The sequence below is a fragment of the Hemitrygon akajei genome, chromosome 18, assembly GCF_048418815.1.
Source record: "Hemitrygon akajei chromosome 18, sHemAka1.3, whole genome shotgun sequence".
Taxonomy (NCBI): Eukaryota; Metazoa; Chordata; class Chondrichthyes; order Myliobatiformes; family Dasyatidae; genus Hemitrygon; species Hemitrygon akajei.
In genome coordinates, this window is record NC_133141.1 from 35,226,928 (window position 1) to 35,515,285 (window position 288,358).

General features: G+C 43.0%; 4 protein-coding genes across 11 annotated transcripts; 3 read left to right on the forward strand and 1 right to left on the reverse strand.

Moving 5' to 3' along the window:
- Positions 1–4,747: 4,747 nt before the first annotated feature.
- Positions 4,748–177,631, forward strand: LOC140741309 (arf-GAP with GTPase, ANK repeat and PH domain-containing protein 1-like). 5 transcript variants are annotated; one of them, XM_073071378.1, is made up of 19 exons: positions 4,748–5,257; positions 89,098–89,156; positions 93,177–93,264; positions 108,343–108,428; positions 112,055–112,196; positions 118,428–118,562; positions 124,255–124,379; positions 131,290–131,442; positions 136,471–136,557; positions 140,673–140,777; positions 141,623–141,770; positions 144,910–145,047; positions 152,199–152,339; positions 164,086–164,145; positions 165,320–165,474; positions 167,725–167,815; positions 169,592–169,814; positions 170,700–170,955; positions 177,333–177,631. In XM_073071378.1, exons 1-19 carry the CDS (start codon positions 5,020–5,022, stop codon positions 177,528–177,530), a joined length of 2,628 nt encoding a protein of 875 aa, XP_072927479.1. In that variant the 5' UTR covers positions 4,748–5,019; the 3' UTR covers positions 177,531–177,631. The 5 variants fall into 5 exon arrangements, with proteins under 5 accessions (XP_072927479.1, XP_072927480.1, XP_072927476.1 ...); XM_073071375.1 differs by lacking the exon at positions 4,748–5,257 and adding an exon at positions 59,149–60,608; XM_073071376.1 differs by lacking the exon at positions 4,748–5,257 and adding an exon at positions 59,149–60,608 and having other exon boundaries at positions 152,202–152,339.
- A 12,118-nt stretch (positions 177,632–189,749) lies between these two features.
- Positions 189,750–220,426, forward strand: zbtb39 (zinc finger and BTB domain containing 39). 4 transcript variants are annotated; one of them, XM_073071383.1, is made up of 6 exons: positions 189,750–191,291; positions 193,607–193,694; positions 202,927–202,978; positions 204,618–204,692; positions 210,925–211,051; positions 214,369–220,426. In XM_073071383.1, the coding sequence occupies exon 6, from the start codon at positions 214,454–214,456 to the stop codon at positions 216,587–216,589; it is 2,136 nt and encodes a 711-aa protein (XP_072927484.1). In that variant the 5' UTR covers positions 189,750–191,291; positions 193,607–193,694; positions 202,927–202,978; positions 204,618–204,692; positions 210,925–211,051; positions 214,369–214,453; the 3' UTR covers positions 216,590–220,426. The 4 variants fall into 4 exon arrangements, with proteins under 4 accessions (XP_072927484.1, XP_072927483.1, XP_072927482.1 ...); XM_073071382.1 differs by lacking the exon at positions 202,927–202,978; XM_073071381.1 differs by lacking the exons at positions 189,750–191,291; positions 193,607–193,694; positions 202,927–202,978 and adding an exon at positions 203,007–203,494.
- LOC140741650 (protein FAM200C-like) lies at positions 203,282–211,165 on the reverse strand. The gene is made up of 2 exons (XM_073071934.1): positions 210,400–211,165; positions 203,282–203,454 (listed from the first exon to the last, which is right to left on the reverse strand). Exons 1-2 carry the CDS (start codon positions 211,163–211,165, stop codon positions 203,282–203,284), a joined length of 939 nt encoding a protein of 312 aa, XP_072928035.1.
- A 28,199-nt stretch (positions 220,427–248,625) lies between the features above and the next one.
- Positions 248,626–261,715, forward strand: LOC140741311 (G-protein coupled receptor 182-like). Its single transcript, XM_073071385.1, has 4 exons — positions 248,626–248,681; positions 249,367–249,420; positions 251,546–251,665; positions 259,105–261,715. The coding sequence occupies exon 4, from the start codon at positions 259,112–259,114 to the stop codon at positions 260,132–260,134; it is 1,023 nt and encodes a 340-aa protein (XP_072927486.1). The 5' UTR covers positions 248,626–248,681; positions 249,367–249,420; positions 251,546–251,665; positions 259,105–259,111; the 3' UTR covers positions 260,135–261,715.
- The last annotated feature ends 26,643 nt before the right edge of the window (positions 261,716–288,358 follow it).

Here is a 288,358-nt window from a genome sequence, read left to right on the forward strand (position 1 = left end):
CAGCTCTCCCCAGCCCTGTGATTTCTCTGGACATTGGGCACAGAGAAATCTTTGGGCTAGAAACAGCTGTGCAGACAAACAAGGAGAAAAGGAGGCAATGAGGGGGACCGTGCAGTCTATCAACATGAGGAGCAGCTGCAGTCATTCCTCAGCAGTGGCAACACTCACTGTGCTGTTCAGCTCTACAAATTAGCACTGAGTGTCTGCACATCTTGCTCCAGCCCACCCAACTTCAGCCCTCACAGGCAGTCTCTCCATTGGGCAATTCATTGCTACATGAGCACAAGCGAGTGCAGAATTTACACTAGATCCTCTGCTAGGTAACACAGATATATTTATATTAATTGGATAATGACCTCTTTTAGTGCTGATTCCATCAGCATGCCCGTTCAGTGAGCACATCATGAGCATGAAGGGAGGGAGATACCAGTGTATTGATGAAAGCTGCGATTGGGATTATCATCCATCTCCTGGACCGTGTGAAGGTCTGGACAGGGTTGCAGTAGTCTTTGTCAAGGCGAATCAGGACTTGTGCTCTGTGGGCTGTTTGCTGTACCCACAGTGAGACAAGCTTCAACTGCTGCTGAAAGGTCATCGATTCGTTGACGGGTGTGCCTGAAACTCACTGGTCTTCCAGCGCAAGGATCTGTCCGCAGCTGACTGGCACTGTCCAAGGATCAGGACTACCTGCTGGAGTAATCTGTTGAGACTTTGTTCAGCCACTGCAAAGTCTCCATGGGACAGACCACAGCATTAGGTCCTTTCACCATTTCACACTGAGGGACTGGATCCCATGTCATAAAAATACCTCTGACGTAGCTAATGGAATGTGTACTTGGGAAAAATTGACTTAACATTGCTGGAATGTAAATTTTGTATATAAATAGAATTCTCTTGTATACTGTGAATGGTAACATATGAGATGTAACTGTTATATATTGGGACGCCACGGTCACGTTCTGAGCACGACACTAGCTCAAGCATCAGAATTCAATTCTGGCATCTTCTGGGGGAAGTTTATATGTTCTCCCCTGGGTTTCCGACAGGTGCTCCAATTTCTTCCCATAGTCCAAAGACGTACCAGTTAGTAGGTTAATTAGTCATTGTAAATTGTCTTCTGATTAGGCTAAGGTTAAATAGGTGGGTTGCTGGGTGGCACTCGTTGGGCCTAAAGGGCCAGCTCCACGTTGTATCTCTAAATAAATAGATACTGATAACTTTTTGAATAAAGTGCATTCATCAACTGTAGTCTTGGTGAATGACACAGCAGAGTTTGATGAGCCAAGTGACCCACTCCTACTATCCCTTTTATTCTTATGTTCTTATTTGGAAAAAAAGAAAATTGCTTTCATTTGTGTTGTTTTTCAATCTTTTCAGCACTCTGGGCCCAATCTTAACTTTCAACTTTAACAAAAAGAAAACTGCATGCTTTATTTTTTTTATTACTTGTAATCCTCCTGTGGTGTTACTTGTGGGAAGGAGCACAACTGCTGATCAGTGAAGCTCCTGCTCAGGGTGTGTCCTGGGGGGAAGCAATTGGTAATGGTAGCTGCCTATGTATTTTTGGCCTGAAGTCAGAAAAACTGTCTCTCTCCCTTGGGAGTGCTGTACACGTGTTAGAAGTGGGAGGAATAGAAATTTGATCTCCTTGTTTCCTTCAATGTCTAGAGCTACATAAGTACACTTCATCTTCACAAGAATAGGGAGAAAGGTTGGGGTGGGGAGGGGAGGAGAAGTCATAACTTGGAATTTCAAAAGGATCACTGGAATGTCATATGGAAACCTTGAGGGGTTTAAAGATTTCTTTCATCATGAATACGAAGTAATATATTTCTTTTCCCTGATTGTCCTTCGCTGTCAGTTTTTATATATTAACCTTTCAGTGGGTGAGCAGTTAAGGAAGAGTGACCACAACTCCTTAACTTCAAGATAGCTATAGATAGGATAGGTATGGTCCTTAAATTGGAGTAGGGAAAATTATGAGGAATTTTAGGCAGGAACTAAGAAGAGTTAACTGGGAATTCCTTTTTTCTGGCAAGTCCACATCAGACATGTGGACAGTATTGAATGATCATTTGCACAGAGTACAGGAAAGATAAGTTCCTGTTAGAAGGAAGGATGGGGATGGAAAGAATAGAGAACTTTGGATGTCCAGAGAACTGATGAATTTAGTCAAGGTGAAAAAGGAGAAGAATGTAAAACTTTGGAAGTTAGGATCAAACAAATCTCATGAGGAGTATAAAGGAGCCAGAAAAGAACTAAAGAAGGGAATTAGGAAAGCCAGGAAGGGCCATGAAAAGTCGTATGTAAGTACGATTATCGTGAATCCCAAGGCATTCTATATATTCATTAAGAGCAAAAGGACAACCAGGGAGAGGGTGGGACCACTCAAGGATAAATGGGGGAACATTTGCTTGCGTGAGGAGAATGTGAGTGAGGTACTTAGTGAGTACTCTGCTTCAGTATTTACAAAGGAAAAGGAGATGGAGGACCAGGAGATCAGTGCTAAGTGTATAAATATGTTAGGGTGTTTGGAGGTCAAGAAGGAGGAAATGTTGGGCCTCCTAATGAGTATTAAGGTGTATAAGTCCCCAGGGTCTGACAGGATTTACCCCAGGTTATTGAAGGAGGCAAGAGATGAGAATGCTAGGGCCTTGACCAGGATCTTTGTGTCCTCTCTAGCTCAGGCGAGTTCCCAGAGGACTGGCAAGTGGCTAATGTTGTACCTCTATTTAAAAAGGAAACAAGGGAAAATCATGGGAACTGTAGACAGATGAGTCTCATGTTATTTGTAAGGAAATTGTGAAGAAAATTCTTAATGATAGGATATATGAGCATTTGGAAACCCATAACCTAAATAGGGAGTGCCCTATTGTGTGGGGCAGGTCGTTCCTTACCAACTTGATCAAGATCTTTGACAAGGTGACGAGAGATTCATGAGGGTAGAGCAGTGGGTGTTGTCTACATGGATTTTAGTAAGGCGTTTGACAAAGTCTCTCATGGGAGGCTAATCCAGAAGATTAGGATGCATGGGGTTTGCAGCGAATTGGCTATTTGGATTCAGAACTGGGTTGTGTATAGAACACAGGGGTAGTGGTGGAAGGGACTTATTTGAGCTGGAGGTTTGTAATTAGTGATGATCTGTGCTGGGACCTCAGCTGTTTGTGATGTATATAATTGACCTGGATGAAAATGTAGGTGGGTGGGTTAGTAAGTTTGCAGATGATATCAAGATTGGTGGAGTTGTGGATAGTGTAGAAGACTGGCAAAGAATACAAAGCAATATAGATCAGCTCCATATATGGGCAGAGAAATGGCAGATGGAGTTTAACCTAGATAAATGTTAGATGTTGCACCTTGGTAAATGCAAGGAGGCAGTACAAGACCCTTAACAGTGTTGGTGAGCAGAGAGATCTTGGAGTCCCAAGTTCATAGCTCCATGAAAGTGGCGATACAGGTTAATAGGGTGGTTAAGGCTTATGGAATGCTTGCTTTTATTAGTCGAGGCATTGAGTTCAAAAATCAAGAGGTTATGTTGCAACTTTTATCGGGCTCTGGTTAGGCCACATCTGAAGTATTACATACAGTTCTGGTTGTCCCACTATAGGAAGGATGTTTGAGGCTTTGGAGAGGGTGCAGAAGGGGTTTACCAGGATGCTGCCCGGTTTAGAGGGCATGTGCTATCATGAGAGGCTGGACAAACTTGGGTTGTCTTCTTTGGAGCAGTGGAGGCTGAGGGGAGATCTGATAGAGGTTTATAAGATTATGAGAGGCATAGATAGTGTAGACAGGGAGTATCGTTTTCCTAGAGTAGAAATGTCTAATACCAGAGGGCATGCATTGAAGTTGAGAGGGGGTAGGTTCAAAGGGGGTGTGAGGGTTACGATTTTTACTCAGAGAGTGGTGGATGCCTAGAATGCACTGCCTGGTGTTGTAGAGGCAAATACATTAGAGGTTTTTAAGAGCTGTTTAGACAGGCACATGAATATAAGAAAGATGGAGGTATATGGACATTGTGTAGGTAGGAGGGATTAGTTTTTGTTTTTTTTAAAATTTATTTTTTAACCAATGCAGCACAGCATTGTGGGTTCCTGTGCTGTACTGTTCTTTCTTCTATGTTCTATATAGTGTGCTCATATCTTACTATCCCAGTGACTTTAAAATTGTTCCCTTTGTTCTTAGATACCTCAGTCTGTCACCTCCTCAGCCCCCATATCTTGCCAATGTTAGGCTTCTTCATCCTTTCTAATCTGTATCATTGGTGGCTTCAATTTCCTGGGCTTGGAGCTCTGAATTCTCTCTTAATATTTCCGCCTTTCTAATTAGAGGTCTATTAAACTTTGATTTGTATTTTAAACTGAAATTTTGGTTATTTACCCAAATATCTGCACCTGAGGCTCGGTGTTATTACTTTTGGTAACACTTCTGCGAAGCGCGAGTAAAATTTCTGCTTGCTTTGGATTTCCAGCAGACTTTTCCCGTGTATATAAATACAGTTGTTGCTTCGGACTTTTACTTCAATTCAAACGCATTAATTACATGTAAACATCAGGCAGCAACAGTAAGTAACATGACACTCCGCGCAATTCAACATTGTAGATAATGGAAAGAGTTTTTCTGTGCACAGTTGGTAAATAAAACGCAAACCCTCTCGCACGGCTGTTTCGACACTGTGCAAGCTGTTTATGCGTTCTGGGGCTGTATCTTTTTGACGGAATTGTTTGGATAATGTACAACCGACCCTGTTCAGAGATTCTAACTATTGGAGCGCAATTGAAGTTTGCTGATTTGTTGCACTCTTCAAAACTTTGTACCTAACCGACAGCCTGACGTCAGTGCATTGAATGTCAGGATCAGGTAGTGAAACTGACACAGGTTGTGAGTCGCGGAAGTGCTCTCCGCACGAGTTGCGAGCGAAGCAGAATATTCTTGTTATTTTTGATTTTTTTTTTAAAAGTCACTCTCATTCAAACGTTTTATTTATTTTTATTGGTGGGGGCTTGGGGCTGGAGCGTTTTGATGAAGCAGTACGTGGGAGATCTGTGCCCCCGCAGGGACATAAACAACGCACAGAGTAACACTGCACAGGAGAAGATGAGTTATCAAAAACAGTTGACCCACTCCATGGCCATCCGTAGCGAGATCCAGAGGTTTGAGAGCGTGCAGCCCAATGTATACAACGTCTATAAGTTGCTGCACCGCGTGGCCGATCCCTCACTACGGAACACCATCCAAGAACTTGTTACGCGTCTTGAAGGTGAGCAGGTGCATCTGCCCTTGAGATTATTTCCGAAAACATGCCGGCAGCTTCGAGTCTTGTGAGGGATATTGTCCTTTTCAGACTTTTAACGGTCCCTATTTAGCGGAACGTGCCCTGCCTTTCGGGAAATGTTTCGGGTTATACCGTGAATGCGTGGTTAACTTGGAAAGTTTATTTGAAATTCCTTTATTCGCCCTCATATTACGAGCTGTCTCCGTAGGCTTCACCGATCAAAAGAGATTCTATCAACTGAGTGTAAATTTAATCTTGGGTACATGTTTAATTCTATTAACCGGTAGGTTATATTGGCCATTAAACGTTGCCCTGTATATTCTGTAGAAGGTGCTGTAATTTAGCGAAGAGCCCCTCTGTCTGTGTAAGAAACGGTTTGTCGGGAAGGTCTCCAAAAGGCGCCAGTTTTCTTTGGATTATTTGTCAGTATAATTGCGATTGTGACATTTCCCGATGCTATTTTCAAAAAGTAAAACAAGATAAAAGAACTCGCTACTTGTGTTCTGGCGAAAGTCTGCTTGGTTGTTGAGTGCTGAGATATGATCATATACAGGATATGCAGCATATGCTCACATACATGAATGTGTTATGTTTTGTATGTTTACTACTGACCCCATCGTTCTAGTTAAATCTGACCACACAGCGAAACGCTACTGGCGTGATTTTAATTAAAAAGGACATTCTGTGTTTTGACATATATTTAAAATAGAATATTATGTGTTGCTAGTTTTGCTTTTTGTTTGAAGTTGGAAGAAAATGGGCCTTGAATTTGGTGTCTGTAATTTGGAGGTTACTAACTTGCACGAGGTTTCGTATGAAGGGTTCACTTGAAGTCTTGAAAAGTTTAATTTCATGTTAAAATTTAAAACGCACAAAGCAGGCAAAATAAATCCGAACGCAGTAATAGATAAAGAAAATACGTTATGAAGAAAGGAAATTAATCGAAGAATATGCAGCACGTTGATTTAAGTAACAACTCTGCAAATGTTGGGTGGAATAATGATTGGGTGCACTGAAAAGTTGGGATTGACATGGGGTGGGAGAGATAAATTCTCAATGTTTTGCCCCTTTATGAGCATAACATCAACAGAAACCCCAGGAAACGGTGTGCCTGTCAAACTTATTTTAACATTGACAGAGTGCTTTGTTCAGGAATGTCCCTTATTTATTGTGAGGTATAGTTACTTTAATAGCACTAATTTTCTCATTGTAAGGTTCTGATGAACAATAAGGTGAAGAATAATCATCAAACTATTTTTAATCATTACTTGTCTCTCAGTGCCTCCCCCTTAACTCTGCATTCTCCCCTCTTGAGTATCCTTCCAATGTGGAATTACCTCCTCTAAATATGTCTTCCACTCTCTCTTTAGAAGTCTACCCCCCACCCAACCACCTTAAAATCTACTTCTCTCATCAAGCTTATGATATTGAAATGGGGAACTGGCACAGAAGAGTTGTTGAGGTCAATATAGATCAGCCATGATTGTGTTAACTGGTTGTACAGCTGTCTATCAAATATTGTTTGATTACACTCTAGTGAAGCACCTTGGGATGTTAGAGTTGCTATATAAATGAAAGTTAGTGCTCTTTGATATTTCTTTATTCTTATGTAATGAACATAATTTTTCTATCGACAAGACTCTGAAACCCCTTTAGTTTTAGATAGAATGAGTTGGGGAGGGAGGCAGTGAGGCATTTTCACTCTCATTGGATGCCAGTACTCAACTGAATGGCAGCACAGTACAGAAGGTCACAGGGACAGTGTGGATACTGGATCGATAAACGCTTGTGCTCCATTCTACAGCTCTAACATCCTTCAGTTTGATCAGCACAATCCAACTTTCTGTGCAGAACAGGAAGCAGAGTGATATCAGATTAAAGCTTTCTCCTGAGCTGTGAACATTCTTCAGCATATACAGTACATGAAAGCATTAGATTGATGAGTTGGAATTTTCTTTATAAACCTCACAGAGCAAATAATGACAGTACACCTGTGTGGAATATTATAACGGGGAGATACCATCTCTCATAAGACCATAAGACATCAGAAGGGAATTGGGCCATTCAGCCCATTGAGTCTGCTCCACCATTCAATTATGGCTGATTTATTTTCTCTTTTAATCCAATTCTCCTACTGTCCCCCTGTAACCTTTGAAGACTTTACTAATCATGAACCTATCAACCTCCACTTTAAATTTACCCAATCATTTGGCTTCCACAGCCATCTGTAGCAGATTTGCCACCCTCTCAGGTGAAAGAAAAATCCTCTTCATCTCTGTTCTAAAGCGATCTCCTCCTATTCTGAGGTTGCGCTCTCTAGTCCTAGACTTCCTCACTATTGGAAACATTCTCTTCGTGCCCACTCTATATAGGCCTTTCAATATTTGGTGGGTTCCTATGAGATCTCCCCTCATTCATCTGAACTCCAGTGAAAACAGGCCTAGAGTCATCAAATGCTCCTCATATATTAACCCTTTTATGAACCTCCCCTTGACCCTCTCCAGTGCTAGCACATCCTTACTTAGATAAGGGGCACAAAACTGCCCACAACCCTCCAAGTGTGGTCTGACAAATGCCTTATAAAGCCTCAGCATTACTTCAGATTGATTAGCAACATGAGACTTGTCTGTGAATTTTCTATTGGGTTCTAGAAATCCACTAGCATTCTTCGTCCTGAGCACTGATTCCTTTTGAAAGGTGTATGCATGTTTGCATGCTTAACAAGCACAGGGATGGGCTTGGGCTTCATGCTACTGACAGTCCCTGGAGTTACAGAAAATTGCAGCATTGATGAGGCTTTTCAGCCCATCATCTTCATCCTACTTGACTTAAAAAACATAGTCTCACTTCTTAGCTCTTGGCCACTAGCTCTTCAAGTACACATTTAAGCCCTTTTTAAATGTGGGGAGGGGTTTCTGCCTCCACCACTCTTTCAGACAGTGGGGTCCAGACCCTCATCACCCTCTGGGGAGAAATGTTTTCCCTAACTCCCTCCAAACCTATTAACTTAAGCCTATGCCCTCTAGTTAGTGACATCTCACCAATGGAAATAGTTTCTACCCATTTGCCTTGTCCAGGGCTCTTGTAACATAATGTATCAGTTAAACTTCTCCTTCGCCTCATTTGTATCAAAGCAAGCCACATCAAGTCAACCTATCTTTCCTTGTAGTTAAGATTCTTCAGCCCTGGTAACAGCATCATAGATTTTCTCTATATCTTCTCAATGCCATCTCAGCCTTGCTGTAATGTAGTGGCTGTGCATTGCTTTGGCTACAAACTGGTATTTTATACAGAAGACCAGGTATAAGGTTCTTGCTCAGGTACAGTGGCATTGAACGATGACTAGGACCCTTGCCACTGTATCTAAGTAAGAAGTCAATAATTTCATCACCAAGCAAGTTAGAATTGTGAAATATATAATTACTGAGTAGCCATCCTTACAGTGGTTTATGCAATGGTTTTGGCAGTGACAAATGAATGCCTTGACTTGTTTGGCCCAAGACCGGAGTCAACAATGAGGCTCTCACTAAGTTTTTGTACAAATATGGGTCTCTGTGCTCTGTGCCCTGTAAAATTCACCATAACAAAAACATTGCAAACAGCCATTCAAAATATTTAAAAGGAATGGCAGTGCCTGTGTTTTAATGGTTCGAGGGTGGGGAATGAGGATCAGAGTGTAGAAGAAGTATTGTTTCTTACTGTCAAAAGCCTTAAGCAGAAGCTGTACACAGGATTTTTAGAGGGGTACTTGAAACAAATACACATTACAGACAGATGTCCAAATACTTGAGCAATACACACTAAATGCTTGAGAAACTTCCTGATGAAGGGTCTCAGCCCAAAATGTCGAGGTCCTGATGAAGGGTCTCAGCCTGAAATGTCAACTGTTGATTCCCTTCCATAAATGCTGCTGAGTTTCTCCAGCATTTTGTGTGTATTGCACAATATTTACAGCATCTGTAGAATTTCTTGTGTTTGTGCAAATCCTTAATGTACTTTCAGTTCATTTGGAGGGAGAGGCTGTCTTCCCTCCCCCCTCACCTTCCTATATCCATGGTCTCAAGAATTCTTAATCTGGATCTATGACTAGTCAGTGTAAGTATCATGGGTGTGGTTTTCACCCACTGCAGTGAAGTGTACTATAAAAACTAGCATACAACTCAATAAAATTATTGCTTTTATAAGTGCACAGAACAAGAGAGAGACAGTTAAGATGTGAATTGTTACAAATATGATAGACTGCGGATGTGGCTGGTGGGCGGGGACAGGAAACAGAATAAAAGGTTGAATTTCAAACTGGGTGGTTTTGTGGTTCACTGGCATTTTTCTTTGAAAGATGGTTTTAAACAGAAGGGAGATTGGTAAAATATTTTTTCCACAAATGGAACATTATAATTTCTTCTCTGTTTAATACTAAGGAAGTGGAAGCATTTGCCAGTTTTTGTTACAAGATTTGAATTAAATGATCCTTGGGAAAGCCGCCTCGTGTAAATATTTAATCAGTATCTTGTATTCTTGTCTAAGGCTGGCATTGGTTAAAACTAGGGTGGTTGTATATCCATGCAGTGGTGAATAGTACCTAGTCACTGTGTTTTGCTGAACAGCTTGTAGCTTGTACTGAGTTGGTGGTAATATTACTTACATACTTAAGGTTTTCTTTTTCTGTGTTCATTAATGCTGCGTAATTACTATTTTTTAGAGAAGGAAAGGACAATTCCAGGATATTTGTGGAGGGGAATGGGATGAAGACTTGCTCTTTATTATCACTTTCTAATTCTTTGCTCTTCTCTATTCTTCCTTTTGCTAACATCACACCCTACAGACTACATTCTAATGTACGCCTGGGTATTGAACATTGGAACCCTATTATTAACACTGGTGTTTGCAATTTAGCACGAATATGTAGAGAATAAAACTCTTTTCCATAATGCCATCCTGCCTCAGTAGACAGCACAGTTACCTTGGATTTGAAAGTTTGTGAGTTCAATTCCCACTCCCAAAGACTTGAGCAGAGAATTTTAGATGAATTTTTATGTGCCACTTGTGGGAGTGCTACACTGTCAGAGTTGCTTTCTTTGAATGAAATGTTGAACTGAAGCTCCATTTGCTTTCTCAAGTGGACATGAAAGGTCCCAATGATACCAAGTTGGAAATAGGAGTTATCCCCAATGTTTATGTCAATGGCCATCATTTATTACTCAACCAACATTAGTTGTTATCAGATTGCTGTTGTAGGAGCTTGCTGTACACAAATTGGCTGCTGCATTTCCTGCATTGCAACATTGACCACCCTTCATGTGAAAGCATGGTGGAAAGTTACTGCACAAATGCAAGCCTTTCTTTTTAAAGTTCCTTCATGCAGACATCTAAACATGAGGCAATGGTTAGCAGAAATAAAAATCTTTACCTTCAACTCTCTTCCCCCAACCCTCACTCCCTGTTTGCTCATAAAAACAAACGTTAATGTTTCACTTGAACTGCCATCTGTTACGATTAACTAACCAAGCAAAGACCATGAATCAAGCTTAGGAATGCTTTAGTCACTGTAGGATGTTAACAACATTGGATATGTATTCATTTACTAAACCAGAAAGAATAGGATTACTTAAAAATCTTATCAAAAACTTAAAGTTACTCTGACATAATGTAAACACAGGAGGAATTGGGTATAATGTTGAAATGTGACTGGACTTTCATTGATCAGTGCAATCCATTACCAGTTGTCTCTTACAAGGATGGCCAAGAAGAGTAGAAGGTAGAGGTTTCCATTTCTGCTGTCTATTGGATGGCTACAAGAATGAGTATTAAAATAGGCTTCCATTTGCCTTTGCTTATGGAAATATCTATCTCATTTTGCTGCTCTCTCCCTGTCTGCATTATCCTTATGTTTATGTGTTGCCCCTCCCCCACCAGACTCTCAAGATGACTTTTATCTCTGCCCTGGTTTGTTCTGGTCAGAAACTGAACACAAAGTAGTGTTTATAAATTCATAAGCATTGGCATTTTGTGCAAGGAGCTCAAATCAACAATTCTGTGTTTTTAAAGAGGAATATTGGGCTTGTGTACAATCAGAAATGTGCAAACCCACTTCCTGGCCTTCACTCAGCAACCTTACAACAGGTAAGACATCTGCTGAATATATCGGCGGATGTTGAAGTGCATAAGAGAGAGATCACATTCTGAAAGTACCTCATTGCAGCACTCATTTCACATCCTGTTTATTTAGCAGAAGTAATGGTAATGCTTGGACTTAATAAGCTAATGAAATGCTGGGGAAAGTCAGGTGTTGACTGTGTTAGGAAAATGCTGACCCCCCCCCCCCCCCCCACCCCTTCATTGCTAGCAGCTTATCATTTGACGTTTGCACATTTATGTTTTTCTAGTGTATTACCAGTTAAGTCTCTTGAGTATTTATTGTTTTAATTCAAAATCCGGCTTACTGTATATGGAAGCAGAATCTGCATCCATTGCCTAAAGGTTTCCATTGCTGAACCTCTAATACTGTCTCCTCTCGTCTCTTGTGACGTAAACAGACAAGTATTCCTGTCATGTTTATTCATCAGATACACCATTGAATGATGAACAGCATCATATAGGCAATATGATCTTGGGCAGAGCTATACAGACAACAGTGCAGGTGTGTATTAGATTGCATAAATTGAACAATACAGACCTTCATTGACAGCACATTGATGTCAGCATTTATGCTCAATACAAGGCTTCTATTTCCCTTCTTCATCTCACCCTATCAGCACATCCTTTTAACACACACAAAATACCGGAGGAACTCAGCGTATCCTTTTGTTCTTTTCCTGCTTTATTAGTTTCCCAATTAATGCATGCTTACTTTATTTTATGCCTACATTGAGATGCGATTAATAACAATGAAGAGCTTCCCCCCCCCCCCCCCCACCCCTTTTGCATGTCTGGTTGTATCCAAGAGAATCCATAATGGCTGCTGGTAGAAAATGGCCATACTGAGTGTTCTGGTCATGATGCTAAGGACTGTGATAGAAACTTGTGCCCGAAAGTACAGTACTATGCCAAAGTCTTAGGCACCTTAGATTTTCCATATGGCTTTAGATGGTGTGGCTTCCACAGAGCCTTGATCACAACATCATCAAGATTGTCTGGGATTACCTGGAGAGACAGAAGCAAGCAAGGCAACCAAAATCTGTAGGAACAACCTACCAGCCGATCTTATAAATTGCACACCAGTATACTTAAGAGAATTGATGCAGTTTTAAAGGAAAAGGCAGTCACACCGAATATTGATTTAATTTAGTTTTTTACTGTTTACTGCTCTTTATTATGATCTTTTTGATATTTAAAAACTTTTCCATTCATTATTCTTGAAAACTTCTTTGCTTTATGGATTTTTTTACATGTGCCTAGGACTTTTGCGCAGTACTGTACCGCCAATAACTGTTTCAGACATTAGGGGAAATCTGATTTATCTCGTCCATCTATCCTGGGTTTTTTTGAATAACCCTGGCGATAGTTTGTTGAGGGCAATAGGTGGAGGAGGGTGTATGATGTTGAAAGACCCGAAACACCCAATGATTCCAGGAACATCACTGATGATGTGTCCAGAGGCATCAGTAGATGTATGTACTCAACAGTTTAGTTACTTCAACTAAGTTGTGGAATGTGTATCATTGAACTTTCAACTGCATTCATGTCTATTCCTAAAAGGATTCCCTATCAGTCCCATTCATTCTTATGTGAACAAAATGAAGTAATTTAGCCACCCCAAGCTTATTTAGTGACCATGGCTGATCTGTGCTCTAAGTCTATATACCTTCTTTCCCTCAGCATTGTTGATGAGCTTTTGATAACTAACCTCAGATTTAAAAGTAACAATTGACTTAGCACCTATTGCCATTTGTGGGAGGGAGTTACAATTTTCTATACGCTCAAGTGTTTCACTAACTTCACTCCCAGAATGTTGGCTCTCAGTGTTAGACTCTTCCTGCAGACTTTCTGACCTAGTGGGTAAATAGTTCCTCTCATCCACCCCATCTGTTTGCTTTAATCAATTGAAAACTTAATTCAAATTGTCATGTCATCTAATTTAAATTCCATAGAATAAAAGCCACTCCTTTGTAATTTCTCCTTGTACTTTAACATTTAGTATACATGTATCATTATGGTAAATCCTCACTCCACTCCATCCATAGCCAATGTATCCTTGTTTTTCCCTTTCTCCACCAGCATGGTCCGCATGGACTTGTTGGGCTGAAGGGCCTATATCTACGACCAATATTTGCAACTGGGGTTTGGCCAAAGTCTCCCTTCCTCAGCCAGTGCCTCCATGCAAGCTGCTTTACATGGCAGTGGGCAGCTTCACACTACTTTGCATGAATGTGATCACCCTACTTTGGCATTTGGCTTGAGCAGTAAAAGCAATTATACCATGACCGATCTTCTTTAACAAACACAGATAACTTTTAGTGCAACTTTTTAATTTAAAAAAACTCTCACTACTTTATGGACTATGACTATTTGAAAAATGAGAGATGTTGTCATAATATCACTGCATATAACTATTGCAAGAAATATCTGCAGATCTGAAGAAGGCTGCCTGTAACTTTTTGATACATCAGCTGGCGATAGTCTTCAGTTGTAGTCCTGAATGTCAATGCCAGGGTTTGATTTTCTCACCAGTTATGTCTCTTTGCCTATCTTTTCTTCATCGATAGTGCCAGTTCCAACATGCAGCAACTCCAGAGTACTGGTAATCTGCACCCTGCTGTTGTCATTGCTAGCTGTGTTTCAGTGGATGGCACACTCTGTTCAAGTCTGTACGATGTGCATTCTATCCTGACTTTGGAGAGCTCACATCACCTCCCTCACACCGCCTCACCCCCAGTCCGTTAGACTGCCCCTCACCCTTCCCTCACACCCACCTTTCCATCACTCCCCTCATTCTGTCACCCTCACACCCTACTAACCCCTCTTCTTCCTCTCACACCACCTCTCCCCCCACCATCCCTCTCCCCCCACACCCCCCTCTCCACACACCCTTCTCTCCCCCCACACCCCTCCCTTCCCTACAATCTTCTCTCACCCCACACCCCTCCTTCCCCCATCTCCCCAACACCCCCACTTTCCCCAACACCCCCACTTTCCCCAACACCCCCCTCTCTCTCCATGCCCTTCCCTGCCCTGCAACCTTCTCTCCCCCAACAACTTGCCCCTCTCTCCCCCATGCCCCTCTCTCCCCCCACACCTGCCCCTCCCCCTCACACCCGCCCCTCCCCCTTCCACACCCCTCCTTCCCCCTTCCACATCCCTCCTTCCTCCCTCCCCACTCCTCTGTCTCCCCCTCCCCCCAAACCCACTCAGGTTCATCACCCTCTCTCTGCCTCAACACCCCTCTCCCTCCCCTGTTTTCCCCTTTCTTGACATTTAAGCACTAATTACACATGGCTGAGGGCCGTGAAGTTGATATTTTGTTTAGCTCAAATGACTTTTCTTTAGCCAACACAAACACAACAGATGAATGCCCTCATCTACCATTACTTTCTCTGATTTATTATTTTTTTTCTCTCAATCTGACCTTTGTCACCAATAGCTGCAAGTGAACTGGTGCATATTTTGTACATCTTTTATTTCCTTATTAAAGACAATGGCAGGTAAAATAGTATCAGAGCTGAGCCTGCTCCAGCAGCACTGGGGTTTTATGTTTGTGCCCTTTCCACGAATCTCTCCTCCTTGCTTTCTGGGGTTTTTATCAGTGACCCTTGTGAGGACCCTGCTTCACTGGGCCTAGTGGTGTCAGCCCTTTCAGCAGATTGTATTTGTTAACAGAGAGAAGCAGGAAAATGTTGGTATTTGCCTTTTTCTAATCTCCCTTCCCAGGTGCTTTGTGGATTCCCTCTGGCACAGTAACACCAGTTTAGATACTGGAATTCACGCCCTGAGCACTGTTCCAGGAAAGTAATATTTTAACTATGTTTCTTTTAAAATTCATTTACAGCATGTGTTCATTGCTGGCAAGGACAGCATTTATTGCCAATTTTGGTTTGCCTTTGAATTGCTTGACTGTTAATTATCAACCACGTGGCTGTGGAGATGCATGTAGGCCAGACCGTGAAGGATATTACTGAACCAGTGCCACTTAATGATGATCTAATAGTTTAATGGTTGCCATAACGGATACAAGCTTCTTTTCTAGATTTAGTTTATGAACTCAGTTTAAGATCTTCAGCTACAGTGCTGGGATCTGAACACATGTAATTAGTCTGGGCAGTCAGTGAACCACAAAGTTGTTTTTGCTTCTAGTACACTTGTAATACTGTGTTATGAAAGGTGCTGATTTTTTTCTCCTTCTCAAGTTGATCATCTATCACATGTTGTCTAAACTGAAGGAGGAAGTCAGCATGAAAGCATAAATGTCCATCATTTGAGCCAACATAAACAGACATTAAACCCTCAAAAAACCTCCTGTTACTTGGTTAGCTTATTCTTTATTTACTAAACGGAAAGCAGGAGACAGCTGGTGAGAGATGAATTGATGCTTTCTCAACAAAAATAGCAATGAGAATTGATGCCACCTGTAATGGTGCGTGTTCACCACATTGCAGGAAAAAAATCATGGCTTTTTTGCATTTTAGCTGATCTTCAGATCTCCCAGACCCTAGGCTCCACCTGTAACTCAAATTCTTTTGCACCTTTTCATAACTTAGCATCAAATATGAATAGTGCTTACTTCCATTTGAAGCTGTAGTTTCAGCCACCCCTGTGAAACTGTTGACCTCTACATTCCCTCACGATAAATCTTGCCATATGTTCAAATCCGTACAGCCAAGCCATAACTTGATGTGAGGAGCCAGTAGAACTGCTGTCTAACAGCACCAGGGATACAGGTTCAATCCTGACCTTCAGACTTGTATGTTCTCCCTGTGACAGCATGGGTGCTTCAGCTTCCTTCCACCTTCCAGCAACATGCATGCTGGTAGTTTAATTACAAGTAGGTAAATGTTGGAATATAGCATAGAGATGGATGGTAGGTTCTGGCCAACGGGAGTTGATGGGAATATATTGGTTTATTATTGTCACATGTACCAAGATACAGTGAAGAGTTTGTCTTGCCTACTGTTCTACTGTATGCCTACTACAGATCAAAGCATTACACAGTACACAGAGCTAGAATAAGGAAAAACAATAAGAATGCAGAATAAAATATAAAAGGTACTGAAAAACTACAGTGCAGGTAAACAATAAAGTGCAAGGTCATAATGAGGTAGATTTTGAAGTCGAGTCCATCTTACAAAGGTACATCTGTTTGTCCCACTCCCATCAGGGAGGAGGCTATGTAGCATCCGTGCCAGGACTACCAGACTCAAAACCAGTGGCAAGGCTGATCAATATCGCCATACCCTCCACCTCCTACTTTATCAGTCACCTTTGGTTCAGATTCTCCTGTGCCTAGCATCACTTTATGGACATACAATCAATCTATGTTTATAAGCTATCTTATGCATTTATATTTATTGAATTTTTTTAAATTATTGTGTTCTTTGTCTTACTGTTTCTTTTGTGCTTATATTGGATCCAGAGTAACAATCATTTCATTCTCCTTTATGTTTGCATAATGGAAATGACATTAAAGAATTTTGAATTATGAAGAGGTCTGTTCAAGAGTGTGTTAACAGTAGGATAGAGCTGTCCTTGAGCCTGGTGGTATGGGGAGGGGGAGAAGACAGAATACTTTCTGTGGTGCATCAATAAAAATTGATAAGAGTCGACAGGGACATGACAAGTTTCTTTAGCCTCCTGAGGAAGTAGAGGTGTTGGTGAGTTTTCTGGGCCATGACTTAAATGTAGTTGGAGCAAAACAGACTATTAGTGATGTTCACACCCAGAAAGTGAAGCTCTCAACCCTGTCAGCCTCAAAACCGTTGATGTAAACTGGAGCTTGCACACTGCCCACCTTTCTGAAGTTAATGATCTCAGCTCTTTTGTTTTAGTTGACATGGAGGGAAAGGTTGTTGTCTTGACATCATGTCATTAAGCTCTTCGTCTTCTTCCTGTGATGAGAATAGGTTACAGGGAAAAATTAAATGTAGAAATGGGATTACTCTATTTATTTAGAGATACAATGTGGAATAAGAAACAGGCCCTTCTGGTCCTTTGAGCCGCACTACCAGCAACCCACCGATTCAACTCTAGACTAATCATGGGACAACTTACAATAACCAATTAACCTACCAACCAGTACGTCTTTGGACTGGAAGGAAACCAGAGCACTAAGAGGGAACCCATGCATTCCATGGGGAGGACATACAAACTTCTTACAGTACCAAGTACCAAGGCTTAGGGATCACTCCAAGAAAGTTCTCAGACAAAGCTTTCTGACATTACAAGTCTCACAATAAGGCTTCTCAGGATGCAGGAAGTAGAAAGCGGCTGTCATACAGAGCAGTGAGGGCCTGGGTCCCATTTCTGTTGTGAACTGAGTTAGCCAGTCTATATTAGCTGCTATTGTGGTTTAGCCATGGTTCCACTTCCAGCCATGGTTAAGTAGGCTCTGACAGGAAACCTGCCCACTTGGAAGGCTTCCAGCAGTGTGCTTGGTACTAGTTGAATCATTCATGTGGTGATGTGAAAAGATCACTAAGATAAATGTTGAAGAAAGATCTTGATAGTTTATAGATTATAGGTAGTGAACTTAGTAAGATGTTTATTATCAGCCATTTTCACTGAGATGTAGCCTGCAGCTGTTTATTACAGCAAGCATTTTCCTGTATGCAGCCAGGCCCTAGAACGTAGTAGTGTTAACCAACAGGAATGGTTTATTTCAACCAAGGTCTTCTGGATGACCACGCTTTCAGTAATATTTGGTAATAGTGCCCTTGGTTCTGCTCTCCACTTACTTGAGGTCCTCACTCTTACTAAATTCTGTTCACTCATCACTTCTGTGCTTGATGGCTTGCACTGATTCCCAGTTAATTTAAAAATTCTAACCCATGTGTTCAATTCCCCCAAGGGTCCTGCCCTTCCCTGTCTGTAATTTCCTCTTCGTTCTAGCCTTGTGGTGATCCCTGAGTTTAGTTAATTCTCGTAAAAGACTTGTTTTTCCTGTGCATGCCTAGACAAGGAAGCCAACACTTTTCCAATTGGTATTATTTAGTATTTAAATGCAAGCTGTCATTCATCTATGAGAAACATTAGTTCAAACAAAATCTGGCAATTTGACTCTGAGAGGCATTGGAATGAGCCTGATACTATTTTGCCACTAGCTTCCTTGTAGCAGATTTCATTGGACTGGTTGGCTGCAAACCTTTCCATATATTTGTCTTTATCCAAGCTCAAGGATGCTTAGTGCTCTGGTTATTTGCAGGGTTTGTGTGAGAGAGCTCGGACTGAGCTGGGCACTTTCCTGGGCTAAATGAATTAGGGTCAGCTTCCAATTGATGATTTTAGCACCACCCACCAGTTTCATGCTGATCTTGATTTTAACAAACCTTGTAGCCGGCAGCAAAAGTACGATCTGAAACTGACAGCATCCTTCTTCAAATCTGCAACCAGTGCTTATACTAGGCATTTGAATGTTGCCAAGAACCATCTTCACAGAACAGAGGGATATAAGGTCTTTTGTTTTTGGTAAGCCAGGTTGCTGAACCATCTGTAATCAAGTCTTTAATACAATTTTAACTCTGACCTGAATAGAGAAGTCATTCTGAGTTACCTATCAGAGCTGGATGACAGCATTTTCAAGAATGTTTGTTTTCCTTGTAGTGCCAGGGGGAGCAGGAATTTGTCTGCAGATTCTGCACAGAGAAATCTCCGAGAAGCCCCCGTTTTTGCCATTGGCACCTCCAATGATGGAAGTTCAGTTGACCGTTTGTTACTGCCTGCTCACCTTGAGTGCGAGACTGACTAGCAGAGTTTGGGCAGTGTGGGCACTTGAAACCACTTGGGCTCAAGCTGCTTATCTTAGGGATTATCTGCTCTCCCAGTCTTCCTTGCCTCCACCTGCCAATCACTCCCAGTTCAAGATTAAAGACCTTAAAGATTAGCTTTAGTTGTCACACGTACATCAAAACATAAAGTGAAATGTGTCGTTTGTGTCAAATCAAATCAGTGAGGGTTGCGCTGGGTCGTCTGCATGTGTCGCCATGCTTTTGGTGCCAGTATAGCTTGGCCACAACTTACAAACCCTAACCCGTACAGCTTTGGAATGTGGGAGGAAACCTGAGCATCTGGAGGAAACCCACGTTGTCGTACAAACTCCTTTCAGGCAGCGTCAGGAATTGAACTCCAAATGGTGATCACTGGCATTGTAAAGGGATGTGCTAAATGCTACACTATGAAAGCAATTTTTGATATTCCTCACCAATAATCATCACTTCAGAGCATTCTTTAAAATTCCAAGAATTTCCCATCTGATCTCAGTGGTGGATTTCATCAATAAACAACGTCTGCTAGAACCCTAGACAAGGACAGACGGTCCAGCACAGTGCTTAATTGGATCAGTGCAGGAGGCAGTCAGCTCTACTACTGATACCCAGCATTTGAAAATCGGAGATAATCATTTCCACTGAATAGAGAGACATAAGGTCTTTTGCTTTCAGTCAACCAGGTAACTGAACCATCTGGAATACTCCCATTCCCAGTCTCTCAATAAAAAGGAGCCTGTTAAACACAAGATGTAAGTTCCAGTGTTGTTTCAGATACCTGGCTGAGCAGACAAAAATAGTCTGTGATCTCATGTGCCTTAGTCTGTGCCACAAGGTGTCAGGATTTGGCACACACTGAGAAATGTCCCTCTGAATAGTTGCCAGTTTCTGTACTTGCCTTAACACAACAGTGATGCATTGAGAGTGGAGCTCAGGAAGCCCAAACATCTTCCCATTTGTATCTGTACATTGGAGCCCTGCAGCTACATCGAGCCTGGTGTCAGCGTGGTACAGTGAGTGGAACCTTTACCCTGAAACAAGCGATTGTGGGTCCACATCCCTCTCGAGATACTTGCTACTCCCACTACCTTGTTCAGGGAATGCAACACTGAAAGAGTTGTCTTTCCAGGTGGGTCTCTGAAGTAGTCACTATTTCAACAAGTTACAGGGCAGTACCTCAGGGATTCTGCTAGTATTAGATCATTATCACGTAGCCAGTTATGAGAGCTTGGTCTTTGCCATTTTTCTTGCAGGAGGGGTAGTGGTGACGGCATGCTATGCTTTTGGGAGGGGCACAGTATTGGGAGAATCAGTGCTGCAGGAGTGTTGTAGTATTGGTGTCGAGGGGCAATCTTGGGAGGACCTGGAAGGGATGTGACAGGTGCTTTCAAGCTGCAAATCCTTCTTTTAAAAACTTGCTCAAACTTAGTTTCAAGGACAATGGCTCCTTTGCCATTTCTGCTGACTCAACACCTGTAATAAATTTGATGCTAAAAAAACATCCTGCTCGCCACAAGATGCAACTAACTGTTGAGCAACACACAAAATGCTGGAGGAGCTCAGCAAGTCAGGCAGCATCTATGGAGGGGAATGAACATTGATTTTTCTAACTTTCAGTAATTAAGCCTCCTCAACCCTTCTCTCTTTGACCATTCCCCATTCTGACTCCCCTCTCACTCCTTCTCTGCTTCCACCTGCTTATCACCTCCCTTTGGTTCCCATCCTCCTTCTCTTTCTTCCATGGTCCACTGTCCTCTCCTATTAGATTCCTTCTTTTTTGGCACTTTAACTCTTCCACCTATCACCTCCCAGCTTCTTACTCCATCCCGCCTCACTGGTCACATCTATCTAAGTGATGAAATTGAGAGAGAGAGCAGTTTGAGGCTCCAGGTGACTGAAGGATCAGGGGACCAGTCATCCTTCTGTTCTGACAAGCTCCAGCGGTTCTCAATTAGTCCGTTCAGCCTTGATGCGTTGATGGATAGTTTGGAGGTTTGGGTTCTGAAAGTAATCATGGTTCAGCATTTCATACCGCAGCATGTTTTCTGCTTTAAAGTAATATAGTCTTGAGTTTGTATGCAAGAATTATTAGATACTCCCAATGGAGATCAAAGTTAGCATTTGAACTTTGAATATGATGTATTGTTTAGTCTGGTCATGGAGTTGAAGTAATTTTAGTGACTCGCTTTCAAAATATATTTCAAACTGCTAGGAAGAAATAACAAAGGTTATAGGTGTTGGCACAAGTACCTTTAATGGGAAGTCTGTAACAGCTAGGAAATTTGTTCTTGCGATTTAAGAATTCTAGAAGAGCAGTTTGCACAATAGAGGATCAGAATGACTGTTGGTTTAGATAAGGGTGAAATGGTTACCATAGCAGTGACAAACCAACAGAACTAATTTCTTTAAAGTGGCGCAAGACCCTTCACTAGGTCAGTGAAGGGCATGGCTGCTTTAATCCATGTTTTAACCCTTCTTTAAAATGTAGATTTCAAAGCTCTGCAAACTGAAACACTAGAATGTGCTGTCTGTTTTGCCAGGCCAACTTTCTCCAAATTCCTGCCCCTTCTTTGGTAGGTGGTCATTCTTGATAGTGTATGGGTTCCACAAAATCTCATCCTGCTCATTGTGTGTGAGGTTTTCAAATTAGATAGGCCATGCCATGAAATAAACTTTCAAAAAAGCATATAACTTATTTGACTCAATTTTCATGTTTCTCTGTGATCTTGCTCTACCCACCAACCCAAAATTTCTGCAACCTCTTCCAAATCTATAGGTCGCTTCAATCTGTGGACATTTTCAGATCTGGTCTCTTGCACAATCTCCGGTTTTCTGTGCCACTGACAGCCTTGCCTTCAGTGATTTGGGCACTGGGCACTGAGCTCTGGAATTCTCTTCCTCAATCTTTCTATTTCACTCTCTCTTCCTTTAAGAAGATGCTTAAATCTACCGGTGTATTTGAGCTTTTCTATTGTGATTCATTATCAAATGTTAGATTAAAACTCTTGTAATGCACCTTGGGGTGATCCTTTTTGTGAGGGGTTTTGTGTAAGTGCTTAAGTGTTACTGTATTCTTGAAGATGCTTTTTATTTTGTCCAGTTTTGCCAGTGAACATGGGGACAAACCTTAAGCATGTTGCAGCTGCTTTCCTTCCACAAGCTTTGATATAATTTGAGAAAAAATAGTATTATCAGCAGGGAATCACTAAACAGTAAGAAGGAACATTATTCATTAACTTTATACCCAAAGGCCACAACTCCTTGCATTTCCATACCTCCATTTTAACCCTAATTATCCAAAAATGCTTCAGAAGCATTGACAGATAGATTCAAATTCAAGATAATTTAATGTCATTTCCAGTACACAAGTGAAAGGAGAATGAAATAATTGTTTTTCTGGGTCCGATGCAGCACAGAAAAGACAGTAAGATAAAGAACACCACAATAAAAATATCACAATAAGTATAAATGCATAAGATAACTTGTATACATAGATTGTATGTTCATAAAGTGACACTAGGCACAGGAGTGTCTGTACACAAGGTACTGACAGGAAATGATAAGGTAGTGGGGCTGGTGTGATAGAGTGGGTTACTGGGTGGAGATATTGGTCAGTCTTACTGCTTGGGGAAAGTAACTGTTTTTGAGCCTGGTGGTCCTGGTGTAGATGCTACGTAGTCTCCTCCCTGATGGGAGTGGAACAAACAGTCCACAAGCAGGGTGGGTGGGATCCTTCATGATGTTACTGCCCTTTTCCGGCACCTTTCTGTATATAGGTCCTTGATGGGGGTAGGCTGGTGCCGGAGATGTGTTGGGCAGTTTTGACTACTACCCGTTGTAGAGCCTTCGTGTCCACCACAGAGCAGTTTCCGTACCAAACACTGATGCAGCTCATCAGAAGAATGATGCGAATATAGGTGCGCATAATCCAGCTCTCTTCAGCCTCCTCAAAACATTAGATAACAAGCAATGTATTGTATTGAGATTTTAGGCTAGTTGGGCAAAAGTATGAACAAAGCAGTTGGATTTAAGGACCACCTGAAGGGAGAGAGGGAGGCAGTGATATTTGGGGAGATTTCGGAGCTTTAGGCCCTTGGAGGCTGAACCTTTGCCACCAATGAGGGGAGCAATGAAATTTGGGAATGAACAAGAGGCCAGAATTGGAGAAGAATTGGTAGAACCAGAGGTATTGGATCAGATGAGATTTGCTGAGGATAACTAGACACCCTGGCTGATTATGAAAAAAACCATGCACCAGACAGAGGTTGAACCTGGAATCTTCCTGGATGTTGTGGTGCAGTGCCATATATGATACCATATATCATAACTAACAGGAAATTCCAAAATGTTCAAGACTCTGAACCTTTGTTGACATCCACCCTGAAGCTCCCTGGTTCCAACCCTGCTTGTTATTCGCTCTGTAAGCCCAGAGATTCTGGAAGAAGTAGAGAAAGCGAAATGCTGCTCAGCTGGTAAAGGGAGGGGTACCACCTGTTTATTTATTACTGGAACTCACTTCACAGTAACAAATTCTGATTTAACTTTACTTAAAGCACTCAGTAGATTTGTTGTTCCTTTTCACTTTTAGTACTCACCTGAGTACATTGTGTTTTATGAAGCCTCTTTTATAATAATCTGCGGCTGGCACACTAGGTTCTACACAATAAAAAGTGGAGACAGTCTTGGGTTGTATTGGAGTACCTCAGAGTCAATTATGTCTTTTCAAGACATTGTCATTGTTGGAGAAAACATGGCAGTCAATTTAAGGCACAGCAAGCTCCCACAAACCATGTGAAAACGACCAGCTAATCTATTTTTCCTGTGATATTTGATTGAATTATTGGCCCATAACAATGTATGTAGCTCCCTCGCTGTTCAAAGTAATGCTCTCTGTTCTTCTGGGTCCACCTGAGGACCAAACAGTTTAACCTGAGAGTTACTGACCCTCTTCAGCTTTTTTCATAGCATGCTGGTGTCATTGTCAAGGCCAGTATTTATTGGCCATAACAACAAAATGCTGGAAGCACTCAGTGGGTCAGGGGGCAGGTGTTTCCAACACTTTCTCTGTTTTACTTCTGATTTCCAGCATCTGCAGTTTTTTGGATTTTCATTTATCACCCTTGAAAAAGGCTTTGCAAATAGTGCAGTGTGTTTTGGAGATAGTACGCACTACAGCATTCATGGGTGATGGGGATGGGGAAGTGAATGTTTGGAACAGTGCATGAGGTGCCAATCACACAGGCTTCTTGAGTGTTGTTGATGCAACTTTGCAAGTGGAGAGAAAAAATGCTTTCAATTGGCTTTACTTCTCACATGTGCATTGAAACATCGCCACATACATATTTATGTGGCTGTTCTGGTTGAGTTTCTAGTCAGCGGTGGCCCCCAGGATGTTGGTGGGAGACTTGGCGATGGTAGGTGGTTAGGTGAATTTTGCAGACGGTTTTTGCTCAGCACTTGTGTGGCATGGATGAAGTAATGTCAGGTGTCTCTCTTGTACATGTTGTCCAGATCAGGCTGCATGCACACATAGGTGACTTCATTTTCTGAAGTGTTGCAGAACATGAAACATTTTCTATCTGTTGGAAACACCTGTGCATCTTGGCCTTGTGAGGAATATGCCCGAGGGCCGAGGTCATTTAGCAAAGCTCATGATGATACGCTGTTTGTCAAAATTGTGACTGGTTTGCTGTGAGGCAGAAAGTGGGCTGGGCTTGTCAAGGGGGTATGGAACAGCAGATCAGTCTGAGCAGTTTGTTTTCCTTGTTGGTTCCTGTGCTGCACAATTGAGGTTGAGCTGTGCAGTCCCTTGCATGATTGAGGTGACAATATCGTCATCAAACCACTGCCTTCTGCTTCCCTCTTCATGCTGCTGAGTGACTTCCTTTAACTACCAGGTCTGTTTTATCAGCCTATAAAGCCAGATGGAACTGAAGATAATGAGTGCAAATTTTCCTTCAAGCTCAACCCCCTCTCTTGCCTATCAGTCTGCAGTGGGACAGAGTTTGGGAGTGTGGGATGGGTGGTGAGGAGTCTTGGCCACTTGGGAGTTTGGTGGTGTTTATAATTTTTAAACACTATCACCAATTAGACTTGAATCTGAACCAAAAGGCATTCAAATGTTTGTAGGAACTGCCGTTCTGCAGGAGTGTTGCTGCTAGTGATCTGAGCCCCAGTGGTCTGCACTTGTGTCAAGTGCCAGAACGACTTGGGAACCCAGTGTAGACGTGTGATATGGGTCAGCGGTTGCCGGTAAGGAGGACAAGAGAATGGAGATCTGGCTATGTGATCAAAAACACACACACACGTCTGGCGTGACAAGTATTTCCTGTGCTAGATGGAAGTTGGTAATTTTGAGGGTTTTGATCAGCTCTTTTCATCTTGCTTGATGAGCAAGAGAGGTCGAAGGGCATGTATCCCAAGAGGTTGGTTGTAACAGTAAATTTTTTATCTGTGGACTCTCCACTTAACAAGGAAAATGGGAGCCTCGAGACCAATAACCATAAAAATTGCAGGCACTCATAAAACCTCAGTCATGTTACCAGGGAGCAGTGTTCCTCATTGCTTCAGCAGAGAGAATTCAATTGAAAATGTAGTCATCTGCTTTCAATTAAACAGAAATATCAGATTGAAAGGTTCAGTCATTTTCTCACTGCAGATGTTTATTGTGAAATAACCTTTCTAATTTTTTTTCCTGAATGTAGCCAAAGCTCTGCAGCTACATTTATATTGTCTAATTCATTCTCAAAACCACTTCCCCTTTCTTCCTACTCTTCTCACCCTTAAGGTCTTCCCTAAAAATATGTCTGAGTACACGCTTTTGGGTATCTGCAGGAGGTGCAGGAGCTGGAGGAAGTTAGAGAGACAAGAGAAGGTCTAGGGTCTGAAGGGGGTTACAATGATAACCTAGGGTTGAGGTGGGACTACAGAGATAGGGATGGCTAAAGGGGCTGCGGAGGGTTGGGAGAATTGTTGGAATAGGTAACGGTGTGGGGGCTGGAGGAATAAGCAGAGATAGGAAAGGCTGAGATCATTCAAGGATTTATAAATAAGAATGAGTGTACTAAAATGGAGACAGTGCATAATTTGATATTATCAGTAGCTCAGCAAGCAGAGGCTTAATGGACGAATGGATATCATTGAATTAGTGCTCAGACAGCACAGTCTTGGCTGAGCTCCGGTTTACAAGAAAGGCAGGCCAGGTATACATGGGAATAATGATGCCTGTATGTTCTGGATAATGGCTAAGGATTTCAGCAGCAGTGGAAGAGGCAGAGATTACTGGGTAATACTGTAGAGATGAAATTGGTGAGTCTGAGTAATGGCACAGCTGAGTGTTCCTGAGCTCATCACAAGTCCAAAGATGCAAAGGATCTAGTTCAGGGTCTGTCCAAGAGAGGCATTGAGACAATGATAATGGAATGGACTGTACAGGCAATGTGTTAGGTCTTGCTGTTTTAAATTAGAAGCAATATCTGGTTGCTCAGTAAAATTTTAGAGAGCATGGAGGGAGGTTATTCTGAGGGAGAGCTTGGCATTGTTAGCTTATATGTGAGAAATAGTGTTTTGTTTTCAGGTGATATTAGAAAGGTATTCTGGGGCAACTATAGGTAGGTGAGTCTTTCCTTTAAGTATTGTTATACTATAGGTCCCTCAGCACCATGCCAGTGTTTGCAATGGGGTCTCTGGGGAATGGTGGTGTCCACACTGGCTTCGCTGAGTGAGCACCAGTGTCTCCAGGACAATACCTGCATCTGCATTTGGGGCCTCTCAGCGTGTACCTGCATTGGGCTTTCCAGGTATGTGCTGGTGTCTGCACTGGAGTGTCTGTGAGTGTGCCTGTACCTGCGATTGGGCTTCTCAGGAGCGTGCTTTTATCTGCGTTAGAATTTCCAAGACTGTGCTGGTGTCTGCAACACCGTTCCACCATCAGGCACGCTCCTCCTTTCGATCTGCCAAGGACGTTTGAGAGATCCCTTCTCATTTTTCTATTATACAAGCCTAACTGGTCTACACTTTCCTCATATGTATATCAGCTCTGCCTTCCTTCCTCAGACAAGGACACCAAATCTGCACACAGTGCTCCATATGAGGTCTCACCAAGACTCTGTTGGTGCTCCAAAGCAGCACAACATCCTTGCTCCTGTACTCAAAGCCTCTTACAGTGAAACCTAGACACCATTAACTATCCTAGCTACTTGCTGCACCTGAACACTTGTATTCAGCCACTGGTGTACGTCCAATTCCAGCAATGTGGCACCCCCTGCCTCTGCCCCACTCAGCAGTGCACCATTCTTCCAGATCAAAGATTTCAGTTCCCATGTTTGGTGTTGCCATTCAAACTTCATTGCAATTCTTAATCAGAGTCCTGATGAAGGGCCTTGGCCCAAAATGTTGACTCTTTATTCCTCTCCATACATGCAGCCTGACCTGCTGAGTTCCTTTGGCAAGGTTAATATTTGGGCATCTTTGAAAGTGGAAATTTCAGGGAGAAAACAGGCAGTTGGCACAATGGAATGATTGAGCCCCAACAAGACTTAAAATGAAATAGAGTTCATATACAAGTCTTTCATGTCCAAAGGCACTTCATAGCCGATGTACTTTTGAAGTGTAATAAAACCAGGCATCACAGCTGTGGAGAGAGAAATTGTTAATGTTTCACGTCAGGACCATTTCTCAGAGCAGGTGGATGAGCAGATTAATTCTGATGTGAAAGTTGAGACATTAATTCTTTCTCTCTCCACAGATGCTATCCCGACTGCTAATTACTTCCGGCATTCTCTGTATGTAGTTTGGGTTTCCAGCATCTGCAAGAAAGTACTTTCGAAGTGTAGTCACTGATGTGATGTAGAAAGTATGTCAAAAGTGACTTCCAATACCCTGTTTATTAATACATGGTACCACAAACATTTCTACCTGGTGAAATTACAGGGACTAACTGGAAAGTTGACCAGCTAAGCCAATGAAGAGTTATGGTTAAACTAACTTTAATCTGTCTGCCTAGAGGCAGAGATTTGTATTGTGGATCACAAGATTTTTCAGTTTCTATGTTGGTGGTGTGTGCCAAATGGGATACACCAATGACAGTCTGCCTTGACCATAATATCCTGAGCTATCTGTTGCCCTTTGTGCTTTTATCTTTCAGTGAAAGGAAAGCTTCCAGGAGAATTATTACATAGCGTAGCCACCTCAGAGTGGTTTTAAAAGCATCCAGCAGCAGGAATGAAAGATCCCTTTGGAAACAAAGATGGGCAAGAAATAGCATAGTGATTGTACCTTAAAGTCTTTCCTGGCTACAGTGCACTTTGCGAATTGAACTATCACTCCATAATGTGGCCTCCTGGTGTTACCTTAAAGTAGAGATTTTTGAAATTGTAGACATTTTGAGACCAAGAAATTTTTGTCCCTCTCTACCACACCCCTCCCACTACCCCATCCTGCCATAAGTAATTTTATGTCTCCTCTTTCAATAATTTAGTTAACTTTTAGAAAGTGCTAATTTTGCTGTTCTTAAATCCATGCAATATTGCATTTAAAACATCTTCTTGAGTTACAGTAAATGATTTAGAAACCCTCTCAAAATTGCAAATGCCTCAGGTGCATAGTGAAGCTGGGACTTGAGGTGAACCATTTCTCTGTTCTCACTCCCTTTCACCCTTGCAATGCAATTACCTCTGAAACCAGCCATGCATCTTGAATGCCCAGGTATGAATTTTCAGCAGAGGCTGTAACAGCAGGATTTATCCACCTGGCCATCAATTTTAACTTCTATAATCTGATGCTGCTTTTAACTGTTGAATGGGTAGTGAGTTTAAATCATCAACTTTTCTGTCTTGAGTTTTTTTTTAGTGCAAATAAATTATTATGAAGCCTTGAAGTGCTTGATATGTACTAAACAGGCAGCATGATGAAAATGTTATGAGTTTATCTTCTTTAACAGTTGCCGCCAACGAGCTTTCTGTACCAACCAGCCAGGAGTTATTGAGCTGGATGGTCCAGATTCATCCAGCTCCAATCCATTATCAAGGGACAGATTGTTGTATGAATCATATCTTACTGATGTAGTAGCGCTAATTTCAATGCAGCCCCTTACGTCCAATTATGTCGTTTTCTGATACAGTGGATTCCAGTTAACTGGGACACATTGAGACCAGTACATTTTGTCCCTATTAAGCAGCTGCCCCAATTAGCGGAAGTTTCATAGAAATAGTTAAAAAGGTATAAAAATTGTGTAATAAATTATGTATTTAAATGAAATACAGAACAAAATAGAACACTATCAACACTACTGCAGTACCATAAAACTGTGAATTAGTTCCTAATAGTTATTGACGGAGGAATTAAATTTGCTGATGATACAACTATTGTTGGCAGAATTTCAGATAGTGGCAATAGTGAGATATACCAGCTAGCTGAGTGGTGCTGCAGCAACAACCTTGCACTCAATGCCAGCAAGACCAAAGAGTTGGTTGTGGACTTCAGAAAGGGTAAGATGAGGGAACGCAAACTAATCCTCATAGAGAGATCAGAAGTGTAGAGAGTGAGCATGTTTAAATTCCTGGGTGGCAATATCTCTGCAGATGTAACCTGGATGTAACATATTGATGCATCTATAAAGAAGACAAGACAATGGCTATATTTCATTAGGAGTTTGAGGAGATTTGGTTTGTCAACTAAAACACTCAATAACTTCTACAAGTATACTGTGGAAAGCATTCTGACGTGCTGCACCACCGTCTGGTATGGGGAGGGGGGGGGGGTGTGGTTCTACTGCACAGGACCGAAATAAGTTACAGAAACTTGTAAATTTAGTCAGCTGTATCATGGGTACCAGCTTCCATAGTATTTAGGACATCTTCAAGTTGCAATGTGTTAGGAAGGCAGTGTCCATCATTAAGGATCCCCACCACCCAGGACATGCCCTCTTCACACCGTTACCATTGGGAAGGAGGTACAGAAGCCTGAAGGCTCACACTCAGTGATTCAGGAACAGCTTCTTCCCCTCTGCCATCCGATTCCTAAATGGACATTGAACCCTTGAACACCACCTCATCACTTTTTATTTCTGTTATTTTGCACTACTCATTTTAACTTAACTATTTAATAGACATATATATACATACACTTAATGTAACTCAGCTTTTTTTCTCTATTTTTATTTATCATGTATTTCATTGTAGTGCTGCCACGAAGTTAACAAATTTCATGACATATGCTGGTGATATTAGAATCTGATTCTGATTCTTTTGATTGACTGTAAATGAACAACATCAGTGCAGACACCTGGTGTAGATAATAGGCTGCCTTCATACAATGCTTTTGACGATTGCATCCTCCTAATCTTCATTTTCATTGTAACATTCAAGGTCATTGTTGATACCTTTAAATTCTTCATAGGTTCTAACTTGTTGAAATAGTGGAACGTAGTAGTTTCATTTTCACTCCTGGGTGTTTTTAGCAGCAGTGAGCAAAACAGTTATGAATTGTCTTACTGCTTATTTCTCAGCAACTATCAGTGACAAAAATCACATGCACACAACTGGCGCTATTTTAAAACTGTTTGCTACTGTACAGTGTAACGGCAACACATGCACATGACTGATGCTAGTTAAAAACTGTTCAGCAACCATCTACTGCCCCAATTAAGTGGTATAGTGTCCCAATAAATGAAGGGAATCCCAACTATTTTCTCGATTAGGTTTTGTTCTGTAAGAGTTGGATCAAATAAATGGCTGCCCTGATTAACTGATGGGCCAATTAACCTGTATCCACTGTACTTTATTTTAATCAAGCTGAGGTTATAGAAACCCAAAAGCTTCCAGAGTAGGGAGAGCCAGATGGAGCACTGCACTATCAGAGCACCTGTAATACTGTGTTTGAAGGGTAGTCCTCAGAGACCACCTAACTGTCAGGGTTGTCATGTTGCTCTCTACCTTCTCAAGCCCTGTAAGAATTTCATACATTTCAATGAGATCATCTCTTCCTTCTAAAACTAAGAGAACACAGGCCCAGTCTGCTTAACCTCTCCTGATACAATGAACCCACTATCCCAGGGATCAATCTGTTGAACCTTTGCTGCATTCCTCTATTCCATTTATTTCTCTAATGCTCTTATTTTCACCACTACTAATTTCTTTGAACTGCGTGTTCACTAGAGCCCTGTAGACCTCCACACTGTTGAAGAGGTTATCTGTTTTATGCTCCACTGTGCCGTTATAGACAATAGACAATAGACAGTAGGTGCAGGAGTAGGCCATTCGGCCCTTCTAGCCAGCACCGCCATTCACTGTGATCATGGCTAATCATACCCAATCAGTACCCCGTTCCTGCCCTCTCCCCATATCCCTTGACCCCGCTATCTATAAGAGCTCTATCTAACTCTCTCTTGAATGCATCCAGAGACTTGGCCTTCACTGCCTTCTGGGGCAGAGCATTCCACATATCCACCACTCTCTGGGTGAAAACGTTTTTCCGCATCTCTGTTCTAAATGGCCTACCCCTTATTCTTAAACTGTGGCCTCTAGTTCTGGACTCACCCATCAGCGGGAACATGCTTCCTGCCTCCAGTGTGTCCAATCCCTTAATAATCTTATATGTTTCAATCAGATCCCCTCTCATCCTTCTAAATTCCAATGTATACAAGCCCAGTGGCTCCAATCTTTCAACATATGACAGTCTCGCCATTCCGGGAATTAACCTTGTGAACCTACGCTGCACTCCCTCAATAGCAAGCATGTCCTTCCTCAAATTTGGAGACCAAAACTGCACACAATACTAAAGGTGTGGTCTCACCAGGGCCCTGTACAGCTGCAGAAGGACCTCTTTACTCCTATACTCAATTCCTCTTGTTATAAAAGCCAGCATGCCATTAGCTTTCTTCACTGCCTGCTGTACCTGCGTGCTTGCTTTCATTGACTGATGTACAAGAACACTTAGATCTCGTTGTACTTCCCCTTTTCCTAACTTGACTCCATTTAGATAGTAATCTGCCTTCCTGTTCTTGCCACCAAAGTGGATAACCTCACATTTATCCACATTAAACTGCATCTGCCATACATTTGCCCACTCACCCAACCTGTCCAAGTCACCCTGCGTTCTCATAACATCCTCCTGACATTTCACACTGCCACCCAGCTTTGTGTCATCAGCAAATTTGCTGATGTTTCTTTTAATCCCTTCATCTAAATCATTAATGTATATTGTAAACAGCTGCGGTCCCAGCACCGAACCTTGCGGTACCCCACTGGTCACAGCCTGCCATTCCGAAAGGGACTCATTAATCACAACTCTTTGTTTCCTGTCAGCCAGCCAATTTTCAATCCATGTCAGTACTCTGCCCCCAATACCATGTGCCCTAATTTTGCCCACTAATCTCCTCTGTGGGACTTTATCAAAAGCTTTCTGGAAGTCCAGGTACACTACATCCACTGGCTCTCCCTTGTCCATTTTCATAGTTACATCCTCAAAAAACTCCAGAAGATTAGTCAAGCATGATTTTCCCTTCATAAATCCATGCTGACTCAGACTGATCCTTCTACTGCTATCCAAATGTGTCGTAATTTCCTCTTTTATAATTGACTCTAGCATCTTTCCCACCACTGACGTCAGGCTAACCGGTCTATAATTCCCTGTTTTCTCTCTCCCTCCTTTCTTGAAAAGTGGGACAACATTAGCCACCCTCCAATCAGCAGGAACTGTTCCTGAATCTATAGAACATTGGAAAATGATTACCAATATTGCCTCATTCTCCAATATAATTTGTCTAATCTTAATCTGTAAAGGATATAGATTAACTTCAGTTGATCTTTTCCTTTATACATACAGTATCTATTGAAATTCTTAGGACTTTTTATATTGCTCACTATCCTACCAGTGAATTCTCAATACCTTGGCTCTCCTTTGCTGAATTATGAAATCTTACCAATATTCACACTTACTGTTTATTTTACAACAATATACAGTACTGTAGTAATTTTATGTATTGCACTGTATTGCAGCCGTAAAACTAAAAAAAAATTCATGACATGTGAGGTGATAAACCTGATTCTGATATGGTTCTCCATTGTGGACTGAGAGTAGGAAGGGGGCAGGGAGAGGGAAATCATGGTTTGGAAAACAGGAAGGGAGAAGGGAGGAAGCACCAGAGAGACATTAATCATTGATCTATAATGATTGATAAACCAATTGGTTGGAGTCATAGAAACATAGAAAATCTACAGCACAATACGGCCCTTTGGCCCACAAAGTTGTGCCGAACATGTCCCTACCGTAGAAATTACTAGGCTTACCCATAGCCCTCTATTTTTCTAAGCTCCATGTACCTATTCAAAAGTCTCTTAAAAGACCCTATTGTATCTGCCTCCACCACCGTTGCCGGCAGCCCATTCCACGTACTCACCACTCTCCGAGTAAAAAAACTTACCCCTGACATCCCCTCTGTACCTACTCCCCAGCACCTTAAACCTGTGTCCTCTTGTGGCAACCATTTCTGCCCTGGGAAAAAACCTCTGTCAAATTACCTTGCCCAGTGTCTCAGGCTGGATGTGTTTGCTATATACATATATATAGATAGGGTGCCTTTTGCACGATACTGTATTTGTCAACGTGGAGCAGAGAGCGAGTTTGTAAATCTGGTGGGAGCAAAGGATGTTGGGAATGGTGAGGGTGGAGCACCGCAGGAGGGGTGTGGAACAGGTGGCAGAGAAGGAGTATTATGCAAAGGTCTTAGGCATCCAGGCTGTATATATATGTGTGCCTAAGGCTTTTGCACAGTATTGTAAGCCACTTCTTTTGACCTAGTACTGTCTTTACCATCTCTTAATAGTCTCGGTCGGTCCACTTTTCTTGTAACTTGTGAACTATGTATTCTGTATATGTTAGACATAAGTTGTTTACCATCACACAGCTTTAGTGTAGCTTCCCAATCTACGATGGCCAACTTGCACCTCATGCCTTCATGCTTTGCATTTAAGACCTTGGTTTTAAGCTGCTGCTGCTGCTATTATGTTTCTGAATTTTCAATAGTAACACCACTTCAAATGATATTTTGGTATCTGTGAAGTGCTTTGGGACATCTTGAGGTTGTGAAAGGTGTTCTTTTCCTGAAAAACAGCATGTGAAACCACAGCAGATTTAACTTCTTGTTGTGGAGACATTTTTCCCAGGATTTCCTAAGGCGGAGAAAACCCTCTATTAATGCTATTGGCAGATTCCTTTGTGCGGGGTTCATATGGGTTAGGCTGTGCCTCTGTCAACTGGAATTGGAACCTGTCCTCGATTAGCAAGAAGGGCAAGGTTTAGTTTGTAGGCCATGAGCTTCTTGATGAAGTCAAGAGTTCTACAACCTTGTTGGAGTTGAGGGGAAAAAAGAGGTGACCTCGTTGAAACCTGGAGGATTCTGAAAGGAATGTCAGAGTAGTTGTTGAAATACTCTTTCCTCAGGCTGGAGAATCTAGAACCAAGGATTATAGTCTCAGATTAAAGGGTTGGCAATTTAGAGCTGAGTTGAAGAATTCCTTGTCCAGGGGGTGGTAAATGTTTGAAATTCTCTTCTCTGGGCTGTCCCAGTGCATCATTGTTGAGTGTGTTGGTTGTTAACACAAATGATGCATTTCACTGTAAGTTTTGATGTACATTTGATAAATAAATCTGAATCTGACCAGCAGATTGTGGAGAGTCTTCCCCAGCATCCTCTAAGCCTGAGAAAGCCTTCTGCGAACAATTTGCTGGAGGAACTCAACAGATCAAGCAGTATCTATGTGAGGAAAGGAATAATCGACATTTTAGGTTGAGACTCTCAGTTCTGATCCTGATCACAAAACATCAACAGCTGCACGCACGCACACACTCACATACACCTCGACCTGTTGAGTCCTCCAGCAAATTGTTTGTTGCTCCAGGTTGCAGTAGCTGTGGTCTCTTGTGGTTCTCTTCTTCTAAAGCTGCTACATTAAATATATCACAGTTCTCTGTGTGGGGTTAAGTTAAGCCTCTAACATCCTAGCCAGAAAGAACTTGTAATCTTCCATTGAGTATACTTAGGGCTGAACAGTATGATTTTATTGGACAGTAAGGCAATCGAGGGAAATAGGAAATGGATGGGAAAGTGAATTTGAGACACAGGATCAATCACGATGTTGTTGAAAGACTAGACTGGCTTTGCTTTTTTATATACTATATATATTCCAATGATAGCTAAACTCTTATGGGTTACACGAGGAAATCTGCAGATGCTGGAAATTCAAACAACACACACAAAATGCTGGTGGAACGCAGCAGGCCAGGCAGCATCTATAGGGAGAAGCACTGTCGATGTTTCGGGCCGAGACCTTGGCTTATAAGCATAGAAATGAGCCCTTTCATAGTAGGTGGCAGGCTGATCAGCCATGCATGATCTGAAGCTTTTCATCTTTCCTCTACCCTGCAAGACCCCAACCCCTAACTTCACTGCAGCTATTCCAGCAAAGGAAATCCAGTTGCTGAAATCATCTGTAAAGAGTCTGAAGGAACAAAAAGCAAGTTACAAGTGTCACGCTTTGCCAACAGTCTGATTTGTATGCTGTAAACAGCAGCAGTCCAGGTTATTAAATGGAGAATGGATTCCCATGTGGTAAATTCACCCCTTTAATATGCTTTCACTTTCTTTCATGCCACTTGCAATCTAATTACCTTTTAAAAATCTTTTGTCTTTTGCCCTAATTTTGAGACTATGTTGCTCTTTCTAAAGGCCTTTCTCCAAGGCCCGAAAAAATTGTGGCTACGTGATTCACTTCTTTTTGGCATCTTATGTGTTATGAACCTGATGCACCATCAATAACTCTCGGAGACGGGAGGCAAACGATAGGCTTTTATTAGCTGCAAGAGACCACCACACAACATCCTGAGACTGCGGAAGGGTCTGTGGCTCCAATCGCCTTTATACAGGGGTCTGTGGGAGGAGCCACAGGAGCAGTCAGCAGAGGGGTGTGTCCAGACAGGTAAATGTAGTTCACCACAGAACCCTCCCAAAACAACCTGCTCACAAAAGAAATGAGCAAACACAAGGAAATCTGCAGATGCTGGAAATTCAAACAATACACACAAAATGCTGGTGGAACACAACAGACCAGGCAGCATCTATAAGGAGAGCACTGTCGATGTTTCGGGCCGAGACCCTTCGTCAGGACTAACTGAAAGGAAAGATAGTAAGAGATTTGAAAGAAATGATACTCGTCTGTATACAAAACCCGTTAGTTTAGCAATCCTTTGTGCAGTGAATCTCACTCTAATCCAAGTTAGAGTCCATTTGGTCAGAACATCTCAAGCAAGAAAGATATGTGAATGCTGAAGCAGAAATAAAAATACAAAGTCCCATAAAATGCTTGGCATCCATTTCCGTGTAGTAGTATTTCAGGTCAATAGGATTTTATCAGAACACACCTCCTCAATACTTTGTCTCTTTGCTTGCTCCATTGCCACCCACTTGTGCTTTGCACTGTTATCACTTGTCATTTTAATACCTTGTGCCTTGCATTCTCACACGGATTTTCCCTTTAATGCTTTCCTCTATTCCTCCATCACTTGCCTGCCCCCCCACTGTTTTCTCCACATCTGAAAACATTTGTTTTTATATTTAACTTTTTCCATTGTGCTTTTACTTTCTAAACCAGTAATGGCCCAAGAGTGACAGACAAAAAAGCTGGAAATATTCAGTAGGTTAGGCAGCATCTATGATAAGAGAAATGGACTGGACGCTTCAGGTCTGACAAAGGGTCTCTCCACAGATGCTGCTTGACCCACTCAGTTCCTCCAGCAATTTGATGTTTTGCTCCAGATTCCAGCATCTACAGTCAAAGTGGAGTTTATTGTCATAGGCACATATACTGTACATGTATGCACAGGTGCAATGAAAACTTACTTGAAGCAGTATTGCAGGCACAGAGCATCAAATACGCAGCATTCTCTTAAGCAAGACTTACAAGAAAAGTCTCTTGTGTCTCCTTTGCTCAGAGGGTGGTAAACATTCACAGATTTTCCTTTGTCCTGTCCTCTTATTTTCCAGAAACATGACTCAAATATTCATGTGGCCATGGAGATTCTAAGTGTGTCCCACAGAGCAAATAGCAGCACCTGTTTCACCTGTTTGGAGGGAGGAGAGAAAATGAAGTTGCATATTTGCAAATTACAAATGGTCAATGTTGTATTATTTAACTAAAAGTAAAGCTTGCCTTGTTGGCACAGCTAGTATGACTAGAATTATCAAGAATATGTGCAGTTCACTTATTCCCCCCCACCTCCGTTTTTCCCCTTGTGTCAGATATTTGTGGCTTGCCAGTCCCCTGAGGCAGGAATGGAGAGATCCGAAAGGAAAAAATCAGGGATGGACCACATGAAAGTGAGAGCAGGGTCAAAATTGGCAGGAAAACTAATGAATTTTTTGAGTGCTGTTTGTTGTGCAGGAAGCAGGATCAAAGCAGTCATTGGAGTACCAGAAAAAGAGCTGAAGGTGGGGTCCTCAATAAGACTAGAACAAAGTTGTTCTATGTATTGGTGTTGTCACATGTGAAAGGCTTGTCTTGCATACTGTTTATACAGATCAAATCATTACACAGTGCAGTGAGGATACTACAAGGCAAAACAATAACAATGCTGAATAAAGTGTAAAAGCTACAGAGAAAGTGAAGTGCAGGTAAACAATGAGGTGCAAGATCTTAGGTAGATTGTGAGTCCATGTTATCGTACAAGAGGTTTGTTCAGGTGCCTGTTAACAGTGGGATAGAAGCTGTCCTTGAGCCTGGTGGTACATGCTTTCTCAAGCTTTTGTAACTTCTGCCTAATGGGAGAGAGGAGAAGAGATTGTCTTTGATGATGCTGGCTGCTTTACTGAGGCAGTAAACAGAATCTATAGAGGGGAGGCTGCTTCCTGTGATGTGCTGAGCAGTGTCCACAACTCTGCAGTTTCTTGCAGCCACACACAGAGCAGTTGCCAGACCAAGCCATTGTGTATCTAGACAGAATTCTTTCTGTGGTGAATTGATAAAAATTGACAATATGCCACAAGAAGGGAGAAGATGTGTGTAGCTTAGGCCCATGCACAGCGACTGGAGAAAGTGAATGGTGCCGTTGGTTGTTTAAGCTGACAACAAGGTCAGTCAGGTGAATGATGTGTTGGTGTAAGGAGCTGGTTGTATCCAGGGAATTGGAAACTTTCAAAGGGCATCAGTAGTGTCACGAACGTAAGTGGGAGGGGAGTGGAACAGGGGTGAAACAATGGAGTTGAGCTTGAAGAAATGTTTGATAGGGCAAGAATAGGCTGCAATAATGGTTAAGCTTGAACAGTGGATTTTGGGCATTTTGAGTGGTTTTGGGCCCCCTTATCTAAGAAGAGACATGTTGGCATTAGAGAGTGTCCAGAGGAGGTTCCCTAGTATGATTCTGAGAATGAAAGGGTTAATGTATGAGGAGCATTTAATGGCTCTAGGCCTGTACTTTCTGGAGTAATTTTATAGAAACCTATCGAATATTGAATGGCCTCCATAGACTGGACTTGGAGAAGATGTTTTCCAGTAGTGGGGAATCTAGGACCAGAAAGTTACAGTGAGAAGGCAGGAGAATGAGGATGAGAGTCTAAAAAAAATCAGCCATGATCAAATGGCGGAGTGAACTTCATAGGCTGAATGTCCTCATCTTGCTGCTATGTTTTATGGTGGGAGAGGACTGTTGCCTACCTAGGAGAGTACGGCCTGACAGAGAGAGGAATGTGGAGATGCGTTTGAGCTAACAGTAGACCACTGTGAAATAGAGGTCATTTCGCCAGAGCACAGCAATGCCCCTGTCGGTAAGTTTGATGATGATATCAGGATTGGTTCTCAGTAGTGGAGCGCTGAAGTTCAGGAGTAGTTTGGTTAGAGAGAGGTGAGAGTGATGGTGGGGGGGGGGGGGGCGCGGAACGTGGGGATTCAAGGCAGCCAGTGTGGCAATGGCAGTTAGCTGTAAGTAGATCTAGAGAGGCTAAGAGGTGTGAAAGAAAGCTGTAGGTGGATTGGGAATTCTGAAGTTGGCAGCTCGCTCAACAGTGATTAATGAACCTCTGTTGAATATAACTCTGCGACACCAGGCAGTTCCTGAACCTCCTCAGCCATTAAAGAAGCTTGAGATAAAATAAACATCCTCTTTTTAATATAAAGCTGAAAAATACTGGAAACTTTAACAGTTTGGGCAACATCTACAGAAAGAGAACCTGCTGCCCAACATGCTGAGTGTTTCATGTAGTTTCTATTTTTATTTCAGATTTCCAACATCTGCAGTTTTTTGATTTTCATGCCCTTTTCTTATTCCAATAAATATTAATTTTTATCTTTGTGCAAGTGCATCTCAACCAAGCTCTTTTGTGCAGATATTTGCTCCCCACTGTGACATTCTTTGTATTGGTTGCTGCATTATATAAATATTCTTTCTTGAAAGAGCAGACAGAGATATCCCAACAACAGCTTACGGTAATTTATCTCAAAGTGCTTCACTGGAGTGCAGTTTGATTGAAAACTCACATCAAGTGATGAGAGGAGCCAATAAACCAAAATCTTGGCAAAAGAGGTAGTTTTATAATGGAAAGAGACAAGAGGAACAGACACACACAAACATGGACATGGGAAGGATGGGAAGGAGAGGCAGAGAGGTTCAGGAAAGGATACATCTTAACTGAAGTGGTGGAGTGATAGAAATTGCGGGATAATTGAGAGATGCACAGACATCTCAGTGGGCTCTAGGTTCTAGGTCAGAGTTGGAGAGAGATCCCAAAATTGCTTGCTTGGTTTTGAAGTAACAGGTGGAGAGCTCAGGATCACCATGTGAACAAAGGATATCAGGGCCTAACTAGCTGCATGGAAATGTGCCCATGAATGGCTTGCAGCATTTCTGGGGAGTCAATTTCCAGTGTGGAAATGGCTCTTGTGTGACAGTGAGTTTCCCAGAATCATCAAAGTCAAACAATTATAAGCCTGCACCCTTTCGATCCTACCCTTTATGCTTCACTTAGAGAAAACCTGCTAGTTGCTTGCAGTTGTCCAAACCCAGGATTTCCAATGCAAGTTGCAGGATGGGGTGCAATGGCAGCAACTGCTATTCTTCAAGCCTCTTAATTCTTTGACTCGGGAGGTAAAAGTGGCATCTGCTAAGCCACACTGGTGCTGGAATTGATTAAAACCCATAAATCAAAGCACTCAGTCATGTGTTGCTTCAGTATTGCAATGACATCTTGGCCTAATGAGGAAATTCAAATGCTGGCAAATGGCTCAAACCTGCAAAAAGTTAGCTCAAAGCCGAGGGAAAAGGGGGGCTAATTTCAGGACGTATAGACATGATGATTGTGGGGATGGATTGGTTGGTTACAGATGGAGGAAATGTTTGACTTGTCTAGCTCTGAACAAGTGTGAAGACCAGCAACTCAGGTTTGTGTTCATGCTCACTCTTCAGCATTGATTAAAATGAAAGTTCTCGTTGGACTCCTCCGGGTTCACCTATGATCTTCACCATGTAACCTTCAATCTCTTCCTCTTTAACCATCAGTTGTACTTTTTGACCTCTGGAACTTGCTCTCTGTTTGTGTTTTACAGGAATAGTGTGATAATTTGAGAACATTTATGCAGATATTTACAAATATATTTCCCTTTTTAAAACTTATTTAATAAGGTTATTTAACAACTGTTGACATCGGCATAATTTTGAAAGGGTGATGGAATTGCAATTCTGATAGTTATTGCAACACTGCCTGTGGCTCCTAAGGTTTGACTTGCTTGCAAATTGGACATTTAGCAGAAGGAGCCATGTCTGCAGAGCAAATCCTCACCCTGCAATTTAGCTCAAATTGGCTGGAACTGAGGAAGAGCTGGGAGTGCTGGTTGCATTGTAGAGAATGAGTGTGTGTGTGGACATGGCTGCCATTATGAAGAGCACAAAGGAAGAAAGATGGCAATTACCTCCACTTGCAGTTAAGCGCAAAAACCAGAAGTTCAGCAATCAATCGGTATCTATACATTACACCCCCCGACCATTCAACTGATAATGTAGCAACCTGGAATCGTGAGGAAATAGTGACTTAGAAATGTAAGTAACTCGTTGTAGCAGAATTCCCAGAAGAAAGCTGCATACCTTGATTCACTTTAACTCTTTCTCAGAAGTTGGTGAAGCTAGTGGTGGGGTGATCCGAGGTCCTTGTTGCAGCTGAACAGGTATCGTCAATTCATGCACATGCACGAAGGTTGGCCAAGAACTGCTGGGAGGAACAGAAGCAACGTGGCTCTCCAGCAAGATTCTCTGCACTGGTGCAACTTCGAAGCACTCAGCTGAGTGAACCATTTCAAAGTGCCAAAAAGGCAATGCTCTGTGTACAGAAGGGAGAACTTGACTCCTGATCCTGGTGTACAGATCCAGTGCCTGATTGCAAGAGCTCCATGGCTCATTCATTTTTAATTCACCATCAGAATTTGAAAAATGCTGATTTTCTTTGAAGTGTCCTGAGTCTGTTAGTTTTTCCACACGTCAATGTCCCAAATTAACTGGTGCTGATCTACAAGCCAAACACTGCAAACCAGTATTCCATTAAAAAAAATCACATTTAAGATTGTACTTTTTATTGAATCACGCTTTGGGGTGTTTTTCTGTGTCAAAGGGGTTGCATGATTTTGCCTCTGTTATGCTAAAGGCATTGCAAACATTCCTCATTGGAGATAAAACTTGTCATTCAAACTGCTGGTGATGCAGATGGGGTTTTTCCTCTTTGTCTCCCCCCCTGCTCAGTTAGCACAGTCAGAATGTCAAATCATGAATATTGCCCGTCAGGGCTGGTCTTTGTTACATCTTGCTCAATTTAGAAATATCCTAAAATAGGTTTTGGTTTATATATAAAAAAAAGAAATTCTAATTACTTCAGAAAATTTATCTTATTCTCCACAATTCCACGTATGTCAGCCATCTCTCACACTGTTGCACTCTCTCCCTGGAGTCAGAAAGTTCCTGGTTCAATTCCACCTCCAGAGACTTAACACAAGAACACAGGTGGATGTTTTCAGTGTTGAAGGTGTGCTGTTTTGTTAGTGAATCCACCTTTTAGATGCCAGGTGTACATCATAGTCAGATGCACTTTAGACCCTTTGACCCATTGAATCATGGTGACCATCAAGCACCCAGCTGCACTCATTCCATTTTATTCTCCCCACATTCGTATCAACACCCCTACCCCAGATTCTACCACTCACCTACATACTCAGGGCAATTTAGCCCACCACTCCATACACCTTTGGGATGTGGGAGGAAAGCAGAGCGCACCTGGGAAACCTATGCCATCACAGAGAAAACATGCAAACTGCACATAGGTTGGCTCTGAGGTGACTGATGAAGGTACTGTGAGAACCACACTCTTCCACAGACAGGGCAAAAGGTGCCTGACAGGAGGGTAATTTGTGAGATAGTGAACCTCCCATCTCTTGGGAACACACAGGACCTCAGTGTGTTCCCAACGCATGCCCTCAAAGTTCTCACCCTGTATGCCACTGTTTCACTGTGAATGGTCACTGAACTGTCAGTAGTGATGTTATATTTCTTTAACGAAGCTTTGAACACATAATTGAAACTATTTCCTCTGTCCATCTGGTAGTTTCCTCCCACACAGAAGTCTGAGGCACCTGCTGTGGGTAGTCCAGGTGTCAGAAGTATATAGGAAGGGTGGGATCACTGCTGTCCGATAATTTTTGAGTTTTGTGCCAGGCTTGAGGTTCTGATCTTCAGATAGCCTTTTCACAATCAACCAAAAGTGATGGTGGTGTTGAAGGTGGCAATGAATTTCATCATCAATGTCTGTCTTTACCGAGTGGTGTGGCAGATGGTCCACGTTTTTCAGGGCCTCACTGTGAACCTTTCTTGCTGGTGCACAGTGTGGTATAGCTGGGGAAGGTCCTTTGGAGTACTTTGCCTTGTGGATGTTGAGAACCCCATCCTTGACTTCTTGACCAACAGACCGCAATCAGTATGGATCAGCATCCACCATGATTATTATAAACATCGTTGCTCCACAAGGTTGTGTCCTCAGCCCCCTACTCTACTCCCTGTACACTCATGTTTGTGTGCCCATATTCTCCTCTAACTCCATCGACAAATTTGCAGATGATACCACTGTAGTAGACTGCATCTCAAAGGGTTCAGGAAAGAGATAGAGAGCTTAGTGACAAGGTAACACACACAAAATGCTGGAGGAACTCAACAGGTCAGGCAGCATCTATGGAAATGAATAAACTGTCAACGTTTTGGGCCAAGACCCTTCTTCAGGACTGAGAAAGAAAGGGGAAGATGTCAGAATAAAAAAAAAGTGGGGGGAGGGGAAGGAGGCTAGCTGGAGGATGATAGGTGAAGCCAGGTGGGTGGAAAAGGTCAAGGGCTGCAGAAGAAAGAATCTGATAGGAGAGGAAAAAGACCCATAGGAAAAAAGGAGGGAGGAGGGGACCTAGGGGGAAGTAATAGGCAGTGAGAAGAGGTAAAAGGTCAAAATAAGAACTAGAGGAAGGGGGGGGGGGGAGTTTGTTCACCGGAAGGAGAGATCAATAATCATTTCAGGTTGGAGGGTACCCAGACAAAATATAAGGTGTTGCTCCTCCACCCTGAGGGTGGCCTCATCTTGGCAGAAGAGAAGGCCATGGACCAACATGTTGGAATGAGAATGGGAATTAAAATGCTTGGTCACTGGGAAGTCCAACTTGTGGCAGATGGAGCAGAGGTGCTCATCAAAGCAGTCCATCAATTTACAACAGGATTTGTCAACGTAGAGGAGTCCGCACTGAGAGCACCGGACACAATAGATGACCTCAGCAGATTCACAGGTGAACTGTTGCCTCACCTGGAAGGACTGTTTGGGGCCCTGAATGGAGGTGAGAGAAGAGGTGAATAGGTAGGTGTAGCACTTAGACTGTTTGCAGGGTTAAGTGCCGGGAAGGAGATTAGTGAGGAGGGACGAATGGACAAGGGAATCGCGGAGGAAGCGATTCCTGCGGAAAGAGAAGAGTTGGGGGGAGGTAAAGATATGTTTAGTGGTTGGGTCCCTTTGGAGATGGTGGAAATTTTAGAGGATGATGTGTTGGATACGGAGGTTGATGGGATTATAGGTAAGGACAAGAGGGACTCCACCATTGTTGAGGTGGCCAGAAGATGGGGTGAGCGTGGATGTACAGGAAATGGAGGAGATGTGGGTGAGGGCAGCATCAACAGTGGAGGGAGGGGAAACCTCATTCTTTAAAGAAGGAGGACATCTCAGATGTCCTGGAATGGAAGTGACATGGTATCATGACAACAACCTCAATGTCAGCAAAACAAAAGAGTCATTGAATTAAGGGCCGCCGTTGGGGGGGGGGGGTGGGTGGCATCGGTGCTCATGCTCCTGTCTACATCAATGGTGTTGCGATTAAGCAGATTGAGTGCTTCAGATTTCTAGGTGTGAACATCACCAATAGCCTGTCCTGGTCTAAATATGTTGACGCCAAGAACACTCACCAACAACTCTACTTCCTTAGGAGGCTAAAGAAATCCATCACATCCCTGGTGATTCTTACCATTTTTTATCAATGTACCATAGAAAGAATTCTATCTGGATGCATAGCAACTTTGTATTGTACACGACCACAAGAAACTGCAGAGAGTTGTGGATATGGCTCAGTACATCACAGGAACCAGCCTCTCTCTACGGACTCTGTCTATACTTCTCACTGCCTCAGTAAAGTGGCCAACATAATCAAAGACCTCGCCCACCCTGGATATTTTTTTCTCCCCCTCCCATTGGGCAGAAGATACAGAAACCTGAAAGCACGTACCACCAGGCACAGGGACAACTTTTATCAGACCCTTGAATGGACAGGAGTCTGTTCCAGGTCAGCAAGTCATTGGCAGGTTCCAGAATCGGAGTAGGAGTTCCTGGGGTTAGACGACTGTGTATGTGGGTGGGTGGTTGGGAGGAATGGGGTTTGTTTTCCCGTTGTTGCTTTGTCGTTTGGCGTGTTCTGTATTGTTCTGCTAAGCATTGTGGGCATGCTATGCTGGCGCTGGAATGTGTGACAATAATTGCAGGCTGTCCACAGCACATCCTTAGGTGTTTTGGATATTGATGTAAATGACACATTTCACTGTATGTTTCAATGTGAATGTGATAAATATCAGAATCAGGTTTAATATCACTGGCATATGTCACGAAATTTGTGGCAGCAGTGCAATGCAGTACATAATAGGACGAAAATGTACAAATTACAACCAGAAAAAAATTATAAATGTAGTGTAAAAAGAGAGCCAAAAAAGAAAAAAAAGTGAAGTAGAGTACATAGGTTCATTGTCAATTCAGAAATCTGATGGCAGACAAAAAAAAAACTGTTCCCAAAACATTGAGTGTGTATCTTCAGGCTCCTGTACCTCCTCTTCGATGGTAACAATGAGAAGAGGACATGCCCTGGGTGATGGGGGTCCTTAATGATGGATGGACCCTTTTTGAGGGATTTTTTGCAGTTTTTTCTGATCCTGTGCAGTCGTCTCTCCCTACCAGACAGTGATGCAACCAGTTGGAATGCTCTCCATGGTACATCTGTAGAAATTTGCTAGTCTTTGGTGACATACCAATTCTCCTCAAACTCCTAATGAAATACAGCTGCTCTTCAATTGTAATTGTAATATGTTGGACCCAGGAAGGATTTTCAAAGATGTTGACCCCCGGGAACTGGAAACTGCTCACTCTTTTCACTGCTGATCTCTCAATGAGGACTGGTGTGTATTCCTTTGATTTCCCCTTCCTGAAGTCCACAATCAGCTCCTTGGTCTTACTGATGTTGACTGCAAAGTTGTAGCTGCAACACCACTCAACCAGCTTCTGTCTTGTTCCTGTACACCTCCTTGTCACCATCTGAAATTCTGCCAACAAGAGTTGTATCACTGGTAAATTTATAGATGGCATTTGAGCTGTGCCTGGCCACACAGTCATAGGTGAGGAGAGAGTAGAGCAGTGAGCAAAGCACTCTTCCTTGACTGTTGATTGTCAACGAGGAGGAGATATTATTTCCAATTTGCACTGATTGTGGTCTGTCGATGAGGAAGTCAAGGATCCATTTGTGGAGGGAGGTACAGAGGCCCAGGCTTTGGAGATTGTTGATTAGAACTAAGGGTATGATTGTGTTGAATGCTAAACTGTAATCAATAAACAGCAGCCTGGTATAGGTAATGCTATTGTCCAGGTCATCCAAAGCCACTTGGAGAGCCAGTGAGATTGCATCTGCTGTAGACCTACTGTAGTGACAGGCAAATTGCAGCGGCCCTAGGTTCTGGCTCAGGCAAGAGTTGATTCTTCAAGGTTTCACCTTGTACTAAGTAATGGCCTGCAAGTCCTGCCAGAGACTCCATGCATCAGATTCCGTCTCTGACTTCAATCAGTTGTTTTTTCGCTCATAAATTAGCCTTCCATAGGTCATACTTGGACTTCTTGTGTTGTTCTTGATCACTTGTCTTGAATGCCACAAATCTAGCCTTCAGTAGACCATCAATTTCCTGGTTCATCCACAGTTTTTGGTGTGGGTATGTCCAGTATGTTCTTAAAGGCACACACTCATCCACACAGGTCTTGATGAAGTCGGTGACAACTGTGACATAATTATTCAAATTCAAAAATGACTCCATGAATATTGTCCATCCACTGACTCAAAGCAGCTCTGTAAGCGCTCCTCTGCCTCCCTTCACTACTTGGTCCTCACCACTGGTGCTGCAGTCTTTAGTCTCTGCCTATAGGCTGGGAGTAGAAGTAGAGTCATGTGATTGGGCTTTCCAAAGTGTAGGTGTGGGGTGAATATGAATTTGAGTCTGACTTCTTTTACAATAAATTGACCTCACAATCTACCTCATTATGATCTTGTACTTTATCCTTTACCTGCTTTGCACTTTCTGTAACTTTTTCACTCTATTCTGCATTCTGTATGCTCAATGTAGTGTGTAATGATCTGATCTGTATAAACATCAGGCAAGATAAGCTTTTCACTGTACATTGGTACGTGATAATAAACTAATACCAATACCACTACCATCCACCAGTATAACAAATGAGTTGGCATCTTGAAGCTTGGCCCCCAAGCGTGTTCAAACATATATCGTCAGCATACTTCAGCTGGTTCAGGTCTCTTCACCTCATGGGTTGAACAGTTTCCTGTCACTCCTGACATTTAGCTGTAATCCCTAAAGGCATTTATAAGAACTAAGGTGAAACATTGCAGTGAGAAATATGTCATGGTGCAGATGTTCCAGTGCAGGGAGGGTTGGGCTTCATTCATGGGACCATCCTCCATGTATGAGCTGTGGCAGAGGGTGACCGCTGTCTAGTGAGCAACGGCTGTTCAGAGAATTGCTCCCAACTTTAAGAAAAGAGCTCACCAACTCATAGGAAATGAGTTGGTGAGCTCTTGTAAGGGAGAACAGTGTTTAACAAAAAAAAGAGAGAAAACAAATTCTCTGCTAGTCACATTTTGTAACTATCAGGGAACTTGTTTTCTCTCTTTTTTGTGACTATCTTAGCATTTCAAGGTAAGGAGAACAGTTAAATGGAAGTCTCTTGATTTGGTGTCCTGATGACTGGAAGTGTGCAGTAACTCAGACAGGAAGTGGGTTTAGATTCTTTTAGACAGTGGAGTTTTATATTTTATTTATAGTAACTTTGTGTAAATCAAGTGGCATCTAGATGTCATATATTAGAAAAATTGTTAACCTCCTGGGAGAGAGCACTGCACTACTTAGGAGATAAAATGTCTTAGACTGATAAAGTATCTGGTGCAGTGTGGCCATGCCTACTTTCCAAAAGGCTTGAGGTCGGGGTTTGCATAATATAAAGCTGGAAGCACTCAGCTGGTCAGGCAGCAGCTGTGGAAAGAGAAAGTTAATATTTCAGGCTGAATGTCAGAGTTGGAACAGAAACTAGTCCAACTAACAGGAGTAGCCATATTCAGTTCAAATCTAACTGAGGACTCATTTATCACACACATGCACTCACTCTATTCATTCCTTTCTACTGCCAGCCAGAACTTGCCCTCTAGTGAATGGACCTATTGTGTGAACCTTGACATTTAGAGCATACACGTTATGAAAGTAAGGGCATTGCACTCAAACCAAGTACTGTGCACAAACACTGGCTTTGTCCTCATTCAGTCTTTGTCACCTCTAAACCTCTCCAATGCATGCCTGGCCGACCACCCTCATTCAGCTCTGCTGCCTATGATGCACCTTGTCCCGTTCACCACTACCCCAATATGGGCTGACCTTTGCCATTTAAACAGCACTTACCCCTCTCTATCGCTGTAACCTCCTCCAGCTCAGTATCGCTGGGGCTGTTTGTATTCCTCCAGTTCTAACTTCTTAACGGTGTCTGAATTGAATGTATTCAAGTGTCTTCAGCTGCCGGGAGCTGTGTTCTGAGATTACTACCTCAAAGATGCTAGCCCATTCATTGTCCAAGATTTTGATCACCAGCCCAACATCCCCTTTGAGGGGTTAATATTAATTGTTAATACTACTGCAAAGTGTCTTAGGACATTTTATTATGTTGAAGATGCTTTAAATATGAAAGTTCTTGTAGCAGGAGATAAGGGAGAATGGATTACATTTACATAGCACCATCATGTAAGGAGTTGGCCAGTGTTGGTGTAAGATCATCCACCTTTAGCATTAACTTGTTTTTGTTCTCTCCCCACAAATGCTGCCTGACCTCTTGAGTATTTCCTGTGTCCTCTTTCATTTCAGATTTCTAGCAATTGCTGTGTTCTGCATCTTAGTTTCAGCATGTTGGTTTTATTCACTCTAACTGCTGTTATGCACAGTATTCACAGTAGTGTAGCAGCTAGCATAATGCTCTATCAGGGTTCAATTCCTGCCGCTGTCTGTAAGGAGTTTGCATGTTCTCCCCATAAGGCATACAGATTAGTAAGTTGTGAGTATGCTGTGTTGACACCAGAGGCATGTTGACATTTGTGGGCTGCACCCAGTACACTCTTCAGATTGTGTTGGCCATTGATGCAAAATGACATATTTCACTCTATGTTTCAATATACAAGTAACAAATAAAGTTATTCTAACCTAATCTGCACTTTTGTCAGATAGGTCAGTTGCAATCAAGAAGGATTCCTCTCTTAACTGAAGAGCACCAACAGTGTTTGTGTCACCAGACAACCTTGGTCTCTAACCTATCACAGACATCCCCTCTGTTCTCTCCACCCCTCCCTCTTTCTTTACAAGCTCACTAGTTTCTCTTGTCCAATCTTGATAAAAGGTTGTCAACCTGAAATATTAAGTCTGCTAAGCACTGTCTGTTTTTGATTTCAGATGTCCAGTATCTGCATTTGTTTTGCATTTCACTCCTTCACAGTCACTTCAGTGTAGCCACACTTGTGACGCAGGGAATACAGCAGTCACTTTGTGCACAGCAAGCTCCCAAAACTGCTGCGTGCTGAAACCGCAGTCAATCTGCTTCATCAAGCAGATTGAAAATAACCTTGGCTGGAACATACTTCTACTTGTGCAAAAATATGCTGGTGAAGTTAGATTTGCTGGTGATGCAAATGTGAGTTAGATTACAGACAGTTGAACTTCCTCATCATGTAACAATAAGGGTTAAAAAAAAAGAAGTTAAATCAGTTGACACTTGCAACCAGTAGTTTGATGTCATTTTGTGCCTCCCCTCAAACCAAAAGCCAGGTGCAGCATTCATTCTGTCAGACTTCCATCCAGTGATGTGCACCCTGTAATTATTATTGCCACACGCACCAATCATTGCTTTGTTCCACAAGAGACGACAGTTGTCTGTACCTCTGCCTACATCATTAACACTGCTGAATAGAGGGGTCAGGCCAACTTGCAGAAGTAACTCAGATGCTTTGCATATTGCCAAGACTACATTGTTAACCAATCAGACCCATTCTGCTGGTGTCTTAGCGTACTTCAAGCGTACTCTGTCAGTATTGGGTTTGCTGCTACATACAGGGGACCCAGGATGCTCATGGCAACAGTGAATGCTGCTCTGTGATTGGCCAATTAGAGGTACTGTTCAAGATGGCCAAGCAATCGCTGAGAGTGTTATTTAAAAGCTTGATTTGTTCATCTGCACTTTGGATTAGGAGGGTACTTGGCACTTTTATGCTCATACTACACTGTGGGTTAAAGATACTTAATGTTCATTTTGCTGATGGAAAATGAACAATTAAACAGACCCCAACCTCAAAGTTTTGTTGGTGACCAAGATTTTATTTAGAATAGGTCCCAAAAGCTGTTGTTAAAACATTTATATATTCCTCAAAGCAATAATTACTGCCAACATGCTGAAATGGGCAACATTAATGTCTTTTTAAATGGGGAACAGGCTTGAAGGGCCAAGTGGCTTACTACTGCTCCTGTTTCATATCTTCAAATGCATCCTCTTTACTCTTGGGGAGACTCTCCTTGGAGCCCTACCTCAGACATTCCCTACTTCAGACTTTTCTCATCTCTTTGAAAAATCAGCCAGAATTCCAAGTTCTGATTCACCATACAGACATTTGTTGGCAACAGTGCATTTGTTGATATTGGATAAGAATAGGATAAACTGACAGTGAATTATAGTCATTATTGCTTTAAGATTGACCAGAAAGTCTTCAGGAATTACAGAGCTATCTCTTGGGCACTGCTAAAACAACCCCAGGGAAATATTCAGATAAGTGTAGGAACAATCCTTGTAGTTTGTTATAAATATTTCAGTTTGTTAGTTATGATGAGGTAAAAGTTTTGTTTGACAGAGTTTGTGATGAGACTTCCAGTCTAGCTGGAGTTAGCAACTGGCTGTGATGCATTTCGCCCCTCCCCCTGCCTCCAGGTGAGGTGGCTTCTCTGTCTGGGTGGAAGAGAGGGGAAAAGAGGGATGGGGAAACTTGGCAGGGATGGGGAAACTTGGCAGGGATGGTGGTGTAAAGGTATGGCAAAGGGAGCGCCTGGAAATGGCAGCAGATATCTTTCAGTGGAACTGTAACACTGGCATGAGCCAATGTGTGCAGGAGGGATGAAGGTAGACTTGAGAGACTGGGAATGGAACAAGGTAAACATGATTAAACCAGGTGGATGAATAACACAATTAGCCCAGTACTGTGACCCTTTGGTTACTTCATAGCTAAGGCTGACCAGAGTCAGCATTTCAAAAGTTCAGTCCAGTGCTATGTCTCACACAACAAGCTGGATATCTTCACAGTGGACACCGTTTGATTCCAGGTCATATTTCTCAGAGATATTCAGAGATTGTAATTGAAAATCACAACCACTCATTGTTCCACAAATCTGAAGAAAGCAGTTGTTTTAAAACAATTATTTATTTATGGTGGTGCTAGAAAGTTTGTGAACCCCATAGAATTTTCTGTTTTTGCATAAATATGACCTAAAATATGATCAGATCTTAACATAAGTCCTAAAACTAGATAAAGAGAACCTAATTAAATAAATAACACAAAACATTATACTTGTTCATTTATTTATTGCGAAAAATGATCCAAGTTACATGGTCAGGATACTGATTGAGCCTGCTCTTCTCAAGAAAGATCTGTTTATGTGCACCATGCTTTGATCAAAACAACTTAGAAGAAGAATTGTAGAGATGCATGAAGTTGGAAAAGGTTACAAAAGCATTTCTAAAGACCCGAGTGTTCCTCAGTTCACAGTAAGAGAAGTTGTCTACAAATGGAGGAAACTCTCCCTAGGAGTGGGTGTCCTGCAGAGATCACACTGAGAGCTCAATGTGCAATGCTGAAGGAGGTGAAAAAGAGCGCAAGGGTAACAGCAAAAGACCTGCAGAAATCTCTAGAACTTTCATGTGTCCACTATAAGAAAAAACACTGAACAAAAATGGTGTTCATGGAAGGACGCCACAGAAGAAACCACTGCTCTCCTAAAAAACATTGCTGCATGTCTCATGTTTGCAAAAGACCACCTGGATGTTATGCAACGTTTCTGGGACAATGTTCTGTGGACAGATGAGACAAAAGTTGAACCTTTTGGCAGAAATGCACACCGCTATGTTTGGAGGAAAAAGGCTGTGAAGCATGGTGGAAGGAGCATGATGGTTTGGGGCTGCTTTGCAGCCTCAGGGCCTGGACAGCTTGCATTTGTTGAGGGAACAATGAATTCAAAATTGTATCAAGACATTTTACAGTAGAATGTCAGGGTAGCAGTCCGTCACCTGAAGCTTAATAGAAATTGGATAATGCAACAAGTCAATGATCCGAAAGATGAGAGTAAATCAGCAACAGAATGGTTTAAAAAGAAAATTTGTGTTTTGGAATGGCCAAGTCAAAGTCCTGACCTTAAACCTATAGAAATGTTGTGGAAGGACCTGAAGCAAGCGGTTCATGCAAGGAAGCCCACCAACATCCCAGAGCTGAAGCAGTTTTGTAAGGAGGAATGGCCTGAAATTCCTTCAAGTGGATGTGGAGAACTGGTGAACAGTTACTGGAAACGCTTGGTTCAAGATATTGCTATACAAGGCTGTCACACCAGTTACAAAGGTTCACATACTTTTTCCGACAAATACATGTAATATTGGATTTATTTTTCAATAAATAAATGAGCAAGTATAATGTTTTTGTGTTATTTATTTAATTGGGTTCTCTGTCTAGTTTTAGGACTTGTGTGAAGATCTGATCCCATTTTAGGTCATATTTATGCAGAAATAGATACAATTCTACAGAGTTCACAAACTTTCTAGCACCACTGTAGAGATACAACATGGTAATAGATCCAAAAAGCCCACACCACCCAATTACACCCACATGACCAGTTCACCTACTGACCCGTACATCTTTGGAATGTGGGAGGAAAGTGGAACACCTGCAGGAAACCCATGCAGTCACGAGGAGAATATACAATCTCTTTACAGACAGCAGTGGAATTGAACCAGGGTTGTTGGTTCTGTAATAGTGTTACGCAGACCACTAGGTTACCATGCCACCTCATACCTCTGGAATTAAAACAGGAAATGTTAGGCAAATCATGCAGCGTCACTCAAGAGGAACAAAGTTAACATTTTAGCCTATTGCCTTTTATCAGAACTATATTTTTATGGAACCTTTTGCAACCCCAAAACTTCCAAATAACTTTGTGGTCAGTGAAACACTTTCTGAAGTGCAGTCACTGTTTCAATGGAGGAAACATGGCAGTCAATTTGTGCACTGTGTGATATTTACCAAATGATTCATTCCAGTGCTATGGATTGGGTGATGAATTTTGACCCCAGAACACTGGGGAGAAATCCTCTACTGGCCTTTAAAATGATGGCTGTGAGATCTTCCACAGTCATCTGAGAGAACAGAAGGGGCCTTCGTTTAACATCTCATCTGAAAGATGGTGCTCCTACAGTCTGAGCAAGGTAAATGTTCTTGTTGGTCAGACAACACAACGGTGCTGTTCATAGAAGTACTGCCTGACAGCGTCAGAGACCTGGGTTTGAATCTGACCCTTGGCAATGCCTGTGTGGAATCTCCCTGTGTCCATGTGGGTTTCTACCCCTGTGCAACCAGTTTCCACCCACATCCCAAAGATAGACTAATTGGCCCTAGTGTATGGTGAGGGGTTAGAATCTTGGGGAGTTTACAGAAATGTGGGGAGAATAAAATAGGATCAGTGTAGGTTTCATATAAATAGATAGTTGTTGGTTGGCGCAGACCTGGTGGGCCGAAGGGCCTGTTTGCATGACTCCATAACTCCAGCAACATCACATAATTGTGGGATGGAGGCACTGTTCAGCACTTAATCTGATCCCGTTTCAAGGAGAGCAGGCCTGTTCGCATAAGCCACAGTATAACAGAGCACTGGCAAGCTGAAGATGCTCAGCCATATCAGGCACATCTAGTACTATGTAAATGCACACCAGCCACATAATAGGGTGCAGCAGGTTTGGGAAGAACATTTTATTGGAATTGTGACCCACCAGCTGGACTGGCCCTGGAAGGCTGAATCCTTCCTCCGACACTGTTGAACTGATGATTTTCTGGTTTGTAAGGCACTCTCATCTCTACCTCTTCACCACGCAGCTCTTCTTAAGCGAAACATTCACCTAGTCGCACATGTCCAAAAGTCTGGAGCTGCCGTTCTGGCATCAGTTTACTAACCCCTCACCCTTCCAGTCTGCTGTTGACGTCTTCACTTTGCTGTTGATATGCTGGTTTTTCCAACTTTTCTTTCAAAATTGCTGGAAATCACAGTGCGCTCAGACTCGCTCAGTTTTTACTGCTGTGGGCTGCAGTGAGGCTGACACTCACCACACTTATTTTTTATTGTGTCACTAAATTTTGACTCGTTAAAACCTCCTTACGTTTATGCTTTGTCGCTTTAAAGTAATTTGAATAATTTATGACCGGTGACCAGATGGTAAATGTCAATGTGAGAGGCAAGGGCCTGCGCCTTGTATATTGTCCACCGAATATGCAGCACTCCTGTGCATTGGTAATAGAGGGATTTATGTGTTCTGATGATTCCTTGGGGAAGAGGAGCCTGGTTTGTATTATGTATTTTAATTCATTTTCTTTTATAGGCAATGTAATTGGAATTTGCCTCCTCTATGATGGGCCACACGCTGCGCTGTTCAGCTGCAATGCGAAGAGGTTCTTGTCTGATTTCCTGCTTCCAGTGACTGTGTGGTGTGTCGAATGCAGTCCCCCGTCCCTTTGTGATGGACATGCAGTCTGTGTGTTCAATGCTATCTGCTCAGCACAGGCTCCTTCTGCTCTACTGTGTGCAGAATTCTCTACAATTTTTCATTTCAAACAAGAGGACGGGTTAGTTTTGCTGTACTCTGCACATTTTGCATAGGCAGCTTAAAGTATACACTTGCCTCAGAGGTGGTGTAGATAGACTCATTAGATTGATTTCAAAGAAAGCTTGTCCTGTGAGGAGAGAATAAGAGTGCCATTTACTCGTTGGAGTTTAGAAGAATGAGAGGCAATTAGGCAATTTGATTAAAAAGGTTCAAAGAACGATTGAAGAAGGGTGGATACTGAGTGATTGTCTCCCCCCAGCCCCCCAGGCTGAAGAGTCTCAAACCAGACAACAGTTACCGGATAATGGGTTAGCCACGTTGGACCATGTTGAGGGAGGATTTTCTTCATTTCAGAGGCCTGACTCTGGGATTTCTCCATTTTAGAGGACTGTATGTGCTCTGCGGTTGACAATATTGTAGGCTGAAATTGGTAGATTTTTTTCGCACAGAGGGGTGATTAAGGGTTTGGCCTGTAAGGTGTTCAGGATCATCTGTGACATTATTAAAGGTCGGAACAGACTTGAGGAGCTGAGTAGCCAACTTTTCCTGTTTCATGTTTTTTATTTCTCACATCTTCATATTTCTTATATTTCCTTACGACACAGAAAAAAGGCAATTCAGCCCATTGAGTCTTTGCCAGCTCTCAAAGTAAGACTATCAGTCCCCTTCCCACATATATGTCCATGTAAACTATTCTCTATTACATGTCAATCCACTCCACCTAAATCTCCTACCACCCACTTTTCTTTCTCCCTTTAATTTTTGAATTTTAAGTCTCTACCCTGTTGTTTCTGGACATTGCATTTCTTCTCCCTCCTCCATCCCCCAACTCTCATACCAGAGGCGATTGTTTTAAACTCTGATCAAATCCTTCAAGCATAATCAACAAGATCGCCCCTTAATCTGCAACCTTCAAAGGAATACAAGCCTTTCAATTTCCCCAGGTGATTGGGGTTGGACTTCACTGCCTTATGCCACTCAGGCACAATACTTCACCCCTGGTTCACTTAATAAATAATTACAAATTTGAGCATGGTTTATTAAATTTGGAAAAGGACAGAGCAGCAGAGTCCGTTCCATTAGCGCCAGCACTGCAGGTAAATTGCAAAGCTGAACACAACTGTAAAGTGTAATGTACTGTGAATAACAAGTTGCTCACTAAACAAGGCTTCCTTTCTTTATAGCACCACTCTTGCTGCTAAACATTACACTGCATGATGCTCAAAGCAAACATTTCCAATAAATTCTCATTCGTAAAGCCTTTTCAGTGTGATTATTACAGACCTGTTTCACTGACACTCACAAATATGTGTCACTGCCTGCAGTGGTTTGGAACTCTTAACACTTCCAGTTTGGCTGGGCTGTCTTGAAGGGAACAAAAGTAATTACTGCCCTGCCTTTCCACTTCTGAAGCTGCGTGAAGTATGGCTCCGTAGACTTAGCAGCAGGTCTTACTGGATACAGATCAGAAATAGGGTTCCTGGTCAAATATCCTGTCTTTACCTAAGCGTACAACTAATGCCTATAGTGTTTACTACGTGCCTCCTCACTGTGACCAGCATGCACCAACAGTGAGTGCAGAGCCTTTCCACTGTGAAATTAACTAAATAGTAAAGTGGTACTGAAACAGCGAGATTCTGTGAAACCCCCATACTGAAGAGCAGTAATCAACATAGTTCGATAGTTCACTGAGCCTTGTAACGGAAAAGATGCAGGACAACTTGGAAGAGGTTGTGTTCAAGCTGTAAGCAAGTTCAGGTCAAAATGTAGCTAAAGCATTGCATCCAGTTCAGATCATAAGTGCTGGGCAAATATTAATGAAACTGAGGACATACAGAGGAAATCCACAAGACCAATCAACAAGGTTTAAGTTATGAGGAAACACTAGAGAAATCAGGTTCCCAAATTCCTCCTGTGCTTGTCATCATGGAACTTACAGGATTAGTGGAAGGGCAGGTGCCACATTTACACAGGTCATAAGGTTCATAATGGGGTGTGCTCTAGACTATATGCCCTTGGCATATTGGCCACTATCTTCATCGTTCTCTGAGGACTGGACATTCCATGCTTAGGAGTCCTTGTGTGTGAACCTGGCCACTCAACGGCTGGCTGGAAATTTAATGTTTCAAATCTGAAAGGAAACTCTAATATGCACAGTGTGCTGGTGGAGCTCAGCAGGTCAGGCAGCATCTATGGGTGGAAATAAAGAGTCAATGCTTCGGGTTGAGACCCTTCATCAGGACTGAGAAGGAAGGGGGAAGAAGTCAGGTTTCCAGGATCTGCAGTACCCCTTGTGTCAATGAAACTCTAATGGAAACATAGGAAACCTACAGCACAATACAGGCCCTTTGGCCCACAAAGCTGTGCCAAACATGTCCCTACCTTAGAAATTACCTAGGGTTACCCATAGCCTTTTATTTTTCTGAGCTCCATGTACCTGTCTAGGAGTCTCTTAAAAAACCCAATCGTTTCCGCCTCCACCACCGTTGCCGACAGCCCATTCCACACACTCACCACTCTCTGCGTAAAAAAACTTACCCCTGACATTTCCTCTGTACCTACTCCCCAGCACCTTAAACCTGTGTCCTCTTGTGGCAGCCATTTCAGCCCTGGGAAAAAGCCTCTGACTATCCACACGATCAATGCCTCTCATCATCTTGTACACCTCTATCAGGTCACCTCTCACCCTCTGTCGCTCCAAGGAGAAAAGGCTGACTTCACTCAACCTATTCTCATGAGGCATGCTCCCCAATCCAGGCAATATCCTCGTAAATCTCCTCTGCACCCTTTCTATAGTTTCTACTTTCTTCCTATAGTGAGGTGATATAACCAGGTTCCTTAGATTGTCTGTTTTTCTGCTGAAGATATAGCAGGAAAACTAGCCGAGCATCTTGAGAATTTATTGAGAAATAACTTTGTGTTTTACTTGGCTTTATCATCAAGAAAAAAATTCACTTCTTCATAGGCCTGAAAATAATAAATGTTTTTAATCTGGGATATTATTTTACATTCTGGGAAAAGTAGAAAGGAAGCAAGAAATTAATGAAAGACAAATTTAGAACTGTTATAGCAAATCCTTCTGCACTCTAGAGAGGAGTCAACACTTAATATTTGCAAATCGGCTTCCCAGTACAATGATGATGATCTAAAATTGCTGCCATTAAAGGAGTTTTATTTTAATTTAAAGAAAGTGCATTAACTATTTATTTTCTTCTGTACCGGACATCTCCTGAACTTATATCTCTCTTCATTTTTGTAAATCACATGGATGTATACAGCCGATTGACTTGTTAGATTTTGATATTGAAGATGTTGTAATCCTGTCTGCTCTGTGATTTACTTAAATTGTTATTGAGATTGACAGTTATAGCCTTCCCATAATTTTAGGAAGCTCTCTCTCTCTCTCCTGTCCATCAAAGTGGTATCCACCCATTTTCCTGCTGAAACTCTTAAGTGTTTTTTTGCTGTAAATTGTAGCTCACACAAGCAGCTTGTTGGCTCTCTTCCCGTTGATGTGGAATGTATCATCCTGCATCCATGTTTCTTCTCCCACAGTAATTGCCTTACTGACAAATAAGAGATGGATTTCTACCCGAGCGATTAACATTGAGCAACTTATCTTCTCTCCAACCCACTCTGTCCCACCCCCTAGCTCACCTCACTGTGAACTATGATTCTTCTGAGTATCTTAGTCTGCTGTTCTGTCATTCTGAAATCAGTCTGAAAAAAAATGTAGGGTTTTTACTGTAGGTTTCAGTGATAAGGGAAAGGGACGACCATTAAATGTAAGACACCATTTCCTTGGAGTTGGAAGGGGATTCCAGTCCAGATTTTGCAGAGGACCCTCACTAAGCGTTTCAGACCTGAATCAATGTGAATTCTCAATGTATACTCTGGTGTCTTCATTATCTCATCAAGCTGTTTGATCGGAGAAGTGTTGAAAGGATTTCAGTGGTTTATTCCACAGAACTAGGGCTTGCTTATTTTTTTTGTCTTCCCCCTCCGCCAAGTCTTGTAATGATTTTGTATCATTTTTTTTCCCGTTCAGTATTTCCTCCACTTCCTTTTGGCACCTGAAATGTAAATAGGAATATGTCCGGAAACCTTGGAAAGAGCACTGCAGCTGTGGTAAGGGAGGGAGGGGGGGGGGTGGGTATCTGTATTGTGTAATGAGGATGCTTGATGCCTAGGATGATCTCTGTTCTGCAGCGCAAAACATGTATCCTTTTGTATTGCATCGTGGATTTCAAGAAGCCTAGCCCATAGAATTCTTGTCCGGATGGGTGGTCTGTGTTGGAACCATGAACCTTTCGGAGCCCTGTGCTACCTTCGTACTCTGAACTCATGAACAGAGGAGCAATCTTGCAACGAAGGACTACTTTTCATATCTCTCTCACACTCGTTAAATTAGAGCCTCTGAGCGATGGAGGCAGTGGGAGTGAGACTTGCCAGAAGGACAAAGCCACCCCATCTGAAGAGGAACCTGGCGGGGCTGAGGCTGCAGAGAAGATCTCTTTATTACACGACCAGGGTGTCACTGAAGCACCCCGAAATCCAAGCTTAAAAACCATCCGGAATGTGGAGCTATTTCAACCTGGAACAATAGACGGCAAGTTCATTAGTGAACCTGAAGAACTGGGGGATTTCAGAACAGCTCGGAGTGAAGAGGACGAATTTCCAAGCAAAGCCCATCTTCAGCCATCGCCAAAAGCTGTGAGTAAATCTGAAATTGTCGGGTTGTTGCCTCGTTTCACACCCTGTATCCAGCCGACAGACCCTCGCGGGCAGACTGATGCCAAGCGCACTAATGAGAGGAAGCAAGATGGTCAGATTCAACCGAGTCAATTGTGTGCCAGTGCTACAATCGAAGAGAAACTTGCCAATCCTTTTGTTTCTAATAGAAGCCACAGCAAACCACAGACTGAAGGGGAGCACCCTGGATGGCCTGAAGCGGAAGGAACCTTGAAAGATCAAATTGAAAGAGTCGTGAGCTCCTGTATCCTCCCAGAGCAGAACTTGCTGAGTAAACATACAGAGATCCAAGTTGAGAAGAAGGCTGAAGTTGAAAAGGATCTGTCACTTGAGAAAATCATAACTGTCTCTCAACATACAGAGAAAGACTACGTAAAGAAGCCCCAGTCCTTGCCTGTGATTGCTGAGAAGAGCCCAGGTGTAATGAGAAGCCCCAGTGGCAACCAGGGTAAAACAGAACCAAAAACCTTAGGGAGGAAAGAGAAGCAGGTCCGGCAGACCAACCGCCTGTCTTGGCAAGAGAGTGAAATGAAGACGAAAATCCAAGTCAGCAGCAAGAAGTATCCAAGAGTGGAAAGCCTGAGGAGTGCCGGAGAGATGCTGCACAGAAGAGTGAGCCAGACAGCAGCTGAGCAGGGCAAAGGAAAGAGCAGAACGTTGGATAATAGTGACATTCACACCCTGTCTGAAGAGCTCGAGCAGGGCCGAGACATCCCAAACCCTGAGAAAACTAAGTCCAGTGCACGGGATCGCAAGATGCTGAAGTTTATCAGTGGAATCTTCACAAAGAGCATTGGCTCTGTGTCTGTCTCATCTGCGAGTGGTGGATTAACTCAAAAGGATTTTGCTGCAGGTACCAGAGGCCCTTCCCCAAGTCAAAGTAAGCACAAACTTAGCTCGCATTTCTCATAAATTGGTTTATTAATGTTTGTCCTGCGCCTCAAAGAAGATTGTACTTCTTTTGAATGAAAAAAGTAACTTAACTTTCTCCCAGAGCATTTTGGGTTCCTCCAGTGCTACAACCAGTGGACCAATCTCCAATTCAAGAGAGTTGGTTCAATCCTGGGAAGCTTCACTGATTAGCCTGCTTTAGTTCCCATCAGCCATGTTCTTGCATGCTCACACTTACTAACTTAAGTTATGTTACAGCTTTGTAAAACTCTGATGAGGGCACATTTAGTGTATTGCGTTCAGTTCTGGTCATCTCGTGAAAGAGGGTGCAGAGGAGGTGTACTAGGATGCTGCCTGGTTTGAAGGATGTGCTATGAGGAGAGGCTGATCAAGCTGGGGCCATTTTCTCTGGAGTGGCAGAGGCTAAGGGGAGATTTGCTGGAGGCATAGGTAAGAATAGATAGCCAATATATTTCTCCCATGATTGAAAGATCAATACTAGAGAGCAGGTATTTAAGGTGAGAGAGGGAAAGTACAGCAGAGTTGTGCAGGGCACATTTTTATTACACTAAGGGTGGGGGGGTCTGGAATGCACTGCCATGGATGGTGCTGGAGGCCAATTGCATTGGAGTGTTTCAGGGACTCTTACACAGGGACATGAATTTGTAAAGAAGGGAGGGATGTGGTCAATGTGCAGGAAAGAGGGACTAATTAGGAGTAATGGTTTAAGTAGTTTGACACAATGTGGTGGCCGAATTGCTTGTCCTGTGCAGTACTGTTCCATGTTCTTTGAGTCTCTAGGCTACTCTTGGATATGTGGATCCTGCCCATAGTGACTATACTCACTGGAATTTAGAAGATTGAGGGGGGATCTTATTGAAATGTATAAAATTCTAAAGGGATTGGACAGGCTAGATACAGGAAGATTGTTTCTGATGTTGGGGAAGTCCAGAACGAGGGGTCACAGTTTAAGGATAAAGGGGAAGCCTTTTAGGACCAAGATGAGGAAAAACTTCTTCACACAGAGAGTGGTGAATCTGTGGAATTCTCTGCCACAGGAAACAGTTGAGGCCGGTTCATTGGCTATATTTAAGAGGAAGTTAGATATGGCCCTTGTGGCTAAAGGGATCAGGGGGTATGGAGAGAAAGCAGGTACAGGGTTCTGAGTTGGATGATCAGCCATGATCATACTGAATGGTGGTGCAGGCTTGAAGGGCCGAATGGCCTACTCCCGCACCTATTTTCTATGTTTCTATGTGCGTATTACTTCACTGGTATTGTTTTACCCCACTTCCAAGGGATCTGAGGTCAACCGTAAAACCCTAACTGGAATCAATAGCTAACTCTGCACAACTAGGGGTTTCAGAATGAAGAGAAAATCACCCAGGACAGAGTATATATTTATGTGATGTGACAAGGAAAGCAGAGTTTGAATAGAAAGCAGCTGGGAAATTTAAAATTAAGCAATCAAAGCTAGTCCTGGCAACTTTAGTCTTGGAATCACTGTACTGTTATAAATGCCTATCTGACGTATCAACAGTTTTACCTGGTACTCTCTATATGTGACTCCAGATCAACCAGTGTGGTTGACCATTATCTGCCTCCTCAGTTCAGGGACAGTTGGGAATGGGCAAGAAATGCTGACATAGCAAGTAAAGAAAAAGTAAAGAAAAATGTGCCCTTGATGGCCAGCACAGACTCTGTGGGCTGAAGTGCCACTTTGCATGCTGTATCTCTTTATGAATCTTTGAGTAATTGAAGTAGCGATGAGTGGGTATCGGAATGGACGCACGCATGCAGGATTAGGATTACTGCTCACCTGGAGGAGAAACACCATGTTTCCATGTTCTAACATTTACATATCTGTGTTATTCCATTATTTTTCCTTAAGAACTGGGCATGGGCAAGTCGCACAGTTTCAATCTGTTGAGCCAGAGGCAAGTGCAGCTGAGGTACCAAGTTGTTGAGTTTGGTCATACCATTGAAAGTGGGTAGTAATCCTTTGATAAGGTCCCACGTAGGAGATTGGTGGGTAAAATCAGAGCTCATGGCATTGGGGGGAAGATATTGACATGGATAGAAAACTGGTTGGCAGATAGAAAGCAAAGGGTAGTGGTGAATGGGTGTTTCTCGGAATGGCAGGTGGTGACTAGTGGGGTGCCACAGGGCTCGGTATTGGGAACACAGCTGTTTACGATTTACATCAACGATTTAGATGAAGGCATTGAGAATAACATCAGCAAATTTGCTGATGATACTAAGCTGGGTGGCAGTGTGACATGTGATGAGGATGTTAGGAGAATTCAGGGTGACTTGGATAGGCTGGGTGAGTGGGCAGATGACGTTTAATGTGAATAAGTGTGAGGTTATCCACTTTGGGAGTAAGAACAGGAAGGCAGATTATTATCTGAACGGTGTAGAGTTAGGTAAGGGAGAAATACAAAGAGATCTAGGAGTCCTTGTTCATCAGTCACTGAAGGTGAATGAGCAAGTGCAGCAGGCAGTGAAGAAGGCTAATGGAATGTTGGCCTTTATTACAAAGGGAATTGAGTACAAGAGCAAGGAAATCCTTTTGCATTTATACAGGGCCCTGGTGAGACCACACCTGGAGTATTGTGTACAGTTTTGGTCTCCAGGGTTAAGGAAGGACATCCTGGCTATAGAGGAAGTGCAGCGTAGATTCACGAGGTTAATTCCTGGGATGTCCGGACTGTCTTACGCAGAGAGGTTAGAGAGACTGGGCTTGTACACGCTGGAATTAAGGAGATTGAGAGGGGATCTGATTGAAACATATAAGATTATTAAGGGATTGGACAAGATAGAGGCAGGAAATATGTTCCAGATGCTGGGAGAGTCCAGTACCAGAGGGCATGGTTTGAGAATAAGGGGTAGGTCATTTAGGACAGAGTTAAGGAAAAACTTCTTCTCCCAGAGAGTTGTGGGGGTCTGGAATGCACTGCCTCAGAAGGCAGTGGAGGCCAATTCTCTGGATGCTTTCAAGAAGGAGCTAGATAGGTATTTTATGGATAGGGGAATCAAGGGATATGGGGACAAGGCAGGAACCGGGTATTGATAGTAGATGATCAGCCATGATCTCAGAATGGCGGTGCAGGCTCGAAGGGCCGAATGGTCTACTTCTGCACCTATTGTCTATTGTCTATAAACACCTTGTGACTGAGATGTAAGCTCCTGAGCACTCTTTTGGGGCTCAAATAGCCCTGGATGCAGCAGTCTAGGATCAAGTTGGCAGCCTTTTCTCCTGTTGCGAGGCTTTTCTTTTGTGTGACGTGGAAGGTAATTTAGGAGTATGTGTGTGGAATGGACAATCCATCCAGCTAATCTCAGTAGCAAATAAGGGTGACATTATTTAAACAGGTAACATTATCAATATAATACTCACCACAAAAGGAGAGGACTGACAGAATGGGATCAGTACTTGTTAGCCTGATAGGCTTTTCTTGTCCTGCATTCCATAAATGCAAACTATGCTGCATTATCAGAGAGAACAAAGAAAGTCCCAAAACCTTTCATGGCCAATGAAAATTTTTTGAAATGTGGTCTCTGTTGTAATGTAAGTAACATGGCAGCCAGTATGCTTGCAACAAGATCTCATAAACAGTATGCCAAAGTCAAGATACATAATCTTGGTTGAGGAGTAAATGTTGGCTAGGATACTAATTCTTCTTCAGAGACCCATGGGATCTCACCTGCAAGAGGCATTGGTTTCATCCAAAGTGCAGCAGTACTGCTCTGGGTCATAGCTTAGATCACGAACTCAAATCTCTGGAGTGGGCCTTGAACCTGCAACTAAATGAGCCTGAGGTGAGAATATTATTGACTGAGCCATGGCTAATGCATCGTAAGCCTAAAGGAAATGTATTATTGCTGCTCAGGCCCCATCTGCAATATTGTTGGCAGTTCTGGGCACCAGATCACAGTCCAGCTTGTGTCCATGTCCTTTCAAGGGCAGGAGAAGTGAATGAAGGTACAGGTGTTTTTTTGTGATTCAGATTAAGGAATTTGTTGCCTAATTTGAAAGAGAGTTTGAGATGAAGGACCTGAAGTTTGTTCATGAAGGAAACTGATCCGGGCAATTAGTTCACAGTATTCAATGGTTAAACATTAGAAAGTTGGAAGCTGGGGCAGGAAGATGAGCAGTTTCAGATCCCAATAACTACTGAGGGGGAGCCAAGCCAGATGGGATCAAAAAAACAGAGGATAAAATACATTGCTTTAGGGGGAAAGAACCGATAGATATGTCTGTTCCACAGCGGGATTGCTTTCCCATGAAGAGGTGGAGTTGTTGATCTGAATGGCACATCTGTTCTAACTAGATGAAGGGGAGGGGATATTTAATATGTCACCAGAATGATGCTACTCCCTACAGTACGATGCTCTCTCAGCAGTGTCCCACTGACAGTGCAACACACCCTCAACACTGCCCACTCCAGTGCTGTACATGCTCAGTACTGCACTGGAGTGTCAGCCCCATATCGCTTGAATCTTATCTTCAGAGGGGAACTTGAGTTTGAGGTGAAAGTGTGGCCCAGTGTGCCATGACTGACTTTGTCAGGAGGGCACACAACCTGGAAAGAAGGGTCCGGTTCAAAAAATGCTGTAGCTGTGCATTTGTTGGTTGTCATTACATCAATGACACAGCTGGGCTGTGCATTTGTACTGGGTGAAATTGAGACTTGGAGCAGGAAGATCCCGGGTCAGATTGTCCCCATGCCTGTGTTGAGTAAGGTAACTTTGGCAGGGGAAGCACTGCCTTGGCGGCCTTGTGTAGTGAATACAGTAATCAGGTGTATATTACAGACTTGGTTTAGGCTAGTTCTCCACCAACCATCCCCTCATCTCATAACAATGGCACTTGATATTACTAGCACCTATGTTCTACGTACCACCACAACTAAGGGCCTGTAGAGTGCACAAGTAGAAGAAAATGGATGGATTTCTGCTTTTAATACATTTTGGGGGGCAGTTTGGAAGCTGTCAACAACATGTGTGAACAACTCCTGTTTTTCAGAAATCGGCTCCTGTTCAGTGCTTGTCCTCGTGGCCAAGTCATCGAGGGGACATTTCAACAGCTGTTGACAGCTACATGCAGACTGGTATAGCCAGTGGTTCAGCAAACCCCTGATTCACACAATCCCTTTTTAAACAGTGCACTTGAACATTGCAGTAAGACTGGCTTGAATTTTGTTTTTAATTACACAATAGTACCTGTTTTGTGAAGAAAGTTTTGCACAGTAACTTGTGGGAAGTTCTGATAATGAAGGAAATTGCAAATAAATGTGGGTCATGGATTTTCTCCTCTTTGCATAAAACCCTGCTAGAGATTCGGTAACACAGTTATGGATAATATCCTTTGCCCATCTGATCAATGTGTTATTCCTTGTTTATCTACACTACTGGTCACTCTTAGTCAATGTTAAATATGTAATGGATGAATGTCAAATGAAGAGGTGATCAGGTTTCAGCTCTGATACCCCTACAGTTCAACAATTTACCAATCATCATCTAATCCCATTGTGGAGAATTGTCACTTGAATGAGGTGCTGAAACATGAGCTTACGTCTTTTAAGCACTTGATGATGAAGTGTGCCACAGAGCAGAACCATGGGACAGTAGAGCACAGGAGGCCTCTTGGTCCATCATTCCTGTACTGGCTCTTTGAAAAAAAATCAGCATTCAGTTCCATCCACCTGCGATGCCCATTCAAAATTTTCCCTCCATCCGCTTCCGGTTTGAAAGCCCCTTTTGAAATTGTGTTTGCTATCTTTTTAGACAGTGTGTTCTTTTGCTAATTACTTTAAATCTGTGTTCCCTGGTTCCTGACCCTTCTGTCAAAGGAAACAATTTCTCCTTATTTATGCTCTCAAAAACCTTCATTATTTTGAGCGCTCCTATAAAACTTCCCCATAACCTTCAGTGATCCAGCAAAACAATCCCGGCTTCTCAAAACTCTCAACATAACTAAAGTCTTTCAATCCCTGGTGGCATCCTGGTAGATCTCCTTTGTGCGCTCTTTGACAGCCTCTCTGAAACGTGAATACAAGCTCCAACTGGAGCATAGCTAGTGATTTATAAATCACTGATTTCACATCTGTCCATAGCAAGCAATTGCAGAATCTTTGAACAAACTGTCTGTAGTTCCTGGCAGGTTGCATGAAGACTTGCTTTTCCCACCCAGCCATCCCTGTGTTCACTGTATTAACATCTTTGAAATGCAGTTAAGGCACACTGTTTCCCTGGCGTTCCTCTCCATTCCTACCCTGACAACTTGATAATAATCTAGTCTATTTGCAATGTTGATGCCATATCCTGAATTGTGCTTCAAACCTCATCACGGAGGGTGCCCCTGTAAACTCTGCCTTTCTTCAGTACATCCACTGCTGAAACACTCACCCATATATTTATCCTGTCCAGACTCTGCTGTTTCAGTCTGGTGAGCCTGTTTCCCTCACTCCACCCTCTGTAACCCTGAGGTCAACCAAAATGTTGCTCCCATGGGTCCTCGCAGTCAAATAATGCCTCAAATTAAAAACACTGAGGCTTGTTTCGATCTCCTCCCCTCCAATAGATCTGCGCTCCTCTAATTCTGGCCTCGTAATTATCCTGAGTTTCCACCAGTGGCAGCTGCCCAGGCCTTGGAATTCACTCCACCCCTGTGAAGAAACTGGAGCACCTGAGGAAAACCAACACAGTCACAGTAAGAATGTGCAAACTTTGTACACTGAGCATCAAACGTGGGTCCCTCTACTAGCAGTGCCTCTTCAGCATCTGGCCAAGCTTGGAACTCAGTGAAGTGACATGGTATTAAATACTCATTCACCTATGGCTCATCAGATAGCTCTTTAACCTCAGAGTTAGAAGGTTTGGCATCAAGCCCTTTCCAGAAACTAGAACCTTATCAATCTAGGTTCATACTCCCAGTCAGAGAATGCAACTCTTTCTGAGGTGCTCTTTCAAATAAGTCATTGAACTGAGGTTCTCGTAGGTGGGATGCAGAGGATCCCTGGTACCATTCAAAGAAATTGAGGGGAATTGGCCTCCAAGGCTATCCCTCAACCTGTATTACAAAAGTATAATCTAGCCAATTTCACATTACTCTTTGCGGGAGCTTATTGTCCATCAGGAGGTTGTCCTATATCCTATGGTACCTAAGTGACTATGCTTTAAAAAACACTTAATTAGCTGTAAAGCAAGTTGGGTTAACTTGAAAGGATTGTGGAAGGCACTGTTGAATTCCAAGTCAGTTCAGAACTGTCCTTGCTTCACCCTAACATGCATCAGTGTCAATGACCTGAAGCTTAAATTATTAAAGAGATTCATCTCAAGTCTGGCCAGGGCAGCTGGTGTCTGTAATTGATATAAGGAGTAGAGGAATATGTGCATTTCTACTTCTTTGTGACCTGTTGTGCCTTTTTAAAATTGCAACTATAATACTTTGTCAATTCCCCTGTCTGTTCTCAACCTTTTACCTTTTATCCAGTGATCATTTTCCACTCCCACCCTTCCTCAACCCTGTATCGTGCAAAGGTTTGGTTCAGAGACTGAGTCAGGGCTCCAACAACTTGAGTACTAACTGCTCTCCTTGACAGCAGGACAAGGGGAGAGATACTCAGAAGTTCATCAACCTCTGAGAAAATCATTGCACAGTGAGAGCACGCACCATACTTTCTTCAAGCCCAGCTTGACCCGAAGCCATTTGTAGTAGTCCTACATCCATGTCAGTTAATTTGACGAAGATCGACAATTGAACATAGCTACTCCCTGTTCAGTCAGCTATTGTGGCCACCCACAATAGCACAAGGGCAGCAAGCACCTAATGACTAACTTCTGCATATTCGGGGCAGAATCCTCACTAAGGATGACAAAGGAGAGAGCTCCACTCCTAGAAGTGGAGGTGAAGCCGAGGACCTGCTATTTGTTCCTGTATCTTCCTTTACCTGAGAACGTGCAATGCAGATTGCACAGTTCAGGGATGCAAGAAAATGAATATTTTTCTCGGCATCTGTCCAAACTGTGTTTTCATTTCCTGTTGTTACTAAGAGTAACTGAGACATCATTAAATAGGTAATGATTGCATACTGTAAATAATGAAATACTTTGTTATTTTCTTCCTCCCAATTGATTGAAAACTTATATTCCTGCTCATTTGAGAACAAACAGCAAGGAAGGCTCGGCTCGGCATCTCTTGGTTCTGTAAAGTGATTGACCTTGAGTATCTTTCCTATCTCTGTGTGTTTGATGTGCATTTCTTTATCATTCACCCAATTTTCTTCCAGCACCCCACCCCTATCCAGGTTTCTCTCCTAATATTTACTTGTTAGAGTGTTGGAGATGTCAAACTTCCAATTAACAAACCAGTGTGCAAAAGCACTAATTCGTACCAGAATCAGATCTGGCTGAGTAAGCTGACAGCACTTGCTGTCCTGGCTGAGGCATAAAGATTGGCAATTTGGGCAAGGAACTAGGGGAGCCATATATCTGTGCATTGTGCAAGTTGGTGCTTTCAAAAGAAAAGAGAGTGAAACAGTTGAGGCAGAATGAGCCATTCTCTACCTCTGCCTCCAGGCAGACTGTCCTCCACGCACTGGGATTGGACCATAAAACATGGGAGCAGAATTAGGCCATTCAACCCATCAAGTCTGCTCCATATTGAGTATTTTCCCTCTCAACCCCATTCTCCTGCCTTCTCTCTGTAACCTTTGACACCTTTACTAATCAAGAATCTATCAACCTCTGCTTTAAATATATCCAATGACCTGACCTCCACAGTTGTCTGTGGCAATGAATTCCACAGATTCACTTCCTTCAACTGAAATAAATTCTTCCTCATTTCTGTTCTAAAGGGATGTCCTTCTGTTCTGAGATTGTGCCCTCTGGTCCTCGACTCTCCTACTATAGGATGTCCACGTCCTTTCCACGTCTGCTATATCCAGGTCCTTCAATATTTGATAGGTTTCAAGTTCAAAGTAAATTTGTATCAAAGTATTTATATGTCAGCATATACAACCCTGACATTCACATTCTTTGCATGCATACTCAATAAATCCAATAACCATAATAGAATCAATGAAAGGCTGCACCAACTGGGCAGGCAAGTGTGCAAAAGAACAAACTGTGCAAATACAAGAAGGAAGTAATAATAATAATAATAATAATAATAATAATAATAATAATAATAATAAATAAATATCAAGAACATGAGATGAAGAGTCCTTGAAAGTGAATCCATAGGTTGTGGGAACATTTTAGTGATGGGGCAAGTGAAGTTATCCCCTCTTGATCAAGAGCCTGATGGTTGGGGGGTAATAACTATTCACGAATCCAGTGGTGTGAGTCCTGAGGCTCCTGTACCTCCTTCCTGATAGCAGCAGTGCAAAGAGAGCATGACCTGGGTGGTGGGGGTCCCTGATGATGGATGCTGCTTTCCTGCAACAGTACTCCATGTAGATGTGCTCAGTGGTGGAGAGGGCTTCACCTGTGTTGGACTGGGCTGTATCCGCCCTCATTGTTCTAAACTCCAGTGAGTACAGATGCAGAGCATTATAGACTCCTCGTACGTTAACCCTTTTGTAATGAACAATTCTGGCTGGGATGCATTGCCTCCCTCCTTTGTGGCATTTCGAAGGCTGAGTTTTATCGGTGCTGTCAGAATGTGACAACACATTTCCTCTCTCGGCTGCTTGTATGTGTTTTGACATTCAGTTCAATTCCTAACAATTTCCTATCTGTTTATGCCTTAGTGATTATAGAAGCCCTATAGATATATGTAGCATAGATTTCCAAGTGTAATTTCTTCTGACGTGTACCTGCCCAGCAGCAGAATCCACCATTCATTATGCCAGGTGTGTGTCTGTGTTTGAGAGAGAAAGAGCAGGGTTTCCACTGTTCACACAGGCATTAATGCCGCTAGAAATCTCAATGCAAAGAGGAGGCAAAGAAAATACTCAGTGCTTGCCTGTGTCAATCAATGCAGCACACAGAGACCCCATTCTGTCGGCCTTGCAGTTTTTTTCCTGTCAAAGCTAAATTGCAGCTATAAGGAGGGGCTTTGGACCTGTGAGAACCTCTCTTGAAAGGGAACTCTCGGTTCCCGAATGGTCAGCTCCAAGGAATTGATTTGTGTTGGAACGGCTGGGAGAGGAGTTGTTGCAGCAGCAGATGTGCTGAAGGAGAGGACAGCAAGAGCTGGCGATGCTGTAAGGAGAGGCTCGCCGGGCGAGCTGCTGAGTCAGACAGCGCGAGCAAACTGCATTAAAGCAGTGACTCTCGCTTTGATTAATGAGATATGTGCCTTCTAAGTTCAGCTCTGCCACCCTGCAGGGGGGAGAGGGGATGCTCGGGGACTTCTTCATTGCCAACAAGTCATTTACTCTTCCTTTCCCTTCTCCCATTGTAATTAAAGCTTACTATGAACAAAATAATAGGCAATAGGCAGCTGGGTGGAGGAGGCAGAAAGAAAGGCAATGCTGAATACTGTGGGTGCTGTGCAGACAGCATTGTACTTTTGTTTGGCTGGTCTATACTTGCATACATTTTTGGCTGTGGCAGTTATTAATAAATTTTCTTATTGTTTCTAATGCCAGAAATTTAAGAACACAGAACATTAAGGCACAGGAATAGGCCCTTTGGCCCATGAGGTCTGCACCAGGCACAATGCTGAATTAAACTCAATTCCTTCAGCCTGCACATGATCCATATTCTACCCATTCTCTGCATATTGTTATGTCTAACTAATAACCTCTTAAATGCCACTATCGCATTTGCTTCCACTATTATCCCTAGCAGCACGTTTCAGGCGCCCACTACTGTGTAATTTAAAACATCTTCTCTTCACATCTCCTTTAAATTTTCCCCCTTTCACCTTAAATGGATATTCTTTAGTAGTTGATATTTCTACCATGGAAAAAATATTCTGAGTGCCTACCTTGTCTATGCCGCTTATAATTTTATAAACCTCTGTCAAGTCTCCCCTCAGTCTCTAATGCTTCAGAGAAAGCAACCTCTCCTTATAGCTCATATTCTTGAATCCAGGCAGTAGCCTGGTGAACCATTTCTATTCTTTCCAGTTTCCACATTCTTCATGTAATGGGGGAACTAGAATTGCATACAGTTTCTGGGGATACTCAGCAAGTCAGGAAGCATCTGTAGATTGAGAAAAATGCAGTTAATGTTTCATGTTGGTGGCCTTCCATCAGAGCTGATTTCAGTTTCCCAGTGCACGCAGACTTTTACATTTGTTTGATATTACATTGTTGGAACCACACTCGAGGACACTTTGAAATAGAAACCATTTTCTAAGCAGTCATCCTTTCTCCTCTCCTACTTGAAGGAGATTGCATCATTACATGAGCTAAGTGTGACCATAAGGGAAGATCTTTTTCCCTCCATAATCTATACTGAGCCAAATTTCACATTTTATTGGGCTTGGTTCACAAAGAACAGTACATGTAATTTCTGAGATGATATATTGTGGGTGTTGCCTTCTCAAAAGGTTTGTAAACTGGCACTGATTTGAAGAGCAGGGCAGTTCTCTTTAATCTTTTGGCCAATGATTATCCCCTTATTAAATATCACTGTCTTCTCATGATCACATTTGCTGTTTGTGGGGGAATGTTGTGCTTAAATTAGTTGCCACTTTTTCTACATTTTAGCAGTGATTACAATTGAAGTTCTTGAGTAGTTCTGAATTACCTTGCGACACCTTAGAGGGACTGAAAACTTAAGTTTTTCTGTCTCTTTCTCCCTTTCTACCAAGGCATTGAGTACTATTATCCAGTTGCTCAGACTGATAAATTAGAAGATAGCATTTTGCTTCAACCAGAAATTCACACCCTGGTCCTCCAGGCTTTCATTCCTGAGATTATCTTTGTGGTATCATTTGTTGGCAGTTGCTAGTTTAGAAGATCTCTTAATTCTTTTGTTTTAGATGTGGTCTTTATTAAGGCAATGTGATCATTTGTTCTGCTGAGTACTAACACAGCAAAAGAGGAACCCACTTCAGACTGGAGATTCTGATCTGCAGCAGCAGTCTGATAGGAAGACCATCCTTGTTAATTAAGGAAACAATGGAAGCCTAAGTAATTGTGCCTATTAATCAAATTTCAAAGCAATTTTTTTCCGCCTTCTCTCTTCTGCTCTAACTGCACTGGTACCAGGATAGTTATTGGGTCACTAAAAGTGTCATTTCTCTTTCCATTTGGAGACAGTCATATCAGACCGTTGGACTATGGAAGCATCACTCAAAAGTTAATCAGATGAACAACTGACTTCCCATCTATTCCTTCTTTCTAAAGTGTTATATTCTATTTGGATAAGTTAACTTTTATTGATAAAAAATCCACAATCCAACATTTATTGATCATTCTAAAATGCAGTGTTGGTTGAAGGGAAAGTAAGCTTGGTTGAGCTCATGATGCAACAACTTGACAGCTTTCTTCATCACCATTATTTCCTGGTGCTAAATCACAAATTACCAGATCTAACAAGTGCAATCCCTAGCCATGGTAGGATTTGAACTCCACTCCAGAGACAGGAGCAGATTAATCTGGGCTAACACTTGTGGTACAACACTGGTGGACAAAGTGTTGTGCTGTTGGAGGTGCTGTTCTTCATTAATGTTCTGCCTGCTCATCAGCTGTGCATCAAAGGTCTGGTTTTGAAGATGAAAAAGGAGTTGTCTCTGGTGACCTGTGGCACAAAATTTTTCACTTAACTAGCATCAAATGATCTGACTCTAATCAAAGTGTGGTTTGTGAAGCTCGCTGTGTGCAAATTGGCTGTTACGTAGCTGACGTTGCAATAGTGACTACACTAATTAGAGATTAGCAGCCAATCAAAGATTGGGACTCATCAGCAAGGGCCAATAAAAATAAGGCAGGGGTAAGTGGGCGTGGACACTGTTAGAGTGGGAGTTTTAGGCTTTAGCTCTTCAAGGCTTCAGTGAGGGAAGGTGAAAAACTGCAGGTAGACTTTTTTCCAGTTTATTTATAGTTTCCTTCTTTATAATTACACAGTTGGAACAGGAGGGGTGCCAGGCAGGGTAGTGGAATGCTTCTCTTGTGGGAAGGAGGAAGTCCTTCAGTATCCCTGACGAGTTCACCTGCAAGAAGAGAATCCAGTTGCAGCTTCTAACACAGCACACTAAGGATTGGAGCTGGAACTGGATGAACTCCGGATCATTCAGGAGTCTGAGGGAGTGATTGGCAGGACATATAGAGAGGTAGTTACAGCCAAGTTGCAGGACATAAGGAAACTGGGTGACAGTCAGGAGGGTGAAAGGGGTTAAGGAGCCAGTGTAGGGTAACCCTGTGGCCATCCCCCTCAACAACAGGTGTATCAATTTGGATACTGTTGGGGGCATGACCTATCAGAGGAAAGACACAGCAGTTAGGTCTCTGGCATTGACTCTGGCTCTGTGGCTCAGAAAGTAAGCGGGGAGGAGAAGAGGAGAGCTGTGGTGATAGAGGATTTGTTAGTTAGTGGTACAGAAAGGAGGTTCTGTCGACGAGAATGAGGTTTTCAGATGGTATGTTGCCTCCCAGGTGCCAGGGTCCAGGACCATCTTGGATCGAGTCCTCAGCATTCTTAAGCGGGAGGGTGAGCAGCCAGAGGTCCGGGTCCATACAGGTACCAATGACATAGGTAGGAAGAAGGACAAGGATCTGCAAAGGGAGTTAGGTGCTAAGTTAAAGGACAGGACCTCCAGGGTTGTGATCTCAGGATTGCTACCTGTGCCATGTGCCAATGAGGCCAGAAATGGGAAGATCATACAGTGTAACACGTGGCTAAGAAGTTGCAGAAGTTGCCTGCACAGAAGAGATGGTTTATACCTAAACTGGAGGGGAACTAATATCTTGGCGGGAAGGTTTGCTAGTACTGCATACTGCGGGGGGGGGGGGGGGGGTGAGGGGTTTAAACTAGATTTGCAAGGGAATGGGAACTAGAGTGCCAGAACAGATAGTGGAGAGGTTGTGGAGAAAGATGTTGCTGAGACCTCAGACAAAATCAGGAATCAAAAGGTTGAGCATGGTGGGAAATATTCTGAGTTCCATATATTTTAACACAAGGAGTACTGTAGGAAAGGCAGATGAGCTCAGGGCATGGATCAACACCTGGAATTATGATATTATAGCCATTAGTGAGACTTGTTTGTGGGTGGGGGGGTCATGACTGTAAGCTCTATATTTCAGGGTTCCTTTGTTTTAGATATGACAGAGCAGAAGGGATTAAAGGGGGAGGGGTGGCATTACTAGTCAGGGAAAATGTCACGACTGTGCACAGTCAGGACAGCCTGGAGAACTCATCTTATCATCATCATCATTATGTGCCATGTCATATGACGTGGCGATCATGGTCTTTCCATGACCATGGTTGTTCTTGGCAAATTTTTCTACAGTAGTGGTTGGCCGTTGCCTTCTTCTGGGCAGTGTCTTTACAAAACAGGTGACCCCAGCCATTACCAATACTCCTCAGAGATTACCATTACCAAAACTCCTGATGAAGGGTTTCGGCCCAAAACGTTGTCACTACCTCCTCCCATAGATGCTGTCTGGCCTGCTGAGTTCTGCCAGCATATTGTGTTTTTATTTATTTCCAGCATCTGCAGATTCACTCGTGTTGACTCCTCAGTGGTCGCATAACCAGGACTTGTGATATGCATCACCTGCTCCCACGGCTTCACATAAGCCTGATCGGGGGTGGGGGGGCTAAGCAGGTGCTGCACCTTGCCTAACGGTGACCTGCAGTCTAGCGGAGGGAAGGAGCACCTTACACCTCCTTTAGTATCCACTCAGTTTAGTTGTTTAGTGAGGCTTTATGGATGGAACTGAGGAATAAGAAAGGCATGACCACATTATAGTACAGACCACCAAATAGTCCACAGGATTTAAAGACAAATTTGTAGAGAGATCACAGACTGCTGCAAGAAACAGAAGGTTGTGATAGTAGGTGATTTTAACTTTCCAGTAGTGAGCATATGGTGTGGGGTCGATTTCAATTTCAGTGTTAAGAAGTTTGGATAGGTACATGCACAGGAGGGGTATGGAGAGCTATGGTCCGGGTGCATGTCAGTGGGGCTTGACAGTTTTGTCACAGCTCAGATTGGCCAAAGAGCCTGTTTCTGTGCTGTTATTTTCTATTACTCTGTAACTCTATGATTGCTTCATTGCTTTGAGTTATTCAGAGATCATGGAAGTCATTCCATAAAGAAAAGTTCTTTATAAACTATATTCTCTGTACTTTGCCATTTTCATTCTTTTTAGAAAATCATGATGAAGGCTATTCAGCTCATTAGTTCTGTGAAAGAGCAGTCATATCTTACACTTGCAACTTGTTTAATTGTTGATATCCCTGTATTTCCAAACACCTTCCTATTAAAATTCGGTACCCATACTTGTGTCAATGCTGAGCTTGATTAAGATGTACATATATTTTTATGTGTGACTATCCTGCATTTTTTTTGGAGAAATTATCCTTGTTGGGAGAAGTTGCTGCAGTTTTCTAGTTTCTTTTAACAGTTTTTTCTGAGTAAATCGATTTAATCTGCTGTATAAGACACTTTTTGGTGTCAGTCTCCAACTCATTGATTGATACATTGCTGAGTATTTTGAAAATTTGTGGGAATCGTTAATAGTAGATGAATGCATCTTTGTAAAAGGAATGATGTGGTTGGCTGTTCGGTCATTGGATACTGGTGAGTGTTAAAAGGCCACGTATTTTAGATGAAGTGGAAGGTCAGAAACAGTGTTGTTCAAGGTCATGGAAGTGACTAAGGTTAACTTGTGCTTTGTTCCTTTAGCCAATGAATTACTCTCTTTTGTTTTATGAAGCGAATGACACCCTTGAATAAGTTTTGAGCTTTCAGCTCCACTCTGATTGACTATCTGACTACCACACTGTGTTTAGAACTGTCACCCCAGCCTGATTAAAATAAGAATCCAATGCAAACTCCATGATCCCCATGGAGTTTTTATGACTTGTTCTCAATGTTTTCAAATAACCCTCTTCTATTCAGGAACATTTCAAAGTGTTGAAAATATTGTTGAAGTAAGCTTGGCGCCATGGCAACGTACATTATAAAGAACTGAATGCTGGCTTGGCCTGCCTTATCATTGTGTCTTGCTGTTTTGATGATGACATTTCATAATCATGCAAGTTGCCCAACTTCTGTGTAGAGAGGTGAACAATTTTTCCTCTTACTCCTTCCCAACCTTTGAAGATGTCCTTTCCGGAAGTTGAACCTTTACCTTGTTTCGCAGTAATTTAACTACTTTGTTAGGCCATTACTAAAACGTGACTGACAAAGTCTTGAAGTGTAATCCAGCAAAGCAAAGCATGACATGGTCCAATCCTTCTAATTGGCTTATTATTGTTATGTGTACCAAGGTACAGTGAAAAATTTTGATTTGCATGCCGTCCAGATAGATCATCTCACCGCAGGTAGTACAAAAGGAAAAGTAATAACAGAATACAAAATATCATCTTACAGTTCCAGAAAAAATGCAGCACAAATAGACAATAAGGTGCAAGGCCCACAATGAGGTAGATTGGGAGATCAAGAGTTTACCTTTATCATAGAATAGGTTCATTCAGGAGTCTTATAACAGCGGAATGGAAGTTGTCCTTTAACTTTCTCATAGTTACTAAATGCAGGGTGTAGATATTAGGAGGAATCACATGGTTTGCAGATGGTAATAACTTGCTAAATGGGGAGCACAAAAATAGTAATCATGCTATTTTCAAAGTATTTCCTCTATTGTCCGAGTTTCTTTTCAGAGTATTTATTACCGACATTGTGTCAGCCAGCGGATCAAGGAGGGGGTGGTACATATGACTCAGCAGACAGTCTATTGTAGAGCAAAGTGAATTTCCCCATGAAACTACGTCTGTTTAAAAAATAAAGCGGAACTGCAGCAACTTCTCCCATCAAAGGCAGGGTAATTTCTCTTAAGAGTACATGCAGTGAAAGGAGGATAGTTGCATATAAATGGTGTGGATTAAAATAAGCAATTATTATTACTTACTGCAGTTTTGTTACCAAGCTTGATTGACAGTTGAACTACCCAATCATCCCCTCTCTAGCTGTCTATTGAGTCATAACTAAGTAGTTTTTTTCCTTTTGACATTTATTTTCACTCGTCTTCCTTCCCCATTATCATTTTATTGATTACATCACTTATTAGCAGACAGGAGCACATCCCTTTCTCTGTTCCATACAGATTACTTGTGTTTGCATATACTGTTGTTATCAATTGTTTGCAAGAGATTAGCTGGCATGTAATGTGAGGGCACATTCCTCTGTAGTTTGTGCTGAGAATTGGAGTACTGATTTGATGAGGCAATGAGGCTTTTTCTTATGCTTACATTTTTTTTTCCATGCACAACAATTTGTAGCAAAAAAAGACATCTCCATTCTACTGCCCTGTGTTCAGTGATGTACTCCAGCCTTTCCAGTGCCCTTTTCTCTGGAGCGATGGAAACTGAGGGGATAGACATTTATAAGACTATGAGAGGCATAGATAGAGTAGACAGCCAGTATTGTTTCCCATATCTTTTCAAGATACGTACTGTATGTAATACCAGAGGGCTTGCATTTAATTTGAGAAGGGGCAGGTTTAGAGAAGATGTGCAGGCCAAGTTTTTTTACACAGAACGGTGGGTGCCTGGAATGTGCTTCCCGGAGTAGTGGTGGAGGCAACTGTGATGGAGGTGCTCAACAGGCTCTTAGGCAGCCATATGAATGTGCAGGAAATAGACGATATGAATATTGTGTAGGCGGAAAGGGTTAGTTGAGTTAGGTGTTTAGGTACTAGTTTAATTAGTTTGGTGCAACGTCGTGGGCAGGAGGGCCTTTTCCTGTGCTGTACTGTTCTTTGTTCCTGATCATCATTACATGCTCCTCTCTAAGTTCACCTGTGTATGAATGTAGCAATGGAAGCGAGGCAAGTAGTTAAACTGCCTTGACAATGGCCACCTTGGTCAGGTGCACTTGAGACCTAAGAGCAGCCCCATGAAGATGGTAAATGCTGCCCTTTCCTGTGACCACTATGTTATATGCATAAACTGAAAAATGCTAATTGGGTGAATTTCCTTTTTCCATGCTATTCCCAGTTATTACATTGAATAAATTTGACTCAAGATGGGAACTCACAATGACTGGCTGGTGCATGTTGAACAAGTTCCTTGGGCACTTTAAGGAGCTGCACTTTTATGGCCTTTCCCTCAAGTGAATAAAGGAAAGAAGCGAGATGGTTGTGAATGCAGAACTATTTTAAGTTAAAAACATGTAGGGCCAAAAGGTTGTGAACTCAAGCGTGATTTAATATGTGTGAATGCAACATCTAGGTTGATTCTTCACAAAGGGACCATTGCACTATGAGGGTCATCATCCCAACCAAGGAACCTTAAGAGGTCCTTACTTGGTACTTGAAGAGTCTATGTAATCACTCGGCCAATATCCTCCCCCACCCCTCACCCCAACAAAGGATAGAAAGATAGTCGGGTAAGAGTTCCTGATAGTGAAGGAGATTTGATGGGTGAATACAGGAACATGTACATGGGCAGTGGAAGGAGACTCATTGGGTACATAGAGGCTGCAAACTGGTATATGCGTGGAGTGAAATGAATAGGACTGAAGTGTCATTGTGTTCTTTCCTGCATTATAAGAGGTCTCCCTGACTTGTTCTCATCACCTTCTGCTGACCTGGGATCAAGTCACCTGGCTATTGTCATGGAAAGGGCCATTGGATTGTGAGGGAAACAATTTGAAAATAAATGTGCTCTTTTGTTTTCAAGAAGCATGGGTTTAGCTTTACTTGCTCATTCTTATTCTCTGATGCTCCAAAGTAAAAGCATAACAATTTCCCGGTGCAGTTACTGTTGAATTTTCATGAGCATGTGGGAAGGTGGGCAGCACACCACAGGAGGTTGGAAATGATGATTTTACACGGAGAAACCTTGATCTGACTCATTGTAGGAGGAGGAAAGGAAATATTTTAACTTTGCAGAGGAGGATTACGATATGTTTGCATTTCAGAAAGGCATTTCCCAAACAAAATCTATGATATTTAATTTTCATATACAAAAGATACGCTAAGCTTTAGTCTCAATGTAAAACTCGCCATTTATCTGTTCCACAAAGACATGAGCACAGAAATCCAGTGTGGTATCAAGAGAGTTCTGTGGTGTTGGAGGTATTATTATCTTTTAGGTGTTAAACTGAGTCTGACTGATCTCGCTGGTGGAAATGAAGAATCTCATGGTCACTATTTTACAGGGGGTTATCTCTGGTGTCCTGGCAAATATTCATCCCTCAATCAACCTTTCAATTGTTTATAGCAGGCTGCTGAATGATAATCTGCTTCCACATTTTCTATGTTACAACAGTGACTATACCTGCAGAAATACAGTACTGAGAGTAAAATGCCTCGTGATGTCCTGAAAGGGATGTGAAAGGCACTATAGAAATGCTGGGTCAGTGCTGCTCTGTGATCCTGCACTGATTGGGAACATGGGAAAAGCCCAGCACATCTTATTCCGTTCTTCCTTCCCCTTCTCTCCTCCCTTGTCTCCCTTCTGCACAACACTCATAGTCAGAGAGAGATACAGAATGGAAACACACTCCTCAACTTAAGTCCAGGCCAGGCAGCAAGAACTCATTTTATACTCCTCCTACTTTAACTCATTTTATTCTCCCGCATTCCCAACAACTCTCCCCCTCCAGATTCAACCACTCACTAGGGGTGATTTACAGTGGCTAATTAACATATCAACCTGTACATTTTTGCGATGTGGGGGGGGGGGAACTGGAGAAAACCCATGTGGTCACTGTGAAGACATGCAAACTTCATGCAATTAGAGCCAGATGTCAGGATCGAACCTGGATCGTTGGAGCTATGAGTCAGCTGCACCATGAGCTGCATCACCGTGCCACCCATTTAACCTTCAGCTCAGTTGAGATGGTAGATTGCAAAGAGAGTTGTTGTTTCCCTCCCTTCTCACATCTACTTTTGTATGAGCCTCCTCCAGACTAGCATCCTACCCACCCACTCCTCAAAGCTATCCCAACCTAAGATCAATTGTCTCATAACCAGCTGTAACATTTCCCCTCACCAATCATTATACCCCAGCTACCCCACTGCACATGCTCATCAGGGAAGGAGCTTTTCCCTTTATCCATGTAGAGGTACATGAAAAAATGAGAAAAACATAACTGAAACAAAAAATGGGTTGCAAAATGGAGATGGGATTTAATACGTTCAAGCGCAAGGTGTTACACATTGGGAGGACTTGATCTTAGATTGTTAGATTGATCTTAGAGTAGGTTAAAAGGTCGGCACAACATCTTGACCAAAGGGCCTTTACTGTGCTGTTATGTTCATTGTACTTTAAGATCAATCTAACCCTTCCCTCCTACATAATCCTGTATTTTTCTATCATCTATGTGCTAAGACTACTAAGAGTACTATGTACAAAGAGTCAATAGGCAATAGACAATAGGTGCAGAAGTAGACCATTCGGCCCTTCGAGCCTGCATCGCCATTTTGAGATCATGGCTGATCATCTACTATCAATACCCGGTTCCTGCCTTGTCCCCATATCCCTTGATTCCCCTATCCATAAAATACCTATCTAGCTCCTTCTTGAAAGCATCCAGAGAATTGGCCTCCACTGCCTTCCGAGGCAGTGCATTCCAGACCCCCACAACTCTCTGGGAGAAGAAGTTTTTCCTTAACTCTGTCCTAAATGACCTACTCCTTATTCTCAAACCATGCCCTCTTGGTACTGGACTCTCCCAGCATCTGGAACATATTTCCTGCCTCTATCTTGTCCAATCCCGTAATAATCTTATATGTTGCAATCAGATCCCCTCTCAATCTCCTTAATTCCAGGGTGTACAAGCCCAGTCCCTCTAACCTCTCTGCGTAAGACAGTCCGGACATCCCAGGAATTAACCTCGTGAGTGAATCTATGCTGCACTTCCCCTACAGCCAGGATGTCCTTCCTTAACCCTGGAGACCAAAACTGTACACAATACTCCAGGTGTGGTCTCACCAGGGCCCTGTACAAATGCAAAAGGACTTCCTTGCTCTTGTACTCAATTCCCTTTGTAATAAAGGCCAACATTCCATTATCCTTCTTCACTGCCTGCTGCACTTGCTCATTCACCTTCAGTGACTGATGAACAAGGACTCCTAGATCTCTTTGTATTTCTCCCTTACCTAACTCTACACCGTTCAGATAATAATCTGCCTTCCTGTTCTTACTCCCAAAGTGAATAACCTCACACTTATTCACATTAAACGTCATCTGCCCACTCACCCAGCCTATCCAAGTCACCCTGAATTCTCCTAACATCCTCATCACATGTCACACTGCCACCCAGCTTAGTATCATCAGCAAATTTGCTGATGTTATTCTCAATGCCTTCATCTAAATCGTTGACATAAATTGTAAACAGCTGTGGTCCCAATACCGACACAATACCGACCCAACACAGTCCTTTAAATAGCTCTAATGTATCTGCCTCGAACACCACCCCTGGCAGCATGCACCTACCACTCCGAGCTTAAAAAAAACAACCTATCTCTTACATCCTCCCTATACTTTTCTCCAATCACCTTAAAATTTTGCTCCCTTGTATTAGCCATTTTCTGGTGGAATATACGAGTTCAGGTGCATTGCTAGCTGGGCCTTGAACACACACATCTCTCTGTAAATGCCCATATAATTGGAGTCTTTGTTATAAGCTATTTCCATACTTCATGCAAAAAGAGAATACATTAGAATTTAAATGATATGAATCATTTCTCATCATTGCCCTGTGAACTCAACGTGTAATCTTTGAGAGAGGAGCCACTAGAATAAAAATCCAAGATGCTTTTATTTAATCTAGGACATTCGATTTCCGTTGTGAGCTCTGAATGAATTAGCAGTGCTCCCCTGTGTAATCACAACAGTGAATTTAAAGAGCATCTTAAACATAGTGGAGCATCCCATTGGACTTCATAAGAGTGTTAGCAAACAATTTAATACCACATCGTGTGAAAATACCAAGCTAATGACTGAAAGCTCCATCAAAGTGAGAGTTTTGAAATGAGGAGAGAGCTGAAATGGTTGAGGGAAGAGACTCGTGAGCTTGAAGACTAGGTTACTGATGGTCTGACTGTCAGTGATGGAGTGATAGGAAAAGGGGGATGAATGATCAGGAGCATAATTTTTATAAATGTAAAAGCAATTATTGACAGGATGTGAATGCCACTGGGATTTATTGTCCAACTCAACTTACCCTCTATCTGAGGAGATGGTTAGGAGTCAACCGCATTGATAGGTCTGGAGTATTAGATAGGGTAAGGATGGCAGATTTCCTTCCCTGAATGACATCAATGAACCAGATTTTTTTAAATATATATGACAGTCTGATGGTAATTTTGCTTACTTTTCCTGAGACCGGCTTTAACTTCCAGATGTATTTAATTGCTTGAATTTAAATTCTCCAGTGGCCATTGTGGGACTCAAACTCATGTCACTGGATCAGCGTCCAAAGCTCTGCCTGCTATATCAGGTAACTTAACCGCTGCACAACATACTACCAATTTAGCCACCCGACCATATTAGGAGGACAACTGGTACATGAGAGCATTCGTAGCTGCACTTGCATAAGTCAGTAGCAGCAAAAGCAGCTGTGTTCCCCCCCCCCCTTAGCTGTGGAATTTACCTGCTCAGCAGGCTGCTGGCTTTATATTGAGGCCTGATCGGGAGGTGAGGTGGAATGTGTAGAGTTTGATCCTGCTCTTGTCCAATACCTGGTGCCAAGATGGCAGTTTTACTATGCAGTCATTATGGGGAAAGAGCTGCCTTCTGTGCATTCAACATGAATCTTAAGTACCTGCTCCTCGGAGAGGTTGACCACATCTGCATTCTGGCAAGGCCCTTTCTCTGGAATTATGTTGCAGAGATGAAGAAAGCAAATTGTTTGTTTTTTGGGTCAACTCCATTCAAATTGATTGATGACTTCTGCAATTGGGACACTGCAACAAATTTCAGCTTTTCAAATAGCGAATCACTAGCAAGAGATTAATATTTGTCACTGAGCTCAGTGAATCTGTTTTGTGTAAGAATCTGAAGGTATTGATCAGTCTAAACATTCCATGGTAGTACTAAGCTTTTCCAGGTCGGATGCAGAGAGTAGCACTCCATGTAGTCTGCCGTACCTCACCTCTGCAGTACATTGTCCTGGATGCTTTCTGTGCCTTAATGACTCTTTCCTTTCATCTGTCTTCACTAGTCTAAGACTCTGGTATCAGTGAAACAAATAGAATTCAACTTCACTCTGTTCCCTAAAGATTACGAAAGACTCTCTGAGATCCCTCATCGTATGCCCAAGTTATAATGGGAGCTTTTAGATGTCAATTGATTTATATGCAACTAAAAAAAACCTTATTCCTGTTTATAGTGCACTTGCTGCCCACTTACAGTGAAAATACAAGCACTAGCATCTTATCGTCTGATGCCTGAGGAACTAGAAAATAAATCTCTCTCTCTCTCTGCCAAGCAGAGGGTGCATAAATCTATTTTACTAAACATTACCAATCACAATTATGCTCCTCTTTGAGGGAATTGAGACTTGATTCTAGTTCAGTTACATGAAGAACACTTGAGATTACAGTCTCTTCCTCATGGCACAATCGATGCTACAACTATGGCTCAGCGAGTAATGTTCTTGCCTGTGAAGCCAGAAGGTTGAAGCCCTACTCTGGAGACATGAGCACAGAACCTTTGGCTGATGCTCACAGTGTAACAGTGTGGACGTGCCAAAACATCAGAAACTCCATCTTCTGTCAAACTGAGTAAGGCCCCTTCTGATCTCAAGAGACAAGAAATGTTCCTGCACTTTTCCGAAAAAGAGCATGGAGTTTGGCCCTACTGGCCAAGCCAATATTAGACCTCACACTACTTATCGAGAAAGGTGACCACTTATTGAAACTGGTGATCTGGTTCTGAGCACGGTGTCGTGTAAACTTGTGGGGTGCTAATTGGCTCCTTTTTATTGACAATACAGTAGCAATGACACTTCAGAAGTACTCCAAGTGACATGAATGGTGCAATACGTTCCTGTTCGTTGGAAAATTTCAAACAGGAGCATTCTCTACGTTCTCCTGTTCAATATGAACACCTCAAACGACATCAGAATATCAGTGAAATAGATTATCTAGCCACTTACCACACTCGCGTGTGAGCGCACATACACACGCACGCACTTATTCAGATCCAATAACACTTAAAACACAACGTCTTGCAGGATAAGCTAGCCTGCTTGATCAGCACCCCATCCACCATCCATTTATTCCCTCCACCACTGGCATACAGTGTCTCCAGTGTGAACCATCTACAAAATCCATTGCAGTCACTTACCCAACAGCTCCTCCCAAACCTGTGACTTTTACTATCAAGAAAGATAAAGGCAGCAGGTGCAGGGTAGCACCTGCTGGTTCCCTCTCAAGTTCTGGGCCTGGGCCTGAATTCAAAGGTTCATCTATTCTCAAAGTATACAGCTGTAAAATTCTTCTCTAGATAGCCACAAAAGAAGAGAATGACAGCATGATCATCAACCCCCAAATTCCTCCTCCCCGCACAGAACAGGCACATAAACTCCTCCCTCCCCCACACACTAAAAAAAGAGAAAGATCAGGTGAAAAACACAGAATACAAAAAAACCTAAGACTGAAAAAATGTCCACAGTCCAAGTCCACATCCAAAATGCAGAAGACCTGGGCAACATTTTCCCTCTCCATAGCAGAGTGATCTCACCAGTGATTGAAAAGGCGGCCTCCCCTCTCCATAGCAGAGTGATCTCACCAGTGATTGAAAAGGCGGCCTCCCCTCTCCATAGCAGAGTGATCTCACCAGTGATTGAAAAGGCGGCCTCCCCTCTCCATAGCAGAGTGATCTCATCACTGATAAAAAGGCAGTCTCTGGCAGCAGAGCAATCCCTCAGCGATAAAAAGGCAGGCAGCCGGCGTTTCATTCTCCCTCGTTGCTTTAGTAGCCAAATAATGGAAGCTTTAATCGGCGAAGTGGAGTTGAACATCGGCTCGCAGCCTTCTCTCCACGAGGTTCCCACATGCTGCCTCTGCCTCTCAGAATCCCCTTGGAGACCGCAGAGCGCTGAAACACAAAAACCATCTCCAAACTGCAAATCACAGGCTCCAGCAGTTCCAGAATCACATTCAAGATGAAAAACAAACGTAGAAGACATAAAAGAAGTGAAATATATGGTTTCACGATTTATCTAGAAGATATCAACTGAAGGAGCATTTTGCACAGGTGGCATCTTGATGAAAAGTCCCTTGACTCTCACAGGAGTTTAGAAAAGTGAGTGGAGATCACATTGAAACTTACCAAATAATTAGGGGGCAAAAGTTTAAAGGTAACACGAGGGGGAACTTCTTTACTCAGAGTGGTAGCTGTATGGAATGAGCTCCAGTAGAAGTGGTAGAGACAGGTTTGATATTGTCATTTAAAGTAAAATTGGATAGGTATATGGACAGGAAAGGAATGGTGGGTTATGGGCTGAGTGCAGGTCGGTGGGATTAGGTGAGAGTAAGCATTTGGCACAGACTAGAAGGGCCGAGATGGCCTGTTTCTGTGCTGTAATGGTTATATGGTTATAAATATTGTAAAGCTTAAATACAGTGGATGTGAAGAGGATATTGCTTATAGTGGGAGAGTCTAGGACCAGAGTGCACAGCCTCAGAATAGAGGAATGTCCATTCAGAACAGAGATGAGGAGGAATTTCTTCAGCCAGAGTGTGGTGAATCTGTGGAATTCATTGCCACAGACAGCTGTGGAGGCCAAGTCATTGAGTATATTTAAATAGGAGATTGATAGGTTCTTGATTAGTCAGGGCATCAAAGGTTATGGGGAGATGTCAAAAGAATGGCTTTAAGAGGAAAAATAAATCTGCCATGATGGAATGGTGGAGCAGATTTGATGGTCTAAATGGCCCAATTCTGCTCCTATGTTTGATGGTCTTATGGTCAGGTTACACACCATCTTGACTTGGAAATTTATGACACTTCTTCACAATTAGGATTCAGGATCTCTCTCAGCAGCAGCATTGCCAACGTTCAAAAAAGTGGCTCACTGCCATCTTCATGAGAGCAATTAGGGACGAGAACTAATGCTGGCCTCGAGAGTAATGCCCAGATCCAGTAAAACTATAGATGAAAAGGCAAATGTCAAAGCCTTTTCCAGTCTGTTCAACCAAGCATCCGTACCAGTGGCTGCTGCTTGCCAATAAACAGTGCAGCTGTGGTAAAGTTGAGTTTAGATTTTGATCAATCTAAGAATCAGTTTCTTCTAGAAACAGAGGGGTGTGTGGTGTGGAGCAAACAAAAATTAAGCTAAAAGCCCTGTTGGTGACCTTGTACCCACACAACACACAGTATTAGCATTAACCTGGATTGACACTCTCTGTTCTTTATGATTTGAAATAGCTAGTGTTAAGAAGGAGGTCATTTTTAAAAATAGTGGACAAACTAAGTAAATATTTTGCGCCAGTGTTCACTGTGGAAGACACCAGTATTATGTCAGAAATTTGAGAGTGGCAAGGCAGAAGTATGTGTAATCACTATTACTAAGGAGAATGGGCCTGGGAAACTGAAAGGTCTGAAAATAGATAAGTCACCTAGAGTCAATAGACTACACCCCAGGTTTCTGAAAGAGGGGAAGAGATTGTGGAGCATTAGTCAAGATCTTTCAAGAATCACAAGATTCTGGAAGGGTCTGGAGGACAGGAAAATTTTAGATGTCACTGCACTCTTTAATAAGGGAGAGAGGCAAAAGGTAAGGAATTATAGGCCAGTTAGCCTGACTTCAGTGGTTGGTCCATTATTAAGGATGAGGTTTTGGGTACTTAGAGACACATGACAAAATAGGCCAAAGTCAGCATGGTTTCCTTAAGGGAAAATCTTGCCTGACAAATCCGTTGGAATGCTTTGAGGAAACAAAAGGCAGGATAGACAAGGGAGAGTCAGTGGGTGTTGTTTATTTGGATTTTTAGAAGGCCTTTCACAAGATGCTGCACATAAGGTTGCTAAACAAGATAAGAAGCCATGGTATGATACGAGTATGTATAGAAGATTGGTTGACCGGCAGGTGGCAAAGAGTGGGAATAATGTGAGCCTTTCCTGGTTAGCTGCCAGTGACTAAAGGTGTTCTGCAAGAGTTGAAGTTGTGACAACTTATTTTCACGCTATATGCCAATGATATGGATGATGGAATTGATGGCTTAGTGGCCAAATTTGCATATGAGATGAAGATAGGTGGAGGGGCAGATAGTGTTGAGGAAGAAGGGAGTCTGCAGAAGGACTTAGACAGATTAGAGGAATGGGCACAGAAGTGGCAGATGGAATACAGTGTTGGGAAGTGTATGGTCATGCACTTTCATGGAAGGAATAAAGGCGTAGACTATTTTCTAAAAGGGAAAAATCAGAGGAGCAAAGAGGCTTGAAAGTCCTCGTGCAGGATTCTCAAAAGTTAACTTGTAGGTTGAGTCAGTGGTAAGGAAGGCAAATGCAATGGTAGCATTCATTTTGATAGGATGTAATGCTGAGGCTTTATAAAGCATTGTTCGGTCTGCTGTTGGAGTATTGTGAGTGGTTTTGAGCCCCTTATCAAAGCAAAGATGTGTGTCTTTGGAGAGGGTCCAGAGGAAGTTCATGAGAATGAACCTGACAGTGAAAGGGTTAGTGTATGAAGATCATTTGATGGCTCTGGGATTGAAAACGAATCTCAGGGTTGTAGATGGTGACAAATATGTACTTCGATAATAAATTTACTTTGTACTTTATACTTTGTACTCACTGGAGTTTAGAAGACTGAGGGGGATCTCATTGAAACCTATCAAATATTGAACGGTGAATGTCTGCTATAGTGGGGGAGTCTAGGACCAGAGGGCACAGCCTCAGAATAGAGTGATGTCCATTTAGAACAGAGATGAGGAGGAATTTCTTTTGCCAGAGGGTGGAGAATCTGTGGACTTCGTTGCCGTAGATGGCTGAGGAGGCCAAGTCATTGGGTATATTTAAAGCTGAGGTGGATTAGTTGGGGCATCAAAGGTTAGAGGGAGAAGGCAAAGAGAATGAGTTTAAGAGGGATAATAAATCAGTCATGATGGAATGGTGAGTGGACTTGATGGGCCAAGTAGCCTAATTCTGCTCCCATGTCTTACTGTCTTATGTTTTCCCACCACTGACCTGAGGCTGATTGCCCAGTGACTGATGACTGCTTATCATTTAAAGTTTAGACAAAACTTCGAAAGATTTTTGAACTATATTTACCCCCTGACTTTTAATGGGGATATAGCAAATGTGAGCATCTCTCAAGCGTAATTTTCAGGTTGTGATTTATCTTTCCTGACTCTTTCAATGCTAACCTGGCCATTTTCTGTTCTCCTCAGAGGCCTTTGTGAACAGTCAGGAATGGACTTTAAGCCGCTCAGTTCCAGAGCTCCGGTTGGTAAGTTTGTCCCGTTTTCTTGCTCTTCAGTCACAGGACCTGCAGGCACTATTTTGGCTATCATGATGGCAACTGGTTTATGTTCATCTCTGCAATATATCTGTTGTGAAATGGATGATTGAGCATGATCACTTTATGACAAAGAGTTTCCAGAATCAGAATCAGGTTTATTATCACTGACATATGTTGTTTTGCAGCAGCAGACATAAAAATCCTATAAATAAATGGTGCAAAATAACGAGGTAGTGTTCATAGGTTCATTATCTATTCAGAAATCTGATGGCAGAGGGTAAAAAGCTGTTCTTAAAATGGTGAGTGTGCATCTTCAGACTTCTGTACCTTGTCCCTATTGGTAGAAATGAGAAGAGGGCATGTCCTGGATGGTGAGGGTCCTTCATGACAGATGCCGCCATCTTGAAGATTTCCTGGCTGATGGGGAGCTGGCTGAATCTACAACTTTCTGCAGCATTTTCAAATCCTGTGCAGTGGCCTCTCCATACCGGATGGTGATGTAACCAGTCAGAATGCTCTCCACAGTACATCTGTAGAAATTTATTAGAGTACTTGATGACAGACCAAATCTTCTCAAACTTCTAAAGGATTATAGTGTGTCTTCAGGGGAGCAAACTTCAGCCGGTTTACACAGTCCTGTAAGCACCAGAAATTCTTGCCTTCAGCAATATTAATTTGTATTTTATTGCCCTACAATGAGCAGTAGCTTTGTTTGACTCATCTTCTCTGCAGGGCCTAGTTCTGTTACTGCAGCCAGTATTACCATGTGGAAATAAAGGTGGCCAGACGTATCTCTCAACTGTAGATAGTGCACGTACTAGTTAACCTATCACTAAAATGTCACAAAAAAGAGAGAGCGGGAGCATTATCTCTTGGCCATATCCTGTTTTTCTTTCTGCAGAACTTGCACGTTTCTGCACCAGATTCACCCAGAACTGAGAAATTATTCACTGCTTTCACAGATTCATTGAGTCATACAGCATAGAAATAGGCCCTTTGGCTCACTGTGCCCATACCAACCTTTTCTTGCCCATCTACACCATTCCCATTTGCCCACATTAACACTATATCCTTCTATTCCTTGGGCTTTGATCCCTGTATTTTGTGTTGGTTAGTTGGAAGATGCTGCACACCCTTCTTTACACTCTGTTAAAGCATTGCATTCACCTCAAGGTGCGAGGCAAGCGGAGTCGAGTTTGCAATGACTTCAGCTTCTGATTCTAAACCCAGCCCTCAAGAATCTGACCCAGCCAGTCCTGAACCAAAGTCTGTACACAGAAAAGGGATTAGGTAGTATTAAAAGTTACAACGTTACTGTTGTGTGAAAAATGTGTCCACGCTGTTTTGAGGCGATCAGAGCATATATCCCATGACGTGAACTTCATCTTATTATCGGTCCGGCAACTGGATGGTGCAGAATAATGACAGGTGCAAAGAAAAAAGCCAGAGTGAGTGAACTTACTTTCCGAACGGTTACCGCTTCAGCTATGACCCTTCTGATGGCCTGAAGGCATGTGTATGGTTTGTACTTGTGATCCAAATCACAACCTACCGGCTGATAGAAATCACTTTGAAAGTTTGCAGTGGGGAAAGAAGGTGAAAAAGGCGGTCTTTAGAATGAGGTGGGGCAAGTAGTAAAGATAAACAAAAAGTAATGTTATTGCTCCATTTTCTCACTCAGCTTCCCCATAAATCTACCTCTGCTGTTTGCCAGGTACATATTCCTCAGAATTTGGGTGAAATTTCGTCTCAATTAAAATTATAGACCAGTGAGTCTCATGTCCATGGTGGCAAACTATTGGAGAAGATTCTCAGAGACAGGATTTATAAGCATTTGGAGAAGCATGGTCTGGTTAGGGACAGTCAGCATGGCTTTGTGAATCTGAAGAACCATAAAACATAGAACACTACAGCACAGTACTGGCCCTTCAGCCCTCCATGTTGTGCTGACCCAAGAAGATTTATTATCACTGACATATGTCATGAAATCTGCTATTTTGTGGCAGTGGTACAATGCAATGCATAAAAAATGCTATGTTACAGCAAAAAAATGAATAAATAAATAGTGCGAGAGTGGAATAGCAAGATAATGTTCATGGACTGTTCAGAAATCTGATGGTGGAGGGGAAGAAGCTGTTCTTAAAATGTTGAGTATGGGTTTTCATGCTCTTATACCTCCTCCCTGATGTTAGTAATGAGAAGAGGGCATGTCCCAGTTGGCGAGGGACCTTAATGATGGATAACACTTTCTTGAGGCACCGCATTTTGAAGATGTCCTCGATGGTGGGGAGGTTTGTGCCTGCAACCTCCTTGGATCTTGTGCAATGGAGCCTCGTGAGCCTGATTGGATTTTTCAAGGAGATGACAAAACACATTGATGAAGATAGAGCGGTGGATGTGGTGGTGTAAGGTGTCTGACAAGTTTCCCTTTGGTAGGTTTATCCAGAAAGTCAGGAGGCACGAGGTCCAGGGAAACTTGGCTGCATGGATTCGGACTTGGCCATAGAATGTAGAGGATGGTAGTAAATGGACTGTATTCTGCCTGGAGGTCAGTGACCAATGGTATTCGCAGGGATCTGTTCTTGGACTCCTTCCCTTTGTGATTTTTATAAATGACTTGTTGATGAAGTAGAGGGGTGGGTTCGTAAGTTTTCAGATTGCTAAGTGGTGTTGTGGACAATGTGGAAAGTTGTTGTGCGTTCAACAGGATATAGACAGGATGCAGAGCTGGGCTGAGAAGTGGCAGGTGGAGTTCAATCCAGAAAAGTGTGAAGTGATTTACTCTGGAAGATCAAACGTGAAGGTGGAATACAAGGTTAATGGCTAGCTTCTTAACAGCATGGAGGAACAGAGGGATCTTCGATCCAAATCAGTAGATTCCTTAAAGTACTGTGCAAGCTGATAGGGTAGTTCACAAAGCATATGTATGTTGCCCTTCATTAGTTGAGGGATTGAGTAAATAACTGCGAGGTAAAGTGCAACTCTGTAAAACTCTGGGTAGACCACACTTGGAGTATTGCGTTCAGTTCTGGTAGCCTCATTATAGGAACAAAGCTGTGGAAGCTTGAGAGAAAGTGCAGAGGAGATTTACCAGGATGTTGCTTAGATTAGAGAGCGCGTCTTATGAAGAAAAGTTGTATGAGCTAGGGCTGTTTTCTTTGGAGCAAAGGAGGATGAGTGGCAACTTGATAGAGGTATACAAGATGATAAGTGGCATAGTGAATAGCCAGCACCTTTTTCCCAGGGCGGCAATGGCCAATACCAGAAGATAACCATTTAAGGTTAGTAGAGGAACGTTTGGAGGAGATGTCTGAGGTAGTTTTTTTACACAAAGGGTGGTAGGTGCCTGGAACGCACTGCCAGGGGCTGATACAATAAGGACATTTAACTCTTAAGTTGAAGGCACAAGGATGTAAGAAAAATAGAGGGTTATGGGCTGTGTAGGAGGAAAGGGTTAGATTCACCATGGAGTAGGTTTATATCAGTCAGCACAACATCATGTCTATGTTTCATGTTCAATTTTTTATTGGGTTTATTGTTGTTAGCCCAATATTTATGGCCTTCATTTTTGGTCTTTCACAGACAGAAACATCTGTGTGTCCACCCTACTAAAACCAATAAATAATATAACACTTCTATTAGATCACCCCTCAGCCTTCTCTTTCCAAGAGAAGAGAAACCCACCCTGCACTCACATCCTCGATAGATACAACCCCTCAGCCCTGGGATAATACTTATGAGTGGAGCTGCTTCCAACTAGAAGCTCTCTAATGTCACTCACACAAAATGATGGTGGAATGCAGCAGGCCAAGCAGCATCTACAGGAAGAAGCACTGTCGATGTTTCGAGCCGAGACCCTTTGTCTTGGCCCGAAACATCGACAGTGCTTCTTCCTATAGATGCTGCCTGGCCTGCTGCTTTCCACCAGCATTTTGTGTGTGTTGCTTGAATTTCCAGCATCTGCAGATTTCCTCGTGTTTGCTCTCTAATGTCTTGGTTTCTTTGCAGGGGTTGGTTGGCAGCCTGCACAGTGGCAAATCCGCCCTCGTCCATCGCTACCTGACTGGCACTTACATCCAGGATGAGTCTCCAGAAGGTCAGTGCCCTAATTTTTCTGATTTCTTTGGCATTCTCTTCCTTTTAGACACCACTGTCAAAATGGGCTAATAGTGGGTGTGTTGTGACTGTCAGAAAAAAAGCTGTTACCCTTGAACTTCTTAAGATTTTGTATTTTTAAATGTGGTTACATTGTTCAATACAATATGGGTCAAAATTTGTGGAAGAAACTACGACATCTACAGAAAGGAGATAAATATTATAATGGCCCAAATCTTTCACTGCTCTTTCTTGGAGCAGGTCCCCAGGCACGTCTCCCACTGGCCAGATCCCAGCTAATCCCATTCTTTAGTGGGAGAGTGAGCAGCCAGAGGTTGTGGTCTCAGTACCAATGACATGGGTCAGAAGAGTGACAAGGTCTGGCAAAGTGAATACAGGGAGTTAGGTGCTAAGTTAAAGGGCAGGGCCTCCAGAGTTGCAGTCTCAGGATTGCTACCTGTGCCACGTGCTAGTGAGGCCAGAAATGGGAAGATCATACAGTGTAACACATGTTTAAGGAGATGGAGCAGGCTTCAGATTTTTGGATCAATGGGCTCACTTGCAGGGAAGGTGGGACCTGTACAGAAGAGATGGTTTGCACCTGAACCGGAGGGGGACTAGTAGCCTTGAGGGAAGGTTTTCTAGTGCTGCACCAGGGGTTTAAACTAGAGTTGCAGCGGGATGGGAACCAGAGCACCAGAGCAGATAGTGGAATGGTTGCGGGAAAAGATGTTAATTACTCTCTTCCCACCTTCTTATTCTGCGTTCTGCCCCCTTCCTTTCCAATTCTGATGAAGGGTCTTAACCCAAAACATTAACTGTTTATTCATTGCCATAGATACCACCTGACCTGGCTGAATTCCTCCAGCATTTTACATGTGGTGTTCAAAATTCCCAGCATCTGCAGAACCTCCTGTGCCTATGCTGCCTAAATAAATGGAATGGTCTATTGCTGTTGATGACCTGTAGCTGAGACTACTTAAGGAGTGGGGGGGGGGGGGGGGCTGTATAAATCACGGTGTCACATCCAGTGCCCCCCATATATTTAGTTGTGCCTACGATATTGCCCAGCGCAAGTACCCAGTTGTTAGGGAGGGAAAGAAATGCAGAGCTATTAAAGTGTGCCTCCCATTGTCTATGCATTGATGAGGAAATTCACCAGCTGATTCTCTCATCCAGGAACGGTGCTATCTTCACACAATGGAGGTTTCTTTTATATCCACCGAATGTTCACTGGGTATAAATCTCCTAAGTGTACTTTGTGGAAGAGTTAGCCTAATGTGGAGTTGGCTGTCTTCCAGTGTGGCACCACCCTTGGTGGTGCCACTAATTTGGGCATCAACCATAAAGCAAATGTGTGCTCCCCGTTGCAAATTTAACACACGCACAGTATTAGTAATCTATTAAATTTTAATTACTTCAATATTTCTAACCTGGAGGCCTTGAGGGAATGATACATTCAGAAGAAAGATCCATTATTGTGGTTGAAATATGAGCTCATACCAACTGAGGCCAATTAACTGCACAATGGCCTCACAAAGAATATTTTGAGACTAATTGATTAAGCATTAAGCTTGATTAGCTGTTGGCCATTATTAACAAGTTGCCACTTCACTAGCCCAAGTGCAACAACCCTGATTCAGGCTACATCCACACTACGCCGGATAAATCCGTAACCAAAGCTTTTTCTCTTCGTTTTTACCCTCCGTCTACACTAAAATGGCATTTTCGTCCCTCAAAAACGGAGCTTTTCAGAAACGCTTTCCAGGGTGGGTTATTTTTGAAAACGCTGCTTGGGCAGATCAGTGTGGACGGGGTAACCAGAGACTTTTGAAAACGCTGTCAGATGACAGCGCGCTATTTCATTGTTTTCTTGAACACAACCTAACAATTTCAGAACAGAGGGCAATGAGACTGAAGCCAGAAGAGTTAGAAATGTACTCACCAAATACTTTGACCCATAAATTACTGAATAAATAAGTATACTCACTTTGCCCTGTTCTCTGTCCTTGCTCGCATGAAGGTGGTTTACCTATTTACGCAAGTACTTCTCTGACAATAGATGTGTAACAGCCTAATGTAACATTGTATGGAAATACAAGATAACACTGATGCAGACATGTTTTATACATTTAACAAGGTGCTTTATTAATGCAACAGAGTTAGTCAGTTTTTCAATGTTCATCATCAGCCGGGTCAATCTGTCTGTGAACTCCCTGTCAGTTGCCGCCGTACGCTCCAGTATTTGTTTTTTTTTAGTTTTAAGTTCTCTCGCGCGAGAGCCAACAGCTGTCCGTCGTTTTAAGTTTTTCTAGTCTGTAACTACACAAACGTGCACTTTCACAGTGAGATTCGACACCAAACATGTTGCTTGTTTTCGGTAGATGTATCCTGCGCATGCGCAGGAGGAGGAGATTCGCCAAAATCTCCGTTTCAGTGTGGATAGGGATGTTCAAAAATGCATAGTGTGGATGCCTATCGTTTTTACGCGAAACCGGCGTTTTCAAAATTATCCGGTCTAGTGTGGATGTAGCCTCAGGCAACATTTCTCTGTACCTTTAGCAAGATTTAGAAATTTACAGCTCAGTAACAGACCCTTCAGGCCCAATGCCACATAATCACGCCCATGCGGTGTTAGGTTTTAATCCCTTGATTCAAATGGACTCAGCTCTGGTGAGCAAAGTGGCCCTGAATCTCCCTCAGCCACAGAGTGGCAGTAATCTGGGATGTCCTCTGTTCAGTCCTGTTTGAAGACATTTCAGCCTTGACAACCCTCCCCCACTCTGCACCATCCTGATCCCCTCTACCGATGGGCCACTCCACAATGTCCTAATCCCTTCAACCTATGGTTAGGGAGTGGCTAGAAACGGGCAGGAGCTATGGATTTATTGACTCCACATTACAAATCATTTAGACTTTATCATTCGCTGAAATGGAAGAGACTAAATAAACACTTTTCAGGACACAATGAATCCGATTGCCAGCTCTTTGAGAATGTCCCACAGTCTTGAGAAATGAAAGATTAATCTCTTGGGCGTCCAAGCAGGAAATCATCAGAATGTCAAAAAGGACTGTTTCCTTTCCAGTTTCTTTGACAAGTTTTCTTTAAAGAGCTGGTATAGAGTCTGACTGCCAGGAGGTAGGAAGGGAGGGAGATGAAAATTTCAGGAGTTGACAACTTTGACTTGAGCCTGCTGAATACCTAATATGTTGAAAGAAGGGCAGATTTCTATTTATGCCCTTCAGAACATTGCCAAGTGCTTGACAGCAAACAGAAATGCAGTCCCTATTGCAAAGTAGGAAAGACAGCAGCTTGTTTATGCCCAGCAAGCTCCCACAAACAGTCTGTAACCCAAAATGAGCACCATCGATAATTTTCTTGTTCTTCTTTGAAGTATTGTCAGTGAGTGCAGCTTTGTGATAACACCTCTTCTCAAGCAGAGCACCATAGGCAGGGCAGTGCTCCCTCCCTCTGACATTAGTACCTTCTTACTGTCCACAATGCCCCCAGTCTTGGTATCTTCCACAAATTTGCTGATTAACCACATTATCCTCTAGATCATTAATATAGATGATAAACGACAACAGACCCAGCACCGATCCTTGTGACACTCCACTAGTCACAGGCCTCCAGTCAGAGAGGCAACCATCTACTACCACTTTCTGGCTTCTCTCATGAAGCCAATGTCTAATCCAATTTACTACCTCATCCTTAATGCCAAACCACTTGACCTCTTGTCTAACCTCCCATGTCCAAAGCCTTGCTCAAGTCCATGTAGACAACATGACTTTCCCTCATCAACTTTCCTGGTAAATTCCTCAAAAAACTCTATAGATTGGTCAGACACAACCTACCATACACAAAGCCATATTAACTATCCCTAATCAGTACTTGTCTAAACAAATACTTATATATCTGGTCCCTTATAGTAGCTCTCAATACCTCACCCACTACTGAGGTCAGGCTTACTGGCCTATAATTTCTCGGCTTATTCTTAGAGCCTTTCTTAAACAATGGAGCCACATTAGATATTTTCCCATCCTCTGGCACCTCACCTGTGGCTAAGAATGTTTTAAATATCTCTACTAGGGCCCCTAAAATTTCTGCACTAGCCTCCCACAAAGCTGGAGGGAACACCTTGTCAGATCCTGGGGATTTATCCACCCGAAACTGCATCAAGATAGCAAACACTTCCTCCTCGGTAATCCGCATATGGTCCATAACCTCACTGCTGTTTTGCTTTGCTTTGATAGACACTGTGTCCATCTCCTGAGTAAATACAGATGCAAAAAATCCATTTAAGGTCTTCCTCATCTGCTTCAGCTCCATGCATAGATGACCAACTCTGATCTTCAAGAGAACCAATTTCGCCGTTTGCTGTCCTTTTGTTCTTAATATACGTATCTGCAGAAGTCCTTGGGATCCTTCTTTACCTTGTCTGCTAGAGCAACCTAATACATTCTTTTAGCCCCCCCCCGATTTCCTTCTTAAGTGTTCTATTGCACTTCTTGTACTCCTTAGGTACCTAATTTGTTCTTTGCTGTCTATACCTGTTACACACCACCTTCTCTTAACCAGGCTTGAAAACCAAGGCTCCCTAAACCTGCTATCCTTGCCTTTATTCTCAAAAGAACACGAGGAAATATTTATCACTGTGAAAGATAGTGGAAGCAGAAACTTCTATCTTATTAAACAGTACTTGGGAGTGTACATGAAGAGCCATAACCTCCACGTACATGAAGCTGGAGCTGGAAGGTGGCATTTAGATAACTGGTGCAATGTGATAGGCTTAGCAGCCTCTGGCTGTATTATAAGCTTTCTGTCATTCTAAAGTACTTTTAATGTGGCAAAAAATGTCCCAAGACATTTCATAGAAGCTTTAAACAACCAAACAACAAAATTGGTCTTTAACTTTGCCATGGGTTTTTCACACCGTCTTTTCCAGGGCAGGCTCACATTGTCACAAATGGTCCATAATGGAATGTGGAGAAATTCACAGCATTTGTTTCTGGCTCCTGCTGCTGCCTAGCTGATTCCCTGCACGGATGTGGAACTGTATAAATAAACTCTTGACCTAAGATGCCAAGAGCAACCTACACATTTTTTACTTTAACTAAAGAAGCTTTTTTTTCCCTCAGTACCATTTCCAGGGGTTTGCAGTAACCAGATAAATCAAATTGGGTTTACATTACCTGGGATTCTGGAATTTGAATCCTGTGTTTTAGGATTCTGGGCATATGGTGAACACTAGCTTGTTTATTGACCTGTCTACATAATTGAGAAAGGGTTTGAACGGTTGCAAACTTGCAAATGCATTTATTGTGTTTTCGCTTATGCTGTCACTGCCTAATTATAAGTGTGCCTCTCTGGTACAGTTTGCCACAGGACCATATGACTCAGACTTCACCCTTGACTTGTACCAAGTGCAGTAAACGGTTCTATCTCCCATCAACCCCTCCTCATCTGGTTTTACCTATCGCCTGCCTCACCCCCTCCCTCCCACCTTTTTACACTGGCTAACTCCCTTCTACACGCTCAGTCCTGATGCAGAGACCTGCCCCAAAATATCGACTATCACTTTGCCTCCACAGCTGTTGTCTGACTCACTGAGTTCCTGCAGCAGCTTGTTTTATCCAAAAAGTTACCAACCCACAGAGTGCTAGTCCTGTATCTCAGGTATATGCACAAGATCCTACAACATTTCTTGAAGAAGTTTTGAACCCTGGGTCAATACTTAGGGATTTAAAAGCAGAAGATCTAGTCATCACTTTGTGGGACTGTGCTGTGTGCAAATTGGCTGCAGTGCTTCCTGCACCACACCAGCTGCTTTGAAGTGTGCTGAGGTTGATATTGACTTTATTACCCCATGTACAGGTGTCTTCTAGCCGTATCACAGGCACATAGCATTCAATAGGCAACATTCACAAGAAAAAAGTTAGTTAAACAAATTTTACAAGAAAGAACATAATTAGGACAAAAACTGCCAATTTTGGCTTAAAGTAGGCACTATATAAATGCTTAAAAAAACATCCTGCTGATGAGACTCAACAGGTCAGACAACATCTGCGTGGGGTGGTGAATGTTTTCAAAGTAAGCATGCAGGGACAGCAGGCACTGAAGAAAGTTAATGGCATGTTGGCCTTCATAACAAGGGAAGTTGAGTATAGGAACAAAGAGGTCCTTCTGCAGTTGTACAGGGCCCTGGTGAGACCACACCTGGAGTATTGTGTTCAGTTTTGGTCTCCAAATTTGAGGAAGGACATTCTTGCTATTGAGGGAGTGCAGCGTAGGTTCACGAGGTTGATTCCCGGGATGGCGGGACTGTCATATGTTGAAAGATTGGAGCGACTGGGCTTGTATACACTGGAATTTAGAAGGATGAGAGGGGATCTGATTGAAACATATAAGATTATTATGGGATTGGACAAGCTAGAGGCAGGAAACATGTTCCCGATGTTGGGGGAGTCCAGAACTAGAGTCCACAGTTTAAGAATAAGGGGTAGGCCATTTAGAACAGAGTTGCGGAAAAACTTTTTCACCCAGAGATTGGTGGATATGTGGAATGCTCTGCCTCAGAAGGCAGTGGAGGCCAAGTCTCTGGATACGTTCAAGAGAGAGTTAGATAGAGCTCTTATAGATAGTGGAGTCAAGGGATATGGGGAGAAGGCAGGAACGGGGTACTGATTGTGGATGATCAGCCATGATCACAGTGAATGGCGGTGCTGGCTTGAAGGGCCAATTGGCCTACTCCTGCACCTACTGTCTATTTTGGGTCAGGCTCCTTTACCTGGACACATGAAGGGTCTCAACTAAAAACACTGACTGTCCGTTTCCTTCTACTGATGCTGCCCGACCTTCTCAGTTCCTCCAACGACTTTATCCCCCCAGATTCCAGCATCTGCGGTCTCATATGTCAGCATTATATAAATACACGGTTTTCATTCGAACATGCACCTGATGCAAATATATTAATGCTCTGAAGGGTGTGAATGAAGGCTGTTCCCTTGGATTTGAAATACACACTGTCAACGGCCATTTGCTCATTATTCAGAAAGCTAGTAGCCAGTACAAAGGGTTCAAGCAAAGAAGAACCAAAATATGGGTTACTTCCTCATTAAATGAAATTGCCTCAGGCTTTTACCTAAATAGGCATCATGATAATTAGAATTGATTCATCTGCAGCAGAAGAAGAACACCACTTTATTCAAAAGAAGATGCAAAAACCTACCAGCTACCAGATGTCAGTCAGTTTACTGCTGTTGTTTGGCAGCTACTGAAAGCAATCATTAGCAGGAAAATTGTCACTCGAATAAGTTTAAAGAAAAATCATCAGAGATTTGAAGTTGATGCACTTATTAAATTTGATACAATTTTTTGATGAGGTAGTAGGCTGCTGATGTGTTATTAGTCCGAAAATGTGTTCGCTGAAGTGCTACATATTATGTTAGCAAAGTTGAAGCTCTCAGTAATGCCCCCTTTTTTAAACAAAACTATAGAAGTTTATTTACAACACATATACACAAAGTACAGACAATATTTACAAGACAGCAAGTATATTCAAATTAAAATATGGTTACTACTGTATATAAAACAATCAATACCCCAGGGGCCCCACCGCTCACAGAAGTCCCCAATGTGCCCGCCGCGACCACGTGCTCCCTCTCCAAGGACAGCCGGGCACGAACGTACCCTGGGAAAAGGGGCAAGCAGTTGGCCTGGGAGGCACCCTTCACCTCCTAGACCCGCGAATGGTCATCTTGGCCAGGCTGAGGAGCAAGCCCACCAGGAGATCCGCCTCACGTCCCACCCCCTTCCAAACTGGGTGCCCGTATATGAGGAGTGCGGGACTGAAGTGCAGCCAGAACCTCAGCAGCAGCCCCTTGAAAACTCAAAAGAGGGGCTGCAACCTCTCACATTCCATGTAAGCAGGGTACACTGACTCCTCCCTCAATAACGCCCCTTCCACAGTATGACCCTCCCTCAGCATTGCCCTCCCACAGTACTGCCCCTCTCGCAGTGTGGCCATCCCTCAGCACTGCCCCTCCACAGTGTGGCACGCCCATAGTATTGCCCCTCCACCATGGCGCTCCCTCAGCACAGTGAGAAACCCCACTGCACTGGAGTAGCAATCTAGATTTCCATGCTGTGGTTTCTGGAGTGGGACCTAACCTACAACCTTCAGAATCAGAGGTGAGAATGCTACCCACTGACAACCAGATCAGGTCATTGAGCAGGGAGCTGCCTTTATGGACCTACCTCATTAGAGCTCATGCAACAATATACAAATTTGTGCCTATGGCTTGGCCCCTTTGGAGTGGGAGACTGAGCCAGGATTGTCTGCCAGCTCTCCTCTTGGAGGAGGAGTTTGAAGCATACATCGACTAGACTTGTGAAACCCCGCTGGTTTCTTTGGCTGCGCAAGTCTAGGGAATACACACTCCGGTCCCGCCAAACCTGTGAGATTGAGACAGCTCTCCCACCCCAAACCCCGGTTTGTGTGGATGCTGTGTAATTTGCCACCTTGCTACAACTCAGTGCCCAGAAATAACAGACAGCACACATAAATACAATTCCTTTAATCATATACAGTGTGAACAAGAGACCCAGCTCACTTTCCAAAGCACCCGTTATCTTTAACCATAACCCAAACACTGCTTCTACAGAAAGACCATTTCATTAGCAGTGAAACCTGTCCCAGGGTGTTACACTTGCATGTAAAGATCGGCTATGTGGCTGAAGTCATTACGGAAACAAAACATGAGGAAATTGGATGGGTCCTACCAACTCCAGTCTTGCATGTTTAGTTCTGCCTTTACTTCACCAGTTCCTGGCCACAGATGATGCCAGGGACTTTCCTACTTTGTGCCACTGTAGTTTCCAACACTAGTTAGATATATCCCTGCAGACACAGCATGAGAGGTCCTGATGCCCCACCCAACCCCTTTTCTGCTGATTCAATCTTTATATCCATTATAATCACCAGTGTTCAATGGAAATGGACCACCCTTCTAGTGTCAAGTTCAAGTTTATTGTCATCTGATTGTAGATATATACAATCAAACAAAACAACGTTCCTTTGGACCATGGTGCATCCACAATACATACGTAGCATCCGTGCCCCCAGTTTACCCCCTTTCGCCTAAGGTGAACCACCGTCACCCCGCCAATAGGCAATACTTCGGTGTAAATACGGTGTAATGCCCCCCCCCCAGTACACGCTCGCAACACAAGTATCAGACAATACACCAAAGGCGAGTAAATGATTGCAACATTATCGTTATTTCTTAGTGATGGGTTAGTAGAAACAGATAACATAAAGGCTCCAAATCAGTAAGTTTATCAGTTTGTGCACATAATATTTTAATACGTTGGAGCTCACGCCTCCGGTTCCATCCACAACGACCTTCCAAGCCTTCGACCGCCATCCGAACCGCCGACGTCCAGTGTCCGCCGCCCTGGAACCGCTGTCCACTCCTCACACGTCCGTCCTCCTCGCTCGCCTCCCGAAATAGACCACGAACTCCCGCTCCGCTCACACATACAAGATAGCATAACAATTCTCCATTGGTTAGTTCACCCCTTATCTGCAGTTATAACTGTAACATTCCAGATACAGAAACCCATTACAGCATTAAGTAACATTACAGAGAAACCATTTTGTTAGCCTGAACAGTTAACACCACAGTTACTGGTACTGAAAGTCCTACACATAAATCACACTCAGCACATAAAACAAAATATTACCCCAAATAAGTTGAGAAAATATAATTCAAGATGCATGTGAAGTGCATAGCACAAGTAAATAGTAAACAGCTCGCTGTCCTAGTAACAAGACCTCAGAACAGGGCATTTATTAGTCTCACAGCTTGAGGGAAGAAGCTGTTACCCAGTCTGGCAGTCCTAGTCCGGATGTTTCATTGCCTCCTTCCTGACTGTAGTGGGTCTGAGAGATTGTGGGATGGCTGGTAGGGATCCTCAACAATGCTTCATTTCATGTTCCACTGATTTTTCTCCCCAGGCTGCTTTCTGTGTCTGGGAGAGTAATCCTTAGGTCTTGGAGACCTTCACATTTCTGGAGACCCACATTCAACAGGGGTAACAAAATATCTGCTTCTGTGAGGGCTAAGGGCAGTTGCCAAATGAAGGCAGAAAGACTAATTACTTAAAGTGGTTTGGAGTAATATAAACACTCTTATATCTGACCACCAATAGCGTTGTGCCAAGGTTTGAAGTAGAGTTCCTTGACAATGTGCAAGGTATGTTATTTTAAAATTTTCTTTTATTAATTTCTGGAGGGAGTGAATGAAACATTCCCCAGCTGTAAAGTGAACATTGATTTTTTCAGAAAGTTTACAGGATGCGGTTAAGAAGCTCACTTTTGAGAGGATGTGGTCCTTACACAGTCTGTTCACTTTAGCTTAGCTCTTTGATAGCTACCTAGCTGTTTTGAAGACTTTATTTTTAGCTTGGCCTTCATGCAGTCTTTCCATCAAATTTCGACAGTTTTAATGTTTTTTGTAACTACCACAAAAGTTTTTTAAAGCAAGTATCCAAAACACTCAAGGCTCTCTGACTGTGGGACAGAGAGATCAATTTGTAACAGTTACTTTGAGGGGGTCAGCAGAATTATTGATATTTTTCATTATTTTACCAAATATTTTGTTTTTTCAGGTAAGTGAAGTAAGCACTGAATAGTTAGACTCCCACCAATAATGGCTTTAGCATTGTCTTCCCCAAGTTCCATCATGGACAATTCTTCTGAAAACATTTCGCTGTCTATTATCTTGGGAAGGACAATATCTTGGACCCCAACAACACCCTGCCCCTTGGCACAGAAATGGAGTCAAACTCTGCATTCCTGCTCAGTCTCCTGCTCCTGCTACCACCCCCCCCACCCCACTACTGTCACACCTCCAGGCTTCCTGCCTGACACAAACTCATCCAGTCTTGCATGAACTCGGGCTAAGTATCTAGATGACTCGGGTTACAATCTTTGACAATCCCCCACCACCCCAAGCACTGTGCTCCTTCCAACAATCCCATATTCTGCCTCTCACCGAACTGGATCATCCAGTCCTGAACTGAGCTTGTTGCTTGATGATCCTGCCTGAGTCCATCTGTTGCTACCGGACTGCTATTGAGTAGATACGCTTTCAAAACCCACTGAGGCAGCTAGGGAATTTAAATGTAGCGAATTAAGTAAATCTCTGACTAAAAGGTGTGTGATATTGACTATGAAACCCCTAAATTGTGGTTAAGAAGCCATTTTGTTCTTATCTAGTCTGGTCTTCATGCACCTCCAGATTGATGTCAAAATGGCTGACCCTTAAATGACTTCTGAATTGTCTCAGCTTAGAGGCAATTTGCAATAGAAAATAACTACCCTGTGTTCTACGGGCTGTTCCTAGATATGCACACTGAGACAAACCTCAGCTGTTGCTAGAAGTTCATCAACCCCTTGGAAGATGTACTTTGTTCTGCCTGAAGCACATTGGTCTTCCAGCACAAGGATCTATCTGCCAGTGAATGCTGCTGACAATACTGAACAAATAAAAAAGTTGCAAATGATATGAATAAAATTGCATTCTAAAATAATAAATAAATAAGTGCTAGCCTCTGAGAAATGGCGGAGAGAATGTACCCATAGAAACTCACATTATGTTGGCCAGCACTGTGTCTGGTTGTATCAAGCTATGCATATTCTCTGGAAATGTAAACTTGCAGTCAGAATCATAGTTTTACAACATAAAAACAGATTCTTCAGCTCAACTCAGCCATGCCAAGCAAGTTGCCTTCCTGAGCTACTCACATTTGCCTGTGTCCCTTAATCCTACTAAAGTTTTCCTATCTGTATAGGTGCCCTAATGTCTTTTAAACATAGTTGTACCCTTCTCTACCACTTACTCTGGTAGCTTTTTTCACATACCTACCACCCTCTGTGTGAAAACCTTGTACCTCAGAAGAAGAAGAATAGCCCTTAACTCGGCAGTGGAGTTATTGGGGCACCGTCATGACGGTGTTTCCGTAGCAAGCTATTCTTGTTTTTACGAGGCCGAGTTGCTAGCTCGACACTCAACCTGACTTGGATTTGAACTAGGGAACCTTCACTCCGGAGTCCGGCGCTGATATTATTGCGCCACCAAGCGGGACTTGCACCTCAAATCCTCTTTAAATCTTTCCACTCTAACCTTAAACCTCGGCCCTTTAGCTTTATACTTTCTTACCCTCAGAAAAAGACTGAACTCTAGAAGGCCATCCCTCAGCCTCCTTCACTCCAGGACAAACAGTCTCAAATGAAGGAGGCTGAGGGATGGCCTTCTAGCATCACCGTGTACTGAGGTTCTGCCTGTCCCCAGTGTTGTGAACAAGAGGGTTGGATCCAGCTTCATTGTCTTAGGAGGTTCTATTCTATCATACTACCTAGTATTCACTTGGCATTCAGGATGAGGCAGTAAATTGGATTAGACATTGGCTTGTTGGAGAAGCCAGAGAGTGGTAGTGGAGGGATGCCTCTCTGACTGGAGGCCTGTGACTAGTGGTGTGCTGCAGGGAATCGGTGCTGGTTCCTGTGTTGTTTGTCATCTATATCAATGATCTGGGTGATAACGTAGTTAACTGGATCAGTAAATTTGCGGATGACACCAAGAATGTAGTAGACAGCAAGGAAGGCTATTGAGGCTTCATAGGGATCTGCATCCACTGGAAAAATGGGCTGAAAAATGGCAGATGGAATTCAATGCAGACAAATGTGAGGTTTTGCACTTCAGTAGGATTAACCAGGGTAGGTCTTAGACAGTGAACTGTAAGGCACGGAGGAGTGTGGTAGAACAAAGGGATCTGGGAATACAGGTACATTCATTCATTGAAAGCGGTGTCACAGGTAGATGGGGTCGTAAAGAAAGCTTTTGGCATGTTGGCCTTCATAAATCAATGTATTGAGTACAGGAGGTGAGATGTTATGTTGAAGTTGTACAAGGTGTTGATGAAGCTCAATTAAGAGTATTGTGTTCAGTTTTGGTTTCCTACCTACAGGAAAAATATAAGAGGTCGAAAGAGTGTAGAGAGAATTTGCAATGATATTGCCGGGTTTGGAGGACCTGAGTTATTTAGAAGATTGAATAAGTTCGGACTGTATTCTTTAGAACATAGAAGATTGATAGGAGATTTGATAGAAATGTACTAAATTAGAGGGGTATAGATAGGGTAAATGCAAACAAGCTTTTTCCATTGAGGTTAGGTGGACTACAACCAGAGGTCATGGGCTAAGGGTGAAAGGTGAGAAGTTTCCACAGGGAAACCTTCATGCATTAGCTGAAGAATGGATTGAACATCTCCCCCAGTGGTCTGAGAGCTTGTGAGGGTTGGCCACTCAGGCAGAGGCCCACAGAACTGTACTCTTAATTTAAGTGAGAAATTTGAGTTTCTGTTTCCCCAGTAGGAGAGGGTTTACACAGGTAAACACACTGTGCAGCCAGCTCCAGGACAGTCAAACACTTTTTGGCAGAGTCAGCCCTTGGGGAAGCCCATTGTTGGGATTTAACCAGCTGTGTCATTTACTCATTGCTGGTCCAATGGGAAGGCCTCTCCATTATGCTGTTGGCTGATCTTTGAAGCATTCAAATAATAGCACAGAGTAAGTTGGTTTGTTGCACCTATACTGAGACTCTTGAAACTAACTCTTATTTGTTCTTTTCTGCCTGTTCAAAACCAAGTTCATTGTCACATGCACAAGTACATGTGTGTACACACCCAATGAAAAATTTACTTGCAGCAGCATCACAGGTGCATAGCATCAGATAAGCAGCATTATCTGAAGAACATAAATTATATTCAATTATACAATAAAAAAACACAATTAGAACAGAACAAATGAAGTCCATTGTGGCACAATGTGGTCAAAGTGTTGTTGTACTAGGGTAGTGATTAAGGTTGTGCTGATTGGTTCAGGAATCAAATGGTTGAAGGGCAGCAGCTGTTCCTGAACCCGGTGGTGTGGGACTTCAAGCTGCTATTCTCCTGTCCAGTGGTATCCTTGAGAAGATGACATGGCCTGGATGGTGAAGATCTTTGATGAATCTTGCCTCCTTTATGCAGTGCCTCCTGTAGGTACTACCAGTGATGGAGAAGGATGTGTCCGTGATATATTGGGAAGAGTCTACTACTTTCTGCAGCTTATATTCTTGTGCATTTGAATTGCCGTACCAGACTGTAATACATCCAATCAGGATACATCTGTAGAAGTTTGCTGTAATGTTCGGTGATAAGCCGAACCTCCTTAACTATCTAAGAAAGTAAATGCTGGTGTGTGTTCTTTATGATTGCACCTATGTGCTGCATCAAACTTGTAATACATTTTAGATGCTTGGCTAATTTTTCTCTTCAAAGAAAGGTTGTTCAGTAGTTAGTCATCCGGAAAAAGAAAACTTGTATTTGCCTCCTTTCAAGATCTCAGCTCAACTGATGTTAGAAGTTAAAAAAAAAAATTGTTTTTAGTTTGCAGATAAGCTGAGCAATAGGGAACAAGTAGACAGTTAAACTGACATTACTAGTTTGGTTGAGGGATTAACATTGGCTGCAGGACACTGAGGAGAATTACATAATTCCTCTTGGAATAGTGTCCTGGGATCTCTTAAGTCCATCTAAAGGAACAGACAGAGCCTTTCCTCAATACTATCCATCTGCCAGTGCAGTGCTCCCACAGTAATGTCCTTCCTGCAGTGTGGAGCTTCCTTAGTACTGCACTGGAGCATTATCCTCAAGTTTTCCTCTCAAGTCTGTGGGGTGCAGCACAAACTCAAAAAATATTAACTCATAATCAAGAGAGTGCAGTGCACTGAGCCACAACTGAACCCATCAGAGGAGTAATGAGCTTGTCAAGTCAAGGGCTCATTCAACAGCAGTTAAACTGTGAGTTGTATCCATGGCCATTGGATTTCTGTTGCAGCATTTCAGCAGTGGGTTTAGACGTAGCAACCAGGCTTAGCAGCAGAAGACGTGAAACAGTCATGAGAAAAAAATAATTGCTGTCTATTTGTGTTGAGCATCTTTAACATCTCTATCCCACTGTGTCTTTACCAGGTGGTCGATACAAGAAAGAAATAAATGTCAATGGTCAGAACCACTTGCTGCTGATTAGGGATGAAGGAGGTCCTCCAGATGCCCAGGTGAGTGTTTAACAAAACTTGGCCTGAAGTAGAGGCACATTGATCCAGGGGCACATCAGATGCTGAGGCCAGACTCACAAATGCCAACACCAAACTCACAAAATCCAACACCCTTTACCTTGTTTAGAATAAGAGTGGATGAGAAGATCCAAGAATAACTGGGCTGTGGTGATGGCTACATTGTGCTACAACGTTGAGTGTGTTAGTGACCAGTTACTATGTTCACCAGTCAACTTCAATGTTTTTGGCATTTCTGGGTAACATAACACAAGTGGGAGCAAGGGGGTGCTGTCTGGAATCAAATGCTCAGTCGGTTTATGTACTGTGAGGTTGTCTGAGGGCTTTCACATCAAAGGAAATCCTTTTCTTTATTCACTTGGATTAAAGCTCAAGTTCAGTTGAAAAGGCAATGCGAGATAAACTTTGTTTAAAAAAAACAACACAATCCAACAGCATGGATAAATGGAATCTTGAAATTTGCCTAATGAGCTCTGTAACAGAAAGGAAAATGTACCCCTTTCAATTCGGCTTTCCATTCTCACTTGTCAGTCCACGGCCTCCTCTTCTGCCACAATGAGGCCAAACTCAGTTTGGAGGAGCAAAATCTCATGTTCCGTCTGGGTAGCCTCTGATAGCAAGAACATTGATTTCTCTAACTTCCGGTAATTACTTCACCCTTACCTCTTCTGTCTTTTTCGGCTCCCAATTCTGGTTCCTCTCTCACCTCTTCTCCTCACCTCCTTCTGATTTCCCTCCTCCTTCCCTTTCTTCCATGGTCTACTCTCCTATCAGATTCCTTCTATAGCCCTTTATCTTTTCCACCCGTCATCTACCAGCTTCCTACCTCATCCCTCCTTCTTTGCCTACCTACCTTTCCCCTTACCTGGTCTCACCTTTCATCTGCCAGCTTGTACTTCTTCCCCTCCACCCCCACCTTCTGGCTTCTTGCCCCTTTCCTGATGAAGGGTCTCAGCCCAAAAAGTTGACCATTTGTCAACTTGCTGCCTGATCTACTGAGTTCCTCCAGTATTTTGTGTGTGTATCTCAAGGTTAACATAATCTGCAGAATCTCTTTTGTCTAGGTAAAATTACTTGCTTCCTCTTACATGCAAGAGGGAATAGGGAGGTGACTGGCTGATGGGTCACTGAAGAATAGCCAGTAGTCTCTGTAACAAATTTCTCACTTGGCAGATTCATTAATGACAGAGTCTTAACTTGTATGTAACATCCTGAGTGGCCAAAGAGCCTGCCCGCACCCCTGATTGAAGGAAGTAACCAATTAAACATCTGAGCCATAGGGCACTGGCCTGAAGTTTGGAGGAAGCTTGCCTCCTGCATTAAATTGACCAGTGGTGAGTGCCAAAAATTTAGGGAAGTCCTTGCTGCAGTAGTGGGGGGGGGGGGGGGGGGGGGCGGACCAACCAATTCCTGCTGGCTCTAACACAAAGCACTGGAAGAACTTAGATCAGGCAGCAACTATGGAGGGAAACAGGCAGCATCTTGTGTGTTGTTCCAAATTCCAGCACCTGCAGTCTCTTGTATCTCCTGCTGGTTCCAGCTCAGAGCCTGGAATGGGGAGGTGCTGAGCTGATAAAGGTCTGCTATGTTTTGCTGGGGCTGGAATGAGCTTTGCAATGTTTCCAGTTGATGCACCAAGCCCAGTCATACTCACCAGGATCTAAGTAAGCATTTGACATTTTGTCACTGAGAGAAAACACTTTAAAACTCTTTAATTCATCCAGCATTTTGAATAGAGGAAGTATTAAAATTTTAAGTGCTGTTGAATATTTGAACTGTCTGCTTCTAACTGCCCATGGGCATAATAAACTGTTCCAATAATATGCTGATTAATGAGCTCTGCCCTAATCGTATAATGGGTCCATTTCCTACAATCTCTGCACTCTTGTCTGCCACACGTTCCTTCAACAAATGAAAACCAGAGTACACCATGATGATTAAAATACAACCATAACAGATTGGCATTAGTTATATTTAGCTGTTTGATTGATAGTGTGAAGTCTTCCTGGGCACAGTTGTCAATATACAGAGTGTGAGGCTCACTTCACTCGTAAGCCAGTGACTAGACCTAGCGAAATTACTTCTATTGCCAGCTTTGCTGCCTTCACTTTTCCTTTATCTTTTTTCCTCCGCTACTGCCACCTTGATTGATGGACCTTTTTCTTCACTGCCCTCCGTTTTAGGCTTTGACTGCGGTAGACATTTTGCTCAGTATTTGTTATTTTATCCAAAGATCAATCTTAGGTGCAAAACTGAAATGCCAGGTTTTGACCACCTCCAGCAAGCCAGAGTCTACCCTTTAACACTGAGTCACCCACCATCACCAACCTGAGGTGTGGGGAGAGAGGGTGGTGTAGGAGGATGGGTTTATCATTGACTGGAAGCACAATTGAACCAGCCCTATGCATACTAGGGCTACAGGAGCAGGTCAGAGGCTGAGGATCCTGTAGTGAGTGACCACCCCTGCTGGCACCCCAAAGCCTTTCCACCATCTACAAGGCTCAGGTCTAGAATCTGATGGAATACTCTCCATTTACCATAAAACAGAAGAGTAGAATTATGTCATTCAGCCCATCAACTCTATTCTGCCATTCTATCGTGGCCAATTTATTTTCCTTCTCAGCCCCATTCTCCTACCTTCACCCCGTAACCTTTGATGCTCTTACTAATGAAGAATCCACCAATCTCCACTTTTAATATACCCAATAACTTGGCCTCCACAACCATCTGTGACAGTAAATTCCACAGATCTACCCTCTGGCTCAAGAAATTCCTCTTCATCTCTGTTCCAAAAGGGACATCCTTGTGTTCTGAGGCTGTGCCTTCTGGCCCTAGACTCCCCCACTACAAGAAGCATCCTCACCACGTTCAATCTAACTAGGTCTTTCAATATTTGATAGGTTTCAATGAGATCCCCCTTTATTCTTCTGAACTCCAGCAAGTACAGGCCCAGAGCCATCAAACACTCCTCATCCATTAACCCTTTCATTCACAGGATCATTCTCAAGCTCCTGTGGACCCTCTCCAATTCCAGGATATCCTTTCTTAGATACGGGGCCCAAAACTGCTCAGAATACACTAAATGCAGTCTGACCAATGCTTTATAAAGCCTCAGTATTACATCCTTGCTTTTGCTGCAGGGTCTCAACCTGAAATGTTAACTTACAGCTTTTGTTTCCATAGATGCAAGACTCTGAGTTGAGTTCTTCCAATGTTCTTTCTGTTCTTCCAGTGGTGTTTGCCTTGTGCTTGGGAGCCAGAAACTAGTCTCCTGACAGGAATTGGTACACGTCACAGGAATCACAGCACAACAATGAGAACATCAACCCATTACACTTGTGCTGGTTCTGTTTGAATAACTGATCTTGTTTGTTCTCCTTTTCTGTAGATACATTTTACATTTAGAAGGTTATAGGTCAAATGCTGTCAAGTAGGACTAGGCTTAAATGAGCATCTTGGTTAGCATGGACCAGTTGGGCTGAAGGGCCTATTTCTGTGCTGTGTGACTCAATTTTCTTCTTTAATTTGAAGCACCTCTTAGACTGTACAGTACATACACTGATCTGGGAACAGGCCTGTGTATTTACACTGTTCCATTCTCTCCACAGTTTTCCACATGGGTCGACGCTGTTATATTTGTCTTCAGCCTGGAAAATGAGAAGAGCTTCCAGACCATCTATAATTACTACACCAGGCTGGTGAACTACAGGAATGCAGCCGAGATTCCACTGATATTGGTGGGCTCGCAGGGTAAGAATTGCTCTGTTTCTGACCACTGAACCCATCAGTCTGACTGGACCAGCAGCAACCATCTCTGTTTCAAATGTTAGGGCATCCAAGAGCTCCCTGGATTTGTTCAGAGTTTTCATGAATAACCAGAGACTATCAAGGCTCCTGGAACTTTGAGCCAAACCTTTTCGATCCAGTACCAGAATCAGATTTATTTTCCACTGACACGTGCTGCTTTGTGGCAACAGTGCAGGCAATTCAAAAAAAAAGCTGTAGGTTACAATAAAAAATATGTAGTGCAAAACAGGAAGATTGTAGATAAATGGAAGTTGTAGGATCATCACCCACCAGATAGTGCTGTTGAGCCATTGTCAAAAGTTTTATTTGGTTCTAGTTGGCAGTTTATAGTCAGGGAGAACCCAGTTCAGTTCCCAGAATAAAACCCACAAATTGCCTGACACTGCTAAGAAAAAGGTGTGCATTTTTTATGGCACCTCTTGCAACTTTGGGATGCATTGATGGCTATAGCAACCTTTCACCTCTACAGGTTTCTCAAATTAGAGCAAAAAAAGTCAGAAACACAGAGCAGGTCAGGGAACCTCTGTGGAAATGGCAGAAACAGTATGGTGTGTGTGTGCCTGCGTGGTTGATTGACATGATCTCACATAATACCGATATCTACCCGATCAGATACCTCCTGGCCCATTAATGGAGAAGTCTTTGGTTGTCACGTTAGTTTCATGCATCACCTCAAAACTCTCAGAATCACACATCGCCCTTGACCCAAAGGGATTGCCTTAGTGGAATGCCTCACTCACTCAGTGCACTCCCCCCCCCCCCCCCAAACGAGGCTCTCTTATTTTTCCCTCAACCAGTTCTGACCCCTCCACCATTTCCAAAAGGCCTTTGAACTCAGCCTGTGTGATTGGCAGTGTCACAAGGCAAGAAATAAGGCATGAACTCGCTGCTAAAATTGACCTCTGTAGCAAAGCAGCCCTCATAATCCAACCTCCCACCCACCCCACCACCTCTCCCTTATTGAGGTTAGGCATTTTGTAAACTCAAACTTTATGCATGCCCCATGGAAAAATCCTGGGACAGGGGCTTGAAGAAAGAGCAGTGGTAGCACTGCTGAAATGGGTGTTGTGATTGAAAGTATGTGCTGATTGTTCATAAATTCTTCAAAAAATAAATTAATAATTCATGAGTGAACATATTAGACTCTCACAAGGCTGCAGACTGGAAGCTTATAAAGCTGATCCTTAATCAACAGAGGGAAAGAGGCCCTTCGTTTTCTAGTCCGCGCTGACCTTCAACCAGCCATTTACACTGATTCCATGTTGTTCTCCCCAGGTCCCCATCAACTCCCCTCACACGTAAGCCAGTGGCAATTTACAGCAACCAATTAACCCACGGAAACACACATCTTTGATATGTGGGAGGAAACCAGTGTGTCCAGGGAAAACCCTCTTGGTCAAAAGGAGAGCACGTAAACTCCACGCAGATAGTGTTTGAGGTCAGAATTGAACTCCAGTCGCTGGAGCTGGGAGGTAGCAGCACGATCAGCTGTTCCAGTTGTTTGTAATCAGCAATATTTATAGTGAGTGTCACTGAGGAATGCTTTGCCTGTCTTGATGTGTTGGTAATGAGAAACCTATATGAATGGCCAGAATCCACTGTGTGGGGTATGAGCAAAATCGGGGAGGGCAGATGGGCAGCCAGTCCATCCTGACACCATTTGGTTTCTCTAGCCTGTTCTGTATTCAAGTGGAGAAAAAGACTTGTACTTCCAGTATATTGTCCCAAAGCTCCTGAAAGCTGATGAGGTGCTTTGGAAGTGTGTTCACTGTCAATATTGTAGGAATGGTGGGGGCCAGTTTGTACATCAGAAAATATCCACAAGTGGAAGAGCAGATGTAACCAGGTCATCTGTGTTGATTGAGTGATAAATGTTGGCCCCAGAAAATCAGCAGGGCGTCTGCTGCTATCTTCAGGAAGAGTCTCAATGCCTTGTATGTAATCTTTCACATTCACCTGTGAGGGTAAACAGTGCTCGACTTTAAATGCCACAGAGTTATACAACCTGGAAACAAGCCATTCAGCTCTACTTGCCTGTGCCAACCATATTGTCCATTTGAGCCAGTCCCATTTCAATGCATTTGGCCCATAGCCTTTTTAACCTTTCTTATCCAGGTACCTGTCTAACTGTCTTCCACACCTTTACTACTTCCTCTGACAGCTCATTCCATATAACCATCACCCTCTGTGTGAAAAAGATCCCTTTTAAATGTTTCTGCTCTTACTTAAACCTGTGCTCTCTCATTTTAGGCTTCCTTATCTTGAGGAAAAAGACCTTGTCTAGACACTTCTGATTTTATACAACTCTATAAGGTACCCCTCAGCATCCTTTGCTCCAAATTCCCAGCCTTTCTATAACTCAAGCCCTCCAGAACCATCTGAAGGATGACAGCTCCCTCAGGATAGCACTGGAGTGTCAGCTTTGCTCAGCTCCCTGGAGCGGGACTCAAACTGGGAGAGTACGACCTACTGCCCTATAGCTGATACAAATTCAATGAGACCGAGTCTGATTTGTTTCTACGCTTCTTACCCTTACCCAAAACTCACTTGACTTCATCCTGCCCCACACCTCGTAGGAGTTGGGAGTCCTGGTTTCTGAATATCTCTTCCATAAAGCTGAGCTCCAACTGTAAAATGATCCCCTCTTCTTTTGATTTCCAGCACACAATTCACCTACATCTCCACTTGTGAAATTCAGTTAGATAACCTGCATCTCTGTCTGAATTCAAAGGACTAGAAGACAAATTAATGTAACTGGAGTCATTGTTTAATCTCACAAGAGCTGTATTATATCTCCTCCAAGGCAATTAGCTTACCCTCGAGTTGAAGGGCAACGATCTTGGTGAAACCACACCTCGAGGATTGTGTGCTGTCCTTTCTGAGCAAAGATGTTGTTGATACAGAGGGAGTGCAGCAGAAGTTCACCTGACTGATTCCCAGAACAGTGGGACTGGTTTATGAAGAGGAATGGGGTAAATTAGATTAATATTTACTGGAATTTAGAAAATAAGAGGGGATCTCAAACAGCAACAAAATACGATCAGCATTAAACAGACTAGACACAGGAAGGATATTCATGATGTCAGTGAGTCCAGGACCTTGGGTGACAGCCCAAGGATGAGGGGAAATTTATTTAAGATCAATTTCTTCTAAAGGATGGGTGAAACTGTAAAATTCTCCACCACAGAATGCAATTGAAGGCAAATTATTCAATATATTTGCAAAGGGACCAAATAAAATGCCTATACAAAGTATTTACCTCCTCTCCCTTTGGAAGTTTTCATGTTTTATTGTTTTACAGCATTGAATCACAGTGGAATTAATTTGGTTTTTTTGACACTAATCAACAGAAAAGACACTCATGTCAAAGTGAAAACAAATTTCTACAAACTGGTCTAAATTTATTACAGTTATCAAACACAAAATAATTGATTGCACTCCCTTCAAAGTCAGTGTTTAGTAGATGCACCTTTGGCAACAATTACAGCCTTGAGTCTGTGTGTGTAGGTCTCTATCAGCTTTGCACATCTAGACACTACAATTTTCCCCCCATTCTTCTTTATAAAACTACTCAAGCTTGGTCAGATTGCATGGGGATTGTGCGTGAACAGCCCTTTTCTAGTCCAGCCACAAATTTTCAATTGGATTGAAGTCTGGACTCTGACTTGGCCACTTCTAAGCCATTCCTGTGTAGCTTTGGCTTTATGCTTGGGGTCATTGTCTTGCTGGAAAACAAATCTTCTCCCAAGTCGCAGTTCTCTTGCAGGCTGCTTCAGGTTTTCCTCCAGGAATTTTCTGTGTTTTGCTGCATTTATTTTACCCTCTACCTTCACAAGCCTTCCTGTGCCCACTGCAATGAAACATCCCCACAGCATGATGCAGCCACCACCATGCTTCACGGTACGGTGTGTGTTTTTGATGATGTGCGGTGTTTGGCTTCACCAAGCATAGCGTTTTGTCTGATGGCCAAAAAGTTCAGTTTTGTTTTCATCAGACCATAGAACCTTCTTCCAGCTGATTTCAGAGTCTCCCACATGCCTTCTGGCAAACTCTAACCGAGATTTCGTGTGAGTTTTTTTTCCCCAACATTGGCTTTCTCTTTGCCACTTTCCCATAAAGCTGCAACTGGTGAAACACCCGGGCAACAGTTGTATGCACAGACTTTCCCATCTCAGCTACTGAAGCTTGTAACTCCTCCAGGGTTGTCATAGGTCTCTTCATGGCCTCCCTCACTAGTCCCCTTCTTACACGGTCACTCAGTTTTTGCGAATGGCCTACTCCCTGCAGTTTTACAGCTGTGCCATATTCTTTCCATTTCTTAATGACTGACTTAATTGTTCTCCAAGGGATATTCAGTGACTTGGAAATATTCTTGTATCCATCTCCAGACTTGTGCTTTTCAATAACCTTTTCTCAGAGTTGCTTGGAGTGTTCTTTTGTCTTCATGGTGTAGTTTTTGCCAGGATACTGACTCACCAGCAGTTGGACCTTCCAAACACAGGTGTATTTTTACTACAATCAATTGAAACACCTTGACTGCACACAGGTCTCTATTTAACTAATTATGTGGCTTCTAAAACCAGTCGGCTACACTAGTGATGATTTGGTGTGTCATATTAAAGGGGGTGAAAACTTATGCAATCAATTATTTGTAATTAATTTAGATCACTTTGTAGAGCTCTGTTTTCACTTTGACATGGAAGAGTCTTTTTCTGTTGATCAGTGACAGAAAAAAAGCAAATTAAATCAACTGTGTTTCAATGTTATAAAACAGGAAAGCTTCCAAGAGGGATAAATACTTTTACAGGCACTGTATAGTTCTTGGGGTTAAAGGAAGCGAAGAACATGGGGAGGAAACAGGAACAGGATACAGAATCTGGAAAAGGTCCTGATACAAGAGTTTGGCCCAAAACATTGACAATTCCTTTCCTCACAAAGATGCTGCTCGACTCACTGAGTTCCTTCAGCAGGTTGTTTGTTGCTCCAGATTCAAGTATCAGCAGTCTCTTGTGGCTCTACTGAATCTTGATCATATTGACTGGCGGAGTAACTCAAAGGGCTGACTGGCTACCCCTACTTTTTGTGTGATGGATGAGGCCCAAGGCTCCATATCTTGAGCATCTCCCCGGGATCCTACAGCCCCCCCCCCACTAGCTATTTTCAAAGGAATTCCAAATTAAGCGTGCACCTCCCCTACCCAGAAGAGTCTTGCTCTCTGTAAAAACATTAGCAAGCCAAGGAAGATGGCAAACACTGTGGTGAGGTGGTGACAAATTTTAAGAGCACGAAATCTGGTGGAGGAAAGAAAGAAAGTCTGAGGGAGGTAAAGAGTTCAACACAGCAGGTGTTGGAAAAGAACAAATTCAGGTCAGGAGATACAAGCATAAAAGGTGGGAGTACGAGGAGGTCTTTTAGTCCTTTGTGTCTGCTCTGACAGTCAATAAGATCATGGCAGATCCCCTGCCTTTGCTCCATTTCCTGCCAGTTCCCCCTAGCCCTTGACTCCCTGATAGCCCAAAAATCAGTATTTGCCTTGGCTTTGAATTTACGCAATAACTCTGCCTCCTTTGCTCTCTGGGCACAGTTCCTCAGCTCGGACTGAAGACATTCCTCTTCTCAGCACCAGATGGCCAATCCCCCAATTCTGAGGCAGACATTCGAGTCAGGTAAAACAGCCTTTCAGCACCCATGCTGAGGAGCTCATTTGTATTTTATACATTTCAATTAGGTCACCTTGCATTCTTCTACAGAGATTATCAAACCATTCTGATCAAGAAAATCTTAATCTCAACTCTCCAGGCAGAGGTTAAAGGAAGGCTGGGTAAGAAGGCACATTTAACCAGGGCCTTTGCCTGTATTCATTTCAATACCGTGAAAGATTTAGAAGTACAAGGTCAGTCTGCGACAGGCATTCAGCATAATGACACATTACCACCCCTCTCTATTATGTGTGTCGCACTGTTTAAAGCTATAAAGAGGCCTGCTTCCTACAATTTTAATGTTCCAATTATTTCTGGAAATAATCAAATTTGAATTGTTCTCGGGTGCATACTAATTTCAAATTCCTTATTATTGAAATTAACTTCAAGTTTATTAGCATCCAGGGCATTAGTCATGGAGCAGTTCTCAATGTCTATTATTTGACATCTAAAAGCTTTCCCTCCTCACTTGCAGATGCAATCAGTGCCACCAATCCACGAGTCATTGATGATGCCCGGGCACGTAAACTCTGCGCTGACTTGAAGCGCTGCATGTATTATGAGACCTGCGCAACGTATGGACTCAATGTCGATCGAGTTTTTAATGAAGGTAATGGCTTTGTGTCTGGCACTCAGTGTTTGCCCTTTGCAGTTTATCCAAATAATGTGGGGAAAGGATAAATATAAAACTGATCCTTTCACATTCCTTCCAGGACAAAAATGTATTTTGCCAACAAGGAGATATATTGGAATTTAGAACCTTTGTAATGTGGGGAAACATAGCAACAAGTTTGCACACAGCAGGATCCCACAAACAGCAGTATAATGCAGACCTAATTGTATATTTTAGTGGTGAATATTGGTCCCAGGACACTGTGGAGAACTCTCCTGACCTTTTATTTGTGACAGGACCTGAATGTGTAGACAGAGTCTGGTGTAATGTCTTATTTGGACCTCCACCCTCAGCGGATCATTAGCCTTGATTCCACCATCCAAATCCAGCTTAATGCCCCCTCCCCCACTCTCCACTTTCCACAGAGATTCCTCTCACTGTGATTATCTTGTCCATTTGGCCCTCCTCACTAATCTCCCTTCTGGCACATATCCCTGCATGTGACAAAAGGTGCCCATTCACCTTCCCTCACCACCATTCAGAGCCCTAAGCAGTCCTTTTAGGTGAGGCAACACTGGCTGAAGTCTGTCATCTACTATTTCCAGTACATCAGTGAAATCCAACGTAAATTGAGGTACACTTTGTCAAGCATCTTTGCTCCATTTGTAACATGCAGGATTTCCCAGTGGCCAACCATTTTAATTCCAAAACCTATTCCCATTCCGACATGTTGGTCCATGGCCTCTTCTACTGCAGCGATTGAGGCTACTCTGAGGTTGGAGGAGCAACGCCTCATATTCCATTTGGGTAGCCTTCAACTTGTTGGCATGCACGTTGATTTTTGTATCTTCCCTCCCCTTCCCTCTTCTCCCATTGCCCACTCTAGCTCTCTCTTACCCCTTCCGTTTTCACCTAACTATCACCTCCCTCTGATACTCCTCCTTCCCTTTCTCCCATGGTCCACTCTCCTCTCCTATCAGATTTCTTCTTCTTCAGCCCTTCACTTTTTCCACATATCACCTCCCAGCTTCTCACTTCATCCCCCCTCCACCCTCCCTACCCACCTACCTTCCCCCTCATCTGGCTTTACCTATCACCTTCTAGATTGTCTTCCTTCCCCCTCCCCCACATTTTTATTCTGGCTTTTTCCCCCTTCCTTTCCAGTCCCGATGAAGGGTCTCAGCCTGAAATGCCTACTGTTTATTCCTTTCCATAGGTGCTACCTGACCTGCTGAGTTCCTTGAGCATTTTGTATGTGTTACTCGAGATTTTCAGCATCTGCACAATCTCTTGTGTTTTTGATTTGTGCAGGTCAAGACTCTGGAGGGGCCTTGAATTTGACCAGAGGAATGTTGTCCACTGTGTCACGATTCAAATGGAGGGGCCAGTAAGACCAGTATAGGCTCAGTGAACTAAATAGTTTCTGTTCATGTTGCAAGTGATTCTACTCGTGGCAGTACTTCACTGTGAATTTATGACATTGTTTGGCTGTGAGCTAGTTGGCTGTGAATGGTGTTACATCCATCATTGATTGAATTTCAGTCCCTTAATGGTTAGTGGGTAATGACCAGGAATAGATGTTTTCTCCAGTCACAGTAGTCCTTTTGCTGATCATATCGGCACTGACCAGTTATAACAGCTGGGACCCTTCGCTGTCTGTGGGGTTTGTAATCAGTGCTTTTCCTTCTAAACTGCCTACTTTGCACAGTATGTTCCATTGTTGTCTCATTATGCTTTGGAGGCCAGTTGGTTCTATTGGAGTGATGTCTTACCTCACTCTGGTGAAAACAGAGCAGTATCTGTGACCAGTGACTGCCTCCTATTTAATTCTTACTGAATATTGTCTCTGAGGGTATCCAAAAATCTAAACCCCACACCAGGGCAAAGGGTTCAGTCTGTAAGGTCTGAGTGTACAAAATGAGACGGGACGCTTTGTAAAACCTGAACTTCACTAAGATAATGGAGAGCAGTTGAATATCACACTAAATGTTATTTGAATGGGCCATCCTCTTGCACTTTCTGAAATGAGGGGGGATGAAAGGAAAGCAAGGGTTGATGTTCCTATAGTAGAAACAGAAATGCTGGAAGAACTTGCTTAACTGGATGAGTTGTTCCCGGATCTCTGGTTTAGTTTCATATTCCAGCAACTGCAGCTTTACTTATTTAGCACTTTGCACGCATGAGTTTCATACCCTTGGGAATTCTGAGAGTGTTTCACAGCCAACACGCCACTTTTCAATAATCCTGATGTCCCCTAACTTGCATGGAGCCCTGTTACCCTGTGCTGCTGTCCTACCAGCTTGGCAGCACCTCAGTTTTAAAATCCTCATCCCTTCGCATCTTTTCTTGTCCTGCCCCCTTCCTAGATCTGAAACTTAGCTGACACCTCTGATCCCTTCTGTTTCCCATCTCATGATTCTTCTCACTCGGCCACTAGCAGTTGAGACGCCCTTCCTTACACCTCTCAGCCTCTCCATCTTCATTAAAACCCTCTTCAGAACCCCTATCTTTGACCATTTTAATGGTTCTTGATGTGACTTGGTCTCATATTTTTTACAGGCTCTCTTGTGGTACCTTGGGACAATGCAGGCTCTATATAAATGGAAGTTGTAGTTTTTGTATTGAACTACAATCATTGTTGTAAAGTAGGGATAGCTAAGATGTAGAAATTTCTATTTGTCAGGGAGGGTGAATTCACTGTTGAACCAGATTGTTCTGATGCATGATGGGACCACCTGTAACCTGGCCACCCAAATTGACGCATGCAACTTCAGCTTTTGCTTCTGGTTCCTCGAACTGAGGAACTCTGTTAGCAGACTCTGGTCTTCAACAGTCTGCACTCTTCAGCAGTCTGCAGAGTGCAGACTGTTGCTGACAGTAATTGGCTGAACGCTGGTTCGTTCTGTGGCCATGACAGGAAATCTGAAGCCTGAGAGGAAGCAGGGAAACCAAACAGCTTAGAAGAGGAAGGCTGTGCTGCAGAAACCCTCCACCAGCCAAGTGTGTGCACACACTGATCCAGAACTGTCAGCAGATTTGGATATTAAGCCAGATCAGGCTTGATTACTGGTAAACTCTTTCAAGTCTGTTTAAGAGCCGAGAGGTAATATTACAGCTATATAGGACCCTGGTTAGACCCTACTTGGAGTACTGTGCTCAGTTCTGGTCGCCTCACTATAGGAAGGATGCAGAAACTATAGAAAGGGAGCAGAGGAGATTTACAAGGATGTTGCCTGGATTGGAGAGCATGCTGAGTGAACTCGGCCTTTTCTCCTTGGAGTGGCGGAGAATGAGAGGTGACCTGATAGAGGTGTATAAGATGATGAGAGGCATTGATCGTGTGGATAGTCAGAGGCTTTTTCCCAGGGCTGGAATGGCTAACACGAGAGGGCACAGTTTTAAGGTGCTTGGAAGGAGGTACAGAGGAGATGTCAGGGTTAAGTCTTTTATGCAGGGAGTGGGGAGTGCGTGGAATGGGCTGCCAGCAATGTTGGTGGAGACTCCTAGGCGGGTATATGGAGCTTAGAAAAATAGAGGGGTATGGGTAACCCAGGTAATTTCTAAAGTAAGGACATGCTCAGCACAGCATTGTGGGCTGAAGGACCTGTATTGTGCTGTAGGTTTTCTATGTTTCTAAGTATCTGCTCAACTTGATGTGGCAGTTCCTCAATATTGTCAGCTTCTCCTCCCTATTATGTGCAACTTGTTTGATAATCCTGGGAGGAGTTGACACCAATTTATATCATCACTGACACTTCATGAGGGGGTCCATTGTGATCTCACAGGCCACAACTCAGTTAGTCTTTAATCAGGCTCTTATCAGAGGAAGCTTTGCACCAGGAATTGTGCTGAATTGTATAATCTCCTTTCCTTCCCATTTCATTTTTATTTTTTCTTCAACACTCTTAACCCATTTAAATGGTATAGGGCCTCAAGCAAGGTAGGAAATTTGGAGGCATATGTTAACAGTTTGTCTCTGATTGAGGAGTAACTTTAGGGATTGATGTTTGTTACAATATTGGCAAGAAGAATTGGAGGGAGCCCACAGAAGAATAATGGATGTGGCTTTTGGGCAGAGTGTGGCTAACGAAGCGGTATATGTTCCCCTGGACTTTCTCTTGCCAATACTGGATGTGGTATGATTGATATACACTATAAAGCATTATGATAGCTGTTATGCTGCCGTGTCACCCAGATTAGCTAAGCCTATTCATCCACTGCAACCAAGGAAGACCCCAGTTGTGACAACTACTCGTCCCACTGGACCCAGACTTGAGGTCAAGAGGGTGTAACTGCCGCAGAACAACCGGTTTTCCACTTTAAAAACTCTCCTACATAGGTTTCTTGTCATTGTCAGATATGACAAACAGCCAATACTATATTGGTAGTGTTCTAATTTGTTCTGTATTTCATTTAAATACATAATTTGTTACTCAGTTAAACAGTAGTTTGACTTTTTTATACCTTATCTATTTCCATGAAACTGGCTTTTTGGGACAGTTGCTTAATTGGACCAAAGTGTACTGGTCCCTGTGAGTCCCACTTAACCGGAATCCCATTACATACATATACTTGCCCAGTTTTAAATTGCGCCATGCAAGTGCATGAAGTAATTTGGGTGAAATGTTATTGTCTCTTGCTCCTCTTCAATTACAGCCACTGGCACCTTTTGAGACTTCACAGATGAGAGTGAAGCTGCCAGTGATAATGATTACTGTACTTTTGATCCCATATAGGCATCCTGTTGCTTGGAGTTGCTAATTTCCTGTGGACTGCTTGGCAAATTTACCTTTCACCCTTTAACATCATGGTCCATCTATGCCTTGCTACCTGGTTACAGATGATCTCTCAGTCTACCTCATCGTGGCTCTTTACTCACCTGCCTGCAGTGCACTTCCTCTGGGACTGTAACTGATAGAGGTATACAGTTAAAAGGCATAGATAGAGTGAACAACCAGCCTTTATCCCAGGGTAGAAATGGCTAATATCAGGGGATATAATTTTAAGGTGATTGGAGGAAAGTATAGGGAAGGAGTCAGAGGTAAATTTTTTACACAGAGAGTGATCAGTGCCTAGAATGTACTACCGGGAGTAGTGGTACGGGCAGATACATTAGAGACTTTTAAGAAAGTTTTAGATAGGCACATGGATAAATGAAAATGAAGTGTTATGTAGGAGGGAAGGGTTAGACTGATTTCTGAGTAGGTTAAAAGGTCGGCACAACATTGTGGGCTGAAGGGCCTGTGCTGTGTTGTCTTGTTCTATGTAATACTATATTCCTCATTTTTCCCCATTTGTATTACTTTGATGTACAATACTTATAATGTGATATGTACTTATATAATGATATGTCTGGATGACATGCAGACAAAAGCTTATCACTGTATCTCTGTACATTTGACAACATTAAACCAACTACCAATTACCTCTCATCATCAACTTTACGAGAGCAACAGTCTGCTGGAGCAACTCAATGGGCTGTGCAGTATCTGTGAGGGGAAAGGAATTGTTGGTATTTGGGTCAAAAATCTGCCTCAATGCTAAAATGTTGACAATTCCTCCCTCTCCCTCCTCCCCTCCACAGATGCTGCTCAACCTGCTAAGTTCCTCCAGCAGACTAGGTGTTGTTTCAAGTTCCAGCATCTCCAGACTCTTGCTATGGGAGCCCTCACTATTGTTTCTCTTTCAGTTGCCCAGAAGGTCTCAGCCATTAAGAAGCAGCAGCACCTTTTTGTCACATCATGCAAGTCTCTGCCGAGCTCTCCAAGCCATTTTTCTGGCTCCGTCCCAGTCTCTGCCACTCACAGCAGCCAGGTGAGAATGAGAGTGTGAGAAAGTGAGAGTGAGGTGGGGTATGTTAGCAATCGACCACTGGTATTGTGCTCCAAATGTTTTGCAAATTGGCTGTAACCCAGTTATTGACTCACTTGCTGGCCTGTACCAGGGAGTCCCAAGAAACTGTCCACGATGTTGAGTATGGAGAGAAATAAAGAGTTGATATCTCAAGCCGAGACCCTTCATGAGGACTGATGAAGGGTCTCCACCTGAAAACATAAACAGTTTATTTTCCTCCATAGATATTGACTGACCTGCTGAGTTCCTCCAGCATTTTGTGTGTGTTGTTCAAAATTTCCAGCATCTGCAGAATCTCTTGTGTCCACTAGGTTGTATGTGAAAGGACCCGGAGGTCTTTACATCAAATACATACAGACATAGGATTCAGGAGCAAGCCATTCAACTCTTCAAGCCTTCTCCAACATTCAGGAAGGTTATTGTGACTTCATTGTCACCTCATCTTTGTATTGCCACCTGCCCCTGGTGACCTTTCAATCCCCTCTTGACTTTGCTTCATGAGGAAGAGCATTTTAAAGATTACCATCCTTACAGGGAGACTTTCATCTAACCTCTAGCTTAAATGGACAACCCTTTATTTTTAAACTGTGACTCCTAGTTTTGGCTTCTTCCGTGAGAAAACTTCCTCTCTACAATTTCCTGTCAGAGCTCCTTGGGATCTTATGTTTCAGTTCAGTCCTTCTATAGGTATATTGACCTTATAGGGATGTATGAAATCATGAGGAGCATGGATAGAGTGAATGCATGCAGTCTTTTCCCCAGGGCATAGGAGCCAAAAACTACAGGCTGTAGGGTTAAGGTGAGAATATAAAGACTTAACAGGGACCTGAGTAGGCAACTTCTTCAGACAAGTTGCCAGAGGAAGTGGTTGAGGCAGGACCAATAATGACATTTAAAAGACATTTGGACAGATACATGAATAGGAAAGATTTAGAGGGATACAGGTCAAAAGTGCACACCTTGGTTAGCATGGATGAGTTGGGCCAAAAGACCTGTTTCCATACTGTGTGACTCTATGACTCGATGAATCACAAGTCCTTTCTCACTCTTCTAAACTCCAGCGTATATAAGCCCAACCCATCAGACCTTTCCTTAAATGATGACTCACTCATTCCAGTAACCTTTTCTGAACTGCATCCAATGCCTTAAGATCATTCCTTAAATAAGCCCCATTAGGTCTCCTGCATGGTACCAGAATGGGAGTAACTGGTAATTCAGTGTGCTGGGCCTGGGGAATATGAGAATAAAACAGAAAAACGGCACTGAGGTTGAAGATCAGTCATGATGTTAGTCCGTGTTGGAGTGGGCTTGAAGGCCAAGTAATCTCCTGCTCCTAATTCTTCCATTCTTATATGCTAATCCATTGCACTAATGTGCAATGCTATCCCTTTCAAATTCAATCTGGAACCATCTTTTGGATAAAATATGATACCAAGACCACTGCCTGCCCTCTACGGTTGTGTGAAAATCTCTCATGGCATTATCTTGAAGAGGTGCAGAGAATTCTCCCTGGTTCCTTGACTAATATTCATCCCTCAGCCAGCAATTCCAAAGACAAACAGTCTGAGCTTGCTGTGCAAAAATTGGCTGCTGCATCTCCTCCAAAAAAATGTTCTTGATAAATGTTTCCTTAGTTGCTAAGTACTTTGAGGTGTCCAGAATGGAGATAAAAGGTTAATGATTAATTTGTCACATATACATCGAAATGTACAGTGAAATGTATCGTTTGCATTAACGACTGAAGAAGACCAAGCATGTGCTAGGGGCAGCCCACCAATGTTGCCATGTTTCTGTTGCCCACATGGCACGCCCACAACTTACTAACCATAAGCTGTATGTCTTTGGAATGTGGGAGAAAACCAGGTCAGGAAATCCTTGTCTATCTTTGAATTCCAGGCCCTGCTAAACAGTGCTGGCTCAGCAAAGGTAGAGCGATGGACCAGATTCAGTATCACCGATATCACCTGTGGTCGCGTATCCATTACTTTTGTGAAAATTAACAATTTACACTTTGGAGTCAGGCATGTAATTAAGGTGTCACACACCTCTCAGCAAACGAAACAGCGATTATGTTTGATATACTCCTGGGCTGAAAATCAAGCCTGTTCTGTTTGCCATTAAGGATTAATAATGGGCTATGTAGCTCTTGGCTGCTCTGGATCAATAGAATGCAGGATATGTTCTTCAATCAATTAATCAGTGCAAGCCCTGGCAGATCAGTCCGTGTCAGCGCCTTGGGACTGAATTGAATCAGTGCTTGCACGATGTGTTTTGGGCAGTTGTGTGTCAAGCTGCTGTCGTTACTTGAGATCCTCCAAATGAGATGACTGAGCAGATTCAAGTTCTGAGTTATTTATTTATTTATCACATACATCAAAACATACAGTGAAATGAGTCATTTGCATTAACAACCAACATAATGTAAGGATGTGCTGCATGTTGCCACACATTCTGCTGCTAACATAGCATGCCCACAGTATTCAGCAGAGCAACACAAGCAACAACAACTCAACAACACACCTCCAACCCCAGGACCCCAGGCTGCCTCTGGGTCTCCAGCCTCCAGTGGACTCGCAGGCATCAAGCCTTCAACTTTCTAGTGGACTCACAAACCCAGGGCTTTGGCCATCGATCCTTGACTTCCAGACTTGATGAGTTTGGTCTTCAATGTTCAGGCTTCGATCTTCACTATCGACACTAGGATTCACCAGTGACGGGACCCCAAGCTCCAGGCCTTGAACTTCAGACTCAATGACTCACTGATCCAGGGGGTCACTGGCCCTTGTGTCTCCTGGCCACATAGACCTCTGAACCCAGGATACATCGACCAAGGGAATTCACTGAGCTGGGGGTGGGGGGGGGGGGGGGGAGTCACTAGCCTTCCTCAATGCTGGACTTTGTCCATGATGCTTGCTGACCCGATATCTGTCCATGCGCATTACTGGCCTTTAACCGTGGAGTGCTCCAAACTGGACTCTGGCCTGACCTCTGACTCTCACACATCCCTATCCCTAAGCCCTAACTCCTTGCTCTGTCTCCGAAACCATCCCTATGAACCTAAAAAACAACTAAGTCTGAACCACAGCCTCGATAGACATTGCAACTTGGTGCCTTCTTGACGAGAAGCAATTGGCACCACTGTAGGTTCTCCTTTCTCAGTGTGGATTGTGCATCCTCACTCAGATTATCCTCAGTTACCCCCTGGTTGGCAGATTCTAGCCAATGGGTATATCCAATGGCATGCTGGAGTACTGTTGGATTTTTGCCATACTAAGCACTGGTTTAGAGGAAGACTTGGGTTTATGTTGTGCCTGTCAGGGACCTCAAAATACTGTACAGCCAATAGCACATTCTTCAAAGTTCAAAGTAAAACTTTATTATCAGAGTACATGCATATCACCACATACAACCCTGAGATTCTCTTTCTGCAGGCAACTACAAACAGGATCAATAGATAACAAACTGTACAAATGCAATAAATAATGAGAGCATGAATTAACAAGATGGAGTCCTTAAAGTGTGACCATCAGTTGTGGGAACACTGGAAATAGAATGAGTGTAGTTATCCCCTTTTGTTCAAGAGCCTGATGGTTGATGAATTCTATCTGCTCTTGAACCTGGTGGTGCGAGTCCTGAGGTACTTGTTCCTTCTACCTGATGACAGCAGCAAGAAAAGAGCATGGCCTGGGTAGCGAGTATCTTTGATAACAACTACAATTCTTGAAGTTGTAGCTGTTATGAAGTGGGAACTACAGCACAGCAAGCTCCTTCATTCAGCAAAGTGATGATGACCAGGTGGCTTGTTGTGATGATGTTGCTTTTATTTATTTTATTCAGAGATAACAGCACAATAACAGGCCCTTCAGAGGCATGTGACCATGTACCCGACGTAAAGTGCGGACTATTTTGTCGACCACCTCAGCTCCATCTGCTAAAAGTGGAATTTCCCAGTGGCCAACCATTTTAATTCCTATCCCCATTCCAATTCTGGCATATCAGACAATGGCCTCCTCTTTTGCCACAATGAGGTCACTCTCATGGTGGAGGAGCAACACCTCAATTTCTGTCTAGGTATTCTCCAGCCTGATGGCATGAACATCGATTTCTCCTTCCAGATGTTATTTTCCAATTCCCTTCCCTCTGCTTCTATTCCCCATTCTGGCCTCTTACCTCTTCTCCTCACCTGCCTATCACCTCCACCATCCTGGTGGCCCTCCTTCTTCCCTTTCTCCCATGGTCCACTCTCCTCTCTTATTAGATTCCTCCTTCTCCAACCCCTTACCTTTCCCACCCACCTGGCTTCACCAATCACCTTCTAGCTATCCTCCTTACCCTCTCCCCCAGCTTTTTATTCTGGCCTTCCCCATTCCTTTCCAGTCCTGAAGAAGACCCTCAGCCTGAAACATGGACCGTATATTCATTCCCATAGATACTGCCTAACTTACTGAGTTCTCCAGCATTCTGTGTGCGTCTCTCTGGATTTTCAGCATCTGCAAAATCTCTTGTGTGCTTGTGACCAACTAACCTACTAACCCATATGTCTTTGGAAACCAGAACACCAGGAGGAAACCCACACAGTCACAGAGTGAACAAACAAACTCCTTATAGACAGCAGTGGGAATTGAACCCAGGTTGCTGGCACTGTAATGGCGTTATGCTAACTGCTATGCTAGCCGCTTGATTGAGGGGTAAATATCTGCCCCAGGACACTGTGAGAAACTTCCTTCCTCCAAATCAGTGATGCTGTAAGATATCTTAAATCCATTTACAAAAGATCTTGGTTTAACACCTCAGGCAAATGATGGTACCTCTGACTGTACAGCATTCCCTCGGTACTGCACTGAGAGAGTCAGTGGTATCTAGTCACTAGCTCATCCCTTGAGGTGCTATAATCCAACCACATATCTGCAATGCTGGAAATCCAAACAACACACACAAAATGCTGGAGCAACTCAGCATTGAGGTGTTGTGCAGCGTTACCATCATCTTAGTGGGAAGAATTGTTTCCCTCAGACAGAAGTCTACCTGTTAATGATCCAGGCTGATTGGACATTCAGAGAGTATGGACAAACACTGGACAGGTCTTGCCACAGAGGGTTAACTCATTCCTAACTTCCAATACCAAGTGGGTCATCCCACAGATATCCTGACCTTGAAGAGGTCTCCGTTGGTGGCTGCAACCAGTTGATTGTTAGTTGGTGTGGTTAGTATATCTAGTAGCACAGTGGCTAAGTTGCTGGACTTGCTCCCAGAGAACTGCACTTTTCAACCCATCAGCACGAGTTCATATCTCACCATCGCAGCTAGGAAATTTAAATCTGAATCATTAAAACAATTTCAAATATTAAAAATTAGTGTAATTATTTGTGTTTGTAAAGCACTAGATTGCTGTCCAAGTTCACCTGGTTCACCAACGTTTGTAAACTCCAGAATCTCAGCAGCGTGTTAGCCGCCAATTGCTCTCTGAAATGGCCCAGCAAGCCACTGTTCAGGAGTAGCTAGGGATGTGCACATCCCTACCGCACATCCTGTGGGCAAATAATATTTTTAAAAAGTTGAGAAGTTGTGTAGAATCCAACAAGTGAATGAATTGTTCTTCCTCTGTGTCCCATCCCACTGGTATCAGTGATCCCCAATACAGAACTGTGGATTCTCCTCTGGTCACACCTTGTAGCAGCTGGCTTTGCCGATCTCTGGAGTTTCCTTGTGTGCTCTGTGGGCAGCCTGAGTAGTGTCAGCCCCCTTGATGCCACACTCCATGTATGAGGTTCAACTATATCTGAAGACAAAAGGGACTTCAGATGCTGTAACGTGGAGCCAACAAATCACTGGAGGAACTCAGTAGTCAGGCAGCATATGTGGAGGGAGAGGGGTGGTCAATATTTTGGATTGAGAACCTGGTCAGTTCCTCCAGAAAAAATCAAATGGGTGTACATAGCTACAAGCCCATGGCTTCTCATAATATATTAACATAGAACATTACAGCACAGTATAGGCCCTCTGGCCCACAATGTTGTGCTGACCTTTTAACCTACTCCAAGATCAATCTAACCCTTGGCTTCCTCATAGCCCTCCATTTTTCTTGCATCCATGTGCCTATCTGAGAGTCTCTTAAATGTCCCTAATGTATCTGCCTCTACCAGTGCATTCCACTCACTTTTAAAGATTAGCTTTATTTGTCACATGAATATCAAAACATACAATGAAGTTCATCGTCTGCATTAAAGACTAACAGTTTGCGGAAATGCTGGGGGCAGCCTGCAAGTGTCTCAATGCTTCCAGCATACCCACAACTTACTGATCCTAACCTGTACGTCTTATATTGGAGGAAACCCATGTAGCCACGGGGAGAACATACAAACTCTTTACAGAGAGTGGTGGAAATTGAACTGGGACTGTTGGCACTGTAAAGCAATTGTGCTAACCACTTCACTAGCACACTACGATTGTAAATATCCTCTGCACCATCTCTAAAGCTTCCACATCCTTCCCACATTGAGACAACTAGAACTGAACACAATACTCCAAGAGTGGTCTAACCAGAGTTTTATACAGCTGCAACATTACCTCATTGTAATCCCCCGACTAAAAAAGGCCAACACACCATACTCCTTCTTAACCACCATAAAGGAAGGACATAGGACAAAGATCATGAATTCTTTATTAGTTTTGTGTGGGTTCAGTGAACAAACCAGTGGCTAGGTACAAAGAGGGAGTGCACATGCTATATCATGCTATGATCCATTGGTATGTGTGTTTAACTATCTTCAAATCCAGTGTTTCTTGAAGAAAGAGTGCTTAATATTTCTGATTGTAAAGCTGATTCCATGTTCCTTTTCCTCTGTTTCCTGCCACACTGTATCTTTCACAGGCAAGCAACGGTGGTAACATGGGTGAGTATTCCTCATCCCTTCCTTCCACTCCAAACATCAGTCACCGGGAACTGGCAGCCGACATTTCTCAAGTTCCTGGGACCCCTGGTTCTGTCCGCAAGCACTCGAAGCGACGCCCCAGCCTTTTCACAGTAAGTACTTGCCCGGTAAGCAGATCAGATCACGAGCAGTTTCCACAGATCCGCTCCACCACTTGTCCAAGCACGCTCACTTGATGTGTAACTTGGTTCAAGTGCCACCTTGGGATTTGACACCACGCACTGTTGTAATTGTGAGCAATGATTGGCACTGCTCCTGATGGTACTGGTACTGGAATTGGTTTATTCTTGTCACATGTGCCGAGATAGAGTAAAAAGCTTATCTTGCACAATGTTCATACAGATCAGATCATTACACACTGCACTGAACCAGAAACTATAGCAATGCAGAATAAAGCTGCCAAAAAATGCAGTGCAGGTAAACAATAAGCTGCAAGATCATAATGTGGTAGATTGTGAGGCCAAGAGTCCATCTTACCGTACAACAGTCTTTTAAAAGTCGAATAGAAGCTGTCTTTGAATCTGTTGGGACCTGCTATCAGGCTTTTGTATCTTCTGCCCGATGGGAGAGTGAATATCCTGGGTAGGTGGGGTCTTTGATTACACTGGCTGCTTTACTGAGGCAGTGAGAAATGTTGTCAAAGTCCATAGAGGAGAGTGTAGTCCTGTAATGTGCTGAGCTGTGTCCACAACTCTCTGCAGTTTTGTGCGGTCATGGGCAGAGCAGTTGCCGTACCAAGCCATTATATAACGAAACGGTGAAAATCTGGGGTTTGAAGGCTCAGTGGTGGAGAAGGCACATGGGATGCCTGCCTTCATCAGTCATCGCATAGAATACAAGAGCTTTGACATTGTGGTACAACTTTACAAATCAAAGGTGGTGTATTGTGTACATTTCTGGAAGGTTGTTATTGCACTGGAAAGAGTGCAGAGGAAATTACTGGCATGTTGCCTGAGTTGGAGCATTAGAGTTATAAGGAGAGATTGGGTAGGCTAGGTTTGTTTTCCCTGGGGTGGAAGAGGGCAAGGGATAACCTGATAGAGGTGTAGCCAATACAAATCTTTTTGCCTTGGTGGGGGTGTCTAAAACAAGAGAGTGCAGGTTTAAGATTCAAGATTTAAAATTGTTTAATGTCACTTCCAGTACACAAGTGTAAAGAAGAACAAAATAATTGTTACTCCAGATTCAATGTAGCACAAAAAAAAATAATAGGGTAAAACACACAATAATAACAAAATACAATAAATATAAATACATAAGATAGTTTATATCCATAGATTGATTGTATGTCCATAAAGTGACGCTAGGCACAGGAGTGTCTGTACACAAGGTGACTTGATAGGAAATGATAAAGAAATGGTGGTTGGGGGTGTGGAGGGGTGGTTAGTGGGTGGACATGTTGATCAGCCTTACTGCCTGGGGAAAGAAACCGTTTTTGAGTCTGGTGATCCTGGCGAGGATACTACACAGCCTCCTCCTTGATGGGAGTGGAACAAACAGTCCATGAGCAGGGTGGGTAGGAATCCTTCGTGATATCATTGGCCCTTTCCTGGCACCTTTCTGTATATACTGTATGTCCTTGATGGTGGATAGGCTGGTACTGGTGATGTGTTGGGCAGTTTTGACTACCCGTTGTAGAGGCTTCCTGTCTGCGGCAGAGCAGTGTCTGTACCATGCAGTGACACAGTGTGTTAGGATTATCTCCACTGTGTACCTGTAGAATGACATGAGTATACAGCAGGTGTACATAATCCTGCTCTCTTCAGCCTCCTCAGAAAGTAGAGGTGTTAGTGAGCTTTCCTCATTGTGCAGTATGTGTTCTGGGACCGAGAGAGATTGTGTAAGATGTGCACTCCCAGTTTCCATGGCTGTGCTGCCGATGCAAAGAGGGGCGTGAGTGGTGCAAGTTCCCCTGGAGATGATAACCATCTCCGTTGTCTTATTGACATTGAAGAAGAGGCTATTTACATGGCACTGGGTCTCAAGTTCTTCTGCCTGCTTTTTGTAGGCCATCTCATCGTTGCTGATGAGCCCCACCACTGTTGTGTTATTGGCATGACAGATGCTATTGCATCACCATTAAGATGAGAGGTTTAGAGGGGATATGAGGGAAGAATTTTTTTCTCTGGGGGGGTGAAGGGGGGTGACAGGAATCTGTCTGAGAGGGTGCTGAAGGCAGAGATTCAACATTTAAGAAGAATCTCAACAAGTCAACAAGAATTGTCATGACATAGAAAGTTACAGATGTAATGTGGGTAAATGGGATTAATGTACATGATACAATGTGGTGGGTTAAAGGGCCTGTTTCTGTACTGTACAACTATGTAACACAGTACTGCTCAGCTCCATTTGAGGATTGAACCTTAAGTGCGACCGTGGTTTTGGATTCCCATTCTGATGACAGCTCTCCAGGTCATTTTTGACTTTAAGCCAGGAAATACTCTGGCTCCCCCTACATGAAAAGAAATTCTTCTCATCTGAATGGCCATCCTCCTTGCTCTGAGTCTGCAATTCCTGGTTCCAGCCAAGTGAAACACCATCTTTGTATCTATCCTGTTAAGCCCATATGTTTGAATTGAATTGACCCTATCCCATGGAGCTGAGGGGAACCCATTACATGCCCTATTATCAAAGCTAGGAAGAAGGCTTTATTTATTTGCTTCCTAGATTCTTATACAGGACATCATACTGTCAGTAAGGATAGTGCACCTGTTATTAGTTGCTTTGTATAATGCGAGCAGTTTGCTCTCCATAGGAGGTTTAAAGCTTTTAACTGTATTATGATGCCAAAATATCAAAGTACATCAACTAATCCTCTTCAGTCCTGACAAGTGCTTTAACCACCAAGCCAAGAAATGTTATCCTTTGGCTCAGATGGTGTGTGAATCAGAACTTCCACAACCCGTGGATTATTACAGACAATTCTTAGATCCTTGTATTGCAATCCACGCAATAATTTCTGTGAGAAGGAAACATTTAACAAAGAAGAATATTTATAATTCTAGAATGTGCTGCTCTCTCTCCACTGCCTTTCTCACTGTTGCCCTCTCTCTATCTCCCACTGTTGTCATCTACCTGCTTTTCCCCTTCGCCTCTGTCTCCTTGCCCCTGCCTCCCTCCCTGTGCCTCCCTCTCCCTCTTTATATATTTCTCTCCTCAGTCTCTCTCACTCTCTCAGTTTGCCTCTTTCTCTGCTTACCTCTCACTTACTTTATATCTGCCTCATCTATCTCCCTCCCTCCCTTCTTTCTCACCCTCTTCCCCCTCCCCCTCTTCCCCCTCCGCCCTTCCCCCTATAGGGCTAAGGGTCAAAAATGGGCAGATGAAACTAGCTAGCTGGGCAACACAATTGGCACGAGCAAGCTGGACCAAAGGGCCTATTTCTGTGCAGTATCACTCTGTGACACTATTGTTAGCAAACTTGGAATTATGACATTTGGTGCTCTGAGCTAATTTGTTGCTAGATGATGAAGGGCAAGAGTGAAACACTGATCCCTGCAGTATCCCACAGTACTCTTTGCTCAGTCCAATAACCAATCCCCATCCACGTTGCCCTCAATTCCAGCCTTGCCCTCAGTACATACAGCCTTGCCAGCTCGCTGTTACTATGACAGAAAGCATCAACAACGTCCAGTCTTTAGATAGATAGATACTTTATTCATCCCCATGGGGAAATTCAACATTTTTTCCAATGTCCCATACACTTATTGTAGCAAAACTAATTACATACAAAACTCAGTAAAAATATGATATGCATCTAAAATCACCCTCTCAAAAAGCATTAATAATAGCTTTTAAAAAGTTCTTAAGTAGTTTACTTAAATACATTGAGTCCTAACCCCGGCACTTTAACATATCTTACTCCTGGCGGTTGAATTGTAAAGCCGAATGGCATTGGGGAGTATTGATCTCTTCATCCTGTCTGAGGAGCATTGCATCGATAGCAACCTGTCGATAGCACCTTTAGTATATTGAAATGTCTGTCATTGCTTCACTAATCAGTGTTAGGGGGAGAAAGGGCCACTGGGACAGAAATAAATGGAGATTTGAGAATTATTTTTCAAAAGAGAAGGAGCAGCAGCTTTGGGAGGATCAGGTTGAGTGAAATCTCCACCACCAAAGCAGGGCAAAGGTTTGTTGATGTAGATCCTCCTGAAGGGGGTATGTTGAGTGAAGAGATGGGCTGAGGCTGTAGGAAGGCAGCATTGGTCAATCCTAATGTGGTGATAGAGGAATGAGACCTGCTGCAGAACAGGAAGCATGCGGTGGCGTTATCAATACTCGGGGAGGGCAGGAAGGATGTCTGGGAAGCAGCTGTGGTCGTGCAGTGTTATAACTGTGATACACTTTTGTATGTAGTTGGCTGATGGGGTGAGGGTAGCATAGTGGCAACAGTTGTGGTTAAACTGCGGCAGTGACAATTGAAATTCAGTTAATCAAGTAATTAAATAGTTAGATTCAGTTAATCAAATAAACTGTCCTCTAGTAAGGTAAGACGGACTCGTGATCTCCCAGTCTACTTCATCATGGTCCTTGCATGTTACTGTTTATTTGAACTGCACTTGCACTGTAGTTGTTACACTTTATTCTGCACTCTTTTATACTACTTCAATGTACTGCTGTAATGAAATGATCTGTATGAGTGGCATGCTAAACATGTTTTTAACTGTACTTCAGCACATGTGACAATAATAAACCAATTTTACCAATTTTCATCTGGAATTTGGGGACAAAATAAAATCTAGCATCAGTAATGGTGACCGTGAAACCATTGGATTGTCAGAGAAACTCTTGTATCGCTGATGTTCTTCAGGGAAGGAAATCTGCCAGCCTTACCGTGTCTGGCCTGTGCATGACTTCTGTCTCAAGAGTATGATGGACTCTTAACTGACCTCTGAAACAGTCAGCAGCACAAAACTATTATCCTCATTTCAAGGTTTGGAACAGCTTAAGGTTACGTACTGTGTGGCCCTCTTTCAGTGCTATTCTAATGATTGAGACCAGATTAACCCACTCAGGGCTGTTTTGTTCAGTTACAGTGGGACTCCGAGGATACAGCTTTTGTTAAGAGCTGGCCCTGTAGCATTGCCTATAATACTGTGTTCTTGCTCCCTCCACAGGCTCGGCGGGGAAGCGATACGGAAAGGAGGAGTCTGGACAGTAAGGCGGATAACATCGGAAGTGGCCGTGCCATCCCAATTAAGCAGGTGGGTTTGAGCCAACTCTGTGTAGGGTGCACTGATTCATACCAAATGAGTCTACTTATAGCTGCACCACAACTTAGCTACAGTCACTTTCACACAAAAGCGACTGCTGGGGCTGACTTGGGACAACTGAAGCATCTGGTAGTCATGGAACTCTACATTAAACTGGCCATGACCTCCTTCAGGCTGAGTCTTACCTACAGAAAGACCAGAAGGCAGGCAGCAGGAGTTGGAAGTTGAATGTCAAGCTGCTGACCACAGAGATTATCGAGGAGCTAAAGAAGGACTTAGCCAGGTTGGAGAATGATGAAGTCCCTCGTTGATTCCCAAAGCACTAGTAGGAAGCAATTAAGGAAATCATCAAGAGATCCTTCATATGAAAAGGTATTCAGAAACCAAGACAGGGTCAGTAGGAATTATGTCAACTTCTGACATGCTTGCAGAATCTTCTCCTGTTGCATTCAAGGGTGTGGATGTTAGGGAGGAACTCTGAGAGGTGGAGAGCTGGCAGGCCTCGATCTTTGTCTTAGATCCCTCCAAGATCATCTTCTGATTGAGAATCCATTCCATGAAGTGGGATGAGATGTACTCACATTACCTCTTCCAAAAGGTTAAGGGGGAGCTCTTTGATCCACAGCTTTAAGGAAGAGGCCCAGTAGCACCCTTGCAAATGGCCATACTGAGGAGCTGCAAATCCTTCTATGCCATACTCCTTAGTTACTCCCACTGATTTCCATCGATTTGGCAAACAGGGGATTGACATCAAAATTCATGTCCTTATTTACAAATCCTTCCATGGCTTCACCCCACCTAGCCTACTTAGCCTTTTCCAGCCAAGTATCCCAAATCTTGTCTTCCCCTGTTCCAGTTCTGGATTCTAATTCTCCAGATGTTCCCACACTCTGAGACTCTCAACTTGCATTGCTATCTCTGCACCACCTTCCAGAAAATGTCAAACCACCTGCCCAATCTCCTGTTTAAGAAGTAACCATATAACCATATAACAATTACAGCACGGAAACAGGCCATCTCGGCCCTTCTAGTCCGTGCCGAACACTTACTCTCACCTAGTCCCACCGACCCGCACTCAGCCCATAACCCTCCATTCCTTTCCTGTCCACATACCTATCCAATTTTACTTTAAATGACAATATCGAACCTGCCTCTACCACTTCTACTGGAAGCTCATTCCACACAGCTACCACTCTCTGAGTAAAGAAATTCCCCCTCATGTTACCCCTACACTTTTGCCCCCTAACTCTCAACTCATGTCCTCTTGTTTGAATCTCCCCTACTCTCAATGGAAAAAGCCTATCAACGTCAACTCTATCTATCCTCCTCATAATTTTAAATACCTCTATCAAGTCCCCCCTCAACCTTCTACTTCTAGGTAACGATTTAATCACCCAAAACACTGCTGCCTTGTTCTAACATGCAGCGAAACCTTTCATCCATCTCTCCTATCCTCACCAAACAACCCAAACTCCTGGTTAAACAACATTTCAATCTTAAGACTCTTGTTTTCAATCCAGCCCCCTGTCTCTGCATCCTCTCCCATTCCTACATATCACCCCACCCCCATCTCTGCACTTCCAATTCCAGCATCTTGTTCAACCATGATTTTCAGCACTCTGCCATTGATGACTGTGTCTCAAGCTTTGGAATCCCTTCCCAAAACCTTTCTGCCTCTCTCCCCACCTCTGTGATGCTCCTAGGACACTTCCCATTGACCAAACTCTGGTCACCTGTTCTAATATCTCCTTTCACGGCCTGGTCTGAAATTGTGTTTGATGCTGCTGCTACGAGTTTCTCAGGACCCTCTGCTGTGTAGCTGTCAGTTCCAGTTCCGTCATACTTCACCTTTAGGCCCATAGAGTACTACACCACAGAAACAGGTCCCTTGTCCTGTCTAGTCCATATCAAACTATTATTCTGCTTAGTCCCATCTGCCTGCACCTGAACCTAGCCCTCCGTACCCCTCCCATCCATGTACTTATCCAACTTTCTCTTAAGTGTTGAAATCAAACCCTTATTCACCACTTTCTCTGGCAGCTCATTCCACATTTGCACCACCCTCTGAGTGAAGGTTCATCCTTAAATATTTCACCTTTCACCTTTAACCTATGACCTCTAGATCTAGTCTCACCGTACCTCTGTGAGAAAACCCTGCTTGCATTTATCCTACTACATCCCTCATAATTTTGGATAGCTCTACAAAATCTCCCCTTATTCCCCTACATGCCAGGGAATAAAGTCCTAATCTATTCAACCTTTCCCTAAAGCTCACGTCCTCAATTCTTGGCAACATCCTTGTAAATTTTCTGTGTACTCTTTTCTGTAAGTAGGTAAACAGAACTGCACACAGTACTCCAAATTTGACCTTACCTTTGTGAAAGGTCGTTTCTTTACATTATAAACACCAATTGTGTATTTGTAAAACCTATCTGAAAATGACTTCAGGCATATTACTATCTCTACCTGCTGATTCTTAATTATTTTGGTCAGTTTCCTATTTTGTGTTCCCATATCAGATGGGTGTCATTTAAATGTTCTTTAGGCCATGGGAAAGGAGTAAGGGTGGGGTTTGTGGAGAAGGGACAAGGGGAGGCTAAGTCAGTCAGGTGACCTCTTGCATCTGGGTTCAATTGGCTCTTTCTTTGTGGCAGATATTCACTTGTCTCTCTCTTGAGTGCACAGATTGTTCTTATTAGCACTTGTTGATGTGGGAATGTCTTTGGTACCATAGTATTATATGGAGTTTAATTCCAAAACAGTCTAATTGGCTCAACTAGTCTGTCTCAGTGTTTTGCCCACCCCCACCCCATGCAAGAAAACAGTACTGATCATCTTTACCCAATCAGCTCCTATATGTCTTTAGACTTGTTTCCATCATGCACCTGTCCAGTCTTTCTGCTGCAACTGTGAACTGTGAAAATTAATTCCATGGCTTCTCAAATATCTCCAGTCTTCTGTTTTAAGTTTCTTGCATTTACTGCTGTATCCATGGGCCTTTGTAGTGGATCCCATGACTACTACTGGTCCATCTTTGTAACATTTTAAAAAACACTGTCATTGCACCACACTGGGTTCCTTTTGTCCTTACCTACCAGCCCACGAGCCTCTGTATCCAGCACATCATTCTCCATAACTTCTGCCATTTACAACCGGATCCTACCACTAAACACATCTTCTCCCCTCACCCCCACTCTCGCTCTCTGTTTGTCCACTCATCCCTCCCCACTGATCTCCCTCCTCCACTTATCCTTGTGAACTGCCCCTAGACCACCTCCCTCACTACTATTCAGGCCCTTAAACAGTCCTTCCACATGAGGTGACCCTTCACCAGCAGGTCTGCCAGGGTCATCTACTGTAACTTGGTGCAGCCTCCTCTACATTGGTGAGACTCAACGTAAATTGGGGTATCATATAGTCGAGCACATTCACTCTATCTGCCACAAAAGGCAGGGTCTCCCAGTGGCTATCCATTTCAATTCAACTTCCTATTCCCATGTTGACATGTTGGTGGTCACACTCAGATTAGTGGAGCAACACCTCATATTCCATCTGGGTAGCCTCCTGCCTAATGGCACGAACATTTGAGTTCTCCAGCTTCCAGTAATCTCTCCCCACTCCCTCTTTCTCTCTGTTTCCAGTCCTCATGCTGGCTCCCCTCTTACCCTTCTCTTCACTTCCTCTGGTTCACTCCTCCTTCTCTTTCTTCCATGGTCTGCTGTCCTCTCCTATCAGATTCCTTCTTCTTCAGCCCTTTACTTCTTCCACCTATCACCTCCCAGCTTCTCACATTCCCCCTCCCCCACCCACCCACTTTCCCCCTTGCCTGGTCTCGCCTATCACTTCTAGATTGTACTCCTTCCTGTCCCCGCACCACCTTATTCTAGCTTCTGTCCCCTTCCTTTCCAGTCCTGATGAGGGGTCTGTTTATTCCTCTACATAGATGGTGCTTGACCTGCTAAGTTCCTGTGTTAGTGTGACCTGTGCTGTTCCAACAAGAAAGATCCCAATTTCAAGGTCACTCAAGCTAAGAGCAGTGGGGTAAGCGGGTTGTTCTCACCTGGCAACCACTGAATCCTGGTCTTCATTGGTGTGTTTTCTCGCAGGGGGTGCTGTTGAAGAGAAGTGGAAACACACTAAATAAGGAGTGGAAGAAGAAGTATGTGACGCTTTGCAACAATGGTATTTTGTCCTACCATCCTAGTTTGCATGTAAGTACACATTAAGTTAGTGAGTGAAATAGAGATGATTTTAATTAATATTGCTTCTGACCTCCTCCTGACATGAAGGTGGTGCTGTTCTTGATGAACAGACATATATTAGACTGCTAGTAAAGTGCCGTTGAATGCAACTTGGTGTTCTCTAAAAGGATTCAGGGAGAACAATGGGGCAGTTCAAGACTCCCAGATGTTGTTCTGTTTAGTAGAAGACAGGGTGCTTGTATTTTCTTGCAGGTTTTCTAAATTAGAAATGATTGGCTGAAATTCTGCCCTCCCTGCATTTCCCCCAAGGGCCTCCCTCGATCTCTCCCCTAGAACTGAGTGTCTCCCTTGATCTCTCCCCAAAACTGAGGTCTCCCTTGGTCTCTCCCCAAAACTGAGGTCTCCCTCGGTCTCTCCCCAAGAATTCAGGGTCTCCCTCAGTGTCTCTCCTCGACTGAAGGTCTTCCTTGAACTCTCCCCTGGACTTAGGGTCTCCCTCATTCTCTCCCAGATGAGGGTCTGCCTCAGTCTCTCCCTAGGGTTGAGGTTCTCCATCTGTGGGCTTTCAAGGTTCTCCTTCTGTGTCTTTGAGAAATTCACTCTGTATCGCCTATATCCCCCAGGGTCTCCCTCCAGCTCCCCACACCTCCTTACAGGCTTGTAGTGTCCCTGGATTTGGTCACGGCAGTCAGGAGTGGTGGGAGATTCTGCAACTATCATGGGAACATGTCTAGAACAGGTGAGGGGACACTGCTAGTTTGCCACCTAGAAACAGTTGAAGGTGCTCTTAGAGTCTGAGAATGAGATACCACTAAACCTGGTGAACATTGCTGAATGCTCGTCTCTTGCTGCAGGATTATATGCAGAACATCCATGGAAAAGAGATTGATCTACTCAGGACCACAGTTAAGGTTCCTGGCAAGCGTCCACCGCGTGCTGTTTCAGCCAGTGGTGCCTCCACCAGCCTGAACGGACTAGTGGGCAGTGGGCAAGAAAGTGTTGGTAAGTACAAGGTGGCACGTCCTACACAACAGCCAGTGGTAGCCCTAGAGAAATCTTCAAATCTCCACTGTAAGTACTTTCCCTTTCATTGGTGGTGTTTTGGCAGTGAATTGCACTGATATTTGAATCATTCAAGAGGAGGGGTCTGCATATATATTGATCATCATTTGGATGTCCCTCAGGCAGTTTCTGTGCTATGATTGTTATATGGTTATATATGATTACTTTGGTGAATTTTCCTTTGACCTTAGATGTAACTTTGTCAATTGCCACAGACAGCTGTGGAGGCCAAATCATTGGGTATGTTTAAAGCAGAGGTTAATAGGTTCTTGATTAGTAAGAGTGTCAAAGGTTATGGGGAAAATAAATCAGCCATGATTGAATGGTGGAGCAGATTCAATGGGCCAAATGGCCTGATTCTGCTCCTATGTCTTTTGGTAAAATACCATTAGAATCGAGTTAAATTCAGTCCTTGGTTTCCCTCTTAACTTAATCTGTATGTATGCACCTCCCAGGTATTTATTACCCTAAGGAATTGAGGTTCAATACCTCAAAAATAAAGTGCCACAGATTCTGGAAATCTGAAGAAAAATAGAAACTGTTGTGAATACTCAACAGCTCAAGCAGCATCTGTGGCAAGAGGAGCAAAGTTAATGTATCAACCTTTTCATCACACCTCTTTATTTCTAGCCCACACTGTCTGAAATGTATTTATTTTACTGCAGATCATCATTTCATCTTTGGCCACAGTATAGTAAGTGGCCTCTTAGTGAGGAGTTACATTTGATGCAAATGCTCCAGAGATATAAAGGTTGAATTTTCTGCAGGTGTTCACTTTTGTTGTGGTAGGCTGGGTGTTATGATCTGTATAACATCATAAGACATAGGATCAGAATTAGACCATTCAACCCATTGTGTCTGATCTGCCATTCCATCATGGCTGATTTATTATCCCTCTCAACCCAATTCTCCTGCCTTCTCCCCGTAACCTTTGATGGCCTGACTAATCAAGAACTTATCAACCTACGCTTTAAATATACTCAATGACTTGGCTCCACAGCCGCCTGTGGTAATGAATTCCACAGATTCACCACCGTCTGTAAGGAGACGTAGAGGAGGCTTGACCCAAAAGCAGAGCAGCAGAGATGATTTAGCAGTGAGCGAAAATTTTAATAATAAACCACAAAATAATAAGCTATAAGGGGCCACAAAACAAGAGAACAGGTACTAAACACCACAGGCATCAAGGTAATGGAAGGCTAGGAGCAACTGGTTGAGGCTGGTTAGTTCAATGAGTGAACAAGGACTGGGGCTAAGAGCTGGGTTAAAATAGGCTACCAGTGGTGAGTTCGAAATGAGTGGTAGATAATTCCTGTTACTTGGGCGGAGATTGGGAGGTGCCTGCCTGTGCATTTCTTTAACCCCTGGCTAAAGAAAGTCCTCCTCATCTGTGTTCTAAGTGGCGACCCTCTATTCTGAGGCTGTGCCCTCTGGTCGTAGATTCACCCACAATAGGAAACATCCTTTCCACATCCATTCTATCTAGGCCGTTCAATATTCGATGGGTTTCAATGTGATCTCCCTCGTTCTTCTAAACTCCAGTGAATATAGGCCCAGAGCCATCAAACACTCCTCATACTGTACGTTAACCCTTTCATTCTCAGAATCATTCTTGTGAACCTGCTCTGGACCCTTTCCAATGCCAGCACATCTTTTCTTCAATAAGGGGCCAAAAACTGCTCACAATACTCCAAGTCTTGGTCTGACCAATGTCTTATAAAGCCTCCTTGCTCATATATTTTAGTTCTCTTGAAATGAATGCTAATATTGCATTTTCCTTCGTTACCACCAACTCAACCTGAAAGTTAATCTTTATGGAATCCTACACAAAGACTCCCAAGTCCCTTTGCACCTCTGATTTTTGAATTTTCTCCTCATTTAGAAAATATTTAAACCTTTATTCCTTCCACTAAATGCATGACAATGCACTTTCCTACACTGTATTCCATCTGCCACTTATTTATCCATTCTTCTAATCTGTCTTAAGTCCTTCTTGAGACTCCCTGCTTCCTCAACACTACCCGTCCCTCAACTTATCTTCATATCATCTGCAAATTTGCCCACAAAGCCCTTAATTTCATTATCCAAATCATTGATATATAATGTGAAAAGGAGCAGTCTCAATACCGACCCCCTGTGGAACAATCACTCTTTGCCTCCTGAAAGTGAGCCAATCTTCTATGCATACTAGTCTCTCTCCCCTGTAATACCACGGGCTCTTGTTTAGCAGCATCATGTTTGGCGCCTTGTCAAAGGCCTTCTGAAAATCCAAGTAAGCAACATCCACTGACTCTCCTTTGCCTATCCTGCCTGTTATTTCCTCAAATAATTCTAACAGATTTGTCAGGCAAGATTTCCCTTTAAGGAAACCATGTTGACTTTGGCCTACTTTATCATGCGCCTCCAGGCACCCCTAAACCTCATCTTTCATAATTGACTCCAATATCTTCCCAACCACTGAAGACAGGCTAACTGGCCCATAATTTCCTTTCTTTTGCTTCCCTCCCTTCTTAAAGAATGGTGTGACATTTGCAATTTTCCAGTCCTCCAGGACCATTACAGAATCTAGTGACTCTTGAATGATCATTACTAATGTCTCCACAATCTCTTCAGCTACCTCTTTCAGAACCCTGGGGTGTACACCAACTGGTAGAGGTGACTTATCAACCTTCAAACCTTAGTAATAGCAACTACCCTCACTTCTGCCCCCTGACACTCAGTGTGTCAAACTGTGAGCATTGTTAGACTTTGAGGTTGGAGGTTCCTCCTAAATGGAGGGCTGTGGCCCACGGTGAAATGGGAAGTTTATGAGGTAACATGGGAAGGTGAGAAGAGGGAAAGAAATGATAGTAGACAGGATGGAGGCTCTTGATTTCAACATTGAGGTTGGAAGAACAAAGACTTATAAAGAGCAAGCCCATTCATGTGTTGATTGATGAGGAATGTTCTGCTCTCATCCAAAGGACAATTCCAAGTTAAGAATTTGTTTCTTGATCCTTACAGTGTGCTCAGTGCTATTTGAATTACATTTAGAACATGGAAGACTGAGTAACTCCGCATGTTGCCTCCTGTCCTATAGATTCTCTGCTTTCCAGCAGTTTAGACCCTGTTGCTGAGAAGGTAATCAGCAGTGACACCAAGGCCAAAGGGACTCTCCCCAGCCTCCGCTCCATTCCCAGCAGTGACCAGTGGAATGAAAACATCTTGCGTACCCCTGGTAAGGAAAAACCTTCAGATCTGAATTGTGGTGTACCGCTTAACCTTCTAGTTAGCAGCAAAGCACATCTGGCAAACACACTGAAGATGCAATGTGCAGCAAAGTCAATTTATTCATCAACTAAGAAAGACTTTACAGTTTTTGCTTTCCTAGCTTGAGTAACATATCATACATCTGGGGGAAAATGGTCAATTCTTCAATATCAATTTCAATACATTTAAGCTCCAACAAAATGACATTCCAGGTGACAAAGAACAGTTTAGCATAGGAACTGCCTCTTCAGCCAAGATCTTGAGCCAAGCTAATTAAACTAGTAATTAAACACCTAACTAAACTAATCCCTTCTACTTAGTGTAGGAGAATGAGGGGAGATTTGATAGTGGTATACAAAATTATGAGTGTATAGATAGGGTAAATGCAAGCAGGCATTTTCAATGAGACTAGAACTAGAGGTCATAGGTTAAAGGTGAAAGGAAAACTGAGGGGGAACAACTTCAGTCAGAGAGCCAAAATGGTGAATGTGGGTTCGACTGCAACATTTAAAAGAAATTTGGATAAGTGAGTGGAAGGGAGGGTTATGAGAGGCTGTGGTCCAGTTGAGACCAGCTAATAGTTTGGCACAGACTAAACGGGCTGAAGAGCCTATTTCTGTGCTGTAGTGCTGTATGACCTACACAATGTCCATCTCCCTCCATTCTCTGCACATCATGTGCCTATCTATGAAGCTCTTAAACACCTTTATCATATCTGCCTCCAACATCATCCCTGGCAATGCACTCCAGGGATCCATCAATGTGTGTGAAAAAAAATCTTGCCTCACACATGTCCTTTGAACTTACTCCTTATCACTTTAAATGCATGCCCTCTAGTTTTAGACATTCTGATCCTTTGGGGGAGAAAAGGCCATCTGCTCTATCTGCACCTGTCATAATCAGATCTCCACTCAACCTTCACAACTCAGAGAAAGCAACCCAAGTTTATCCAACCTCTCCTTATAGCACATAACTGATTATTTATTTTTATACTTCCTTATCCATAGCATTCCCAACTTTAATCACCCCCTGAACTGAGTGTCTTGCTGAGGCATTTAACAGTCAGCCACTCTACTGTGGGTGGAATTCCATTGGACAGCAGATTTCATACTCAGAAGGATATTAGCTAACCTGTTGCCTTTTTAAAACAATAATGCAGTAGTTTCACTGTCAATATTCCTGATTCTAACCTTCCATCCTGGATTTATTCACTTAACTGAATAACAATGGAATTTGAACCCAGACCATCTTCTGACGGTCTTCTGATCCAAGCTTCTGGATTACCATCTCAGTATTAACTTGATAGCATACCCGTCTTGTAGCCGCTTGGAGATGTTGATATGTAAAATATACATCCTGGGTCACATAAGCAGGATTAGCTTCATTGTTTTACCTTTTCCAGAACAAGAATCAGAACCAGGTTTATTGTCACTGATATATGTTGTGAAATTTATTGCTTGGCGTCAGCAGTACTGTGCAATACATAGAAAAACTTAATATGACTTAGAAAAAGAAATATAAAAAATAAATAAGTTGTGTGAAAATAGAGCAAAATAGTGAGTTCATGAGTTCATGGACTGTTCAGAAATCTGATGTTGGAGGGGAAGAAGCTATCCCTAAATTGTTGCATGTACGTCTTCAGGCTCCTGTACCTCCTCCCTGATGTTAGTAATGAGAAGTGGACATATCCTGGGTGGTGAGGGTCCAGCAGTAGAAACTTTTAGTTTCAGTGTTTCAAACCAGTTCCCTTTGCCAAGAGAGAATTTGCACTGATTTCTGCATATGTCTGAGTGTCCAAGACCATCAATGGTATTGCTAACCAATATTTTCCTCTGACCTTCCCTAAGCCAGACAGACTTTGACCGCATATTCTGTGACTGAACTTGTCACCTTTCTGTAGTTTGCAGTTCAGAGATGGAGACTCTCTTTCTGAGCCACCAAAGTGGACCAGACTGTTCCTATTTGGGGGTGAGCGTGAGTCAATCACAATCCAGAGAAAATAACCCAATTTTACCCGACCTCTCCTTGTAGCATGTGAGGTTGTTCAGCGATGTAGATTTCACAGTACAGCTCAGTAGGTGACTCTCTCCTTGCAGAAAGTTTTGGGTTTAATCCTTACTCCAGAGCTTTGAGCCCATTATCGGGGAGCACAGAGAGAGTACCCTGCCCATGGAAGAATCAACACTCTGATGAGACATTAAACCAAAGCCCCATGTGCTCTCTCAGCTAGATGTGAAAAGTCCCCTGGCAGCATTTTGAAGAAATGCAGAGCAGTCCTCCCCACGTACTCTTTCCAGCATGTAACCAGTACTGCTTAAACAGAGTAGCTGCATGTTACTGCCTGCATTTTTGTGGAATCATGCTGTGTATTAGTTGGCTCCACTGTGACCCTCCGTTATGCTCTAATATTGCCAGCACTGACCTGATAAGTGAAGACAATAGAAGATCAATCAGAACAGCCACCAAAGAACATACCTCACTTTTGCTGCTGCTGTCTCTGGCCCCTGAAGTTAGTTTGAACCTAATGGATTGCAGATGCTTATTTTTCTGTGGACCAACCAGTCAGAACATTGTCCATATAATAATAAAGGCTTCGGCCTGAGTGCCTCTGCTGCTTGGGATTGTCACCCCTCTTACACCCATGTCTTTCCTGATGGATTTGGCAGAAGGCTGTGTGCAACACAAATAAAACAGAGGAGAAGAGCAGCCTTTGCTAACTCCAGATGTGAAGGGAATCTTCCCATTTCTCACCCATTAACTTGGACTGCATTACCATATTTCATTAAACTTCATTAGGAGTTTGAGGAGATTTGGTATGTAATCAACGACTCTAGCTAATTTCTAAAGACATACGGTGGATAACATTCTCACTCGTTGCATCACTGCCTAGTATGGAGTCACCAATGGACAGGATCGTAAGAGGCTGCAGAGAGTTGTAGGCTCCGCCAGCTCCATCACAGACACAGTCCTCCCCACCATCTTTTAACAGCGGTGCTTCAAGAAGGAGGCATCCGTCATTAAGGACCCTCTCCATCTGGGAAATGCCCTCTTCTCTTTACTACCATCAAGGAGGGGGTACAGAGACTGAAGACCCACACTTAACATTTTAGGAATAGTTTGTTCTCCTCTGCCATCGGATTTCTGAATGGTGCATGAACACGACCTCACTATTCCTCTTTTGCACAATTTATTTACTTTTATTGTAACCTAGAGTAATTCTGATTATGATTCTGATGTCCAAGTAGGGCACTTGTATCCAATTACAGATTCCCTCCCAAAACCCCACTTTGGAGAGCATGTCTATCAAGTACATATATTATATCCTGTCCAAGCTCTTCTGCTGGCCTAAGATAATCAGGCAAGTTCCCACCCCCTGTCCTGTACAGAGGCAACCGTATCCCATGAGAAGCACAATGCTGTCAGCTGTCATATTCCTGCATGTGGCACAGGTCTGCTCTGGGTGAATCACCTTGGAGAGAATCTTGTAATTCACGTTTAGTAGTGACACTATTTCTTTCCCCTTCCCTTTCTGCATCTTCCACTGCACTAATGGTTTCTCAGCAGCAGTTGCTGTTAGTCTCAGTGTGTGTGCAATCTGTTCCCATCCTCCAATCCCAGGGCAAACAGTATTTATATAACAATATGAAAGCATATCAAGGTCGTGAGCATTAATTTGACCTTTCCACATAACATTAACTCACGACATGCAACAAACTTGCCTTCACAATGTGCGCTGTGGTAATCTGAAATTGATTTTGCAGTTCTGTTCCAGCCCAGTGGGAGCAGCTGTTGGGCTACAGAGGCAAATTGGTTAACTGTGACCTCTTCTGGAGAATATCAGGAAGTGCAGGGCCAAGTCATAATGATTCACAATCCCCACAGCTAGAGCAGAGTGTGTACCACAAGATACTGCGGCCTAAGCCATAATGGGCACATGTAAAGGACACTATCTCTTACAGTGCAGTTCATCCATAGAACTGGATCAGTCCAAATCATATGCTTGTGGGGCTCCACCACAAACTGAACATCGTACTTAAAAACACAAAATGCTGGCAGAACTCAGCAGGCCAGACAGCATCTATGGGAGGAGGTAGTGACGACGTGATCCTCCGAAGGTCCAAATCGGGAGGCTTGGAAACGAATACTGAAGCCCGTTGGAGTTAGTTGGTGATCTTCCGAAGGTCCAAATCGAACATCGTACAAGCTGGTTCAAAACATATAAAATGCTGGAGGAACTCGGCAGGTCAGGCAGCATCTATGGAGGCAAATAAACAGCTAACTTTTTGGGTCAAGACTCTATATTAAGATTTGGCCCAAAACATTTGACTGCTTATTCCCCTCCATAGATGCAGCCTGACCTGCTGAGTTCCGCTAGCACTTTGTGCGTGTTGCTCAAGATTTTCAGCGTCTGCAGAATCCCTTGTGTTTAAAATTGTGATTCAAAGTACTATTTTTAAAGCAGATGATAAAACAATCTGGGATACAAACACAATAGGCAGGAACAGGAGGAAGGGCACAAGGCCCTAAGATTCTGCTCTGCCATTCATGAACTGATCCAGTAGCCCATTTAACCTACATTTAAAGTCAAAGTCAAACTTACTGTCATCTGCACAAATCCATGTGTGCATAGGTACAATGAAAAACCCTTGCCACAGCATCACAGTCACATGGCATTGTATAAATAGCATTCACAAGAAAAACATAAATTATATACAATTTTACACTCTGTCCCTCGATTATTTTAAGAGTATAAAGTCTATCTTGCGCTCAGCTGTTGAATAAACTACTGCAGTTCTTGTAGAAAAGATTTACCAGGCTGTTGTGTGGACTTAGGGGCCTGAGTTACAAGGAGAAGTTGCATAGACTAGAATTTTATACCCTGGAACATACAAGATTGATGAGTGACCTTATAGAGGTATATTAGATCATGAGGGCCATAGATAGGATGAACTACATAGTCTTTTTCCCAGGAAGGGGAGGCTAAGAAGGTTGATGATCAGAGGTGAGCAATTTAAAAGTGACATCAGGGAGGTAGCTTCTTCATGCAAAGATTTGGAATAAGCTGCAAGAAATAGAGGCGGGCACACCAGCAGTGTTTAAAAGCCATCTAGTCAAGTGCACAGATAGGAGAGGTTTAGGAGGCTATGGGCCAAACGTGGACAGATGAGAGCAGCTCACTGGATAACACTGCCAGGACTAGCCTTAGTATCAACATCTGATTCAGAATAGATGACTGTTGGAACATCCCACCCAGAACTCCAAATTTATCATCACTCAAAGTGTGTTGATGTATGTTTTAATAATCGGATACAGTTCAGAGATTGATGACAGCACTTCTCGTAGCTTTATAAATGTGGAGTAATAGCTTTCACTTTGAATTTCTCAGATCTGAACTTGCCAGAATCTAAATGGTACGTGTTAAATTGCTACTAGTTTAATCCAACAGGCTTATGCAGCCCAGCACATGGCCATAACAAGGCCCAAGGGAGAAATTGCTTTCCACGCTGACATTTACAAGCCTGCACTTCACCATTACAAGTGAATTATTACCAGTGAAATGTGCATGTTGTAAATGTAGTACAGAATGATTGAAGCACTCTAATCTATACATCTTATTGCCAAAAAATTAGGAGGAAAACTACTTACTATGGAGGGAAAAAAGTTCTTATCTTGCTTAAATAAAGTGCTATGTAGATGGAGTCATAGAGTCATACAGCATAGAAGCAGGTCCTTGACCCAGTTAATCTGCTCATCTACCTACAGGAAAATTATCAATAAGCTGGAAAGAGGGCAGACAAAATTTCTAAGGATGTTGCCAGTACCTGAGGATCTGAGTTATAGGGAAAGGTTAAATAGTTAGGACTTCATTCCCTGGAGCGCAGGAGAATGAGAGGAGATCATATGGAAGTATACAAAATTATCAGGGCTATAGATAAGGTAAATATACGCAGGCTTTTTCCCCCTTGGGTTGGGTGAGACTAGAATTAGAAATAGGTTTAGAGTGAAAGGTGAAATATCTCAGAGGAATATGAATTGGAACTTATTCACTTTGAGGGTGGTGTGAGTGTGGAAGGAGCTGTTAGTGGAAGTGATAGGTGCGAGTTCAATTGTAACATTTAGGAGAAGTTTGGACAGCTTCATGGATGGGGGGGTATGGAGGGCTATGGTCTGGGAGCAGGTACATGGGACTAGAAGAAGACCAGGCTAGCATGGACAAGATGGGCAGAAGGGCCTGTTTCTCTGCTTATAGTGTTGTATGACGATGACTCTACTCCGTGCCAACAAAGAGTTCCATCTAAGCTAGTCTCATTTGCCTATATTTGGCCATCCATATCCCTCAAAACCTTTCCTATCCAAATTTATCAGTGTTGATGTACCTGCCTTCACCACTTCCTTTGGCAGCTTGTTCCATGTACAGACCACTCTGTGAGTGAAGAAGTTGACCATCAGGTTCCTATTAAATATCTTCCCTTTCATCTTAAACCTAAGCCATCTCGTTCTTGATTTCCCAACCCTGGAAGAAAGACTATGTACATTCACCCTACCTATACCCCTCATGATTTCATACACCTTTATAAGGTCACTCCTTATTCTCCTACGCTCAAGTCCAAACCTGTTCAACCTCTCTCCATAACTCAAGTCGCCCAAGTTCCAGCAACATCTGCTGGATAAGCATAACGGGTGAGGCTGGTTCATTGTGGATTTGCTTTCTTGCATGTACTGAACTGGATTAGCTTGGACAAGATAGTTGTGGAAGCAGCTCAGTTATTTTTATAATCCCAGCTGAGGCTAGGATTTCTTGATCAATATCAGTGGGAACAAGTTACAGAGCAAAGTCTTGTTTTTCCCACAAAGCGTTCCACAACCCCAGGTTATCCCAGAGCACTTTACTGCCAATGATATACCCTTGAGCAGTTGTACACATCAAGATTCTAAATGGAGCACAAGTGACCAGACCACCCATTTCAGTGGTGTTGGCTGCGGGATAACTATTGGCCTCAGAGAGGAGGACAAAATGGGCTCTGGTAACCCAGATGGTGCACTGGAAAAGTGAATTTCAGCATTACAGCAGTGAGGATGATTCACTTTCTACTTTTCTTCCCCCTCCCCTATTTGAAGAAGGAACTGGCACAGGGGAAGCTGCATGCAGTCCCACAGGCAGCAAGCTGGACTTGCCTCCCTCGCCCCAGATAAACCGGAAGAAGCACCGGAGGAAGAAGAGCATGAGCAAGGCTGACGGCACGGTGGGCCTAGCAGAAGGTGAGCCCGGCAGCATGCGGCAGGTCACCTGTTTCTGCCTAGCTGCTTCTTTCGTGGAGAAGTATTTTAGCCATTTCTGTGGGTGTCAGTAAGGTGGTGGGAGGAGTGTGGCTGCTGTTCACTATAAACCCTAAAGCCAATGCAACCTGCTTACTGACTGTCTTCTGTCTCAGTGAAATGCTAATGCTGAAGAACTCTATGGGGTGGGGGGTATGGAGGGAAAGTTGTCATGGTGTCGTACAGTTTGACACCAAGGTGCCAGAGGGCCAATTAGGACAATGAAATTCCAGCCTCAAGCAGCTTTGAGACTCATTGAAAGCACAGTAGAAGACCACTTGCCTCTTGCTGCCCCCAGTCCAACCTTGTCTGTGATCCTGTGCTGGCTTATTGCAAGAGCATTCTGTTGAACTGTATTCCCATCAAATATTTCCCTTTTGTCAGTTCCTGTTGACTTGGCATCCCATTCAGGAAGCACATTTCAGATCATAAACCACTGTCTGAAAAGGAATCCTGGTGATGACCATTTAATTAGGTTGCTTTTGTGCCGACTTATTTCTACATAAGCATCCTTTGGGCTATTCTGTAAACTATCCCAATATTTCCCATAGTTGTGGATTAATATGTACACTGTTCAATTGAGACCTTTTCAAATGGCCCCAGAGCTTGCATTGACCAGCAAAGTTGGTCTGTAATAATTCCTTCCAATGTTTAGCCTCATGAGGGTATAAAACTTCATGCTTCTACAGTGACCCAGAGGGTGTGAAGGAAATGCAAGCTTAAATTCATTCTCACACAGTTCATTGAGCTCACGTTTCATGACTGACACATTACCCTGTCATACTAATTCAACTTTCAGTCTCCCAATTTGAATTCAAAACACTGGAACATGCTCTCTTAATTGACCCATGCAGGGTCTTGTTTAAGTCTTAAAGTGACAAGCATCTCCAGTTTGGTTGAATACATGCACTTTCATTGAACATTTAAGCCAAGTAGCCTGAGCTCTGTCCACTCAACAACAATCTTCTATCTTCCTCTTCCCATCCTGTCTCCTGTAAAAATGCTGTTCCTTATTCTCAGTTCTTTCATCTCTGCCGCATCTTTTCCCAGGATGTGGCTTTCCTTTCCAGGCATCAGAAATGTCCTCCTCTTCAAAGAACAGGGTTTCCCTCCCTCCACCATTGATGCTGCCCTCACCCTCATTTCCCAGATATTCACACTCACCCAATCTCCCTGCCGCCTCAACAGGGATAGAGTTCCTCTTGTCCTCACCTACCACCCCATGAATCTCTGCATCCAACACATCATTCTCCAGAACATCCACCATCCTCAATGTAATCCTAACATCAAACAGATCTTTACCTCCCTCTCACACTCTCTACTTCCCACAGTGATTGCTCCCACCATGATTTCCTTGTCCATTTACCCTCCCCATTAATCTCCCTCCGGGCACATATCCCTGCAGGTGACAGAAATGCTACACCTGCTCATTCACCTCTATTCAGGGTCCCAAACAGTACTTCCAATTGAGGCAACACTTCACCCACAAATCTCTTGGGGTCATTCTATCTGGTGCTCCCGATGTGGCCTCCTCTGCATTGGTGAGGCCCGATATAAAATGGGGAACCACTTCGTCGAGCACCTCCGTTCCATATGCCAAAAGTGGAATTTCCCAGTGGCCAGCTACTTTAATTCCTATTCCCATTCTGACATGACAATCTTCTGCCATGATGAAGCTGCCCTCAGGGTGGAGCAGCAACACTTACCATTCTGTCTAGGTAGTCTCCAACTTGATGGCATGAACATCAATTTCTCCTTCTGGTAATTTTCCTTCTTTTCCCCTTCCCCCTTCCCCCCTTCCTTCTGCTTCTATTCCCCACTTTGACCGCTTACCTCTTCTCCTCAGCTACCTATCACCTCTCCCTGGTGCCTCTCCTTCTTCCCTTTCTCCCATGGTCTACTCTCCTCTCCTATCAGATTCCTCCTTCTCCAGCCCTTTACAAATCCCACCCACCTGGTTTCACATATCACCTTCTAGCCTGTCCTCCTCCCCTCTCCCAACCTTTTTATTCTGGCATCTTCCCCCTTCCTTTCCAGTCCTGAAGAAGGGTCTTGACCCAAAACATCAACTGTTTATTCATTTCCATAGATGCTGCCTGACCTGTTGAGTTCCTCCAGCATTTTGTGTGTGTTACTCTGGATTTCCAGCATCTGCAGAATCTCTTGTGTTAAAAATTAATGGGTAATTGGTTTATTATTAGACTTATTTACTTCCCTTAAAGTGACCAGACAGAATAATAAAAACACCTGTCCTTATTAAGCAGCACCTTATTCAAGTTACTTGATTAGTGTCAGGGGTTTTAGTATTATTGTATGAATCTGAAATTTCCAAGAGATTTTAGCTTGGTTGAATTCAGCAGGATGTAAGCATTTACAAACAGTTGGACTTAATGCAGTGAGCACAAGGCAGTATTATTACACTATATGTCCAAATTCATGTGAGATCTAATATGTCAACATTCAGGTCCAGATAAGCTTAAGACAGACAAAAGTCTAAAATTACATTTAACTGATAAATGGCTTCCAGGATGTGTGTTTAACATTAATTAGTTTCTAATTCTTATTTAAGCAATCTTTCTTTTCACAGCGATTAGATTTTGTGATTTATTTTTAGAATTACAGCTAGGAATAGGCCATGCAACACACACAAAAAGAAGCTTATCTGAAGAAGTTTAAATCTTCCCTTCTTTTGTGTGTGTTGCTTGGATTTCCAGCACCTGCAGTTTTTCTCATTTGTGATTGGAATAGGCCCTTTTGGCTTTTCAAGCTGCATCTCCAACAACCCCTGATTTAATCTTCGCCTAATCACAAGACAATTTACAATGACCAATTAACCTACTAACCAGTATATCTCTGGACTGTGGGAGGAAACCAGAGCATCTGGAGGAAATTCACGCATTCCGCAGGGAGGACGTACAAATTCCTTACTAAGAACACTGGTTTGAACCCTGAATTCCGACACCCTGAACTGTAATTGTGTCTCACTAACACGATGCTACTGTGGCACCCATTATTAGAATAAATACATAGGCAGCAGAATTCATCATTGTGTGTTAAGTTGTCCATTACCATGAATAAGGTCATATTGAAGATCTGTTAGTAAGCAAATTGATCCTTGACATCCACTGGGATATATCAGTAATACAACTGGTGAGGTAATACAGTTATAAAGGGGCACATTCAAGTGTGCATTTTGGTGGCAGAACTGTGCACATTTACAAAGTATAGAAATATTATAGAACAATTTCAGAATGTATATTGCATACGTTTCTCTGACATTAAATGTACCTTTGAAGCCTCTGAAACTTTTGAAGTATTATAGAGTCATAGAAAAGTAGAGCACAGAAACAGGCCCTTCAGCCTATCTAGTCCATGCTGAAACCATTTAGACTGCCTACTCCTATCAACCTGCATGGGGACCATAGCCCTCCATAACCCAACTTCGCTTGCACTATTTGTACTGGCAGTTCATTCCACACTCTCGTGACCCTCTGAGTGAAGAAGTTTCCACTCATGTTCCCCTAAAACTTCTAACCTTGCACCCTTAACCCATGACCTCTGATTGTAGTCTCACCCAACTTAAGTGGAAAGCCTGTTTGCATTTACCCTATCTATACCCCTCATAATTTTGTTTACCTCTATCAAATCTCCCCTCAATCTTCTACATTCTAAGGAATAAAGTCCTAACCTATTCAATCTTTCCTTATAATCTTTCCTGGCAACATCCTTGTAAATTTTCTCTTTCAACCTTGTTTACATCTTTCCTGTAGGAAGGTGACCAAATCTGCACACAATGCTCCAAATTTGACCTCACCAACATCTTATACGACTTCAACATACCATCCCATCTCCTATACTTAATACTTTGATTTATGAAGGCCATTGTGCCAAAAGCTTTCTTTCCGACCCTATCTGCCTGTGACACCACTTTTAATAAATTATGGACCTGTATTCCCAGATCCCTTTGTTCTACCACACTCCTCCGTGCCCAGCTGTCCACTGTATGAGACCTCCTCTGGTTGGTCCTACCGAAGTGCAACACCTCTCATTTTTCTGCATTAAATTCCATCTGCCATTTTTTCAGCCCATTTTTCCAGCTGATGCAGATCCCTCTGCAAACTGTCATAGCCTTCCTCGCTGTCCACTACACCCCCGATCTTGGTGTCATTCGCAAATTTGCTGATCCAGTTAACCACATTATCATCTAGATAATTGATATAGATGACAAACAACAATGGACCCAGCACCGATCCCTGCAGCACTCTGCTAGTCACAGGCCTCCAGTCAGAGAGGCAACCATCTACTACCACTCTCTGGCTTCTCCCACAAAGCCAATGACTAACCCAATTTACTACCTCATCCTGAATGCCGAGCGACTGAGCCTCCTTGACCAACCTCCCATGTGGGGCCTTGTCAAATGCCTTGCTAAAGTCCATGTAGACAACATCCATGTTCACGGTAACTTCCTTGAAAAACCCAATAAGATTGGTTAGACATGGCCTACCACAAACAAAACCATGCTAACTATCCTTAATCAGTCCATGTCTATCCAAATACTTGTATATCCAGTCCCTTAGAAGACCTTCCTGCAACTGATGTCCGGCTCACCGGTCTTTCTGTTTATGTAACGATTAGATTTAGATAGCAAGTCATCTGAGTTATTATGAATAGTGCCACACACAATCTGACATTTGTTTTTTACAGCTAGCTCCTATCATAAAGCTGTACAGTTAGGAAGGACAAAGAAGAAGGGGTGCCTTCCAAAGAGACGAGTGAGCAGAGGTGAGGTCAGTGGGAACAGTTATGGAGTAGGACATCATACTGTAAAACAAACCACCACACCATCTGGAATTGCATTGCAATGTACAACAAACCTCCTGGGCTTGACAGAGCCGATGTGGGGTTGATTTTTCCCGTGGCTGGGGTGTCTAGAACCAGGGGTCACAGTCTCAGACTAAAAAGTTCTCCATTGAAGACAGAGATGGTAAGAAATTTCTTCATGTAGAGGGTGGTGAATCCATGGACGGTTGGTGAGTATATTTAAGCAGAGCTTGATAGAATATTGGATGTTGAAGGAATCAAGGGATGAGATTAGTGCAGGAAAGTGATGCTGAGGTAAATGATCAGCCACAATCTTGTTGAATTGAAGAACAGGCCCATCAAGCCAAATGGTGAATTCCTGCTTCTATATCTTGGGGGCAGCATGGTAGCGTAACTCTATTACAGTACCAGTGATTGGGGTTCAATTCCCATCGCTGTCTGTAAGGAGTTAGTATGTTCTCACCGTAGCTGCGTGTGTTTCCTCTGGGTGTTCCAGTTTCCTCCCATATTCAAAAGCCGTATGGGTTAGTAGGTTAGTTGGCCACATGGGTGTAATTGGGTGGCGTGGGTTCTTATGGTTGATGCTGAAACACAATACATATTTTTCCCTTGTGTACACTTCTGTTAGTCACAAGATCAATAGATCTGAGTTGCCTGTTGTGACCCCACCATCCCAATGAAGCATCCACCTGGGCTGACCTGGAGTGCAAATCCAGTCTTTTATCAGATTGCTATTTGTGGCATTTGATTAAAGCTGTTTGGCTGCTTGATTCCTCTGAGCATCACAGCTGACTCATTCCTCACCACATACCCATGCGCTTTGTCATGGCGGTTGTTAGCTACATTGTAAGTGAGTTAACCTGATAGTTGCGGTACTAGGTTAGAAACTGACAGGTTATAAGTCCATTTCCACTAGTCAAAATATTCAAAGTAAAATTCATTATCTAAGTACGTATACGAGATCGATTTTGTTGCAGGTATTTACAGGAAAATAAAGAAATGCAATGGAATTTACGAAAAAGTATATATAAACAAAGACTGGCAAACAACCAATGTGCAAAAAAAAGACGAACTTTGCAAGTAAAACAAAACTGAGAATGAGTTGTAAAGATTCCTTGATAGTGAGTCTGTAGGTTGTGGAATCAGTTCAGAGTTGTGGTGAGTGAAGTTATCCATGCCGTTTCAGGAGCCTGATGGTTGTAGGGTAATAGTAGTAGTAGTGTGGTAGTGTGATCACTCGAATCGAGTATGATGTTCTCCTTAGGGGTTGTCTATTGGTGGGTTCTCGGGTGGCTGCAGAGGCTGATCTGGGATCCACATAATCTCGTGCAGTGTGGACACGAGTGAGTGGTGGCTGTGGTTAGTGATTGGGTCTTTTGGTTGCTCACCCGCTCCTTTCACAGCTGCCGCTTGTTCTCTGCGGCACTGCAGAGGTCGTTCTCATGTAGCAACTCCCTCTTGAACAGATTTCATTCAGGTGTATCTATTGAATGCAATTGCTTCCCAGTTTTTAGATGTAATGGTCAATTTCTTCAAAGTTCAAAGTAAATTTATTATCAAAGTATGTATATGTCACCGTATACAGACCTGAGATACATTTTCTTGTTTGCATACTCAATAAACTCAGTAATCATAATATAATCGATAAAAGACCGTATCTGCAGGGCAGACAACCAGTGTGCAAATACAAAAAGAAAGAAAAGGTAAGAAAGAAAGAAATAGATGAATAAATGAATGAATGAATAAATAAATAGATAGGTAAATAAATAAACAAACCAATCAATAAATAAGTGGAACAAGCAAGCAAGCAATATTGAGGGCATCAGATGAAGAGTCCTTGAAAGTGAGTCCGTAGATAGGGCAAGTGAAGTTGAGTAAAGTTGTCCTCTCTGGTTCAAAAGCCTGATGGTTGAGGGGTAATAACTGTTCCTAAACCTGGTGGTAAGAGTCCAAAGGCCTCAGTACCTTCTTCCTGATGGCAGCAGCGAGAAGAGAGCACGGCCTGGATGGTAGAAACCATGATGATGGATGCTGCTTTCCTGTGACAACGCTGATTTTGACATTATCTTTGAAGCATTTCCTTTCCCCACCAGGGTATTGCTGATCTTTCAACTTAATCTTACATATGCATCTCTAGCACTACTCAGGCAGTGGTTGATCTCTGTTTTGATGTCTTTTTTGAGGAGAGAATACTGTCAAGGTAGAGAAAGTGGCCTACATTTTCAGGGGTGATATTGTCAACTTTTATGGAGAGCAAGTTAGGCGGTGGCAAACATGTGTCTTTTTTATATTCAAAACTAGACCCAGGACTCTATATGCCTCGGCAAAGTCACTCAGCATGCATTAGAGGTTGGCTCCAGAGTGTACTGCGATGGCGTTGTCATCCACATACTGAAGCTCCATGATAGTGGTGGTGCTGACCTTGTTCTTGGCCTTGAACTGGTTAAGGTTGAAAAGCCTGTTTTCCATTCTATATTTGACTGAGATTCCCTGAGGCTGGACTTGGCCAATGAGGTGAAGGATGACAGCGATAAAGATGGCAAATCAGGTGGGTGCAGCCCACCTTGCAGCCAACAAGGTTGGGGGTGTTGCCAGGATGCCTTGAATTTGTTTTTCTGACAAAGAGAGTGTTTGTGATGATAAGATTGTGTTCAGCACATATGGTGTGAAGTAAATAAAGTCACACACAGGAGTTCTCCATTAAGGGAATTCACCCTAACATCCCGGATTAAGTCGCATGACGATCAGCAGGTGGTGAAGGGGGCAGGATTGTTAGGTCTGGAAGCCCATAGTCATGAGCTGGCACATTGGGTGGTGGGTGTTTGATTAGTTGCTAGGCTCTTGGACTGAGACAGAAGGAGCACTTCAGCAGCTGCACCCACAAATGAGCAGCCCTATTTAAGATCCACTGACTGTGGGATCTGAGGCTTCAGGACCTCCTACCCGAGGGTAGTAGCGAGATGAGAGCATGGCCTGGATGGTGTGGTCCTTGATGATGGACGCTGCTTTCTGTAGCAGCACCCCATGTAAATATACTCAATGGTGGGGAGGGCTTTGCCTGTGATGGACTGGACTGTATCCACCACTTTCTGTAGACTTTTCTGTTCCTGGGCATTGGTGCTTCCATATCTGGCCGTGATCTTTAGAGGCTTGTGAAAGTTTTTGGTGACATGCCGAATCTATGCAAACTTCTAAGAAAGTAGAGATGCAGTTGTGCCTTCTTTGTAATGTCACTTAGTGCTGGTCCTACATTCTCCCCTATAATTCTGTGCAGTTAGTGAGAGGAAAGTTCTAGAGATCAATCCTTGATGCAAATCCAGTCTGTCAGTCAGCATCAGTGGGAGAAAGGTTAAACATGGTAAGTGGTGAATGTTTGTTGCTTCACAGAAGTGTCAGGCTTTGATTGTCTCTAACTAGAGAGAGAGAGAGAGAGAATCTAGCCACATAGCATCAGTAGCATTACCAAATCCCCCCATTATCAACATCCTGTGATTCAATTGGACCGCCCCCCCCCCCCCCCACACACACACAGAAATACCATGGCTGCAAGAACAGGTCAGAAAGTGGGTATTCTGTGGTGAGTGACTCGCTTCCTGACTCCCCACAGCCTTTCCACCGTCAACAAGACACATATCAGGAAAATGATAGAATACTCTCCATTTTCCACGATAATTGCATCCCAACCAACTCAAAATTAGTTCCACGCTACCCAGGGCAAAGCAGCCTACTTGACTGGCATTCCAGCCACTACCCTAAACACTCATTCCTATCATCACTGGCATACAGAGGCTGCTGTGTGTCCCACCTGCAAAAATGCAGTGCAGTTACTTGCCCAAGTGACTCCAACAGCATCTCCCAAACTCATGACCACTCACCAAAGAAGGACCAAGGCTTCAGGCACAGGGCAACACTACCACTTGCAGACTCCTCTCTGAGACCACACTAACCACTCATGGAAGTATATCACAGTTCCTTACTGGGTCTGAATCCTGGGCCTCCCTCCCTGTTGGTATTCCTTCACCAAAGAACTGGGTGGCACAGTAGTGTAGTACTCTTACATGCCAGTGACCCAGGTTCAATTTTGCCACTGTCTGTAAGGAGTTTGTACACTCTCCTTGTGACTGAGTTAGCTTCCTCCAGGTGCTCCAGTTTCCTCCCACATTCCAAAGACATACGGGTTAATTGGTCACATGGGTGCAGGCTTCTTAAGCTGGAAGGGCCTGTTATAGTCTGTATCTCTGAATACATTAAAAATAAAATTAGTCAATGAAGAAGTATATTCAGCTTTACCAATAAGTGTTGGTTGGTGGGCATTGTTGGGAACGAGACTTCTGTGGATTGGGTTGACTGTTTACTGGGTAGCAGAAGGCGACTAATTGGTGGAGGTACAAGTGATTCTTCAGGTGCTGGAAATCTCAAGCAACACACAAAAAATGCTGGAGGAACTCAGCAGGTCAGGCAGCATCTACAGAGGTTTCATTTTCCATCGAAGATGTTTCCTGACCTGCTGAATTCCTCCAGCATTTTCTCCGTGTTGCTCCAGTTGGTGGAGGCACTTTATTTTCACCTGCTATTTGAACAAGTTCCCTCCCTACCTATCTGAACAGCAAGTGTAACTTGGTGCAGGTTGCGTCAAGCAACTAGGTCCATTGCCTGTGCTGTCACACCCAACATATAGTCTGAGTAAGGTCTTCCTCCGTCCATCCTTCAGTTGAGACGATGTCAGGTCTGCCTGTTGAGATCAATACTTCACTCGTTCCTTTCTCCCCTTTCCCAGTCAGTCATTGAACAAAGAGGGAAAATTGCAATGTAAAGGTTCCTGTGCTTCCCGAAGCTGGTTACCAGGATCCCAGGATCACACCTCCTATAAAGAATCAATCTCATTAAAGAACCCTGCAGCTTCACAGAACTAACAGTTCCACAAATGTTCCATTTGAATTACACCACGTTCCTCTAATTGAGATAAGAAAGACTAAACTTGGAGGACGTTGTCATTTAATTAGCCATTAACTAGATCAGCAAAGTTATTCAGAGGAGCATTTTTATCTTCGAGCTGTCAAGTAGCAGTTCATTGTTCAAGTGGAGGCCTTTCAGCCCTTCAAGCCTGTTCCCCCATTTAATATCATGGGTGACCTATGCCGAAGTTTCACATACTGCCAGTGCCGCATGTTAGAATGTATATCGATCTCAGATCTGAAATTAACATTTCACCTGACATTGGTGACTGTTTGCAAGCTTCCTGCACCTTAATTCTTACCAAATTTAGAAATAAAGTTACTGAAACTTTATTTAAAAAAATAAAACTTAGTAATTGATGAACAAGAAAAGTGTATGTGAGTGTGTGTATGTGTGTATGAGAGAGAGAGAGAGAAACAGATATACAGTCATCTTGTACCATGGCTATCATGAGATGAGACATGATAACTATAGTAAAAAATGGTCAGCTGAGATTATGTTGTAATGAAAGACCTTCAACAGTTAATTACTGCTCTTAGTGAAGACAGACATCACTTGAGACCTGGTTTTTACCGTCTAAGTGACTTAATAAAACTGAATTAGTATCAAGAAACTGGCAGGATGTGGGAGCCCAGTGGCTATAGATCTGGACTAATGATTCAAATCCCTATATGTCATCTGGGGAGCTTAAATGCAGTTAATTAAGTCTTTGGTTTTGGTTTCAGTTTATTTTTGTCACATGTAGCAAGATACAGTGAAAAGCTTGTCTTCAATACTGTTCATACAGGTCAAATCATTAGACAATGCATCGAGGTAGAAAAAAGTAAAACAATGACAATACAGAATGAAGTGTAACAGCTATCAAAATGACAAAGTGCAAGATCATAACAAGGTAGATTGTGAGGTCAAGAGTCCATCTTATCGTACTAGGGAACTGTTCTACCCCACTGTCTTATAACAGTGGGGCAGAAAATGTCCTTGAGCCTGGTGGTGTGTGCTTTCAGGCTTTTGTATCTTCTGCCTGATGGGAGGAGGGAGGAGAGAGAATGTCTGGGGCGGGTAAATCTGGAATTAAAAAGGTAGCATGAAACCGCTAGATTGTTGCAAAACCTATCTGGCTAACTACAGTGAAGGAACTTTGGCATCCTTTTGTGACTTGTATATGAATTTAATCTGCAGCTGAACTGGCCATGCGTGTCAGTCAGTTCAAGGACAATAAGGGATGGGCTGTAAATGCTGTAACACTCCTATTTTTAAGTTCAAATTTATTGTCATCTGACTGTAGTTATCATACAACCAAACAAAACAACATTCCTCCAGACCATGGTTCAGCCACAAATGTATATCACACACAGCACATAAAACAAAATATTGCCACAAATAAGTGAATCAAATATGTATAATTAAAATGCCTGTAGTGCGTAGTGAAGGTAAACAGTAAATAGCCCCCTGTCCTAGTCATGAGGCCTTATGGGTGGCAGGGTATTCATTGGTCTCACAGCTGGAGGGAAGAAACTGTTACCCAGTCTGGAAGTCCTAGTCCTGATGCTCCTGTACCTCCTTTGTGACAGTAGTGGGTCAAGGAAATTGTGGGATAGGTGGTAGGGATCCTCAACAAAGCTTTGGCCCCTTCGTATGCAGCACTCTTGGTAAATAGAGAGGGAGAGAGACCCGGTGATCCACTCTGTAGGTCTTATGGGTTTTGTATAACTTCAAATGCATGCTTTTGAGTGGTTAAATGGTACTGTTTCTTTCATGCCCAATATGAGATAGACTGTATCGTCACTCCCAAGCCCTCTCCCTTCGGGCAGCTGTTTCCTTTTGCAGTTGTTGATGTACTCTGCAGTAATCTTCTCTCCAATGTCTTTCTCCAATTGTTTCTGCCTCTTGCTTTGCTGGATTCTGGGTGCAGCCAAACGCAGGGTGTGGAAATTAAAGCGTTTTGGTAGTTTAAGAAATATATACAGAGCAGGTAATGTATTCTGAATTGTATCCAGTGGCTAGCGCCATTGTTGGTTGTTGTGTGTGATCTGTCTGCGGTATATCTGTGTTCAATTGTTTGTCTTGTCTCTCCTCACATTACAGTTGTCCTTTTGCATCCATGAATGTTAAATCCTTCCTCATGGCCATCTCTGGGCTGTGATTCCCATGTATTTTTTGTTCTTGTGGTTTGGGAAAGCACGTGGAAAAGTGGGGAGGAGAAGGGGCAGACAGGAGTTCAGTGTATATTTGTTTGATAACGGGAAGGAGATTTGTGTTACTGTTCACCTTGTGGGCTGTATATACAAAGAACACCGGCCAACTATTGTGCTGATTTGAAAGAAGTATTTCCCCTCATCAAACTGCAAGTTAATTGTGGCTGGATAATTGGCTCTTGTGAAAGACTCCAGATGCTAGATCCAGTGAAAATGTGTCACAGGGAGAGGATTTTCTCTGGTTGCGACATGTCAGTGAAATTGCAAGTGAATTATGTTTCTAAAATCATTCTAAAAGAATGTGCAACTTGTGGAGCAGATTTCCAGCCCATCACCCTACCCCTAAATGGTGTGGGTCGAGTTCCATTGGTTCTGGCCAAACTCTGCCACCTTTGCCTGGGGCCCCAGTTACCACCCTCCACCCCTCCACTTTGGACAGATTCCTTCTCGGCATTCTGCTCCGAGCACATGACGTACAACGGTGGCTGTGTGTTGTGATCTGCACTTCTAAAATTCGGTTCTGTTGACATAAAAATAAATTCCTCGTGAAGACCTGCCCATTTACAAGGCCACTTTCCATCCTGGGTGGGACTTTGGCTGTTTCCTCCCTCTCCCAGGGCTGGGACATTGAGCAACCAGGGATCAGTCTTGGGTTAGTCCTGGTTTGTCCAGCTGGGTATGTGATAGGATCCTTTTAAATGGATTGATTGAATTAATTTTCAACCTCATGGGAGTTTTTCTTCTCATTGATTGATGTGTAACCATAACTATTGTATTTTGTGTGACCGATTTATCTGCTCCACGTGAATACAGGGTTGCATTAGTAAATACATTCATACACAGCACAATGAGCCCTCCCATTATACCTCACACCTGGTAGCAGCATCAGATTTGCAGACTTTCACATCAGTGCTGGGTTTTCCTATTTCCTTCTGATTTACTCTATCACAGAGCAAGAAGAGAACATTGAGTTCACTATCGTCTCCAGCACAGGCCAGATGTGGTACTTTGAAGCTGCAAATTTCGAAGAGAGGGATGCCTGGGTACAAGCCATTGAGAGTCAAATTCTGGCCAGCCTGCAGTCCTGCGAAAGTAGTAAAAACAAGGTAACTCAATCAGCAAAGACCTGGATGCTGGACACTGTTACTTCATAAGGGTAACACAAACAAAATGCTGTTCAGGCAGCATCTATGGAGGGGAGTAAAGTTGACGTTTCAAGCTGGGACCCTTCATCAGGACTGGAAAGGAAAGGGGAAGAAGCCAGGATAAGAAGGTGGGAGAGAGGAAGGAATACAAGCTTCCAGGTGATAGGTGTAACCAGGTGAAGGGAAAGGTGGGTGGCTGGAGAAGGGGTTGAAGTAAGAAGCTGGGAGGTAGAGTGCTGAAGAAGCAGGAATCTGGTTGGAGACTATGGAAAGAAGAGAAGGAGGGACATGTGAGGAGAAGAGAAGGGGTGAGGGGGTAACCAGAATGGGGAATGGATAAAGAGAGAATTGGGGAGAGGGGAAAAATTACCAGAGGTTAGTTAAATCAACGTTCGTGCAGTCAGGTTGGAAGCTACCCAGACGGAATATGAGATGTTGCTCCTCCAACCTGAGTTTGGCTTCATCACGGCAGCAGAGGAGGCCATGGACCAACATGTCGGAATGGGAATGAGAAGTAGAATTGAAATGGGTGCCCACAAGGGGATCCTGCCTTTTGCATTGAATGGAGAGAAGGTGTGTGGAAAAGTAGTCCCCCGATCTACGTCAGGTACCGGATACAGTAGATGACCCCGACAGACTCATAGGTGAAGTGTTGCCTTATCTGGAAGGACTTTTTGGGATGTTGAATGGCGGTGAAGGGGTAGGTATAGCATTTGTTCTGCTTGCAGGAGTAAATGCCAGGAAGGAAATCAGAGGGGAGGGATGAGTGGACAAGGGAATCACATAAGGAGCGATCCCTGCGGAAAGTGGAGAATGGGGGAGGGAAAGATGTATTTAGTCGTAAGATCCCATTGTAGGTGGCGGAAGATATAGGGAATGACGTGCTGGATATGGAGGCTCGTAAGGTGGTAAGTAAGGACAAGGGGAACCCCATCCCTGTTATGACAGCAGAGGATGGTGTGAGTGTGGATGTGCAGGAAATAGAGGAGATTCAGTGAGGGCACAATGGTAGGATGCACCTGGAATGACCCCAGTGCTGATTTTTAAAATGCTGCAAATAAGTTGCCCTTAAACCTGCATTTGTTCCATTCCTCTTGTTAATAGTTTTCCAGAATTGATGTTGAGCAGCACTGACAGATGGCAGTGTCAGGGCAAGCACCTTGGATGTTTATTTTAATTATCAGTCAACCCCAAGCCACATTGTTCCACTGGGCAGAACAGCACAAAAGCTCAAAAACTGAAATAGAATCTTGGAAATATACAGCAGATCAGCAGCATCTGTGGTAGCAAACAGAAAAGATTAGGACCAATGACTTTCCTGATTCTGGCGAAATGTCATTAAAATGAAATGTTAGATCTGTTTCTCCTTCCTCTCTTACTGCAGAGCATTTTCAGGAACCTATGCTTTTCTTTGAAACTTGTTTTACAGTTCAGGGTAGCCCAAGGTTGAATAAAAGAAAAATTTACTCATTTAGATTTGACTCTGCCCAGTGGTTCAACTGGGTAACAAACTCCACCTGGAGTCCAGGAGAGACTAAGCCAACGTGGTAGCATAGTGGTTAGTGGAATGCGATTACAGTGCCAGCCAACTGGGTTGAATTCTGCCACGGTCTGTAAGGAGTTTGTACGTTCACCCCGTGGCCGCGTGGGGTTGCTCCCACGTTACAAAGATGTACGAGTTTGTAGGTTAATTGGTAACATGGGCATAATTGGGTGTCATGGGCTTGTTGGGCTGGAAGGGCCTGTTACTGTGCTGTATCTTTAAATAAAACGTATAAAATAAAAAGAGATTTGCCTGATAAAGAATGGCAGCATAGGGGCAAAGTTTCTAAAACCAGAGCCTGTACTGCTGATGTAGTGACAAGAGTTCAAATCCTACCATGGCAGTTGGGGATATACCTGTAAAATAAGTAGAAAACTACCACCTGGTTCACTAATATATTCAAGTAAGGAAATTTTCCATCCTTGCCCAGTCTAGTCTATATGTGACTCTGCACTCTGGGGCTCTGAAATGTAGGATGGACAATTAAATACTGACCTTGCTGGTAGCTTTCACATCCCAGGAATTAATGATGGAAAATTTCTGACACAAATTGGGTTGAATTCTGGGAGCTTGGCTTGGAACTCTGTGTATTGCGAGAGAGCAGTGCTTTTCATTTCTGTCTTTGTGTGTCCATTGAGCTCACTAAATGCAAAACCTTTGTACTTCAGGCTCGGATGGACAGCCGGAGTGAAGCTGTCGCCATTCAGGCGATAAGGAACGCGAAAGGCAACTCATTCTGTGTTGACTGCAATGCTGCAAGTAAGGACCTATAAATTTTTCAAAACCTTAAAACAGATTATCATTGTCCAATTATATGTGTCGTTTCCTTCAAGGTTGTGATGTCCATTTGAACCAGGCATGCTGTTATACTCCCTTCTAATTGGGTCGTAACTTCATGCTCAGGGGATCTCACTCCTGTTTCAGCCACCCTTCAGAGCCCAAAATCAACGGACCATTACGTTGCCACGTGGACCCAGTGCCTGCACTGACTGGTCAAAGTCCAACCCACTGCTAAATTAATCTGCTTTGCATCCCATTTGCTCCTGAAACTGAGTGAACCCCAAACCCATTTCCTTCCTAACATACCTCAGGCTAGAGAGCATGAGGATAGGCTGAGTGAGCTGGGGCTTTTCACTTTGGAGCGAGGGAGGATGAGAGGTGACTTGATAGAGGTATACAAAATGATAAGAGGAATTGAGGGGACAGCCTGAAACTTTTCCCCAGGGTGGAAATGGATAATATGAGGGGCAGAATTTTAAAGGAATTGGAGGAAAATATAGGGGGGGATGTCAGAGGTAAGTTTTTTACACAGAGAGTGGTGGTACACATGAATGACAGGAAAATAGAGGGCTGTGTTGAGGGGAAAGGTTAGATTGATCTGTAGGTTAAAAGTCGGCACAACATTAAATCTGGTGCAAAATATAAAGTGCTGGAAGAACTCAGTTGGTCATGTACCATCACAACTCCAAACATTGACCATCCCTTCTTCTCCCCAGAGTCGCTGCTCAACCCGCTGAACTCCTTCAGCAATTTTTTTGCTCCAGATTTCAGCATCTGCAGTGTCATATGGCTCCATTTAAATCTGCCGTAGTTTTCTTGCTGGCTTGTGGGAGCACTGAGTTTATGCCAATGCTTATGTGAAACAGTGTATTTATTTCAACAACTTTAGCACCAAGAGATTCTGCTGATGCTGGAAATCGTAAACAGTACGCACAAAGTGCTGGAGGAACTCAGCAAGTCAGGTAGCTTCTGTGGAGGGGAATAACCATCGACATTTTGAGCCAAGACCCTTCATCGGGACTTACCCATCTCTGGAGACAGACTATACTGATATCTTTTATAAACCTACTGACTTTCACAGTTATCTCTTGATTATACTTCTTCCCTCCCCGTTGCTTGTAAAAAATGCTATTCCCTTCTCTTAGTTCCTCTGTCTCTGCCGCATATGTTCTTTCCATTTTAGAATATCTGAGATGCCCTCTTTTATTCAAAGAACAGGGTTTCACTTCCACCACCATAGATGCTGTCCTCACCCGCATCTCCTCCACTCCAGCACATCTGCCCTCACCTCACACTCCTGCTGTTGTAACAAGGATGGGGTTCCCCTCATAGAAAGTCCTGATGAAGAGTCTTGGCCTAAAACGTCGACTATTCATTCCTCTCTAATGGGCTGCCTGACTTGCTGAGATCCTCCAGCATTTTGTGTGGGTTGTTTGTTTCAGCATTTTTTAAAACATTTCTGTTACTTCTATGTCGCTGTGCCTTGACGCCTCCACATGGTGACAGGCTAAATAAGGGCAACTATCGGGCCTTCTGTTCTTGTCCACTCAAATGTTCCAACCCCACTCCTCTCTGTATCAGCCTATGATCTGAGCCACTTGCAGGGGAAGGTTGGGCCACCAGTCTGGTGTCACATTTTGCACTGTCTCTTTCCCATTGCCCAGGCATTTGGAGATTTCCATTATTTTCTCATATTTCATCTGAGTTTGCTTAAATAATCAGTTGAGCTGAGACATTTCCTTTTCACTTTTCTAGATCCCACCTGGGCAAGTTTAAACTTAGGGGCCCTTATCTGTATTGAGTGCTCTGGAATTCATCGCAAACTTGGGACCCACCTCTCACGAGTCCGGTCCCTGGACCTCGACGACTGGCCTTTGGAGCTAACCCTCGTGTTGACATCCATCGGGAACGAGATGGCAAACAGTATGTGGGAGAAGAATACTCAGGGGCGCAACAAGCCTACCCCTGAATCTACACGGCAAGTGACTGCTTGGCACTGACCTTTGCTGTGGGCACAGAGAGAGGGATTGTACCTTTGAAAGAATGCTGCTACTTGCAGTGGGAGTTCTGTGCATGAGTGCATATGTGTGTATATGTACGTGTTTGTGTGAGCATGCGTGCGTGTGCATTTGAGGTTTTGTGTGTGTATTTATGCACCCGAGGTTCCAGGTATGTACGTGTGCATGAGGTCATGTGTGTGAGTGTGTGCTTGTGCTTGTGTGCATGTATTTATGAGTGAGTGTATTTGAGTGCATGTATACATGAGTGTTGAATATCTTGTGAATGCACACATGTGCACAGTATGCATACGTGTGTGTGTGTGTGTGTGTGTGTGAAGAGGAACTTATTAATGCCGCGAACTTAGACCTCCCTACTTATGAAAGGGTATACTGACTTAGAGGCAAGAGACTGCTGCCCACTATGGGTTCAGGGTAAAACCCCTGAATCCTTCCATTCATCCACCATAACTCTCGAGTTTGAGAGTGTGGAAATGCAGTCACCATCACAGTCCCATTCAGAGCAAGTGCTTCCAGTGTTGAACTGATGTACCATCAATAACTCTCTGAGACGTGAGGCGAGATATCGGCTTTTATTGACTGGAAGAAAGAACAAGCAGCAATTGACCACCACACTGCATCCTGGAGACTGAGGGCAGGGCTCAGACTCCAATTGCCTTTATACCGGGGTCCGTGGGAGGAGCCACAGGAGCAGTCAGCGGGGGGGCGTGTCCAGACAGGTATATGTAGTTCACCACATGAACAAAACATTTTTTAGCCGCCATTTTGTCATAAATATCCTGCTCTCATTTTCTTTTCATTTTCTCTCCGCTACCTCTCCCACTTCACCCACTTTTCTGCTACAGGGAAGAAAGGGAAAATTGGATCAGAGCAAAGTATGAGCAGAAGCTCTTTGTTGCACCCTTGAAATACCGCGATGTTCCCATCGGAAAGCAGCTGTTCCGAGCCGTCATGGAGAAGGACCTTCAAAACATCCTACTGTTACTTGCACACGCCAAGAAAGAGCACATCAACGAATATATTGATGACAAGGACAAGCGGACAGCTCTGCACCTCGCCTGTGAGCTCAAGGATGTGGTGATCACACAGCTCCTGGTCTGGGTAGGTTTCACCCCGGCTGGGTTTCTTTTCCCAGTGGATCAGGAGTCACGTGTTTATTCGTCCCAGAGTCCTAAACCTAAGCCAAGGGCGGAAGTCATATACGTGTCCTCTAGTACCCTCACTTTGAGGATCACATCACTATATTTTTGATAGAGATGTATAAGGTGATAAGAGGCAGAGACAGAGTGGGCAGCCAGCACCTTTTTCCCAGGATGGAAATGGCTAATGTGAAGGTGCATAATTTTAAGGTAATTGGAGGAAGTACAGAGGATACATCAGAGGTAGGACCCAAATTGTGTTTCTCCTATTGTGTTCAGTTCCGGTCACCTCATTATAGGAAGGATGTGGAAGCTCAGAGAGGGTGCAGAGGAGATGCTGCCTGGATTCAAAAGTATGTCTTATGAGGTTAGTTTGAGTGAGCTTGGGCTTTTCTCTTTAGAATGAAGGAGGATGAGAGGTGACTTGACAGGTGTATGAGATGATATGATGCATGGATAGAGTGGACAGGCAGAGACTTTTTCCCTAATGGCTAATATGAGAGGGCAGAATTTTAAGGTGATTTGAGGAAGGTATGAGGGGATGTCAGAGGTAGGTTTTTTTTACATAGAGAGCGGAAAGTGTGTGTAATGTGCTGCCAGGAGTGGAGCCAGAGGCAGATACATTAGGGACATTTAAGAAACTCTTCAATAGGCACATAAATGAAAGAGAAATGGAGGGCTGTGTAGGAGGGGAGGGTTTAGAATGATCTTGGAGTAGGTTAAAAGGTTGGTATAACATTGTGGGCTGAAGGATCTGTACATGTACTACTGTATGGTTTCCTTAGGGGACAATCTTGCCTTACAAACCTGTTAGATTTCTTTGAGGAGATTACAAGAAAGAATAGATAAAGGGGATGCCGTGGATGTTGTATATTTGGACTTTCAGAAGGCCTTTGACAAGGTGCCACACATGAGGCTGCTTACCAAGTTAAGAGCCCATGGTATTACAGCAAAGCTACTGGCATAGTTAGAGCATTGGCTGATTGGCAGGAGGCAGCAAGTAGGGATAAGAGGATCCTTTTCTGGTTGGCTGCCAGTGACTAGTGGTATTCCGCAGGGGTCGGTGTTGGGACCACTTCTTTTTATGCTGTATGTCAATGATTTAGATGATGGAATAGGTGGCTTTGTTGGCAAGTTTGCAGATGATATGAAGATAGGTGGAAGGGCAGATGGTGTTGAGAAAACAGGGAGGCTGCAGAAAGACTTGGACAGATTAGGAGAATGCACAAAGTGGCAGATAGAACACAGTGTCAGGAAATATATGGTCATGCGTTTGATAGAAAGAATAAAGGCATAGACTGTTTTCTAAATGGGACAAAATTCAAAAATCCAAGGTGTAAAGGGACTTGGGTGACCTTGTGCAGGATTCCCTGAAGGTTAACTTGCAGATTGAGTGAGTGGTGAGGAAGGGAAATGCAATGTCAGCATTCATTTCAAGAGGGCTAGAATACAAGAGCAGGGATGTGATGCTGAGGCCTCACCTTGAGTATTGTGAACAGTTCTGGGTTCCTCATCTAAGACAAGATGTGCTGGCATTGGAGAGGGTTCAGAGGAGGTTCACAAGGATGATTCTGGGAATGAAAGGGTTATCATATGAGGAACATTTGATAGCTCTGGGTCTGTACTTGCTGGAATTTAGAAGGATGAGGGGGATCTCAATGAAACCTTTAGAATGTTGAAAGGCCTAGAGAGAGTAGATCTAGAAAGGATGTTTCCCATGGTAGGGGAATCTATGATAAGAGGGCACAGTCTCAGGATAGAGGGGTGCCCATTTAAAACAGATATGGAGAAATTTCTTTAGCCTGAGGGTGGTGAATTTGTGGAATTTATTACAACAAACAGCTATGGAAGCCAGGTCTTTGGGCGTATTTAAGGCAGAGGTTGATAGGTTCTTGTTTGGACATGGCATCAAAGGTTACGGGGAAATGACTGGGGAGTGGGGTTGAGGAGGGGAAAAATAGGATCAGCCATGATTGAATGGTGGAGCAAACTTGATGGGCCAAATGGCCTAATTCTGCTCCTATGTCTTATGGTCTTACATATCAATTTAGATGCTCCCCTCCCCTGCCGCCTTATTCTGACTTCTTCCCCCTTCCTTTCCAGTTCTTTGAAGGGCCTTGGTCCGAAATGTTGACAGTTTATTCCCCTCCATAGATGCTGTGTGATTTGCTGAGTTCCTCCAGCACTTTGTGTGTATTAATCTACTGGACTACTTTCATCTCTTTTCTGAAGGGGTTTAGCTCTCAATAATCACTATTTTAAGTGCTCTCCTCCTGATTAAAACAGATTAATCATGAACATGAGAAAGTCTCCAGATGTTGGAAATCCAAATCAACACACACCTCCTTGGCCTTCTGTCTCTTTCATCAGTCAACTTCCCAGGTTTTTATTTCATCCCTTCCCCTCCCAATTTCACCTATCACCTTGTGTTTCTTTCTCCCCTTCCCCAACTTTTAAGTTTACTCCTCAGCTTTGTTCTCCAGTTCCTCCAGCATTTTGAGAGTCAGTGGATGTTGTTTATTTGGATTTTCAGAAGGCCTTTGACAAGGTGCCACACATGAGGCTGCTTAACAAAATAAGAGCCCATGGTATTACAGCAAAGATACTAGCATGGATAGAAGATTGGCTCACTGGCAGGAGGCAAAGAGTGGAAATAAAGTGGACCATATCTAATTAGCTGCTGGTGACTAGTGGTGGGTGCTGTGGGGGCGGGGGGGGGGGTCATTGTTGGGACCACTTCTTTTCACTGTCAGTGATTTGGATGAAGGAATTGTCAGCTTTGTGGCCAAGTTTGTGGACCACACGAAGATAGGTAGAGGGGCAGACAGTGTTGAGGAAGCAACGTATCTGCAGAAGGACTTAGACACATTGGGAGAATGGGCAAAGAAGTGGCAGATGGAATAAACTGTAGGGAATTGCATGGTCATGTACTTTGGTAGAAGGAATAAAGGTGTGGACTATTTTGTAAATGGGGAGAAAATGGAAAAATCTGAGGTGTAAAGGAACTTGGGAGTCCTGGTGCAGAATTCCCCAAAGATTAACTTGCAGGTTGAGTTGATGATGAGGAGAGTAAATGCAGTGGTAAAGAGGACTAAAGTAGAAAAGCAAGGGACTAAAATACAATTCTGAGGCTTTATTTGGCATTGGTTAGACAGTACATGGAGTATTATGAGCAGTTTTGGGCCCCTTATCCAAGAAAGGCTATGTTAGCATTGGAGAGAGTCCAGAGGAGGTTTAGAAGAATGATCTCAAGAATGGAAGGGTTAATACTTGAGCAGTGTTTGATGGCTCTGGGCCTGTACTCACTGGAGCTTAGAAGAATGAGGGGAAATGTTCTGGAATTACACAGTGCTGTAAACTAGCAGAGCAATGGTTGGACAGTTCGCTCACTATGAGTGGGATGGTTGGTACCGGCGAAGTTACACCATTTCCGATGCACATGCTGACTTTGTACCTCATCACATCCAAGGCTCAGGACAGTGGTGCAGCTAGTAGAATGTCTGTTTTGCAGCCCTAAAGATCCAAGTTCAATCCCGCCCTTGGGTGCCTTTTGTGTGGAGCCTTCATGTTCTTTGTGTGAGTGCGTGGTTTCTTCTGAATTCTCCTGTTTCCTTCACATCCCTTAAGGTGTACAGGTGGTTCTGTGAGTTGCTGCTGTAAATTGTCAATAGAGTAGCTGATTTGATGTGAATATGGAGAGAAGAAAATAGATTAGGTTATGATTAGTGTTTGACGTTTAATGGTCAGCACAGATTCGGTGGGTTGAAGGGCCAGTTTACCTGCTGTATCCCTCTGACTCTTAATTTGGATTCCTAGCAGAGGGAATAAAAGAACATATAAAAGAGTACACTTGGAGCTCAGTCACGCAAAAGTAATAACTTTGATTAATTATTTATGAACATTATTTTGTATATCTCTTTGGTTGGCTGCACATCACAGAAAGAGACAAAGGCTTCACATGGTAAATTTCTTGAAAACCACACAGCTGTTGCCGTGCAACCAAATGCAGTATCTATTTGGATGTTACACAAGCAAGCTGTAAAGAGACTGACAACACTCTAATCTGCGATCGGTGCTTTTAATGGAGCGAGAAATGCTCCCTCCCTGCTCTTCTCTATGGGATGTATGACATTCATTCCTTGCCCTCTAACTAGCTGAAAGCATCTTGTTTGAAGGTCCCTTGGCAATAGCAGCCCTTCCACAGTACAGTAGGGAAATAGTCATAATGTAATAACTTGATAAGAAGTAAGATTAGATCTGCCATATGCTGTTTGGCCTTGCTTGCAGCAGCCTATACTGTCCACTTTAGTCTGGCCTAGCCTGACAGTGGACGGTAGGCTTTTAGTTTTATGAATCTCCTTCACAGTTTAATATTCTTCCCCACTCCTGCATTACCACTGGAATGAACTGCTTTGAGATTGTAATTATCAATGCCTCCCATTCCGTGAACTGCAAAGTGAGTTGCTCAGTTCTCTCAGATTGAAGTGTATGAACCTCAGATTACCTCTGATTGAACTGGAACTTGAGAGCACTTTCAAATGCCAGTGCTTTATTGGGCGCTCAGCAAGACGTTTTCTGCTGCCACACTAACATTGTGGAATCAATTTCCCTAATGATTCAAATGTATAGAGCTCCTCAGATGAAGGAGTGTTCCATTATTTTTATTTAAACTCGCTGCAACTTTTTAAAACCCCTGCCTCTACTGAAACAATTCCCATCCTCTTCTCCCACTGACCGTAAAAGCCCCCATGTAGAAGCTTACAGCAAAAAGGAGACAATTTGACCCTTTGGACCTGTACTAGCTCTTTGTGCAGGCTCTTCAGTAAGTCACATTCCTTACAGCATACGACATCCCACCTTTTCCCTTTTGTTCTTCCCCTTCCAGTGTTTTCTTGTTTTTTGTCCTTCCAAACGTTGCTGGAGTCACAAAGTCATACTGTGCAGGAATTGTCTGTCGGCCCATCATGTCAATTCTGACCATCGTACTTACCCACCCTCATTTGGTGTGTAGCTTGTATACCTTGGCAATCTAAGTACTTGTGCAATTACCCATGAGAGTCTCTTCCTCCACCATATCTTATATGCCTATTTCAGATTCCAACAGCCCTCTGTGTGGTTAAAAAAGCTCTCAGATCCCCTCTAAATCTTCTGTCCCTTACCTTATACCTCATGTTTAGACACCACACCAAGACTATGACTATCTCCCTCCATCAGCTGTAGCATTCAGAGAAAGCTCTCTTCCTTATTCCAGCAAGGTGCAAGCTCTCTGCCTCTGTTGCCAGTGATCAGCAGCTGGCTTCAGTGCTGTTAACGACAGATACCAGGCCCTGCCTGCATGCTGTCTCTGAGACTGTACCCCAACACATTCAGTGCCTCAGTACCTTGTGCATCATCCACGTCCCCCAACAACAGCCCAAGGATGGTACCAACATGAGAGTGCATAACGTGGTTGGCTGCACCCTGCCTCCTGGCACAGGTTTACCTTCCTGGGGATGGAGAATGTTGCAGCAGCTGACATCCCGTGTAATGAGGAAAGGTTAATTTGAGAGAAAGGGGGAATATTTAATATTATTATTATTGGTTTATTATTGTTACAACCAAAGTACAGTGAAAAATTGTTTTGTGTACAGTCCATACAAATCATTTTATTACAACAGTGCATCAAGGTAGTACAAGGGAAAAGCAATAACAGAATACAAAATATAGTAGTTACAGAGAAATTGCAGTACAGGCAGACAATAAGGTGCAGGGCCATAAGTAGGTAGATTGTGAGGTCAAGGGTCCATCTTATACTAGGGGACCAGTGAATAGTCTCATAACAGTGGGATAGAAGATGTCCTTGAGCCTAGTGGTACATGCTTTCATGCTTTTGTATCTTCTCTGCGATAGAAGGGGTGAGAAGAGAGAATGTCCGGTGTGGGTGGGGTTTTGATTCTACTTGCTGCTTTACTGGGGCAGTGGGAAATGTAGACAGAGTCCATGGAGGGGAGGCTGGTTTTTATGATGTGCTGAGCTGTGTCCACAACTCTCTACAGTTTTTGCAGTCATGGGCAGAGTGGTCATGATCCATCAGGACAGGATGTCTTCTATGGTGCATTGCTAAAATTTGGTGAAGGTCAAAGGGGTCGTGCCAAATTTCTTCAGCTTTCTGAGGAAGTAAAGGTGCTGATGAACTTCCTTGGGCATGGCGTCATCTTGGTTAGACCAGGGCAGGACTGGATGTTCCTTCCTAGGTACCTGAAACTCTCAACTCTGTCCACCTCAGCACCACCCTTGATTTCTTTCTTTCTACAGAAAGCCCCAAAAATAACACACGTATTGGTTTTGTCTGCTTTGCAGTATGGCATTGATGTGAAGGCCAGAGACGTGAATGGAAACACAGCCCTGTACCATGCCAGGCGGGCAGGCAGCCAGGAGTGTATGGATGTCCTGTTACAACACGGCTGTCCCAGTGATGGCTGCAGCACAACGCCCAGCATCAGCAGGAAAGGTCTTGGTGCCAGTTTCGGAAGAACTGACTCCAGGTTTCCACATTAAAAAGAAGCCTTGAAGCACTCCTTTCCACACCTTGACATTCCTAAAGGGCAACCTCTAGACTTTTCCCAAACCCCTCAAACCCCCCCCACCACCTCCCCCCCCCCCCCCAACGGCATCCCATTTTATTGCAAGATTTGGTGATCGGGAGACGCACTTTACGGAATCCCAATGTTGATTTTACAACAAGTGACAATACCATTTGTCCCAATATCTTATGACTGAGCGATTGAAACTGCTGTTCTTCAGTGCAAGAGCTGTTCGATGTTTTAAGGCTTATTTCCTGAACTCTCCTTGGCAGGCCATACCTAAAGGTAACACAAGTGTCCCAATTTGTAGAGCAGCTTTGGGAGCAAAGAATTGATAATTCCTTCAAAAAAAAATTGGAAATTGTTTACACAAATCAAAACCCATGATGTGCTGGAACCTTGCAGCAGCAGTAAGTTACAGAGGCCAGTTTTCAGCTCCAAATCTTTTATATTTAACATAATGAAGATGTTGTTGGTTTTATTTTCTAACTGTTTAAATGGTGGTCCTACAAGTATCAAATGTTCCCTTGCAGGTTTTTTTTATTTTTCAGATGTGCAATTGTATTTAAATTTGTAAAGGAAATTTGTGTGTAATATTGGATATTACAGTATTTAGTGAAATGTGAAAAGTACAGAACCTTATTTCGTATTGTTTTCTGAAGTACAAAGGATAGTTATATATCAGTCTACTGGGGGATAGGAAAAGCAATGTCAACACTGTCCATTTGAAGGGTTCCAAGAACAGATTTTGGGCACTGGGGTACTGTAAACAGTATCCTGTGACCTTGCAGAAGTACACTGTGTTGTGCTTAGCAATTCAAGGGAGTATTTGAAGCTGTGCATTTTGTTTCGGTACAATGTGTTGCTGGCCAACCCAGAAAGAAAGAGGGCTACACTGACATAGAGTGGCAACAGGGAAATGTGTGTAGTTCAAACTAGCCTTGTGATCTCAACAGAAGGAAGCACCATCTGACATGAAGGCAGTCAAGAGCTAAAGTAACAAGGGGAGCAAGACAATAAGCATTTTCTTTTCTATTAGGCTGTCCCAAACTCCAGACACATGAGCAGAAACATCTAGGCTAACCTTCCACACTGTCAGATGGTGCAGTGCTGAACTGTAAGAGACGCTGACTTCTGGATGCAACATTAAACCAAGGTCCTATCTAGATGTAAACAATTCCACAGCAATTTCTTTAAGATCAGGGGAGATTCCACCCCACCCCTCCCATTCCGCACATAGTGTCCTACCCAATGTCTATCCCTAAATAACATAAGATAAACATTCTTAATAACAATACTGCTAATGTGAGCTTGCTGCGCACAATTGACTGCCTTGTTTCCTGTGTCGCAAGTGTCTGCAAATGAAATATTTTATTGAATGTTTTGGGACATCCTGAGGTTGTAAAGGGCATTATAAGAAAAGCAATATTCTCTCCTCGCTGGCATTTGGAGAGCATTAATGCATACAGTCATGAGACATGGGTCTAATATACTTTGTTCTACCATGGGGAAATTAAAAAGCAGGATTTGTTACCAGGCTGCCCAATGATGACAGAGTGACATTGGGAGGCAACTTAGACCATATATTATGGGTTAGCTAGTCTAATGAGAGTAGAATTGGGGAGAGAAAATGAAGGATTTAAATTTGTATGATGTACTGCAAATGGAGCTAAATGTGCTATGCTTGGTTTTACAGAAATTCCCCCTTCAGTCCTAATAGATTAGGTATAACTAGAATGTGATAACTCTAATCCTCTGGTAGAGTGACAGGAAATGCTTTAATGTGTGCACAAATCTAATCTATCATCTCTAGGCTTTAATTTTCATCTGGAAGTCTGAGTGAAAAGCCAGGACTGGAACAATGTGGGATGGAAGACAGTTAGTTACAAGGTAGAAAGTTTAGGTGAGACCAGACTTGGGCAGTCAAATTCTGGACTGTCGGAGGAAGTACAAAAGCTGCTGCACGTTCAGTTTACAATGGCACCTACAAGTGCCGCTGTTTAAGGTTTCATTGCATCCACCATATTTTTCATATCTCAACCCCATGAATGGACTCTTGTAGCTTTTGCATTAGCACGTGATTTTTATTTTATGTCCCATCAATAAACCAGAGTCTCGAATATATCTGGAGTGCCAGAGAAGCAATAAATGGGCAGAAAAAGCAGGCAGTGATTTCCCTCAGCTCATGTAGTGCTTACCTCTGAGCAGGAGGGTTGTGACACCCTATCCACCCCCTGACTTACATCTTCACGCTGCACTATCAGAGGTATTGTTGTTCAGATAGTACTTCAAAATGAGCACAAACATGAGAAAGGCTGCAGATGCTAAAAATCCAGAGCAACACACACAAAATGCTGGAGGAACTCAGCAGGCCAGGCAGCATCTACGGAAAAGAGTACAGTCGACTCTTTTCTATAGATGCTGCCTTGCCTGTTGAGTTCCTCCAGCATTTTGTGTGTGTCACTTCAAAATGGTGGTGCATGGCCAAGTGGTTAAGGCACACAGCCGGGGCAGTGTGTTGTGTCCTTGAGCGAGGCACTTAACCACACATTGCTCCAGTCCACCCAGCTGAAAATGGGTACTGGCAAAATGCTGGGGTTAACCTCGTGATAGACTGGCGTCCTATCTGGGGGGAGTCTTGTACTCTCAGTCGCTTCACGCCACGGAAACCGGCATAAGCACTGGCCTGATGAGCCTATAAGGCTCGGGACAGACTTTAACTTCAAAATGGATCTAGTCTGCCTGCTCTGATGGTCCAGGTGGATATTACAAAGCCCCATGCCACTGCAGGGAGTTCTCCTGGTGTCCTGGCTAATGTTTTTTCCCTTAACACACGCCACTAAGAATGAATTAACTGGCCTTTGATTCAATTGCTGCTTCTGCAACCTTGCTGTATGCAAAATAATTGCTGCATTTGCCAACAAAGCAACAGACGCTGCACTCAAAAATAACCCCAGGAACATGAAGTGCTTTAGGACATTTTCTGAGAGATACAATAAGGCGCAATATGAAATGCAGGCCTTTTCAAAGCAAATTTTGCGGCATGCTTGGGGATGGTGGAAGGAGTGGGCTAACATTGATAACTTAATATTTTTTTGGTAGTAAGCTTTTGCCCAGAATATCGAGCTCTGCAAACTAAGCTGAAGTAGTTCTTATAAACATTCTGGGGAGCGATTTGCTCCAGGTGCTATACCTAGCAAAATCATTAACAGAGCACATTCACGCAGACATTTACTCCATTCCTCCTCCTTCATCTAGACCTCACCCCCTTTGTAGTCTAATAGTACATCTTGTAGTGTTCATTATAAATAGACAATCTGCCTGTCACAGTACAGTGAAAAAGAAATCCAAACAGAAATTCTGCTTCCTCCTAGCTTGATGGTGCAAGTTGTCTGTATGTGTGAAAGTTGTTTAGAAGTCAATGACCTTTTGATGGAGACAGTTTTGCCCAGTTTCATTCATTCCCTATTTTACTGATTTCAGATTTTTAACATCTATATCTGTGAATGTTTATTGCCTAATAAAACTCATCGCAATGTTAGCAAACAGAACTTATTTATTTTTAATTTCCTTCCTTTTCTCCCAAGGCACTGCCCAGCCTTTGCCAAATTAAACCCATCCCTCCCCCATGAAGGCATCAGAGCCTGTTCCTGCCTTCACCCCAGTGCTCACACATCTCCCACCAGAAGTCACTGCTGGTCTGCAGGAAAAGATTCACTCAGTTTTCCTCTTCCCCCTTCCTTGCCCAAGAGCCCCAGTCATACTGCTGTTTAAAATAAAAATGTGTGGCCACATATGTTAAATGCATTTTGTACTCAAAATGCTCGGCAATTAATGCTGATGGCCTCTACGCCCCACTCTGGCTGTCTTAACCAGTATGTTCATAGTTAGGGAGAAGAGGATAACCGAGATGTGCTCATTCCTGAGGACACTCTCAATCTGATGTTCCTGTGGTAGTCCAGGATGAGGTCCTTTATCTTCCTCAGAACATGATCTGGGTTCAGTACAAACTCCAATAGCTTCTTTGGTAATAACCCATATGCATTGGCAAGGTCTAGCCATAGTACAACTAGGTCTCCCTGCCCTTTGTGCACTTCCCTGATCAGCTGGGAAAGAAACACCCACGTGTTCCAAGCACCCTGGCACTCTGGGAATCCCTCCTTTCTACACAGATGTACCAGTGTAGCCATTTTCGAGGAAAAACTCAATCAGGCAACAGGAAACAATACTGAAAAATATTTCCCTTTCTACACTGAGCAACAAGATGGAGTTAAAGTGCTTAATGTCCTTGGAGTTCTCCTCTTTGGGGACCTAGATTCCCTCTGCACACCTCCACTAGTCCGTGACCTTTCCCCTACACTAGATAACCCTAAGGAATTTCCAAAGTAGCTGGAGGATCTTAGGACAGTGCTTGTACCTTGTGGGGTACTCCACTGGGACCAGGGGCAGAACTAGCTCTGACTACTTCCTAGATCTCCTTCCAACTGGACTCCTTGCCATTGAACTCAACTGCAGGAGGTGGAGGATTTACTAGGCCTTCTAGCTCCTACTCCCTCTCTTAAGTCATTGAGGGAATTCTGAAGGTGTAGATCCATCTCTTGTTTGGAGCATGCAAGGTGCCCACTATGTTTCTGTCCTAGCATTTGTTTGGTGAATGCACAGGGTTTGCAATAAAGGCAGCTCATTTCCTGGCTCTCTCTTACCCGTCCTCTATGCCATTCTGCCCAAAGCAGTATCATAATCGTGCTCCTGAGAATGTTACAGAGCTCGGCAAGTGGTGGTTTCTCTTCTTCACTTGCCGCCCTGTACTGTTCAGCCAGGAATCAGAGCTCTTGACGCAGCTGGTATACTTCGCCCCCCCCCCCCCCACCCATGTTTCACCATGTAGGGACCTTTGCTGGCTTTCTTCTGCATTAGGCTGAATCAGTAGCATGGCTGACAATGATAGTTGACATCTCCCTTAGCTATTCCCTCAATGATATGGACTATGTCCTCCTCAAACTGCAGCCACTCCCTTCGATGGCTTGCTGGAGGTCACTTAACCCACTGGTGTTGTGCTACTCTGCCTGGAGTGGAAGTCTCTGACACTTGGAGGTTTCTGGGGTGACTTTGGGCCGGGCTCTTCCTATGTCTCACCTGGAGTAAGTCCTGAGTGCTGCGTTGCTCTCTCTTACTCCAGGCATTTCATCTTGAACTGATCTATTTTTAGGCCACACATATTCTTGCACACCTTTCCTCAAATGCATCTCTCACTCATAATCGATGGTCGTCCTAGTGGAGTACTCATCTCTTGTCCTCTCGGGCTCCTCTGGAGGTATGTCTCTGTATAAGTCTGTCCATAGCTTGTAGCGTGTCTTCCTCTTGGAAGATGCAGGTTGGGTTGCTAGCCCTTCCTGCCCCGGTTGCCGTCTTTCTGAGCTGTCAACTGTCTCTCAGTAGTCGCCAATCTGTTCTTGGTTGTTACCCAAACTATTACTGGGTGTCACTAGCTGAGCCAGTGCTTATGATGCCTAGGTAGATCGTAGAATGCTCTGGGACACATCATCAGTGATGTAACCTGGGGACATTGGGTGTTTTGGGTCTTTCAACATCAGATACCGTCACCCTGGTGACCCAGCCAGGGTTGATCAGGCCCCGGCTTGTGTCCCAGCAGCACTGGTCCATGGGTCACACCTCTTGATCCATAGCCATCTGGAGGCTCACTCAACAGCCTCAGTGATGGTCCTAATGGCTGTTTTCTTTGCAGCCCCTGTAATGCCAAGGAGAGAGTAGGTTCTGCACAGCTAAACCTCTACACTCCACTTCTAGAGTCTCGCATCATGCTCTCCACCCCTGTCTCTGGCACTGCTTTACCAGCTCCTGGTATCTGGCATTCAGATGCCTCCTCAATCTCCCCTAGGAACTATTAGTTCTACCATGACCACCTACTTCGAGGGTTTCTGACAGAACAACCTTGTCAGGCCTTAGTGATGATGATGTGATGAAGTCAAGGAACTTTAATTATTTGCTCACATCAACTTTCAGTTGCCAGTCAGATCCCGTGGTGAGCAAGCCTGCTGGTGATCTGGGATGAGGCTATGGTAGGTCTTCAGATTTGACAAAAGCTATGGGCTTTCTGGGTTGGTGGGGGTGCCTACTATTGATAATGGCCAAGGAGATACTCTCTGCCACTGCCTTCAACACCTGGTCATGGTGCCAGCAGTAGCATCCTACTCCCAAGGCTTTTGGGCAGCTGCTAAGAAAGTATTTCAGGGTCCCTCTACCAGGGCAGAGAGGACATGATTGTACCTTACTTTTGCTCCAGGCAAAAAGGTTCACTGAACTAGGTAGGACGTCATACACAGCCTGGATCATGAACTTGATGCACTGGAATTCTGCCTGCCAGATGTTGGACCAGGAGATCTTCCACTTCAGCACACTCTCCCACCTTGTCCAAGCTCCCTGCTGCCCCATTCCTACCATCCTGGTGGTCCGCACTTCCTTGGGAGCTTCTCAAACTTCTTCCTGGACAAGTTTGCATCTGTTCCTGCCCTGGGCCCTGTTGAAGCGGGTAGAAGGGAAGTTGCCCAGCTTGGCCTTTCCAGCCACCACTGTCCCCACCAGATCCCTGTGCCTCAGACATGACTCAGCCATCTCCATGGCTCCTTGGCCTTCCGTTTCCTGCTTGAACAAACTTCAGTGCCTGCTGACGAGACTTTGGAGTCGCTGGGATCTGTACATGTACCCAAGGATATTTAATTGGAAACCAATGACACTTAGTACAAAGTGAACTGGTTTTTCAAATTGAAATCTCAATAAGTGGCAAAGTAATTTTGTGTATTTGATCTGCCAGGTTATGTTGATGAATGCACCCTGTATGTCCCCATAATATGAGATTTGCCTCAGTTAACACAGTCTAAGAATGTAATTCTAATATATAGTCTGTTTGAGACACTGAACCATTAAAGCCCATCATAAATTGCAGGCTCTACAGCAATGTTTGATAATCAAAAACTGTGGTCTTCTTCTACTCCAGTAACAAAGAATTGACAGGTTCTCCACTGTCCTCAAATATTTAAAAATGTTTATGGCTCACTCATCCACAGGAACAGGGAATGCTAAGTACGGAAGGCCATTCAGCCTTTCAAGCCTGTCCCACGATTTAGTCAGAACACAGACAATTTGTATTTCCGTTCCATTGACTTGACTATGTGGCCACACAGTTTTATTTTAAACATCTATCAAAATCTCAGATTTGAAAAGTTCAGTTAACCCCACCAATTAAAACATTTTGCAGGAGAGAAGTCCAGATTTTCGCCACCCTTTGTGTGGAAAAAAAATTCCCAATTTCACTCCTTGTTGGATAATATCCAACTGTAAGTTTATGCTCCTTGTTCTGGATTTCACAGAAGAAAGCTTCCTTTTGAATGATCCTTTTATCAGTTAATCACCCTGGATCAGATTGTTCCTCAGTCAGGGTAGTTCACCACGTGTTTTCTTAGAAAGTAAAATTGTCACCTTTTTCAGCATTTACCAAGTTTGCATCTTTGAATATTTCTGTCTTCAGTTGTAGGCACAAACAGACTTTGCAACATTGAAATGAACAATTCATTAAGAGCTTCTATTTCTGGAACTTTTACAAAAAAAACTTTGCAAGGTGTTTCAATAATTTCAACGCTTAGAATGTAAATGCTTCTTGTGAACATTTTTTCTGTGTATTGGCCACTTTTATATCCATTTGACTTTGTTACTGGATATATAATGCTTATAGCTAGTTTCCATTTTACTTGTTTTTACATAAATAATTGTATACAGAGTCTGTAAACTGTTCCTTAAATTGTGATTTCCCTTGTGAATTGTGATACAATTCCATTGAAGTGAATTTAATTTCAAAAGTTTAAGTTGTATTTCTGTATTTGTATAAAATTATTCACTGGGGGAGGGGAGTGTCTCTCATTCTTCTTTTTTGCTCTGGGCTGGTTGGTTACAGAATCGCATCAAAATCTGTTGAACTGCAGTCTGACCTGGTTCAGTGCTTAACTGGAAACCCAAACCTTTCATTTCCTCAGCTGAGCCTTTTCCAGATCACTTGCAAACAGGGCCGTTTTAAACTTCTGCCTGCGCTATTGTGTTACTATCATTGAGTATCAAACCATTTGGTTTACAACTTTATTCTGGCAGAGAAGACTCAAGCGCAGTCGCCTGCTCAATAATTTTGCACACACTCCCAGCACATCTCTCTTGCTGACATCCACTAAACTGTGACCTAGGTCTGCAGACCCTTAAAGAGAGTCACTGGCTTTATATTTACTGTATTTATTCTGCCCAGTATTTGGATACTTTTCAATGGGAAATTACCCCCATCTGATGATCAGTGTTGAGGGGTGAGCGCTAAAAGCATAGAATGTGTACAGTTCATGGAATGTTTTTATCCTTGAGATCTCAGATTTACTTTGAAACCAACTAGCATTGAATAATTGTTTTACTGGCTTTCTCCACGAGAATATATTATGGGCATGAACTCCCAACAGTGTAGTCACCATCAACCCCTTTTGTTAGGTCCAGCTCACTGCCAAGGTTCAACCATTAAGCACTTCTGTATTCAATCTAATGAGCAAGGCAGAACATTATCAGTGAAATGAGGTGACTTGACCTCCATTACCATAAAATATGTATTATCAAACTCGTACACTGATTACATTGCTAATTGAATTCTTAAGCCCAAGTTGACTCTTTGGTTTAAGAAATCAACTGCATATACAAACTACAACTTTACTTGATCCCTGGTTTATCCCAGTATAGTGGATGGTGGTTGGGTAGTGTGAGGATTTGATTTGATTCCACTGTTATACAATAAGGCTGGTCAAACGCTAAACAAAAAATTAAAAGAAAAGCTACAAATGCTGGGAAGTTGAACTCTTGCTCTTTAACTACCTTTATTTCATAACTTTTTATCATAGAAAATAAAACATGGGAGCAGAATTAGGCTATTCGGCTCATTGAGCCTTCTCCACCATTCAATTATGACTGGTTTATTATCCCTCTCAACCCCATTCTCCTGCCTTATTTCCATAACCTTTGATGCCATTACTAATCAAGAATCTATCAACCTCCACTTTAACTATACACAATGACTTAGCCTCTACAGATTCACCACGTTCAATCTAAAGATATTCTTCCTCATCTCTGTCCTATTCTGAGGCTGTGTTCTTTTGCCCTCTCCCCAACATTCACTCTATCTAGGCCTTTTAGTATTCAATAGGTTTCAATGAACCCCCCTTCATACTGCTAAAGTCCAGGGAGTACAGGCCCAGAGCCATCAAATGCTGTTCATTCGTTAAACCTTTCATTTCTGGGATCACTCTCGCAAACCACCTATGGGCCCTCTCCAGTGCCATCTTCCTTTGTTCTCCCTCTCTCCTCTCTTTCTATTGCCACCAGCAATCCATCAATAGGAGTTTTAGCTATCCCCCCCCCCCCCTCCACCCTCTCTGCAACTAAAGCTAACTTGTTTTCTCTCTTTCCCTGTTCTGACAAATGGTCTCTCAACTGAAACATTAACTTTGTTGCTTCCTACAGGCACACAACCTGATCTGCTGAGTGTTCCCAGCATTTTCTGCTTTTATTTCAGCTCAAAGCTATTATGTTCTGAAAGACATTATCTCACTGTCCCCTTCAAGGTTATTCACTTGGTTTTCTCTCTGAACATTCCCCCGGTTACAGTATTCACTTTTCAGGGTCCTTCAGCCAGTTGGTTCAGACATTTGTGTCTGTGCTTTGCATCACAGTTGTTCATTTTTAAAACGAAGTATTAACACGGAGTCTTGTGTATCTTAGCTAGGTGAACCTTAAATATCCTGTGGCATTTTCTGAAGGTGTCCTTGCTAACAAGTGATTGTTGTTTTTGAGATGGTGGAGAACTGCTGTTGTTTTTTAGTCTTTGTTGGAATCACTGCTCTGCAGAAATGCTATGGACAGCTGTAATGAACTGCCGTTCAACTGCCATGCCTCAATTAGAATGGAACTGTTTCTTTCCCCAGCTTCCCATGTGGACTTTAATGAGAAGATATGTTGCATTTTTCATTATTTGTAGTTATTGACATAACATTTTCCTGCCTTCAATCATTTTTAGAGTCATACATCACTTCAACAGACCCCTTGGCTCCCAAAGTCAGTGCTGACCATCAAGCCCCCGGTTACATTAATCCAACCCAAAAGTATTTTATTCTCAACTCCCACAAGATTCTACCACTCGCCTGCATATTAAGGACAATATGCAGTGGCCAATTAACCCACCAACCCTGGACACCTTTTTCAGAATTATGTTTATTATCACTGAGATAGATCGTGAAATTTGTTGTTTTGTGACAGCAGTACAAGACATAAAATATTACTGTAAGTTAAAACAAATAAATAAATAAATAAATAAATAGTACGAAAGATGAGTAGTGAGGGAGTGTTCATGGACCATTCTGAAATCTGATTGTGGAGGAGGAAAAGCGGTTTCTGAATCGTTCAGTGTGGGGCTTCAGTTTACCTCCTCCCCATTGGTAACAAGAAGGCGGCACGTCCAGGATGGTGAGGGTGTTTGAGATGGGTGCCAACATTGACGCACTGCCTTTAGAAAATGTCCTTGATGATGGAGAGGCTTGCGTCTATGATGGAGCTGGCTGAGCCTTTGGGATATGGGATGAAACGGGAGCAGCTGGTCCAAACTCACACAGTCACAAAGAGGACACGCATACTCTGCACAGACTGCTGTGCTTTCCTTATTCTTGAAATGGCACCAGTCTACAGAACTATTCTCTGCTTTCACAGACTGGGGTCCCCATGTCCTGTGCTTGGTATAAGTTTGACAGAGCCCATCACACATACAATTCCATCTCTGCCCTCTTGCAATGACCGGTTCATTTTGCTCGCACAGTTTGGTTGAACAATTTTGTTTCATTCAGTCACTAACCTCTACGGATAGTTAAATTGTTGCTGTCTTTTCCACACAATGCCACAGTGTAGAACCAGACTGTTCAAAACAGCTCACCACTGTCCTCTGTAGCCTGGCAATATTTTTCTCATCCAAGATTTATCCAATCATTTATTAAAGTAATGATTGAATTTACCTCCATCATCCTTCCGAATTGCTATAGCTCACCGCATAACCGCTTTTACTCTCATTGGTTCTTCCCACCCTCCCTCATGATGAATGTGTGCCCTTGTACATTGAGTGGTAGTTTAGAATTCTTTTCTGCAGGGAACAATGATTGTTTCTCTTTCCTCTTCCCCAATGCACAAAAAATTAATTGAAAATGTGAAATATTTTTGTAGACAGACACGTGCAAAAGGAGCATCAGTTCTACCTTGTATCCATATGCAGTCTGAGTTCCATTAAAATAATTCCTAACCATGCTTGCGAGTGACTTTCAGAAGGCTGGGACCTGCATTTGGGCATAAACAACTAATACACAAGAAGGCACTGAAATGGCAACTCAATTTGTGCTAATACATATAGTATATGCCAGTTGTAAATGAGATGAAGTATCATTATATGATGCCAGGCACACGCACAGTCCAGCAATATTTGTTTATGGATGTAGAGATGCTTAAGGAGAAAGCCTTGATTTTCCACTACAGGAATAATAAGATTGAGCTTGGCCAATTGCAAAAGCTCTTGAAGTGCATGAGAGAAGGTCCAGTGAAATATTATAGATAAATTTCAACAAATTATCTCAGACAGGGGTACAACTTGGAGTAGAGAACTTGGACTGTAGTACAATCAAATGGAGTTAGCAGATTCAGCGAAAATGCAATTCTGAAAGGGCTACAGCCTTTCCATTGGAGAGAACCTTGTGATAGGGTCAGAAAGGTGACTCAGTTTCCACACTGAAACAGCAGACACTCTTCCCTTCATTGGCTGGTTGGAGCCTCTGCTGCAGAGGATGTTGAGGCTTGAAGAGTTGGTCTCACTGAAGGTACCAGTGCTGGCTGCATGGATCAGAGTCATTAGCACCTGCAGTGCTTTTGGGGCAAGAATAGCCAGTACTAGGAGGGAGGTGCATATGTGAAAATCAAAAAAGTATAGCTACTGGAAATCAGAAATAATAACAGAAAAAAAATGGAAAATCTCAGCAGGTCAGGCAGCATCTCCAGAGAGAGAAATAATTAATGTCAATTGCTTACACAGATGTTGCCTGACTTCCAAGTATTTATAGCATTTTTTTGTTTTAAAGACAAATGTAAGTGTTCTCTCTTAGACTCACAGAGCGCTACATCACAGAAACAGGTGAAGATCTTCCCAGTCTCTTTCCATGCATTGATGACCACACTGATCTACAAGAGGAATAATTTTGTCCCTTGTTGTCCTTTTGCTCGTAATATATCTGCAGAAACCCTTGGGATTCTCCTTAACCTTGTTTACCAGAGCAACCTCATGGCTTCTTTTAGCCCTCCTGATTTCCCTCTAAACTATTTTCTTACATTTCTTCCACTGCTCAAGTACCCCATTTGCTCCTTGCTGCCTGTACCTGCTATACACTTTCACTTGTGTTGTCCTGGGACCCTTAAAGCATATCACCTGCTGAGAACTCTTGGGGTGGGGAGTGCAGGGCATCATTTTGAGCCAAGCATAGGATAAAACTCCAATAATCTGGTCTCTTGATTGCTTGGAACAACTGACGGTCTAGTGTTTCGCTGACTCGGTTGTCCAGAATGTGAACTGGGGGTTCACAGTGCAAGTGGGGTATGCACCCAGAGGAAGAATTAGGGTCCAGCATACCAGCAATGGGAGTGGGTTTGTGGCTAGAGCAAGTCCAACACGCTTTTATGTTTCCTGCTCCCTTTGAATGCACTGGGTTTACTGGAAACATTTTTATACTACTGTGTAACATGTGGAAAATAAGATAAGTGAAAATGTAATAGAAGTAATATCCAATAGTGTGGAGGCAATTTGATTGCATCAATGTTGGACATACATAATATTAGATTATATTAGCTTTATTTATCACATGTATATCAAAAAAATTGAAACCTACAGTGAAATATGTCATTTGCATCAACTACCAAAGCAGTCTAAGCATGTGCTCAAGACAGCCCGCAAGATTCGCCATGCTTTGGCACTAAGATAGCATACCCACGACTTACTAACCTCTACATCTAAGAAACATGGGAGGAAACCCATGCGGTAAAGGGCGTTTCCTTGCTTTCAAGTGCTGAACAGCAAGTGGAGTCTCAGATCTCTGAGGACAACAGGAATGCAACGGCCCCAAGACTCTTCGCAGTGTTCCATCAATCAACTAATGTTTCATTCTTCTAAACCTGACGTCTCTGAGAACTGTCACTTACTCGTGGCATTGGGTTCACCTCCAGAACAACCTACTTCATAATTCTGTGACTATTAAGAATGTACAAATCCTTTCCAGGAAGCGGTACCCTGTTGTTAATGTGAGGAATGCTGCTCCCAAATGGATGCTGCAACTGGCAGTAAAATAAAGGAAGCTGCGCAGCTTGTTATCCTGTCCCCAGAGACCTACTTTCAACCAGGAAAATCATGAAAATATTATCTACTTGAAGTATAATAGCAATACAGGCACGTCCTTCAGGCTGCCCAGGGCAGTACATAGACCTGAATTGCATGTGGAAGGACTGGATAGTACAACACCTACATAACAAGAGCTGTGCCTGCATGGTGGTCAGCCCAGCAGCAGATGGTGGAACTGTGACACAGCCAACCTTGCTAAGATAAGTGGTCTCACAACATCTACAGGTTAGTATTTTATAAGACACATTTGGAGTATTGTGAGCAGTTTTGTGCCCCCATATCTAAGAAAGGATGTGCTGGCATTGGAGAGGGTCCAGAAATTTATAAAAATGATCCCGGGAATGAAAGGGGTAATGCATGAGGAACGTTTGGTGGCTCTGGGCCTGTACTCACTGAAGTTTAGAAGAATGGGAGGGAGGGGAATCTCATTGAAGCTTACTGAACATTGAAAGGCCTAAAGAGAATGGACGTAGAGAGGATGTTTCCTATAGTGGAGGATTCTAGGACCAGAGGGCACAGCTTCAAAATGGAAGGGTATCCCTTTAGAACAAAGATAGGGAGGAATTTCTTTAGCCAAAGGGTGGTGAATCTGTGGATTCATTGTCACAGATGGCTGTGGAGGCCAAATCGTTGTGTGTATTTAAAACAGAGGTTTATAGGTTCTTTCTAGTAAGGAGGTCAAAGGTTATGGGGAGAAGTCAGGAGAATGGATTTGAGAGGGAAAATAAATCAGCCATGGCAGAGTAAACTTGATAGCCCAATTCTGCTCCTATGTCTTACGGTGAAGAGAGGGACCTAGGGTATTAATAGTCTTGATAAAAACTTCTCCACAGGCTTGTATGTTATCCATAAAGAACTCACCCCCACTCCACCATAATATTCAGAAGCCTGATTTGAATACTGGTGCTCCCATTGTGACTGTCCGCAGGAGGTGAAAATGATGAATCATAGGCAGATGAGAGAAAAACAACAAAAATATGATGGAGCCCCCAATAGACCCAACTAATATATAATGCCAAAGAATGCAAAGTGAACAAGAATATAATACTTTAACGGGCAACAGGACATGTAGGTAACTTCTCAAAGCCCGTTCGAGTGCCTGGCATCTGCATGGCATTTTATCTGAATAAAATACAAATGCCCACTACCTTTGCAACTAGAGAACCATCATTTTACCCCCAAAAATTGGTATTAAGAAAAATCATGCACTTTATAATTGTAGTGTATGAAATTGGAATTGTAGTTCCAAAAAAGTTGCGTGTTATGGAACCCTGTGTTATCAGAACATAGAACATACAGAAGAGCAATACAGCACAGTACAGGCCATTTGGCCCACTATATAGTGCTGATCTACTTCACAATTAATCTTACCTTTCCCTCCTACACAGCCTAAACTCCTCATTTTTTTCCTTACATCCATGTGCCTATGTAAGAATCTCTTAAGTCTCCCTATTGTATCAGCCTCTGCCACCACCCCTGGCAGTGTGTTCTAGGTATCCACCACTCTCTGTAAAAAACAAACTACCTCTAACATCCCAGCCCCTCCCAAACTTTTCACTAATCACATTAAATGGATGTCCTCTGGTATTGGCCATTTTCACCCAGGGATAAAGTCTCTGGCTGTCCACTCTATATATGCCACTTATCATCTTATGCACTTTAACCAAGTCACCTCTCCTTCTCCTTCATTCCAAAGATAAAAACCTAGCTCACTCAACCTATCCTCATAAGACATGTTCTCCAATCCAGATAACATCTTGGTAAATCTCATCCGCACCCACTCTAAAGCTTCCACATCCTTCCTATACTGAGGCGACCAAAACTGAACACAATATTCCAAGAGTGGACTGTCCAGGGTTTTATGGACCTGCAACATTACTTTTTAGCTTCTTAGTTAAAAACATAATCATATTAGCTTTCTAGTAAAATTCCATGATTGATGTGTGATCAGAGATGGGTTTCAATTTGTAGATTAGCATCAAGGGTCAACTTTATCCACCATATACATTTAAATCAGTTTGCTGTGGTGTGTTGGATGCTATGTGCAACAACAAAAGATAACAACATTCAACAATTACACAGAATAAAGAAATAAATAAAAATAAAATTAGAAGATTGGATATGGAGTAAAATGTGAATAAATACATGAATATCAGCATGTATTTACAATGTAAATGGCAATGTAAAATGTGGTTTAAAGTGTCTACATTGCATGTTGAATTTCCCATGGTCACTGTAGTTGCTAGCACTGATTGGCAGCAACTGGCTATGCCTATTGGAAATCATAGTTTTTTGCTTACAAAATGCTAGCTGAGACTTTAATCACATCTGTGTGCATGACCACAAGCCAGTTGTATTAATAGATTTTGAAAACTGAAGCTGGATTTATGGTGTGAATTTTACTCTGTTGGAACAGATATTGCTATGTTTGAGGTTACTAATTACTGTTGATCCTATTAACAGATTACTTGTGATTTTTGTCATTGTTAAATTGATCCAAGTAGTTGGCTTTGTGTCTTTAACCTCTTTTGCCTCTGAAGACACGCTTTGGCAGATGATTGGAATTCGAGTTTAACTCAAGGAGAAGCAAGTTTGGAAGCTTAAAGTGCCTGGCTTTCAGAGAGATAGGTACGATGATTTTTAAAAAGAGAGCAAAGTGGCAAGATTGACTGATGAAACAGTGAAATGCAATGATTTAAGAATGTAAGGGGAAAAAAAGAGCAGGAGGAGGTCATTTGGTCCCTTGTACCATTCTTTATTTCAGTGCCACTTACTTGCTCTAACCCTACAACTTTTGGGTGAATAAATTTCTCACTTGAATGGTCAGGCTTTATTCTGGGAGCATGTCTCCTGGTTCTAGACACCCAACCAGGGGAAATATTCAAGATTGTTTAATGTTATTTCCAGTACAGAAGTGTAAAGGAGAACAAAATAATTGTTACTCTGGATCTGATGCAGCACCAAAAAACACAATAAATATAAACACGTAAGATAGTCTATATACATAGATTGATTGTCTGTCCATAAAGTGATGCTAGGCACAGGAGTGTCAGTACATCAGGTGACTCTGACAGGAAATGATAAAGAAATGGTGGTTGGGGGTGTGGAGGGGTGGGTTAGTGAGTGGACATGTTGATCAGCCTTACTACTTTGGGAAAAGTAATTGTTTTTGAGTCTGGTGATCCTGGTGTGGATGAAACGTAGCCTCCTCCCTGATTGGAGTGGAACAAACAGTACATGAGCAGGGTGTGTGGAATCCGTCTTGATGTTATTGACCCTTTTCCAGCACCTTTCTGTAAATATATCCTTGATGGGGGTAGGCTGGTGCTAGTGATGCATTGGGCAGTTTTGACTACCCATTATAGAGCCTTCTTATCTGTAGCAGTGCAGTTTCCATACCACACAGTGATGCAGCTTGTTAGGATGCTCTCTACTGCACATCTGGAGAATAACTTTTGTATAGATGTCCAGCTCCCTTTAGCTTCCTCAGAAAGTGCAGTCTTTGGAAAGTTCTCCTGATTGTGTAGAATGTGTTCTGGGACCATGAAAGGTTGTGCAAGATGTGTACATTCCCAGGAGTTTGAAACTGCTTGCAGTTTCCATGTAAAGAGAGGGGTGTGTGAGTGGTGTGAGTTTTGAAGTCGATAACCATCTTGTTTGTCTTGTTGACATTGAGGAAGAGGTTATTTGCCTGGCATCAAGGCCTCGAGCTCTTCCACCTCCTCTCTGTAGGCCGTCTCATTGTTGGTGATGAGCCCCACCACTGTCATGTCAATGGTGAACTTGACAGTGTGATTTCTCAGGTGTTTGGCCATGCATTCATGTGTGAGCAGAGTGTACTGCAATGGGTTCAGCACACAGCCCTGGGGGAGGGAGGAGCGGCTGTGCATCTTGACTATCTGAGGTCTGTTGTTTAAGAAATCCATCACCCAGTTGCACAGTGGTGTATTTAGACTGAGGAGTAGAAGTTTGTTCATCAAGGTCTGTCGGACAATAATTTTGAATGCCAAACTGAAATCCAGAAACAGTATTCTGACATACAGTAAGTGTCTTTGCTTCCTAGGTGTGTCAGGGTTAGGTACATGACAGATGCTATGGCATCTGTTGTAGAGCAGTTCTATTGCTAAGTATATTGATGAGTCTACCCCAATCTACCCCAACAATTGTTCAGTGTTGCAAGTTACAATAAGATCACCTCTAATTGTTCTGAATTACAGAGGGTACAGCACAGTGTGTTTAATGCCTCCTTATATGACAAACTGCCATCCCAGGAATCAATCCAGTGAACCTTTGCTGCATTCCTTCTGTTGCAACTATGTCCTTCCATTGATAAGGAGACCAGACCTGCACATAATATTTCAGTTGCCATCTCATAAGAGCTGTATATAATTGGAGTAAGATGCCTCTTGTAATAAAGACCAGCATACTATTTGCTTTCCTGCTTGCTTGCTGAATCTGCATGTTAGCTTTCAGTGCCTTGTGTATAGGGACACTGACATCCCTCTGAACACCTACAATTTTTCATTCTTCATTGTTTAAAAAAAATACCCTATCTTTCTATTTTTCTGTTTTGAAGTGAGTAATGTCATTATTTTCCTGGTTTTACCTGCCATATGTTCTTGCCTTTTCCTGTCCATTTCCCCTAAAACTTTTCTGCATCCTCCTAGAGCCCACATTGTCACCCAGCTTTGCATCATAACAGATATGAATTTTACACTTGATCTAAATCATTGATATAGACTGTGAGCAGTGGGACCCCGGCATCAGTCCCTACAGCACCACATTTGTCGCAGCTTCTTAACCCTAAAAGTGACACATTTATTGTGCCAAAACTATGCACTCTAATTTTGTTTTGCAGCCTTTTGTGTGGTGCCTTACCATAATCCTAATGAAAGTCAAAATACCTAATTAAACAGTTTATCCTTATCTATTCTGCTAGAAAACAATGAACAACTTTGGCAAACATGATTTCCCTTTAAAAAGTTCAATTTGATTCCACCCAGTCTAATTATTATTCGCTATGTGCCTTGTTATTACTTATTAGTAGATTCCAATATTTTCCCAACTAGTGATGTCAGACCTTCTACTTTCTCTCTCCACACTTTCTTAGATAATAGGGTGATATTTATTATCTTTCAATCTATGGGAATTGTTCGAGAATCTATGGAACTTTGGGAGATGGCACCAATGCTTCCTGTATCTCCATACACACTTCCTTCAAATCCTAGGATGCAGGTTAACAGGAGCTGATGATTTATCACCTTTGTAGAAAATAGAACAGTATAGCATAGTTTTCCTTCATCTCACAATGTTGTGATGACATTTTAACCTACCCCAAGATCAGTCTAACTTATCCCTCCTACATAGCCCTCCATTTTTCTTTCATCTGTGAACCTATCCAAGAGTCTTTTAAATGTCCCTAATGCATCTGCCTCTACCACCACTTCTGACAGTGCATTCCATGCATTTACCACTCCCTGAGTAAAAAACCTACTTCTGACACCCCCCCTATACTTTCTTCCAAACATCATAAACTTATGCTCTTTTGTATTAACCATTGGTACCTTGGGAAAAAGGCACTAGCTATCCATTCTATCTATCAAGTCACCTTTCATCATCCTTCACCCCAAAGAGAAAGGCACTAACTCACTCAACCTTTCCTCATAAAATGTTCCCTAATCCAGGCAGCATCCTGGCAAATCTCCTCTGCACCATCTCCAAAGAAAGCTTCTACATCCTTCCTACAATAAGGCAACCAGAACTGAACACAATATTCCATATGTGGTTCATGAGACATAGAAGCAGAATTAGGCTATTTGTCCCGTCAAGTCTGCTCCGCCATTCCATCATGGCTGAATTATTATCCCTCTCAACCTCATTCTCCTGCCTTCTCCCCATAAACTGTGACGCCCTTATTAATCAAGAACCTATCAACTTCTGCTTTAGATGTACCCAATGATTTGGCCTCCACAGCTGTCTGTGGCGATGAATTCCAAAGATTCACCACAATCTGGCTAAAGAAGTTCCTTTTCATCTCTGTATTCTGAGCATCCTTGTATTCTGAGTTTGTGCCCTCTTTTCTTAGACTCCCCCGGCATACAAAACATGCTCTCCGCGTCCACTCTATATGGGCCTTTCAATATTCAATAGGCTTTAATGAAACCCCCTTCATACTGCTAAAGTCCAGGGAGTACAGGCCCAGAGCCATCAAATGCTGTTCATTCGTTAAATCTTTCATTTCTGGGATCACTCTCGCAAACCACCTATGGGCCCTCTCCAGTGCCATCTTCCTTTGTTCTCCCTCTCTCCTCTCTTTCTATTGCCACCAGCAGTCCATCAATAGGAGTTTTAGCTATCCCCCCCTCCACCCTCTCTGCAACTAAAGCTAACTTGTTTTCTCTCTTTCCCTGTTCTGACAAATGGTCTCTCAACTGAAACATTAACTTTGTTGCTTCCTACAGGCACACAACCTGATCTGCTGAGTGTTCCCAACATTTTCTGCTTTTATTTCAGCTGAAAGCTGTTATGTTCTGAAAGACATTATCTCACTGTCCCCTTCAAGGTTATTCACTTGGCTTTCTCTCTGAACATTCCCCCGGTTACAGTATTCACTTTTCAGGGTCCTTCAGTCAGTTGGTTCAGACATTTTTGTCTGCGCTTTGCATCACAGTTGTTCATTTCTCAGTATTCGATAGGTTTCAGTGAGAACCCCTCTCATTCTTCTGAACTCCAGAGGGTACAGGCCCAGAGCCATCAAATGCTCCTCATATGTTCCTCATATGTTAACCATTTCATTCCCAGGATCATTCTCGTGAGCTTTCTCTGGACTCTCTCCAAAACCAGCATATGCTTTCTTAGATAAGGAGCCCAAAACTGCTCTTAATACTCTAAATGCAGGTTTACAAAGGCCTTATAAAGCCTCAGCATTACATCCTTATTTTTATATTCTAGTCAACTCGAAATGATTGCTAACATTGCATTTCCTTTCATTACCATTGACTCAACCTCAAAGTTCACCTCTTGCATGAGGACTCCCAAGTCCCTTGTACCTCTGATTTCTGAATTCTCCCCCCATTTAGAAAATAGTCTATGCCTTTATTCCTTCTACCAAAGTGCATGACCATACACTTCCCTATACTGTATTCCATCTGCCACTTCTTACACATTCTCCTAATCTGTCTAAGTCCTCCTGAAGACTTCCTGTTTCCTCAACACTACTTGCCCCACAACTAACTTCGTATCATTCACAAACTTGGCCACAAAGCTATCAATTCCATCATCCAAATCATTGCCCTATTACGTGAAAAGGAATGGCCCCAACACCGACCTCCATGGAACACTACTAGTCACTGGCAGCCAACCAGAAAAGGCCCCATTTACTCCCACTTTTTAACTCCGCCATGGACGGTCCCAAGCCTGGATGTGAAAGGAGGAGGGCTAGGCATGGGGCTAGCAATCCAATCCCATAAAAAACTGAGCTACAGAGATGCCAACAGAAGCTCCAAAGACATCATTCCTGGGAGAGGACGGATTTGACACCAAGGAGATGGGTTACACCTTGGGATAACCTGAAAGACTGGCCCAGAACAGAGACTCTGGTGAGCTGCTGTCAGCAGCCTTTTCCCCAGTAGGGATGATGGGCTTAAGAAGAAAACGAATTCCCACTCCTTGCCTCCTGCCAGTCAGCCAATCTTCTGTCCATAATAGTATCTTTCCTGTAATACCACGGGCTCTTTAGTTGTCTCATGTGGCACCTTGTCAAAGGCTTTCTAAAAATCCAAGTAAGCAACATCCACACTCTTTGTTGATCCTGCCTGTTATTTCCTCAAAGAATTCCAACAGATTCATCAGACAAGATTTCCCCTTAAGAAAATGGTGCTGACTTCAGCCTATTTTATCATGTGTCTCCAAGTACTCCAAAAACACATCCTCGATAATGGACTCCCAACATCTTCCCAACCACTGACATCAGGCTAACTGGCTAGTAATTTCCTTTCTTCTACCTCCCTCCCTTCTTAAAGAGTGGAGTGGAATGGAATTTTCCAGTTCTCAGGAACCATTCCAAAATCTAGTGATCCTTGAAAGATCACTACTAATGCCTCCCCAATCACTCTTTCAAGACCCTGGGGTGTAATCCATCTGATCCAGGTGACTTGTCTACCTTCAGACCTTTCAGCTTCTCAAGCACCTTCTCCTGAGTAATAGCAACTACACTCCCTTCTGCCCCCGCACACTCTCAAATTTCTGGCATTCTGCTGGTTTGTTCCACGATGAAAACTGACAAAAAGTACTGATTAAATTCATTCACCATTTCTTTGTCCCCTCATTACTACCTCTCCAGCATTATTTTGCAGCAGTCTGATATCCACTCTCCCCTCTCTTTTACATTTTATATATTTGAAATAACTTTTTGTATCCTCTTTTATATTATTGGCTAGTTGACTTTCAATTTCATCTTTTGTGACTATATTGACTTATTTTTACAATTTATGTGAAGTACTTTGAGCCTGCATCTTAATGTATGAAATGTGCTGTATAAATAAAGCTATCATCATCTTTTCTCTCTTTATTGCTTTTTTAGTTGCCTTCTGTTGGTTTTTAAAAGCTTCCCCATCATCTAATTTACCACTAATTTTTGCTATATGATATGCCCTCTTTTAGCCTAATTTTAGACTAATTAGACTACTTTTGGTTTAACCAGAGCTTTACTGAACTGCAACATTACCTCACAGCTCTTGAACTCAACCCCGTGACTAATGGGCAATACACCATATGCCTTCTTAACCACCCTATCAACTTGCACAGCATTTTGAGGAGTCTATGGACTGGACACTAAGATTGTTCTGTTCTGCTACACTCCTAAGAATCCTGCCCTTGACCTTGTATTCTGCCTTCAAATTCAACTTTCAAAAATGAATCGCTTCACACTTCTCTGCATTGAACTCAATCTGCCACTTCTCAACCCACCTCTGCATCCTCATGATGTCCTGTTGTAACCTATGATAACCTTCTACACCATTCACAAACCTTCAACTCATTGGCCCTTCCACCTCCTCATGCAAGTCATTTACTGTTATCTTCTCTAGGACCACATTTTGCAGGCTGGTTAAAAAGTAAAGTCCACTTAGAACTTCAGAAACAAAGTTGAAAGAATGAGAGACAGAAGATGGAGATGACACAATCCGGAGCAAAGAACAGGCAACAAGAGGTGCTCAGCATGTCACGCAGCATCTGTGGAGAGAAATAGACAACTCAACTGAATGAACTGTCTGTTTCCCCCGCAGATCCTGTCTGACCCAGTTCCTCCAGCAGTTCATTTTTTAAAGGAATTAGAAATGAGTGGAAGAAGAAAAGGCAAAGTATAGAATAATTTTTAAAAAACAAGAGTGATGAAAAAAATTGGGGAAGAACAAGGAAAAGATGTGAACTGGAGGATATGGAGCAAGGTTACAAATAAGAAGTAAACATAGGTGGATTGTATCAGTCTTCACAATTATTATCGTCATATGTACTGAGGTACAGTGAAAAAAATTTGTTTAGCATGTTAATCTTACAAACCATTTCACCACGTTAGTGCATTGAAGTAGTGAAGTTGGTAAATTGATAAATAGGTTTATTATTGACCCATTTCAGTTAAAAACCTGTCTTGCATACAGACCATACAGATCAATTCATGACAACAGTGCATTGAAGTAGAACAAAGTAAAACAAAGACAGAATGCAGGAAAGAAAGTGTTACAGAGAAAGTGCAGCATAGGAAGGCAATAAAGTGCAAGATCGTAATGAGGTTAACTAGCTGGTTGTGTAGTGGCATCAGCAGTGGACTTCAAGGCAGGTGGTCTCAGGTTTGAATCTGGCCGGTTTCCATCTGTATTGGGTTGAGTATTGAGCTAGCAACTCAGTCTCATAAAAACTTTTAAATGCTAAAGAAACGGCAGGTACAGAGAGGAACAAGAAATTGTAGATTGTGAAGTCAAGTGTCCATCTTATCATATTAAAGGGACAGTTCAAGAGTTTGATAGCAGTGGCTAATGTAACCCCACTTTTTAAAAAAGGAGGGAGAGAGAAACCGGGGAATTATAGACCGGTTAGTCTGACATCGGTGGTGGGGAAAATGCTAGAGTCGGTTATCAAAGATGTGATAACAACACATTTGGAAAGAGGTGAAATCATCGGACAAAGTCAGCATGGATTTGTGAAAGGAAAATCATGTCTGACGATTCTTATAGAATTTTTTGAAGATGTAACTAGTAGAGTGGATAGGGGAGAGCCAGTGGATGTGGTATATTTAGATTTTCAAAAGGCTTTTGACAAGGTCCCACACAGGAGATTAGTGTGCAAACTTAAAGCACACGGTATTGGGGGTATGGTATTGATGTGGATAGTGAATTGGTTGGCAGACAGGAAGCAAAGAGTGGGAGTAAACAAGACCTTTTCAGAATGGCAGGCAGTGACTAGTGGGGTACTGCAAGGCTCAGTGCTGGGACCCCAGTTGTTTACAATATATATTAATGATTTAGACGAGGGAATTAAATGCAGCATCTCCAAGATTGCTGATGACACGAAGCTGGGCGGCGGTGTTAGCTGTGAGGAGGATGCTAAGAGGATGCAGGGTGACTTGGATAGGTTAGGTGAGTGGGCAAATTCATGGCAGATGCAATTTAATGTGGATAGATATAGGTTATCCACTTTGGTTGCAAGAACAGGAAAACAGATTATTATCTGAACGGTGGCCGATTAGGAAAAGGGGAGGTGCAACAAGACCTGGGTGTCATTGTACACCAGTCATTGAAGGCGGGCATGCAGGTACAGCAGGCGGTGAAAAAGGCAAATGGTATGTTGGCATTCATAGCAAAAGGATTTGAGTACAGGAGCAGGGAGGTTCTACTGCAGTTGTACAAGACCTTGATGAGACCGCACCTAGAGTATTGTGTGTAGTTTTGGTCCCCTAATCTGAAGAAAGACATTCTTGCCATAGAGGGAGTACAAAGAAGGTTCACCAGATTGATTCCTGGGATGGCAGGACTTTCATATGAAGAAAGACTGGATCGACTAGGCTTATACTCACTGGAATTTAGAAGATTGAGGGGGGATCTTATTGAAACGTATAAAATTCTAAAGGGATTGGACAGGCTAGATGCAGGAAGATTGTTTCCGATGTTGGGGAAGTCCAGAACGAGGGGTCACAGTTTAAGGATAAAGGGGAAGCCTTTTAGGACCAAGATGAGGAAAAACTTCTTCACACAGAGAGTGGTGTATCTGTGGAATTCTGTGCCACAGGAAACAGTTGAGGCCGGTTCATTGGCTATATTTAAGAGGAAGTTAGATATGGCCCTTGTGGCTAAAGGGATCAGGGGGTATGGAGAGAAAGCAGGTACAGGGTTCTGAGTTGGATGATCAGCCATGATCATACTAAATGGTGGTGCAGGCTCAAAGGGCCGAATGGCCTACTCCTGCACCTATTTTCTATGTTTCTATGATAGAAACTCTCCTTTAGCCTGGTGATACCTGCTTTCAGGCTTTTGTTTCTTCCGACAGTAGTGGGAGAAGTAAATGAGAGCTTTGAGCTACCAGTGGTCCCAACAGTGGGGCGGGAGCAACAAAAACACATTTAAATATACAGAAGAGTAATGAATCTCCTAATGAAAAGGATGATACCAGCACCCCTTGTATGAAATGCTGGCAGTCAGCAAGGAAACACCTGATTTGAGTAAATGAGACTTTACCAGCCAATCTTGCGATACAATTATATAAATCTTGGAGTGTTGAGTACAATGTAGTCTCTATATCTAACAAAGGGTATACTTACTGTAGAGAGAGTACAGTTAAAGATTGAACAAACCAGTTCCTGTCATGGTAGGTCTGTTACATAAGGATTGGGAAGAGGAAGGCTCTCTTCCACAGAACCTGAGGTGAGTAGACATGTTAAATTCTTAAAGCACTTGAGTGAAGTAGATGCTGGGAGAATGTTTCCCTTGGGATCTAGTACTGGCGGTAGAGACTAATATAAGTTAGTCATTGAGTGAGATGGGGAGAAATATCTTCACCTCAGGATGGTGAACCTTTGACGCTACCGATTTCAGTCCCCATACCGAACCTAGTGTGAAAACCACCCTGTGGTAAGGTCACTGGCAGTGCACTCTCAGAACGAACCCTGTGTCCCAGACCGTGCGAGCTCAGAATAAATGCAGGGCTCTAAGTAATAAACAGTCGACTCAAATCGAGCCTGTTGTGAGGTCTGCCTGATTCTGGAGATCGCGCATGGAGAGACCTCCCGGTCGGTAGGGCGGCACCAGCGTACCGCCGGCGCTCTGTAACAGCAGAGCGGAGCCGCTCCTGCCGGCGCTCTCTGTTAAAACAAACTGGTAGCGCTCGGTGGCGGCAGTTGCTACGGGTGATTAAAGGCTGCAATTGATGTTGAGCAGCTGGTGAGTGGGGAGTGAGGCCTTGATTCGGCAGTACAAGGAGGAGGGGCCGCGGCTAGACTCCGCCGGCGGACAAGGCAGGATGTCTGAGCGCGGGCTTCGGCCTTTGTTAGCGCCTGGCCTCGGACCGTCTCCGTGCATCTGCTTCCCCGGCACCCCCAGCCCGACTCCGCGGCATGGGTTTGGGGGCTGGCTATCATTGGGGAGGGCTATGGAGGGAGGAAGCCGAACAGTGTGGTTGCACAGAGTGACCGCTGCCCAACACCACCAACTAACTTTATCCTGCATTTGAGTTGTAAAGCCGGGGGGTGGGGTGGCAAGAGAACATCATTTATCGGAATACTGAATCCCTTTGGCGAAAGACTACTGCTCGTGGTCGTCGCAATGCCTGTCAAGAAGCCCCAACTGGAGCAATGCCCCAGAAACCATTTCATTTAAATGTTTGATCAGTTTTCACTCAACCTACTTCAAGCGAACACATTGGGTTTAAGGGATTCTTCATTTAATGTACTCGGTGAAGGTCAAAGGCTTTTAAAAAAATCTGACCGGAATGCAGCATTGTTTTTGTGGAGGTTGTTTATTTTATAATTGGGAAGCACTGTTGATGTTTTGTGGTATTTTGTATGGCCCTCCAAACAGTTCGGTTCAGTTATGGTTTTGTAACTAGTGAGATTCTGACGAGTAAAATCTTTGAAATTACTTTAAATATTTTACATATTGCATTCCCAATGGAAAATTGTAAACAATTAATTAACCAGCTGCTGTTAAAGATTCAGTTATTGCCTTTGTAACTGCAAGTTCACATCAATGATTGGTGATGACCAGTTTCCGCAGTAACAAATAATCAAATAATGGAATGATTACACTTTGAATTAGTTTTTCAGCTGCCTTTTTTTGAACATGCACCCAAGCCTCTACAAATCCAGCGATGATATCTAGATTGTGATAACCCAGATTGGAATGTTATAATTATAAAGTATTTTATGATCAGGTCATTTAGACTAGCAAAACAGCTCATGCATGTGGGAAGTTCACTGTCTGCTATTCACTGGGGAACCAAATTCTATTTTGTACAACAGACCTTAAAGTATCAATACTGATTACAACTTCTACACAACCCAAACAGGTGGCTTCACGAAACATGGCATAAAGAGACCCCTTAAGCTGAATATCCTTGTGACTACAAGCAAGTTCAAATTCGGTAAGACACTCTGATTAAACATTTAATTTTTACTCTGCCACAACACCGTAAAAATGTTTTTCTGAAAATCAATCCATGCAAAATTAATCAAGGAAGGAAATAGAAATCTTTCTTTTCTAAAGACCTTTATCATGTTGAGAATACAGTCGGCCCTCCTTATCCGAGGGTTCTGCATGCGCGGATTCAACTAACCGCGGATCGGGAAAACCCGAAAGTTGAGCACCTCATGTCTCGTTCATTCGCTACTTGTGTTGTGAGCGAGAGGAAGGAGTTTAAGGCTAGTAAGGGATGGCTGGCTAGCTATGTAAAGCGCTACAGCCTCAAGGTCATGGGATCACAGGAGAATCGGGATCGGCTGATGCCGAGGCGGCATCAGTGTTCCCAGAAGAGCTACGATGGTTGCGTCTGTACTGAACATGTACGGACTTTTTTTCTTGTCATTATTCCCTAAACAATACAGTATAACAACTATTTACACAGCATTTACATTGTATTGGGTATTATAAGTAATCTAGAGATGATTTAAAGTATACAGGAGGATGTACGTAGGTTATATGCAAATACTACGCCATTTTATACAAGGGACCCGAGCATCCACGTTTTTTTGTATCCACCGGGGGGGGGGGGGGGGGGGGTCCCCGGAATCAATCCCCTGTGGAGGGCGGACTGTATTACTAGGTTGGGAATTGATTTTGTCTGATCAAAGCAATTGCTTTCTGTTAGTCTGGGGTCTAAGCCAAATATTTTCCTCAATTTACCCCTCCCCCCAAAAGTATTTTTATTGGACCATAATTTTGTCCATTTAAAATCAAATCTACTTGTTTAAAATTAATTTATGTTGTCAGTATTGTCCATTATATGTGTTAAATGACTCCTCATTGGTCTTTGATTCTGATTGACTACTAAAGTGTTTACTTGTCAAAAACCCAGCATATTCATGAATGCCTATAGAGAAGGGCACCTCCTGTCCGTCACAAGTTCTGAAGGACCTGAACAAATTTGCTTGGTTTAGGTTTGACTCCTTAATGCAGGGGTGTCAAACTCATTTTAGGTCACGGGCCGGATTGAGCAAAATGCAGCCTCATGCGGGCCGGATCAGTCGGACGCGTGCAAACGCAGCTTTCGTTGCCTCCGTTTTTTCAGCCTGCTCTCATGTGTCTCAGTCTCTGCTATAACTACAAAGTGTTTCACTTTACAAATTCCGTTTCTTATGAAGAAGACTGCCGAATAAACACTAAAAACCCTGAAAACCTGGTACCTGAATAAACTCAGCATTAGCCATATCATATGCCATAGGCGCTTCGATTACTGGGGCCAGCTTTAATAGTAATTAGATATTATCTCACGGGCCAAAGATAATTCCACCGCGGGCCGGATTTGGCCCGCGGGCCTTGAGTTTGACATATATGCCTTAATGTCTGCTTTCTCATTGCTGTATCCTGAACTTTTTTGATTATTTTGTAAATGGTTTGAAGTATACCAATAACATAGACAGAAAAAGAGAGGAGGTCCTGAAGGAAGATAACTGGGAGCTAGGAAGAAAATTGAAAAGCCGGACCTCCAGAGTAATAATCTCAGGATTACTGCCTGAGCCATGCACTAATGAAGGCAAGAATAGCAGAATTAAGCAGATGAATGTGTGGCTAAGTAACTGGTGCAGGGGGCAGGGCTTCAAATTCTTGGATCATTGGGACCTATTTTGGGGGAGGTATGATTTATACAAAAATGATGGGTTACACCTGAACTCAAAGGGTACTAATATCCTGGCGGGATTGTTTAATATAGCTGTTAGGGAGGTTTTAAACTAAGTTGACAGGGGGAAGGAAACCAGGGTGTGAGGGTCGAGGAAGAGGAAGATAGAAATAAGTCAAAAGATACTGTGCAGCAACGATGGCAAGGACAGGCGGGTGAATAGACAGGAAACAGGATAATTTCCTGTGCGATAGAAATATAGCAAAATCAGTAACATATACTGATCTAAATGTACTTTACTGAAATTCACACAACATTAGAAATAAAGTGGATGACCTTGTTGTACAGCTACACATTAAAAGATATGACATTGTGGCCATCACTGAGTCATGGGTAAATGATGGATGTGATTGGGAGCTGAGTGTCCAAGGATACACAGTGTATAGGAAAGATCGGAAGGTAGGTAATGGGGGTGGCGTGGCCCTGATGGTGAGCAACAATATCAAATCACTAGAAAGAAGGGACATAGGATCAGAAGAGGTAGAATCCTTATGGGTCGAGTTAAGAAATGGCAAGGGTAAAAAGACACTAATAGCAGAAATATACAGGCCTCCAAACAGCAGCCAGGATGTGGACTACAAGTTACAGCTGGAAATAGAAAAAGCATGTCAGAAGGAAAATGTCAAGATAATTATTGGGGATTTTAATATGAAAGTGGATTGGGAAAATCAGGAAGGTATTGGATCTCAGGAGAGGGAGTTTGTAGAATGCCTACGGGATGGCTTTTTGGAGCAGCTGGTCCATAAGCCCACCAGGGGATTGGCTGTTTTGGATTGGGTGCCGTGTAATGAACTTGAGGCGATTAGGGAGCTAGAGGTAATGGAACCCCTTGGAAGTAGTGATCATAATATGATTGAGTTCAGTTTCAAATTTGAAAAGGAGAAGCTGGTATCAGGTGTATCGATATTTCAGTGGAACAAAGGAAATTACAGTGGTATGAGAGAGGAACTGGCCCAAGTTCATTGGAAAAGAAAGCTAGATGGAGGGACGGTAGAGCAGAATTGGATGAAATTCCTACAAGAAATAAGGAAAGTGCAGGAAAAATATATTCCAAGAAAAAAGAAAATCATGAATGGAAAAATGGCACAAATGTGGCTAACTAGACAGGTTAAGGCTAAAATAAAAACAAGAGAAGGCATACAAGGAAGCAAAAATTAGTGGGAAAACTGGATGACTTTTAAAAACTTGCAGAAGGAAACTAAAGTCATTAGGAAAGAAAAGATGAATTATGAAAGGAAGTTGGCAATTAACATAAAAAAGGATACTAAGAGATTTTTTAAATATATGAAGAGTAAAAGAGTGACATGGGTAGATATAGGACTGATTGAAAATGATGCTGGAGAAATTACAATGGGTAACAAAGATATGGCAGAGGAATTAAATGAGTATTTTGCATCAGTCTTCACAGTGGAAGACATTAGCAACATACCTGATAGCCAGAGGTCTCAGGGAATAGAATTAGGTACAGTCAAGATTATTAGAGAGAAAGTGCTTGGGAAGCTAAATGGACTAAGGATAGATGTCTCCCAGACCGGATGAGGTGCACCCACAGGTTCTGAAGGAGGTGGAGGCATTGGAAATGATCTTCCAGGAATCAATAGACTCTGGCATGGTTCCGGAGGACTGGAAGGTCGCAAATGTAGTTCCGCTGTTTAAGAAAGGAGGGAGGCAGCAAAAAGAAAATTGCAGACCTATTAGTCTGACATAGGTAGTTGGAAAGTTATTGGAGTCGATCCTCAAGGACGAGGTTATGAAATACCTCGAGGTGCATGACAAGATGGGCCCAAGCCAGCATGGTTTCATGGAGAGATGATCCTGCCTCACCAACCTATTGGAATTTTTTGAGGTAATCTCAAATAAGATTGACAAGGGAGAGGCTGTGGATGTTGTGTATTTGGATTTTGAAAAGGCCTTTAATAAGGTGCCGCATAAGAGGCTGCTTAATAAGATGAGAGCCCATGGAATTACAGGAAAGATATTGGAATGGGTGGAGCATTGGCTGATATGCAGAAAGCAAAGGGTGGGAATAAAGGGATCCTATTCTGGTTGGTTGCCGGTTATTGGTGGTGTTCTGCAGGGGTTGGTGTTGGGGCCACTTATTTTTGCACTGTATATCAATGATTTAGATTATGGATTAAATGATTTTGTGGCTAAGTTTGCGGATGATACCAAGATAGGTGGAGGAGCAGGAAGTGTTGAAGAAGTGGAAAAGTTGCAGAGAGACTTGGTCAGTTTAGGAGAGTGAGCAAAGAAATGGCAGATGAGATACAATGTTGAGAAATGTACGGTTGTACATTTGGAAGAAGAAATAATCGGGCAGATTATTATTTAGATGGGGAGAAAATTCAAAAATCGGAAGTGCAAAGGGACTTGGGGGGTCCTCGTGCAGGATACCCTAAAGGTTAACCACCAGGTTGGATCGGCAGTAAGGAAAGCGAATGCTATGTTGGCATACATTTCAAGAGGAATAGTGTATAAGAGTAAGGAGGTGTTGATAAGGCTCTATGGGGCACTGGTGAGACCTCATTTGGAATACTGTATGCAGTTTTGGGCCCCCTATCTTAGAAGGGATGTACTGTTGTTGGAGAGAGTTCAGAGAAGATTTACGAGGATGACTCCCGGAATGCAGGGGCTAATGTATGAGGAGTGTTTGTTGGCTCTTGGACTGTATTCATTAAAGTATAGAAGAATGAGAGGGGATCTCATAGAAACATTTCAAATGTTGAAAGGGTTGGACAGAGTAGATGTGGAAAGGCTGTTTTCCCTTGGTGGGTAAGTCCAGGACAAGAGGCCACAGTCTTAGAATTAGAGGGTACCCATTTAAAACAGATGAAGAGAATTTTTGTTTTAGCTAGAGAGTAGTGGATTTATGGAATTCATTGCCACATACAGCTGTGGATGCCCGATCATTGAGGATGTTTAAGGAGGAGATTGATAGGCGTCTAATTAGTCGAGGTATCAAGGGATATGGGGAAAAAGTTGGAAATTGGAACTAGATGGGAGAATAGTTTAGCTCATGGTGGAGTGATGGAGCAGACTCGATGGGCCAAATGGCCTACTTCTGCTCCTTTGTCTTGTGATCTTGTGGATGCCAAAGATTTATTGTTTTAATAGGTTTAATGCATCATATCTGACCATAGTAAATGAAGCAAAGCTCAGAAAGTTCAAAGTAAAATTTATTATTAGCGTACATACATGTCACCGCATATAACCATAAGATTCTTTTTCCTGCGGGCATTCTTAGCAAATCCATAGAACAGTAACTAAACAGGATCAATGAAAGAGCAAGAGTGTAGAAGACAAACTGAAGTGGAAGTATAAATACATAGCAATAAATAACAAGAGCATGAAATAACAAGATAGAGTCCTTAAAGTGAGATTATTGGTTGTGGGGCAACCGATAGGTAAATTGTACAATCCCAAGACAAAGGATGTTGTGTTCATATTGCACAATTCTGTTTATATTACACGAATATCAAGTTAAAACAGGATCATTTAAGCTCAGGAGTCATTCAATAAAAATGGACAGTGCACTTTTTGCCTGGATTAAATTGAAATTCCCACCCTGCAGTTCTGTCAACTTTGAGCAAAAATTCAACCACAGTATCAAAACGATCAAGGAAACTTTTTAAGCAGCAGCATTTTGATTGCAAACGCACTTCAGTGTGAAAAAGCAAGTGTTCAAACTCTTCATTATCTTGGGATAACTGGCAGAATATTCTGCTATTTAATGGATCAGCTTTAATTGTGTTGATAGCAGATATTACAGAAGGCATGCTTGAAAGAAGTTGCTGGCTGAAGTTTTTGGCCATGAGATGTTGACGGTGAATTACACTATGGATTGCAAACAGATTTGGAATTACTTTTTTCATAAATGCTACTAAACCAGCATGGTGACCTGTTGTATATCGTGCTCCATCTGTTGCACAAGCAATCATGTTCCTAATCGGAATACTTCTATCTTCAATATACATTTCGTGCTCCTCGTAGATTGATTTTCCATTGATATTTATTTTTAACTTTTTACAAAAGAGAATGTCTTCATAAACTTTATCATTTTTGATAAACCATACGTGTGCCATTAGCAATGCCTCGTTGTTTTGCACAGTTGACTCATCCAATTGTATCCCAAATTTTGATTTTTGTAGCTCTGTGTATAGTTGATACTCAAAGTCGTCACTCATTTCGTCAATACAATGTGCTACAGAGTTATTACTCAGAGGAATTGATTTTTTAAAAATATTGGTATCCATTTTGAGAACAGTGGAGAGCACTTCCGGAACAGCAGGCATTATTAATCTTTCACTGATTGTATGTGATTTTCCACACTTTGCTATCATTGTGGAAATGTTATAAGAAGCAATGAGACCACTATCAAGGTCATTTTTAGCTTTCTTGCCAAATGACTCGAGTGTGCAACATTTTTCAAATGCTTCTTTAATCTTCTGGAACTGAGTAATAACATAAGTAGTCTTTTCAGGGTGTCTTTTACGGAAGTGTGCCTGCAATCCTGACGGTTTCATGGCTTCATTAGACAGTACAGTATTACAAATGAGAAACATGGGGTGTTGCTGATCAGACGGAAAAGGAATAAAACCGTACTCCAGGTATGTAACGTTGTGTTGACGCACTTTCTGTAGTTTCTGGTTCTTAGCAGGATTAGAATTCAAGGCTTCATCACCTTCAGTGTCATAGAGATTGTGCCATATGTATTTATCCATCATTAACAGGGCTAAATTAAAATAAAATATTAACACTAACTGGGAATATTGATGCCGGCAGCGAGTTGACATGGATGGAATGATGGTGGGGGCATGCAAAGGAATGGTGAGGCAAAGATGAAGACAATCACAACAGTGAAAAGTACGTTGACAAGGATTCAGATTGGAATCTGAATGTTAGTTGGGATAGAGGTGGTGTTCGGCAAGCTACCTTTATACTATTCTAGTTAGCGCAATTGAACAGTCATGTAAGGTCCATAATCCCCAAAGATGGTTCTTCACTGCACATATGAAGCTGAGGTCACTTTGATCACCTTGAGAAATCCTCGGGGTCGGCAGGTTCACTGATTGGCTCTATTTCACTGTTTGGTTCTGGCCAGCACTACCGTTACGTGACCTGTTTTCCGTAGACCTGTAGAGAAAGTGAGAGGGTGTGTTTGACTTACCAACTGTTGCATGAACTTGTTTTGTGCTGCAAGTAAAGGGGAACTGTTGGGCACCCTGGTTGCTAATTTATGCTTTCCCCAATAACATCTGTTTGGTTGGTAAGGTTGGATGAGATTGCTGAGTTTCAGACGCATTGTGACGAGCCTGCTAATCTATGGTCTGTGTTCCAGTAATTCATTCTTTTTCAGAAGTGCCTGCTCTACTAATAGTTACTCGGATCTCGTGCCTCAATTAGGGTACTGCTTCCTCCCCCCCCCCCCCCCCAAGAATCTTGAACATCCCCCGAAGACTTCTATTTCCCCTAATGCCCTCCCTCTCCCTTAGAACAAGTAACTGCCCCTTTTGGGAATCACTGATAGAGTGCAAGTGTAAATATTTTTAATGTTCCAACATGTGCAAGCACCTGGGTGATTTTAATAGGAGAGGGAGAAGATATAGTTTAAAGAGAGATGTGGTCATGTTTTCTTTTAACTTTGTTCTTGTACTTTAATGTGTTAATGTTAGTGAAAGATGGCTGTCAGCATCAACAAATGAGATAGGCAAACACAAGAAAATCGGCAGATGCTGGAAATTCAAGCAACACACACAAAATGCTGGTGGAACGCAGCAGGCCAGGCAGCATCTATAGGAAGAAGCACAGTCGACGTTTTGGGCCGAGTCTCTTCATCAGGACTAGGATAGGTCTCAGATGGGCATTTGGTTTTTAAAAGGATCAGATTATATGCCCAAGTTAATATTTTTGGGAATATAAGGCAGGTCAGGTCCCATTTTAAGCCAAAGTAAGCTCATTATCACTGAACAACCAAAATAATTACCCTTCAAAAGTAATGGCTTGAATTTCAAAAGTTTGTTTCTTATTAAGGTGTTATGCAAGTTCTAGGGTGGCGGGATGGAGATACATTACCAAAGGAGGCATAAGGCGCTCCTTCCCTCCAATAGCCTGCAGGTCACCCTTGGGCAAAGTGTAGTACCTGCTTAATCCCATGATCAAGGTCATGTGAAGCCATGAGAGCAAGTGGTGGATGGTCATATGAGCAGTTGGTGCCTATCACAAGTCCTGGTTCTGTGACCACTGTTGACAGGCAGACAACCTCTGAAGAGCATTGATAATGGCTGGGGTCTCCCATCTTGTAAAGACACTGCTCAAAAGAAGGTAATGGCAAACTACTTCTGCAGAAAAAAATTGCCTAGAACAGTATGGTCATGATCACCTACATCATACGACACGGCACATGATGATGATGATACAAGTTTTAACTTTTTCAAATGTGTGATAACTTCAATAGACAATAGGTGCAGAAGTAGACCATTTGGCCCTTCGAGCCTGCACCGCCATTTTGAGATCATGGCTGATCAACTACTATCAATACCCGGTTCCTGCCTTGTCCCCATATCCCTTGATTCCCCTATCCATAAGATACCTATCTAGCTCCTTCTTGAAAGCATCCAGAGAATTGGCCTCCACTACCTTCCGAGGCAGTGCATTCAGTTTGATTGGATACAGAATAATTTTTTAAAAAACAGTGCAAGTGCTGGAAAATTAAACTAACAACAGAAAATGCTGGAAATACTCTGCAATTCTTCAACTTTGTTTCTTCAACAAACATTAACTCTGTTCCTCTTCCCACAGATGCCTAACCTAATATGTATTTCCAGTAATTTCTGATTGGATACAGCCTGGTTGTTTACGCCAACTCTTTTGTGTCAAGGCGGCATTGAAAATTGGCATTAAAGTTGGGACATCACTAAGAGAAATCACTTGCCTTCCATGGCCAATTGGGAATAAACAAAATATATTTCCCCTGCCATTGATGTACATGTACCAAGAATGCATACAACGCTTTTGCCAGTGAATCAAGATGATTTTAGTATTTGCACATTTTACAAGTTTTAAAATTCTGATTAAGTGGAAATATTCAGATATTGAGGCAACTAATGAATATATTGTACCCTCTTGTACAATATATGTAATGGACAGTGAGGAAGGCTATCAAAGCTTGCAGTGGGCTCTGGACCAGCTGGAAAAATGGCAGATGGTATTTAATGCAGACAGGTGGGAGGTGTTACTCTGGGAGGACAAACCAGGATAGGTCTTGCATGGAGTGCTAAGGCACTGAGGAGTCATAATTCCTTGAAAGTGGTGTCACAGGTAGAGAGTCGTAAAGAAAGCTTTTGGCACGTTGGCCTTCATAAGTCATAAGTATTGAGTACAGGAATTGGGATGTTATGTTGAAGTTGTATAAGATGTTGGTGAGGCCTAATTTGGAGTATTGTGTGCAGTTTTGGTTACCTACCTACGGGAAAGATGTAAATAAGATTGAAAGAGTGCAGAGAAAATTTACAAGGATGTTGCCAAGATTTGAGGACCTGAGTTATAGGGAAACTTTGAATGGGTTAGGACTTTATTCCCCAGAGCATAGAAGATTGAGAGGAGATTTGATAGAAGTATACAAAATTATGAGGGGTATAGATGGGGTAAAAACGCAAGTAGCCGTTTTCCACTGAAGTTGGGTAAGAAGGTTTCTTTCTTCCTTTCTAACCAAGTATTTGATTGGATGTTCTTTGGCTCAGAATCAATTATGTGTCCGTGTTGCTTTGGGGCACTTTAAAAGATTAAAGATTCTGTGTAAACCCTTAATAGTTTCACTGCTTTGATTTTATGTCACAATTTGGATGAAAAGGTACACGAGTCATTTTAAGAATGTTATATTTGTAGTATCTTGCATTGTGACTGATACAGCTGTCTTCATTTGCAGGCTTTTCGGCAAGTTATCTTTGATGAAAGGTGTACAACAAAGTCTCTGGAATTGAGCTTGGAAGTTTTCAGAAACACTTGAAAGAATGGGTATGAGAATTAAGCTACACAGCGCTGACCACCCGAATAATCTTCTGAAGGAACTCAATAAGTTTCGGCTCTCTGAAATCATGTGTGATGTAATCATTGTGGTCGGCAACAGAACATTTTCAGCACATAAGTCAGTGTTGGCATGTGCTGCTGGTTATTTCCAGAACCTCTTTTTGAATTCGGAAGTTAACTCTGTAAGAACGTATGTGGTAGACTTTATTACGCCAGCAAATTTTGAAAAAATCTTGAATTTTATCTACACAGCAGAGCTTTTCACAGATCTCATCAATGTTGGTGTAATCTATGAGATGGCAGAGAAGCTGGGAATGCATGATCTCCTGAAGGCCTGTTACTGTACATTCCCTGACCTGGAGAAAACTGATACCAGCAAAGTGACAGAACAGTCAACTGAAGAGTATGCACTTCTCACTGGGACCTCAAATGAACAAAATCCCCCTGTGGGAAACTCAAGGACCACGGGGTCTCAGTTTTGTCAAAATAGAGGTTATATCATGCAGGTTGAAGTGGGAGAGGATTTTAAAAATGAAGAAAGAAACCTTGCCAATGAAAATGGTTCAGATGTGCCAGTGATGTACCAGCAGTCAACAAAAACTGAAGATAACTTGACAATGGAGTACAGCCAGTCCACATCTACCGAAAATGTTTCACTGGCCTCAAGTAAAGGTCCTTGTGAGCTGTATGAGATACAAAGTAATGGATATTATCAAACAAATTTATTGAGGGGAGGAGAATCTATCAAAGAGAGTGGTAGTTCCTCTGCTGAAAACAATGTCGACCTCCAAGGTCATGCAATGAAGGAAATGGAGTGTATGCAGTTTGAAGGTATTGAACCTGATGACCTTAATTTTGATGTGCACCAGGAGAATAGAGGTCCTTCTGAAGAAATAATAGAGCTCACAGATGACAGTGAAGACGACAGTCTTGTCTGTATTAAGGACAGCAATAGTGACGGAAAGAGCATGCCATGCCAGGTGTGTGGAAAGGAGTTACCGGCTAACATAGGTTTGATTCGACAACATGGTAAACTCCACATTGATGCGAAGGAGGGGTTGTGCAAAGTGTGTGGGGCAAAATTCACTGACAGAAGTTCTCGAATCACCCATGTTTTGTCTCATGTTGGAATCTTCCTCTTCTCGTGTGATATGTGTGAAATGAAGTTTGTAACGCAGTGGCAAGTGGCTGGACACAGGAAAGCAAAACCATATGATAGTAATATTATTGTCCAGCCGAATACCATGCTGCCACCTGAACCCAATTTTGGGAGCTCTCCAACAGAACTTTTCTGTGCAGTCTGTGGAAAGGCCATGGCTAAAAACTACCTTGCTGTGAAAGAGCACATCCTTTCTCACCTTGACATGAAAAGTCTTTCTTGTTGTGTCTGTGAACAACCATCGAGATCTGTTTGTAGCCTAATGTGGCATGTACTGTCCCATATGAGCATATGTATTTTTTCCTGTTCTGTGTGTGGTAATAGCTTTGTAGATCGAACTGCTCTAGAGCAACACATGGCCTCTCACCAGGGTATGGAGTATTTATTTGAATGTAATTTTTGCAGCAGAAAGTTCCGATTAGAAGCCTCTTACCAAAACCATGTGAAGATACACAAGAGGTACAGCTCAGACAGCACAAAGGGTCTTGCAACTCAACACCAATGGCTCAAAAAAACCTTAACAACATCACCCTCAGATGAGTCTACCAGTAATGCACACGCACCTGCTCTAAAGCAAGAGACTCCTCTCACCCTTCCCTTAAACCATGGCAAGATCATTTCCAAAGGGAACTGGTATGAATGTGAGTTTTGTAGGAAGAGGTTTTCCCATTCTAGTGAGTTTCAGTATCACCTACGAATTCACTCAGGAGAGAAGCCCTATGAATGCAAGCTGTGCCACAAGTTCTTCAGAGGGCGATCAACTGTAAAAAACCATCTAAAGACTCATTCTGGTGCCCTCATGTATTGCTGCACTGTTTGCCAGAGATACTGTCCCACTTTGAATCTCATGATTAAACATGTGGAGATGCACAAAGATGGAGGTCTGCCTCCTGACTTCAATATTGCTCAGACTTTTATGTACATTGTGCATTCCAAACAGTCAGTAAAAATGATGGACTAATATTTTATTTGAAAAAGAACTAGGCTTAATGAAAAACTGTATTCAGGATTAGTATCAAAGAAAATCTCGTTTAATAAACACTAGAATCTTCAGAATTTAAAGGTTTTTCTTGAGAGGTGTTCATTGCTAGAACTTTATAAAATTGTTTCAGTTGTCACTAACTTGCTGTGCTAATGTAAGTGTGGAATAATTAGTTTACTACTTTTCTGTGTGTGAGGAGAGTGATGGGGTTGTAAAATGATAGTAGAATTATTGTGTCTGGGCAAAATAAAATGTCCAAACTATACTGTAATTTGAGCATCAAAATCTACCCTGACACAGGACACTAGTTTCAAGTTCTCAGTGTCAAAACATGAGCTTGCATTGTACAGTTGAATGTTGCTATTACAGTCTCCTGAGAATTGTTGGAGCAGTGAGGGAAGGCCTTAAATTTTACTGAGTTTTTCACTGTGTTTGCTAGCCATTTAACTAGATCCAAGGGAAATTTTATTTTAATATGACTCTGGATCCTGTCGTTACATTCTGCTCGGATGTTGTTAAAATTGATTTTCTGCTACTGCTGGTAAATGTGTTACTATCAGAAATTGCATGCAGAATTTCAAAACTGCAATGATTTCTAATTTGATTAAGCTCTTACCATGGCAGAGAAGGTTTAAGTAATGCAGACTCATTACAGCGCTTACTAGCTGTGGTAGAAATTCCAATTAGCAGTAAAGTATGTGCCACGGACTTCAGACTAATCTTTCTGTAATTTATAGAATCATACAGCAAATGGCCTATTTGGCCCAACACATCTGCACTGACCAGTGGGCATCCTTTTGCATTAATCCCATCGCTCAGAGCAAAGGACCAAATGTTGTGCCTAAGTGGTTCAGCAATTCGAGGCTTATCTAAAAGCTTATTAATTGCTGTCAGTGATCCAGCTTCAGTCTCTCTGCCTTGACATCTCCCTCTGGCAATGTACTCCAGGTACTTCCCCACACTTTGGGTGAAAAAGTTGCCTCTTGTGTCTCCTGTGAATTTCTCTCTGCTCCACCTCACACACACTAAACCATGTCCTCTGGCTTTACCTCTAATAGGGCAGACTGCAGGAAACATTTCCCCATATCAATACCTCTTATAATAGGGTGGCACAGTAGTGTAACAGTTACTGTAATACTATTGCAGCACTAGTGACCTGGGTTCAATTCCACTGGTGTCTACAAGGAGTTTGTACATTCTCCCTTTGACCAGGTGAGTTTCCCCTGGGGGTGCTACAGTTTTCTCCCATACTCCAAAGCCATAGGGATTGGTAGGTTAATTTATCACATGGGTGTAACTGGGCAGCATGCGCTCGTTTGGCTGGAAGGGCCTGTTATTGTGCTGTATTTCTGAATAAAAATAATTTTATAAACCTCAGTAATACCCTTTCTTAACCCCATCCATTCCAGGGAGAGAAAATAATTCATATTGGTCAGACAGAATTTGTCCTTGCAGTGCTGTGTTAGCTATCTGATTTGTCCCTGCTCTCCAAGTGATCCAAATGTTAAAAGGCATAAACAGATTAGATATGACAAAGTTATTTCCTATGGTAGGGGAGTCTTGGACAAGAGGGCACAACTTCAGGATTGAAGAACGTCCAATTAGAACAGATGTGGAGAAATTACTTTAGCCAGCGGGTTGTAAATCTGTGGAATTTGTTGGCATGCACTGCTTTGGAGGCCAAGTCATTGGGTGCATTTAAGGCAGAGATAGATAATGCATCAAAGGGTATGGGGAGAAGGCAAGGGGAATGGGGATGACTGGAAGAATTGGATCAGCCCATGATTGGCAAAGCAGACTCGATGGGCTGAATGGTTTACTACTTCTCCTATATCTTATGGTCTTCTGATCATTAATCCTCTCCCTCAGAATTTTCCCCAATATCTTCTCTATCAGTGATGGTGGGTTCACAGATCTATTGTTAGGTTTTGCCCTGCTGCCTTTCCTGTAAAGGGGAGCCTTGTTTGTTGTCCTTCGCTGTACTTGCTGCCTCCCCAGCTTTTACCCTGAACACATTAGTCCTAAAATCTTGCTATTTCTCCTTGGATGCTTCTCACTGTACAGATGTAGACTTGCCTGCAGGAAGATGCTCCCAATCTACCTTTGTTACGTCCTCCTTTATGGTAGTGAAATTGGTCTTTCCCCAGATTAAGACCTTTATCACTGGTCTATTGCTACTCTCTTCTATAACCACTTTAAAATGTAGTGTTTGGTCATGATCTCTAAAATAATCCTCCACTGATGCTCACTCCACTTGACCAGCCAAATTCCCCAAGATAAGGTGCAGCAATGCTTCTTCCCTGGCTATTTCCAAAAGCTCTCCTGGACCCACCATAAAAATTTTTATCCTCCTGAACCTTTTAATCTAAGGCAATCCCACTTAGTATTTGGGTAAATTGTATTCCTCTGGTACAATAATTTTTTTACGGCATCTCTCTGATATCTGCTTACACAGCTGTTCCTCTATCTCCTGTTGACTGTAGGGAAGTCAGTAATCAAGATGTTGACACCCTATTTATTCCTGGTCTCTACCCATTTGGGGAACCTTTTATAATATTTCCCTCAATATTGCACTAATGCAATTTTCGACTAACAGTGCAATACCTCCTATCCTCTTTCTTGCCTCAATCAGTTGACCGTTCCCCAAATTAAAACCTTTATCACTGGTACTGAGTTGCCAGACCTGCCCATCCTTCAACTACGTCTCAGTGATGGCAACAATATTGTAGACCCTCTTGTTAATTAAAGCTTTGTATCATATTTAAGACTGATTAGGCTGGATATGCGGAGAATGTAGCCAGAAGTGTTATTTCTTCAGAATCAGATTTAATATCACTGGCATATGTTGTGAAATTTGTTAACTTTACAGCAGGAGTACAATGAAATACATGATAAATATAGAGGAAAAAACTGAGTTACATTAAGTATACATGTCTATTAAATAGTTAAATTGCACTACTTACTCTAAAAAAACTTTTAAAAAGTGAGGTAATGTTCATAGGTTCAATGTCCATTTTGAAATCAGATGGTGGAGGGAAGAAGCTAAGCCTGAATTGCTGAGTACCTTCAGGTTTCTGTACCCACTTCCTGATGGTAACAGGGTGAAAATGGCATGTCCTGGGGCATGTATTTAGCGATACAACATAGTTACAGGCCCTTCCAGCATAACGAGCCTGTGCTGTCCCCAATTACACCCATGTGACCAATTAACCTATAAATCCATTGGGAGGAAACCCACGCAGTCACAGGAAAAACATACAAACTCCTTACAGACAGCAGCGGAATTGAAACTAGATCAGCAACACTACATTGGTGTTATGCTAACTGCTATGCTACTGTACTGCCCAAATTGCTTTAGAGTACATAACTATTACAGTGGAGCAACTATATCTTGTAATGATTCTTCATTGATAATAGAAATTGGTTTGATTCTTGTCTGCCATTTATCTAATAGAGGTGTGTGGAATCCTTTGAGGTTGTGTTTGCAAGTTTGGATTGATCTCGAAGAGCAATGGATGCTTGTGAAGACAACTTCAGCACTAAACAAACATCTGACGTCCACCATTTGGAAGAACAAATGCAGTAGGTACATGGAGGGCAACTTGAAGAAGAGCTGTTCCTAAATTGTATACCAACCAGTCATATTTTAGCTTCATACTCAATGCATCAAAATTCTGAAGCTCCATACCCAACAGCTCCTTCTCCAGATCTGCAGCAGTTCATCACCACCTTGCAGGCAGTATCAACAGGTAGCAAATGCTGGTAGTGCCAGTGATGCTTACATCCCATAAGTGAATAAAAAGCCTTTTGGTTCTAGAGATCTGTTACTGAATTGATTGAATATAATGCAAGTGATTTATATTTTTGTTGATACAATGGATTTGGTCACCGAATTACAGGAAGGATATTAATAAGGTTGAAAGAGTGCAGAGAGGGTTTACAAGGATGAGAAACTGAGTTACAGAGAAAGGTTGAATAGGTTAGGACTTTATTCCCTGGAGCATAGAAGAATGAGGGGAGATTTGATAGAGGTATATAAAATTATGATGGGTATAGATAGAGTGAATGCAAGCAGGCTTTTTCCACTGAGGCTAGGGGAGAAAAAAACCAGAGGACATGGGTTAAGGGTGAAGGGGGAAATGTTTAAAGGGAACATTAGGGGGAGCTCCTTCACACAGAGAATGGTGGGAGTGTGGAATGAGCTGCCAGATGAAGTGGTAAATGCGGGCTCACTTTTGACATTTAAGAAAAACTTGGACAGGTACATGGATGAGAGGTGTATGGAGGGATATGGTCTAGGTGCAGGTCAGTGGGACTAGGCAGAAAAATGGTTCGGCACAGCCAAGGAGGGCCAAGGGGCCTGTTTGTGCTGTAATGTTCAATGGTTCTATGGATTCACAATTTGTGTGGTGATCTGTTACACTGCAATATGAAGCATTTTCAGTTCTTTGTCATAAAACTATTTATGAAACTTTCTGAAATTAGATATCAAGCAGATGACCAAATCAATTTACTAAAATTCATTTAACACCACAGATTCTGCAGTTGCTGGAAATTTTGAGCAAAACACGCTCAAAGTGCTGGAGGAACTCAACAGGTTGGGCAGCATCTATGGAGGGAAATAAACAGTTGACGTTTTGGGCCAAGGTCCTGATGAAGGGTCTCAGACCGAAATGTTGACTCTGTATTCCCCCTCCTTAGATGCTGCCGAACCTGCTGAATTCCTCCAGCATTTTGTTTGTTACTAAAGTTCTTTGGTAATTTCTGGTATCAATATACAGGAAGTTAATTTAAAGTAAATACTTGGGAGTTTTAATTTTGTTAGTTTGGTTGCTCTCCTAGATTCTGATTGTGAAATGCTGTTCCTCTGTTTAAACTGCTCTAAAAATTCATTATACAAAGGTCATTGTCTTATGTGAAATGTCCAAAGCGTTGCCTGTTCAGTTAAAGGACATAATTTGTCTTGTATATGAGTGCATCAGTGTTATTTTTACTGAACTGGCTGGAGGTAAAATATAGTCATTTTTAGGTTCATGTTAGGCCTTCCCATCTGGCATCAAGTCTTGGTTTGACTATCACTAGCATTTATTCTAACACACCCACAAATGTATTGGGTCAACTGATGGCTTGGCTGGCCAAAGGCATCTTCAGATTTAATTTGAATCTTCCAGGGGATTACATAGAATATTACAGCATAGTGCATGCATTACATTTCCAGGGCTGTGCTGTATTAACTACTGTTGGATGCAAGAAGGATATTGTGAGGAGTCTGAAGTTTGCACTAGAAGTCTATCACCAATATAATCAATATTAAAGGGCAGATGTGTAACCTGTTGTACTGCTAAATTTGGTAAAAGTTCCCTTTGTGCAGTTAATTTGGCATTCTCTCTGGTCAGCCCGATAGTGCATCTAGTGGAGCTGTGAAGTCAGAGAACCTAGCCTCTGCTTTCTGTGTGAAGTTTGTATATTCTCTCTGTCACTGGGTTTTCTCCAGATGCTCTGTGTTGTGGGAAAAAAAAATCTCAGGAGCAGCAGACAGGCCGACTCAGAGAATTGTTTCAGACTAAAGGGTATTATTACATGATATCATGGAGAGCTCAGGCACCTAAAGCGGAGTTCTGAGACTCTGCTCAACAATGGATTACACTCTTATTTATACCCCAGGTGTACGTGACAAGAAGCACTTAAATCTTAAAAAGGAGTGAACTTCAACTACAACCCTTTAGAATAATGAAGTTGCACTATATGTTCTTGAGCGGTTATACATGTTCTTATCTCAGGACAGTATATCAGGCTTTCCCAAGTGCAGATGTGATGATTCTTGGAACAAGGAAGCATAGACATAGTTATTTTCCCATCCCATCTACAAAGCACATTTCAGTCACACAGTGTACATTAGTCGCAGATAAGTGATTAGAGACTCTGAATTCACATTCTAGAAGGAGGTCATTAACCCCTTAATGTTCGTCACAATGTCTTACTGTTTTTCTTCCACACTCTGGCTTCCTCACTCCCAAAAATGGACAGACTGTAAATTGCTGTTGGTGTGTATCTTTCATCTTGCCACCTTTCACCTGTATTAATGTTGTTTATTCTCAGGATCAAAGTCTTAATCAATTCTAGATGGAAACAAGAGAAATGAAGTCAGAGCACCATAGAGCCAATTAAATACTTTTGAAGTGTAGCCACTGTTGTAATACAGCCAATCTGCGCGCACACCCATAAACAGCAATTAGATACTGATCAATTAATCTCTATTTAGTGATACTAGTTGAGAGAGAAATACTTGCCAAGATGTTAGGGATAATTCCCCTTCTGTTCTCCAAAGTGATACTATGGGATCCTTTGAGACATGTATCTTCACTGTTACTGGATCTAAATCCAGAGCTCTACCAACAGCCCTCAAGAGTACCTCACCAGAAGGACTGCATCAGCTCACCCTCACCTTCTCAGGGAATTAGTAATGCACACAGTGTTTCCACCTGTGCACCACTCTAGTGGAGTGCCAGCCTGGATTCTTGTACATAATCTCTGGTATTGATCTCAAAATTAGAACAACACAGTGAACTATATAGATTTTTCTTATTTCCGCCATGCATTGTTATGTAGTATTTGGTTTGTAATATTTACATATGGCAAATTTATGACAGATCGATAATTTAGAATTGTTAAGGCTACTGGGTCTATTGACTGCAGTATTTTGTCTGGTAGTCTTGGGGTTGATTGCTTGTATCTGATCGAAATGACTATGGACATATTTAGATGTCCTCTTGTGTTGTTTCGGCTATCCATGACTTCAGTTGTACACTACAGTGTTGACTAATCCCTGAAGTGGCCTTACTAATCACTCACTCGCTGGGGCTAATTTGTGCTTTTTGGACAATATAGATGTTGGGACAAGCTGGAATGAGAAAGGAAAATGCTGGAAATAACTCCATATCTGTGGAGAGAGAAACAGTACATCTGTCTGATGACCCTGAATCAGAACCAACTACTATAAGACCATAAGAATATAAGATATAGGAGCAGAATTAGGCCACTTGGCCCATCAACTCTGCTCCACCATTTCATCATGGCTGATCCATTTCTGTCTCAGCCCCAATCTGCCTTCTCCTTGTACCCCTTTATGCTCTGACTAATCAAGAATCTATTAACCTCTGCCTTAAATATTCCCAATTCATTGGCCTCCACAGCCCCCTGTGGCAACAAATTCCAAAGATTCACTGCTCTCTGGTGAAAGAAATTCCTCCTCATCTCCATTTTCAATGGCCGTCCTTCTTCTGAGGTTGTGTCCTCTGGTCTTAGAATCCCCCACCATAGGAAATGTATTCTCCACATCCATTTCAATGAGATACCCGCTCATTCTTCTGAATTCCAGTGAGTACAGGCACAGAGCCATTGAATGCTCCTCATATGATAAGCCTTTCAATCCAGGAATAATTTTGGTGAATCACCTCTGAACCTTCTCCAATGTCAGCACATCCTTTCTTAGATAAGGGGCCTAAAACTGCTCACAATACTCCAAGTAAGGCCTTACCAGTGCCTTATAAAGCAACAGCATTACATTCCTGCTTTTATATTACAGTCGTCTCAAAATGAATGCTAACATTACATTTTCCTTCCTCACCACCGACTCAACCTGCAAATTAACCTTTAGGGAATACTGCGGGAGGACTCCAAAGTCCCTTTGCACCTCAGATTTTTGAATTTTCTCTCCATTTAGAAAATAGTGCTTTGACCAAAGTGCATGACCATACACTTCCGTACACTGTATTCAATCTGCAACTTCTTAGCCCATCCTAATCTCTCTGAAGTCCTTCTCTACGTCCTCAAAACTACCTGTTCCTCCACCTATTTTCATATTTTCCATAAACTTGGCCATAAAGACATCAATTCCATCATCCAAATTATTGACATGGAACATTAAGAAGAAGCGGTCCCAACACAGACCCCTGGTCACTGGCAGCCAACCAGAAAAGACTTACTTTATTCCTGCTCTTTATCTCATGCCAATCCATCACTAGTATCCATACCATATCCATACTAGTATCTTTCCTGTAATACCATGGGCTCTTAACCTGTTAAGCAGCTTCATGTGTGGCAGCTTGTCAAAGACCTGAAACTACACAACATCCACCGGTTCTCCTTTGTCTCTCTGGCTAGATATTTCTTCAAAGAATTCCAACAGATTTTTCAGGTAAGATTTTCCCTAAGGAAACCATGCTGGCTACAGCCTATTTTATCATGTGCCTTGAAGTACCCTGAGACCTCATCCTCAATAATCGACTCCAATATTTTCCCAACCACTGTGGTCAGACTAACTAGCCAATAATTTCCTTTCTTCTGCCTCTTTCCATTCTTGAAGAGTAGAGTGACATTTACAATTGTTTGGTCCTTTGGTACCATGCCAGAATCCATTTATTCTTTAATGCCTCCACAGTCCCTTCAGCAACCTTTTTAAGAACCCTCGGGTGTAGACCATCTGGTTGAGGAGACTTATCTATCTTAGGACCTTTCAGTTTCCCCAACACTTTTTCCCTAGTAATGGCAATTTCACTCACCTCTGCGCCCCTGACACTCAAATTCCAGCATAACTGCTAGTGCCTTCAACAGTGAAGACTAATGCAAAATACTTATTTAGTTTGTCCGCCATTTCCTTATCTCCCATTACTACCTTTCCAGCATTATTTTCCAGTTGACCAATATCTACTCTCATCTCTCTGTCAGTATTTTTTCATTTTTCAAAACAATACTTACTTTATAGTATTTCTCATGGTACTTTTAGGGATGAGAATGTGGGGTATCGAGGAGCATTTTTTTGTATGGTGTTCAGCACCACACTGACTCAGAATTGAAAAGATTAAATACTATTTGTCATGAAGTGGTCCACAAGCATCGGTTGGAGGGCATTTTAGGTATGCAGAAAGCATTTCATTCCAATTTCATCACCAGATTGAGGATGGGCCTGAGTACTGGGTAGGGTCTTTACTCTGAGAATTAAAAAAAACTTAGGCACAGCAGCCTTCTGAGTGTTTTTATTATATTAGAATTTGCCACTGAATATGGTTTTTTTATTTTACTGAAGGGACTTGTTGGATGACTGGGAAATAATTGGAAGGTTTCCAGTGTAAATGGCAGTTAAGAAACCAAAGGGTCTCAATTCTAGGACATTGTTAATCTTGCACCAGTTCTTAAAGTGTCCTATTTCTATAGCCATTTCAACTACCTGTATATTGCTTCACAAAATTTGAAGCTGTACCACATTGTCTCTGGTTTAAAAATAAATCTTTATTTCCTAAATGCTGAGACGATACTAGTGCTGTGAATTTTCTTTAACAAGTAAGTGGGTTGGGGTTGTCATGTTGGCTGCCCTCAAAAGTAAGGTGATTGGTGATTGCGAGGGCTGTGTGATTTGTGCTTGGAAGACCAAGTGATGTCTTTCACTAAAGTGCAGTATTCTCACTGCATGAGAAATAACATGAGGTAAGTCTAGAATTGTAAACCTGATAAAATTTCATTTTGCTGTTCTAGTTTAAAACCAGCAATCTACTTGCAGCTCACTGCAGAATACAGGCAAGAACATCCATGTAAGTAGTAGTAACTCTGGGCCCAAGCACAAGAGTGCAGAGTTTGACTTGTGCTAATTACCCTGTTTACACAATAGTGTACGAAGTCCTCAGAGGGCTGGCACTTGTTCTTGAGGGTCCTGCAATAGTTTGAAGCCACATATTGTGCAGAACTCCCTAGTTTGTGGGAAGCACTTTTTTTTTATCCTGCTTTCTGTTCAAAACATGCCAAATAGTGTGTTCACTCGTCTAGAAACCTTATTGTACAGTTACTGACAGCTAGACATTAAGCTTCTGAACTTCTGGTCAAGATGGTGTCGAGTTGTAATGTCTGTTGAGGTTGAGGCTCAGAGTGCTTTTTAGATTTATAGGGATGGTTTTGGGGGCAGTGCAGGGGGTTAGAGGAGAGGTCAGAGTTTAGGGACAGGCATGAGTTGGAATTAGAGGTCAGGAGTTGGTTGGTGGGCTGCATGAACAAGGGATGGTGACCCCACCCAGGTCAGTGAGTCCCAGGATCGAAGGCCCATGGCAGAAGGAGTGAGGGCCAGTGAATCACCCCTTCCCCCCCCCCCCCCCCACCCCACTCCACGTTGGTGAGTCCTGGGATCAGAGGTCCATGTGAGTCCAGAGTCCAGAGTCTGTGACTGAAGAGTTCTGGGGTTAATACCAAAGTTGGCAAGTCCAGAAGTCAAGGTTCAATGGTTGAACCCCTTGGGTCAACATGTCCTGAAATTGGAGACCAACGTCTGTGAGTCCGGGCCAGGGACTGGAGGCCCGAAGGGAAAGTCAGGAGAACACACACCAGTCCTCATTGAAGGGTCAGCAGTGGCAGGGGTGAGCAGCTTCAAGTTCTTGGGTACCAACATCTCAGAAGATCTATCCTGGGCCCAATATATTGATGTAATCATGAAGATAGCATGCCAGCAGCTATATTTCATTAGCAGTTTGAGGACTTATGGTATGTCAACAAAGGCTCTAAGGTATGGAATATGTGACAATTTAACCTTCAAACCATCAATTCTTACACCATGGTAAGAGTGAGCATAGCAAAAGGACAAAAGGTGGTCATCCTGCATCAGCAAGATCTCTCCAAAACAGAAATGTTGCAGCAGACCGGAGTTTCAAGATGTGCTATCCAAGCTCTTTTGAAGAAGCATAAAGAAATGGGCAAGGTTGAGGACCAGAAATGCAGTGGTCAGCCATGGAAACAATGCAGCAGATGAGAGATACATCAACTAATGTCACTTTTAAGTGGGAGGAAGTCCAGCACTGCTATCAGCTCTGAACTCACAGAAACCACTGGAAAGAAAGTAGACCCCTCTACAGTCTGGAGAAGTCTTGCCAAAACTGGTCTTCATTGAAGAGTTTTTGCCAAAAAGCCATTCCTCTGTTACAAGAATCACCCCTTGTAATAATCAGTGAGGCACAAAGAATCTGTAGTTACCGATGTTATGACCCCAGCCCCCCTCCTTCCTGAGAATCGCAAGATCGCTATTAATTCGGGTCTGGGACCCAGGAAATGAGAGACACAACGCAACGGATTTGACCATTGTTCTTAGAGACACCTGTGTGGATTGCGACTCTATGCTACGTGCCAGCGATCAGGGCTGCGTGCACACCCTCGGACAATGTGGGGTGGGGATCGCATCACCCCACCTTGATTGACATCTACAACTCTGCAAGTCAGGATAAAAAGGGGCTGCAGGAGGCAGTACCCTGAGCGACGCATCAGAAGGAGACACCATCGCTCATCGCTCCCGTGATGACGGGAAGCTGTTCGGGAGCCACGTGTGGTTCGTTTCCCATAGCCTAGGGAGCGAGTGGCTGATAACACCGAAAAGGACTTCGAACTGACAACGGGGAACCCACGTTCCCGATTCAACGATTTGAGTCCAAAAGGCTGGCAAGTTTATTTTCTCACCAAAAATTCTCTCTCTCTCCAACACGTGAAACCCAGCGGTCCCAAAAAGGCTAAAAGCCTGCATGAACTCCAGAGACTTTGATATTTCCATCGGACAATATTTTTACCCCTAGACAAACGATAGAGCTATTTCTTATTGATGATTATTACTATACCCGCGCTTTAGATTGAGTATTGACGACGTATATTATCTGAATGTTTGTATTAACCTTACTTTTGTGCCCCTTTATAAATAAAAACGTTTAAAAATAGTACCATCAGACTTCAGCGGACCTCTCTATCTTTGCTGGTAAGTGACCCAGTTACGGGGTTCGTAACAACATTGAGGCTCATCCGGGATTTGACACCAAATTGGGAGGCCAGTGAATCGGGATTGTAAGTCAAAAACTTGGATCTGGTACGCGGGTAGCCAGACGGAAAACCAGCAAAGATGGACGTGGATGAATTTATGGGAAACCCGACTCTGGGGGCGCTAGAGGCGGCTACCAAATTAGACTTGGTAAATCTGGCGAAGGGGTTAAGCCTCACAGAGGTGAGGTCATCAATGAAAAAGCGGGAAGTGCGAAGGGCCATAACTCAGTATTACATTGGGAAGAAGGTGTTTACAGCTGAGGATTTGGAAAATATCCCTGAAAAGGTACCAGCTAGTGGGACGACTCAGTTAGAGTTGGAGAAATTAAGGTGGGAACATGAAATTCAAGTAAAGGAGCTGGAAGCAGCCAAGAGAGAGAAAGAGAAAGAAAGGGAGCATACACGCCAGCTAAAGGAGTTAGAGGTGAAAAGGGAACTTCAGCTAAAAGAGATGGAAGCAGCAGAGAGAGAGAAAGAGAAAGAAAGAGCTGAGAAGGAGAAAGAAAGAGCTGAGAAGGAGAAGGAAAGGGCCGAGAAGGAGAGAGAGTATGAGGAGGCAGAAAAACAGAGGAAACATGACTTGGAGATGGAGAAGTTAAGGAAAGAGCGAAGGGATCAAGGGTCAGACCGAGAGGAGCGGTTTAATGTTAGTCGGGAGTTAAGGTTAGTACCTCCGTTCGAGGAGACCGATGTTGATAGTTATTTCTTGCTTTCTGAAAAGGTGGCAGTGAATCAGAAGTGGCCCAAAGAGCAGTGGGTGGCGTTGTTACAAAGTGTGTTACAAGGGAAGGCACAATGAGCATATGCGGCGTTGTCCATCGAGGAAGGGGAAGCGGAGAATTATGCCAAAGTAAAGGAGGCCATTCTCTGGAGTTACGAGCTAGTACCTGAAGCTTATGGACAAAGGTTCAGAAATTTACGAAAAGAGTGGAATCAGATGTATACCGAGTTTGCCCATGAGAAGGGGGTGCTCTTGGACCGTTGGTGCACCGCAGAAACAGTGGGCGAGGATCATGGGCGTCTCAGGGAGTTAATTTTGATTGAGGAATTTAAAGGTTGTGTTCCGGAGGGGATCCGGATGTATTTGAATGAGAAGCTGAATAAGTCCATCTCAGAAATTGCTAGGTTCGCAGATGAATATGCCCTAACCCACAAGGCAGTTTCCCTCGAATAAAAGTACCCCGAGAGACCGTGGGAATGATCGAGAAAGTCCGCCGGCTGAGGCAGAGGTCCCGCCGGGAGCTAGTGGTAAAAATGAGGAGGAGAGGCAAGACGGCAGGAGAGGTCCTGGCTTGACCTGTTTTAATTGTGGGAAGGGAGGACATATTGCCTCTAGGTGCTTTGCTCCGAGGAAGGAGCCAGAAAAGGGGAAAGCAACGGTCCCTATCGGGTGTGCAGTGGTAATCAGAAAATCGACAAGAGAGCCCTGGGTAGGCAGAGTGCAAAAGGGGTCTGAGATTTATCTGTCACACGGAACCATGTCTTTGAGGGAGGGGGACCCACCAATTCCCGTACGGATTTGGAGAGACATGGGGGCGGAGCTATCATTGATTAGCAGTAAAGTGTTAAAGTTCGGACCTCAGACGGGAGAGGTAGCCCTGAGAGGCATAGGAAAATGGATAGAAATGGTGTCCTTACATAAGGTCATTATGGATTGTGAGCTGGTGTATGGATCAGTTGAAATAGGGGTGCCATCAGAATTCCCGAGAACCGACGTGGACGTCCTGCTTGGGAACAATTTAGCAGGGGGGAAGGTTTGGTCAGCCATGACTATGACCCGCCGACCGGTGCGTGTTGAGGCCCCGCCCCTAGCGTCCCCGAGCTATCCCGCATGCGCGGTCACTCGCAGCCTGTCAAGAGCGGCAGCTGAGAACAGGAGCTGTTTAAATTTGAGCAGTTTTGATTTGGCCGAGATGTCTTTACCGACCCTGTGCCACGAGGGTTTAGAGGGTGGAAAAACGAGGAGTAGTAAAGTGAAAGGGGGTAAGAGAGAGGAGATAGATCTTCCCTTAGCGAAGAGAAAGGTCCTAGAGGTAGGAAATAAAGATGAGAAACAGATAAAGCTGTTAAAAGGTCCAGAGTTGGACATGGATGATCGGTCTGGTTTGGCAGACCTGTTTGAAGAAGTTGAGAGTTATAAAGGTGTTCCCGATAATGGGATGAGGGCAGTCCTAGATGAAAAGGATGCCATTACCTTGGAAAGGTCTGCTGGGTTGGCAGATGAGGTTGTTTCAGCCCGCGGGGTTGAGTTTACTCCGGAAGGGAGTTGCCCTGGGAGGAGCAAGGGAATTTGGAATTTGAAAAAGGTACGGGTATTGAAAGCCTGGAAGAGGTCAATGTCCCGTTTGAGTGTGTCCAAGACGGGGATGCACGTGGTCCTGAACCTAGTCCCGGAGCTCAGAAAAGGTCTGAGGTATCTGATTTAGCTGAACGAGACGGCCGTCCTTTTGGGTCAGATAGACTGGGTTAAGTGAAGACAGGGTTAACCCTGGTAATTGTGGGAAGTAAAGGTTCCCAGGTGTTTGTACTCGAAGGGGTGGTGAAACTTAAGGCGGAACTCAAACATGGGGGGATAAATATTATTATTGAAGGGAACAGAAAGTTTGTAGTTCCCAAACCAAATGAAGAAAATTTAAACCCTGCAGATCGCTTACAGAGTAAGCCGGGAGCTGCCGGGGTACCACACACTATTGTTATTCAAGGGTGTGGTGTGAATCAGCCAAATTTGAAATGCTGTTTGAACCAAGAGGGATCGCTTGCAGATCTTAAATTGAAAACTAATAGCATGACGGTTCCTGAAGAGAAAACTAAAGAATTGGGTGGAAATGACCTAAGTCTGGGACACGATGTTGATAGAATAACTCCTATGAACGAGGCGGGCGGGAGTTTACCTCGCCAAACTAATCGAGTTCCTCCCGTAGGAACTCACCGGAAAAGGGGTGACGGTTAATGGGAGTGCCATTTTTAAATAGAAAAACTGGCTGTACGGGATTTTGACAAAGCATGTGAATAACAAAGACAACCCCCTTGGAACCTGCCTGTTAAGTTGAAATCTGATGCTACCAGCCTTTAGTCAGGTACAAGAGGGAAAAATATTAAAGGAAGTGCCACTGTAATCGTTACCTGTTTAGATGCTGAATTAAATATATAACTGTATAGCTCTGTAGTGAAAAGAAAAGCTTTTGTATTGTGTTAGATTCTAAAATCCTGTAAGACTCTGTACGAATCCGTTTTTAACCGCTGGTAAAAACGTTTTTTTAAGAGGGGAGGTGTTATGACCCCAGCCCCCCTCCTTCCTGAGAATCGCAAGATCGCTATTAGTTCGGGTCTGGGACCCAGGAAATGAGAGAGAGACAACGCAACGGATTTGACCATTGTTCTTAGAGACACCTGTGTGGATTGCGACTCTATGCTACGTGCCAGCTATCAGTGCTGCGTGCACACCCTCGGGCAATGTGGGGTGGGGATTGCATCACCCCACCTTGATTGACATCTACAACTCTGCAAGTCAAGATAAAAAGGGGCTGCAGGAGGCAGTACCCTAGCGACGCACCAGAAGGAGACACCATCGCTCATCGCTCCCGTTATGACGGGAAGCTATTTGGAAGCCACGTGTGGTCCGTTTCCCCTAGCCTAGGGAGCGAGTGGCTGATAACACCGAAAAGGACTTCGAACTGACAACGGGGAACCCACGTTCCCGATTCAACGATTTGAGTCCAAAAGGCTGGCAAGTTTATTTTCTCACCAAAAATTCTCTCTCTCTCCAACACGTGAAACCCAACGGTCCCAAAAAGGCTAAAAGCCTGCATGAACTCCAGAGACTTTGATATTTCCATGGGACAATATTTTTACCCCTAGACAAACGATAGAGCTACTTCTTATTGATGATTATTACTATACCCGCGCTTTAGATTGAGTATTGACGACGTATATTATCTGAATGTTTGTATTAACCTTACTTTTGTGCCCCTTTATAAATAAAAACGTTTAAAAATAGTACCATCAGACTTCAGTGGACCTCTCTATCTTTGCTGGTAAGTGACCCAGTTACGGGGTTCGTAACACCGACAAGTAACTTTTATTGTTTCAACTAAAAGCACGTGGGTTCACAAACTGTCTCTGTGTGCACCATACTACCTGACAGTCCATGAACAGTCAATGAAGAGAAAAGGATATTACCCGGGAAAGGAGTCTACGCTGGCCAGGCGTTCCTTGTGGTCCCGATCTCCATGTGTCCGTGGGGTCCTCCTTATCCACAATGGTTGGTCTCTGGCTGCTGGAGAGTTATCACCCCTGCGTATTTGGAGCTCCTGAGTCTTATACTGTTCCTCATCAATTGAACCATTGGATCTCCATCTCATTGGCTCAAGGCCACCTGACCTACTTGGGTCACCTTACTGGTCATTGTATGGGACTACAGCCTACATCGTTTCATGGCTCTGCCCACCCGAGCCTCGTGTATTTGTGTCTTTACACCCTGACTGGTCCAAACCAATTAAATGAGGCAACCCAGACAGAGTCTAACAAGATTACCGATTGCAGGTCTGGCATTTTACGTAACACGAGCTACTCCTCTGAGAATGGTCTCAGGTTTACCTGAAGCTTCCTGTGTCCACATTCAGTTGCTCTGATTAGATTATCCAAGAACAAGAAACTGTTCAGAGTCCACAAAATGAAGGAAACAAAGACAACTGGCTTGTCTGCTTCCCCTGTCCTTGATCAGACTGTAGTTTCTTCTGGCCAACACCTCCTAAGTGGAAATAAAGCAGACTCACCTACGCACAAAAACACAAGGACTGGTATGCTAAACAGTGGGAGAAAGTGCTCTGGACTGACAAGTCAAAATTTGAAACAGGAGGCAGTCTGTCCGTAGAAGGGCTGGAAAGTGCTACATGAATGAGTGTCTACAGCCAACAGCTAAGCACGGCGGAAATTCCCTGCAGGTTTGGGGCTGCATTTCTGCCAATGGAGATGGTGGTCTGGTCAGAGTTAATGGAATCCTCAATGCTATACAAAGTACAAGCAGATTCTCATCCATCATGCGATGCCATCAGGGAAGTGTCTGATCAGTCCCAACTTCATTCTGCAGCACTGCAAACACGTGGCCAAGTTCATAAAGTGAAAAGACAAACAAGGAGTTCTGCATCAGATGGTGTGGCCTCCACCGAGCCCTGATATCAACATCATCCAGGCTGTCTGAGATTACCTGGAGAGACGGAAGCAAGTGAGGCAGCCAAAGTCTGCAGAAGAATTGTGGCAAGTTCTCCAAGATGCTTGGAACAACCTACCAGCCGATTTTCTTTTAAATCTGCACGACTGATGCAGCTTTAAAGGATGGTCACATCAAATATTGATTTGATTTAGTTTGTTACTGTTTACTGCTCTTTATAGTATTTTTGATACTTGGAAGCATTCCATTTCATTATTTTTGAAAGCGTCTTCGCTTTACAGAATTAAAGTGTGCCTAAGACTTTTGCACAGTGCTGTATAATCCCTGAATGCTAATCAAAATAAACATGTTCCATTTAAAATAAAATAACTGTTTAATCTGCTTTGCCAGCTGGAAGTATCTCCTGCTTGGTTGGCAGGGCAGACCCAGCATTAGAAATAGATTATTGACAGCTAAGCCCCTTCAGGAAAGAGACTAAAATAGTCTCTTTAGTAAATTAGTATTTGAAATAGAAGTTGATATGGTATAATCTCCCAAAATTGAGGGTACAAGTAGACACATATAACATATAAAATTTATGTTTAGGACTCCAGAATGGCTGCATTTAATATCATCACATTACTGTTATGAAGGATCTTCGACTTGCCATGGGACATGGGATATTCCGTTCATGTGGTACCATTTTTCAGCCACCAGGTGATGCTCTTTTGCAAATAGTTGCAGCTCAGCATTACAGCTGGAGAAATGTAAGGGGCTGTTTCACTAGAGGGCACCACTAACACCAAGTGAAAACTTGGATGCAAAAAGTGAAGGCAAAAGTGAAAATTCCTTTTGTGTTCCAGGTGACTATAACCCTCAACCCCCTGATCTTTTAAATATCTATCTGCATCTTAAGTGTATCTAATGAACTCCTAATGGTGTCTTACTTCAGCTCACACCAGCTCTGCTTTGAATAAGCTATTCCCTAGTTCTGAGGAAGAGTTGCTGACATCCACTGGTTTCTCTCTCCACAAATGCTGCCTGATTTGCTGAGTTCTTCCAGCATTTCAGATTCAAGCACTTGCTGTTCTATTTCAATAAGATCACCCATGATTATGTTGAACAGTAGGGCAGGCTTTAGGGGTCTCCTATTTCTTTGTGTGTATTTTTGTGTTTTTGTTATTGTTGGACCAAGAGTTAAGTTTTGGGGAGGAGGGAATTGGTATATTATTGTCACATGTACTGAGATACAGCGAAAAGCTTGTCTTGCATACTGTTCATACAGATCAGATCATTACACAGTGCATTGAGAAAAGCTACACATGCTGGAAACCTAAGATAAATTGAAAATGACAGAAATGCTCAGACAGCATCTGTGGAAAGATAATGCTTTAGGTCTGGGACCCTTTTTATTTTTGTAGCATTAAATGAAATTGAGAGAAAAACTTTCTGCTGATCAGGGTTTTCAGACAACCTGGACAGGGCCTGTAGGGTAGTGTAGTACATGGGGTAGTAGAAGTCTGAAAATCCTGCAAACAACAGTTAAGATAAGAACAACACTAGATGATGGAGGAGCTCAGTGGTACAAGTGGCATCTCTGGAGTAATGAAAGGTGTTGATCCAAAACGTTGACTGCCCATTTCCCCCCAGCACACCACTGATGCTGCCTGATCCGTTAGGTTCCTCCAGCAGTAATGGTGTTTTTTGTCTCCACAGCTGGGAGCATGTCAAGTAGGTTCAAATATGCTACTCACCTCTGGGAGATCGCTCGCCCCAAGACCCAATGGGGATAGGAGTGTGGGGTCACCTGCAGGCAATACATGTGCAGTCCCAGAGGTGGGGGTGCAGTGTGTGCCCAAGTCAAGAGTGGCGACTAAGTCCTCCAAGTTGCTGGGGCTTTTGGTCAAGTGTGGAGAGTTGTCAGGTACACTGAGATGGAGGCTTTAATCGCAGATACTAAAGGAAATTAGTGAGGTGGGGGTAATGGAAATTGATCAGGTCATGACAGCACATGAGGGGTTTACGTTTTCTCACTAGTAGTAACACATTTGCTAATGTGATCAATTTAAGCCATTTATGTCAAACGTGGCAGTCAAGCTTAGAGAGGAAGGGAATTTTCCAACCTTGAGCTCTATTTCTTTTGGACCAAGGACTCATTCTTTCAACATTATTTTAATATGTTGATCTCTGTAATGAATGAAGGAGAGACTTCCTTTTGAGTCAGTGCACTGTATTTCAGGACATGGATTTCTGGAATGACAATTTGTTCAAATGATGAGAAATTGAGCAATATCAGTGTAAGCTTTAGTGTTTGAAAGAACAGAAAGAAACATATAAAACCTACCCTTCGGCCCACAGAGCTGTGCTGAACATATCCCTACCTTAGAACTACCTAGGCTTTACTCATAGCCCTCTATTTTTCTAAGCTGCATGTAGCCACCCATGAGTCTCTCAAAAGATCCTATTGTTTCTGCCTCCACCACTGCCACCGGCAGCCCATTCCACGCACTCACCACTGTCTGCGTTTTTAAATTTTTTTTTTTAAAAAGTGCCCCTGACATCTTCTCTGTACCTACTTCCAAGCACCTTGAACCAGTACCCTCTGGTGCTAGCCTCTGACTATCCACATGATCAATACCTCATTATCTTACACACCTCTATCAGATCACCTCTCATCCTCCATCACTCCAAGGAGAAAGAATGTGAGGTGATATCAGCCACAAGGCCTGAGGATTGTTAAAGGAAATAAAAGACTACAGAGTCATCAACCAGGGCTATTGTTTCAGGTACAAGACCATAAGACATAAGAGCAGAATGAGGCCTTTCAACCTATTGACTTTGTTCCACCATTTAGTCATGGCTCATTTATTATCCCTTTCAATCCCATTCTCCTGCTGTCTGGTATGGAGGAACCACTGCCCAGGATTGGAAAAAACTGCAGAGAGCTGCAGACTCAGCCATCTCTGTCATGGGCTCCAGCCTCCCCAACATCGAGGACATCCTCAAAATGTGATGCCTCGAAACGCAGCGTCCAGCATTAAGGATCCCATTACCCAGGACAAGCCCTCTTCTCATTGTTACCATCAATGAGGAGGTTCAGGAGTCTGAGGACACACACTCAACATTTCAGCAACAACTTCTTCCCCACCACCATCAGATTTCTGAATGGACAATGAGCCCATGAGCACTGCCTCTGTTTTTTCCTCTCTTTTTGCACTGTGTGTATATGTGTGTGTGTATATATATATATATATATAGAGAGAGAGAGAGTTATAGTTTTTATTATGTATTGTAATGTACTTCTGCCACAAAACAATAAATTTCACCACATATACCAGTGATTTTAAACCTGATCCTGATCCTGCCTTCTCCCCATAATTTGATGCTCTTGCTAATCAAGAACCTATCAAGCTCCACTTTAAAAATACCCAATGACTTAACCATCTGCCATCTGTGGCAATGAATTTCACAGATTCATCACCCTCTGAATAAAGAAATTCCTCCTCACCTCAGTTCTAAATGAACATCCCTACTTTCCCCACCCCCATGAGAAACATCCTCTCCATAACCACTCTATCATGGCCTTTCAATATCTGAGAAGTTTCAATGAGATTACCCTTCATTCTTCTAAACTCCAGCAAGTACAGGTTCAGAGCCATCAAATGCATCTCATATGCTAACCCTCTCCAATGCCAGCAAATCCTTCCTTAGATAATGGGCCCAAAATTACCCACAATGCACCATGTGGTCTGACTAATGCCTCAGCTTTAAGCTGTTGGACCTTGAAAAGAGATGGGAAGAAACCTCTTTATGAAGAATGTTGTGAATCTTTGATGTTCTCTACCTTCAGTAGCTGTGGATGCACGGCCATTGCGTGTATTCAAAAGATCGATGTACACACAGCTAAGAATGGGGATTGGGAGGGAAAGTGGACTTTAGGCACAGAATTAGTCATCTTGTTGAATAGCAGTGTAGATAGAAGGTACTGGATGCCAAGCCCCAGCTCCCATTTTCTTGTATTATGTTTGTTAAAATAGTTCTTTTTTCAGCGAAGGGCGCTGAGTAGGCTACGGTCAATTATGGATAACTCTGAACATCCTCTACATAGCACCATCCAGAGACAGAGAAGCAGTTTCAGCGACAGGTTACTATCGATGCAATGCTCCTCAGACAGGATGAAGAGGTCAATACTCCCCAATGCCATTAGGCTTTACAATTCTACCGCCAGGACTTAAGAACTTTTTAAAAGCTATTATTAATGCTTTTTGAGATAGTGATTTAGATGCATATCATATTTTTTACTGAGTTAAGTATTGTATGTAATTAGTTTTGCTACAACAAGTGTATGGGACATTGGAAAAAAAGTTGAATTTCCCCATGGGGATGAATAAAGTATCTATCTATCTATCTATCTATCTATCTATCTATCTATCTATCTTTAGAATTTTGAGTGTACCACTGACATGGTAGTAAGGTTTTGTTTATTAGCTTAATTTGGTAAATATATATGCACTCCTCAGGTATTACATACTGGTGTCACAGTTATTTATAAAGCCGGGCAGTTACATAGAAATATCTTATGTGCCACTTCCTCTCAATTGACATCTCGCCACCATGTTCTCCCATTTTCCTTTGTAATCTTGGCTTAATTTGGTTTATTTTGTCTTTCCAGGGCCTTCCACAGTCTAAATGAGCTTCAAATTAATCTGGTTAAATCTTTTTGGTTTTAAGATCTTTATGTTTCTTCCAGCAGTATCTGCCCTCTTTACTTTCACATTACTTGGTTCCTTGTTTTGTCCTTCGTGTTTCAGTGCTGATGAATGCAAAAAACAGTAATGTTTTCCTTCCTGCTGACTGACCGTTTGTAGTGTTTTCACTCTTTCTTGATTTTACTTAAAATGTTCATAATTTATAATTTTCCCTTTTATTGTCATATTCATATTCTATAGTTATGAGTTCGAAATCGTGATTTGAGGAAGGACTGATTTAAGATCAAGTGGGATGGAATGTTTAATGGCTTCAGCACCGCTGTTCCCCTGCCCTTATCTGGGACGCCGTATTCGAAAGGGCCGGGTCCCTGTTCTGCCCTTTTCAGTTGAAATGTCCCCTACAATGATTAATGAATCTGTCGCTTATCACTGCTGCCAGATTAGGTCTGATCTGCATCTGCGTAATCAAGCAGTTTCCGTCTTTTGTAAATCTCCCGATTTAAAGAAATTTGTTGCCGCGAGGCATAAATATTCGAGGTGTCAGCAGCGACTGTACTTTACCCTCACAGCTTGAACCTCTGACGACTCCTGTTCGTTCCCTGGTTTAAGAGGAATGCCTTTTTAGTGGGCAGGTTGCGTGTATGGGCAAATCGGCGCTCAATATCTTTGCTGTGTTGTCAGTTTTCTAAGTATGCGGACTTCCTTTCACTGCAGACCCATTGGATTAAGCACTACTTCAGTCCGGAAATCACTGGAGACCCAGCATTATAAGAATAATGTACTATGCCTCTCTACTGTCAATGTGCGGACACTATTGATTCACTTGCCACTGCCTCCAATCCCCTCTCTCTTGTTCAAGTAAAATTCAGCATTCATTGTCTGTTTTACTGTTGCCCTGACTAATCATTAAATCATCCTTGGTGAACCTTTGTCTACCCCCATTCTCCTTCAACCTTCTGCTGAGATTGTCCCATCAAGAGTGCTGAGGTGCATTCTTTCATCTGGAGCAATAGAGAACAAAAGGACACTGTCCAAAGTTTCAATTCTGTAATAGTTAAAATGCGTAATCTTTGCTCAGCTACCTCCTCAAGTACACAATAAGGCTGAAGGGAAAGTGGCTGTTAAAACTGTTCTAGATCAATTTTGAATGATTAATTAATATTAGCTGAAAAGGCAGCAATCTCACTTCTGTCCTCTGGTTGTGGGTGCAAGCTCCATTTCAGTGAACATAGAAAAGTACAGCACAGGAACAGGCCCTTCGGCCCATCATGCTGTGCTGAACCAGCTTAAAAAGCCAATCAAAAACACCCAAACACTAATCCCGCCTACCTACACCACGTCCATATCCACCCATCTTCCTCACATCCATATGCCTATCCAAATGTCTCTTAAAAGCCTCTAAAGTATTTGTCTCTACCACCATACCAGAAACAGACCACTCTGAGTAAAAAAACTTACCCTCACATCCCCCTTGAACCTTCCTCCCTCTCACTTTCAACACATGTCCTCTGGTATTAGACATTCCTACCCTGGGAAACAGATATTCCCAGTCTACTCTATCTAAGCCTTTCACAACTTTGTAAACGTCTATCAGATCTCCCTTCAGCCTCTGACACTCCAGAGAAAACAACCCAAGTTTCTCTAACTTCTCATGATAGCTAATGCCCTCGAATCCAAGCAGCATCCTGGGAACACACAGAAATGTTGGAGGAGCTCAGCAAGCCAGGCAATATCTATAGAATAGAGAAAAAAGTCAACATTTCGGGCCGATACCCTTCATGAGTCCTGATGAAAGGTGTCATCCCGAAACATCGACTGTTTACTATTTTCCATAGATGCTGCCCGGCCTGTTGCGTTCCTGCAGCATTTTGTATGTGTTGATTTGGATTTCCAGCATCTGCAGATTTTCTCCTGTTGAACATCCTGGAACCTCTTCTGCACTCTCTTCAAAGCCTCAACATCCTTCCTATAGTTGGGCGACCAGAAATGTATGTAATACTCTAGATGTGGCCTAACCAGAGTTCTATACAGCTGCAACATAAACATGGATACAAAATGTAGGCCAAGTGTGGAGCTGTGCTGGGAGAGTGTTATGCTTTCAGAGGGAGAAATGCAGTGCCAAGGGAGAGCAGTACTAAGGGAGGGCCAATGCTGAATGTAGATCCTGAAAACATTTGGTACAAAGCTGTGTGTCTGCCACCTTTATAACTCAATTGTTTTCTTCTCACAGTAAACAATGATGCTGTTCTGAAGACGACAATCATTCCTCTGGGATCTTATATGAGTGTTCTCATCAGTAATTGACATTAACAGCAGCAATCTGGAGTTCGACGCTGGGAACTCTCATCGGCGGAGAGCCTTTGTGCAGCTCGACAGCAAGCCGGGCTGGTCATTGTCCCGTCGAGAGGTGGAACTGCGGTGTATTGAGGTCAGACTCGGGTTGAGGTAGTCCCACTCTCGCTCTGCTAAGCGATTATCGAGGAGGATGGACTGATTGATCAGAGCCTCTAAGTTCTCTACCAGCTCTTCTAAGGCAAGGGTATCCTTTAGTTCGCCCCAGAGTCCATGGCGGTCCACAGCGGCCCTGTTCCAGCCACTCTCTTCAGCCAAAGTCCAAAACTCAATAGCGGCTGCTGACCCACTACCCAGAGGCACCTTAAATGGTCCGAGGCTCGGTTTGCTCCACCGGGACGATGGAACACACTCCTTCTGACGGACATGCATTCTTCCAAATCCGAGGAAATCTCCGACCTTCGCTCCAAATGCGCAGTGGCCCAGGCCAGGGCTCTCCTGGTCAGGAGAGAGATCATGAAGAAGGCTATCTTTCCACGCTACGTAGAGAACCGGCACGGCTGGAGTTCAAACACCAACGAGCATTGAGTGAGGAAGCCGCGGCAAGAGCGTGCGTCACTGCCAAATCTCTCCAGTGTCAGAAGATGAACTGGCTCCACAGAACGACCGACTCACCCCAAGCGACCCTGGCTTCCTTATTGTGATCCTTGGCGCACGGCGATCTGGAGATTGTGAATCTCCAGGCTCCCTCCAGGAATTTTCTTGCCGAGACTGGCCACAGCTGATGAGAGACTCTGATACCCCGCAGGATCCATGTTGGTTCAAATGTCGTGTGACGAGAGACCTAGGCGAGGATGGTTAGGATCCAAGAATTGAGGCATGATACGAGACTGAAACGAAGACAGGGTTCAAAACTAAACGCTGGACGAGAATCCAAAGTTGAACCGACGACTGAGCACAGAACCACCTTCTTCTTCGTTTGACTTTTAAAGGCGATTGGCAGTCCAACTTAAAGGTGCATTATCGCCACCAACTGGACTGGGGTGTAGTGTAGAGAATTGGGAAATAAAACCCTTACTACTTTTTCAAATAAAAGCTATCAACCCCCAAAGATCATAATTAAGTCTGTATTTGATTTCTTTCAACATTATACGGGTATGCTTCACACTGTAATAATATGTGTTCAACTATTTCATAACGATGGCAAAACCTAGATGACCGAGAATGATGTTTTCCAACAAGATACAAGGAATAATTATGCCCAATTCTAATTTGAGTCAATATAATTCCTTCCCTAGAAAACGTTGACTGTTTGTTCTTTTCTATAGATGCTGCCTGGCCTGCTGAGTTCCTCCAGCATTTTGTGTGCGTTGCTTGGATTTCCAGCAACTGCAGATTTTCTCGTTTGTGATTCCTTCCCTTCTTGTTTTACCCCCATCTCGCATAAACCCAAAGGTTTTATGTATTCTGTGAAGATCAGAATCAGAATCAGGTTTATTATCACCGGCATGTGTCGTGAAATTCGTTAACTTAGCAGTAGCAGTTCAATGAAATGCATAATATAGAAGAAAAAAAATAATAAATAAGTAAATCAATTACAGCATACGTATATTGAATAGATTTAAAATACTGCAAAAAATAGAAATGACATATATTAAAAAGGTGTCTTCCCTTTTGCCCATTATCCCACGTCTTGCCATAACCCCCTAATTCTTAACCCTACCAACTTCTTAGCTTCTGATTTGCTAAGTAGAAGGTCTATATCTACTGTTGAACTTTTAACAGGTTTTTTAGCTAAACAATCAACCCGCTGATTCCCCTCAACACCTCTATGTGCAGGGATCAATAAGAAGCAGACATGTAAGCCAATACTTACAATATGAAATAAAGTTTGAAGAGCTTCCAGCAATAAATCTGACCTACTGCTGGAATGAAATGTTTTAAGATTCATGGTTAACATATAATAGTGTTCCTTAATATATTGATGGATCAACAGACTCTCAGGCATAACAGAATTCTTAGACTTTATTAAATCATGTAACCTAAAATCAACTAAAGTCATTGGGAAAAAACAAGGATGGGTTACTGAGGAAACTACAGTGGGACATATTGCATAATCCAACAAACCCATATTCCTAACGTGATAAGAACCCAGCCACCCAAAACTAAGAACACCTTTATGTTCCCAACAGTCTTCCAACACACTTTTAACAGGGTGATCATTTTCCTGCCCCCTCAAATTAATCCAGTGTGTTAACAACAACTTCAGCCTCCACAACTGTAAGGTAATTATCCCATTTCAACCTGTAAAACCAAAACAGGAGAATGTTTATTGCATCTTAGAGCCTGTGCTTGTATCACATCCGAACATTTTAAAGTTGAAGATGAAGCTGATCCATAAGCCACACAGTCGTAATCAAGAACAATCTAAATACATAAATATAAATGGTTAACAAGGATTTTCATGTAGCACCCCGAGAATACCCACATAGACACCTGAGAATATTTAATTCTCCTTTACATTTATTATTTTCCTACTGATATGGTTCTTCCATGTCAGCTTATTATCCATTCACTTCTTCAAGAATTTGACCGTATAATTTCAAATCAAATACAGGTCTATTAATCCTCTTTGTAAAACACATAACTTGCGTTGTGGCTTCTGAAAACTTAAAACCCCATCTATTTGCCCTTATTAATCACTAATTGCATTCTATATACAATAAAATTGAAATTTCTACCTCTAATCCATTAAACTCCATCATCTGCATATAGCAATTTACCCACCCCAGTATCTACTTCAGAGAAAATATCATTAATAACAATACTGCCTTGCGGGGTCCCATTCTCTAACTCATAGAAGCCAGAATATACTTTACCCACAATTACCTGCATAAACTGTTCAAATAAAAAAACTCAGAAAAATAATTATACAGTCTGACCCTCACTCCCAATTTCCATAATTTAATCAAAAGTCTTTCCTTTCAAATCATGTGCTTTTTCTATATCAAAAATACTGCTATTACAACTTTTTTATTTACCTGTGCTTTCTTAATATCATCTTCCAAATGCAAATCTGAGTCCATTGTCATTGTACCCTTCTGAAATCCGCTCTAATAAAAGGTTATATCACCACTTTCTTCCAAAATATAATTAAAATGCTCTATTACTGTACATTCCATAAGTTTACACAAATCGGATGTTAATGACATTGGTCTATAACTAAAAGGATCAGATGAGGATTTCTCAGGTTTTAGAATAGGCACTACTACTGCCATTTTCCATGAGGAAAGAAGATGGCCTAACCTCCAAATATGATTCAAAAATGTTAATATTATCTCAAGAGAGTTGTCAACCGTATGTCTAATCATGCAGTATATTATCCTTTCCTGGAGCTGTCTGACCTGTACTGTTAATAGACTTCTTAAATTTACACAAAGAAAACTCTGCATCAGTAATGCTATCATTGCTACAGCTGGCTTCCAACACATCAGTTTATTCACTTAGAACCTTAACTTCTTCACTTAATTATCTTGATTATGAATTACAGGAAATGACTGAGCCAGTAACTCAACCTTCTTTATTTCAGTAACAATCATTTTACCTTCTTTAATCAATACTGGAATATTATTATCCCTACACATCTCTCCCCACTCCATTTTCTTAATCATTCTCCAAACATCTCCGAGTTTAATATCCCTTCCAAGACTATCACAATATGACCTCCAGTAAACCTATTTTGCAATATTCACCACTTTCCTCACCACAGCCCGTGTCCTTTAATACTAAATAAGGTTACTTGGAGAGTGATACTTCCTAACTTTCCTAAATGCCTTATTTCTCTCTCTAATTGCATCTGCACAGTCATCAGTCTACCATGGTACAGCTTTTTTCCTATTAACGCCCTTTTTAATAGGAATCATTTCCACCACAGTTTGATGAATAATGTGACATAACCTTTAATCGCAGAAATCCACATCATCCTTAACATTCAGCCCTGACAGACATTCATCACATAAAACCTTAAACCTCTCCCAATTTGCTTTACCAATAGTCCACCTCCTAAATGTGCCTTCCTGTCCCCTATACAAATCCAAATCCAAGCTTATAAATATAGGAAAATGATCACTCCCCAATGTTTCATCTCCCATGACATCCCACTCACTCACTCCAAACAGAATGTTCAAAATTAAAATTAAATCAATAGCATTTCAGAACTATTATGAACATTATATCACATAACTCTCCATCATTAAGACACATAAGATGAGAAATACCTAAAAATTCTTCTACAAACAAACCATTACAGCTTGATGACCTTTGATAGAGATCTAGAAGATTATAAGGCTAGCAGGAAGGAGCTTAAGAAAGAAATTAGGAGAGCCAGAAGGGGCCATGAGAAGGCCTTGGTGGACAGGATTAAGGAAAACCCCAATGCATTCTACAAGTATGTGAACAGCAAGAGGATAAGATGTGAGAGAATGAAGTGTGACAGTGGAAAAGTGTGTATGGAACCGGAGGAGACAGCAGAGGAACTTCATGAATACTTTGCTTCAGTATTCACTACAGAAAAGGATCTTGGTGATTGTAGGGATGACTTACAGTGGACTAAAAAGCTTGAGCATGTAGATATTAAGAAAGAGGATGTGCTGGAGCTTTTGGAAAACATCAAGTTGGATAAGTCACCGGGACCGGACGAGATGTACCCCAGGCTACTGTGGGAGGTGAGGGAGGAGATTGCTGAGCCTCTGACGATGAGCTTTGCATCATCAATGGGGACAGGAGAGGTTCCAGAGGATTGGAGGGTTGCAGATGTTGTTCCTTTATTCAAGAAAGGGAGTAGAGATAGCCCAGGAAATGATAGACCAGTGAGTCTTACTTCAGTGGTTGGTAAGTTGATGGAGAAGATCCTGAGAGGCAGGATTTATGAACATTTGGAGAGGCATAATATGATTAGGAATAGTCAGCATAGCTTTGTCAAAGGCAGGTCGTGCCTTACAAGCCTGATTGAATTTTTTGAGGATGTGACTAAACACATTGATGAAGGAAGAGCAGTAGATGTAGTGTATATGGATTTCAGCAATGTATTTGACAAGGTACCCCATGCAAGGCTTATTAAGAAAGTAAGGAGGTATGGGATCCAAGGGAACATTGCTTTGTGGATCCAGAATTGGCTGGCCACAGAAGACAAAGAGTGATTGTAGACAGGTCATATTCTCTATGGAGGTCAGTGACCAGTGGTGTGCCTCAGGGATCTGTTCTGGGACCCCTACTATTCATGAATTTTATAAATGACCTGGATGAGGAAGTGGAGGGATGGATTAGTAAATTTGCTGATGACACAAAGGTTGGGGGTGTTGTGGATAGTGTGGATGGCTGTCAGAGGTTACAGCGGGACTTTGATAGGATGCAAAACTGGGCTGAGAAGTGGCAGATGGAGTTCAACCCAGATAAGTGTGAGGTGGTTCATTTTGGTAGGTCAAATATGATGGCAGAATATAGTATTAATGGTAAGACTCTTGGCAATGTGGAGGATCAGAGGAATCTTGGGGTCCGAGTCCATAGGACACTCAAAGCTGCTGCGCAGGTTGACTCTGTGGTTAAGAAGGCATACGGTGTATTGGCCTTCATCAATCGTGGGATTGAGTTTAAGAGCCGAGAGGTAATGTTGCAGCTATATAGTGGTCAGACCCCACTTGGAGTACTGTGCTCAGTTCTGGTCGCCTCACTACAGGAAGGACGTGGAAACCATAGAAAGGGTGCAGAGGAGATTTACAAGGATGCTTTCTGGATTGGGGAGCATGGCTCATGAGAATAGGTTGAGTGAACTTGGCCTTTTCTCCTTGGGGCGACAGAGGATGAGAGGTGACCTGATAGAGGTGTACAAGATAATAAGAGGCATTGATCGTGTGGATAGTCAGAGGCTTTTCCCCAGGGCTGAAATGGCTAGCACGAGAGGGCATAGTTTTAAGGTGCTTGGAAATAGGTACAGAGGAGATGTCAGGGGTAAGTTTTTTACACAGAGAGTGGTGAGTGCGTGGAATGGGCTGCTGGTGATGGTGGTGGAGGCGGAAACGATAGAGTATTTTAAGAGACCCCTGGGTGGCTACATGGAGCTTAGAAAAATAGAAGGCTATGGGTAAAGCCTAGGTAGTTCTAATGTAGGGACATGTTCTGGACAGATTTGTGGTCCGAAGGGCCTGTATTGTGCTGTAGGTTTTCTATGTTTCTATTTTTCATTCCAGCCTCTTCCCACCAACTCACACTCTCCCCGACTCTCAATTTCAGGTTCCTTTTCCAAATCCTCTCCATTATCCGAAACTACACTACTTCCCAACACCCCCACGTCATTCACAGTCTAGTGCCACCAACAGCCAAAGCCCAAAATGATGGGGCCTCATCACACCCCCTCCTCAGCAGCCCAAGCAAGTGCTCTTTAAATGTTAAAATTCTGGTGCCAAAATATGGCCCCCAATTAGTGGGGCAGGCTGATTCTTTAAAGCGGCCACACCAGCTATCCATATTCTGGAGAGTTAGGGCATCTAAACCCTGGAGGCTGGCATGGTCAGGTGCGTGTTGTAACATACATTGCCACTCTTTTCAAAAACATGATGTGGTAACCTTTTGTAAACAACTTTATTTCATGCATCTCATGGTGCTGAGTGTGTTGGAATCATTTTCTTGGTTCTGCAACTTAAGTTCGAGTAAACAGATCCAAATATATACAGGTATCAAAATGTCCACATAGTCAATATGAGTGTTTCCATTGAAAATGCATAGATTGCAACTTTCTTCAAAATTACTATGTGGTAACTTGTTTTAAACAACGTTATTTAATGTATCTCATGGTATCCAATGCTTTGGAGCTACTTATTTAACCACACAGCCAAATTAATGTTTCTAGGGCCAAATGCATACAATGTCACTCAATGACTCTCGTCCAATAGCACTCACATCTACGGTGATGAAATGCTTTGAGAGGTCAGTCATGGCCAGAATCAACTCCTGCCTCAGCCAGGACCTGGACCCACTGTAGTTTGCCTATCGCCACAATAGGTCAACGGCAGACGCAATCTCAGTGGCTCTTCACACTGCCTTAGATCACCTGGACAACACAAACATCTGTGCCACTCCTACCTTTGTGACAGCCAAGTATCTGTAATAGCCATAACATCATAGTTCCACGTACTGTCCCATGCTCTGTTCATCACTACTGTTCCTGATATTTTTGCATTACAATAGACACACTTCAACCTGGAGTAGGGGAGTCTAGGATCGGAGGACACCATTTAGAACAGAGCTGAGGAGGAATTTCTTTAGCAGAGGTGGTGAATCTGTGGAATTCATTGCCACAGGTGGCTGTGGAGGTCAAGCCATTGGATATATCTAAAGTAGAGGTTAACAGGCTCTTGATTAGTAAGGGTGTCAAAGGTTACAGGGAGGAAGTTAGGAGAATGGGGTTGAGAGGGGTCATAAATCAGACATGATGGAATGATAGAGTGGACTTGATGGGCCAAATGGGCTAAATCTGTTCCTTATGGTCTTATAATGGCAGACTTGAGGAAAAGTTGTCGGAAAGGTGTGAGAAAATTATACAATTCTGAACAATCACCGGACATCCTGAAGAGGCTTATTCCTCCCTTCGATTTTTTCTTATGCTCCTTTGAAGTCACAGACACACACTGGGGCACAATTCTACAGCTTCATGTTGAAAATATTCTCATTCATCGCCCCTCCTATTTTACTTCCAGAATAAAATGCCCTTCTCTGCTAATTTAGTCAATGGCTTGGTACACTGCACCTTCAGCCAGTTGTTAGCAATTTGCCTCATTTGGGCAAGTAAAGATGCTGACCTTTCAAAGCAAAAGCCAAACAAAACATTCATTATCTCAGAACACCTTATGGCCACTTGAGCTTAGCTTATGTTTAGCTCCAATGGTTTCCTGTTTACCACAAGATCACCCCTCAGATTCCTTCCTCCCTGCTTCAAAACTCAATAAATATCGGACCTCACAACCATTTGCAAAGATTACTTCTGTGTTGGAGCAACTCACATAGCAGATTGAAAGGAAAACTTATTCAGGTCAGTGACAACTCTATACCACATTACTTTGAAAAGTGAGCAATGTGACATTTCAAGGTTGTAATGAGTAAAAAGTCTATCAATTTAGTTATATTTTGTTTTAGTTAAGAACTGTACATTAATCTACACTGATCTCAAAAACTGAGCAATCAAGGCTCAGCTTTGATAGAATTATCTGATTTGAAGGAAAGATGAAGCAAAGAGCAATTGTGAAGGGCCATTAACCTGAAGCATTAACTATGTTTCTCATACGCCAGAGTTGTAGCTTCACCTGTTGAGTCTTTCCAACATTTTCTGCTTTTTTCCATATTCCCGACATAGTTTAAAGATCATATTTAATACAGACAGTCGTTTACATCACAGACTATTTTAAGAAATGAACCATTATACAGAGGGAGCAGTCCTTTTGCTGATAGAGGGGTGGGTGCATCAGTTGGTGGTATCTTGCTGGAGGTAGTGGAAATTATATAGTATGATCAACTGATTGTGGAAGCTGGTGGAGGGAAAGGTAAGAACAAGAGGAACCCTGTTTTTGCTCTTTTTGAGGGGATGGGGGCTGGTCATAGCAGAAATAGTGGAAATCTTTTTCTACTCTGATGAAAGGAAAATATGTCAAAAAAAGAGGGATGATTGTTTCTGCAAGAAATGGACTTGCCCTTTTATCTCTTCCCTTCCTTTTGTCCAGGAACCAAACAGTCCTTCCAGGTGAAGCTGTGATTTACAGTCATTCAGCACAGAAGTAAGTCCATACTTCAAATGTCACTCCACTCTTCAAGAACGAGTAGAGACAGAAGAAAGGAAACTATAGGTCAGTTAGTCTGACTCAGTGATTGGGAGATGTTGGAGTCGATTATTAAGGATGAGGTCTCAGGGTACTTGGAAGCACTTGTAGTCAGCATGGTTTCCTTAGGGAAAATCTTGCCTGACAAATCTGTTGGAACTCATTGAAGAAATAACAAGCAGGATAGACAAAGGAGAATGGATTGATGCTGTGAATTTGGATTTTCAGAAGGCCTTTGTCAAGGTGCCACACACGAGGCCGCTTAACAAGCTATGAGCCCATGGTATTACAGGAAAGATTCTAGCATGGATAAAGTGGTGGCTGATTGGCAGAAGGCAAAGAGTGGGAATAAAGGGAGCCTTTTCTAGTTGGCTGCCGGTGACTAGTGGTGTTGGGACGACTTCTTTTTACATTATATGTCAATGACTTGGATAACAGAATTGATGTCTTTGTGGCAGAGTTTGCAGATAATTGGTGGAGGGGCAGACAGTTCTGAGGAAGTGGAGAAGCTACAGAAGGACCTAGGCAGATTAGGAGAACGGGCAAAGAAATGGCAGATGGAATACAGTGTCAGGAAATGTATGGTCATGCACTTTGGTAAGAGGAATAAAAAGGGTAGACTATTTACTAAATGGAGAGAAAATACAAAAAATTAAGGAAGGATATGCTGACGATGGAGAAGGTTTAAAGGAGGTTCATGAAAATGAATCCGGGATTGAAAGGCTTGTCATATGAGGAATGTTTGATGGCTTTGGGCCACTTCTCACTGGAATTCAGAAGAATGAGGGGTGACCTCATTGAAACCTATCAAATATTGAAAGGTCGTGATAAAATGGATATGGAGATGTTTCCTATGATGGGGGAGTCTAAGACCAGAGGATACAGCCTCAGAATAGAGGGCTGTCCTTTTAGAATGGAGAGGAGGAAGAATTTCTTCAGCCAGAGGGTGGTGAATCTGTGGAATTCATTGCCACAGGTGGCTGTGGAGACCAAGTCATTGGGTATGTTTCAGGCAGAGTTAGATAGATTCTTGATTAATCAGGGCATGAAGGGTTATGGGGAGAAGGTAGGATTTTGGGGCTGAGAGGGAAAACAGATCAGCCATGACAAAATGGCGGAGCAGACTCAATGGGCCACATGGCCTAATTATGCTCCTATATTTTATGGTCTTATGATCTTATACAGCCAACAATGTTTCTACTATAATAACCTGTTTGGTGCTGAAATAAAAGACCCAGATGGTGTCGTGGTTTTTCGTGCTTTTCAAATGACCAGGAGACGCAGAAAATTCTTCAAGAAGGGTTAAACTTTAATTTGCAAATCAAAGCTGAGACAGTCATTGAGCTAGTCGCTGAATGCCTCCCGATTTTCGGACCCAGCCGCTTTTTAAAGCAAACCTGGTTTAGCTGCATTAACATATCCAAGCGGTGCATATCACAGTACATCCGTTACTATTTACTATATAGTTTTAATTACACAGCAGACAACTTGTCTCCTACATAGCTTTAGTTACACAGCCGACATGTTCAAAGCAAAATATCCCTGAGCTACTTTTCATTAACACATATTGTCTCTACATTCAATTGGATACCTGATTAGCATATATTAACACATCATTGTCTTTTAGCATTTCACACAGTTTTGGTTACACAGCAACTTCACAGCTGGCGCGCTCCCAGCCACCTCTCCCTAGCATATACCAACACACCATAGTTTTTAGCATTAAGTTTTATACTCCATAAAGTTTTATACTCCAATATATCCCCCCTTTGAGACCCCTCCGGGTCTCACACTCACACGGAGAGAAGACTAAGAGTCTGCGCACAAAAGCCCCAATGAGCTCAAGCACTTATTCCCAAATTCCGGGTTAAACTAAAATTTCCTGCGCCGAGACCTCGAAGTATTCTCTCCCTGTTACCCTGGGCCATTGAGCCAAAAACCTGTCCCTTAGTACCTGAGACAGGGAAAAAGACTCAAAAGCCCTTACAATCTACTCCCACACTGTCGTTTTGCTCCTGTGCATCCTGCAGGTGTTGTAGGCTGTAACGATACATTTTCGGTGTTTCTGTCTCCACTACGCTAGCTTCAGCAATCGTCACGAGCATCGGAAACTGTTTGGTTGCAGCACGCACTACAAGAGATTTGAGACAAGGAAGAAAACAGCACAGCACAAGCGCACAGCTCAACAATACAATACTGACAGGTATTGCTATTTTAGTCATCCATGCTCCCCATCCTCCGAGTCTACTTTCCAACCAATCAAAGAACTGATGTCCGAACCCTGCATTCTGTTTGACCTCCGTCCGCAGATTCTTTAACTTATCCATTGCTCTGGTGAAAGACCCTTCTGGGCTAGTATTGTTCGGTATGAAAGTGCAGCATTGTTCTCCAAACATTACACACACACCCCCTTTCTCTGCCAAAAGCCAATCCAGTACCTGTCTGTGTTGCCACGCCACCCTGCTAGTCGCATCCAGCTGTTGCCCTAAGGCCTCCAGTGCATCATCGGTGTAGTTGATGAACCTCTGTTGATTGTAGTATATATAGTTTATCCATTCAACAGTTTTGCTTACCCCAATCACAGGTATGATAGCTTCCCAGTGAGCATCTCGTGCGGTGTCAGGCATGTTATTCGATTAGTTTGCATGCGGTAACTCATCAATGCTAACGGTAAAGCATCGACTCAATTAAGTTTAGTATCTGCACAAATTTTGTTTAATTTGGCTTTCAGGGTTTCATTAATTCTCTCCACCATGCCCTGCGACTGAGGGTGGTATACACATCCAAACCTCTACTTTATCCTCAGCGCCTGTAGTACCAGTTTGACCACTTTCTGGATAAAAGCTGAACCATTGTCTGAACTAACTTCTGTAGGTATTCCAAACCTGGGGATTACTTCATTTGTCAGGAATTTTACCATTGTCTTTATCATGTCTACGTAATCGATCACTAAATGTTCAAATGGTCCTTTAGGTACAGGAATGTGGCCTATTGGGGTTGTAATTCCCTTCCGAACATTATTTTGTGCGCATACCTCGCACTGTGATAAGACGAAGTCCACTGAAGCCTGTAAATAAAGGTGACCTTATTTCCCTTATCACTTCCCCCCTTGCACAATGGTCCATCCCATGCGCTTCTGAAATCAGAATCGTCAGTAGAGGGGTGGGCGCTACCAACAAACCGTCTTCCGTGCTCCACAAGCCTTCCGGGTTCTGCTTGGCCCCCCTTTTTCTCCACATTGTCTGTTCTGCCAAAGTTGCCTTACCTTGTATTTCAATTAGGTCCTCCACGTCAGGTTCTGGAGTTAGGCTTACCTGGGGGGCAATGACGGCTGACGTACATCCAGACGCTTTTCTAGCTGCCTCGTCTGCAGCTTGATTTCCCTTTGTTATTACATCGTTTTCCTTTTTATGTGCCTGGCATTTTACTATAGCCAATGCTTTAGGTTTCATTATGGCTTTTATTAAATCTAGAATTTGCTGACAATGTTGTATGGGATCTCCGCTACTTTTTTTTAAAAACCTCTCTGCGTCCACACTGCCCCGAACAAATGGCATACTCCGTGAGCATATGCTGAATCAGCGAATGCCATCGTCTTCCCTACACAATCATGGGGTTCTCCTTCATAGTCTAAAGGGATAAAATCGGCTATATTACTGGTAGTGCATCTTTGTATAGTTATGTCAGGAAATGTCAATAGCATCTGATACGCTGTTATCCTGGCTGGCGTCAGCACAAATTTCCCTTTTTCCAGCAGTTCTGCTACTTTGTGGTGCTGACTGCAATTCCTGCTTAATAGTGCTGAAAGCTATCTCCGCCTCTCCATTCCACTGTAAGCCGTTCTTTAAATTAGTATGTCCTGCTTCTTTCATTATCTTTCTCAAAGGTGCCACAATCTCAGCATATTCTCCTATCCAATCTGAGCTGTACCCTGCCATTCCCAAAAATGTCATCATCTGCCCTACAGTCTGGGGTTTTGGGGCCTTAGCTATTGCCTCAATCTGATCTGGTGCTATTGCCTTCACTCCCTTGGATATTACCCTGCCTAAGTACTCCACTTGCTGCATGCAGAATTGCAGTTTCTTTTTGGATACTTTATGTCCTCCGTGCGCTAGCTTCTCTAACAGAGTTGTAGTGTCCTGCTTACATTGTTCCTCGCTGTGGGAGCAAATCAACAGGTCATTCACATATTGTAACAATGTACTTTCCAATGGCATGCCCTCTAGGTCTGCCTTCAATACCTGATTAAAAATGTGTGGTGAATGTTCAACTCCTTGCGGCATTCTGGTATAGGTATACTGGGCGCCTCTGTAGGTAAATGCAAACAAATACTGACATTGCTCAGCCAGAGGAATGCTGAAGAAAGCCGAACACGAATCAATCACTGAAAGGTAACTTGCTTCTGGTGGGAGGGTATTTGGTCTCCTGGGTGGAATTGCTCCCCTTTTCAGCTTTATTTCCACCGGACTAGCTGTTTTTATTTTCCCTACGTCCGCGTCATGCTGTGACCACAGAATAGACGGCAACTCATCTGACCCCTTATCTTTCTGCTGGCCTCTTTCCTTTCCCAGCACGGGCATGTGTGGTTGGGGAGTTATTTCGACCTCTCTCACTGTCCCTACCATATCTACACTTACCATTATTTTAATACAATTGTTGTCTTCTGATATCCACACCTCTGGCGTGATTTTCCTCCACACTGTTACGGTTTCAGCACTCTTAACTAAAGGTCCTAAGTCTTTAGACTGATATCCCTTATTTATCAACAACGTTACGTGGGGCGCAGCCTCCGGTATCCTGTACCATTTTTCTAAAAAGGTGTTCCACTTAACTTGTAAAGCTGCCCCTTGCTTTCCAATTATCACAGCCTCCCCTTCCAGGTGCTGCTGGGTACATACCTCTAGGCGCCATCTCTCCTCTAACTCCCTGTTCTGAGTCTCATCAAAAATCACTGTACAATGTAGCTCAGATTTGGGCATTACAGCCCTGGGTAATACAGCCTGCACGCCCTTTTTCCATTTTTCCCAGGTTTCCTGAATCTGATCTGCGATGTCTCCTATCCAAAAGGCATTAGCCTTCTTGTCTTCTTGCACTATCAATTGAGCCCCTGCTCTTTTCACACTCAGCCCATTTCTGGTGCATTCTAATTTTAATTCCAGTTTCAACAAGGCATCTCTGCCTAACTGTTATGCCGTTGGCCCCCTCCTTTGTGAAAATCGCAAGAACTCTAGTTAAGGGGGGTCAACTGACCCAAGAGAGAGAGACGTGCGAAAGACCACGTTCTCCCAAGAAGCAGAATAAAAGTGACTTTGACTATTGTCTCATGGAGACCACCTGAAAAGCCCTCGGGCAAAGTGGGCTGGTTGAGAGAGAGATCGCATTACCTGCAACTTGATTGACACCTGCGATCCCGTGAAGAAGTATAAAGGCGGGTCTGAGGGGAGGACCCTCAGATGCACCAAGGAAACACACGAAGGAGAAACGCTAGAAATCCTGCGACAGCGTTTTAATAGCTACAGCCGGTGGTGGGGTTCGTGTGCGTCCTTCCCTTGCCTGGGATTGGCGACTTCACCACGGAAGACGGCCTAGCTACAGGGGAAGCCACAGATGAGAGTCCATTCCCCCAACGAGACTTCCGACTACCTCCTACAGGTTGGAAAAGCTGTCGGGTAAATGCTTCATGTTCTCTGTCTTTCTAACTAAAAGTGCACCAACGCGACACTTCCGCCGGCAACTAAGTGAAACTGCCGTGATCTAAAAGACTTTTAGATATCCAGTGAACGATATAAAATCTACATTACCCCTAGACGACGATCGAGCTTGTGTTTTGAATGATTATTATTACACCGGTGTTTTAGATTGAGTTTTGATGATCTGAATGTTTTGTATTAACCATACGTTTGTGCCCTTGTTGAATAAAACGGTTGAAAATAGTAGCATCCGACTCAGCTGACCCATCTATCTTTGCTGGTAAGTTACCTGGTTACGGGGTTTTCGTAACAAGAACAAATTAATCGGAGTTCCTTTAAGTACTAGCACCGGCAAAACAATTTCTTTACTTCCCATTCTCAACCGCACTGGAGCCATGCACTGTGTTAACTGTGTTTTCCCGAGAACCCTACCGTCTTAATAAACTTTCCTGACATGGGAAGGTGAAGGGCATACTGTGGCTGGCTGATTACATTCCCAGCACAATCTCCCTACCTCTCTTTCTCACTGTCTTCTCACTGGTCTCCTTTGCCCATAGCTCCTCTGTCCCCCTCCTTGGGACTTCCAGTCCTGTCTGGGCTGTTTGAATTTAGTTTGTTCCTGATAGAACATTTGTGGGGATGCTCCCTCAAAGTTAATTATTGGCATGGGGTTTTCCAGCCCTTGTCTTACAGTATGATTGGTCCCTCCATATAGCAGTGTTTTGTCCAGTTCGATGGCTGTACTCGAACCGGTGGTTGTTGGCAGCATCTTTTTATTTTTCTCTCTTTCCTTCTTTTTGAGTTCTTCGAGCTGCATTTGTGTTAACTTTCTTTGCACCTCTTCCTGCTGCTCAGCCAACCTTTGTTTGTCTTTCCGGTATTTCTCAACGGCATGGACTACGTGGTCTCTAAATTCTTGTGGGGTCTTTGACGTTAGCCCAACCACCTCCTCCAGTTTGGATTTTACTTGTGGCGGCATTGCATCCAAAATGCTATGTCAGAACAGTGAGGTCATAAATACGCTGTTCTCCACCTCTTGCTCAGTCTCCAGTCTCCACCTTTTCAACTGGTTTTCTACGTAGGCTGCTGGGTTTTCAGTGTCTCCCAGTGGATCCCCTTTTAAGGCTTTGGGGTCCACTTTGGGTGGATAAAGCTTTCTGAGGGCCTGCCATACCCTCTGCCTCACTCTGTCAAACCCGTCTCCATCAGTTCTTGGGTCGTTCGAGTTTACTATGCCAGCCATTTCCATTAGTTCGTTAAATTTGGAGGTTCCCATCAACCTTATCAACAGTGCCTTCAAATCTCCCATAGCCAATAATCATCCTGCTGTTTCTTCCTCAAAGGCTCTAATCCATTTCCCTGCTCCTTCATGTAAATTGGGCAGAGTGTTTTTCAGCCCTTCTAGGTCCTGGGATCCCCAAGGGATATACTGCACTTGTCCTGATCCTTTAACTAACAACGGCATCATTCTTCCTCCTCCTTCCCACCTGCCCTGGCTTTCCTCCTCCCCTGACTCCCCATCTGTCTCAGGGTATGTCTTTACTGCCTCCCACACAAATGTCTCCGGGGTTCTGCTCTTCCCTCGATCTCCCTGTGGAGTCCTTCCTTTCTGTCTTGATTCAATACCTAGTTGGCCCCTTGAATATTTTTCACATCTCTCCTGGTAATCCCATTTTTGTAACTTATGTGACTCTCTCTCTACTTCCGCGAGCCGCTCCCCTACTGCCTCCTTCTGTCCTTCTAGGCTTCTGCCCCCTACCTCTTCCCCATAAATTCTAGCATCCTCTCTCTCTCCACTTAACTCTTGCTCCTCCAATGAGCCACTCTCTTTTCTAGTCTGTTTATTTCTATGGTATAACCAATACTCCTCATACTCCTTTTCCTCTCTCAAGTATTTCCTCTGTTCAATCTGTTCTTGCATTTCTCTCTGTACCTGTTCTATCTTTATCTTTTCTGCCTGTATCTCCTGCCATATCGCCGCTTTTTCCTTCTCATATTGTTTTTTCTCCTCCTCATTATCCCAAACCTGTACTTCTCCCTGCATGTTTACTGTTCCCGTTAGCAGGGGGCACTGCTTAGGGGTTCCTTCCTCATTATAGGGAGGGGGTTTTTCTGTTTCTTTCGCATCCGGGTACGGAGCTGAAGCCAGCCTCTCACTGTACCTTCCTCTCTCTCTCTCTCTCTCTCTCTCTCTCTCTCTCTAACAGGCTGTTTCTCCAGGACCTCTGTATCTTTCTCACTTGCAATCAATATTCTACCTGTCCTCCTCAGCCTTTCTCCCTCCCTTCTAAAGAGTTTTAGCACTTCCATTTCTTGTTCTCTTTTTTGCTTCCTTTTCTTAGATTTATCTTTTGATTTGTACTTTTTAGTTAGTTCCTCCATTTCTTCGCACAAACTTACATCAAATGTTCCTTCTTTTGGCCACTTTGTGACCAGGTTTTTGGTTCTTTTTTCCCATTTTTCTGAAGTTTTTGTGATCTCATTTTGAAAAACTGGGAATTTTTTGCTCAGAATCTCTACTGCTGTTCCTTTACCTGTCATGTTATTCTCTCTTGTTAATGTATTTCAGAGATTCACAGGTTGTTTACTGGATAATATTATTTACTCTAATTCTACACCTATTCTAACACCTTGCCCGAGCAGACCCTTCTCCTCTTAAGGCGGTAACCGCGAGGACTTTTTCTTAATGTATTAACTTATTTGTACTTACCCTCACTGCAGTGTTCTTGAGCAATCCTCTGAGCCTCCTCCGTTAACCCCCAATTCTGCCAGATTCTTTGGACCGGAGAGACCCTTTGGCAGCGGTTCCACACTTCCGAGACTCCAAGACCTCCTCAAAGCCAACAGAATTCTTAGTCCAAATTGTCGCAAAAAGCGCTTTCCTTTTGTTTTGGGTGCACCCTTAATTCTGTTAGCCTTGTGGGGGTCCCTAGAGGACTGGGAAGTGTTCCCAATCTGCCGTTTCCCTTCCGCGGGTCTCTATCCGGTCCTGTTCGTGACGCCAATTATGTCGTGGTTTTTCGTGCTTTTCAAATGACCAGGAGACGCAGAAAATTCTTCAAGAAGGGTTAAACTTTAATTTGCAAATCAAAGTTGAGACAGTCATTGAGCTAGTCGCTGAATGCCTCCCGATTTTCGGACCCAGCCGCTTTTTAAAGCAAACCTGGTTTAGCTGCATTAACATATCCAAGCGGTGCATATCACAGTACATCCGTTACTATTTACTATATAGTTTTAATTACACAGCAGACAACTTGTCTCCTACATAGCTTTAGTTACACAGCCGACATGTTCAAAGCAAAATATCCCTGAGCTACTTTTCATTAACACATATTGTCTCTACATTCAATTGGATACCTGATTAGCATATATTGACACATCATTGTCTTTTAGCATTTCACACAGTTTTGGTTACACAGCAACTTCACAGCTGGCGCGCTCCCAGCCACCTCTCCCTAGCATATACCAACACACCATAGTTTTTAGCATTAAGTTTTATACTCCATAATATTTTATACTCCAATAATGGAAGGCTGAGTTGCCTTTACCTGCTGAGTTGTGTGGCACGGTCTGGGACAGTTGTAAAGGGAGATCAAAGAACATTAGCAATCCTTCACATAGTTATAATGGGAATCTGAAATTCCCCTCAAAAATGGGTTGCTCTTGAATGTTCACCAGGGGACTATACAATTTAATTACTCATTTTGCCTTTGGAAGTGGTGTTCATTTGGGGACAAGTAGTAATTGGCAGAGCCTTGTTAAAAGAAAAAGTAGTTTCTGAAGATAACTTAATCATACATTAGTGAAGGAATCTCTCCGTACTTAATTCTGCTAGTGTTCTGTACTGTACTTAAAACAGGATAGTAGCAGAGCAAAGGGCTGAGCCATTTTCTGTGGCTGTGAATGGATACTTTATTCAATCTAATTCTAATAATGGTTCTCATATCCGCAGGTCCCTGATGGAGGAGTTAACTGTGATCATACCTAGTGACATCGCGTACAATGACAGCAACGATCATTGCCTTGGTGACGAATGTTCCTGCTCCATCAATGTGGATTATGACATACTGGACAGTTCATTAATAATTATATACATATTATTTTTTATAGCAGGTCTGGTAGAGAACACCTTTGTCCTTTGGATAAACTGGAAGATAAAAAAGGCCAAGAAAGCAAGCTACTTTTATGTTTTTAATTTAGCCGTTGCTGACATGGGTGCAGTTTTAACCATCCCATTCAGGGTGATGGAGATCTCACACAATTACCAATGGCTCTTGGGCAACTTTCTGTGTAAACTTGATGCCTTCCTGTATTGTGTTAATCTGTACAGCAGCTCTTTTTTCTTAACCTATATGACCACTGAGAGATTCTTCTCACTGCGATACCCAGATCAAGCTCTAGGATCAAGGGATCGACGCATGCGCTGGCTGGTGTGTGTGTGTTTGTGGACTCTTGCTGTGGTATTATCCATACCACATTATTTCCTTTATGACATTTCTGAATCTTGGCATACAATCTGCTTCGTAGATGGTATCACCTCTTGGAATATTGCAAATTTTTTTGTCACATTTTGTGGGTTTGTTATCCCCTTCCCCATCATCATCGTGAGTAATATCTTGACTACAAAAGCCTCCAAAGCCTCCCATGACACAGAAAGTATTCGGCTCAGTAAATTAATATCTGTTTATATCATAGTGTTTATGTTGTGTTGGTCACCTTTTTACATAACCACATTCATTTCTGCAGTGGATTGGTCGACAAACTGTAATATGGCGACTGTAATTTCATTACTTCATGATTTGGGCAAGTGCTTCACCTTTTCTCACTGCATCGTGAATCCCATCTTCTACAACTTTATGCAAAAACGTTTCATGTATCATTTAGAAACCAATGTTGTGAAATTCTTGCCCAAAAAATATGTCGAAGAAGTTGACCATGTTTCCATCTCTTCAGACACCGAACAAATTGTGGTTATTTCATGATTTAGCCCACTGAAAGATAAATGTAGTTCATTCAGAATTATTGTAATAGAGCATTTTCTTCTCTTGATTCCTGTTCAGTGTCTGGTGAAAAAGTTACAATCATCTAATGCCAGTAAGCATTAAATAATTATTTAAGATTGTCTTATTAAAAATGTAAAGCAGCACAGCTTGAAGGCTTACCAAAAGGAATGTCCAATTAAAAAAAAATCTAATTGTGATCCTTCATAGTAATATTAATTCACAGATATTTAAAGATGCCACTGCCAAACAAAATATTGATGGATCTCTTTTTAATTTGTTCATCCATGAATTTGCAGTGCAGTGCTCAGAACAGCTTCTCCCCAAACCACCAGCCCACAAAAGTCAAACTATAAGCACAAGTATCGAATTCTGGGGCTTTGTAGTTGGATTATTGTGGTTCATGGGTTGAAGACTGGCACCAATGCACTGAGCATCTAGCTGGAAGGATTCTGATCTTTCAACATGATTTCCCTTTTTGTGGATCCCCAGGGCTCCACACAACAGGAGAGAAAACCATATCGGTGCTCTTTCTGGCTACTTATGAACACCAAGTGGATGCAGCTCTTCTTTTGGCATTTTGGAACAGGAGGACATTGGGTAGGAATCAGAGGAGAAAAACAAGGAAAGTAAATACAAAATAACCCATTGATCATATTCTCTGGAAGTTTGAAGGCTGTGGTATGAGCACTATGCTTAGTATTTGAACACATAATCTAGGCTGGTTCTAGAAAAGTAATGGTTGGGCAGGACATCAATCTTAGAGAAGTCAAGAGTTTTGACTGGTGGCGATTCTAGTGTCCTGGTGAACACAATTCCCTCAACCTACACTATCTAAATACATTAACTGATTAGGATGCTGGCAACTGCATTTGTCTTCATGAGAAGTAATTGCACCTCCAATACGTATAGAAAACATTGAGAAATGTGATAATGGCGCCATTTAAATGCTTATCTTTCTTCTTGGCTTCAATTCTATCAGCCCTTATTAGCCATGTTGCAATTGATCTCAGCAACCTTAATGAGTTAAGGGGCGGCAACCTTAATGAGTTAAGGGGCGGCAACCTATTTACAGCTCATTATCACTGAGTGCAAACGCATAGATAAGCAAGCCCCGAGATTCTCCATGACATCTTGAGAAAGGTGTAATAAAGCACTCTCTGAGATCATTGTGAAAGCTCATACCTGACAAACAGGTACGTGAACAATTTCAGAATTATAATGTGCCAAATGCACCATGGGGGTGGGGTGGCAAGTGGCTCAGAATCTATACAATAAAGTATCGCCAATATCGAGCATAATCAATACAATAAAGTGTTGTGAATATCAAGACTACCGTGTGTTGTGAATTACGGTTCTTCTTTATTGAGGAAGTCTGTTTTCTCATTAATAATCAAAAGATTTATTTTCCACACTTGCTTAATTAAAACCTTTGTCAAATTTCAATAATAAAAACAGTTTTATAATTGCTGTTTATATGTCTCTTACATTATGTTTGCTAAACTCCTTCTCTGATCTGTATATTCTTTATTTGAAAATCAATAAAAAGATTGAAAAATGAAATGCAATGACATTTCAATCTCTTCCATCACATTACACAAACGCTCACTAACTACCCACAGAATCAAGGTAAGAGATAAAAACATTCTAAGCTCCCAATGAGTCCAAATACCAGTCCAAGTATGAGTCCAAATACCAGTGTTACGCCTGTGCCCCAACTCTGAGGGGCCGAAGGGTACAAAGTAGCCCCCTCCTTTTTGAGAATCGCAAGATTGCTATTAATTCAGGCCAGGAGACCCAGGAAATGAGAGAGAGACGTTTGGAATGTGTCCTGGCCTCTGCGATACAAAGCCACGGATAACGGCCATTGTCTCTTGGAGACGGAATTGTGTATTGAGTACTGTACTATTCATTGAAGCCCCTCAGGGAATGATCAGAGGGGGCTGGTTGAGGGATTGCATCATCCCAACCTGATTGACATCTGAGACCCCGTGAGTAAGGATAAAAGAGGGTCTGGGGAACAACCCCTTTAGGCGCACCAGGAAAAACGCTAGAAATCCCGTGACAGCGTTTAATAGCGACAGCCGGTGGGGCCCGCGTGCGTCCTTTCCCATTGCCTGGGATTGGCGGGACTGACCACGGAAGAACAGCTTAGCTAAAAAGGAAAAGGACACCCACGACATTTCGAAGAATCGACATCATAAAAAAGAAAACTCTGGCAAGTTCCAAAATCTCTCTCTCTTGACTCCAACCAAAGGCTGCAGCCTGAATGAACTAAAGTGACTTTTATATATCCATTGGACAATACATTATCCCCTAGACAACGATAGAGCTATTTCTTATTGATTATTATTATACCCGCACTTTTAGATTTAGTATTGACGACGTATATTATCTGTATGTTTGCATTGATATTATTTTTGTGTATTTTTATCAATAAATACTGTGAAAAATAGTACCATCAGACTTCAACGGACCTCTCTATCTTTGCTGGTAAGTGACCCAGTTACGGGGTACGTAACACCAGTCCAATGAGTCCAAATGAGTTAAATTCCAGCAACACACACAAAATGCTGCAGGAACACGGTATTTATGGAAAAGAGTACAGTCGATGTTTCGGGCTGAGATCCTTCATCAGGATTACAGATGAATTCCAGGGCTACTGCCACCAACTTTGTTCTGGAGCTATGCAAGTGATAGCAGCAAAGGTAGGCAACCTAGAGTTCTCATGGAACTGACGTATGGCATGTCATATATGCTCCACATGTACGGGCAGACTCACACCAGCATGCAGTAACCAAATGATGAATAACGATGTTGGAATCAAAATTGTCATGCAGGATCCAATCAGTATTATTCTCTTCATGTGTTCAGCAAACATTTAAACTGTTGTGCCAATCTGAGGTGGCGCGGAAGATTTATGCCTCAGCAAAATACTGTGCAGCAAAGTCAGTTTTTACAGAAAATGTATTTAACTATTTAACAAGCTGGGGAAAAAAACTATAGCAACTCCCAATAGAAGGAGGACAATTATAACAGAAAACCACCGGGAGGAATGGATATTTACATGTGAATATTGTTCAAGAAATCAATGTCAGTTACACGTAGCAGCATAGCCACTCAGCATCCACGACGAGAACTGCGCGATCATCTATTTCCTCTTTGCCTTCTGATGGTGCAGCTTTAAAATTAAGGGAGAGGACGGAGCTGTTGCAAGGACGAGGCTGAGGACGAACCCAAGTGCAGGACACAGGAGCGGAGGCAACGTCGTGAGGCGTTAACACCATCGCGAACGGGGAACCCGTATCCAGGAGAACCTTTACACGCAGACAAGGTTTAGCATAGAACCATAGAACATTACAGCACAGAAACAGGCCTTTTGGCCCTTCTTAGCTGTTCCAAACCATTTTTCTGCCTAGTCCCGCTGACCTGCACCTAGACCATATCCCTCCATACACCTCTCATCCATATACCTGTCCAAGTTTTTCTTAAATGTTAAAAGTGAGCCTGCATTTACTACTTCATCTGGCAGCTCATTCCACACTCCCACCACTCTCTGTGTGAAGAAGCCCCTCCAATGTTCCCTTTAAACTTTTCCCCCTTAACCCATGTCTTCTGGTTTTTTTCTCCCCTAATCTCAGTGGAAAAAGCCTGCTTGCATTCACTCTATCTATACCCATCATAATTTTATATACCTCTATCAAATCTCCCCTCATTCTTCTACACTCCAGGGAATAAAGTTCTAACCTATTCAACCTTTCTCTGTAACTCAGTTTCTCAAGTCCCGGCAACATCCTTGTAAACCTTCTCTGCACTCTTTCAACCTTTTAAAGGCCAATGTACCAAAAGCTCTCTTTACGACCCTATCTACCTGTGACGCCACTTTTAGGGAATTAGGGAACTAAAGGGATCGGGGGTATGGAGAGAAAGCAGGTACAGGGTTCTGAGTTGGATGATCAGCTATGATCATACTGAATGGTGGTGCAGGCTTGAAGGGCCGAATGGCCTACTCCTGCACCTATTTTCTATGTTTCTATGAATTTTGTATCTGTATTTCCAGATCCCTCTGTTCTACTACACTTCTCAGTGCCCTACCCTTTACCTTGCATGTTCTACCTTGGTTTTTTCTTCCAAAGTGCAATACCTCACACTTGTCTGCATTAAACTCCATCTGTCATTTGTCAGCCCATTTTTCCAGCTGGTCCAAATCCCTCTGCAAGCTTTGAAAACCTTCCTCACTGTCCACTACACCTCCAATCTTTGTATCATCAGCAAATTTGCTGATCCAATTTACCACATTATCATCCAGATCATTGATATACAAATGTTTGTAGATGACAAATAACAATGGACCCAGCACTGATCCCTGTGGCACACCACTAGTCACAGGCTCCACTCAGAGAAGCAATCCTCCACCACCACTCTTTGGCTTCTCCCATTGAGCCAATATCTAATCCAATTTACCACCTCTCCATGTATATCTAGCAACTGAATCTTCCTAACTAACCTCCCATGCAGAACCTTGTCAAAGGCCTTACTGAAGTCCATGTAGACAACATACACTGCCTTCCCTTCATCCACTTTCCTGGTAACCTCCTCAAAAAACTCTTAATAGATTTGTTAAACATGACCTACCACGCACAAAGCCGTGTTGACTCTCCCTAATAAGTCCCTGTCTATCCAAATACTTGTAGATCCTATCTCTTAGTACTCCTTCCAATAACTGGCATCAAACTTACCAGCCTATAATTTCCCAGATTACTTTAGAGCCTTTTTTAAACAACGGAACAACATGAGCTATCCTCCAATCCTCTGACATCTCACCCATGGATACAGACATTTTGAATATATCTGCCAGGGCCCCTGCAATTTCAACATTAGTCTCCTTCAAGATCTGAGGGAATACTCTGTCAGGTCCTAGGGATTTATCTACTCTGATTTGCCTCAAGACAGCAAGCACCTCCTCCTCTTCAATCTCTATAGGTTCCATGACCTCAGTACTTGTTTGCCTTATTTCCACAGACTCCTTGCCAGTTTCATTAGTAAATACAGATGCAAAAAACCCATTTAAGATCTCCCCCATTTCTGTTGGTTCCATACATAGCCAACCACTCTGATCTTCAAAAGGACCAATTTTATCCCTTACTATCCTTTTGGTCTTACTATCCTTTTATTCTTACTATACCTATAGAAGCTCTTAAGATTATCCTTCACCTTGACTGCCAAAACAACCTCATGTCTTCTTTTAGCCCTCCTGATTTCCTTAAGTATTTTCTTGCACATTTTATACTCCTCAAGCACCTTATTTGCTCCTTGTTGCCTATACCTGTCATACATCTCTCTCTTCTTCTTCTTCTTCTTCTTCATCAGATTTCCAATATCCCTCAAAAACCAAGGTTCCTTACTCTTATTCACTTTGCCTTTAATCCCGACAGGAACATACAAACTCTGCACTCTCAAAATTTCTCCTTTGAAGGCCTCCCACTTACCAATGACATCCTTGTCAGAAAACAACCTGTCCCAATCCATGCTTTTTAGATCCTTTCTCATTTCTTCAAATTTGGCCTTTTTCCAGTTTAGTACCTCAACCCGAGGACCAGATCTATCTTTATCCATGACCAATTTGAAACTAATGGCGTTATGATCACTAGACCCAAAGTGTACTTCCGTCACTTGTCCTAACTTGTTTCCTAATAGGAGATCTAATATTGCATCCTCTCTGGTTGGTACCTCTAACTATTGATTTAGAAAACTTTCCTGAACACATTTTACAAACTCTAACCCATCTAGACCTTTAACAGTATGAGTCCCAATTAATATGAGGAAAATTAAAATCCTTTCCTATCACAACTATGTTTCCTGCAGTTGTCAGCTATCTCTCTGCAGATATGTTCCTCCAATTCTCGCTGACTATTGGGTGGTCTATAATACAACCCCATTAATGTTGTCATACCTTTCCTGTTTCTCAGCTCCACCCATATGGCCTCAGTAGACAAGCCCTCTAATCTTTCCTGCCTGAGTACTGCTGTAACATTTTCCCTGACTAGCAATGCCACCCCCAACCCTTCATCCCTCTGCCTCTATCACAGTTGAAACATTGGAACCCTGGAACATTGAGCTGCCAGTCCTGCCCCTCCTGTAGCCAAGTTTCACTAATGGCTATAATGTCATAATTCTATGTGTCAATCCACACCCTCAGCTCATCTGCCTTCCCCACAATACCCCTGGCATTGAAACAGAAACATCTCAGAAGATTATTGCCATCATACACAACCCTTCTATTTCTGACTTTGAATGAACTTTTAACATCACTTATTTTCACCCCCACTCCACTATCTGCTCTGGCACTCTGGTTCCCATCCCCCTGCAAATCTAGTTTAAACCCCCCCACCCCAATAGCACTAGCAAACCTCCGCGCAAGGATATTGGTCCCCCCTGTAGTTCAGGTGTAACCCATCTCTGTTGTACAGGTCCCACCTGCCCCAGAAGAGGTCCCAATGATCCTGAAACCCTGCCCCCTACACCAGGTCCTCAGCCACGTATTCATCCTCCAGAGCATCCTACTCTTACCCTCACTGGCATGTGGCACAGGCAGCAATCCTGAGATTACTACCCTTGAGGTCCTGCTTTTTAACTTCCTACCAAGCTCTCTGTACTCACTCTTCAGGACCTCCTCACTCTTTCTTCCTACGTCATTGGTACCGATGTGTACCATGACATCTGGCTGCTCACCCTCCCACTTCAGAATGATGTGCACGCGATCAGAGACATCCCTGACCCTGGCACCCGGGAGGCAACAAACCATCCAGGAGTCCCTGTCACGACCACAGAACCTCCCGTCTAACTATCGAGTCCCCTATCACTACCGCTCTCCTCTTCTTGCCCCCCTCCCTTCTGCACTGCAGAACCAGACCCAGTGTCAGCGATCCAGCTGCTGCAGCTTGTCCCAGGTAAGTCACCCCCCCCCCCCCAACAGCATCCAAATCGGTATCCTTGTTGTTGAGGGGAATGGCCACAGGGGAACCCTGCTCTGCCTGCCCTTTCCCCTTCCCTCACCTGACAGTAACCCAATTACCTGTGCCCTGCTCCTTTGGCATAACTACCTCCTTGAAATTACTATCTATAAACTCCTCATTCTTCCAAATGATCCGGAGGTATTCCAGCTCCTGCTCCAGTTCCCTAATGCAGTTTGTTAGGAGCAGCAGCTGGATGCACTTCCTGCAGGTGTCGTTGTCAGGGAGACCAGAGGTCTCCCCGACTTCCCACATCCTGCAAGAGGAGCATTCCAACATCCTGCCTGGCATTCTCTCTAAACTTACTAGTTAAAAATGAAATTGAATGAGAGGAAAAAAAATCAACAACAACTTACCGGAACCTACCCTCGCCTCTGCCTGTTCACACCAAAGCCAGCTGAGCCAAAGCCATCCCACTCTGACTCAGTCCACTCCGACGAAGGCTGCTTCGCTAGACGAAACTTCTTTTATAGTGCGCTAGCTGACCTGCGGTCTTCAGCTCCTCCGCTCCCAATTGGTTGGCCGTTTAGAAAAACTGAAAAAAGCCCGCGAATCCTCTCCTTCTCAAGCTCTGAGGAGGATCGCCTGGTTTACGTAGAGTATCCAGGAACTGATGCGGAGTTTAGAACTGCCAGTCCTAAGGAACCAGGAAACGAATCAGAATCACATCAGAGTCGACCAACTAACTGCGGTAATTAGTGGAACTGGGAATGATTGAAAATCAGACGAGGGGATTAAGGCCCAATTAAGGAGGTAATAGCAAGATGGGGAATTGCCAGACGGGACTATGACAGTCTTGGATGAGGGCGGGGTCCAGGATGAAGGAGCGGGGAACCCAGGAACGCTCCTCTGGGCCGTACTCTTCCCAGTCGACCAGGTATTGGAGGCTCCTGCCCCGACGGCGCACATCTAATAGCCGCCGGACAGTGTATGCCGGATGGTTGTCGATGATCCGGGCGGGTGGAGGGGTTTCGGTCGGAGGACACAAGGGGGTTGACGGAAAGTGGCTTTAATTGGGAAACGTGAAGAGTAGGGTGGATGTGCATAGATCTTGGTAGTTTAAGTCGGACTGCTGTAGAGTTGATGATACTTTCGACCTCGAAAGGTCCCAGGAAACGAGGGTCGAGTTTCCTAGGCTCGTTTTTGAGAGGGATGTCTTTGGATGAAAGCCACATCATCTGCCCAGGTGAATACTCAGGCGCAGGAGTCCGGTGTCGGTCAGCAATCCTCCTATTGCGATCGGCTGATCTGAGCACGGCCGAGCGTGTGTCCTCCCAAGCCTTGCGGCACCGATCGATATGGGCCTGAACAGACAGCACTGCAATCTCCTCTTCTTGTGCAGGGAACAGCGGGGATTGGTACCCAAGGGAGCACTCGAAGGGAGACCTTCTTATGGCAGTACTAACCAGAGAGTTGTGGGCGTACTCAACCCACACGAGGTGGTCACTCCAGGTAGACAGGTTGTTGGCTGTTAAACAACGTAGCGTCGCCTCCAAGTCCTGGTTGACCCGTTCCGTCTGCCCGTTCGTCTGGGGGTGGAAGCCGGATGACGGGCTGACCGAGGCACATAAAGCTTGATGGAAGGCCTTCCCTACCTGCGAGATGAATTGGGGACCTCGATCGGAGACGACGTCCATGGGGATTCGGTGGAGGTGGAGGACAGATCACAATGTGGCATGATATAGCTGTCTGCTGTATCAACATGATTTGACTTACCCTTTGGGACAGGGAAACCGGTTAGAGGAACTTTTGTATTCTATTTCACTTGTGCAATCTTTTCATATTCACTGCGACTTTCTTGATAGTCACGTTGATGAGTGAAGAGTTCCAGTACTGGTACTTCATGAGGCAGGACATTAGTTGCTAGCCATACCTATATGGATTTCGCTCTAGTATTGGGCTTTCCATCGGTAAAACAGATTATATTCCGAAATATTCAGCTGTGTGGCACTCCGAAGTTTCGTGATTATAAACAGGGTAGATGGCAGGTGTCTATATCCAAACCATCCTCGCTCTCAGTGTCGAAGTATCCAACACTATAGTGAGATAATGTAGTTCAAAGGGATTGTGTGTGGGAGTTTTCCAGGGAACGGTGGGTGCCTGGAAGTTCAAAGTTCAGACTAAATGTGTCATCAAAGTATGTTTATCATATACAACCTCGAGACTCATTTTCTTGCAGGTACCTACAGAAAACAAAGAAAAGAATCCACAAAGAGCCGAACATAACAAAGACTGACAAGCGCCCAATATGAAAAAGAGGACAAATGATGCAAATAAAAAAGTAATAATACCGAGAGCGTGGGCTGCAGAGTCCCCGAAAGTGAGTCCAAATGCTGAGTCAGTTCAGCGCTGAAGCGAGTGCAGCCGGCCCAGAAAGCTGATCTGCTCCCGAACATAGCGGCGAGAATCCAAGACCCCTGCCAGATGATTGTAGCGGGTCAAACGTAGTCAGATGGGACGGGTTTTCCCACTCTCGGGTTTCGACGCTTTAATTTGGCTTGATGTCCGCCTCAGGCGTCTCTTCAACCTCTCTTTCTGCCCCCTCGGTGTGCTGCATACAAAGCTAGAAAGGGAGTTAAACACTTTATGAAATATCACCCGAGCCGGAAGTTTTCGACAGGGTTTTTAATGAGTAACCTTTGTAAAACGCGTTAGACTCAATACAGAATCGTCGCGCGCCTTAATGTACTGACATTCTCACGATCAACGATAAAACAAGGTAATAAACATATGTAACATTCTTTTGCTATGCCGTGCACTAGAGTGAACTCGTGTCGCAACGATAGCTTAATAACAATGAACAATAATCAAAATACATCTACGGGTGTGCTGGAAACAGCAGCCCAAGGCTCTGGGCTTGAATTTACAGCGGTCTCTTGTTTTAATTCTTCTGAAGTGTTATAGATTCTTCGCTCAGTTTCATGGAGACCGCTGGAGGTTGCTGCACCCTGTGTCCATCCATATTCTGCAATATTTTGTTACTGTTTCTCCAGTCCTCGCTACTCTCCCCAGATTTTCCACTACTCTCTGGATGACTGTCTTGTCTAGATTCGGACTGACTCTGCCTCAGGCCTTCTCTGGCCAGACTCAACATCCCACTCAAGATATTGTTCAATGGCGATTTATCACCACAACCTGGTGGAGCGAGTGAGGCTTGTGTTAGCTTCTGTTGAAAGGTGAGCCACTGATGCTCTTAGTACACTGTTTAGCCCTGGAGTGCTCTTACTAAGCGGTGAAGACCCATCTGTTTCCAAGTTTGGTGACCATGGGCATTTCTCTATCTGAAGCAGCGGATGCAAGTTCAGGAGGAGGACTGGGCAAACATTTGGTGTGAAGCAGACAGGAAGCTGCTTTGATTTCATCCTCTTGAGCAACCATGACAGATTAGAAGCCTTGCACCATTGATCAGTTCTTCAGTCATCTTCCCCAGAGACGGCCACCACCGTCTAAGTCAGCTGCTGCTTCATTCACCTTTGCCTCTGCTAATGCAGTCTCCTTGAGCGCACTCCCACGTTTATACAAGCTTCCTCCATGTTTAAACCAGTTTTTTTTTCCCATCAGCATTTTAACTTTGCACGTAACATACTCCGCTCTCATTCTTGGCGCTTCAGCTTCGGCGCGGGATCGTGCTGCAGCTAGGTTAATCGTGGTTTTGCTTGAGTTTCGCGAAGACGCGATCCATGCGCCTCACTCTGACCTGGGTTCCAGGATGAAGCGATCGACGTCGTCGGGATCGAAAGCATACGGCGTTGAATCACGTCTCAAAGACAATGCTTTTGAAGACAAATTATCTTTTCACTCTACTGCCCTCGCAGTGAGTTCCGTTCAAAGCTAGACACCTTCTCATAAATCACCCGAGCCGGAAGCTTTCTTCAGGGTTTTCAATGAAAAGCATTGTGAAACTGCAGAAAGTTAAGTAAACATGTATTAAATTCAATACATAATCGTCGCACGCCTGAATATACTAATATAATTCTCACAATTATCATGCATGCCCAATATTCAATAGCTATGCCGTAGACTAAAGTGAATTCGAGGCGCAACGATAGCTCAAAAGCGAAAAACGATATACATAATATTTCCTTCATAATATAGACTAAATGTTTACCTATATTAAGAAAGCTTAAAGTTCACAGATATTGCTGTTTCAAAGGCAAATGAAGTGTGGAGGGAGATGGATGTCTTTATCCTGTGTTTGCCGCAAGTCGAAATGCATATTAACCCGCTCAGGAAAAGATGTTTAAAAAAACAGCTTGTGAACTGGAAGTGGCGTTTGCATAAAACGAACTTGCATACAAAACGAACAGCGCCTCTAGTGGCCAGAGCAATGGCCAAGCTCCCTCCGCTTCACCTGGGTTCCAGAGAAACACACACAAAATACTGGAGAACTCAGCCGGCCAGGCAGCATCTATGGAAAAGAGTACAGTCGACATTTCGGGCCGAGACTCTTCATCAGGACTGGAGAAAAAAAGAGATGAGGAGTCAGAATTGGAAGGTGGGGAAAGGGAGGAAGAAACACAAGGTGATAGGTGAAACCGGGAGGTGGGGGGAGGGGGAAAGTAAAGAGCCAGCAAGTTGATTGGTGAAAGAGATACAGGGCTAGAGAAGGGGGAATCTGATAGGAGAAGACAGAAGGCCATGGAAGAAAGAAAGGGGAGGGGTGCGAGCATAAGAGGGAGGTGATTGGCAGTTAAGGAGATGGGGGGGAGAGAGAGAGAGAGAGAGAGGGAAAAGGGAATGGGGAATGGTGAAGGGGGGCATTAGCGAATGTTTGAGAAATCGATGTTAATGCGATCAGGTTGGAGGCTACCTCCAACCTGAGTGTGGCCTCATCGCGACAGACTGACGTATCGGAATAGGAAGTGGAATTAAAAAGGGTGGCGACTGGGAGATCCTGCTTTTTCTAGTGGACGGAGCATGCTGCTCGGCGAAGCGGTCTCCCAATCTACATCGGGTCTCACCGATATACGAGAGGCCGAGCCGAGATCACCGGAAACAGCAGATGACCCCAACAGACTCACAGGTGAAGTGTCGCCTCACCTGGAAGGACTGTTTGGGGCCCTCAATGCTAGTGAAGGAAGAGGTGTAGCGGCAGGTGTAGCACCTGTTCCGCTTGCAAGGATAAGTGCCAGGAAGGAGATCCGTGGGGGAGAGACGAATGTACAAGGGAGTCGCGTAGGGGGCGACCCGTGCGGAAAGCATAAAGTAATGGGGGTGGTGGGGTGGGGTGGGGTGGGGAGGGCAAGATGTGCTTGATGATGGGATCCCGTTGGAGATGGCCGAAGTTATGGAGAATTATGTGCCTACGCTCCGTCCGCCATGACGAGCAGTTTGGATCGTCTTCTAAGATCAGAAAACTTGGTGTAACCGTGTACCACACACTACAAAAGCCGACATTTTTGAAAAGCATTTTTGCGTCTTCATCATTCTGAATTTCGATCATTTCTTCTTACAAGCTCTCTTCCACCTTGCAAAGAAATGGGTTAATTATCAGAAATTTGAGTACTTAGTACATGAGCTGGGATGTTTTGTTGAGTTGTATAGGACGGCAGTTAGAGCAAACATGAAGTACTGTATGCAGTTCTGGTCACCTGTCTACAGGAAATATATCAATAAGATTGAAAGAGCACAGGGAATATTTACAAGTATGTTGCCAGGGTTTGAGGACCTGAGCTGCAGAGAACGGTTGAATAGGTTAGGACTTTATTTGCTAGAGCGAAGGTGAATGAATGGAGATTTGATAAATGTATACAAAATTAAGAGGAGTAGAGATAGGCTAAACGGAAGCAAGCATTTTCCACTGAGGTTGGGTGAATCATAGGTAAAGGCTGAAAGGTGAAGTATCTAAGGGGAGACTCAGGCGGAGCTTCTTCACTCAGAGGGTCGTTCAGTTGTGGAATGAGCTGCCAGCGGAAGTGGTGGATAGATATTCGATTGCATTTAAGAGAATTTTGGATAAGTGCATGGATGGGAGGGATATGGTCCTGGAGCAGGTCGATGTGTCTAGGCAGAATGATAGCCGGCACCGTCTTGATGACCGAAGGGCCCGTCACCCTATGACTCTATTGATGATCCAGAATTATTTTCAAACTCATTTCTGGAGTCTATCTAAGTTCATCGCTCTGCTGTTAAAGCCTGACGACTCTGATTAAACAGTAAACATTCCTTCATTTAAGTTTTCTAGATTTGACTCAAATTATTTCGTTTAACTAATGACGCTGTTTTACTTCGATTTTCTGTATTTGACTAAATATATTTTTTAAACTTATGCTGGAATTGACTGAGTTACGCAGATGGCATTTGAGAGGGATCTAATAGTTATACAAGTGACATCAGATTGAGACTGCGATATCGGTTTGAACAATTTCAGCTGAGCAGATGTTTCGGTTAAATGTAGGATCTTAATTTTTCATACCACCTGGAAATAACGCAAGATTCTAAGGATTTGTATTCTTTTGGTTTCAGTAATAACATTAGCTTGGTTCTCTCTGCTAGTTTGAGATTACATATCAATATAATTCTTTCAAAATATGGACGTTAATCTCAAACTATCCACCTGAGAATATTGTGAAACGTGTATCCTTAACGCATTGGAACTAACTTTGCTGCATGAGACAGATTGAGGGACTTCCCCCAAGCAATGCAAGATGTAGAGCTGGATTTAATGGTGATCAATATCATACTCCATTTAATGGAAGAATACTGCTCCCAACAGATTCTAAAATCTTTGGAGTTCCGGAGTTATATACCGAAAAAAATCTGCGCCAGCGGGGAATTCTTCGTATGTTTATCTATCTTTAATTTTCTGACACAACAGTATCCCCTTGGAAATTTAAAAGCGTATAAGAAGCACTGCGACGTATCAGCTCTAAATTGTATTCATCAGAACTGCCTGCGTTGTAGACAGAAACGTATTTTCAAAGAGCAAATGTTGGAAATCTACTTTATTGTCGAGAAAATTTTGTATGTGATCATTGCCGTCATTGGTATTCCCCGTAAGTGAACACAATATTCCGTGCTGTGCAACACCGTGCGTTCGATGATTTTGATTCATAGTTATTTTACCAATTTGTATCTTGCTTGCGGAAGAATCAATATTATTAATTCGTACCTTAGAGTGGCCAAAGTTTATTTTACAGGGAATCAAAAAATAAATTTCGTATGGAACCGTGTAAACTGCCGTTTGCCTTCAGCGGGATATCATATACAGTGACACGAAATCTTAGGATACACAACCATCCGGTGGTATCAAAGGGGTTTGGAAGAAAGTCGTTACTATTGAGTAACTCTGTGATAGTGGGTTATTTGTCACAGAGTTAAGCGTAAAAGGTGAAATATTTAAGGGGAACTTCTTCACTTAGGGGGCAGTGCGAATGCGTACTGAGATGCCAGCGGATGTGACGGATACGGGTACCATTTCACCATTTAAGAGAAATTTGGTTAAATACATGGATGGGAGGAGTATGTCCAGGTGCAGGTCGAAGGAACCAGTCTGAATTATAGTTTCTCACGGACTAGATTGGCCGAAGGTCCTGGTGTTGTGCTGTAGTGCTCCTCGACTTTATGCAATAACCACTTTTATTTACTGCGTAAGAGTTTCACAGCTTGAATGCCAAAGATTCTAACCTTTGACGAATATTATTGGGGGAAGCAACGAATGTATGTTGCACCTGGTGCTGTTCCAGTATATAAAGTGAAAACGTATATTTAGTTCAATGTCAAAAGGATGTTTTCTTTTCTCTGCATGTAAGCCATAATATAGCTTTTGAATGAAAATAATGACTAATTTTCGTTGAATTCTAGTGTGAGATAGGCTGTAACCAAATGCTGAACGTTAAATAAGTCGAGCATCTCCAATGCCATATTTAAGTCCTCCGTGCAGAAACTCGTTTCTATTCTCCATGCATTTACTTTAAATACACTAATTGCTTCTGTTTTTATTTGCACTATGTCCTTGGATTCAGAGTGTCATCCTTGCATATGCTTTATTGATCACGGTGAATATTGTACTAGTGTTGCTCAATTGTTCATGACAGCATTTGATGGAAGCTTTCCAAGTTACTATTACTACATATTTATACATAAAATCTATTTGAATTCTGTTCAAATAATGTATGTTCTACAGAATACAGGGATGATTAGTTACTATGTACAATATTTTTGTATGACTAAGATGATGAAATGATTTGCACATTCAATAACGAAGAATGAAGTTTCTAAGCAGCGATGTTAGGAAACAGCTATTTTTCACTCAAGTTATGAGGCGTTTCCAGCAGTTCAATAGGCTACCGACTAAACGGCTTTTGTCCATGTTTATGTTCTCCGTGGCATTTTTCCATTCAGTGTTTAAAAATGCTGTTATGTATAACCCTTAATGGCTTTTCCCTCATGTACTTCTCGATCCCGGACCCTGAATGTGGGTCGCTGCAGCCATTCGGCTCTGGGAAATCAAAGGATCAAATAGATGGCTTCGAGGAAACCGGGTCTGAAGAGCACAACTTTGACAGTTTTGATATCAGCAGGATGATAATTGATCGAGGCTTGCAGATTGCACATGACCACCTAGCAGGGCACCCATTCTCCGCTTTACAGTGATGACAATAATTCTTGCCAGACTAAAAGTAAACTGCTAGTGTCCCTCCCTTCCACTGTAGCATTCGCTGCCCACCCATGGGCATTTCAGTCCTTGGTGCACTGTTGCTTCAAAAAGGCAACAATTATACCAGTGCCTAAGAAGAATAATGTGGGCTGTCTTAATGACTATCACCCGGTAGCACTCACGTCGACAGAGATGAAATGCTTTGAGAGAGTGGTAATGACTAGACTGAACTCCTGCCTCAGCAAGGACCTGGACCCATTGCAATTTTCCTATCACCACAATAGGTCAACAGCAGATGCGATCTCAATGGCTCTCCACACGGCTTTAGACCACCTGGACAACACAAACACCTACGTCAGGATGCTATTCATCAACTATAGCTCAGCATTTAATATCATCATTCCCACAATCCTGATTGAGAAGTTGCAGACCCTCCACCTGCAATTGGATCCTTGACTTCCTAACCGGAAGACCACAATCTGTGCGGATTGGTGATAACATCTCCTCCTCGCTGACAATCAACACTGGTGCACCTCAGGGGTGTGTGCTTAGCCCACTGCTCTACTCTCTATATATACTCACGACTGTGTGGCTAGGCATAGCTCAAATACCATCTATAAATTTGCTGATGATACAACCATTGTTGGTAGAATCTCAGGTGATGACGAGAGGGCGTACAGGAGTGAGATATGCCAACTAGTGGAGTGGTGCCGCAGCAACAACCTGGCACTCAACGTCAGTAAGACGAAAGAGCTGATTGTGGACTTCAGGAAGGGTAAGGCGAAGGAACACGTACCAATCCTCATAGAGGGATCAGAAGTGGAGAGAGTGAGCAGCTTCAAGTTCCTGGGTGTCAAGATCTCTGAGGACATCGGCCCGAAACGTCGACAATGCTTCTTCCTATAGATGCTGCCCGGCCTGCTGTGTTCCACCGGCATTTTGTGTGTGTTGCTTGAATTTCCAGCATCTGCAGATTTCCTCGTGTTTGCTCTGAGGATCTAACCTGGTCCCAACATATCGATGTAGTTATAAAGAAGGCAAGACAGCGGCTATACTTTATTACGAGTTTGAAGAGATTTGGCATGTCAACAAATACTATAGTACTTCTATAGTTGTATTGAGAAGAGCTTTCTGACAGGCTGCATCACTGTCTGGTATGGAGGGGCTACTGCACAGGACCGAACGAAGCTGCAGAAGGTTGTAAACCTAGTCGGCTCCATCTTGGGTACTAGCCTACAAAGTACCCAGGACATCTTTAGGGAGCGGTATCTCAGAGAGACAGCGTCGTTATTAAGGACCTCCAGCACCCAGGGCATGCCCTTTTCTCACTGTTACCATCAGGTAGGAGGTACAGAAGCCTGAAGGCACACACTCAGCGATTCAGGAACAGCTTCTTCCCCTCTGCCATTCGATTCCTAAATGGACGTTGAAGCTTTGGACACTACCTCACCTTTTAAAAAATATATACAGTATTTCTGTTTTTGCACGTTTTTAAAAATCTATTCAATATACGTTATTGATTTACTTGTTTATTTATTATATTTAATTTATTTATTTTTTCTCTCTCTGCTAGATTATGTATTACATTGAACTGCTGCTGCTAAGTTAACAAATTTCACGTCACATGCCGGTGATAATAAACCTGATTCTGATTTTGTGATGCACTTATATAGTGTCCGATCAGCTTCTTGGTCCACAAACAAAGAATGTTTTACAGTTCTAATAATTGAATGTAAGTATTTTTCTCAGTGACAATCCATCGTCGGGTCCCCAAATTGCGTATGCATTGCGGACATTTCGGAGAACCGCTGAGCGTCCTGCGTTGTCTTGTGATCGGAATCGTATAAACGTCAGGACGAATAAGAACTGCAAATTTCATTTAATCAAAACCGGTAGCGAGTATAAGATTTTGCGAAAATTTGGTGGTTTTGCTGACACAGATTTGGGAACTATTTTTATTATACGTAGGAATTTAATTTGATAAAATTGTTTTTTCCTGGCGGCTGATGAAGATATTAGACTATTGTCTCCAAGCAAACTGCCAGGCATTTGGTCGTGGTCTGTCGGACATGACATTGCGATTTCTCTGCAGCCTTGGTCATCTACAGAAGGTTACTGAGTTTCCAGAAGCGACTGTTGCATGGCTGGTTTCAGTTATATTCGTGAATTCGGTTCCAGCAAAGCCGAGGAACGCAATTAATGAGCTAAAAGTTAAACGTACTCTTGCAAATTTCCCTCAGCACATCCTTAGTTTGTGTCGACTGTTAACGTAAATAACCCAGTTTAGTGTGTTTCCATGTACATGTGATAACCAAATAAATCTGAATTTGGTTCAGGCAAAACCAAGCAATGTAAAAGAATTTAAATTTCAACCCATTTGCTGGAGGTGGTATTTTATTCTTTCTATCCCCGCTGTTAACCCCACGCACCTCCATTCTCCCTTTTACCCTCAACTGGGCAATTGTTCCAACTACTGATCCCATTCGAACCCACGCATCACTCTGTTCAAACGCAAACGAAGAACATACAGGGACATATTTGCTCAGTAATATATTGTATTTCATCTTCTGTTTCTCCAGTTAATTTAGTGGCGATTGTGATCTTGTCCCGGAGAAAATGCGGCCTTTCCACCTGCACCACTCGCTACCTCGTCGCCATGGCCGTGGCAGATCTACTGGTGATTATTACGGAGGTCTTATGTTTCCGGATCAAACATTTTTACTTCCCAAGATCGTTCCTGGACATCACCCCTGTGTGCAGCGTTATTATTGCACTAACGTATGCGGCGACAGATTGTTCTGTCTGGTTCACTGTCACTTTCACCTTTGATCGATTTGTTGCTATTAGTTGCCAGAAGCTGAAATCAAAGTATTGCACAGGGAGATGTGCGACTAGTGTACTGTTAACTATCGGGTGTCTAATATGCATGGAAAACGTTCCCCTTTATTTCACAGAGGTACCCGGAGAGATAATTGACGAAGTGCCTTGGTTCTGTGTATGGAAAATGAGTTTCTACACTGATCCTGGGTGGGTGATATTTGACTGGTTGGATACGGTTTTAACTCCTTTGCTTCCTTTCGCTATAATTCTACTTCTCAACGCTCTGACAGTCAGGCATATTTTAGTGGCAAGTCGTATCCGTAAGGGGCTGAGGGGTCAGAGCAAGAGGGAGAACCGAAGTGACCCGGAGATGGAGAGCCGGAGGAGGTCTGTAGTTTTACTTTTCACCCTCTCCGGCAGCTTCATCCTCTTATGGTTGACGTACGTATTAGAAGTTTTTTATTATAACCTCACAGGAACAGGAGAGGGTGGTAATGCTTCGGAACTTGCATTTGAACAAGTCGGATATTTGCTTAGAAATTTCAGTTGCTGCACGAACACGTTTATTTACATGGCGACACAATCCAGGTTCAGGGAACAGGTGAAGAGGGCCGTGACATATCCCGTTACCTTGCTGCTTGAATTAATTAAACAAATCCGCCCCTGTAACGCAAGCCAAAGACCAAATTCCAGCTACTGATAAACCCGCCTCATATTGAGAGGATTAGTTTCGGAATGAACTCCAAGCTAACACTACGCCTGCCCTCGCCCCTCATCTTATCCAGGCAAAAACTAGCAAAATTCTTGGCGACCATGAGCTCAGCACATAAATCCGGCCAATTTCCTGGGATGAGAGTGTTGAGATTTCTACGTAATATTACTTTGCATCACTTGAAGTTTAAAATAATGATCTTATTCAAACATAGAAAACCCGAGGCAGACCTAGTGGAAGCTGAGAGTATTTCGGAAGAGTGATCATTGCGATCAAGGAGAGAAAGCTACCAAAACAAGGCGATTCATTTAGATCTGAAACTTCTTCCTTTAAAGAACACTGCATTCCAGAATTCTCTGTCCCGGCGGACGGTGATGGTCAGATCATTGGACAGACGTAAGGTAACAATTAATATTTGAAAGAGTGATGAAGTGAGGATTACGAGGAGCTGTGGCAGAAGAGAAGCCACGGCAATATAGATCAGTCATGATATATGGATGGTCCGTGTAGGCTTGAAGGGTCTAATGGACTACCCTTGCTCGTATTTTGTTGTTAACAATGGCGCGGATAACAATTACAAGGAAGCACATGGTGAAAACTTAAGATCAAAGCTGAGGTTGAACAAGCGAATCAAGTCCGGTAGCAAGAACTCCTTTAAACATTCTTGCTGGCGAGTCGACTCTACTTAATTTTATGTTTCATTTATTCAATTTTTTCCCGTCGTGTTTAGGATTTTACAAGTTTGTCCATGATATTTGAACAGCGCGCTAATTTCAGAGAACGGGACAGTGAAAATTGGTGTGGAATAAATTGACATGTCTACCATATCATAGTTTCATGATGTACTGTAAATTACCCAAACTCATTTGCTGGTGACTTGGCTGCACACTTATTTCCTCTTTTTTGCATATCTACAGAGATGTTCTGCCTTTCGTTTAGGTATTGTAGGTGTTCTTTTCACCACAGTCAATATTCTCTTTTCTCGTGCGCTATTTTTTGTCCTTTGTTGCTAATTCCTGAAAACAAGCAGTCGTCTAGCCTATAATATCTCATTGACCTCCTTGACTGGATTTGTATGTTTAGCTCTACTGAGAAGCTTCGCGACCGCAGGTCTTCATTCCCCAGTCATTCAATATCTCCGACTCAGCCCAACACAATGCAACAAACCAACTGCTGGAAGAACTCATTGGTCCAAACAGCATCTATGGGGGGAAAGGAATGCAGATCGTTTGTTGCTCCATATTCCAGTATCTCCGCAGCACAATGTATCTCTATCGTGTCTTTCTTGAATAATAGTACTATCTCATCTCCCTTCCCCCTTTTTAGCTTATTTTGCTGGGCAATTGTGTAACTTAAAATACAAAGCACCCCGCCTTCCTCATCTTGTACTATGTCAGTGCAATAGCTGTTAGCTCATTCTCTTCCGTGAATTCGCCCAGCATTTTTCTAAGCGCTATGTCAATTCAAATAAAAACTATTAACTGTTAATCCTTGTGTTTGTAGTTTTCCGTGTTTTTAATTTAGATTTGTTGTGCTACACGTTGCAGACTTTTTTCTGCTTCTTCCTTTGACATTTTGATTGTCCATCCCGCTTGTTCCATCACCCACCCCCACCCCCTCTCCAGTATCATGTCACATTTCCTCGTGATTTATCAAGCATCCTGTCCTCGGAGCCTAGGTTAAAGAACCGTCGAGAAGCCTACTTATGTGATGAACAAGTGTGTGCGTGATGTGGAAGAGAGAGGGGGAGAAAATATGACAAACGAAGGAGGAATTTGCAAGAAAAGAAATCAAAAGATATGGTGTGAATGTGTTGTGTGAGAGACGGATGGAGACAGATAGACAGAGACGCAAGAGGGACTGAGAGAGGAGAGGAGAGAAAAGGTTCGGAGAAGATTCACGAGATTGATTCCAGGAATGAAAGGGTTACCGTGTGAGGAACGTCTGGCAGCTCTTGGACTGTATTCCCTGGAGTTCAGGAGAATGGGGGGGGGGGGGGGGGGGGATCTCATAGAAACATCCCAAATGTTCAAAGGCCTGAACCGATTAGATAAGGCAAAGTTATTTCCCACGGAAGGGGATTCTAGGACAAGAGGGCACAACTTCAGGATTGAAGGACGTCCTTTTAGAACTGAGATGTGGAGAAATTACTTTAGTCAGAGGGTGGTAAATCTGTGGAATTTGTTGCCACGAGTGGCTGTGGAGGCCAAGTCATTGGGTGTATAGAAGGCAGAGATAGATAGGTTCTTGATTAGCCAGTGCTTCAAAGGGTATGGGGTGAAAGCAAGGGAGTGTGGATGACTGGAAGAATTAGATCAGCCCATGATTGAATGGCAAATCTGACTCGATGGGCCGAATGGCCCACTTCTGCCCCTGTATCTTATAGTCTCATGGTCTGAAAAATGGCAAAGAAAGATAGAATAAGGAACTGTTTCTGTCGGCCTACACAGAAAAAGATCCAGAAGACCTCCCAAAAGTTGTACAGTGATAGGTCTTGAGTGAATGTGGGGCAAACTAAAATCTGTATCAGTAAAAGGACATCACTGAAACAAATGACAATATACAGGATGGATTGTGAGATAGTTGATCAACTGTCTTGAAATTTTGCATAAAAAAGTCATCGTTCCGGTCGGCCGTTCCCCTTTAACACTTCATTCTCCCTGATCATGCCCCAATTTCAGTCAATTGCTGCTAATTACCCAATTACCGTACATCTGGTTTTCATCAGAGACTGGGAAATAAATACGATGGCGACTCTATCACAGGTTGCCAGTTCGTTGGTCAATTCTCGTATGATACTTCGTTCCCTGTTCCGATTAGAACTGGTGGTTCTAAGCTCCGCTCTAGTTTCTAGAGAGTCCCTGTGAATCCCGTCTCCTTGTCAAGATCCCTCTGGTTTCCTGCTCTACGTTCAGGTCTACACCAGCCTCCCCAACTGAGTCGACGTGCCGGTGTCCAGCGCTTGGGTTCTCCTCCATCGCCCCCATGGAACATAAAAACTTTAATTATGAACTGCTCCACTGGATTGGAAAAGAACAATTATATACTATCTACTCAAAACAAGGCAATGGGAAGTGGGAAGCTACAAACCAGTCTGCTTTGAGGAAAAAATTTGAGAAAATAATATTGAATATATTATAAGAGAATTTTTAAGACAATTCCAGGAAAATTGAAAACATTTTTATCGATGGCAACTTATGATGATCCAGTTCATTATACTTTGTAAAATAAGTAGCGTATGCCGTAGGTGAACGGGGTCAAAGCTAATGATAAGCTTGATTTATTGAGGTATTTGTTAACAGTACTTTCGAAAAATTCTCCGTATTTTGTAGGAAGTATTGTATTGAAGTGGATTCCAGCAAACATATGAGGGGTGATTGATAAGTTTGTGGCCTAGGTAGAAGGAGTCAATTTTAGAAAACCTAGCACATTTATTTTTCAACATAGTCCCCTCCTACATTTACACACTTAGTCCAGCGGTCGTGGAGCATACGGATCTTGGACCTCCAGAAAGTGTCTACAGCAGGGGTGATTGATAAGCTTGTGGCCTAAGGTCGAAGGAGATGAGTTATACAGCTCTCGTTACATGCATATGCAGTCAACTCTTTGAGTGATGATGCAGAAAGTTTGAAGTTAATAACTCATCAGAGGTGATTAATAACTTCGTGGCCTAAGGTAGAAGGAGATGAATTATTAACTTCAAACTTTCTAAATAATCACTCAAAAAGTTGACCTGTATGTGCATGTAACGAGAGCATGAACCTTGTATCAAGGCAAGGTAGAGAACTGGGATTCTGGAGTCTCAATTTAAATTGTACAAGAATCATTACAGACTACATTATTTTGCCTCACATAATTTAAAAAAAATCGCTAACAGCCTCCGTCTCCTCCACTCTGCCTCAGACATCCCAGAGAGAACAAGCCAAGTGTGTTGAAACTTTCCTTGAGGCATATACACTCCAATCCATGAACCATCCTGGTGAATACCTTCTGCGCTATTTACACAAGATGCTCTTTGCTCCTACAATGTGGCGACCAGTGATGTATGCAAACTCTAATGTTGTCTGAACATTTTATGTGGCTGCCCTATGACTTCCTTACACTTATACACAACGTTCCTGCCAATGAAGGCAAGCAGGTCATACTTTTTCTCTTATCAGTTTACCGATTTCCATAGCCACTTTCAGTCATCTATGAATTTGACCACATAATCCCTCTGTACTTCAATGCTACTATTGTAATATCAAGATGGTGCCGGTGAACCAAGGATACGTTCTGCGGGCTACGTACAATACTTTAAAATATATCTCTTTTGAATTGCTGTCATTGCAATCTGCAGCAAGTAATTTTCCTTTAAGCAATGTACTTTAAAAGCTACTTAATGATCTACAGATTTCACAATTTTCTGAAGGACTCGGCAGACTAAGCAGCTTTAAGTGGACGTCAGTTCATCGCCGAAGTTGGAAGCGAGGCGGTGTGGTGGGGCGGGGGGGAGGACTCCAAACCAGGCTGAAACGCAGAGGGATGAGGCCCTCTATTCCCGGCGTCTTGTTAGCAAATGTGCATTTACTGGAGAACAAAACTGAGAAGCTGAGGGCAAGATTACCGTATTGGAGGGAAATGAGGGATTGTTGTGTTCTATGTTTGAATGAGACTTGTTTCTCTCAGCATACCAGACCCAGAGATCAGACCCATAGGCTTCTCTATTCACCGAACTGCTGATTCAGAAAAAGCAAAAGGTGGATGTGTGTGTTTCTTGATAAACTCTTGGTGGTGCTCCAATGTGTTGGTTATGTCGAACCCATATTCCCCTGACATTGATCACCTAACGACCAAGTGCCGTCCATTCTGTTTACCTAAGGAGTTCTTCTCCACACTCCTGACCACAGTTTACATATCGTCAGTGGCCAACTACAATAAAGCACTTGAGATACTGCATGATGCAGTCTCCAAACAAGAAACAGTCCAAAGCTCCAGAGATTAGGACAGCAAAGAGGTGGTCATGGGAAGCAGAGGAACGGCTTCGACTCGGTGTGACTGGGATGTGTACAAGGACTTATCTGTGGATCTGAATGAATATACAGTGGTTGTCACGGACTTTATTGAAACAGTTGTAGACAACTATGTCCCCCCAAAATCATTCAGAGTCTTCACCAAACAGAATCCCTGGATGAGATATGAGATCAGCAATCTACAAGGAACTAGGTCAGAGGTATTCAAGTCTGATGGCCAAGAAAGTTACAAGAGGTCCAGGTTCGATCTCTGGAAAACCATCTCACAGGTGAAGTGGCAATTCCGGACTAAACTTCAATCAACACAGATGTGGCAGAGCTTGAATGCTATTACCTCTTACAAAGTTAAATCAAGCGAAAAAAGGTGCTTCACTTCCAGATGAGCTCAATGCCTTCTATGCTCATTTTGACCACCAATACATGGACGAAACATCAAAGGACTCCCTCAGACACCAATGATCCTGATTTCGATCTCTAAGGAGCCGCCTTCAGGAGGGTAAACCCAGGAAAAGCACCCCACCCATACAGGGTAATTGATCAGGTACTAAAGACCTGTGGTGATTAACTAGTTCAAGCATTCATTGAGATCATTAAACCCTCGCTTTGGCAGACTGATGTTACCCACCTGCTTCAAGCAGGCTTCAATAATACCGGTGCCTAATAAGGTGGTTATGTGCCTCAACGACTATCGTCCAGTAGCACTTACTGTACCAGTGATGAAGTATTTTGAGAGGTTGCTGATGAAACATATCAACTCCTGCCTGAGAAGCAACTTGAAACCGCTACAATTTGCCTACCCAAGCAACAGGTCTAAACCTTTGGTCTCAATGCCCCCTTGTTTAATTGGATTCTAGATTTCCTCCTTTGTAGACACCAGTCAGTTTGGCCATCTCCTCCACGATCTCCATCGGCATAGTTGTAATCCAAGGATGTGTGCTTAGCCCCCTACTCCACTCTCTATACACTTATGACTGTGTGGCTAAGCACCTGTCCTAGGCTGAATTAAATGTGGCGACAACTCAACATATAGCAGGGAGATTGAAAATCTGGCTGAATGATGTCATAACAACGACCTCTTACTCAATGTCAGCAAGACCAAGGAGCTGGTTATTGACTTCAGGAGGAGGAAACCAGAGGTCCATGATCCAGTCCTCATCAGGGGAAATGAGAGGTGGAGAGGGTCTAAAACTTTAAATTCCTCAGTATTATTATTTCAGAGGACCTGTCCTGTTCCCAGTTCGTAAGTGTAGTTAGGAAGAAAACACGATAGCGTGCTACTTCCTTAGGAGTTTGTGGAGATTTGGCATGACATCTAAAATTATGACAAACGTCTATAGATGTGTGGTGGAGAGTATATTGACTGGCTGCAACACAGCCTGGTATGGTAACACCAATGCCATTGAATGGAAAATCCTACAAAAAGTAGTGAATACGGCCCAGTCCTTTATGGGTAAAGCCCTCCCAATTATTGAGCACATCTACATGAAACACTGACACAGGAAAACAGCATCCATCATCAGCGACCTCCACCACCCAGGGCATGCTCTCTTCTCAATGCTGCCATCAGGAAGAAGGTAGCGGAGGCACAATACTCACACCACCGGGTGAAGCAACAGTTACTACCCCTCAACCAAAGCGAATAACTTCATTCAGCTTCACTTGCCCCATCACTGAACCGTTCCCACAATCAATGGACTCACTTTCAAGAATCCTTCATCTCATGTTTTCTATATTTATTGCTCATTTATTTACTATTATTATTTATTTTTTGTGTACTTGCACAGTTTGTTGTCTTTTGCACACTAGTTGAACACTCGAGTTAGTGCGGTCTTTCATTAATTCTATTGTGGTTATTATTCTATTATGTATTCATTCAGTGTGTCTGCAAGGACATGAATCTCAGGGTTGTATATTGTGATATATATGTACTTGGATAATAATTTTACTTTGAACTTTGAAATTTGAACTTTTAATACCTTCTCCCTTCATTTGACCTCTCAAAGTGCAACAACCTACGTTTGCTCCCGATTAACCTCCATCTACCACTTCACTAGTCATATCTGCAACTGTTCTAAAGGCCACTGTATTATTTTTTTTTCACTCTTAGCATCATCAGCAAATTTGATAATCCACTTATACACATATTAGTTCAAATTATTGATATACATCACAAACATCAGAATCCCCAGTGCTGATTATTGCAAAACACCAGTGACCACAGGCCTCCAGCCAATAAAATCGCTTCCACCCCCATGTCTCTGCCTTCGATAGACATACCGGCTCCGATTTCCAATTTGCACTTCATCCGGCATTCCATACATTTTCATAAACACATGGAATTTCTGCAGATGCTGGAAATCCAAAGTAGCATATACAAAATGTTGGAAGTATGTTCAAGCCCAGTCTGCTTATGATTATATCCTCCCACCAGCAGACACTGAAGACTCAGGCCAGCCAATCAAGATTAAAGGGGGTGGGGGCTCCTCTTCCTCAAGATGACACCCCACAACTCGATACATTTTACCCAAATGGGACAGCTTAGACTTCAGAACAGAGACCACCTCCCTTACATGCTGATACTCATATTGAGCGGGCAGATATCTCAATATGTCCAATGACCGGCCACTCACTCGCCTATCGGTATGAAAGAGACAGGCAGCTATGGAGTGGTAGACTCCAAGGGTCATACATACCATGGCAAAACACAGATGGTGACACTGCTCAGTCTCCTGGCAAGGTGAACCACAGCCCGACAACCTCAGCCTAATTATGATGTGTCAGATGTTGCGAGATTCCTAGCCCGTTGTGACCTGCTGACAGGTCAAATTCGACGATAAGCTGGGAAATTATTGGGCTTGGAAGTCTACATTCTCCAATGCCACTGAAGACCTCAACCTCAAGCCAAGTGAAGAACTCGACCTGCTGATGAATTGGCTTGCACTCAAACTTGCTGAGCATGCAAGAAGAATAAGATCAGTTCACATCAAACACCCCAGTGCTGCACTCAGCTTAGTCTGGCAAAGACTGGAAGAATGCTACGGATCTGCTGAGGCAATGGAGACTGCTGTCTTCAACAAACTCAAGCCCTTTCCCAAGATTTCTAGCAACAATAACGAGAGCTAGGAGACCTGCTATTGGAGTTGGAGGCAGCCAAAATCGAAGGCTGCATACCTGGCTTGTCTTACCTTGATTCTGCATGAGGGATTCATCCCATCTTGGAGAAACTTCCCTTTAGCCTGCAGGAGAAATGGATGTCACAGGGAACTAGATACAAACTGGAAAATGAAGTCAGATTCCCACCCTTCTCCTTCTTTTCTAGTTGCATCCCGGCTGAAGGAATAACGAGTAACGACCTCAGCTTCATCGTGACCACCTCTAGCTCAGCACCTAAATCAGATAAGTTCTCTAAGAACCCTGTTAGAGGCCATGTTAATGGAACTAAACTGAGGTGGATAATGCTGCCCAAAAGGATGACTATAAACTGTCAGAAGACCCAAACACACAGTGCCCTCTACATCAGAAACTACCCCTTCTCCGGAAGTGTAGAGGCTGTAGAGGAGCGATGGGCCTTCCTTAAAAACACTCCATAAGTTTCCGCTGCTGTTCTTAAATCTGCCACCGGGCGATGGACTGTAATACTGTCATCCAGTGCTTTGAATGCGACACCGACAAGCACATGCAGCTCTTCATGTTGGCCACCTCCCTGGTCTGTGGAGAACAACACAAGTACCTCCTTACAGCATGGCGGGGAGGGAGAGGTATCCTCCCCCTCTCCAGTTGCCTCCTCTTCCTATACTGAAGTCTGTGGGGAAAACTCCGCCAGTAAGTCATGCTCAAAGATCTGTCTTTAGCCAGAAGGCCACCGTGAGAATAGGATGAGGATATATGTTGTCTTAAATGATCGGATGAACATCTCTAGCCAAATCATCTTTCTTCAAAGTCTTCCACATAACAGATGACGCTTCTCGTTATATACTTAAATATATAAATCAGCCATGTGCAGGTACGTCACAGACAGATGGGCGAAGAATAAGAGGCTTCAATGTCGAA

Excerpts from the sequence above, each read along its gene's own strand:
- LOC140741309 (XM_073071375.1), top strand. The coding sequence starts at position 59,321 with ATGAACAGAGGAGCAATCTTGCAACGAAGGACTACTTTTCATATCTCT. Across the intron at positions 108,429-112,054 it reads GAGGTCCTCCAGATGCCCAG|TTTTCCACATGGGTCGACGC; the intron begins GTGAGTGTTTAA and ends TTCTCTCCACAG. Across the intron at positions 124,380-131,289 it reads CTGCCACTCACAGCAGCCAG|GCAAGCAACGGTGGTAACAT; the intron begins GTGAGAATGAGA and ends TATCTTTCACAG.
- LOC140741650 (XM_073071934.1), bottom strand. The coding sequence starts at position 211,165 with ATGGATAAATACATATGGCACAATCTCTATGACACTGAAGGTGATGAA. Across the intron at positions 203,455-210,399 it reads AATGTATATTGAAGATAGAA|CAACTGCCGCCACCGAGCGC; the intron begins GTATTCCGATTA and ends AATCACCCGTAG.
- zbtb39 (XM_073071383.1), top strand. The coding sequence starts at position 214,454 with ATGGGTATGAGAATTAAGCTACACAGCGCTGACCACCCGAATAATCTT.
- LOC140741311 (XM_073071385.1), top strand. The coding sequence starts at position 259,112 with ATGGAGGAGTTAACTGTGATCATACCTAGTGACATCGCGTACAATGAC.